At 32.5% G+C, this 288358-nt stretch overlaps 7 protein-coding genes and 1 long non-coding RNA gene across 21 annotated transcripts; 3 read left to right on the plus strand and 5 right to left on the minus strand.

Annotated features, from left to right (window-relative positions):
- Positions 1 to 91522: 91522 nt before the first annotated feature.
- On the minus strand, positions 91523 to 110909 carry LOC130901999 (nuclear factor NF-kappa-B p110 subunit-like). Of its 4 annotated transcripts, none has more exons than XM_057813769.1 (12): positions 110750 to 110909; positions 108992 to 109301; positions 107550 to 107691; positions 106364 to 106502; positions 104400 to 104486; positions 103707 to 103811; positions 102143 to 102254; positions 100559 to 101005; positions 97411 to 97584; positions 95906 to 96234; positions 92851 to 93131; positions 91523 to 91716 (listed from the first exon to the last, which is right to left on the minus strand). In XM_057813769.1, the coding sequence occupies exons 1-12, from the start codon at positions 110769 to 110771 to the stop codon at positions 91615 to 91617; spliced, it is 2250 nt and encodes a 749-aa protein (XP_057669752.1). In that variant the 5' UTR covers positions 110772 to 110909; the 3' UTR covers positions 91523 to 91614. The 4 variants fall into 4 exon arrangements, with proteins under 4 accessions (XP_057669752.1, XP_057669753.1, XP_057669755.1 ...); XM_057813770.1 differs by lacking the exon at positions 110750 to 110909 and adding an exon at positions 109899 to 110132; XM_057813771.1 differs by having other exon boundaries at positions 91531 to 91716; positions 110746 to 110804.
- A 2563-nt stretch (positions 110910 to 113472) lies between these two features.
- Positions 113473 to 158993, minus strand: LOC130902001 (nuclear factor NF-kappa-B p110 subunit-like). 5 transcript variants are annotated; one of them, XM_057813781.1, is made up of 14 exons: positions 158863 to 158993; positions 156964 to 157158; positions 155103 to 155409; positions 153911 to 154052; positions 133493 to 133631; positions 127555 to 127659; positions 125852 to 125963; positions 123435 to 123845; positions 120540 to 120731; positions 119413 to 119741; positions 116884 to 117164; positions 115869 to 115970; positions 114521 to 114757; positions 113473 to 113681 (listed from the first exon to the last, which is right to left on the minus strand). In XM_057813781.1, exons 2-14 carry the CDS (start codon positions 157151 to 157153, stop codon positions 113571 to 113573), a joined length of 2658 nt encoding a protein of 885 aa, XP_057669764.1. In that variant the 5' UTR covers positions 157154 to 157158; positions 158863 to 158993; the 3' UTR covers positions 113473 to 113570. The 5 variants fall into 5 exon arrangements, with proteins under 5 accessions (XP_057669764.1, XP_057669765.1, XP_057669763.1 ...); XM_057813782.1 differs by having other exon boundaries at positions 156964 to 157154; positions 158863 to 158978; XM_057813780.1 differs by lacking the exon at positions 158863 to 158993 and adding an exon at positions 158013 to 158222.
- LOC130902004 (uncharacterized) lies at positions 158706 to 163053 on the plus strand. The gene is made up of 2 exons (XR_009060349.1): positions 158706 to 158926; positions 162448 to 163053. It is a non-coding gene; the product is annotated as an uncharacterized LOC130902004 (long non-coding RNA).
- LOC130902002 (organic cation transporter protein-like) lies at positions 161866 to 217648 on the minus strand. Of its 2 annotated transcripts, none has more exons than XM_057813783.1 (6): positions 217262 to 217648; positions 178469 to 178715; positions 174290 to 174424; positions 169308 to 169477; positions 165472 to 166062; positions 161866 to 162780 (listed from the first exon to the last, which is right to left on the minus strand). In XM_057813783.1, exons 1-6 carry the CDS (start codon positions 217308 to 217310, stop codon positions 162416 to 162418), a joined length of 1557 nt encoding a protein of 518 aa, XP_057669766.1. In that variant the 5' UTR covers positions 217311 to 217648; the 3' UTR covers positions 161866 to 162415. The 2 variants fall into 2 exon arrangements, with proteins under 2 accessions (XP_057669766.1, XP_057669767.1); XM_057813784.1 differs by lacking the exon at positions 217262 to 217648 and adding an exon at positions 198781 to 199330.
- A 1151-nt stretch (positions 217649 to 218799) lies between these two features.
- On the plus strand, positions 218800 to 223054 carry LOC130902003 (cyclin-K). The gene is made up of 5 exons (XM_057813785.1): positions 218800 to 218816; positions 219007 to 219111; positions 219491 to 219750; positions 220977 to 221321; positions 221446 to 223054. The coding sequence occupies exons 2-5, from the start codon at positions 219015 to 219017 to the stop codon at positions 221929 to 221931; spliced, it is 1188 nt and encodes a 395-aa protein (XP_057669768.1). The 5' UTR covers positions 218800 to 218816; positions 219007 to 219014; the 3' UTR covers positions 221932 to 223054.
- A 9998-nt stretch (positions 223055 to 233052) lies between these two features.
- On the minus strand, positions 233053 to 257758 carry LOC130902000 (tyrosine-protein phosphatase non-receptor type 14). Of its 4 annotated transcripts, none has more exons than XM_057813773.1 (14): positions 257487 to 257758; positions 257058 to 257429; positions 255855 to 256023; positions 255501 to 255742; positions 254209 to 254425; positions 252976 to 253201; positions 251903 to 252305; positions 248811 to 249025; positions 247827 to 248051; positions 244330 to 244820; positions 242502 to 242720; positions 241140 to 241322; positions 240754 to 241080; positions 233053 to 239651 (listed from the first exon to the last, which is right to left on the minus strand). In XM_057813773.1, the coding sequence occupies exons 2-14, from the start codon at positions 257408 to 257410 to the stop codon at positions 239523 to 239525; spliced, it is 3399 nt and encodes a 1132-aa protein (XP_057669756.1). In that variant the 5' UTR covers positions 257411 to 257429; positions 257487 to 257758; the 3' UTR covers positions 233053 to 239522. The 4 variants fall into 4 exon arrangements, with proteins under 4 accessions (XP_057669756.1, XP_057669758.1, XP_057669760.1 ...); XM_057813775.1 differs by having other exon boundaries at positions 248811 to 248947; positions 257487 to 257672; XM_057813777.1 differs by having other exon boundaries at positions 248811 to 248947; positions 257058 to 257438; positions 257487 to 257616.
- A 2962-nt stretch (positions 257759 to 260720) lies between these two features.
- LOC130902006 (succinate dehydrogenase cytochrome b560 subunit, mitochondrial-like) lies at positions 260721 to 263393 on the minus strand. The gene is made up of 3 exons (XM_057813790.1): positions 263163 to 263393; positions 262874 to 263091; positions 260721 to 261074 (listed from the first exon to the last, which is right to left on the minus strand). Exons 1-3 carry the CDS (start codon positions 263360 to 263362, stop codon positions 260788 to 260790), a joined length of 705 nt encoding a protein of 234 aa, XP_057669773.1. The 5' UTR covers positions 263363 to 263393; the 3' UTR covers positions 260721 to 260787.
- LOC130902005 (delta(14)-sterol reductase LBR) lies at positions 263372 to 287852 on the plus strand. Of its 3 annotated transcripts, none has more exons than XM_057813788.1 (7): positions 263372 to 263468; positions 263559 to 263720; positions 263874 to 264280; positions 265883 to 266034; positions 266115 to 266918; positions 267797 to 268211; positions 271981 to 287852. In XM_057813788.1, the coding sequence occupies exons 3-7, from the start codon at positions 263875 to 263877 to the stop codon at positions 272256 to 272258; spliced, it is 2055 nt and encodes a 684-aa protein (XP_057669771.1). In that variant the 5' UTR covers positions 263372 to 263468; positions 263559 to 263720; position 263874; the 3' UTR covers positions 272259 to 287852. The 3 variants fall into 3 exon arrangements, with proteins under 3 accessions (XP_057669771.1, XP_057669770.1, XP_057669772.1); XM_057813789.1 differs by having other exon boundaries at positions 263387 to 263468; positions 263915 to 264280; XM_057813787.1 differs by having other exon boundaries at positions 263374 to 263720.
- The last annotated feature ends 506 nt before the right edge of the window (positions 287853 to 288358 follow it).

Genomic DNA, 288358 nt, shown 5'->3' on the forward strand with positions numbered 1-288358 from the left:
ATTAAGGAATTAAGCCAAAGAGTTAAAAGTTGGCGAACTTTTAATTTAATTTTCATTTAAATTTACTGTTAATTTACTGCATGAACTACAAGTATCATTTTCTTTCAGCCATTTCATTTCTTTAATGTTAATTTACAATTTTGTCTTCAAAAAACAAGCTTTACTTTTTCACACTGTATAAAGGCGAAGTTAATAAAAGGTCGAACTTTATGTGGCTGCATTTGGGTTTGTATTCTTATCTCATACTTGTATCTCTTTAAACTTATTGTAACGTTTCTAATTCAAAGTGACTCACTAGCAAGTGGAAAAACATGCTTACATACAGGGTTATACTTTTAAAGCCATTGATTGCAAGTTTATCATGCTTTTTATCATTCGTAACTTTAAATATATCGACGTAATATAATATAATATAAGTATAGAAGAGAGATCTTTCACCCGACTTGCAATTAATCACCCTCAATTGAAAATCGTTTATAATATTAATATGTATTTATAGCTTGATTAAATTTTCAATCGTGAGAAAAGATATTCGATTTTATTAATTTTTATGAAAAAGCTTCTCCAGACGTAGTCGCTTAAGATATTGGCATCCTACCCACTGAGATAAAGAAAAGAAAAAACAAAAAACATAGAATAGAGGGGCAACCAACAAGTAAAAGAGGACCGGTTCCACCGCTACAACAGTGACTTTTTGCCTTCGTAAGTCCCCACCATGACACCTGTCGTCTCTCGACTGCTGTGAATACCTGTTCAAGACAGTGCTTCGTTTACTACCAGACTGACAGTTCCATGGCGGTTATTTCTCTCTCTCTGATAAATAATTTAATTTTTATAAAATCGGATAAATTCTATCAATCTTCTAAAAATACTTAGTTTCGGAAATCTTCGCGTGAAAAACTATGGTGAGAGTGGACTGCATAATACGATACTTGCCCTCGGTTCTTTGACATCTTTCAAGGTCGATGAAGCCGGTAATGAAGGTAAGTTCTTTAAATATTAATTTTCTTAAATAACAGAGCTCATAATTCCAAAATTTGTTAATTTTCTTCGGTTTTATTGATTATTATATGATATTTCTCAAAATAAAATTTTTGTTTGTGTCAAGCTTTTGATGTGTTGATAATGATGAGAAATTGAATGTATGATCTATGGATAGATATGGTATTTGAATTGAATTTCTAGAGCGATTCATAGTGAAATAAGTTTCACCTATTTTCAAGTACTTAGTAATGGTGAAGCGATGGGTTTTTTGCCTCAAAAAGAAACACTTAAATCTAGTATCATCCTCTTAGTTGTACTAAAAGGTCAGATAATTGATGAGAATAAATTTCTATTTCTTTTTTCTTAAGCAAAATGTTCCTTCTACTTTGCGATGTGTAGTTAATACTGAAATAAAAAAATTTCTCAATTTCTTCTTTGATAAATTTCAAGTCTTGATTCGCAAATTAGATGATCAAACTAAGTCAAACTTCTTATATACATTTTCCTTCTTCAAAAAGCAATTTTGATATTTTTAATAATCATTATGTTCTCTCTCATCCTATTTATTGTCTAATTTATTTTTTATTCATTTTTGTATCTCTCTTCTCTATTTTCCCGCTTGTCGTGACAGCGTATGTTGTTTCTTGTACTATTTTTCAAATGTACGCGAACCATATCAAGGCAGCAACTAGTGTGTTTCATTGGCGTACTATTCTTTGAAAGTACACTTAATAAATTCACGCCGCGTCACGGAGTCGTTTGCTTACTAGTAGTTATTTTAAATTTAAAAGCGTAAACTTTTATAAATTCTAAGATTTGTGCGGTAAAATACCAGGGTGTTCTACTACAGATCTACTATATTACGAAAAATTTGAGTTCTAAACAAAAAAAAAGTTATGGGAAATATACTTGAAAGCCTTACCCATGGATTCTTCAAAGCTTTTGAAGATAATATAATAAAATAATTTGGTTCAGTTCCAGATCTACGGGTATTGAATTATCAAAGAAAGAAAAATTAAACGAAAATTTGAGACCCCGAAAAGTATTTTAGAAAACCAGCATAAATTGTGGTACTGGATTTTTGAAAAAATAGTATTTGAAGAAACTTTTAGAAAGATGGATATTCTGCTTAAACAAAATTGCAAGAAACCTCTGATATTGCAAATATGAGTCACACAATGATTCGGAGGATTATTTATTGGCAGAGAATATAGTAGAATCGATAATAATGAAAGTAAATACATTCTTTGGATAAAATTTGAGTGAATTAAGGTCATACCGTTTCCCCATTTGTACAAGACGGAAAATTCTTGTCAAGCGTTCATGGTCTCGATATTGGAAGAGCGCAAGGATTTTAATATAATTAATTAACTTCAGTTTTTTTGACGAACTATGGCTCTAATTCAATATTTATAACAGTGGCCACGGGAAAGACTATCTTACTTGTAGCTTTTGCATTATGGTTTCAATAAATTTCATTTTGCGTTCACGATTAATTTTCAAATAATTCTTATTGTAGTAGTAGAATAATTTTTATCCTTATGTACTACATAAGGATAAAAATTATTCTTCTTAATAATGTTACAGCCTTATCTTAGACTAAAATTATGTTCTGATGTAATTTGTCGATTTAACACTTTAACCCTTTTGGCAGAAATGTTTTGTTTTTTACTTTCACATCAGAATTCCATCAAGACGCATGGATTTGCATGAAATTTTGGAATTGAGTCATATGTGCAAATTATTGTAAGGGGTTAAAACTGCCTTTATTGTCAAATTTCAATAAAGTAAAAATTAAAGTATTTAGAATGTAGAAAAAACATTAGTAGATTAAAATGAATATCGCATGATGTTCTAGGATGATATTTATGTTTGTCAACCCTCATTCAATGTATTTCACCCCATATTATATCTGCTCTGAAATTAAAAAAAAATATCAGTTTGTTTTAGGTATAATTCCCTTAATTTTTGAGCTAGGTAGTCGATTAAAAAACCATTTATTGGGAATATTTTTAATCTAATAGGCTGAGAAGGCTTGGAATACATTGAATTTTTTCAAAGGGCTCCAAAATGGTACCAGTCACACGCTACTATGTACTTTGATAGGTTATATCTCGGTTAGTTCTGAAGTTAAGAAAAAAATCAAGAAAGTTTCATTTGAATGGTTTGGTAAAGTTCTTAAATGATTAAATACATTTCTTGCGTGAAATTAACCATTTATTCATTTTTCAATTTTTTAAAATCTTCGATTTACTAAACAAGTTTCAATAAATCATAACTTGATTTGTAACAGGTTTATAACTAAAAAAAACATTTTTTCCTATTTTTTAAAAGCTACATTGAACCTTCTTACAGTTTTTTCTATAAAGTCTAAAGATTTTGATTAATTTGGGAAAAATAGAAATATGCTTTTTTTGTAATAAAAATTCAAAATTTCAATCACTCCATAGAGTAATTTATGCTTAGAATGGTATTCATCCCACGAGTAGAATACATATCGGCATAGAAGGAGACTTTGCTCTTTAAGTAATTTACCATCTACTGTTGCATCAAGCGCACATGGCTCGAGCGGACGGTGGTTCGAGCGCACAGATTATATAGAAGGGTGTATCGAGCGCACATTTGAAGGTATAAAGATGATATCTTCAAACCCTGTATTTAGCTTTAAATGTTTATTACCGTAAATACAAAAGAGAACAAAGAGTTGATACTTTCTCATCAATGCGATTATAGTCATAATCAAACAAATTATGACAGGGATTTTATACCTAACCTAAACTAACAAGAAATGCACTCATTCTTAGAAAAAATAATTTTTTCTATAAATTTTAGTTAAATATTTTATATAATATTGAACATTTGCTCATTTTGTAGAATATTAGATGTTGATGATAGTTTTTCGTTTTGACTTAATGATAATAATTATTCAAAAGTTTTCCCATCTTTAGGACTCACTTTGGCAGATTCAATTTTCTTGTGCGCTCGTCGAATGATCTTTTGGATGCGACACAGGTAGTGTGCACTAGATGCATGAAATGTTACCCAAATGTGCCTGTGCGCTGGATGCACCGAAATTTCAAGCAAATCGATGCGTCTTGATGGAAATTTGAGGTAAAAACCGTTGTTATCTGGTTTCGACGGTTGTATTTGTAACTTAATGGATTTTAGAGAACTAAGCATACATTTAAGGTATATTATCTAAAAAATTTGTTTATATGTTGCTTTGATGTTGCCCTGTGTACCCTATAAACTTATTATCGATTAATTCAGATATCTTAATGTTTGGAAAAAATGTTTTAATCAATATTGTCCAACAGATATCGAAAGATTAGCGAGTCACGTTACTAAGAACTCACTGTACATACATTGTGAGGCAGTCAATTTAATAATAAGTATTATACAGGTTCTGTCTTGTAACAGTAGCCGATACCAACTATTGATTGTTTTCAGACTTATTACAAAAGTTAACAATAAAAAAAGTAAATTAGCTTATTTTATCAATTCGCTACATTACACCCAATACTTATTTCTGATTCTGCTTGTGATATTGAAAAAGAAAGCAAAAACCATTGCAGCGTTTCTTCGTATTGATAAAAATTAGAAAGAAAATACAAAACTTTTGTTTATTATGGTATAAAAGTCATAGTCATAGCAACTAGTTAGCTGCTCCAAATTTGCATCTCAAGAAACAAAATAGGAAAGCAGTTTCTCGAACTTGATCATGTAAAACAGATAAAAGCTGCCAATGTAATAAGTGATGATACGAAATTGAATATTATGCTTGAGCTTCAAAAAAACCCACATAATTCTCGTCGAAGAGTAGCCCCACTGCTCAACGTAAGCCACGCATTAATATTGAACTAAAATAAACTTCATCCCTATCATATGATACCAACTCAGGATCTTATAGAAGAAGATTGCGATAGGAGAACGGATTTTTGTAATAGCATTGTTATATATCAATAATCCAATTAGAAGATGTATTGTTTTTTACACTTTAGGGTCATGTTAATCGTTGAAATTGCCGCTATTGCTTTCATGAGAATTCTCACTGGATGAGAAAACAACATACGCGATATGTAATATTTGAAAAGGAATTGTTGGAAATCTCATCGTAGGTTTTTCATTGGTGGATAACTTGTATTCTGATCCAACAAACCTGCAATTTTTTCGTATCAACTGCAAGCATTTCTATATTTTAATTCGAATTTCGCGCTCTAGAAAGGAAATTTTGAGAGGTTAGGCTGGTAACACCGATCGAGACTTGCGTCAGATAGATGTAAATACAATAAAAATAAAGATCATTTTCAAAAAGTGTTTTTGAATTTTTTCCGGCCATCCAAGAAAGAAGTTTACACAATTAAGAACCTTTCTCATGCACCACATAGTATTAGAGGTCACTATATCAAACTATTTGTCTAATACAGACAAGTCGATCTTGGAACTCGAGATCACAAACTTTTTTTAACATTTTTATCTGTGGCAGTGGTTGTGGATGCTCCACCTAATGTTTTTCCTATAAATGATTGTTCAACTGTTTACTACATTTTTCATAATACTTCAGATTCACCTAATTTATAAATAAATATAAATAAATAAATAAATAAAATGGGAAGCGTTATGGATGCTACAAAATCTAAAGGATCAGGAATAAGCGACGATGTAAAATTAGATCCATACAAAGTTCAACTTCTTCAAGTACTTTGAGGAGATTATACTGACAGACGTTTGGAATTTTATTAAATCTTCATGAGCCATTGTGATGGAAATACAAATTTTCTTAGTACTGTAGTATTTTCAGACGAAGCAACGGTTTGTTTGATAGTACAGGAGCTCGACACAAACCACGTCTCAGAAGAAAAATCAAAATAAACTTGATCTTACCCTCCTTGATTTTTTCTGTGGGTAGATTTAATAAGCTGGGTCTACGTTGACCGACCAGATAATTTAGAAGACTTGACAGAATGAATTAGAGGTAAAGTGACTTGTATAACTTTGCATATGATCGAAAACACAATTGCCGCTACTTGGCTGGTTAAATTCCTTCTGGAATTAGGCAAAACACATCTAGTACCTCCAAAAAATTTTTATTTGGGTAGGAATCGTCGGGAAAATATTTATTGGTCCTCATTTCTTTCAAGGCAATATAACATCTGAGCAATTATCAGAACATCTTCGAGTACATTTTTAAAACTAACATAAATTAAACTGACAGAAAATAAAATAATGCAGATAATAAATATATCCTATGGTAATGTAATCAAGTTTGGTACTATTACGATGTATTTTTATTATTTTGAAAATTAAATGATATAAATTCAATTCTCATCCTTTTTACGTCGTTTTTAGAAAAGTATAGTAAAAAGTATCGTTTACAACAAATCCAGAAATGAATTTTATTTAAAACCGGCTAGAAATTGGTACTTTCCTGTATATTTTTAAGTCTGAAAATCTCATTTTGTTGGACCGAGCCAGAAAATTATTGTGATAATACGGTAAAAGCTTTCACCGGACTCATTTTTATTTACTTTCCGGCCTATCTTTAATGGAAAAAATAATAAAATAGTTAGTCTAAAATAGTGGTCAATTGGTTCCTATAGTAAACGAGATTTGTATTATTTAAAACTATAAAATAACTTGACATATTTTGACGTTTAGTTGAAAACGTGACATTTATTATAAAGTGATTATTCAAAATGATGCATTTGATTGTGAATTAATGGAAGATGAAATTATACCAGATGAAATTGTTAAGGCGGCCACCCAAGCAACGTTTAATTTATTACCGTGGAAGTCCCGGAAACAATATGTGTTTTTGTTATAAAAATGTAAACTGAATAATATGAAGTTTATTGTACAACAATGTCCGATTAAAAAATATTGTACGTAATACGTCCCGATAGTGGTGTTTTACTGGACTCGTGGCTTGCAGTTTGCAATTTGCCCACTCGTCCAGTAAAAGACCACTTTCGGGACTTGTTACGTAAACTACTATTATTTACAACCATGTATGCAATGCTGTCATTATTAACGTCATTGAAGTTTAGAAAGTGTCATATTACACACCTCTACTTACCGCCCTCACTTCCCGCCCTCTAAAATATAGTGATCGTTAAAATTTAGATGAATGTTTTTTATATTTAAAAAGATAACACATTGACAAATATTATAATACCTATTTAATGGAAAACAATAAAAACCAACAATGAACTAAAATACAACAAACTACTTATTGAAATTAATGGTCGAATTTGATTTATTATAAGCGTTTATAGAAATATTTAGGCCAATACCAACGCTGGCATCTTCAACAGTTATTTCTTTGGTCGATAAATTATTTTGCTGTTGAACGACTAAGGTTTATGAACTACTTGCAACAGCTTCAGAAGACCTGGCACAATTGGAAAGCATATTGGCAGTTTTGGTTTTAATCTCCATTGAGCTATCTATATAACCTTCTGCCATAGTACTAAATTTCTATCCTTCCAGCCTTTTTAATTGGAGTACATTTGCACCGCTGTTGGCAAGTCACGTGGCAGCGATTCTTCTTAGATCGTGGCCTGTAAAGACTTTCGAGTCCTCTAAATTAAAAAATAGCAAGCTGAACAAAAAATCTATTGATTTCTATGTTTTGTTTCATATTCATGTAGTCTCGAATGATCTTCACCCATACAAGATCAGTAATGAAAAATGATATACTTGTATGTCAACCGAAAGTTTTTCTTCATAAAAAGCAATATTGAAAATATTCATTTTCACTAATTCGTTCGTCCGGCAAGCTCCAGATATTAATAATGCGACCTAAGACAATAAGAAAAATATAATATTATAATAAGTGTGCATTTCTATTAGCTTAAACATGATTTTTTTTTAAATATAAATTCATTTGGAGCTTTGTTTAAGAAATCCTCTATATTTTTCCTGGAAAAGAGTTTCCCATGTTTCGAAGAAACACTTTTTTCTTCAATTTGTAGCATCGTTCGAATCATACTGTACATTGCCCACAAAGTGGACGACTTTTGTCTGGTTTGTTTTCCAAAATATGCTAAGAGTACACTTTCCAAACTGGTATTCTTCACTTTTTTTCTTCGTACCACTTCCTATATAGTTCAATAGCTTTTAGGTAGCGATGCTTTTTTCTGGCACCATCCTGTGTGCTGCTGCGTCAGCGACGTATTCTTGGAGGGGTACAATCCATCAATTCTTCATCGGAGGACATTTTTCTCAAGTTATTATTCGCGAATTCAATATGCAAATGACTTTATCTAGCATTTACTTATATTGGTGACAGTTGTTTATCACATAGTAATAGTATACAATATACACTGACGAGCAAAAAATTGAGGTCTCTTCAGACATTGCGAATAATTCAGAAATTACGAATAATTTTAGCGTAAATATTGATAAGAATTAGTAGGCGTTAAAGCCAATTTTTTCCGAAACTTGACAACTGTTATTCGATGTTTTCCAGTTTACTGTTGATTCTTGTGTAAAACCTAACGATTGTAGTGATTCAACAGGCCCATAATGCCTTTAGATCCGATTGTTATGGCAAGAATTGTTGCGCTGTTACAAGATGGTCGAGTGCAACGTGAAACTGCAAAAATTGTTGGTGTTAGTCTTTGTGGTGGGCAAAGGGTGTACCAGTGCTTTCTGGAGACTGGCCTAATCACTAGAAGACCAGGGTCTGGGCGAATAAGAGTTACCACTCAACGAGATGACCGTTTTTTGGTCTCCACAAGTTTGCGGAATAGGACAGCTACCGCGGTTTCACTACGAAATTAGTTGGAGGAAGTGAGAAATGTCAACGTTAGTGAATGAACCATAAGAAGAAGACTTCATGCTGCTGGAATGTCATGCAGAAGAATGGCTACAGGTCCCCGGCTGCAACAGCAGCATCGGACTGCAAGATTGACATTTGCGAGACATCACGTTCGTTTGAATGATGATGACTGGAGCTGGATATTGTTCTCAGATGAGTCGCATTTTTGCGTCACTGAGTCAGATGGACGCCAGGGAGTATCTGGATGGGCTAGAAATGAGGTGATTTGACTGGCCAGCCCGCAACCCAGACATGAATCCCATAGAACATGTCTGAGACGAGTTGAGACGACTGATCCGCAGACACACACCAGCACCAAGAACTGCCCAAGAGCTGAGAAGATTGCTGTTGCAGGAATGGGATAACATTAACAAGAATGTGATCCGCAACTTAATTCATGCCGCGCCGACTTCAAGCAATCATCAATGCAAGAGGAGCGAATACACGTTATTAATGTCAAGTTTTTTCATTAAATCATTACATCCAAGAAAAAAATGCATTTTTCTTTAGTATAGAGTATCACATTCAGCTTACAAAAGCACATGCAATGATGTACAGTTTGCGAATACTATCTGAAAACGTAAAATTTCAAAGTACATGAAAATTTTAAGGTTACCTCAATTTTTTGCTTGACAGTGTACCTGATTATTCTAAAAAAAATGCCTGGTAATATTTTGTTGAATGTAATATTTTAGATATGTTCAAAACGAAGCAAAGATATATTAATTTTGATCAAAATATGATGTTATTTCCACGAGACGTTCTGTATATTTCTCATTGTACATTCGACAGTATTTCAGTTGATTCTATCGGATAATATTTAGTTTCGTAACATATATTGTATTCAAATATATATTGTATAACAGAATATTATAGCTTTACATCTAATGTCAAGTTTAATGATAATTTCCAATAAAGGTCATTCTCCATATTATAATAAAGAAATAATTAACATTGTGTCCTCTCACGTACATGTGTGATTAGGAAATATCAATTAAAACGACTTTTCATTCGTTGTTGTCCAATAAATTTCACATATGATCTTTAGTATCCATGCTCCATAAACTATCCATAAAAGTGAAAGCGTGGATAATCCATTCTTAATAAAACGTCAATAGTATAAAAATATTGTTAGTTAAAGGTTAAATTTTATTATAGTTCATTAAATTAATGTCTATATAATATTTAAATTTTATTTTTGATAAACGATTTATGGTTTGGGGGATAAAACTTTGAATTTTTGGTAACAAAGGTTTATTTTGATTATTGAGGGTCATGGATTTAATAGTTTTTTTTTTCACTGCCCAAATTAAGTGGTTATAAATACAATTTGGATCAATATTTGCAAAAAAAATGAGATTCAAGCTTTGGCAATGAATTAAATTTTTATACTCGTCTACGGAATTCATCCTTGACATTATTTTTTGGTACATGATGCATTCTGAAATAAACAAGCACTGTCAACATTCCTTAAGAATAACATGCACGCAATAAGATCTCATAACATACACGTGCGTTTGAAGAAGAAAACTTCTTGGTTTAATTAAATTACAATCAAATTTTTATTTACATAAGACTTTATTTGGTCTATTTACACAAATTTAGGATTGAAATAGTGATGCTCCTAAATTTAGGCAGCACATTATGCAATTTTTTTAAAGACACGTTTTCGTAAGTAGCATGCATGAATGGGCGTAGAAAAAGTATAGTACGTTACACGAGCTGTAAGCCTATTACGCACTCGTGAAATTTATGCACTCGCCGCTGCGTAATTAGTTACTTACAACTCTTGTTACGCAATATACTATTAATGACTAAAAACAGACGCGTAGGGGTTTCTTCCAGTGGAGAAACTCTTTTAAGTATTTAGCATTATAACTGCTACTTTATATCAATTTTGTTTAACCTAAGTATGAATAGTATAAACCAGTAACGAAGTTAACATAACGCAGTGATATAAATGATAGAAGGCAACATGATACGATGGTATAATACATAAAAATTAACTTGACACTGTAGTATAAAACATAAAGATCGAAATTATTATCACTTAAATTGTGAATCTGCCTATCAGGTCATTAGGGGTGGAGCGTTTTAGTCGTCGCACTTCGTATGCGTTATTAAATAACTGGTTTGCTAGAATATTGGAGTGTTCACTTATTCGATCACTATATTTTTCACTGTAACGTTTTATTTCTTCTTTCATTGAATGCACTTGTAAATATTGTTCTATTGATGATGATGTAACATACCAGGAGGAGTTCACTATGGATCGTAACGTTTTGATTTGGAAGCGTTGTAGAATACTGATATTGGAATTGCTCTCAGTTCTCCATAACTGTATACCATACGTCCACACTGGCTTGAGGAAAGTCTAGGAATTTGTTTTCAATGGTTAATTCTGAGTATCTAGCAATTAACCAGTAGATCTGTTTGAATATAAGTCCCAGTTGCTTTCTTTTGGTAAATATATGCTTTTGCCAGGTTAATCGTCAATATGAACGCCTAGATATTTTGCATCGGTAGCTTGAGTTAGTTAAGTTTAACTGGTGGACAATCTTCTCTCTTCATTGTGAACGTTACATGAACAGACTTGGTTTCATTTGCTACGACGCGCCATTTTTGTAACCAGATTTCTATTTGATTAAGATTATTCTAGAGATACTTCTTTAGAGTTTGAATGTAAAGCCAGGATTGTAGTGTCATCTGCAAAAGCTGCAGCTTTTGTGTCCCTACTGGAAGGAAGATTTGCGGCATACAGAAGGTTAGGATAGGTCCCAGGACGCTTCCTTGCGGTACGCCAGCCGCGAAGGGATATAGTGGAAACTATCTTAAAACTCTTTATTTGAGAATAGTAAGATCTGTTTGGGTTTTAGACCAGGAAGATCAACTATAGACGCAATCCACACTATAGACTAAATGATAGAAAGACAGCGTAATATAAAAGAGAAATACATATAGTCTTTATTGACTTCAGAAGTGCTTTTAACTCAATAAAAAGAGAGAAAATAACAGAGGAATTATAGAGTCAAGGATATTCAAAAAAGTTGAGAAATAATACTAAAAAAGAGTGACATTAAAGTGATATTCCAAGGTACTACATCTGATAAAACGCACACAAATAAGGACGTTAAGCAATAAGACTCAATGTCACCAACGCTATTCAATATAATTCTGGAAGGCATCGTGAGAAACGCATGATTACAAAATAAGAACATTATAACAGATGCAATACAGTTAGTAGCATACGCAGATGATGTAACGATCATAGCAAATGGACAGACGGAATTAATAAAATCGACCAACAAAATAGACGAAGAAGCAAGAAATTACGGACTGCAAATAAATGCAGAAAAAACAAAATATATGAAAATGGGAGGAAAACCAGAACAGAAAGCAAACCAACTAAAAACTAGCAAATACAATTTTGAAATAACGTTGGGACAAACAACCAGAGAAAGGATAAAGGAAAGGATACAAAAGGGCTATCAAGCCTATAAAGAAACAAAAACCTACTAAAAAACAAGAAAACAAAAAAAAATGTACAAAACGCTAATAAGATCAGTAATCACACATGCTATGGAAATAACAGTAATAAACAAAAGAGAAGAAGAAGAACTTAAAAGAACCGAAAGATAATGAGAACTATAACAGGCCCAAACATAACACAGAAAGGAGAAAAAAGAGCAAAGAAAAGCTAAGAAATAGAGAGAGAACTGGGGAAGGAGAATATAGTGAGATACATAAAAGCACAAAGGCTCAACTGGGCCGAGCACATAATGAGAAGGAAACCAATTGAAATGATCAAAAGAATAACGCAATGGATCCTATTGTGGCCAAGGAGAAGGTACAGGCCGATAAAAACTTGGAGAAACGAAATAGAGGAAGACATAAGAGCACTCAATATAGAAAACTGGAGAGCAAATTGCCGGAACCGAAAAGAAAGGAAAATAATAACAAAAGCGGCCAAAAAAAAACGACAAACTATAAAAGAATAAAAATTAGAAAACGAGGAGTAATCCTCAAAAAAAGGATTTAAAGCGCCAAAAGTAATAGCCATAATCCACATTGGAAGGCTTGATGATGATGATGATAATGAAGATCTGCCTGAATATAATGGTAATAAATTCGATCAATTGTCTTCCACCTGAGCAAATAGAAAGAATTCAGGATTAAAAAAGTAAAATCCGTTAAAATATAAAAAATCATCCGTATAAGTTGATAATCATTTCGCTATTCCATTCTAATTTTTGATACACCTGATATGATTTTTTTTAAGAATAATAGTAATCTACAAAAAAGCTTGTAAGTAAATTTACTCTATCAATCAAGTCTGTTCGTTCCTACCTTAGCTTGAACAAATATTTGACATGACCAAGCGGTTGTGCTTGTTCACCTACCCACTCAATTTTCGAATTGACAAACTAGTTTTTTACATACAAGTTCATCCAATAGCGGCGGTATGAATAGAACTGGTTACATTCCATAATTTTTCAGCTATCAGTATTAGTTATGGTAAGCAGAATAAATTTTATTTAGTTTTAGTAAACAACATGTATTGGATGTTTTACTATAAATTGACTACTTTCAAATTTGTTTCGATTATAGATAAATAGCAATGCCTTATAAACAAGTTACACGAAACTTCAACGAGACATTCTGCATAGCTGATGTTTGGTAGTTTTCTTAAAATATGAGACATTATTCCAAAAATTTCTATTTTTTATTAATATTTGAACATTATACAGTATCAACAGAAAAAAATGTTAATATTGCCTTGACATCATTATCTGCAGTTGGTAAACTAATTGGGATAACAGATTATTCAGTTCTGATTTAATTCTTTAATTTTGTTTATGACAACGACAAACTCCGATTATGCTTAAAATCATTCTTTAGATTGACAAAAACGTGTCCAACTGTCGTGCAAAGCAAAATGTGCTGCATTTTGATTCCCTAAAGTGATACGTTTCTGAATATCCCCAGCAGATATATATATACTGCAAGGAAGCCATCACACATTACTAAATAAGTTTAGAGCAAATTATCTGTAAAATAAAAATGTATCAATAGAATATAAAGTCTTCCTATATAAACGAATAATTATACCCGAACATAACTTCTACTCTCTGCAAGTGGTACAAGTTTAAGTTAAGCGGTCAAACTCTCTTGCTACCAGAAGCTATTAAGAAACTTGTCAACATACATACTATTAAAAATTTCATATGAAATAGGTTTAGAAAATTTTACAACTAATGTTAGCCAAAAAATAAAATGATATCAAAACGTAGTCAAAAGTATATGTAATGTTTTTATTGTTAAACACTGATTAAGTTTGTTGGAATATATGAAAACAATAATTTCTTATTATAATTAGTGTGTGTTTTTTTAAATAAATATTATAAACTATCTATAATATCTATAAACTATCGTCGCCATCACTCAATGTGAATGAGTGAATTTAGAACTTTCTTTTGTCGAGGAGAACGTAATTGATTCACAGAAGTTTTCTACCTCATCAGGTGGCTATAAAGCTCTAGAACTTCCAGCTATAATGCTTTCCACCGTTTCTGTGAAGATAAAAAATATCATAATTGATAGTCTCTTTACTAAATATTTGTTTGTACTGGTTATGTCCGTTACTACTATCGCAACTCCATTTAGAAGTTAATATTAAATCGTGACGCATATCAAGGTGATTAACGTCGAAAACTTCCGCTGGTACTTCCATAATTTTTTAGCAGTGTGGTCGAGAAAATAGTGCAGTTCAACTTCTGTCAAATTTTCAGAAACGATTACGTAGGGTAACATTTCCCTTTTGCAATACGAATATTGTTATAACTGGGATATATATCTGCGTTTTTCAATGCTTCATCTGTCATACAAACTATTTTTCCAGTTTTGTTACATTCTTTCAAGCTTCTCTTAACCAAAAGGCACTCGTGGCACTCCTAAAATCAGTTTCGACGCAACCATTTTTCCTTCTGTGCTTTTTTCTTATTTTAGTGCTCTCTCTACTGACTTAATATTAAACTATGTATCCATATTCCTGTTACCAATAACTAGATTATATCCAAAACACAAATAAATAGTTCAAAATTTTCTTAAGATTCACATATTTATACAGTGCACGAAAAAATAAGAAAAGCGGATGTTTCAGGTATATTTTATTGCATCACGTTACAGACCCTATAATTATCAATTTTTGCGACATTCTTTGATAATTTGGACTTCTACATTAATGCTGATCATAAAATATGAACTACCGCTAAGAAATGAAATAAAACAAACTTAATTTTAAACGTGTTATGTTCTTGAAATCTTATTTTTGACGCCCTATTTTTCAAATGTTTTCTTATGAGTAACCCAGCCGAGATTTTGGAAATTACAATCATGTACTGTGGGCAGTGTTATTACACAATGTAAACCCTGAATTATGACGAGGGCAAAACTTGTTAGAACATCGTCTTGGACTTACTCTTAACTTAATTTTTATCAGCCAAATATAAACTTCAGAATAATATGAATAATTTAACATTTTTCAGTTTCTGTGTAATATTTATTTGATAAAAAATATTGAACATCAACTGTTCTGTAAACTAATTGTCATAGAGTTGATCAACTACTGAGCTTACCAAGAGGTTATTAAAATTTAAATCTCTAATCTCAATATAAGAGAGAAGGGCAGGTATATGCAAATAAAGAAGGTTGCCAAATTAATAGAGACAGTCATCAACTGTTGGTATTTTGTAAAATATTGGTCCATAGCGAAATTATGACATCGTTTCAGGACTAATTTACATTTAATAGTATTAGATACATCTTATAGTAATGTCAGTTGTTAATATTTCTTTTAGTTTCTTTTAGTGCTTCAACCTGCTGTCTATACATTGTTAGGCGCTTTATTTTATTTGGTTGTTTCAATACCATCCATTTATTAGCTTATCAATCAGTTCGACCTTCGTTGTTTTAATCTTTATCTATTAACAACTACCGGCTTAGTAATTTGTCATAAATTTTTTATGGGGGTTATATCTGGTGAATTGCTAAGGTAAGGTGAAACTGGAATGTTATAGCTTGGTAAAAACCATCTTATTCTCCTGTCTTTACGACGCAATTCTGAATCGTTCATAAACACAAATTCTCCTCCTTCTTGGAACTCCATTTTGGAGGTGCAGTAACATGTGAGTTTTCAGGAGTCCCTAGATAATGTAGAGGTTTTTATCACGGACCACATCATTAGTTTAACGGTGTGCTCAACATATTTCACTATGTAATTCTAAAAGTGCCTGACTAAGCTGCATTTGTTCACTAGAATCTCGAATGTTGACCAGACCAAAAAAATTCGTAGATTCTTATAAATATAAATATAAAAAAAATTAGAATGAAAACTAACCCTATTGTATTTTCCAACAAACTTTAAGTAGTACTTACGAGGCCAGATAAGCCATTTCGTCTTCATCTCCTTTGTTAATCGCCGTTTCTTAAGTTGTTGATGTCCCATCAGCTCTTTATCTGCTCATCGTTACTGTAGAGTTCTTTAGAAAATGGTATGCCATATTCCTGAACTATCTTAGTTCAAAGTCTCGATATTTTCTTTTGGTTTTGTTAGATATCCAAACACAAATTCTCCTTCATCTGGGAACCTCATTTTTGAGTTGCAGTAACATGTGAATTTTCAGGATTCCCTAGATAATGTAGAGGTTTCTATGATGGACCACACCATTAGTTTATCGGTGTGCTCAACATGTTTCACTATGTAGTCCTAACAGTGCTTGACTAGGCTGCATTTATCCACAATAATCTCGACTATTGTCAGATCCGAAAAACCAGACCAAAAAGATTGATAGATTCATAATTTTTATAAATATTATTTCATATGACAGAGAAAAAAATTTAAATGAAAACTAACTCTTGTATTGTATTTTTCAGCAAACTTCAAGTGGTACTTATTAGGCCAGATAAGCTGTTTTTTCTTCATCTCTTCTTCTTCTCATGTTAACTGTAGAGTTCTTTTAGAAAATGTTATTCTAGATTTCTGAGCTATCTTAGTTCAAAGTCTCGACATTTTCTTTTTGTTTTGTTAGATATCCCAATCCTGTTTACCGTACAATATAAAGTAACCGATTATAGTCAAAATTTATTTTTATCGACAACATAAAGAAGGGAATTACTGTTTTAGAATTCACTTCAAATTATTTTTGTAATAATACTTGCATTTAATTAACAATTATTCTACAAAATTACGAAATAACTTTTTTCAATAATTAATATTTTACATTTACATGAGTAAAATACTCCATGTTTCTATTTTTATAGAAATATTTTAAATTATTGAGATACTGTGAACATGAAAATATATTTCAGAAACATTTGTACCACTTAAATATGCAGTCAAGTGTGCTGACGAAATAACTTATAAAAAAGTGATTGTCCTTATTATTTTGCTAGTCCACTGGATATTCGAGATCAGGAAAAAAAGACCTACTTACTAAAAAATATAATATTGAATATCATATTTGGAACACCTGTTCGTTCTTCGATACTTTTCCTCATCTTGGCTATAGATTGTCACTCCACCTCTACTCCGTGTATTGTCTGTCATTTATTTTTGTTTTGTTCCATTGTTTTTTATGCTATTATCTACGTCCTATATTCGTCTGATGCTTTCGCTTTGTTCTCGGTCTAATAGTGTTTTTCCCGAGATTCGCCTAAGAATTTTCATATCTAAGCTCGCCAAGAGTTGTTTTAGTTCTGATGTTACTGGACTTGTTTCTGATGTATACGTCATTATTTGTCTGCTTGTCGTTTAGTTAATTCATGTCTTTGTTTCTTGTCTTAGGATTTGTTTCTCTAGCTACTTTTCCTTCTAACCTTGCCTTACACGTCTCCATAACTGATTATGTCAATTCCAAGATACTTATATTTCAATCTAGTGTTAAATTATTTAGTCATATTTCACTGTTTTCCTGTCAGAGTAAAGATATTTAATAATCTTCTCTGTCACCCATTCCGTAATCTTCACCCTTTTCCGTGATTTCATCCATTATTACGTTGAATATCATAAGACTAAGCGAGTCTCCTGTCGGATACCGCTGTTGACTGGTTGATAGGTATGTTTCCATTGTACAATAGGTGAATAATATCTTCCACTTTTGTACGGTCAAATGCTTTTAGGAGGTCAATGAAGCAAAGGAATGCTGGTTTGTTATATTCTATGGATTTCTCAAACAGTTGTCGTAGGATAAATGCTGCGTCTACGCAGGATCTTCTTAATCTGAATCTTTGCTACTCATCTTCGAATATTGTGATCGAGTTAATTTTGTTGGTGATGATTTTTGTAACGAGTTTCAATGTTGTATCTATCAAATACATCCCCTCTGTTGTTAGCCGGATCTTTTTTATCTCCTATACATAAATTTTATTCTGCACAACTTGAGCAACTATATAGAGTATATGTGTATATTAAAAATTACATTTGTTATTATGTGATTGCATAAGTATAAAGCAACATTGATATTTTCCATGCTTCTTAAAAAAATTGAACTGAATTTTTTTCACGTGAAATCCCAAACAAAAAATGAATGTTGACGTCTATGAGTTAAATTGTTAGGTCGAGTTCGATGGTTGCTCTCCACGGGTATATCTATTGCATCTCTGAACAAACTGGTTTGGGCTCGTTCCATAATTAAAAAGTAAATAACTCGAATAGTTAATATGGTGAAGTTGAGTTGTTTTTTCAACTAGAAGCTTTCTGCCTTATATGTGTATTTAATAATGCTTGAACACGTTTAATAAAAGAAATATTGTAGAAACCATGTAGAAATTTTTAACGAAAGTAAATAACATTAAATCTTAGACGTGGAAAATATACTTCTATTTAAATAGTTATTTATACTACAAGAAATTTAACTAAGCATAAGCGAAGACTGAAAATAATGTTCAAGAATTAAAAATTTACTGACATCCCTTGACGTATACAAGATTTTTTTTCTTTCGCGCAGAATTTATTCTTGAATTTTCTCCAATTTAATTCGACACTTTTTGCACGAAGTTACAGACAACTTGCATTGATTTCTATAGCATTAATAGATTGTTATTTTATCAAAAACCTAAAGCTGACAGATTATTAGCAAAAATTGAAAATATTTAACAGCCAAATGGACAGTGATGGATTCACGCCTAGGCCCGCGAGGCCCAGGCCTATGACGGTAAAATTTTTGAAATACCAAAATTTCAGAGATGGAAAAAAGTAAAATTAATTCGGATAAATTTTTGTAAAGAATTTTCTATAACTATACCCACTAGATCAATCCATCGTTGAAGTTTTCGTACAGCGTACAAATTTAAAAGTTAAGAGTCTTTCTCAAACTAGTTGGTGTGCTCGAAATGATTCATTTTACGCGCTAGAAAAAGAGTGGTTTGCAATTATTGATGTACTGGAATTTATTGCTAAAAGCAGAGATGAGAAACCGACTACACGATCTGAAGATACAATACAGCAATTCTAACAAACATGTTCAGTCAATTTTTGGAGAGGTATCAAAATATGTGTTGCTATAACACAACGTTTGTTCTTTTGAACAGCTTTGGGATATACCGTTACCAATTAAGTGACACTCACAGCTTAAAATTACCAATCCTTCCGAATCTTTTTCTAATAGTGTGGATTATCGTTTGGAGAAGAGAGATACATAAGAAAACTGAAGAAGTATATAATATTTTCTAGAATGTTAATAATAATTTTAAAAAAAAGTGATAAAGGAATGGTTTATTAATAGTAGAATAGGCGAATGGAAACAATTATACAAAAAAGTGGTTTTCTATGAATGTATTATAATAATTATTATAAGTTTCTAATAATTGAAAGTAATTGCAAGTGCAATACGATAATTACTAATTTCAAATTCACACCAGCTTATTAAGGTGTAGATAGAATAGTTATCTCAATTCATGTGGTAATATACCATATTTCACATTTTAAACACTCACTTATGCATATAAATGAATTTATTAGCGTTATGGGTAATGTACGTGCCACTAATTTGTTGTCTTCCTTGTTCACCATCTTCACCCAAGAATTTGGATGTAAGTGAATAGTATTTTTGTACTTAGTCATATAAGTTTTCAATAACAACTCAAAAAATTGTACTGTGTGTAAATGTGTTGTGGATATGTAGATAACAGTTTTTACAGTGAACTGTTTCTCATTCGAACATCAAGTATAAACCTATCACGTCTAAACTCTATAGGAATAGGAATAAAAAAATGAAAACATATATTGGTTTCAAGTATTTAAATGTTCTTGAAAATGCACTCATTCACGTATAATTGTTGATAACTTTTTTCAAGTAATCGAATGGAGTTGTTATATTTTTTTCATGATCTAAACAAAAAACAAATTGAAAAAAAAATATACAAAAATGTTGATTTATCATGTTTTTAATTTCTCTTAAAATTGACCTTTTCTCACATATAATCGTTTATACCTTTTTTATTAAGTAGTCATTAAAGTTATATGGTATCTTACTAAGGTTGACTGTTAAAGAGAATGGAGAGGCGGGGGTGAAAAGCAGACCAAATGTTCTGAATTTTTAGCAACACCCCCCGCCCCACATCCAATTCTCTATATTTTCAAGATCGTCTTAAAATTATTTTCTGAAGTGTTGGTAATAATGGCAACCTAACCTAACCTAGCCTAACCACATTTAAAATTATAAAACCATATCAAATCTTCAATATTTTTTCACATAAATTCGCCGTAAAAACGAAGATTTAAAAAAATTCCTCAAAATCTGATGATTTTTCGATTTTCTAGAGCATTTATGATAACATTTAAAGTCAGAAAACCATATGAAATCCTTAAGTGAGATAAAAAATGAATAAACAATCGGATGATTTTTCTACAGCCAAAAACGAGGGGATCGTGAAAGTATAGAATTGCCCTTTCTTCTAATACACTGTTCCTTCCTCGATTTGGCAGTCGCTTTGTTGATCTGGCTTCTTAGGTTCTTCACTGGGTCGTTATAACTCGACAGGTCCATATCCAGGTATTTAAATTGTGAGACTTGCTCGATGATTTTGTCCTGAACTACCAGCTTACATCGTTCGGGCTCTTTAGCAAAAGTTATACTTTTCGTTTTTTCTGTGGGTATAGTCATGTTCATCGCTTGGATGACCTGACTGAATTTGTGTAGTTGTCTCTGTAGGTCGTCCTGAGTTTCCGCGAAAATAGCTGCCTCGTCGGCGTAGCATACCAAGCTGATTCTTTTATTATGTCCTTCTGGTGTTGGTATTTCTTTCGTATAAGTGTCTCCTGCCTTTACTTTGGTCATTTTGTTCGTATTGAGTCTGTGGACTGCTCTTATGGTGGTGTCTGGCGTTTCTTTCGATATCAGTATATTTAAAATATCGGAGAAGGGGACCCTATCAAATGCCTTGGTCAAAATCGATCAGGCAGACAAACATTGGTATATTAAATTCGCTCGGGACCGAAGTTCGTTTGGGATGAGGTTTGCTCCGGGGGCTTTTCTGCTTTTCATTTTTTTTTTATTTTTACCACTACCTTTTCTGTATACCGTGTAAATTGAACTAATCTATTGTTGCTTATTTCCCCTTTTTCTAGTCAAAGTTCCGTAATTTTATTTCATCATAAAATTCCATATATTTATCTGACCATAATAAGACTTGTAGAATAGTATTGGACATTTAATGACACGCCAAGAACAATGTTAAGGTTGGGTTTATTTATAGATTTCAATTCACACTCACACAAATCGTTCATAAATAATTGGTAAGAATGAATGGATTTCACACGATAGAATCAATATATTTCAGGGATAAACGTGGGTATCACACAAACTAAGTAGTTGTTTCTATGCTTTATTGTACACTAGCGGAGTATTTGAGTATTACAATATAATAGTGCAAAAAATAATATTGGGAAAACCCACCTTTGTTGGTAATACGCGTTAAAATATTTTGTGGGAGTACTGAGGGGCATAATAATATATGACGTTAAATCAAAACGTGTAATATATTCCCCTTGATGATGTGGAGAAATCGTTGTGGACGCAGATTTCTCAATATTAATTTAACTTTCATTAGAGCCTCACGGCACATTTCTACCTTTGTTTGATTTTTTTTTTTATTATCAGTTATAGTTTATCTACTCTTACCGGTGTAAGACGTGAGGTTAAGGTTTCATCGAGTCTTTCTTCCAAAATTCTTTCCATTTGCGCTCTGTTGATTTCGTCCATCCAGTTCTTCCTTGATCTTCTGTTTCTTGCTCTTACTTTTCTGGTTTCTAGTATTTTTTTGTAATCATTTCCTCGCTGTTCCTTTTCCCAAGTCTGAGCCGTCTTGTTGGTTTTCTTCTATGTATTGTGCTGCAGGTTTTGTATTTTTGATTTGGTCCAATTGCCCTAAATTTTTCTACCTTTTGTGGTTGTCAATTTTTTGGAATCATTTGTTAATATGGGTATAAATTCTATTTCGTAAATTTCAACTCTCAATTCCTTGGGTATTTTATTGTTTCCTAGAAAAAATGTTCTTATCACGTTAAATAATTTTCCTGCGTTTGATATTTTTTCTGCTATTTATTTCTCTAATTTTCAATATCTCTCCATCAAAGAGCCGAGGTATATAAAATTTCCTATTTTGATGTCGTGTGTATTTGTTCCTGAGCTATTGACTATAGTTTTGGTTTTATGTTCATATTGTATTTTTTGATTATTTGATTATACAATTAGAGATTTTGGTTTAGTGTTATTTTATTTATTTTATAGCCTCATTGAGGATTATTGTGTATAGCAGTGGACTCATATGCAATCTTACTCCATTTTTGATTCCTTCCTCTCTGTTCTGTTCTCAAATCTTCCATAGGTCTTCTATGTTTATTGTATCCTCTTTTGTCCCTATATTGGATAGGAATCTAAACTGAGTTTCTTCTAGTCTTGTTTCTAGTTTTCCCCTTAATATTTTTTTCTATGATTTTGATAAATATTTTAGCTATGTTAGTCAGTAAGGTAAAGGCTTACTACATTCTTGGCTGTCTATGCATTAATTACGAAGAGTTAATACTATTCAACTAGCATGAATTAACTATCTGAAATGCCCAATAATTATTTTTTAGACGACGCCATCTGAAATTGTTCGTTCTGTATTCATTTAGTTGCGTTTTGAGTGTTCCATGTAGTGAAAGTGACAGTTCCGTACTGCAAAACATTTTCGGGATGCTCTGGAGTAGACACTTTAACTTACTTAAATGTGACTCTAGCCACTTCAATGTTGACAGTGGACAGTTTCACTTCGATGATTTTGCATAACCTTAAATTTTTAATTTCTTGAAATTATTTGTTTTTTACGAAGTTTTGTCTAAATTAATGAATAACAATGAATGAAAAATAAAATATCAGCGATGAAGAGTTACTCGAATTCACGCCACCTGATCTCTTTATGAAGTGGTGTTACCAGAAAAAATTATACATAAAATGTTTTTAATTCTCTATTTTTTACTTTCTTTCCTCAATGTAAATGAAAAAGTTTTGGATCTTATGCGTCGTCTAAAAAATGTTGTGTACACCGCGGTTGAAATACTACTTTGTAGGACTCGCTTCGCTTGTCTCGCAATTTTCAGACTCGTTCAACAAAGTAGCACTTTCAGTCCTACAAATAACTATTTCATTTGTTGATAAAAAAGGCTTCAATGATGCCCATCTTAACTGCCTCTAACGAAACTATATAACTTAGATGCACGTATTGCCACTAGTGAGGTTCAAGATAAAAAGATCCGATTCCGCTTAATCTGTGAAGTTCAAGATCGTATTTCCCAGTCTATCATCATGCCGTTTCATGTTACTGTCGGTGTTGATTGTATGTTCGTCGCCACGTCAATAAGTAATCCCGCCAAATGTGAAGTAATCAAATAACAAAAAAGTTTGTCCTATTGAAACTCACTAAAAATTTATTGATGTTTATGGTGTAAGTTGTAAAGAATTACGGAATATGCGTGAATATTATAGGATTTTCAAAAAAGAAATACTTAATATTTATGATAAAGAACTATATGTACTATCTAGTGACCTAAGGATTTAACCAAAAAAAATGATGAAGATATTCGCATAGGGCACTGAGCATCATCAGATCTTCATCTGTTTGCAAGAAGAATTTCTTAGTGGGAAGGGTTTGGAAAATAATGGCCTCTTGAAAGGAACTAAATCAATGAAGGGCGGCAGATTTTTTTATGAGATCCGAAAGCTGGCACCACGAAATATATCTATATGTTAATGGTAACTACTTTGGTCTCTTAATATTCTAGGACTCTGCGCCATAAATTTCAAAGGTAAAAAATTGATTTATTGAAAGTTCAGAACGTTCTGGGCGACCAGATCTGTTACGTTCTGACTTTACATAGATTGTCTTAAGTTGCCTCTCACTAATCTGATCTGTTTTAGCTATTTGAGTCAACTGCAAACATTTTTATTTCATTTTATGATCTACAGGTACCTGTAAATCATCTGGTGATATACCCATGGAAATTTTGACTAGCAAAGCCATAGAAGTAGTAGCTTATTTTTCACTTTATTTGTGAGTTATGGTCGAGTGGTTTCTGAATAATATCAGAATTCTGTGGTGTTGCGCTTACGACAGATCTGATTTTTAATTACCGAAAAAACAACCATGTGCCACCATTATCAAAAACAATTGGTAACGCTCATGATACGATTTTGTCCTATCACATATTGGAAAGCTATTTCTCGTTACTCTGTGGATTTAAATTGAAATGTTCATTTGGGTAAAATAATTTTTTTTTATATAGGTCTTAGGTTCGTCAATAATTGATCACAAAAAAACTGTGTAACAAGTGCGCAAGAACGAATTGCGTTGTTTAACGACAGTACATACGTAATATGGACGAAACGCGCATCTTCCACAAGACACCAGCGTCAAAGTCTGCGGATTGTGATTCTTGGGGTGAACCAGTACCAAAGCAAGACAAAGTGGATTTCTCAGCCAATGACTATTTTTTTGGAATATGCTTTGCCACAAACCACATTGATTACACCCAAAATTGTGAAACCATCATGAATGATTATTATACTAACTTACTTGGCCTATTTATTAAGGATTGGAAAAAACTTACCGCATTTGAACAAAACAAAAAATTTTTTCTACGACTAAAGATATGAATTAGGCTACCAATTGTTCCTTCATAGTTTCTATTTCCGGATTTAGAACCAAGTGACTATTCAATGTTCCAGAACTTATAGAAAGAGAAGAGAAGAACTTTGATTCAAATCATCTAAAAAACAAAAATACCAATTCCCATGAGCACTATAAACTTGGAAAGGATAAAAAATTGAAAAATTTTTGAACTGAATATATAGAGCTCAAGACGATGATATTTTTTATATTACTTTTAAATGGTCGATGCAAAAAATGAAAAATGTACTTTTTGAGGATCCATCCTTTAAAAACTAACTGTAGCAAAATATATTTTCTACTCCAGCTCACAGTGTGATTTGGAAAAAGCAGAGGAAGCATTTTCACACTCAGAAGATAACTCGGAAATTATCAATAAAAACTTGTACTTAAAAAAAGTTATATGTTAAGTTTGACTAATTCCGTTAATAAAAGTTGAATTATTGAGATTCCCATTATTCTTGAAAAAGATAATACGAACCCCAAAATGTTAACGAAAACTTTTTTAACGCGCTTATATTATTTTTACATGTATGTTTGTTTGTTAGTTTGTTTGTACTTCACCTTTGAACCAAGTGCAAGTGGCTTATTTAATACAAATTTCGTTCAACAGCAGATTCTGACCTCCGATCTCCGTGTTGGAAAGCAAGCACTTCGATAACCTTACCAATTACACCGTTATGGCTCGATATAAGTTTCGAAGAGATATAGGGATATAAGCAGCGAAGTTATTATATGGAACAAAAAAACATAGCATATAAAACTAGAAAGTGAAAAATAAATATAATTGGAAACAACTGAAAAGCACGTAAAACTAAAAAACTAAAAAGTTAAAAACAATTTTGAAAATAAGCTTAGAACCATAATGAATGAAAAATAGTAGTATTATTGTGAAAAGAGCGTGAGTGCTTTGTCTTATATTTCTTGTAAATCGAGCACCCTACGCTTTTTTCTATATAATTATAAAATTTTTTATTCATTATTGTTTTAAACTTTTTTTGAAGATTATTTTCAACTTTTTTTTCATTTGCTTTGTATTTTTTAGTTATTTTAACAAAATAATCAGTTCAATGATACGCTAGATCTATCTAGTATTTCAAATGATAGGTAATAGTCTACTATGTAATACTCTCTCTACAGTTTTCTCGAAAATTATATTTTCCCAACAGCGCCAAATTATGACATATCACTATATATATATATATATATGAGATAAAAATTCCATCAGGACGTCTAGACTTGGTCTTACAAAATATGTAGAAAATCTTTGATGATCGAATAAACGCATTAATGCCTTAGAGGTTATTCGCCGCGGTGATCATGGTCTTGGTCTGTTGACCTTGAGAGGCCAACCCCACTTCAACCACGGTGAGAACTCACCAAAGAAGCCTACGACGGTTGGATGCGCTTTCACATAATATATTCGAAAAAATATTAAGCGTCTGCTGTTAATAAACCAGTTTGAATTTTTTTAATATTATGAAATATTCTTTTAACTATAAAATGTTGGCTTATAGCTCGTGAATATTTGAAATTTTGATACGAAGATATATTGTTTGTGAAGTACATAACAGGATGGTCCAAAAAGAAAAAATGCTATTTCCAATTCATAGGAAATTCGTGGATTTGTAATAAGCTCTATAGATCAATAATATATTGGTTTGAGTTTTCTCAAAGTAGTACCACGTCTTTATGATCGCATATGAAGTTTCATGTAGATTATTAGTTTTGGAAGGAGAGAGAAAGAGAGAGAGAGAGAGAGTGAAATGGTTTATTGTCAAAAAATTGTTACAATTTGTGGACAAAAGCTTGTAAAACCTACAAAACAAATATAAAAATAACTTAATAAAGATGGAAATAAAATAAAATTTGAATATAAAGAAGAAACCACAATGAACGAAATTATAGGTAATAGTTATAGGTGATAAGTAGTAGATAAATCCATAACAAAACTAGGCCAGTATGCAGCATGTCCGGAATTAAATACCCTTATTAGAATAGAAGACGTTTACAGAGTAGAAGGCAATTTCCAGTGCCTTCAAATTATTGTGAAATGCAGGAAAAGATGGCATCGATCCAATTTCAATTGGCAACTGATTATGCATTTTTTTGCATTGTGAAATATTGAGCCCTTAACTAATTCTGTACGTGGGGTAGGTATGTAAAGGTCGTTCGTCGTGTTCTTAAGTGGATAGCTGTGCAACGATCTTTCTGAAATTGGATAAGCGGATTTAAAGATGAATAAGGGAAAAGTCAGAATTTTTAATCTTTCAAAGAAGTCCCTGCAGTGAGCCCTGAGAACGAGTAAATATCTAACATCTCTCTTTCGTAGTTTAAAGATTCGTTCAAATCTAGTCGCACCACACGTACCTCAGAAGGGAAGGGCATATCGGAGATACGAAGGTTTAGTACCAAAATAAATTTACGCTTATTAAAAGTGTATAAGAATTTTTCATCTTCAATTCGAACAGTCTAAAGGTAGACTTACGCATTTGAAGAAGTACATCAAACCAACGCTAGAAAATATAGCAAAAATAAAGGATACGATTATGGGTGATCGTTGATTAATAGGAGCCCTACGTTCACGACAATATTTTAATTGTAGTCTCAGGTTAGAGAGAGATCTTAGTATAATGGGTGTCGTATTTACTAACAAAAATACTCGCAAGCTATTACTTAACAACATTTGGAGCGTTTTAGAAAAGATAAACAGGATTTTGTGCGCCGTTGAAGCTTCAATCTATTACCATGATTACAAATCGACACAAGTAGCTAAATATTAGTGTGAACCCAGTATTTCGAATCTGAAGTTAGGTAGGATCTAATAAGCAAGACGGTGTTAGTTATAGTTTTTTGAGATACAAAAGGAAAATTGATGTGAATTACTTTGTCACTGAAAAACACGAAGTAATCTTTTTGAAGAGATGAGAAACAGGGTTTACACAGAAAAGGCCCTTTTTTATGAAAATAAAGCACATCTTTAAACAGCTCCAAAACCGAAGCAAAAATCAATGAAATAAAGTACAGATTGTTACAACTACCACCCTATTATTAAAATTTTGCTCCTACATTTTTTAATTTCAGTTCTTACTGGCTTTTTTTAACTTAGAATCTTACAGAACTTCAAATTTTGTCTCAGTTTTACTATAGGTAACGCCAATTTTTGGGAATCAGATGAGGTAAATAAATTATATTTTTCCTTTCTTACCTCGTGTTTTGATAATGAGTTCTTATTCAATCAGAACAAACACCGTTGAAGCAAAAGAAAATCAACAAAAGACAAAGAAGTTTCTACATTACTTTACATGAGAATTTCAGCATGAAAACGTTTCTTTTCGAACAGATGCTCAAGGCTTCCCCTTACGAAATAAAATTAACAGACTAATTGATTTATTCATAGCACTGTGGGAACTATTTGGATGAAATATAAGGGATTTGTTCACTAATAATCATCTCAAATGATAGGATTCACTACTATTGACCTCAATCAAAATGGTCATTGAATATATTATATGAAAAATAATCAATGGAGAATATTTCTGTACATTATTTGACTTAATGAAGAAAGAAATCATGAAGAAACGAGTACACGGGCAGAAAAAACACAGAGCATGTTAAAATTAAATCAATGGATATTCCAATTTCCTTCCATTCACTGTATTGTCCAGATCTGACCTCTAGTGACTACTGGTTATTTTTATACTTGAAACAACTCTCAACGGAAGTCCCGTCCGAAACATAAGCATACTTTGAGGAAAACGTTAATTAATTCTATAAAAATGTCACAACAAATTAGGAAAAGCGTTTAATTGTATCATTATCTAGATTGCTGTATGAGTGAAAAAATGTTGTTTTGTTCACAGGACCGGGGACTCATTGATTGATGTTGCCTTAAATTGGAATGTTGGTTGCTCTTTATTGATAAATCACGTTTATTGGATATTCATTAAAAGCTGATATTGCAGTATTATCTTTTACATTGAAATTGAACACAATTTACTGTTAATATTCTCATTTGTCAGTCCTGAAGCGTAACACGACTACTGAATGAATAGTATATTTTCTAATTTATTTACTGCAACCTATTTATCTTTAGATCTATTATTGAACTTGTTGAGACAACATAATCGGTTGTTTTGAATGATCTATACAATATTTATGGTGATAGTGGGTTGTATGCACCCATATTTACAGGGTGAACAATAAATAAAGATGATAATACTTTTTCACTGAAATTTCTGTTTATTTTTCCATATCTTAACATTCACATACCTGTGAATAAAAGTAAAGGGGATTAACTATCGTCCAAGTTGCCAAATCTGTGGAATGGCGGCAAGTCATCATAACAAAAAGACGATGGTCCATTTTTAGATCTTTTCCTTCGCAAATCATAAACGCTTATGTGAACTAACAAGTTTATCCACTTTCCGCACAATTTCTAATTTTAAATAGTTTATACCACTTAAAAAATAGTTTTCAAAGTTACTACATTATTACCTTCGGTATACACAAATAATTGTGTTGTTCAAGATCCATGTTTCATGGTTTCATTACAAACACTCACTAAAGTGCCTATAGTTGATAGTAACATACAGTATGGTGCAAATGGAAAAAATAAATTCGTTATTTCGTAAACCGGCGACCTTAAGGAAAAATCCCGTAACCCTTCGATTTTTATTTTAAAACGGGCTACTCGTAAAAATACCTTTTTATTTTTGACGTCAATGGAAATGGAAATGGAAATGTGGGCGTTATAATACATTATTTGAAAGGTCTTTTAAATACCTATTCAGCCATATCAATATGTACAGAAATTGATTTGCGTATTGTCACAAATTATTTATGAAAATTCAACAGATTTCTTAATAAAATGTATTAAGTATTGGTATGATGTATTTATTGACACACACATACTGTATACACAAGCTTGTCACCGCTTGTTTGAACATATGTAGATATGAGTCATAGTAGTTGAAATGTAGCGTAAGTAGTTTTGCTGATATAAATATTCATTGATCACACCTCGTATTTCAAATTTGTTAGTTTTCTACCACTTAACAGATTTTTTTTAGTAGAAATTTTTGCAAATATCTATTATAACAGAGTCTTACATTTTGTTAAATTTCAATCAATTATTTATCACATTAAATGTTGAAATTTCTTAAGAAGAATTAGTTTTCAACCTTCGAATCAACCTTAAAAATCACAGATGTAACATGAGCATACATCATCTGCATATCCACCTCTTTCACAAGTTTTCTAAAAATTGTTGGTCGTAAAATTAAAAAATAGTGAAAACATTTATGAAAGGTATTTCCTCTGGTTTTGTATACATCTTAGGTTTCTAGAGCTACACCTAGAATTTAAAAATACACAGTTAGAATCAGTATCAATTATGGCAGCTCCAAATTCATTGTAGATCTATTAATAGACCGATTTTCTCATCCAAGCTTTCTAGTGTCCATTAAATATCTTGCCACATTCTTGAACAGTGTAACTTTTATATCAAACTAGTAGATTATTATTTTTATGTTTTGATACGATCTAAATCAATGTTTTCCAACTTTATTTGTGCCATGCCTCACCCAAGCTTTCTAAAATTCTTATGCCCATCTATGTAACAAAGACATAATTTTTAATAATAAGAAATTCCTTGGAAATTGTGAGCGAAACACAGTAATGGAATTTTCAAATTTTAAATAATCTTGATAAAGATCTTTTCTATGATAATTTAACATTTTAAATTTATTGATATATTGGCGCCAGATGCTTGCTGCAAAAGGTTTTATGCTAGATTACAATTTGGTTAGTTGCAGTCTGAAGTCTCTCCGCTCAGTTATATCACAGTTTTACCACTAAATCATTTACATTTGGTAAAATTTCGGTATTTGATATGTGTTACCTCAAAAAACCACGCCATCGCTCCTTTTATATTAAATAAAGCTTAAACTGAGTCATTATATTGCATCTTTGCGCGTTCTTCTTGATATTGCATATTTGATATATCAGACAAATCCACTAATATTGGCTGCAATATCCCTGCAAGGCATCATCCGACCATAATCGCCTCAGCTTATCTTCTTCATTAATTGAAGTTCTTTGATTCAGATGCTAGCAATTGCATTATTTAACGAGTATTTAAAGCGGCTGGGAGTCCACTAGGAGCTTGACGTCTGCCACGGAGAAGTTAACTTAACGACGACAAAAAAATGTTAATATTTTGGTTTCGTCAAACGAATTTATAATATTTAATGTCCGCAATTATTTGTGAATTTGCTTTTTTCTTTCATATTTGGCATCGAAATCTAGTATTGCTTTTAAATGGGCCATAGCAATAGGGTTAAACTCGTATCGAGTCCGTAAATTTCCCCTCCCAAATTGCCCCACGTGAGGAAACACGGATCTAAAAATGGATTGAATGGAATGAATAGTATTCGAACAACTTATTCTTTGATAACAAAATATAAATTTTTAGTTTTCTATTATTTGGTAATATTTGAATAGAATTGGAAAATCTGGAAGGTCTAATTGTTTTTGTGAGGAAATACAAACTCCACGAGCATCTGTAAAACTTCATTTTTTGAAAGTATGATCTCCTCCAAATAATCTAGCAACTGTGGTACTCTTCTATCCATCATAGCTCTTCATTATGGTCATATTTTCTCCAGCTTCTGCTAAAAGAATTTTTGAAGTTCGATGTGAGTAATGATGTATACTTTTCGGGGCTGCCCCAATCCAAATATGATGTAATAATACAGGAAATTTTCTCAAACTTTCAGTAGGTTGTATAGTACAGCTGTCTAGTGCGTCTCCTAAAATCATCCTCCATGAGCTTCATCCCTCATTTTGTCTTTATTAACAATTATGAAAACTTATTGTTTTTCTCAGTTTTGATTTACAAGTTCTTCTCGCCGACATTTACAAAATACAAAGCTGTTCATTAAAATCGTTTCGTTACGTACTTAATGAATAAATTTTAAGATATTTTCTCTTACTGGATTTTTTGTTTGGTACTCTTTTAATTTTTGCTTGAAAGACCCACATAAGTCTTCTAAATCACCGTACATTTAGCCCACATAGAGCTCAGGGAATATTTTTTAATTACATCATTAAAGTAATACAACAACACAGTTCTTTTAATGGTTTGTACAGCATTCTTCAAATCCACTTCAGAAATTGGTCACATCATTTGTCGTATGAGTCTGGATTTTCTCGCTAGCAGGTTTTCCGTTTTGCCTTTTTGGCCTTCTAAGCAATTCCGTCGAGAATTTCGATTATTTATTTCTGACTTTGCTTCATCAAACTTTTTCATACTTATTTCCACAGCAACAAAAATGTAGATAATAATAATGTCAAGCTAATGTTTTAGGTAAAAATAAAAAGTTGCCAAATCAATTTGAATTAAAAAAATATTCATTATTCAAAACGAACTGGCATGTTATTAAAGTAGTAGAGACAATCGGCTCTGTAAGATTAACTAACTTAAGTTAACTACTGTGCCAAAATTTGGAGATTTGTTATAAAGCGCTAAAAGTTGTTAGATTGGAACAAAATTAAAAAAAGATAAAATATATTTGTCAATTGTGTATTGTGGAAGCGCTATGTTGAAAGCATCTATTTCCTTACAAAGTTGGCAAATAAAATGGTATTTTCATAACCTAAAAATGATACAAAAAAAGGTCGCGTTATATACCTATGTAGTATCAATTTTAAAATGCGATCGTCCCCGAATAGCTTATGAGAGATGATGTTGAGGAAAGTTAGTAAACTACTATTTTTTGCTTCCAAACGTACATATGTGGACGTTAAATCATCCATCCTTTGTACCACCCATAGGCTATAAATAAAGATAACAAATCACACATCGCAATTCACACTTGGCGGGAGCATTAATTATGGCGGACATGTTTGCGTGTAGCACAACGCCAACTGACGTCTGAATGTCAACAATGGCGGAGTCTATAGTGCGAAAGCCTCACTGTTATCTACAGCGCATGCCCACACTCATCCACGACAGTGTTCTCCATATAGAGTTTAATTTTATTTATTTTTTTTTTAATAAAATCAGGTATCCAAACTTTATAATATCTCAATTTTTAATCATTTATCGGCTGTTGATTGTGATCATATTTGTAACTGAACTTGCCACAGCTTTTTCGTTTTTTTTTCCTATTAAACAATATCTTAAATAATAAATTCAATGTTTTGTATATTAACAAATATATTCAACATTATGATCACTCCCAATATTATTATGTGAATATCGATACTATGAATAATTTTCAAGTTTATCTAAAGAATATCTCAGAAAATGACTTCATCGATAGATAGGTACATTGATATTTAATTGCATTTGGCAACATGATTTATAATTATACCAGTTAATCTTGATAAAGTAAACGTTTGAACGCATTTTTCACGAATGTATAGTGACTATCTTTATTTTGATTAATGCCCTGTGAATTTATAATTTCCAGGAGTTAATTAATCATGTGTCACAATATTATTGTTATTCAATGAAAATTATGTAATTTGAAGTGATCCCAGATACCGGAATTCATTAGAGCTCTGGAACTGGAGGGATGTTAGATGATCTTAGGCGTTGTAGTGTAACATTAGATGTGATCTGATTTATACTGAAGACTGAAGCTATCAAGCTAGAGAATTTTAATTTCATTTTACCTAAAACTAATACACTAAACGTTTAAAGTGAAATCGACAATATCGACTAATTTAGTTTTAAATCAATTTAATTGGTTTCAAATGTAGTGTACTGTTAAAAATATTCAGTAATAAAATACACGCATGCTTAAAATTCTGATTAGTACACCTAAGGATACATACTTTAGTTGTCTTTACCATAAAAAATATTGTAAGTAGGCAGTACTTACCTATAGTCTAAATGTATGTTATTATTATTACTTTCATGTGACCTCTTGTTCCTCACGTATAAACTGTACGCTTGGGAATTCAGCACTTTGTACACTCCTCAGATTCCTAAGTCAATTAACGTATCAATTTCACTTTTAATTAGTTATTTTTAAGACAGTGTAGCTCATAACATAGATGTAATTCTTTTAAATTCGAAAGAAAGGAGATAAGAAGTATTACTTCAATTAAGTGAAATATATTGTTTTTATTAAAAATGTAATGATTAATTTTCAACATGTTCGGTATCATTTGAGTAAATGTTATGAACTCATCCAAGTTATGGACCGTGAAGCCAGTCCTGTCCGGCTACGATAAAAAAGTCTAAAGTTTGAAAAAAGATTAGTTACGTCGGTGAAGGAGATCCCAGTTCATGTCTCAAATGTAAATCGACGACAACTGACAATTACCATGACCGATTCGAACAGATGATACCAGTAGCTGATCAATGCTTGAATCGAGCTGATAAAACTAGAATGACAGAATTTCTCTTGCAGATCTATTCGTACCAAAAAGAGGAAAGACTGGTAGAAAATCAGTCGTCAAACAAAATATCGATAATGGCCTAGTCAATCAGACAATCAGCTCGCCGACTACCAAGGCGGCTGAAACGAAAAAGTATTAGAACAATCTAATCAATGGGCGTCTCCAGTAGTGCTAGAGCTATCCTCTACCCCGAATTGACGATACACTGGACACTTTAGCTGGTAGCAAGCTGTTTTTTACCTTGGACCTGAAGTATGGATAATGGTAAGTGGAGAAGTAGCCCCAGAAGACAAGAAGAAGACTGCTTTCACCGCCTGATCTGGGTTACAGCAATTCAACGTCATATCATATATTCGGATATTTGACTTATGGAAAACATCTTGAGTGGGTTATCTCGAAAAAAATGCCTGATTCATTTGGACAACATCGTGGTGATGGGAAAGACATTAAATGAACATCTGAAGAATTTGGAAAACGTATTCAAACGAGTTCAAGCTGCCCAACTCATCCTAAACCCGAAAAAGTGTTAGTCAACTATCTAGGTCATATAGTGAGCAATGAAGGAGTGGCGATGGATCCATATGAAGGATGATATTTTGACCATGGAGGATGGTGTGCTAAATTTTAAATACGATATTTCGACTAATATGGACAAGAAGATTTCAATTATAAGAAAAGATATTTCTTCCAATATTTTATCACTGAATACTGACATTGCCGCAGATGTCAAAAACAAAGTCTCATATCTAAAATCGGATATCGAGAATAAAATGATAACGATGGAACATTAGAGGTATGAGAAAATCAAGTAAAAGTAGTAAAAGATGGCAGATTTGAGAACAAAAGACACTACAGCAGATGAGAAGAAGATTTAACGTACAAAATCATGCTACCAACAACCACAACTCGAAGATATTAGCAGTTTTGCTCAAGTCACGCTTCTGCTTTCGGTTCTTCATCTGTAATTGGTGCAGATACTCTAGATGTTCATGACCATATTACATGTTCAACCTCTTCTTGAACTGTTTGAGTTATCTTCTTCTTTAAGAGGTTGGATATGCAAGTGTTTACTAATAAGTCTTAGTATATATAATCTTAAATGTGCTCGTGTTCTTCTCAGCAATCTCGCAGTATAACTTCTACCACCATCACACTTTTCGAAGAAAATATGATTGTCTACAGTACATATGAAGTTTATCGTTTTTCCATCACTTTAATGTCCTAGTGAAAGCGCTCATCTCGATAATATCTCCAAAATTCGGTCAAGAATAAAATGGTAGAGTTTGACCAAAAACTCATTTAATCTTTTGATTGGTCGAGAATAAAGTTCTGTAAGATCTAATAAGAAAATCATATGAATTTACTCCTATACTCTAAATAAGTTCAAGAAATCTACTTCTAATGTTATTGTGATTAAACTCTAAAACTCAATTGAATATGCTGCAACAAATGAATACTCTTAATGAAGGTCTTAATCTAGAATAAATCAGAATCTGCGAGACGGTATCGGTGTCTTTAGGTTAACAAGCAATGAAGAAAATAAGGAATTTGGCTCACTAAATCCCCGAAAGAGGATCTCTGGACAGAGAAGCAGACTTGATGGCTCAATCAGTTTTCTAAAAAAGCAAAAACAATACCTTTTTTCGGATAATTCTATTATTGACATATTAGAAATATGCCATTTCAAAAAGAATAATAAGATCTTTCAATCAAAGTCTTCTCTGGATATTAACTAAGGCTATGTAAGAAAGTGGTTTGTTGGTCTGGTATGATTGCTGCTCAGTTTATAACTCATTTAGCTAAGGATGTTTTATAGATATTATAGTTTTGCGTATTTTGCGAAAACCTGTAATAATTCACAGAAATGTTCAAATCGTGCTGTTAATCACAAATTAACAATAACCATGTTCATAGAGAAACTCGCAAAATTTAAATCTGAAGTGGATATTACTCAGACTTGATGATGCTGTAAACTCCGCGGAGGTTCTGCTTGTGACCGTGTACAAATTATGTACAAAAATATAAATGAAACAAGTTCCCATGTATTATTAAAATGTTCGACGCATTATTACTAAACTTCGTAGCATTAGAAATGCTTCTACGGACTATTATTTTAATTCAATCTCTATCACTGAAACATAGTTAAATTCCTCTGTGCTTTGATTCCGTGATCTTAGAACAAAACGTGAGCAAATGAATGAATAAAGAGTCTCCATAGTAATTAAGTTACATTCCAAATTTTCAATCTTCTTTCATATTGCAGTCAATACAGTGTAGTTAACAGGATGAACCAACATCGCTAAAATAATCTTAATGTTCTTGAACTTGACGCAGGTACAATACCCTAACTAACAATATTCGTACTATTTGTTTTTTTCGAAAAAAAAAAACAACTCGTAGTCTGCTGTAATTATCGTTATAGTGTTGCTAAGAAGTCAGGGTCAAGAAATTATTCCTTCTGTGTGTAACACTCAACATATAATGTATATTTTGAGAGTAATAATTTATTGTTTTAATAGTTTGATACCATAACATTTGTGTGTTATAAATAATGATTAATGATGAATTTCTACTGTCTTTTCGACTGATTTCATGATAGTAAGAGGATTGCTAATTGAGTTTTGAGATGAAAACAAATATTTATGAATGGAACTGGCTTTATTCTTTTTCAAAATATTCTACGTAATTTATTTTTGATCTGTGGAAACAAGAAGAAATCATTGAGTGCCAAACAAGGATTGTACGGTGGAAGACCCATCAATTCGATACTGATGTGAGAGATGTTGCATTGGTTTCTCTGATTGTTTGGAACACTTCTGGTGTACCATTTAGAATTGAGTGTTTTATGTTGCTCTAATGTAACAGTGGCGACATGTCCAGTTATTCTCAAAAAACAGGCGATCATTTGCTTCAAAGTGCTCCGTGCGCGAACAACTTTTGTTGGATTTGGCTCAAAAGACCAGTACAGTTATGGTTGCTTTGTTTCGTGTTTATATGCATAGATCCATGATTTGCCGCCTGTCACGATCTTATAGATGTCTTATGAAGCACTACGATTATGCGGTATCCAACGCAAACAAACTGTATGTGAGTAGAACTAAAGTCTAAGTATGCAGTTACATTACGATCTTGCAATATCAGTTTCAAGAAATTCATCTTGAAGCAAAGTGCGACCATAATTGATTCGGTAAACCAGCGAATCACCAGAAATCGTAGCGAGTTGATCCACGACGAAAGTCATAGAAAATCATCGCACGAAAATGCTCGCGATTTAATTCCATTCTTTGACCAAGATGATTGTTTCAATCAAGTATCTATAAACAACTCAAATAGCATTCGTATGACAACACGTTCGACATTAAAATGTCAAACTTTATGATGGCAATGTGAGATTTGATATGTTCACATCTGTGTTACCATATATCAAAACTTGATTAGCAACCGCTTCTATTATCTACTTTATTTTAAATTCATAAATATTGTCAAGATATTTCACAATACAAGAATCAAAACTTATTGAATAACAAGTACTCAGCAAATTGTCTGATAATAAATGAGATGAATATCAGTCCCAGAAGTTTACCAAAATATTTTGGAAAATCATTTAATGGGAAATGAAGTTATGAAAAACACAAAAACGCGTAGATTTGCTTACCATTTAGATAACACTCAATTGTTTTAATACATAAATAAAACTTTCTAAGATTGAATCTTCTGTTTCAGAATTTGCATCCAAGGACACTATGTATATTCAACCCACAGAATCCGGTATTAAGTAAGTACAATACAATATTGAATTATACTGGTTATGTTGCTTATTTTTGTTCTTTAGTTAAGTTACATTTTAATTGAATCAGCTATTTCAATGTACTTAGGTATACTATATACGAGTACTAACGAAATATCGATATTATTTCTATTTTTATGCAATACTTAAATTATTTTAGCTACATTAGAGAGCTACTTTGGTCGTAAAAGTAGCAAAACATCTAAAAGAAGTCAATATATCAATGATTCAATGTTTCCTTGGCTCTTTTCATTGGCTCAAACATATAAAATATTCAATGCGTTTTGGTTTGAAAACGTTTTCGATTCAGTTACAAGAATATTAATTGTTTTAGAAAAATCAGAAATGATATCAATTCCTTTCAAAAAATCAATCGAGATCGACAATCAATTCCTGAAAAAAGGATTAGAAGCTAATGTTTTTCTTTCGAATTACAAGAAGAATAAGACTACATGAATCAGAATCGATATTCGGAAAACTGATTTTCCGTTATTAAGAAACCCAATTGAAAATCCAAACTGGTTGACGCTAGATCTAATAGATATTTTGCTCCATTGCCACAATTATCCATGAATCCATATTCCCTTGGCTTTTTTCATTCATTAAAAAATATCAAATAGTCAATGCTTTTTGATATCAATTCCTTTCGAGTTCTTTTACACTATGTTCTCTATAAATAGTACAAAATTTTGAGCGTTATAGCTTGAAGCTATAGATTGAAGAAGCTCCACAGCGTGTTTATTAAGAAATTTCACTCCCATCTGAACGTTTATAACTTTTAATAGTACTATTGCCTAAAAAAACTATCAATCTGAATCATCAGTTTGTAATTGTTTTATTCTATTTTGAGGAAATTGGCTACGTTCTAACTTCGCATACCAGTCAGTGTAAAAATTTCCCAACTGAATCTTCCATTCAACGGTAATCTTTTTCGGTTTAAATTCTTTTCAGAAATTCGTCAGTGCTTGGAAAAAAATGACAAAAAAATTCGAAACTAGTGAATATATTTACATACTGTGAAGTATAAGATTTGTTTCCCGCAAAATACACAGATGACGCTGCCATTGTCAAATTGCCAAACAATTTCAATGTTAATTTACCATTGGTTCTTGATGAAAAAAAATACTGTACAAGCCCAGCAATGACCTCAAAAGTGTTATTAGGACTCTGCTCCATCGAAAAGAACCATTTGTTATTGGTTTGCTGAATTTAAACTTGGTTGTACAGTCACCGATGATGGTGAACTTTCTGGTCGTCCAATGGAGGTGGTTACTCCAGAAAACAAAAAAAGTCTACAAATTGATTATATCTATAAATTAAAATTGTGTGAGACAGCTGAGTCTGTAGAGATATCAGAAGGCAGTGTGTTCACAATTATGCATGAGAAAGTTTTTTTGAGAAAAGGGCCGTATTTACTCATAGTCAACTAAAAATAAAAACATGTAGATGACTCAGAGCAGAGTTTGGCCATGTTCACACGTAATAAATAGATTTTCTGCATCATAATGGATGTAACATAGATCCATCATCTAAAAAGGAAGGAAGAATCAATAGCGATTGCTACATAGACTTGTTAGATCATTTGAATGTAAAAATCAAGAAAAATCTACCTCATATGTCAAAAAAACGAACGAATTATCCTTCGAATTGCTTCCTTATCCACCATATAGTCCAGATCTGACTGCGATGACTACTGGTTATTCACTGCTTTCAAAAATGCTCGACTGTAAGAAATTCGGCTCGAATGAAGAAGCAATTGCTGAAGCTGACAAATCCTTCTACAAGCACGGTATCGGAAAGAGAAGCATTGCAATGATTGTATTGCTCTTGAAGGAGATTAGATCGATGAATAAAATCGATTTTTGGTACAAAAAAATGTGTTTTTCTCAGTTAGTCACACGGCTTATTGGGTGATCATTTATTATCAAAAAATGAAAGACATTGAAATTGTTGAAACTGCTGTTAAAAAATCGAGAAAAAGATATGAAGCACCGTATCAACACTTCTTGAAATGGAGTTAAACAAAGACTGCTACTGCATATTGAGAAAAAACAAGCAAAATATTTATCCAAATTTTGTGAGTAATGTCAGAATTCTAATAATTTTACTATTAAAGTTCATATCAATTGTTAGAATAAATATTTCTGTTTGTAGTTGGAAATGAATATAGGGTGATTTTCAAGTAAATAAGATGCAAGTTTCATATGGCTCAAGGGTGGTAGTTTGATTTACAAGCCGTCTTCAATGGAAATCTGTACTTTTTTGGTAATTATTACTTACATCTTTCGAACAAAGTCAAATTGCGTTGTTTATAATATAGACACTTATTTATCAATAATATAAGACACATATTTTGATATCAAATCCATTATTTTACTTTCAGTCCGACCAGTAATTCTACATTTCAAGTAGCGCCGTTACTATTTTATATTATCTAAAATAATTTCATTCCATCTAAAAATATTTTTACCAGAAGAGAACTTGATATATTTCACTCATAACTGCTTTATGGTGTCAATTCCATTCACGTGTTCTGATCATTTTTTACTCAAGTAATTTCGAATGTGAGATCTAACGAGGCCAGTATATAATATCTATTATGTGATATTGATCCTATCTCTATCAAAAGTAGCGATAGTTACATAATCTAATGGACATAATATTTATTTCATCACTCATAATGTATGAGCAAATCTATTACATAATGAGTTGAGGTATTTTAATCTGAAATGTACGTGAACTTGAATATTTTTACCTAGGCCATGAATTTTATTCGATTAAGGATCGTGGCTTTCATCGTTGTTTAGAAATCCTTTCGCTTACCGTATTGCATGTGTTTCAAGGTAATGCCAAATCTTTATATGCTGCAATACTCCTGTAGTTTTTTTTTGTAATGTTTATAAAACAATTCTTTTTAATGATGTATTTTTTTATTATTCAGCTATTAGGTTCGTGTTGTATACAAGGTAGTTTCATATAAAGTTTGCTCATAAAATTACGTAACTTGCTAATATTTTGATTTATGTTAGGTTTTGAAAAAAGGAAAGATAAAAGGTCTTTCAGACCATGCGTGAGTAGATTAAAAGTATAAAAGGGAGAAGCGTTACTCCAAATGTACATATTCTATCAACAATATAAATTTTCATTTTTTTATCTCCATTCATTTAAAAGTTAAAGCCGTTTTAAGTTAAAATTATAAAAGTTTTTATGTCAAAAAGGTAGTGGGCTTTATTATTTCTCATTCTCATTAGTATATAGTGAAATGTTTTCATTATAATTCGTCACTTTCAAAATTCAACGATGTTCGCAGAAGAGTATCATGATTAATATGACGAGAATGTACGTGAATCGCAAAAGATATTTTGATTATTTATTTAATGATGCGTATTCAAATCCTAACGATATTTAGAACCCTCAATTAGGAAATGGGGTCATTTAAAACTGTCCACCAAAGACCTGACTACTGATGTGAAATCCTTGAAGATTATATTTTAGAGAAAGGAATTAATGCTATTTCAAGAATCATCTGAAGTTGAGAATGATCATAATATTGAATTTTTTGGAACGATAATGCAAAAGGTTACTTTGAACGTGATATAGTATTCTCCCATGAACTATATTAACAACGGATTACATTCCTAAAATCGACCACAATCCCAGCCTTGCAGAGGACAAATTTTCCCGTATCAGGTCAATTCCAAAAATCTCCTTATCCTAAAAGTCTCTCTTCCTTGTATGACGATGGAGATTTTCTCAAGCTATGAATCGACTTTTCACATAAGTACATGTGTTAATACTCATGTGCGGATCTAGGATCAGAAAATCCTCACGAGATGATACAAGAGCAACAAGACTACCGAAAATTAATATTTTTGTACCATATCCCGACGAAATTTTTATAAACTTTTCTTTTTTGCTGACTATGTGATTTCTACTTTTGAGATTTCAACCCAAGAATCGTGTTATGTGCGTCCGGTATCAGCTTTTGGCATTAAGGAACAAGCTTCAAGTATTTGCTGCAACAATTACTGAAGACAGCCTGATTAACATTTGGGTAGAGCTGGTTTGTAAACTTGATGTGTGCCATGTGATAAATGATGCTTTTGGTTCCTGTACTTTACGTGAAAAAAACATACCCGTTACTAATTAGTCGAATTTTTCGAAGATTTGGTACGATTTGGTTCAAAATTAGCATACATGGCTTTTTTGGCGGCGGATTGATGTTATTAGAGTTTGGTTGAAAACAAATGAATATTTCGAGGGGTCGCAGTGCAAAAAGTGGTTTTTGACCTTTGCTCTCCTCTGCAGGTCAAACGTAGGTTCAATTAGTTGCGAGATGATTTCCTGTCTAAGGTCGAAACTTTCCATCTCAACCCCTCTCCATTTTATGGTCATTTTTGCTATATTTTCTTATTTTTTGGCCAGAAAAAGTTTAACTAGAGGGTTCGAACTTCGCATACAATTAGGGGTGATGTTGAAGAATTGTCTTTCTCAAGTTCAAAGTTTTCTTCTTCAGTTCTTCTAGCACAAAACGCCCGAAATCATTTTTTACTTCCCATTTTCGAAATTTCTTGTCATTATGACAATTTTTTCTTTGTTGTCAATTGGAATTGAACAAGAGGGTTCGAGACCACCGCATCTATTGAAATTATGAATTTTCATTCGAGAGAGAGAGAGTTAACTTGTGAAATGAAAAGTTATTGAGGAATAGCAAATTTTCCATATAAAGAAATAAGATTGAGAATTGATATCATTTCCAAGAAATTCATTTTATGGAAAGATTTGTTTGTGTATTAGTTAAATTCTTCATTCGACGAAAAATTCGTTATGGAGCTCTGCTGCTCACGGCTTTTTTTTATATATCTTTGATATATATAAAGTTCAAATTATGTGGTTTTGATAGTTGTTTGGATGATTAAAAAAATATGAAAATTTAAAAATATATACATGTATTATTTAAAAAATATGTTGAATTATTTGAGAAAACTTCAAATGAAAATATTACAAATTATGTATCGAAATTTTATGAATACAATAATAACGGCGTGAACAAATTTATTATAATTTTTCGTGCAATTGTTCTTAGCACAGTCCGCGAAATTTAATTTCGCGACCGTTAGGTACCCATAGAACGGCCGCGATCCAAACGTAACGCCAAAATTTGACATTTCTAAAATACTACAAAGACATTAATTGTACATTTTGTATTATTCCTTATATTTAGTCTAGAAGTTGAAGCAACTAAATCTAGTGTTTCTGAATAATGATAATTGCCTACATTCAAGTCAGATATTATATCGCCAGAAATTGAGGTGGAAATTTGCGACGACCTCAAGATTATCTTGCCTCGGCTGCCAGCGACCTCGGCGATAACTGCTCTATCAGTAGTACGTTAAAAAGGTATTTCGCGGCCTAAGCATAGAAATAACTATTCTTAGACATTACAAAAAAAAAACTAGTTTATGACACTTTATTTTTTGCTATCGATACTTTTTTGCGAATGTTATGATTAACACGTTTTTATTAGTTTACTTTCATGTTTGGTTAAAAATTTGACATTCTGATTTGAAGCACTTTCGATGTCCGTATTAAGCTGGAATTTTTTACACAGCCTTATGCTACCTAACAATTTAATAATCAATGATTTCTGATATTAATTTCGTACCGAAAGTATTTAAGTCAAATAATACAAATTTCAAATTATTGAGCTAAATAAATTGGAAGTTAAAATTACTTAAATTGCGAGAGTAGGGATGTACATTATTCAAATAGGAGCTAAATGAATATATGGTATCTGTTCCATGAGGTCAAATAAAGAAAATATTATCATCAAAAGGGCTGTAAGAAAAGCATACTTTTCATTTTGATAGATAAATTTCTCCTGTTAACAAAATGTTACAAGACAAACTTTGCCTTTGCTAAGTACTATAAGTACTACAGGGACATCTGGAAACGCAATTATCTTCTTAAAATAGAATTTCACCAATAGAATCACAAAATTTACTATTTGTACAAGCTGAACATACGGATGGAACCAGCATGGGTAGACACAACCATCAACAGCAGTAGGAGAGCTGTTCCTGAAGGTTGATCAGGAAGTTTTCAAAGCAAAGGACGACCTGATAATATACTCATTAACGAAGTTACAGTGAAAAGTATCTTGATCTTTATATTTAAAAAACTGGTGAGGAAATGGAAGTAGATAGCTTTGAACTGTTCTTCAAATCTATCCTAAACGTATCGTTTGGTTTATCATTGTAGTGGATGTCTCAAACGTATTCCTACTTCTAATGGTCAAAATTTTGAAAAGCAACAATGATAAGGGAATCTATGAAGCATAGTAAATGTAACCATCAAACTAGTAAACAAAGTCAGTAACATTCAATACGTTCTGGATGAAATGTTTAATAGTGGAGCATTTGCTGCGTATTGCAATAGATGAAATTACCTCATTATAATGGAAGCATTCTGTCAATCACGTTCCAAAAGAGAAACACCTCATTGACGATTTATAATTTCCAGTGAATACGGCTATTATTTACGTCCGATGATACCGATAATAATAATACCTTATCAACAGAAGCGCATCGAATCGTTTTAATGAGGAACTTTGAATCGTTAAACCGGCCTTACACCGAGGTAACAATTGGAAATAAGTAGCATGCAGCAGTCTTTGGGAAAGTCGTCATTCGCACAAACCAGTTCATGGTGACGTATGTAGTTCGCCAGAAATAATTTATATCAAGGCAACTAAATTCCCTCCAACATTCAGTAGTAGCCGAAACTATACAATAGTTATTATGTCGGACAAAGTAATTGCAGCTACAGCTTATTATTATTTTAGTTGTGGATCTGTAGCAATAGGTCACAACCGGCAAAAGTCTCTAGCAAAGTGGATCACTGGCAATACTTGGCAACATGTGGTATGTCATGACGCCACTTGCTACATGTTGTCAATTGTTGTCCCGGTGTAATCGTCAATTATCAAACATAGCAGTGATGCTAAACCCAACCAATATTTTAAATTATAACTACATTAGAATAAATTATGAATAAATCAGATCTCTCCCTCACTGGCGTTTGACTACGAATATTTCTTATGTATTGATAGTGCAGCTGACTAATTTCATTTTTACTTTTTCAAACGAACTAATACCGGATATTCTTTATTTTTGTGGATGATTAATGATACTGATGATTAAACCATTGAAAATGGTAGTGTGAATAAGTCTACACGTCCTCGCTGGTACTCACTATTCACTTGTTTTCTACTGGCCGGTGAATAACCTCCTTACTAATTAAATTTCATTTGTATTTGAGTTTGATAAATCTAATGGGTGTTTTTTTCCTTTCGGCAAAATACAGGTAATAGTACAATGATCTGTATTTTTTTTTGGCCGTTCTAGAAGTGACTGCTAAATATTAATTGGTTAATTTAGCATATTACATATGACATTTACATATTTCTAAATATATAAAGAGCCAGATTTGATAACAGGTTCCAGTTTCAACGTTTGCAATATTGACGAGTTGGATTAACGAAAAAAAAAGTTATTTTTCGATGATAATCAAGGATTGAATTTAATTTTTTGAAAATATCGTAAATACGAGATTTGAAGAAAGTGGTACTAAATCCTGTGATTAAGACAGATGTGGTCAGATAGGATGAGAGATTGAGATGAGAACTCTTTATCTCAGTATCATATCTATTGAGCCCGCTTAAATCTCAAAAAACAAGAACCGGATCTGTAGAAGTCGATCTTTTAGGTGCAGGCAAATTAAAATGCGACTTGTTTTCCGTTAATTAAGCATGAGGCTGGGATAGATTGGGAATTTACTAGCCACATGTGTCAATCATTTATTAAAATTCTATATCAGATTTAAGCTCTTTAGTAAGCTTCAACTCGTTTTTGAGATGAAAGTGAGTCCCGACTGCTCATCGTCCTTAATTGACTCACTTCCAATATCAACTCTCTCATACCACTTGTAAATAGTTTTCAGATTTGTCAAATTCATTGTTTTACGACAACATGATTACGTTAAAGTGGCCGTAGTAACAGACTGACCAGCCGGAATGAGCTCAAACTTTTGAGGCTTGTCTTAATACATATGAATAAATATAACCGAGCTAATAGATGTAGCGTGAGTGAATGATGTTCCAAAAATACTTTACATAAACATAATAAGTAAATTTGGTATTTTCGTAAACTTCATATCAACGAAGCTCTAGTTGCAATGCAAAATTTGAATTGTTGGTAGGAGATTAAGCCCGCTTCTTCCAAAATACACCCCAACTCATCCCATGGGATCATCTCTCCTTCTATTTTTTTTCTGAGTTTAGAGTCAGGCTCTCCTTTTTTTATTTTGATGTTTTCTTAGAATTATTTTTTGACGTCCTCTAAAAGTGGCACATTTTTAGCCTTACAGCGACTAATAATCACCTGAAAAAACAGATTTACTTGCTAAAGCTATTCCTACTCAAGATCCCACTTATCTTAATAGATAAACACTCTCAAATCAATTCTCCACTTCATTCTTTTTGTCTCTTCTGATTTTTAAGGTACTGGGTACTGCTTGATTTCTTTTATCTTCTTCCTGTCTTGGTAAATCTGCTGGGTCCTGATATTTGTTCATTACTTGCCTCAGGCTGGTGTTCTGCTGGGCTTGCGGCTTTTTGCAATTACTTTTGGTGATGTATTTATCTGCTGTAGATGCCTATAGCATGATGTATCTCTTGCTCATCGAGAGTAGGCGATGAATGGACCTTTAGTCTACGGGAGTTTCGGGAACTTCGGATCCTTTTCGTTACACCCCACTTGATTTCATTGATATATATTTCGACAATGGTAGCTATCTAGCGTTGTAGGTGATGCCATCTTTCCCTGATGGCTTCTTCGTTTACTTGGTTCATATGATGTACGTTACTTGATCTGGGGTTAAGTATTCTAGATTTTCTCTTTGGTCTCTGTCATTTTCTTCGTCTTGATTTTGGAGTTCTTCTTCAACTTGGTTTGAGATGTCCTTGTATTCTTCTTCTGGAAGCTTTTGCTTTCTCTCCTTTCTTACGTTGACTACGTATAGTGGTGTCATATTTCTTTTGTCATGTGTCAAGATCTTAGCGTGGTGAGCTTCTATAGTCTTGGTGGGTTAGGGTCAAATTTGTCTAGTCTGTGCCAATAACTTGATCGGTGTTGTTTGTATTTTCAACTCTTTGATACGACTCTTCGCCTTTTCTGGTTTTCCCGTCCAATTGGTTTTTCTTTTCGCGCTGTTTTTCATTTTTAACGTACTTCAACGCTCACGTTAGAGCACCTCTTGAGGATAACCCCCATTTTTGTAGTCGTGCTGTCTTCTATTGATAGTGGATGGTTTAGTTGATTTTTTAATTTCACTGCATCATGTATGAACGGTACTTATCCTATCACCTGGCTTGCGTTTATCTTCAACTTTTTCGACTCTGTTTTCGTCATGTCTCTTCCAGTTATTATCTCGCCTTCACCTTCAACAACAGGCTCAGCATCCGGGTCTGAATCCATACGCGATTTCTATCTGTTTCCTAAAGTAAAATCTACGTTAAATGGAAATAGATTTGAGTCCATCAAGGATAAGGAAGAGAAAACGACACACTTCTCGAAAGAGCTGGCAGAATAAACATTCCAATACAAGCAATGGCCTCCTTGAGCGTTGTAGTAATACAGAAGGAGTATATATATGAGAGGATAAAATATTTTACAGCGTTAATTTCGTTACCCACAAACAAATTATTACCAGTGAAAAATGTATTATATATATTTGTTATTCTCGTGGTGTCTATGGAAATACATCGTCACTAATGATAGCAATCCTTATTCACTAGCTGGCTAATTCTATATTCAGATTGTTATACTTTATGGTAAGTTATGAAGAAAAGTATACTAAAACTTAATGCAAATATTCAACTAAATGTAATTGTGTGGCAACAGACAAGGGACACTACGACGGCAATTATGTACCAACATGAGTACTGGAAAGTCTACGATATTAAATAGATTTAACAAAGCAAGAGCACCCTCCAATTAAACTGAAGAGAAATTTTATTTGAATAAGCCAAGATTGTCCTGATTTTCCTGATGTCCAAATTATCAACAATTTATACCGTGGTCTACTTTACCATCAAAATTTTGTATTTGTCATGTAATATCAAAAAATATAATACTTTATCGTACAAAACAAAGCATTTTTTTTAAATAATATGGGAACTAATCATAGATGTTTGGAACTTTTAATTCGGAGATTATGCAGCTGATTAATTTCATGTTTAGTTGATTAGAGCATGGTATAGTATGTAAACTTTTTACATAATGAGTGAGTGTTTTTCATAGTAATTTATACCACTGTGCATATAAGTTTTATTCAGTACAATAAAGAGATTACACTGGGTATCTACCTATTACTGATTTTTTTTACTAAGGACTCACTTCGATATTAAAATTTCAAAGAAAAAATATTGTGAGAAAGAATGTCTCTTGCTGGAATCATACATTAGGCGATAATAATCACAAATGACATTTGGAGAATCACGTTTTCATCTTAGAATAATAAACGTGTTAATTTGAAATGGTATATATCTCACATTCAAATAAGAGGTACCACTTTGGGAGTCCACAACTAGAATAACGGTATCTTAATGTTTTTTACCTTTTATACAGTGTTAACCGTTGCATTGATTCAAGCCACAAATTCGGAGAAAAATTAACATTTTTTGTTAATTATCGCAACCTTCCAAAATCAATATAAATGTCAAATAAACACAAGAGAAAATTTTGACTCAGGCATTGGTTGTGGTTGATTTATTAGGAGCATCGAATTATTATCTTTTCAACACTTCGATAGAACCCCTATAATATGTTATCTATGTAACCCAGCTCAATGTTTGTAAATAGCTATTGTTATTGGTAAAAAATACGAACTTACACTATAAACGTGAAAATTTGAATCAAAATTTTCTTCTAAAAATCTTCTTTTTTCTAAAAAATAGTCAATAATCTATTTTTGTTTAGATAACAATCCAGATTTGGTTGTAATAATTCTTCATAGTTCAATCCCCTGAACGTCCATAGGTGTTAAGGTTGAGCAATATTAAAATCATCATTTGTCTTTTTGTGAAATTATACTATACGCTTCTATGTCAGGGGTATTCACTTGCATACCTTGTAAACCTTATTTCTGCATGTCACTGTTTTATTCATTTTCTATATGGACATAATCACAACTATCGGCCTGAAGTCACGCCAGAACTCTCGCAGCGTGTCAGGTTCTAGTTTTTACCGTGATCATCAGCAAAGGTATAGATAGCGCCTTCTATATTAATAGTTTTTTTTTTACTTGGAATATGTTACAAACTTCTTCGGACTTCCCTAATATTGAATTAATGTACGTTCTACGATAGGTTAAAGAAATATAGCTTCCTGTGCGTTATCTACCAACAATAAATTACGAATAAGAAGCCTTTCTATTCAAATACTTTTCGGCAGATGATAAAAAAATTATTGCGATATTAAACCGGCAAGGAAGCTTAGATTTTTTATTTGGATACCCTAAGCTGACAAATAACATTTGATGTAAGCTTATTGTGTAAAAAATTAGACACAATATTAATAAGTTTAATTCAGCAAATATCTTATGTTTCAACTATTTTTATTTAATTTCGTTATGGTACGTATACTTTACAGATGGGAATCAACTTTACGTTATAATAAAATACGACGTTGAGCAAAAAGGGAGACAGGATGTGTTTTAATACCTGTTGGCACGGTCATGTTTGCTTAGAAACCGACAGTGAAATCGCACCTGTAGTGAATTTTTATATTCAGGTAAGTCAGGTGCATTCTTTTGTGACTGTTGACTGCTATTGTCGGCTGTTGTCCTTTCGAAACGTCCTTCGGCCACTTGCATACATACGTCAATTTATTGGTCTGTGAAATATAAAATAATAAATAGTCACCTGCAATGGATAGTGATAAGATAAAAATCATAATTTATGAACTTTTTCCTTGAAAATATAAATAGTGATTGACTGACGGTTGAGCAGTGGAATTCATGTTCAAAATTACAAGAACAGCTAACTTAAAATTATTCTACACCTACTAATGATATGACTGTAAAAAGTAATCTCCGAAAGATGTACATTGCGAATAGTAAAGTCCTTTTCATAAACATGACTTCCGTTTGCCGTTGCCGTTCGTGGGTGACGTTTGCCGTTAGACGTTCGTAGCAAATTCTACACCTTATCCATAAACATGACGTTGGTGGCGTTAACTAAACATTTTGTGATTTTTTTTAACGGAAAGGAAACAAGCAAAGCCAAAAGACCATTATAAATAAACAAATAGAAAGAAAAATGACCTCAACTTCACGCTCAACGTCATGTGATTGGCTTTTTTCTATTGCTACGAAAGTTGCTACGATTGGCCGACGGGAAAATATGAAATTCGTTTATGTTGAAAGTCACCAACGGGAGACCGATCAACAATCGGCAACTATGAATGGACTTATACATTTCATTGTTTATAATTTTGTAATAGCAAACGTCAATGGCAACGACAAACGAAAAGTCAAGTTTATGAATCGGTCTTAAGGTAATTGGCAACATAGTCGCTCGGCAAAAATAAATTCAATTAAGTTTTTCTTTACAGAATTTACAGAAATTTTTATCATAATAATTATTTGAGTATCTCTGTCGTAGTTATTTAGGATATTAACCAAGGGTTTTGTGCTAAGTAAGGAATCTTCAATTTTGTTCATACTTTCAGTTATATAGTTATATAAATTATAATGGTTGCAAGTAACATTTACTAGTCGAGAACAATTTTGTGACCGAGCGATGAAATTATGAACAGCTCCAATTTTTCTCCAATATCAAGTATTGTTATATTATCAATAAAAGATCAGTTTTTCTGTAGCTTTTCTGAACTCTATCCGTGGTATTCTGAAAATAGTGCAAACTTTCGTTTTTTTTTCATTTTCTTTAATAATAATAAATAATAATTCTTTTTGGATAAGTCCATTCAGTACAATTTTCTCATTAATTGAAGACTCCCTCATGAGTAAATTTGTTAATGAGTCAGCGTTAACAAAAAATTGATCAGATAAAAGTTTTTCTTTCTTACTTTTACAAGAAAAATTTCTGCATTTTTTGGCAACTAAGTACTTTTGCTTTTTACTGATAGAGAGCGTTGCTTTATTTTTTGATTAACTTATGTTAGTGCTGTACTTTGCTGTACTTTGCCATTGACATAACTTTAGAAGTGCGTGATTTTTATTGAAGCTATTAGTTAATTTTAAAAGGAGTGCAGAAACGAACATTTTCGGCATATTTTATTCTTTTATTTCCGTAAAGAAAAGAAAGCTGCTGAGGCTCACAAAGATATATGTGAAATTTATGTTGCTCATAGCTTAACGTGTCAGATTTGGTATAAAATTTACGTTCTGGAGATTTTTCCCTCAAAGATGAGCAACGTTCTGGTCAGTGTACTGGAGTTGTTAATGACCAAATCAAAGTCATATAACTGCTCCAGAGGCTGCGAACAATTGTAAAACTCTTGAAATGTCTTAAACTAGCTCATTTCACACAAAAATAAGAACAAAACAGCGCTCATGCTGTCAGTTTGGTGGGATTACACAGTTGTTTTTTTTTTGAGCTTCTGTCAACAATTAATGAAACTGGATGAAGCAATAAAAGAAAAACGACTTGAATTGTCAAATTGGAGAGGTTTAGTGTTCCACCATGATAATGCAAGTCCTCACACATCTTTGGAAATTCTTGGGAAACTATTGGAGCTTGGCTGGGAAGTGGTGCTACATCCTCCATACAGCTCTCATCTAGCACCATGTGATTACCATTTATTTCGAAGTTTGCAGAATTCTATGAATGGTCAAACATTCACAAAAGACGACTATCTGTAATCGCAGCTGGTTCAGTTTTTTGCTGATAATGACCAGAAATTTTATAAGCGCGGAGTCATGAGGCTGAAAGAAAGATGGCAAAAGGTCATTGAGCAAGATGGAAAATATATAATTGATTAAAAACTATTATTTATTTTATTTTATACCACAAAACCGAAATTGTCGCCAACCCATATTATTTGGAACGGTTGGTCGTGAGTTTTTCAGTAGAATGCCTACTACATTTGTGTTGTATCAAAATATATACTAATTATTCATCTTCATTTTTCTCTAGTCTAGACATTAAAATACATAATTCTAAAATAGTGCGACCTTTATAGAAAACTACATTGTCGTGCAATTTACTGTCGAGGTTGAGAAATGAATTTCACAATTGCTTGAGGAAATGATTTTTCCAATTGGAATTAAAGTGAAATTAAGTAATGAATAAGGATTTCCTCGCCAAAGGCTGTTTCCTACGCGAATGAACGTTATTATCCTTCAAACATTATCATAAAGACCTAATTATTCCAGATAATGAGACATAGTTGTTGACTACGTAAAATAGTTAATGAAGCATGCTCTTCACGACGAATAATCCGAAAGAATACTACAAATAATTCATTTGTTATTCTGTTAGCACTTATGAACATATTTTTTGTTTATGTGTATCTTTTCAATACTACTCGTATGTTATTAAAATAAATGTCATCCTTTCTATAAATTCCAATATATCAATTTATAATTATAAACAGTATTTTGAAAAATATGACTATTTTTTCGCTTCAAACAAGTAAGTTGAAGCTAATTCCAGGGATTAGGCCAATTTGTAACGGTTTCTAGATTATACTAGTTAATTTTCAGTCTTTTGGATAGTTTATGAGTTTTTTTAGGTCTTCTTGCAGAAGCTTATCCAGTGAATGTGGTGGTTGACTCTTCTTACGTATACCTACGACTAATCTTATAAGGCAATCGTTGCAATTGAGCCACCATTTTGGTTGCTTATTATCGAGTAGTAAATTCTCATTGAAGGCAACTGTCGAAATTTCAACCGGATCGAATTTGTAGTTTTGTTTATCGCCGCGTGATGAAACTGACATGTCCGAGGATTTTAAAAAAATGGAAAAAGACTAAGATCAATCAGTGATTTGATTCTGGTTTTTGAACGGAAATGATGCTTCGATATCAAAGATCGTTGGGATGTTGTATATTCAACGTGGTTGTACGTCGGTTTTTAATAAGCAGGTGCTACAAAAACGGCTGCCACGGAGGAAAACGTGCGCGAGATAGCTAAGACAGTAGGCCACATCCTGCTCGAAATTTTTTGGTGTGAAAAAGCGATTGACGCGATGATTTGCACACGCGGCAGTATCCAACTAAGTTGGAATTTCTGGAACCGTTGGCGATATTCATACTGAAAACACTATTCACATTACTACTACAACAACACTCACGATTACACTGTCTGACGCGCGTTGCGATAACCAAGTTATCGTGTTCAGAATCTGAAGGTGAACTTTACCTTCGCTAACGCGCGTCAGTCAGTGTATTCGCGAGTGTTGGTGTAGTGGTGGGTTAAGATGTGTATTCAGTAGAGCAATATGCGACGTTTTTAATGCAATTATATCTTGATGGTTATATGACAGTCGATGAAGCATGGATCCAATTTTATACAGATAGCAAGAGGCGAAACAGTAGACCTCACCCAAAAAAGACCACGTGCTTCAAAAAGTCGAAGACTGTCTTAACGACTGAGAAGTTAGTTATTGTTTTCTGAGATCCACTAGGTGTTATTTAAATCGACTACCTGAATACCCATATAGGATTTTAAGATGGGTTCAGTACAGGTCCAGACTCGAGCCAAGTATGTACAACTCTGGTCCTAGCTGGGAAGCCGTTATTGGCACAGACTTGGTGGGACTCTGGGATGATAACAATGTCCCTCGCTCGGTTTGCAAGCCTGGACCAGGCCTGGTTGCCTGGATAAACCCAAGACTGGTCTGCAATCATGGTTCAGACTGGTTGCGTGTAAAAATATATTTTTTATAAATTGTTAATAAAATTAGTTAGAATTAAGACAAATTTCTATCAATGCACACTACTAATTAATAATTTTTTATTGTCTTTTATGCATAACAGAATTTTATTAATAAAAAATTATTACTTTTAATGTTAAGATATCTATTATGGATAAGATATTATAAAAAATATAGTTATTCAAAGTTCTGCCAAGCCTGGATGATAGCCGAGGGCGGGTTACCCAGAGTTCAGCTCGGCTTGGGTGACTATAGGATGGCCGAGATCAGGTTACCTAAAGTTCAGCCAGGTTGGGCCATTATTGGCTAGATCACAGGGCTGGTACAGGTACAGGACAGCTCGGCTTGGGTGACTATAGGATGGCCGAGGTCAGGTTACCTAAAGTTCAGCCAGGCTTAGGCCATTATTGGCTAGATCACAGGGCTGGTACAGGTACAGGACAGCTCGGCTTGGGTGACTATAGGATGGCCGAGGTCAGGTTACCTAAAGTTCAGCCAGGCTTGGGCCATTATTGGCTAGATCACAGGGCTGGTACAGGTACAGGACAAAATTTTCGTTTTTCTTTTTTATGCTTAATACTTATCGGACCACCCTCGTATATGTTTCTAGAAATTATTATTTTAAAACATTTATATTGAGAGATCGCAAGTCCTATTATTCATAGCTAACGATTATTAACCTTTAATTAGTACATGCTATTGACTTTGAAATCAGTTTAAGTTATTGCTCAGAATCTTTATTACCTTTATTTACAGTTAGACCGAATGTAATAAAACAAAAGTTATGTGATTTTCATTGTAATTTTTCATTGTCGCCGTTTCAATTATATGTTTAGAAGTTATTTATTTTTATATAAATGAGCTACAATTTATGATTAATGCCCACAGTTAAAATATTTTAACTGACAACTGACATTCACTCACGGATACGGTAACATTATATCTCAATATCAAAAAATTGTAGAAATAGCTAACAATAATTTTTCAAAAGTGAATAATATTACAATTACTAACATTTGTCCATCCCTAGCATCAGGGCCCCCGTAAGGGCTACTGGCGCCTGTATGCAAAAAAGGATTTTGGAGCCCCTTAAGGCACTCTTTTACAGTGGTATTGAAATAAAGCAAAGAACTGAAATTTAAAAGTCATATATATTTGTAGACATGTTGTGCAGACACGTTGTTCATATATACTAGAAAATAACCCATAATTAAAAATCACATTTTTTAGGAACAGAAATATTGTCTCATTTCTACATATACAACGTGTTAATTGAAAAGCGCAAAACCTGAAATTAGTTTGTTCAGAATCGTGAGTAGAATCGATTCCACTAATAAAAAATAGGAGTCAAATTTGAATCAAAATAATATTCGTAATGCTTTTATAATAAAAGTAAGTTGGGTTGTCTGAGGTTTTGCGCTTTTTCATTAACACGTATATAAGTACAACTTTCTACTTATACCACAATATTTTAAAAAATATGATAATACAAATACCTGTTACATAGTTAAAATTTATACCTTCAAACATTTCTCAATCAATTACTAATATTGCTAGCCCAGACAATCTTTCTTTCTAATAATTTTTAACTTTGGATGTTAAATTTCAAAAGCCCGAGTTATGGAAGAGCAACTCGTGAATTTTGCACCAGGACAACGCACCTGTCCATAACGCGTTATCTGTGAAGTAGTATTTGGTCAGTAAGCGCACTCCAGTGCTCGAATACCCGCCGTACTTACCAGATTTGGTACCGTGCGACTTTTTTTGTTTGCGAAGATAAAATCTGCTTTGAAAGTGACCCGATATGAATCGATGGAAGCTGCAAAGCAAAAAAAGGCAGAGCTCCTAAAGGCTCTTACTAAAGAAGACTTCCAACCCCGCTTGGATCAATGGAAAAAAAGTATGGAAAGGTGTGTAGCGAGGGAACGGGAGTATATTGAAGGGGAACATTCGAAGGTGGAATAATTTTTTTAATAAAACCCTTTTTCGTAACCAATCTCGTTATTTAATACCTATTTGCTTTTTTATTTCATTTTCTACTTGATTATCTTTACGCAGGGATGCTGATGAAATTTTTTTTGTCTTCTGAAGTTAATTGTTAGCTTTATCGTCATCAGTACCTATAAACATATATCGTGTAGAAGACACTAATTTCAATTCATTGGTTGCACCTTGCATTGGCGTTATCAAAATTTTGGAATACATAATTATTACCCTTAAAAGATGTAAATAAAATCCAAAACCCTAATTTTCTATTGAAATTTGTAGGATAATCTCTTAAAGAAATATGTACAATTTCATTCTGATGACGACTTCAGCACTGGAATTTCTGGAGCAAATGCATCTTTGTTTTTGTCTACAAATATATCAGAATAGTAAGGTGGTGAAAGAAACTGCCTTTATAACTCTTTGAAATGAAGTAAGACTCAAATGAGCTCTTCCCGTCGATGATGCAGCTGGAGACTGACCTATTACTATTCAGGGATTTGTGAGTGAGTGTTTTTTCAAGCGCCCAAAGAACACAACATCCAAGGGTTACAACTTGTGGCTAGTGTGCGGAGGCAAACTCATAAAATATGTCCAAAAAATTTTTTGATGTGACTCACTATGTATGAGGATGTATTGATATCTTGTTAGCCTAGACCAGTTCCAACAAAATATTGCGTTACCATATCAACAAACAATAACTTATTTGAAGTATCAGTGTAAAGTTTGACGTCAGAACAGGAAACCAGAGTTATGCAATTAATTAAAAGAAAAAAAGATGTCTACCGAAATTGTGAAAATCGAAAAATTGAAGTATCGAGCCATCATCAAGTGCCTGTATTTACAAGGGTTAAGAGGTACGCAGATTTACGAAGATATGCTTAATACCCTTGGTGATCAATGTCCTTCGTATGCGACCGTGAAAAATTGGACTGCAATCTTCAGAAGAGGTGAATTTTCTATTGAAGATGATGACCGATCATGAAGACCAGTTTCTGTGTCAGTCCCCGAAAATATCGATGCAGTTTATGACATGATTTTATCAGACCGTCGAATTGGGCTAAAACGGATATCTGAATCACTGAATATTTCATACGAACGCGTTCATCACAAAGCAATAATCGATGGAATGGTGACACTCTGGTTCTCCAAGAAGTTTCGTGTCCAAAAATCTGCTGGAAAACTTCTTGCTACAATTTTTTGGGATTGTCATGGAGTAATCATGATTGATTTTTCTGTATAAGGGTAGAGCAATAACTGGAGATTACTATTCGACATTACTGACCACTCTACGGGAAAAAATTGAAGAGAAAAGACACGAAAAGCTATGCAAAGGTTTGAAATACTACAACACCCCCCTTATACATCAGATTTGGCTCCGTCCGACTATCATCTCCTTCCTCAACTTTAAAAGGTCGAACATTTTATTCCAACGAGGAGGTCGGGTTTGCAAAGCAAAAAGAAACATTTTTTTAAAGGTCTAGAGACGTTGCAGGTTCGCTGTAATAAATGTATCCGAATAAGAGGAGAATATGTTGAGTAATAAAATATTTTGACATTTAAATTTTGTTTGGTTCTATAGTAGACTAAGAATTTTTCAATATATCCTCGTATTAGTACACTGGGCACAAAAAAGCACATTAACATATAATATTATTGACTTCACTATTAAAACTAATTTATGTACTCTTAGATTGTACGTACTATTAAACGGTTTTAACCTACGGAAATGCCTTATTGAAATTTTGCTTGGAAAACACTTGAGTTTCTGATATCAATGCCACATAAACATTTCTTACTATGCTAGAACAAATAATTATTCATAAACAAGTGAATTGTTGCTTAATCACAATTATTCTGAAGTTAGTTTGACCCTTTTCAAATATTAAACATATTTCCCATATTTAGTTTTCTAAATACAAACTAGATACGCCATAACTCATAAAGTTGCACGCGGACTTTGGGTTCTTATTCGGTATCGGTTATTTCCACCTTCTTCTATATTTCCACCCGTTTAAAAGACAACAGAGTCCACTGCGATGGCACTACTCCCATACTAGTAGTGAATGCAGTGTGTGAAAGCGTTCCATGAAAATATACTACGTATAATTAGATACATCCGTACAACAACGGTAAATTGACTTTATAAACATTTATTAACTTACTCTAATTATTAATTTCCAACTTTTATAATCATTCCCTTATTTCCATTTTTTTTTCAGGTCCACTGGATTAACAGAGATAAGCTTTGAGGAGTGGTAACTCCACCACCGTTGGCGTGCATTAGAATGCCAGCGGTTGAGGAGTTCCTTAACCTCATTGTAAGTCATCAGGATATTCTCGGAGCATTGTTTACCTGCAAACAACAAAATGAAATTCAATACAACAAATTCATGTAATATATATGTGTGTAATGGAAAAATCGATATAAATGGTCAGAAGTATATTACTGCTTGTTTCTTTGTGTTAATATACGAGGGCTGCTACTTAAGTTCTGAGATTCGCCAATACTGATGTGAATATATCAAATCTGACATTGTCATAATAAAGTTTGACATTTTTGATGGTGAACGTACAAGTGTTATTGAAGTTGTTTACAGGTACTTGAAACATTCATTTTGGTCAAAATATTGAATTAAATCAGGAAAATTTTCGTGCGATTAATTGATATGACTTTCGACGTGAATTAAACCAACAGAAGCGTGGCGATTAACTCGCTTCGACTTATGGTAATGATCCACAGTGTTCCGCTAGTATTCCACATTCAATCTTGAAAGTCGTCGAAAATCGGTTGTACCTGAAAACATAGATGCTGTGCGTGAACTGATATTGCAAGATCATCATGTGACATTCTGTGAGATTGAGGTATACTTGGGCATCACTTCCACTCGGATACATTCAATATTGCATGAACATTTGGCTGTCGAAAAGATTGGTGCAAATTATTGCTGAAAAAACTCAACCTCAGTGCTTCAAAAGACGTTTATAAGATGTAAGGCTACGAATTGGTATAACTGGACGCAACACCACTAATAAAACAACGTAGAACGATCAATTCTGAATGGTATACCGGGTTTGTTTGCCAGAAGTATTTGAAAAAATCACGGAAACCTATTGCAGAAGACGAATCATTCTCCACCACGACAATGCAAGCTCTCACACATCAGTTCAAACAAAAACTTTTTTGAACAGTCACAACATCGAATTGATGGGTCATTCACCGTACAGTTCTTGTTTGACACCCAATGATTTCTTCTTATTCCCGCTGATCAGAAATAAATTGCGAAGTCAACGTTTGTCTAGATCTGAAGAAGCGGTTGATGCATTCATATAATATGCTTTGGAGGTACCTCAATCGGAATCGAAAAAATGGATCTTAGTGGAGAATATTTTTACAAACAATAAAGCCATATTCAATTATAAATATTTGTTTATCTTAAAACTTAAAAAGCAATCCTCGTATTAGTGGGATATTAAAACTAGGGTGTGAAAACATATTTCATCTCTTTTTCTGGTTCAATTATAGATTGAGCCAATGGCCTAAAAAATATAGTTTACTATATTCTCTTATTTCTTAGACATTTTGATACATTTTGCATCTAAATGTTCTTGATTTTAGATCTCTTCTGTTTTAAAATTAGTTTTTTTAATAATTTTTGGAAGAAAGATAGTCATGATTATGTGTGTGATTGTTGTCCAAGAAGAGTGTGTAGAAGCACTGGCACTTAATGTTCAAAGTAATACTGCAACAAATGTTAGCTATTGCTAAGTGTGTCTTTTATGGTACAAAGTGTTATTCATTTGGAGGTTCATACAGACATAGTTGTGATTCGGAGCGGTCGTTTTACAGCAGACCGCATTTATAGAGAACCAAATGCTATAGTTAAGTTATCCAAAATAAAACTCCTCACAGCTTCGCATCATCATCAATTACTTATTCATTATTATGAACTCTAACCTCTTTAAGTTATAGTTGCTATAAATTTTGAATATGTTTAGTCTGTCTGTAAGTTTTATAGATTCCACTTCAACCCCATTGAAGTATCATCTTCAGTTAATTATTATTATGAATGAATATAATGAACCATAAATATATTTATCTAATTTTATAATTATTATGGTATAAGATAAGAACTAATATATAAAGAAGCCTGTGAAACTAATATTTGGTTCATTCAAATGATATTCGTCTAGTACGTTAGTCAGATTGTAACTTTAAATTATTAAATTCTCAGTTTGCCAGATAAATTGTTTTTAAAGAAGCAAGTTGGTGAATTGAGTTATTTCCATATATTGGAGTGGCCAAATTCGTGAAATCACAGGATAATTTGATTCGTAAATTGAAGCTTTACAGCATCCACCTAGAGTTTTAAATGAAATATCATTGAGATTAACCGAAATATGGGATCAAACGGATCAAGTTACAACCATGAACATAAAAAGTATGCCAAGAAGACGTGCAATAATAATCCAAGCAAGGGAGGTAAAATTTTTTTTAATTCCAATTTGCGTTTATACAATTATACAATGAAATGTTTACTTTTTTCGACAATCCAATATTTTTTTCTACGGTATATTTAAAGTAGTTGAAAGCTATTATACAGACATGTATATTGTATTGTGTATGCAGGTAGTACTACCCACCAAATATGTAGATTTTAACGGTACAAAAAGATGCAGAGACCACACGCATCTTCCAAGCAAACGATGTACCTATTAACGGTTCTCTAATTTATAAATAAATAAAGGTGAGTCTTACATTACACCTATCTGCAACAAATAAATGGTAAATGATTAGATTTAAAAAGATGAGAGTCGTTTTAGGAGTGGTTTCAGAAATTCACTTGTTCTTAAAATAATTTCAAAATGTAATAAAATGGTTTGGGTTACATATAGCCGTTATTACCAAGACAAATAAATAAAAGAAATGCTGAGAAAAATATTGTAAAAAACATAAAAGAATGACACTCAAAATAAAGGAAAACACTAACTTTTTGGAAAGAATCGAGAGAGACACACACGTAGTTTGAAATATTGCAATAAAAACAAAATAATTCTAATATCTAAAGGAGCTTAGATATTGGTGATACATTCTCCAAAACCAGAGTAAGAAAGTAAGAATTATTGGAAAAAACTGTTAAGAGTTAAATTGAAATTTGACCACATACTCAACTGAGACAATGAAAAAAGACGAAGAATACGAGGAGATATTTGAAAGGAATATTACGAGGGTAAATTGAAAAATTCTCAGCCTACTATAGAACCAAACAAAATTTCAATGTCAAAATATTTCATTACTCAAAATATTCTCCTCTTAATTAATCATGAATAAACTTTATCCTTCGGGGCAATTACTTTTTTGCCCTAAGGCAAATCCGGACCTGTCATCACCAAAAGTCGAAGTGAGTTGATGTGCACACTGTTGTAGGTTTAATCCAAGTCGAAAGTCGTAGAAAATCATCGTACGAAAATGTTCGAAATTTAATTTCATTTTTTTACAAAGATGAATGTTTCAAGTATATGGAAACAACTCAAATATGAGGATATATTGAAAAATTTTTAGCCTACTATAGAACCAAACAAAATTTCAATGTCAAAATATTTTATTACTCAACATATTCTCCTCTTAATTGGATACATTTATATCAGCGAACCTGCAACGTCTCTTGACCAAAATTTTCCTTCTTGCTCTGCAAACCAGACCTCCACAGCTTTTATTACCTCCTCGTTGGAAGAAAATTTACGATCTTTTAATTTTTTTTCAGTTGAAGAAAGGGATGATAGTCGAGCGGAGCCAAATCTGGTGAATAAGGGGGGTGTTCTAGTAATTCGAACCCTAAATCACGAATTTTTTGCATGGCAACATGAGATTTGTAAGCAGGGGCGTTGTCCTGCGAAAAAAAAACACCTTTGGATAGCTTTCCGCGTCTTTTCTCTTCAGTTTTTTCCCGTGGACTGGTCAGTAATGTCGAAGAGTAATCTCTAGTTATTTTTCTACCCTTATCCTATGATATTAAGTGAATACATGGTTTGCTTTTGTGTCAGCTTTGTAGCAAAAATTGAAACAAAGTTTGCATCAGGGTGTTATCTAGAGGATCTGAAGGCAGTGGACAGGGGAATCAAAAGACACTAAGCTTAAATTCTAGATTTACATAATGGATGGTGAAAGAAGAATGCTTAGGAAAAACTTTTGAGAGTTAGAGGCGTTACATGGTACTTGAAGAACAAAAGTAAGACAGCTAAACGTCAATAGTAGAGCTTCGATGTAAAGATACCAGACGCAAAATGTATTAGAAGCAAGAAGATAAGAGCTGTAGTAGAATATATGGAGCCACACTAGCACCTAAAGAGCAAGTGGATTTACTATTATATTCAAATGTAGTTTATTTGTACAATAAATGATTCCCTATAAAATAACTCACTCAACTTGTGTATTGTGTCAGTAGACCACTTGCTTTTAAGAACAAATTTTTTTGACCAAATCGTCATGAGTTTCCAGTAATCTGCTACAATTTTGTTTCGAAGAGTAAGTTTGGCTAAACGTGCGCCACTATTTTACTTGCCTAAGCGTGCCTCCAACGTATTCGTACCCTAAGATATGGAATGTAATTTTGTGTACAACGAAGACATCAAAATAAATCAAAAATTTTTGTCTTATAATATTTCTTAAATTGTATCTAGTGCTATTATTGGTATATAAAAAGTAGATTTATATATTTATTATTGAAGCATACTAATAGAACAGACTCGTTCGTTAAATTTTTTTATAGATTGAACGAGTAATTATTTAACGAAGTTCAATGTTCTCTCAACAAAAAATTGAACTTGACTTTAAAATGTGTTCCGTTCCTTCTATATTATATATTTAATTTATGATAGTCAGTTAAAATTAATCTAAAGAACATATTTATAGGAACTTTATTCATTTATATATAGACATTGATCGTAATAAATTGAATGTATATTTTAATGAACTGGAAAAAACTTCCGTAATGTTGTTTTGTGGTATTTGAATGGATTGGATTAAGACTCTCCTCTTATATTTCATCAATTCTTACTTTTATATTGATCGAGGCCACCATCAATAATTTGCTTCTGTGTTTTTTTCTGTTCTAGTCACCAACGGATTTTAGCTAGTACTTAAATATTCCGGAAATCGTTTATGAAATTCGACATGGAAGTACTAAATACCTGAAAGTTTAAGAGTTATATTATACCGATGTGTCCTTTTTTCAAGTGAATATCATCCCTCCTTGGGGGTGGAAATTAATAAACGAAAATTAACCTCAAGATAAATGAATCAATTTTGAGCAGAAAATGTTACATGCATATTTTTTGTACAATCACTCCTTAAGCTATTCACGACCAAAAAATACATGTTAATAATAACTGGTTACTATGCGATTATGGAAAAAAATCATTCAGAACTATGTTAAAATATATTAGTTAGCGAAGAGTTTGGATTTTTTTTTAGTTTTATGGCAGTTGCAGGTTTGCAGTATTTGAAAACAGATTTTCCGTCGTAATTGAAATGAATATTCCAACAATGTGTTCAAGAAGTTTGGTAGATGTTGAAATTATAATTTTAATAATAATATATATATGATTTATTTTTCTATTTCTTAAAAAAATTCCATCATATTAATAACACAAAAATAACAAATATATAAATAAAAAGTTCTCTCTCTGAAGAAAGTGAAGAATATTAGCCGAGATATAATCTTTACATATTCTAATTCAAGTGGTTACATCACAGGCCCTTTTACTTCAAAATTTTACTTCATAGAATTCAAAATTCAATATTCAAATCGACGTTGATAGAAATTTTGATTAATTGAAATATTGTTACTATAGGAATTTTCATTAATTTTTGATTGGTTAGATTATGAATGACGTTGAATTTTTAAAGGTTAGATAAGGATAAGTTGTAGTGAATGATGATTTTGATTGGTTAATTCATGGATAACATTAAATATCAATAGGCTATATAAATTCAGCGTCATTTATAATCTAACTAATTAAAAATGAATAAAAATTCCTGTAGTAACCAGAATCAATATGTCAATTAATCAATATTTCTATCAAAGTCAATTCATTATTGAACTTTGAAACTTATCAATACAAAATTTTTACAAGATAGTCCCAAACGATGAATACGTAAGTATTCGAAAGCTCGGAAAAAATATTAAACTTAGTCCATTTTGGTGTTTCATTGCCACGTTCCCAATTAAAAAATAGCTCGTTATATATATGAATGAGGAGAGAGCTTTGGAGCTCGCTACGCTACTAGGGCACACCCGTCGCTTCTCACCAATAAATTTTGAATGTGTAGTCACATCTAACGAGAATAGTCAAAGTACGACTGTGCGAATCTGCTTTATAAATATTCAGTATCCATTCAAAAATCAAAGTGAACACGTAGTAGTATTTTTAGCTAGTTGATATGAGTATTAATTTCAGAAATAAAAAAATAAGAATGAGCTAAAATATTATTAAGATAGAGAATGAGATGTTAACAAAAATTATAACAATAATTTTAATTTTCACTACTAATTGCTATATTTGTATTGTTTAAGGATTAGGTTAGGTTAGGTTAGGTTATTATAGGTAACTTCGATCTAGATTCGTCGTGCTTCACTTGGAGGTCTGAGGCTCATTGTGTTACACGATTTGGAAAAAAAAATTGTTAAGAAAATTAATAACATCCACTGAATCGAGAATTCTAATTCTAAAAGTTCTGGAAGTCTGAATTTTGAGTAATATTGTGGAATATGCGAAACAATTGGAAATACTCTTAGTTGATAATTTTAATAAATTTAAAGAGTTATATAAAAATGTGCCTTCTATGCATCCTTGTGTAGAATTTCCTCATGAAGATTTCTCAAGACTATATCAGCCTGTTTATTTATTTTACACATATATAAAATATAGTTAGTCTTCAAAAAAATCGATAAAACCCAACAACAAATTAAATATGTTACAACATCTTTTAAAACCTGTTAATTTTAAATGGGGAAATTTTTAAAACATTATTGAATTCATTTAGTTACGTAACTAATATTTCTCTATTTTAAGAACTCTTTGTCTATTTGGAATAGCCTGTATATATTTTATAAATGTATATATGTATTATGTGTTCAATAATTCGGTAATTAAATTCCTTGGTATTTGCAGCATCTTATTGTTAAGTTTTATTACTATAAATTTCACACATTATCTTATCTATTTTACTTTTTTGTTAAAATTGTTGTTAAGATCCACCGAATTAAAAAACTTGAAATTTCATCCTTTGGTCTTTTAATGCACACGAAGTTTTTAATCAACCTCGTATTAACAATGATAACTGCGAATGCCGGGTCGTGTCGGCATGCTTGTCTAAATCCGATTTCGATCATTCCGACGAGAATGAGTTTTCTTGTCTTGTTAATATTCGGTGCCTGAAATCTACTGCACTAGATAACAGACTTCATAAGAATAAATCGTGGGATTTCTTATCTGATAGTAGAAAAAGAAGCAGGTCATGAAGACTACTTTATGTTGTAAAGTAAACGCAGCTTGCCTTTAGACTGTTCGTCTCGATCAATAACTTCGAATGTGACAGTGCATGGTTGTTGAAATTTTTTAAAGATCGGTTTATTACAGATGTTTTTCCATAATTAACAGAATCACGTTGAAAAGTTATACTCTACAGTAACATATTCTTCTTTATTATATGAAGCTAGATTTTAAATTAATTCACAATCTTGTGAACACAAATATTTCTTACACATCAACAGGTATAGTGGTTTCTCTTTGATACGATGTACAATCTCACAGTGATTATTTGACATTATCATTACAACGATCCTATTATACATAAAAATATATGAATACTGCTAATTTAATAACTTAATTTATCATATTGAATCACTAATTTCGAGCTTAAATTTATGAATATGTACGACAAAAGTTTTTGAGAACAAAATGTAAAAGCAAAATCGCCTAAACACTTGATTCTATTCAAATAATTTCTTCGCCAAGTTGCCAATTTTGATGAACTGATTCAATCTTCCTGTGATTCGAGAGAGCAAATTTTGCAATTATTACTTATCGCGAACATGTAAACAAAGAAATTTTTGTTGTTTTCGTCTATTTACTCGTTAATTGATTTGTTTTGATTATACAATTAGTCGTCTCCTCACGATACTGATAACTATTCTTACTGTTTCCGCCTTTTTTTATATTTATACGGAATTGACAGATTAACCGCTCTAACATTGCAAGGAATTTATTTTTTCCGTAGGACGTAGGTAACTTTACAAAATATACTAAAGTTAGTAGGTAAGTATGTCCATTACTCTATGAATCTTTCGGTAATACAATTTTAGTTTTACTCGTACACCTCTAACCGTCGTTGATTTGGGTTGGATTTATATTTCTGCCTTTTTGTAGATAGTCGATCATTACTTGAATCTCTTTTACTGTTAAGGGCTATGTGTCTACAGATTTTAACGTAACGATTTCAGTGAAATCTAAATAGCCTACGTCCGATGGAATGCGACAAAAATAAAAAGGATAATCCATCTTATAAAAAATTTTAATTGCTTAGAACATATGTTAAATTAATTATTCTATTAGAAGACACGAGGATCATGAAGGAAGTTTAGTTCTGTGTCTAGCGTCCAGACATACCGTTAAATAAAAACCTGTCTAACGAACTTACTTTCATAACCTTTGAAAATTAATGACAATATTAGCGAAAGGATTTAAAATTTCATGGTCACAGGTCTTTGACCCTTCCAACTAATACTTGTTCTCGTTTGAATTACTAATTTCTTCATCAAATGTTATTGAAAATGTCACGTATCAATATACCTTTTATAAAAAGAACTTTACTGAACTGAATTTTTCGTCAAATTCTGAATACTGGAAATTCAAAGATCAGAGGTTACTATACTACTTAAAGATAAGCATTTACAGTTTGGATTTCTAAAAACACTTGGGTATTTTTTTAGGTTCTGCCTTCTTCAATCTTATTTTGTTTTCTGAAATATTGTTGGAATGGACTCTTGATTTCTCTTTTAGCCAACCAACCTTGAAATAAAAAAATTTTAAATACAGAATATAAACCACCCATATTAGTAAGTAGAATTAAGCTTGGGAAAAAATAACGTTTTTATTTTTTGGGTTCTGCCGTCGTTAACAATTTATAGCATTCGATTTGGCACATTCTCTGCATTATCAAATTGGAATTATTAATTATGACTACTTATTAGTAGTTTATCAGCTATTTCTTCTGAATCGATCTCATTATTGGAAAATGCTCTCAAACATAAAAAAATCATATTATTTCAAAGTATCAAGTTGACATAAGAGAGTATGACTTCAGTTCGAGTTATCGTTAATCTTCTAATGATTTTTTTTAAAATATCACTTCGTGTCATCCATAGATGGTAATGCCAATAGTACCAAATATGATAATAAAAATTAGAAAGCAATCTACATGACGCATCAAGAAAGTTGAAAGTACTACATATTTTCAATCCTCAATCCAAGAAAATGTGTATACATGCTTACATCTATATAAGTTTATGTGATTACAAGGATGGCCCCAGAAGTACGTGACCCAACAAAGAAAACATAGAAATTTTGCACAAAAAATACAATAAGTTCGATACTGTTTTTATAACATGAATAATCAAGCTTTTCAAAATAGCCATTAACTGCCGGCATTACTTCTTCATTGTTAGAAAATCTTTGACCACCGTGCCATGTCGTTAAGTCTGGGAGCAGGAAATAATCTGAGGGAGCTAAATCTGGCTATTAGGGTGCATAAGATAGCAATTCCAGCTTTAAGTGCTTAATTTTGGTGTGAGCTCGTGCATTGTCTTGATGAAACAACACTTTCCTCTTAACCAAATGCGGCCGTTTTTGCTTGATTTCTGCGATGAAACGTTGCAATAAGTTCGCATAAAACTCGCCGTTGGTAGCTTTTCCTTTTTCAAGATAGTTAATTGAAGTTATTTGACGCGTATCCCAAAAAACCGACAGTATGACCTTGTCTGCAGATGCAATGGTCTTTCCTCTATTTGGAGTCGGTTTTCCTTTTTCAAACCATTGTATTAATTGTTCTTTTGTTTCGGGTGTGAAGTGATGGACTCACGTGTCATCCATGATTATAAAACGGGGCAATACTTTGGCTTTTTCACCACGACGCTGTTTTTGTTCTATTGTGAGCAAACGCGGAACCTATCTTGCGCTCAGCTTTCTGCATTTTCAGTCGACGATCATACAGCACCACTTTTTGTATTTTCTTAACATTTCTGTAGTTGTCGACCACTGCGATGCTGAACTTCGCAACTCGTACGGCCTCATTTAAACTTTGCTACCCAATAATCAATATTTTACTGATGATAACGAAGGAGCAGTCTAAACATAGTAGAATCTAGTTCAGCTTTTATATTGGTTGGGCTACGGTCTTTCAAATAAAAGTATTTTATCACATAACGATGATCAATTTTATCCACGTTTACAAATTCACTGAAAACGTTCGCTATTGACGGCTGCCAAACTACTACTAAACAACGTGGTATGTTCAAACTGGAAACATATGCTGTATAGATTGTGTACTTTCTAATACATTGGTATTTTTTAAGGCATCTCTAGGTTAGGCCAGGTACTTCTGACAACATCCTTGTTAAGCTACTCGTCAAAATAAGTATCAGAAAGTGATAATCGAACGTAGATGATAATGTACCATTGAAAATAGATATTTAATCACAATGGTAATCCTTCTTACATTATTTTAGGGCCCATTCAAAATTTGTTTGCGAATCATAGCTGTTGAAATACAGGTCTATAGTCGTTAATCAGATCTACGTTTAACATTAGAACATTATTAGCATCGTAAGATATGTTTTATGATACCACATTGGATTGTCCCATTTTAAGGGATGCCTTGTTCTACCAAAGCAGCGCAACGATGTAGCCAGCAACTTCTGTATTTCACTAAATGAATAAATGTATACCCACCTGTGCTCTAGCAAAGTACATCCAAGTTGTGTGTCTGTTTCTTATTGCCGAGCGACGTAACATTCTAAGATTATATACTCGATAGATCTGCCACTCTGTATAAAAATTTGAAGACAAAGTTCGATCCTAGCGACATCTCTCAAATTGGTTTAGTACCAAGAAAAAAGATTTCTATAATTAAAGATTTGATCTAAGGTTCATATCCATGTTAATTTCATGGGAAATTTGAAAATAACTCTAGTAATTTTAAATGCTCGAAGCTAGTTGTTGCATCAAATTGTGAATGATACAAATTATTATGCAAAAGACAAGAAATACAAGAAATACAAGAAAATATAAATACCTGAAATTAAAATGCTATTTAAATGAAGTATTTTGTAAAATATTTTGATTTCATTTACAATTTATGTGACAACCAGGTCAGACCATCTAAATTTCACAATTAAATGGTTTATATAAGATATAGGTAGATGGAATATTGGAACAGAGAATGATTATCCACAAACAAAAAATTTTCCTTCACACTTTAGCAGGCTTAGGACTGTCAACAGTGATTGTTGGTATGTTTAAAAACTGTTTCTGTTTGTACATGGTACATACAATGGTATATAAAAAACTAATTTTATAACCATGGTTAATTAATAATTACCGCTGTCCTTCTTGCAGCTTTCCTTATATTTAACATATGCCATATTCATCACAACATCATAGTCTTGATATTGTTGATCTTTGCCCTTCAAAATGTGAAAGTTTTTTTAACCTGCCATTGGGGTTTCTACAAATTGATTCAAAATGTATCTGTGTCTGCTATTACTTGGGGTAATTCTTCATTCGTAGGAATGGAATGTCTATAAAAAAGTAAAATAAGGATAAAATCATTCAACATATTTAACCATTCAACAAAATGATTTCCTAAATAAAAATTAATGATGTTAGGAAGAAAAGATTTATTCTCGTATAGATATGAACTTGATTTCAATTTAAATATTTTTATGCAAAACAATACAAATAGCTAATAAACAAACAATATCAAACACCTTTGCAAAGATTCCATACATGTTTGCAAGATGGACGTTGTTCATTCAATAATCTTGATTGTTTCTCGATGCATGATTGCAAATTAACAAACAGTCAAAAATAAAACACCAAAAAATAAGCTTTTAGATGTAAACCGATAACATAGATGGCGTTGAAAATCGTCCTGAACTTCTATTCCAGTGCACAGGCCCTGGTAACATGTCAGTTGAGAAGCAACATTCAAGATGTGTGTGCGGTGTCTGACTTTTTCAACTAGCTCAAGAGTTCTTCCGATATAATAATTTAAAATTGTTGTCTGTTTTTTCTGGTTCCTTGCAATAAAAAGATGTACTCACAATTTTTTTTATTTTCGTAAGTACCAGTACCTTTGGTAATACAATTGCCTTACAATATTAGTATTTGTAGTAATTGAAACCATAAAAGAAATGGTGGGTGTCTCTAACAATTGCGCTACCAATAAAACTATTGTTCTAGTTGTTTCTGGATGAAGAAATCAACTATAATTAGACACTTTGGAAGATTCTATCTTGCTCTGGAACATCGTAAAAGTATATATGAGAACGAAAATGACAGCAGAGAAGTAGTTGAATATTGAAGATACGTTGCGAGCGATAAAAGTCAATCTGCTGGGAATAAAGTGAGGTGACAGTTATTAAATTTTTAGTAGAGTTGTAATCAATGTGATAAATGTGGTATAATGAAGTTTTAAGTGTTAAATTAACTTGTACAATTTTATTAACCAACCAATTTTGAGAAACATAACAGTATTATTAGTGGTAATATTTTGTACGTTGTGGTTACTAGTGCGTTTCAAGGCAAACGGATTATCAAATTAAAAAAATCGGATAAAAATCTATAAAAAATAATATTCTGAAAAAATTTATCGTAATACAAATCTGAATATGGAGTTGTCTTTAATATGATTAAATGCCAGACTATATAATGTACATAATAGTGTAATTATAGCAAACCCATACCGTCAACTCCGCTTTTATAACCCATTAATACTCAAAAGTTTGCTTTTATAACCCATTAATACTCAAAAGTTTTTTAAAAGTGCTTTTTAAATCATTTTGTTCCAAAATGGTCTTGAATAAATAAGTAATAAATAATCATCAATGGAGTTACGCCCAAGCAACTTAAGTTGCTTCATGTTACTTAAAGAGTAATTTCTACCAAGCAATTTGGGATTCAAATTGGCATAATGACATCAAATAGTTTTGAAATTATTGTAACTATCAAAATATTAAGAAATTATTAATCTAGTCTGAATTAAAAGTATAAGTTTTTTAGTTTTCATTAATTTGTTCTCCAAAAGTCAACACTTTATATTTTATTGATAGTATCCAAAAAAACATTGCGGGTGGATTGAGATATTACATTTCTGACATAAGAAGATTGTTGGGTTTTTATTTGATACACACATTTTATTTGGATTATCTTTTCGCAATTAAATAATATAACAGCACCAAACCAAGCTTATCGCTTCTTTTATAAGATAGCGATACTCATGCTTGGACCAAACAAACATTTATAATATAAATATCGATTCCTCCCATATGAACTAGCGCCATTTGAAGCGAAATAGAATACAATTGAGGCCGCAAGTGCAGGACTGGCCTAAACTAGAAGATAATGATGTATAAAAATTAATATTCATAAAATAGCATCTTTTAAATTTATTTGTCAGATTTAAATTTCAATGAAAATTTATTTTTTTTTCAGTTTTTTATTGTTCTAATTTACTTTTAAGATAGAATTAATTTAGAAACAAAAAGTGTAATATTTATTTACTTGTTGTGATTTGGGGCACTTGTGAAGTGTGGTTTAGGATTTCTCTGATATCAATGTATAAGGTTAGGCTATTTTGGCCAGGAATAAAAATCAATATTACCATCAATATCTGTATTTTTATTACATTATGCAACAATAAAAAAGAATTAATCATTTTGGTCTTCGAGATTGTCAATGAAAATTCCCAACAATAGCTGTTGAAGATGTTTTCGAATTACTGTAAAAATTATGATGAATTAGGGATATGTAATACAATAACAATATTAAATTTCTTTTTCCTTTCACTGATTAGTGAGTAGTAGGATATAAAAGTTCAAGATTTTCAATGATAACAGAATTCCTCTTTTTAAGGTCAACTTCATGGAAAAGAACATCATTATTTTTAGAATATTTAAAATAAAATTTAAAAGAATGCACTTCACAAAATATTGGCTATTGCATTTTTAACAATTCAGCTTTACCTTTATCTCCACATAGTTTTAGATTCGTGATATTTTTTTCTAGATATTTTTGCAAGAAAAAAATAAATCTTTTGTCATAGAAAGTATTTTGAACGGTTTACTCTTTATAGCCGCTAAAATAACTTGCTTCAAGTCTTCAGGCACATAGAGGTTTTTGAAGAACCGTTTCTGTTTATCCACTAAACCAAAATCCTGATCGCATAACATTTATCAATGTCCGCTCACAAAAAATATTTTTGATAAATTTTATAAATACAATATTCAGTAGAACTAGAAACAATAAACTGACAGAAAAGAACCATCTTGATATTCCTATTTTGCCCTCCACATTGATCAGAGTACATTATAAGACGTTTGCATTTTACAATACTTTTTAAGAAATATAATAGACAGGAAGCTATTTCTTAGGGACCTCTGGATGTTATAATTTAATATCACAAAAACATGTACACTTCTTCATTTATCATATTATGAACACCTAAGCAGTATGTCCAGAGTTGAGGCTTGTAAGCCTCTTGCAGCATTTGCCTTAAGTAATTGCAAGCTTTTTTCCTATTCAAGTCTTGTTTTTCATCATTATCAGCCGCTTTAATTTTAATATTAAATGCTTCACACTTTTTTTATGAATATGTTACAGGGGATGAAAAGGTTAAATTGTTCATTAAATACTTTGCTAAAAATTAACTTCGATGCTGGATTTTTAGCTCTTTCAGCTTAAAGAGAAAACAAAATACACAAATTCAAATCTGACGATAACTATTTGCGGGTATATTATGAATGGAGTAATGTCACTGTCAACCTATCCTGCCAAATTACAGAGTTGCAAGTGTGTAAAAATGGCTTAACCAACGCCGCTTTTGCGTTTTTGTCACTGCTATGGAAAAAGATATTTAGTGGCGCCATCTCTTAGTTACATGAGAAACTGGGATTAGACCATTTTTGCATCGAAATATTGACACTACTGAATTAGTTTATGTACTGAACTTCAATATAGGGAAATTGTTGGCTAGGCCGCTTTTGCGCTGACGCCTCAATTTATCAAAACTGTAATATTTTCGTTATAAATTTGAATTCGACCTCTAAATAATAGAGATACAGCAAAATACGAGAAAGTTTTCCAGTTTTTCCGAAAAAAACTAAACCTACTGTTAATTTCTTACTTTCACCATTTGAACATTAAAAGTTTCTCTGAAAGTTAAAAAGTTTTTATTCTCAGAAAATTCTGAATTTTCATGCAACTTTAGTTGCTGTTTGTCGCTAATGGGTGAATGTTTTGTAGGTGATTTTTTACATGTCGATGTTTCAGCTTACCTGGAAATAGATGCGTCAATTTAGGATATACTAGAAAAATTTTATGAAATTAACCTTATATTTTCATGTGTACGTTTTAATCATTCAAATGGTATTTAACGTTGGCAATAAAGTGAAAAAAAACTGAATTGAGTTCGTAAATCATTCTGTCAGATGTAACTGCGGTTTAACAGGTAGTTTTGCAATATTACAGATTCAACACATTCATTGATGTTATTGTTAATGTCTTATTAAGTAGCGACTACAATATATGTTTTATTAACTGAAAAGTGTAGAAGTGTTGAAACGGTTTCTTAAATGGATTATAGCTGTCAGAAGATGAAGTTATGAAAGATTATTATCTTGTGAGAGGTAGTGTTAAAAATAAAATAAAAAGCTGGTGTTCATTCTAAGTAATAATCATAAACGTGGAAATAATTTGAATAATAATTGGAAATAGTAAACTCAAATGAACTTTCGATTAGTATTTCCAATTGCAATTTTGTATATACATTAATAATATATACAAGGTGTATCGATTTGGAGATAAGATGTCATCGTTAATTTTGATAAATTGCACACTGTCTTTTTGAAAAGGTGCTTAAAGGTATAAGCATCTGCCAAATATCAAATAATCATTCTTTATCAATTACAAGATAATGAAACGTAATAAACTTATGAAAAACAAGCTACGACATGACACTGACTATTTGAAAATATCCAAAACGCGATCGAAATTTGTTTTGAACATTTCTAATACCTTAGTTACTGTGTTACTGTTGTGTAGGAAATTAGTAATACAGGAAAAATGATTAGATACAATGAAAGTTCAAATATGTAGCAAAGTTTATAAAAAAGGAATCGAAAACGTTATCTCTGTTGTTATTCATGGAATCGTCAAAGTGAATCTATAATATTTTCATTGGAAAACTATATATATTATTATTTCAGTAAACGGAATCTTCCCAGCCCTCCTTCAAAGAGGAGAGGAAGATATCCTTCCACACTTGGTCCGCCTGAGTAGAAGCAGTTTAGAGCTGTAGTACATACCAGAGCCTTGTAGAAGGTTGAAAGTAACCTTCATACCAAAAGCAGGTAAGAAGTACACCTCACATCCTAAATCCCTCACACCAATCAGTGCCACCTCGTTTCTACTTAAAACAATGTAAACAGCTACATTAGAACAGAGAGTCTGAGGTGGAAACCTCTCTATCCGTGTCAATTTGCAAGCCCAACAGGCAAATCTACGGAAACTGCACTGATACAATTGACAACTGGAATTCAGAATGCTCTAAAGAGCAAAGAAAACGTGGCTTGTGCCTTCTCAGACACAGAAGGCGCATTTAAAAATACTTCACACGAGGCTCTTAAAAGGTGATGTCGATCGATGAAGCTAAACATCAACCCGAAATCTATCTAATTTCCTTCACTAGGAAGAAAAAACTTAATCTCAAGCCCATCAAGCTAGACGGGCAAGTCGTTGAGTGGAAATATCTGGAACTCACACTAGATAGTAAACTTCTTTGAAGCAAACACAAAAAGAAGATAATCATTAAAGCCACAGAAACCCTGATGAACTGAAGAAAATTCTCAGGGAGGAATTGGGGTTGTAACCCAAAGGTTTTACTGTGGATGTACACGACAATTGTGAGACCAATCATCAGATATGAAGTAGTGGTTTGGGGTACTAACAATCTCTCGAAGGTACAAAGTCTGGCTTACCATGTGCAACTGAGGCCATGAAATCATACCCAACAGTTACATTAGAAATGATTTTAAATCTGCTCCCTCTTCACATAGCACTAGTAAGCGTGACAGGAAAAACATCCCTTAGAATATTAAAAGAATTCAAGCTTTGAAGAAAAATTTACCTTAATACTAAGCTGTAAAAGTAAGTGGAATAAAAACACCAAACAAGAAATGAACCGAAAATCATTAAATGGTATACGGACGGATCTAAAGTAGCATACACAACTGGAATAGGAATGTAAGGATGCAGAACCAAATACTCTGAGTGCCTGGGCAATACCCGGCCTTCATGAGACCTAAACCCTTCTGTAGTATCATCTACAGAACAATGAAAAAAGCATTGAAAAAAAGGTAGATAGGCACAAACTCGCCTGGAAGAACAATCTACAATAATACTATCAGGAGTCCTATCGGGACACGGTCGTCTGAATAGACACCTCAAGACGCTACACTTGGAGGACGACACCTCTATCTACATTCTCTCGAAGTGTGAAACACTACGGAACTCCAGAGCAATACACATGGTAGGGTATGAAATAGAAGATGATGATCTCTGGCAATAACAGCCATCCCACATTCTGGACTTTGTAAAATTAGTGAAATTAACAGATCAGCTGTAAACACTATAAGATACTTTAATATCTACATACATACTCACATTGTTATTTCATAATTCTGAATTTATAGTTGTAAATTCACATAGTATAGTAGTTTTTCGAGCCATATAGAAGTAAGGAAAGTGTTAACTCCCAAACAAATTGTCATACTATGTCAAATTTCTTCTGTTCTCAATAAAAAACGGATGCTACCGTCTTCTTGCTTTATTTCTGGACCCTAACCTCGTTTTATAGTTGAATTATCGGGTACGCATCACTCCTTAACCTGTTGTTTTGATTAAATAACGTGGTAAGTTTTAAGAGGAAGGGACCAAATTTATTTTATCTTTTCTGACACGCTCCAAATGTTGTTGCGAAAGTCGCTCAGTGTTTTTGTTCTAGTATCAGCGAATGCTGCAATCATTTCGCACAGATCTTTCTGCAACCTAAGACTACAAAAAATAATGTTCATTATATCTAATGAGATGCTCAGGATTTCTATCCAATCTCTCTCGACTAATCGACGATCTTGTGTAATCATACCGTGTAAATTCACTATATTTTCTGTAATTGATACCTTTTTGGAGCACATTCATGTGGATCATGTTTTAAGAACACTTCTAACGAACAAAATTTTATTACCGTACAATATTCAAGTTTTTTCAAAGTACAAATATAGATGATATATGCGTGCAGTACCACTTTGAGAAAATAAATATGACGAACTTATAACGCGATTATTTGAAGAAAAACAGAATCTATTTGACTAGGGGTGGGCAAAATAATCAATTAATCGAAAAATAATCGATTAATCCGGTGATCGATTCATTGATAAATATTTTTAAAAATAATCGAAAAATATCGATTAATCGGAAAATATCAATTAATCGGAAAATATCGATTAATGGATGTGGATAACATCCTGTAAGAATTTGGTTTTATAAAATACAATGTTTCTTGCCTATTTTCATTCTCAAAAATGCATAATAGTTTTGGTACAGTTTAATTGAATTTAAAAGAGAGTTTTTAGGTGGCTTTATTACAAAGTAAAAGACTGAAATAGTTATTTGTATGCTTATGCCGCGAAATACCTTTTTAACGTACCGAAAGAACAGTTATCTCAGAGGGTGCTTGCGGCCGAGGCAAGATAATCTTGAGGTCGTTAAAAAGTTTCGCGGCTATGGCATACACACTATTTTTCGTAAAATCGTTAAAATAATATAATAATCAATTTAACGATTAAAAAATTCATTTTCTAAATAATTATTTCAATATAATTAAATATCAGAATCTTATTTCCAAATATCTTCTGTAGGTTCAGTATTTGGTTTGTTTTTATTGGGAATCAAACCATAATGTCTTCTGTATGTTCCTAGTGGCATACTCGCTCTTTATCTTGTTTTTTTGTAGGAATCAAACCACAATCCTTCTTTTGAAGCTTTATTTCGTATTTTCGAATAATCGAAAATTGATTATTTTCGATTAATCGATTATTTCCTATTTATAGATTATTTTGGATTGATCGATTATTTTCGATTGATCGATTATTTTTGATTATATTGGATTATACGATTAATCGAAAATAATCGATTATTTTATATAATAGATAATCGATTATATTTTATGATAATTGCCGCCCTATATTTGACAGCCTTCTGAGTCATGTATTCTATAACTAGATACTTCTTTTTAAAAAATAATTTTTTTACTTACAAAGCCAGGAATTATCTATGAATACTGTATCTGCATCAAAGAATGTAACTTACTAATATTTCGATTTCCATGGGTTAAAACGTTCAAATAATTCAAGCTATTTTAAAGTTGATTAAAGTACGTCAAAATATCTTTTTAATAGCTTTTGAAAAAAGTATACACACAACGTCAGAAGTGTTGGACTCCACTTAGTCTTAGAGAAATAGTTTATTCAAACACCAAGAAATACCAAGTTTGTTAACTGCATTGTCGTGATTGCAATGCTTCCTGAGCCCTGCCCTACCCCTGGTGTGAAACTGTCATTCATAAACGTAAAAGTTTCACCTAAATAATTTATAGATGTTAATTTACTCTGGATTATGTAGGAGATACAACGATTTCCTCTCCAGAACATTATAGTTAACCCTTGAAAAGTCGTTGGTGACAATATCCTCCTCTTTATACATTGTCATCACTAATTAGTCCAATACTGGTTCTATCTTCAAATGAATTGAGCTCCATTGAGAGCTCAGCCTCTATGCTCTCGAGCTCATTGGAAACTGACAAGCACGATATGTATAGAGTGGAGACCCGTAATAGTTTTCTAGTATAAAACTTTGCATCATGGAGTCGTTTTTAAACTGAAGTTTTTTATAGAGTGCGTCGAAACGTATTCCCAGTGAGTTATTAGAAATAAAGCTGATATCATTTGATGTCTGTGGGCATATTGTACCAAAAACGATCCTTCCTTGCGTTACATACTCTAAGACGTCTACTACTTAGATTCTTCTCCACTGTACCTAGTTCTTAATATCTCTGAATTAATCTCAAGACAAATGATCTAGGACTGCACAAGATATCCCATACTTGATGGTTGGAACCATTGTGTGAAGCAGCAATTCTTGGTTGTTTGGATTGGTAAAATTCACGATCTGGAATTACAATGCACAAAAATTGAGGGAAAGTGTACAATTTTAAATATCTGTAGAAATGTTGAGACTGAGATAAGACATCTCTGGCTGGTCTGGCAATTAAATTCCGTAATATCTCATTGTTTTTCAAAGCAAAGAATAACAATTCTCATAATGCAATGTTACGAAGATCGTAAGAGATCTCATGATAAGGTACTTATTACTTATTTAATGGAATGCATAAAAGTTGAAACTAACCAAAACTGCAGTTTGGAGAAGTGTGAACATTTTTGAAGAATTGAGTTGAACGAAAAATCGTTCTAAAACTGGCACACCAAAGATCGTAACTAATTATGAAAAATCATTGGGCGTTATGCAAAATTTGTCTTTGAATTATTTTATGAACACACTGTATAGAAGTAGAAGGAAAATTGAAGAAAAGTGTCGTTATTAATCAACTATGGAATCTCGATTTATTTTATACAATAGAATAAATTCAGCATTTCAAACCTGCTTTCACGTCAATAAAACTGTACGTAAGAATCGATTTATTCTGCAATGTAAGCCGAAGGTCTTCCATTGCGAATACACTTACTGCAACCACAGAATATGTATACAACATAACGAGTAATATCGTTGTCGTCTCCTTTAGAACCTGTTATTTGAAACGCGAGACAACCAAGCAAAGCGACTGCAAACCTCATCTCGCTGCTATTTTTTATATAATTGTTCGTCGAAACCACGCCGACTTTTCAGTATTTTTTTTTTCTTATTCTCTCCTTCTTTATAGAAAGACGAGTTTAAGGCCGTTCAAGTATTGCAAAAAACCTTACAATGAAGGTAAAATGACTTTGACTTAACTCGCTGTGTGTTGAGTAGATGCAATAACATTCTATACGTTTTATTTCAACAAGTTCTCAGATAACATATTATTTACAGGTTAATGCTAATCAATTTGTTAGCAGCAAGCAACGACAACTTTCAAGCAAGTGTAGCGATTCATTTAATGGTCTCTTCATTATTACAAATAATTTTACTCTGGTCCCAATTTCATTATATTTTCCCAATTTTCACCACTGTTAATAGCAAATTGGTTAATATTATAAATTATACCGCTATATTTTTATTGACAAACAAAAACAACAATCAATTATATAATTACATAACTTTTTCATTTTATTGGCTAATCAACATATATTAGCATACCATGCGAGTACAAAGTACTTTTAGGTACAGATTCTAGCTAGTGGCTAGTCCATCAAATGATAAAATTACTGACATAAGCTACTTGCATCATTTTAAAACTCAGTCGCGTATCTCGTATTTTTACATGACTTAAGTCAATATTTTACGTTAGTTGCTATCATTTAAGGACATCAAGATATTATATCTCATAAAAAATATCTTTTTGGTAAACTGAGCTATCTGAGATCTCAAATTAATTAAAAAAATAATGATACTCCTTCCAAATATTTTCTTATAATTGCATTCGGTTCGATTCTCACATATTCAACAAGTTTACTTGGAGCGCGTTAGATTATTGATACCTTCACGAGAGACTTCAAAAGTTACCGTCTTGAAGAGCTTCTGCTACGTTTCCTTTTACTTACGTACCTGATATAACAGTTCCTAAGCTCTTGATCCTCATTGAACTATCCTAATCTATTGTATACCATAGTAATATTTGGCTTTTGGAGATAATGATGCTGAAGATTACTGAGGATCCTATTCAACTGAGCAAACTATCAATTATTTAGAAAAAATAGACTTGCTTGAATAGTAGCGATAAACATTTGAGAAGCTTCAAAAAAGGCTCGAAAGCTTGCTTGTAACCATCATTCAAAAAAGATGTAAGAAAATTTGAGAATGCTAAATTATAATTCATTCAATTGACTATCTCTTTGACTAGCATCAAAATTTCGTATTGCATTATATATAATGAAATTCCCTTCTACACTTTACATTTATAATAACTCAATTGGATACAGTTTTCGTTGATTTCTTCTTATTCATAACAATCTTCTTTACATATCAGTTTTTTCTTTTTCAAAACTTATCACGCCTCATGTTTCGTTTGTCTTCCTCTGTTTCATCCATGTCCTTCGGCTTGCCAAACGTTTTTTACTTGTCTTGAATTGTTCATTCTCTGTAAATGTCCCCACCAGCTTAACTGCCTTATTTCAGTGAATTCTGTGACTGGTATTACTTGCAGCTTTTCTCTAATACTTTCATTTCTAATTCTATCCTTTCCCATTACTTCTTTTCTCTGTTCTTCTGTTCTCAAATATTTCATCTCTATAACCTATAACTTGTATTTTACTTTTTTGTTGCTTATTTAGCACTCATGCTTTGAAGCCTTAGGGTCTAAATATAGTTCGAAATACTTGCACTACGTTTACTTGTTCTATGTGTTCCCCTTCTATATATCTGTGCATTTTGTAGCCTACATTTTTTATTGTCATTACCTTCATTTTCTTTCTATTCAATTTCATTCCATTTTCTTTTAGTACTTCGTTCCGTTTTGTAATTGTAATTATTTCGCAGTGTCTGTTATTAATGCAACATCATCGGCAAATGTACAATCTGAAATTTCTACTCTTTCTAAATATATACATATATGCCCCACATAAATGCTTTTGTTTTTTCTTTGCACCGCTTAATTTTATCCTTCACAAACACGACAAGCAGCAATGGACTTAATACTCTTGTACCTTGTCTTAAACCTTCATTTGTTGTCAATGTGTCTGACCTTCTGTTTTTGTTTCTGCTACTCTTATTAGCTTGTTTGCATTTCTCCGCCATAAACTTTCCCATACTTTTCTTCTTGGAACCCAATCAAACGCCTTCTCCATATTGATAAATGAAAAATACACCTTTCTTTTCGCTATTAATGCATTATTTATTATGTTCTGTAGAGTAAAAATATGGTCCTGTAGGCTTAGGTCTTTTCGAAGCCCACTTTGTGAATCTGCTAGTATTGGTTCTATGATGTATCCCAACCTATTTTCTATCATCTTTACGTATACCTCATCATTATACTTATCAAATTTATTCCTCTATAGTTATTACAATAGTCGCATTCTCCAATCATTTGGTATTCCTTTTACGTCCCAAAGTTTGTTATACATTTGCAATAGCACCTGTACCCCTTGTTCGCCCATCTTTCCCAACATTTCAGATATGATTTTATCTTCGAAACGACTTTTCAGTTATCTAAAGAATGAACTCCAGCTCTTTTTTGTTACCTTCCCATTTTCAACGTGATCTTTTTTGCGTACTGTCTACATTATTTAAACCACCACTACACCAACACTCACAGTTTACGTTCAATCTTCGAAGACGATAACTTGTTTATCGAAACGAGTGTCAAGTGTAATTGAGAATATTGGGGTAGTGGTGGAGTAAACAGTGTGTCCAGTATGAATATCGCCAACGGTTCCGGAAACTACAACTTAATCTTTTTTGCAGTTTTGTTTCAAAATTTCTACTTTCTCTATCATATTCTTGATTACTATAGTGTGAGTTTTTATATTTCCTCGTAAATATTTCAGCACTCTATAAAATAATTTTTGGTTATCTCTATTATTCAATTTTAATCTGTCCCAAATTTCTCTCCAAACATTTGGTTCGATACTTTCACTAGATTTTCACATTGCATTTAATACTACCTAATGATAGAACACTCACTGATGAATGCGAGTTTTGCTTTTCCATTTTGCGATGGACCATGAATAATAAACGTATTATCAAAATATTAGTACAATTATTATTTGTCTACAAAGTTACCATGAAAGTTAAATAATTAGAAGAGACCGGCGTTCATGTAAGTATCTATCATCTGTAAAGGCATCTGCCGCCAGTTATCCCATGAAGGTTCCTCTTAGTATTTTAAAGTTTTTCGTTCAATTAAGTCTCTATTTCTTGAAAGAGGTGAGTGCTAGATCATAATTGTGATGCGGCTGGTCAAAGACTTCTCACTTGAACTTTTGGGTTTTTTTATTTTTTTCACGTTTGATTTTGCATTGTCATGGATCAGAGACGCGCCAAATGAAAGCATATTTCTACGTTTGTTTTGTATGGCTTTGTGTGAATATTTCAATTTCTAGGAGAATTTCCAGTAAATTTAGTACTTAAAGACCTTTTTTCCTCATTAATATACCGTGCGAGAAATAATAGACTGACATTTTGTAGCTCTCACTTATCATTTCTTGATCACAACGGATACCCCAGTGCTCGTTATTCTAGAATCGTAGTCACAATTTTATACAGGGATATTCTGAAAGTATACACCCAGATCACTTGGTTATCTCTGACAACTGAACATGTAATAGCGACTGACTTGCGTCGTCGGTCAACTTTGTCATGAACGTCTCTTCGACCTTCGACAAGTTTTGTACAACATTTTCTTAAGCCTAGACTACATGCGCGACGCAATCGTACAACGTGCAGGCGCATTTCCTGCCACTATAAAATTTACTTTTAAAAGCAAACATTTTTTCCTGAAGAATTTAATACTCTGTTAATTTTCATACATAAAATAACCATGGATACAGATATGACGTCTTATAGTGGAGATAAAACATCAGAGAATATTCGTTAAACTACAGCTGCTTCTTTCCTTGAATTAAGTTTTCATTATGATAAGAGACGTTGCAACCAATTATCAAGAAAAAGAGTTTACCAGTGAAACTTCAACTTAGTTTTGAAAAACAATTAAGCTTGGTTCCCATTCGGTGACGTAATTGGTGTTAGCAGACACATAAAAACAGGTTAAAAAAAAATTATCCAATCTAAAACGAAAAATTATGTTCTTGAAAACGATTTTACTATTGGCGGTTTGTATATGACCAATAGGTTGACAAAAGACAAGATAGTGAACATTAAATGCATGACTGAAAAGCCTTCTTAACAAATTATCTTCCAAATGTCAGAAATAGAATAAAAACGTTTCCATTTTAGCATAATTTAGACAATGAATGTAACATTTATTTTGGACTTGAATTAAGCGTTTTTAGGGCAAAATGAGTAGCTCAATTTCCATCAAGAACTCCCTATATATTGGATGATAGCCATAGACTCAGATCCCTCAGTAGAAAACTTATGAAAAAATTTGGTACTCGCTTATCTCCTTTACAATTCGCCAGTAAAAATGGTTTGAGAACCCGCTTAAGCTCTAGTCCATCACCCGTTTAATCAAACAAGTTTGTCCACTCTGTGCTTATTTTCATAGATTCTTGTGGTCGAAAGAGATCATGACTTTAACTGATTCAGCTTATACCACTTCCACAGATTCATTATATACACAGATTTAACATTTCACTGGGTCTTTGGTACTTTTTTCAACTTAAAAAAACTTAATAGTAAAGCGTTGTTCAATATTCATGTTTCCTGACAGACACAAATACAATCTGACTAAACCACAGTTAGTAGCAGGTTTACAATCTGGAAGTATCAGACATAGTAGTTGAAATGAATACAGCGTAAATATATGGTATTACAAAAAATAATTCAATTTTTTTTCACACCTCATCATTTATATGCTATGCTTTTTTTATTAGTTGTTTTAAAATCATGTTATTTGAGACTTTAAAAGTAAAAATGTATCTCTTCAAATTTCTTTTTAACGTTCTTATTAATGTGGGATCCATATTAATGACCCGTAAGTTGTTTCCAAGGTCGTAGACCTTTAGAAGCTGACTTCTTTGGCTTCTTCGTCTAGCTTTTCAAAAATGCAAGGCAATGCGCCTGCTTGCGTCGCTTGCTGCGTGTGTGTGCATCAACAGTAATTACCGCCAGAAGAAAAGAAGATAAACTCAAAGAGAAATATATAAAAAGACAGTGGTGGACTGGCAAATTGTTATTATTAAGGGTAAAAGCTTATTATACAGTGAGGAAAAACCGAATGGAATAATTTTGTTAGTGTCCATATTACGCTAAATTCCAAAGTATTTCGAGGTCGAGTTATAAATTAACTATTCAACGTGAAAATTTAGCTCCAATTTTTAAATATTATGTACGGGATTGTGTTATCTCATTTATTATTCTTAAATATTATCGTTTGTTGTAAATTTTAACAAACAAACATGTTATTCCTGAAACAAGCGTGTGAAGTAGCCTTTTCTCAACGAATCTGAATATAGTCACCTAAAAATATTTATTACTATGAATAGATAATTAAAAAATGGTATCAGTGCGACTTGAACTAGCCACTACACTACCTTAATAATACGTTTTCTACGCACTACTCCTTAAAGTATGCTACCTTACGTAAAATAAAGTTTTACGCAGTCGAAAGTGTGTCTATAGTATGTACTTTACACACGATAGTAGAAAAATCTCTTTTTTACTGCCAAAATAACTCACAAAATAAACAGGAAATATCATTTTTTGAATGATTCATTTTTAATAGATTTCACATTCAATTATTCATCATAAAACAATTTCATTTATAAGATAAATAATTGATAGTTAAGTTTGAACAATTATATATATTCCCAAAGATGTTCCATGCTGCCGCTGATTAGAAACTAATCAGAAATTATTTGAAGAGTTAATTCCACAATTTTATCAGATATTTTAATTTGTTTAGAAGAGTATGGACAATTCAACATTGTATAAGAAATCTCAATTTTGTTATTTAAACTTAGCGATAACTTATCAACAATTTATTGTTGTTGTACAAAAAATACTGTTTGTACTTCGCTTATAAATACATAGCATATTGGAGAGATTTTTTAGTTGCCGAAAAGTTAACAATCTAATATTTCATTAAAAAATCACTCGTAATACAAAAGTAACTATTTTAAAAATTGGGAATCATTCTTGAATAGAGGTAAGAGATGTATCGCAAATTCATGTATCAATGACTCAAATAGCCATGAAAACATAATACAGGTAGCAAGCATGTAGGAAGTTATTTGATTTATTATATGAATACAAGTTGCCAGCTTCTGTCGAAGGCTTCGTAATATTGAGACTAATAACTTTTTTTTAAAAACCAAGCGAAAAAAATAAAATAAAACCATAAATCTTGGTTATTTAACCGCGGATCACACTGATTTGGCTTTTTATGAGTTATTTTTCATCCAGTATCCGACTTTTGTAATACGATGGTATCTAAATTTCTGAAATGGTTGGGAATAAACAAGTGGAGATAGGTACATGCAAGCAAATGCTAAGAGTAGGATGTAATAGAAATGTAGTTAGGATAATGATATTACAAAGTTGGAGAAATTGAAGAAACTTTGAAAACCTGTATCCCCGGATTGCTTGGTAAATCCATTTATACAAATGTTTGGTTCTCAACTTTTAGCAAACTTAATCAACTGATCGGGCAAACATAAATGAAACTTAATAAATTAAACAATATTGCTTGGAAAAAATTTTATTTGGTTCGTTTTTAATTAAATATAAATGAGTCAATCATTATTTTAATGTAGATGGCTGATTCCGACCCTTATGGAAGGTGGCGATGTGAGATCCAGTTTTGTTTCTTGCTTAATCAAAAAGTAGACGGATGCGAGGAGCCGGTCTTTCGAGCCTCTGTTGCCATAGCCGAAGAACGACTATTTTTCTCTGTTTTTACTTTTTTAACAAAGTACATATTTATGCAAATCGTTGACGCGTACATAGTAAATGTAATAAAGGGACGAGAGGGGGGAACGGGGCTATTTTACTGCTGTGCTCTGCCATTAGACATCAACATGCACTTTTCTTTTGAATCATAAAATTTATAAAATACCTCCTAGAATATGGAGAATTAATTTATATTTAATTTCAAGACGGTAACATAACACAACTGTCTTAACATGGTTGTGGCTATTAAGTATTCCGTCCATTTGACACAACAATGCTTGTGAGAGCACCAAGGAATTCATATTGTTAAATTTCACGATTGAGTCTACATCGAGTCAGTTTTTTTAATATGAAATGTGTTATAGTATTTCCAATATCAATTGCAGATTATAAAAACCTTTACCGACATTTTTGTTTGATCTACCATAGGCGTAGATACTTAATTTTATAAATTTCTTATTTTTATAAATGTATATCTTATGCGAGAAAGTATTCGTTAAAAGGCAATCGAAACATTATAAATTGTAGTCCTACTTGGAACTTAAAAAAATCATTATTATACCTCGTTAACTTACTACAAATGAAAATTAACCTATAAAACGTAAATAGACGAGTAAAATTTACTTGCCTGTAAGGACGTTTGGTTTAAACAGAATACCAGACGGGAACTGAGCCCTTTATGTACCCCATTCGTTTTTTCTGGGAAACGAAATTTCAAAGCAAAAATCATGAAGTAAAATACATTTTTTGCGAATGTAACAAAACAAAAGCAAAAGTTTCAAATTCCAAAGTACCTTTATAAATAATAATGGTAATCAGAATCGTCTAGAGTCATCATTTGATTGAATTATGAAGGGTTGTAAAGAGGGTGATACGAAATACTCATCTTCTGCTTTGATAAAACACTTTTTCCAAAGCTCTTGGCGGTTTGCTGCTAGAACTTTCTTTACCAGCTCTACAACCTTAATTAAGGCGACGTGTAAAGTCCTGAGGTATGTCCCAGGGCTGGTTATTATTTAGGAACGGGTTTTCTTTGATGATTCCGTTCTAAGTGATGTTTTTTCTAACACGCTTTCCAGTACTATGTGGAGAGGTGGGAGATTTAGAATCACTTCTACGAGTAGTGCAGCTGTTGGGCAAGATTTCATGACCCCAGTTGCAAATAAGCAAGCCAGTCTTTGTACCTTTGATAGTTCTAACAAGTTTACCTGATGAAATTTCACATATTTAATAATGCAAATGAGGTGATGAGGAAGGGTAGATGCAGAAAAGGGGTTTCTTTGCTGATGACGATACGAACAACCGATAAGGTGCGTCACGAAGCAATAGAACACACGATAGGAGGCAATGAATGAGACGAGATGGGCATTCAAAGGCCAAAACTTATCCAAACCCAACCTAATCTAGCCTCACTTAACCTAATCAATTAGGAGAACATTTTTAAATAGAGCTCAGCATATAGCTGTCTCTTCAATGGAGCAAATACTAAGTTACGTTTGTTACATTGTTAATATGCCGCGAAATTGTTCTAATAACAGTTTTTGTTATACCTATACATCTCAGCGCCACTAATCGAAAAGTGCTTTTTAGACTATTTTCGTTTTCCCGTAAGCCTCCAAGATAAATCCTGGGTTTCACATGTAAGTTGTGTAGCGTGTGTGAGACTCCTTTTAGATTGGGCTAAGCAAGAATCTAGACATTTGCCTTTTGGTATATCAATTATTTTAACAGAACCAAAAGATCATGTAAGTGATTGTTATTTTTCGTCATAACCAAGTCCAAACACACTTTCCAGTACCCAAACTTGTCATCGGCCAACAGACCAATCCTACATAGTGCCGAACTGCCTGTCCCAAAGCCTATAAATCAATCAGAAAGTCAGGATTCTGTTTCTAGTCAGGAATTCGTTCTTAGTCAATTCGAGTGATCCAGGTATTGATACAAAGTGATTTAATTAATTAATGTTGTTCAAAATTTCCAAGTAAACCAAAAAACGGAGAATTACTTAAGACTTAGGACTTAATCAATGAGCTTTTAATTTGATACAAAGCTTTGGGTTGTGATATGTCTTTGAAAATACATATCCTGCATTTTTATCCGGATTTCTTCCCTGAGAATTTGGATGCTGCGAATGACAAACAAGACGAAATATTTCATCAGCATATACCCTTAATGGAAAAGCGCTATCAAGGGGAGAAAAGTTCAGGAATTCACGAAACATTCACGAAAATCATAGCTATTTATTGTACATTAAGGAATATTTTTCTATTATGGTGTAGATTGGAGATTTTTGTACTTTTTATAAAAATATATGTCTTACTGTCACAAAGAAAACTGATGTGTACATTTGTTTCATTGATATATTAATGTTTGGTGGCATCAGTATATTCAAAATTTGGTATAAGTTTCTTTTAACAAAAAAAAGTTTAAATTTTGTTAATCAGTATTATTTTACTATTAATATTCATATCACTTAATATTATCATTTCTTATAAATCATTGTTAGTTAGAGGTTGTTGATAAAATAAAAAACTAAAAGTATCTCCTATGTTTGTAGTTGAAACTTAATGAATATAGCAAGTTTTTTTAGTTAAATAACTTACATATTTTATATGGTATTAATAATTACCACCCAAGGGTGGTACTTACATTCCATTATCGAGGGCATTCGATACCTTCTTAGTACTTGTTATTTGCGACCTTCAAAACATTCTCAAAATGCATTGATTACAATAAGAAAAGTAGAAAAATATTTTTTACTGTAACTGCAAATGTAAATATTCTAATAAATCGGCAATAATTCCACCATCAAATCAAAAACACAACACAATTCAGTGGTTTATCAATAGAATTATTTAACTGTGAGCCCTTTTTCAATGGCGAGCGGCCACTGTATATCTCATATTTCTGAATAATTACTGACATAAGTCTCATCAAAGTACCAATAAAAGCGTAATATATTTTCCGCAAATAGAACAACCCCATTCACAATTTCTCAAAAATTCTCTAGAGTGTTATTTACTACCCATTTGAAGCTGCCATTGTCCTTAAAAAACAATAGACATTCTAACAGTACGTGCAAGTATAGTATAATACGACTATGTGTACTTAGAAATGAGAAAATAACACGATAATTAACTATTGAGAATTTAAAATGAGCAAAGAAAAAGTTGGAGAAAAGAGAATTTTTATCGTTGCTTAGAAGTTCTAAGAAACATAACGTTAAATTAACGTCGAGAACCGCGTATACAGTAAGTTAATTACAATTGAAAAAATCTTCACAGTCGTCCCGTTAAAATAAATGTATTGTTTTTGCAAAAGATCGGATTACATTCGTATAGATCAGGTAACTATATGATTTCCCATAGAAGACGATGTTTAATTGGACTGAGCAATAACCATTTGATATCTTTGGTATACAAACATTAAATATTGATATGAAAAGAGGGGACAATGGGATCTTCAACTTGAGAAAAGATGAAATTTTGATCTAAATAAGAAATTACTGATATATGAATGCTTTAGACAATTGAGAAAGGTTCCAGATCGAACATACTTCATCTCTCACAAAGCTTAGTTAAATATCTTCTAGTATTTGATAAGCTTCTTGTTGATTTTAGTAGAAATATCCAATTGATCTTCACCCTGACGTTATTTGTTAGGTGCCTAATATTTTGAAATGAGGCAACACTGTTTTAAAGATTTCAAATCTGACGTTGCCATTGTGAATTTTGACATTTTTAATGGTGAACGTACTCTAAACGTGTTTTCATACGAGTGTTACGAGGATGTATTGATATCTAGTTAACCTAGACCAGTTCCATGCATAAACAATCAGGTCAATTTCGACATGAAAGAAATTGCTGCAAAATGGATCCCCAAATATTTGATTGTGTGCAAGAATAGAAGCATCGCGTTCGATCTGTGCTCGATTTGAAAACGATGTAGACTTCTTAAACCAAATTGTTACTATGGATTAGACTTTGATACATTTCTACGATCCAGAAACAAAGAAACAATCGATGGAATGGCGACACTCCGGTTCTCCAAGACCTAAGAAGTTTCGTGTCCAAAAATCTGCTGGAAAAGTTCTTGTTTCAGTTTTTTGGGATGTTTTGTTTTTGCAGGAAAACGCCCCTACACACAAATCTCATGTTGCCATGCAAAAAATTCGTGATTTAGGGTTTGAATTACTAGAGCACCACCCTTATTCACCTGATTTGGCTCCGTCTGACTATCATCTCTTTCCTCAACTGAGAAAAAGTTTAAAAGGTCGTAAATTTTCTACCAACGAAGAGGTAATAAAAGCTGTGGAGGTCTGGTTTGCAGAGCAAGAAGGAACATTTTTTTTGAAAGGTGTAGAGACTTTGCAGGTTCACTGATATACATGTATCCAATTAAGAGGAGAATATGTTGAGAAATAAAATATTTATGTAAGAATTTTTCAATATATCCTCATATTTGAGTTGTTTCCAGATACTTGAAACATTCATCTTGGTAAAAAAATGAAATTAAATTTCGAACATTTTCGTACGATGATTTTCTACGACTTTCTGCGTTGCCATTTCTGCGGTTTCAAGAGCTACAGTAAACGATGAAAAATGATCACCCACCAGGATTGGAGATCTAGAAAGTAATCCTCACATGGATTACAAGATGAAACGACAATAGAAAGAAGAAAATCAGCTAATTATTCCAAGAAGAAGAGTGGGTGAAATACTGAGTTACACGGCAGTCTACCGGAAGTGAAGGAAGTTTGCCAGCAAGTCACTAACGGGTTACACCGATAAATAGCACAGATGATATACGTAATGGACAACATCATATATATCGAAAAGGATTGCTTTAAATATTATACTGCTGGTAATTTAGTATTTCAAAATCTGCTAGAGCTTGCGATCCCGTGTCAAGGCTACTGTCGCTGATGAATTGATGGAAAAATAAAGTGCTTTTGCACGTTAGGTTAGATGAGGGTCCCCCTGCATTATAACAACTTATAGGTGCATATGGAGATACTGCGATAGATTATTCATTGGTAGAAAACATCCTATATTCCTCTTCCAAAAGAAGTTCGGGTAAATAGAATAAGTTGAAGAACAGATTTTATCATCTGACAATACAATGAGAGTCAAAGACAATTCGAAGTTCCTGGTTACAAATTTAAAGATCGGGATGTATGGGATATGTAATGTATTTCTTTACTCAAGCCGTACATCATTGTTTTGGTTTTGAAAACATAAATAAAAATAATATCAGTTTTCGTATTTTAATCAGTATAAATTATCTATACACTTTGCTTATCACTTATGGAAGAAAATCCAGGGTACTGTCCTGCTTATAATTCAATCAAAAATCGTTGACAAAATATCCCAAGATTCTGGTGTAAAAACACTAACGTCATTATAAAGAGCATCTAATTCTTCGATTTGTCGATTTTTTTCATCCTGAAAGTATCAAAAAAAAATTAGCTTTAGATATTTTTAAAGCGGATAAATTTGTGAAGAAAAACAATCACTTGTTCTCATGATTTGCCTTATACGACTGATATTTGCCTATAATCAGGATTTTCGTGATGGCCAGGTGAAAAAATCATTTGTATGAAGACACACATTATAAATATGTAAAGGAGGCCCTACACTATCAAGCGGCTTGATAAAATGCTTGAGGCTCCGATTGATGGGAGCTTCAAGTTTACTTCAATCAACACCTCAATCCTTTCATCAAAACTCTCAGTCGAAGCTGAGAAGTGGAGGAGTGAGAAGCATATAATGGTGTCAAATGTAGATTTGAGCTTCCTGGTCTTAACATTGGTTGCTGTGAAATAGAAAAAAAGACGGTGGTCTAAGGATGGTATAAAATGAGGAACCGCTTCACTCATCAACATCTCCTTAACTTTCTGAGTAGTTCGGAACCAGAGGATTATAGGAACTTTCTAAGCATGAAGAAAGTTTCGATAACCTACTCGATTTAGTCCGCCAAGACATCGAGAAGAAGGACACGAAAATACGTGAGGCGATTCCTTCAAGTCAGAGATTGTCTATCACGTTGAGGTACCTATCATCTGGCATGGATTTAGAAGACCTGATATTCATGTGTGCCATTGCTCCGCAGTCTCTGGACAATATTTTATTTACTTCCTTTTATAAACAAAAAAAAAATCAATTGGGAGCATTCGCATGTGTACAAACGAAGATTTTTTTTTCAGTACTGTATTCCGTTCTCTTTTTTTACATTGTTTTTGGTTCTCTTCTTTTTGAATTTTTGTTTCTTTCGTTACCGTTTGTGGTCATTTGTTCTTTTTTATTGTTTTTTGTTGTCTTCTGATATCTTTTGGGGCTCTTTGTTGTCATATTTTGTGGTTTCATGTTGTTTTCTATTATCTTTCATTGTTTACTCTATATTTTGTTGCCTTTAAGTATTATTTGTATTTCTTGCAATATGAAAGTAGCCAAAGATACAGATGAAACCATAAAAAACAAACTAGAACTCCTAGTTTCTAGTTTTATTGAACTTAACTTATACGCTATTCTAATAATTTTGTGATGATTATATATGAATAAAAATAGTATTTTACTCACAATGTATTTTTGAGCTGCAGATCTTATTTCCGAATTAGTTGAAACAAGTGCCGCAGTCAAAGGTGATATACCAATAAAATCTTCAATGTTTAGATTTATATTTTCTAAAGTTAAAAAATACTCAAATATATCTACTGTTTGACCATTAATAGCCATTCTTATAGGAACATTACCATTCTTCGGACATATCTTGTTAATATCTGCGCTTTTCTGACAAAGTAACTTAACGGCTTCCAAATTTTTTATTTCTTTGATCATAATCGTCAAAGCGGTATCACCATCTGGAATTATACTGGTAATTATTGAAGCAAGCAAATTAAAGTATTATTAATATGAATCCCTGGAGTAGTCGCACCCGGCCAACTATGGTCGCGCTGGATCATATTGATCCAATAGTATATTTGAGTAATTTTGAATAAAAATCAATTGCAAAGTATATTGGTGAATCAAAAAATATATTACTGCTAGGTATCTTAACAAAAAACAAAAAAATATACAACCAAACACATCTAACGCAGAAAACACATGAAAAACTAAACCCTATTACAATCGAGTTGAGCGAGTCCGCTTCTCGAGTGGGTCTAGTAAAAACTTCTCTAGGCGAAATAATGCTCGAAAGAGCATTTACCGTGATAGTAACGGTAAAACAGTCAGGTCGGCGACTTTTCGTCTTTGTTCTAAGCTGTCCGAGTTTCTGGGCAACTCTGGATTGCCTATAAGTATTGTATTGAGTCGAGCATCTTTAGGATATGTTTGGGAGCTTAGCTCTGAATGTGCGAGCAATATTCCAAAGATGGATGAATCACTGACAAGACGGATTAGAAGCTGTTACGAAGTATAAAGCTATGCTTTCAACCTCACATCTAACAAGCGAATTTGCGGTGATGGTGATATTTTATGTCCAGACAGGATTAAATCCTAAGCTGCAGTGCCAACCTACTTTATAAAAATAGCAGCCCGGGTCTTTGCTGCATTGAACTCAATCAAATTGCTTCCACCCCATTCCAGAATGTTATCAAGATCGGTATTGATGGTGGTGTTGGCTACGGATTTTATTGTTATGAGAGTTTACTGTGGCGTCGATTTCAACGACGAGCTATCATCGGCGAAGCTAGATTTTGTCGAGTAGATTGTTGATGTACAAGAGAAAGAGAGTAGGTGACAAGATTCATTTTTGAGGAACATCAGCGTTGACCTCAAACCTTCCTGATGTGTGTCCATCTTGAAAAAGCGACTAATTCAGTCGAAAAGTGAGGACGACAAACCGTACGATCTTAATTTATTCAGAAGGTTGTTATGCCAAACCTTGTTAAAAGCCTTTTATATATCCAGTGGGATTGGTCTGGAATCCCTATAATTCTCTATAGCTTTAATCCATACGTTGGTAACATAGACCAGAAGGTCCTCGGTTGATCTATGTTAACGGAAGTCATATTGATGGTTGCTGATGATGTTACCAGACTCAAGATATCTCAAGATTTACTGGTTAACAACTTTCTCCATGACCTTGGTAATGGCTTTTTTGGTATGGATTGAATCCGAGCAATTTTTCATCTGCAGGGAGAAGACCGCTTTTATATGAAAGAGTTTGCATAGCATAGCTCAGCCGCTCAATTCTTTAATACGTTTAGTGGTTATCCATCTGGGCCACTCGCTTTATTCATGTTCAAGAGAAGTTTTCCCCGCGAAGAATTTGAAGCAAACGTGCGGCCTCTTCTCCTGTCAATGATGGAATATTTGCCTTACAAAAGCCATAAGCAGATAAGCAGAAATTTTATTGTTGACTGCAGTGTGTACAGTGCAGTTTGTGTCAAACCATGGATTGTTGTCGGCAAAGCCCTTGAAGGAGTAAGAAATATAGGTTCCATACCAGCCAGAATTACTTCCAAAAGATTATTCAACCTTTGCGCAAACCACTAATTTACTTCTTCATACGAAAAAAAAATGTACCACACAATTTTAAATACGGCCGATAATCGCTGAAGGAAACATCTGAAGAAGATCATTGATGCTCAACTAATTCCAAGCCTGCTTGAACTATTACGGCTGATGCAATGGCGGACCTGTGACTAGATACGTCACTTTATGTACATTAGAACTAAGTTGGCTTGATAACTATAATTATTATTCCCTTTCGCAGGTAATCCACAAAAATTACGCCATCAGCATCCCAAAATATTTTTAGAATTCCCTGTCTGCAGAAAGTTGTATTTTTCAGGCTATGTTGGTCATTGATTTACTCACGGTCTCCACAGTGTTAGATCCATCACTCATCCATTGCTCTAAGACAATTTTATTTGTCTTGTTTATTTTGCGTCTGCAACAACATTTTATTATATTTTGTGATAGAGATTGGTAGAGCTCTAAAGCTTCCTTTGCTATATCTGTGGGATAGGTAAATGTTTCCTTAGGGTTAAGTACAGTCGTTGAGTATATCCTTGGCAGTCATAGTAGCATCACTGTCTGTACGACTCTCTGAAGACATCAATTAACCGTGTGTAAGTTTGGTGTAGCAAATACAAATTCTTTTGATTCCTATCGATTCTCTATTACTTAAAAACTTAAGGCAGATGTGAGCAGTAGCAGTACTGCCGTACTGTTGCTCCATTGAACTGGACTAGGATTGCTGAAGGATAGTTAGAAGCTTTTTTGGCATGCTATTTTCTTCCCGTGTGCGATGAAAGCCAGATATGACAGGCTGTTGTATCCGGCACCTTCTCTTATATATGAACCAAATTTTATGATGTAATCATTAGTCTATCTTTATCCTTGCACTTTTTATATCTTATAATTGATATACTGCCATATTTTTGTTGTCTAAATTTGCCTTTATTGGTATGCTTTCCATCACTAAATTAAATATGATGGGAGATAGACTGTTTAACCACTCTTCTGGCTTCAAAACTCTCTTCTTAGCTATCATGTTAATTTTTATGTAGTTTTACTTTGCTAGATTATTGTATATTTATTGACAGACTGGTACTACCTAGAAAAAAATTCAAGAACAAACTCACAAGAGGAAAGAAGATATACAAAATCTTCAAGAATCACTTACCTGAATTTTCCATATCTAAGATATCGCTTATTTTCTCGTGCTCGCTATCATCCCTCAAAAGCATTCCCAAAATCTGTATAGATGCATTTACCTTAGCCGCTAAATGTAGAGATGTATTTAAATGATGATCTACTGAGGAAATTTTGGCACCGCATAATAACAAGGAACTAATTATTGATTCATTACGACAAATAATAGCGGTGTGTAACGGTGTTTGTCCTTGATTATGTTCTGTCTCCAATAAATGAAATGTTTTATAAAAAGCTATAATTTTTATGAAAAATAAAGCTATTTGATTTTTATTCATGCAAATGAAAACCTTCAAGGCACTGAAATATAAAAATAAGATAATTTGTAACCCAAGTTCCCATTTGTGTAGATTGATTCAAGTTTTTGAAAAATGGTATTTAAATAAAAATGTTTCGAGATATATAATGTACTGCGCTGCAAAAAAATCTATCAGAAATCAAACTTCTACTATCTACATTCAAGCAAATTGGATGTATAGCATTAGTTAAAATTCAGAAAAGGATCTGCACATATTTCACGCATTTCAAATTCGTGTAGAGTAGTATAATTACTGTATTTCAATTATATTTAAAAAAAAAACTTCATTCTTAGAAATTTTCAGACAATAACAATATTCCAAACGACAATATTTGACTACAACAAGATGGTGCCCCACCTCACTATGCGTTTGTGGTGAGGCAATATCTAAATAATGTGTTTCCCAGAAGATGAATTGGAAAGCGTGGTTTTATCGAATGGCCCCCGCGATCACCCGACATGAATCCTTTAGACTGTTTCCTGTGGGGTCACTTAAATAAGATCGTTTGTAAAACAAAACCTGCCAATAATCAGGAATTAAAAGATAGGATCACCACAGAGATAAGAAAAGCAGTCAGGAAGGTTGAAAAATGTATTGCAAAGTTTTAAAAATCGCATGGCTTGTTGTATTGAAGTGAATAGACAACATTTTCAGAATCTGCTGTAATTGCCTTTACTGTATGTTCTCTAAAAGTGGTAATTTTTCTACTTCACAACTTCCTTGGATATTTGTCTAGTACTCAAGTGTGGATCTACTTCTAACTTGTCACAAACATTTAAAGATTTGTCTTCGGCTGTAGGTTTTCTGCGCCATGATTTGGATAAATATTTTACAGCAATAGTTTTGTTAAACTTTTTACTAATTTACTGACACTAGACCTTGTTACGAGATTTATATTAGCACATAAATTATTAAATGTACAATATTTCTTGTAACTAACTTTGGTAAAGATACTGTAAATATAAATATACTCTGAAATTATGGCATTTAGGTATAGGGAACATTATATAGTGCGATGCATTTGAAATAACAAATAAACAAGACGCTTGCGCTCGAAAAATTATAAAAATCGTACAAACCTCTTCCGAGATAATTGAAGCGTTCCGTACATAAAACTCATTCTGTATGTTTACGTATATTCATGGAATTTGTAAATTTGATAGTGAAAAATACTCACTTTTTAACGTAATTCTTTCCTAAAAGGCGAGTTAGCATTTGAACAGCTTGTTGTGGTGTATGTACACTGCTAATGAAATGTATCACTTCTTCTAGCACTGTAACTGCCATTAACTCTTCATCAGCAGTGACTGTGATATAATCTTCATTAAGTGAGATAAGTTGCCAAGATAATCTTAAAAATAACTGTAATATAAACTTATAATATGGACATAAGAGAGTCATTTTTAAAGTAAGAACCGATTGCGTACTGTCCAGTGATGTTGGTTTATAATATATCATTCTTCTCCAATGTCTCACTAGATCACCATTACGTTTCAGGTTTCTAGCTTTGGATGTATGGTGGAACTGTTTTTTTTTGTGTCCATTCCAATCAGCAATCTTGCATAGTTCGCTCAATAATTCGATTTTTCAAAGCAAACAAAGTTCGTGTCACAAAAATTCATCGGTAGCTTGTTGAAGTTTATGGTGAATGTTAATGGAAATATGCGTAAATGATGTGGGGCTTTTCAACGTAGGAATGACATATGGTCATGATGAAGATCGATTTGGACGGCCTACTTTTGACGAGCTTCATCGGAAATTTTTAACAGTGGTTTATCACATTTTTATTGATAAACTTCACTACAAAATGTGCGAAATGGTTGCAGAATATATCAACAGAATACCAAGCGAATAGTCCTTTCTTTGACTTTTTGGAACGCTATCACAAGCATGGTGACGAGTTTTTTATCCACATTATAATCGCTGATGGAATGAGGATTGCGTCCTACACATCAGAAAGTGAACGTCAATCTATAAAGTGGCACCACTCATGATCCGACCACAAAATTAAAACTAGAAACTTCGATATAAAAAATTATGGACTCTCTATCGAGAACCTTATCAAGTGTCATCCAAAATGGCTGTTTTAAAGCAGGCACGTTTCGCTTCACGACAATTCTGGGCCTCACTTTGCGACCAAAACAAATACGTAATTTTCATAGCGAAACTTTGAATCAACCTGCATTTTGACTTAGCATCATTAGACTTTTATCTGTTTCCAAATCTTTAAGAATTTCTATGAGAAAACCACTTGGAAAATGGGGAAAAGTTGAAGTAACTATTTTACCTGTCTGTTTATACAGTTCTTCGTTAATGAGATCCAGAAGTGAGTATCACAGCTTTATAAAGTCGTCTACGTTAGTTATATAATGAAAAAAATTCATTTAGTATCATGGTGAATATGTTGAAAAGTGAAAACATGTTCATATTTTTGTTTTTGACGCATTCATAGTTAAAATTCCATTACAAAACGGTTCTTAATTGGACATTGACCCTAGTATATTCATGTTGGTCTCAAAAAAAGCATAAATTAAAAAAAAACAGTATTGAATCCAGCCTGTTGTGAATCAAATACATATTTCGAATTCACTTCACATTTTAATGGGGTAAATACAAAAAAATGATATAAAATTTTTCAGTAATTTTCGTATATCATGAGGACTTTTTGAAAATCATAACCCGGGCTTAGATAGATCAACTATCAGCGGATCCTAACCCAGAACTATATGATATACAAGAACTTTATATTTATTTGTATTAATTCTTCCCTAATATTTAATTTTTTTATGATAAATTATAGATGTTTAATAATTATCATCGAGCAGTTATGATCGATTTACATCCTCACAAGGATTTTGCATAAAAGTACAATACTAATAAGCTATTTTATGCTAAAATACCGAAAAGTACAAAAGCCGCAATCAATCACGCTGCTCATGAGAATTAATATCAATTAATTAATAGTAGACAGTCATTTACGATGCCTTCAAGTTCAAAAAACCATGGACAAACTCGTCAGCTAATCGTATTTACCCAACGGCACCGGTCTATGAGGATAGAAAGGATCATATCATATAACTACAACTCGATCAGTTTCCGACCGACAATGAACTTGATCTTGGTTAGTTTCCGAACATTCTGATCATAATCGACTTAACCCGATCATAGTTCCGAAAAGTTTTACATTCTTCATTTGACGAACTATTGAAAAGAATGATAGACGATTTGGAAGAAAACTATTCATATAATTTAGTGTTTTCTATGAAGATTCTACGGGAGGATTATGTACGAAAATTGTATTAGTAATTTTTAGACATACTAGAGGCTACACTGCCTTCTAAAACAGTCTCGATGGAATTCTTGGCATTTGTTGTGATTATAATCCGGATAAGGCTTGATCAGTTCAGTAGAAGTTCCGCTACGGGTGGCACTACAAATTAACTGAGTGTCAAATTTTATACTAAAATGGAACCTGCTCATCGGGATTTGAACGCTAATATTTATTTTAAAAAAGGACTACTAGAGGAATTTCATCAATCTTAAGTGGAATGATTTGGCCAGTACTTGCTTTAACGAGCAATAATGTTTAATCCAGAATCCGGAATTAGAGAGGGAGGAGAGATGAACCTCGTTCTGGCCCATTACCGTTAACCCAGAAAACTTTGAAGCTGTGAAAAAGCGAGTGACTTATGACAAAGTCGAGAAGACCTATGGATGGGATCAGCCACATAAATATAGATCACCTACGCTTAATTTCATCACTAAGTGATACGCAAAAAGCAGCCAGGATGATGATAACGGATGTAGCTAAAACATTCAGGGTGTCTACATGGGTTTAATATTAGAAGGGGACCTGCCACCTACAAAAATTCGACGTTCGACGTTTGGATAAAAACTAGTTGTTGCACTCTGCTAGGAAAGAAATTCTAAGAAGACAATGACAATAGGGAATTCAAATTTCAAAACGGTGTCCAGAAACGGGTATACGTAAGATTAATTAACATCATAACAATTCTCCAGCTCATAGTACTGCTAATTTCACCAAACAGCGAGTTACACTGTTTACCACATGCTGGTTTGGTGAGTAATTTTTTTTTAATTCAATATCATTTTTCAAAATAATATTTCAGTGATTTAGTATCTAAAAATCTACAGCATGACCATCACATGATAAAGATAACAGACCAGGAAGAAATTAGGGATCTTTTGAATGGACCTTAATATACGTATAATTATTAATGATTGATTTTGTCACCTTGATTCTACAGTGTCTACAGAAAATCATGAGAACTGTTTCGATATTTTATTTATGTTCAATAACTTACTGACATGTAGACTGTGAAATACCATGAGACCTCGAATTATCAAGTTCTAATTTTTTAAAATGGGGTGCAAATTTTTGTTGATACTGTGAATACATTGTCTTGAACTCAACAGAATTGAAATTTTTGACAGCTATTGGTAGATCTTCACCGAATCCTCTTGAAGTACATGCATTATCAGTAAATTGATCTATTTGTAAATTGCTAATCGCCGCAGATAACCTGCTATGAAGTTTGTCGTTGTCACTAAAAACTTTAGTACGGGCCAGTTTTCGTTTCTCTGCTAGATATTTTCGTCTCTCGTGTACATATTTGCGCGAGATAGTAGCATTGGGAATATAGCGAAAAGATTTTGATTGCGGACTAATGTATCTCATTGGACGTACTAATTCAATAAAAGCATTGACAGGTGTGGTAATATCTTGATTGTAGTATTCCGGAGTGAGCAACCTTAAAAATAGACAAGCAATGAATGATATTCACTATATTTCAGAAATATAAATAAAATTCATAATCAGTTGCTGATTAGGAACAAAGATCCAGATAAGATTGTACGACTCGACTTCAAGATCCAGAAACTTGATAATGGATTTCTTGTGACCTTGCTGATTGAGCCGTGCGATCTATTTCTTTTATGTTTTTTACAAATTTCAGGTCTCTACGAACAGAGCGCTGACCAATCTCTATCTCTAAGCTAAAGGTAGAAATCCAAAGCTTCATCGTGGTCAAAATGTCAACAATTTTATGTATATAGAGCAACATGACTATATTTTATGCTATACAGAATCGATAGATGTCTAAAATGCATCATCTTCACTTACTAAAAAAGTTTTTTTAAATTAAATTGAATTGTACATTATTACTCAGCAGATTGAGGGATGTTGAGGAAAGTTTGATTTTTTTTTAAAATGGTTATGCAAAAAACTATTAATGTTTGAAAATTGTAGAAAGAGGATTATGGTTTATTATTATGGGAAAAATTTTTATTTATTGATTTTTTCAGATATTTTAACTTCCCACTGGGCTAGATCTATATAATCTAATGATCTATGGTGATAGGAGGTGTGTGGAAACTAATGAGACTGTCTCTGATTTACCTCCCTTGAACAGCTTACGAGGTAGTAGTAGTATTATTGATAGCAAGTTTTCAATATCAATCGGTCAGAATATTTTCCATAGTTCCAAAATTGACATTCATTCAGAACATATTCCAATTTCGCGAAAAAGAAAAAATCAGACAACAAGCTCAAGAACACCTTTAACCGATTGGCATTCTATTCAATTGTGAAGTTTTTGGCACAAATCTTTCTAAGTTTTGTGTAATGTTTTTAAGTTAGAGGTCTCTCTAAACGAAGTTGATCTTTGAAGTCTTTTTGACCTTCCAAAAATGATTGGTGTTAGCTTGAAAATTATGCTCTCTAGAAATCGTTTCTGTTTTTTAAAAGTCTGAATCTCAAATTCGAGAAAAAGTACCATTTGCTCTAAATGCCTCTATAACACCTCTAAAACAACGAAGGAATATTCCCCGCAGTGTTGCCAGTCTCATTATTTTTCTCACATACTTCGTATAACAGAAAACATACTTACTTAATCACAATTCCATGATGAAATACATTCACTTCTCTTCCCCAATCCTCCCAAACTAAATTACCTTCATTGTCCAGTTCAAAGAAGCGAACTTTGATGTTACTAGTATTATCTAAAAAACTATTTGTTATAATGGAGAAAGATTGAACTTTGTTACCAAATGAGAGGCCGTAATAGATATACATGTTTTTTCGAGGAATCAAGTTTTACCTTAAAATGAGATGAAGATATTTTGATCTAAAAATATTCAAGATTATGAAATCATAACAAATCTGTACATCAAATGAGTAGATAGTGCAGATGCAACCGTGGAAAGAATAACACATCAACATAAACTATTTATAGTAGGAATGAATAGTAACAATAGGTACACTTATCTTGGAAGTAATGTCATACGAGGATGCTCCGAAAAGTACCTGGCCTGATCTAGAGATGGCGGTAGTTGCTTTAAAAATACCACTGTATTAGAAAGTACACAATCTATACAATATATGTTCCAAGATTGAAGATGCCACGTTGCTCAGTATTTGTTAGGGAGTCCTCAATAGTGAACATTTTCAGTGAATTTGTAAACATGGAAAACATTGGTCATCGTTATGTGATACAATACTTTTATTTGGAAGGCCTTATCCCAGCCAATATAAAAGCTAAACTAGATTATACTTTGGGTGAGATTGTTTCTTCGTTATCAACAGTAAAATATTGAGCAGCAGAGTTTAAACAAGGCCGTACGACCTGCGAAGACCAGCAGCGCAGTGATCGACCAAATAGACTAGCAGACATAGTAGTTATTCGAAAAGTGCGATACATCGCATATTAACTGAAAATTTGGACATGAGAAAGCTGTGCGCAAGATAGGTTCCGCGTTTGCTCACAATAGAACAAAAACACCGTTCCAGCCGTGGAGGTTTTTATAGCACCTCTGCTATTCGAGCAGATTGAGTTCACTGTTTTTCTATGGCGTCGATTAAATATTGTTAGTCTCCATCACAGCATAGCCAATACTTCGACTTGGAAGACGGTAACATGTCATCAGCCAGGAAAGATTCAAGATTTTTTTCTTTGGCTTTTACTGGTGAATATTAGGGGTACTTTTTAGCATTGAGTAGAATCGTTCTCACATAGTGACAACGACTAGTACGTCTTATATTAAATAAAACACACGAACAACATATTTTCGAAAAAAAGAAGTCTTTTTGCGTTGTCTGCCGGTCCATAAAATTCTTGCATACTTCCCTGATTCTTATACTGATACGCATTTAGACTTCATTAAAAAGAATTGGATTAGTTGCAGTATTTATCTTGTACGAAAAATGAACAGAACTCAAGATGGAAAATCGTAAAATACACAAAATGGTACAACGCTATAGCAGCCACCGTACACTCAATGTCTACTTGCGCCAAAATAAATCATTATGATTCTAATTAACAATTGGTGAAAGTCCTGTTCGTCATTATTTATCAATATTTTCTTGGTGATCCATAAAATTTGTTGAAGTTGTAGATAAAGATTACTAATTTCTTTTTGGAATAACAAATATAGAATTAGATTGATGGGACTTACCTTCCATATCCAAATTAACTAATAAAGTTACATTGGCATTTCCCTTGGCGCGGCTGTTGACACGACTCAACATGTATATTTTCGAATCATTTTCAGGAGTAATACCTGAATAAGCAAAATTAACATAAAATGTGAATGACTGAATAACTACTTAACATGAATAAATACAGAAAGCAGACTTTTCCAAGTAGTTCTTTGAAATCGCCCTTATTGAGCAGAGGAAGTTCCAATATGTTCATACTTATTTTTCAAAATTATCACACGATTGTTTTTGAATATTCAAATTTGAAAAATTTTGCTGTGCAACCCTGTGCTAGTTTCTAGAAAATAAGAAATTCATACTAGAATAGCAAAAGGTAATAAACATATGGGCTACTCTATAAATTAATGAGATAAAAAAAGTAAAAAAAATAAAGATATATACTACAGTAATTGGAATCAATTTGTGTGTGTCAAAAATGGGTACTTAATCAAGGGAGGATAAAATATATGACGGGCTCAAAGATAAGAATCATTAAAGAAAAAAGATATCTACAGTAGTCCGGATATAAATCCGTGAGATTTCGGTCATGTGAAAGATTAATTTTAGAAGACTTAGATGCCACAAATATCAATAACATAAAAGCGAAAACGAAAGAAACCGGTTTGATTTAAAGCAGTCTGTAAGCCACTCAACCTATGCGATAAACGTACCTCTAATGAGTTCTTGATTTCTAAACTTGAGAAAGACCAATGCAGTTGTATTATCTTCTGTTAGTCTTGAAATATTCCTTACCATGTCTAAAAAATAGAAATAATGTTTTAAATGTTATGCTCTATGTAGCTCACTTAATTGTTCCATAAATTGTTTGAATCATCTACTGCACACTCAGTCAGGTGTGGTTCTAGAAGTAAACGATTCTTACCAATGTTCATGTATGTACAAGTACAAATCTATTTAAACATTTGAATGTTGAACTATTCAGAAAAAAAATGCAAAGAAGAACCAATTCAGCTCAAAATGTTCTAAATACAATCATCATGACTGCAACAATCTTATGCAGTTGAGTCAAAAAAATAAATAAATTATATTCGCCTTTTACATTGTTAGAAAATTATTGATGATTCTATATTATCGAAATTGCAAATATTTTCAATAATTTTTAAGATGGTATTTGCCTCTAGTCGATGATTAAATTATATACTGAATGTTTATGAACCTAAATTTAGTTTTAATAACGACCTGAGAAGAGTCAAAACAAAATTTAGTGCAAAATTATGGCGTCAAAGTAAAATCAATTCTAGACATATGACACATATAAAGTGTCGAATGTAAAAGGATTGATATGAATCCTCAAAAATATATATTTGTGCAAAGAATATTCCTTTTCGTTTGGAAGTGCTTAGTTTAATGAATTATTGGGGTTAATGTCAGATTTTTAAATCAATTTATAATTTTTAAGCAAGTGTTTTAAGTTTGAAAGGGATTTACGAAGTTTATGTACCTCAAAATTATGTCACTCACAAACAAACAAACAATGAAGCAAAACGAAAGAAAGAATTTAATGAGACTGTAAAACCGATCGTACAGAGGCCACTTTTTATTTTCAAGCTTGCTACAGATTGGCAGTCGTGCCAACTGCAAGTTACGACCGATTTTCTGGTGGCTGCGGTGTATCTTATAACACATCACTCAACAAGTCGTGTGACCAACTAAGAAAAGCTAATTTTTTGTCAAAAAATGATTTTATTCATCAATGTAATCTCCTTCAAGAGCAATTCAATCATTCCAACTCTTCTCGATGTCATGCTTGTAGAAGGATTTATCTTTTGCTTCAAAATAGGCTTCAGTTTCAGAAAATAACTTCACACCGGCGAGTATTTTTTGAGATCAGCGAATAGCCAGTAGTCATTAGGGGTAAGATCTGGACTATACGGTGGATGAGGAAGCAATTCAGAGTGTAATTCGTTAAATTTAACCATCGTTGTAATCGACTTGCGACTCGGTGCATTGTCTTGGTGAAACAGTGTTTTTTTTATGTTTTCTGAAGTAACGACTGTACACCAACGTTAAGTTCAACAAACCAATAACAAATGGTTCTTTTCGATAGAGCAGAGTCCGGATAACACTTTTGAAACCATGAGCTCGTACAGTATTTCTTTTCATCAAGAAGCAATGATAAATTAACACATTAAATTTTTTTGAATCCATTGTTTTTGAAATAACAAAAGTAGCTTCATTTAAATGGCTGTCACTTTTTTCTGACTAATCGAAATGTCATGAAATTTTACACATAGTCTTTTGAAAGTTGGTACTTCATAAACATCATATGGATTTGACAATGAAGTATAGAAAGAAGTAGAACGGTTAAGAATTTCATCGAAATATTTTCCCCGAAATTTACAATTTTACATATTTTCAAAAAAAAATATTAAGATTAAGATATTAATTTTTTTTATTTCGAGCTCTGCACTGTATATAAGATGCTTAAAATATTGAATTATATTTTTATAAAATTTATTTGCTCAATCAAATAATTATTTTTGGAGATCTATCACTCTTGACGCCATTCTGTTTCAAATAACGTTTATTTTATAAAGGTTGTTGTATTTTTTATGGGTTTCCAAAAATTTATAAATTTATAAATTGTTAGTATAACGATTAATAAGATACTTACAGATATTGAAAACAGGTTCTGAAAAAAGGGGTTCACAGATGGGATATAAAATTCCATTTTTTTCGCTAAAAGCATCGAATCGTAAACATATTACGTGACTATTAATATGTTTACTTTCTGTCTCAGCTAATTCTTGTATCTGAAACAGATATATTCATAATTTTCCTAAAGAGTTAACTAACAATTGTTTTGCTAAAATTTTAGATTTATTAAATCTAAAAAAGATATTAATGTATTTTTCGAGTTGCATGTGCGATTGAGGGGTATGACGCTATTTCTTAACGAGGTGTGAAACGATTATTCTTACTAGCCCATGACAAGACATGACAAGTTTGCCATTTTGATATTTCGCCAGGAAGAATTCTTCTATTTTGAACAGTTATAGTCGAGAACAAACAAAAATTCTGGATGAACTGGATGAACATGATCTTATAGATGTCTTTTGAAGCACCGTGATTGAATTTTTTTAGCATTTTTTGCACCAATCGACACAAGCATTCTGTTGAGCGATTATCAAATTTTGCGGTATCCAACGCGAACAAATCTTTTCGATAGTCAAATGTTCATGCAATATTGAATATATGCGAATGGAACTAACGTCGAAGTATGCCTCAATATTAGTTCACGCACAGCATCGATTTGTTCTGGCACAACAGCTGATTGTAGACGACCGTCAAGGAATTCATTCTGTACCGAAGTGCGACCACGATTGAATTCGGAAAACCAGCAATGGTCGGGGATTCATCAGCAAAAGTCGCAGCGACTTGCTGCACACTGCTGTTGGTTTAGTATCTATAAGCAACTCAAAAAGCACTCGTATCATAACACGTTCTGAATACGTTAAAAATAAAAAATGTCAAACTTTATGATTCAATGTCAGAGTTAACATATTCATATCCGTCGTAGATCATAAAAAACTGAAAATATACACAAGGTGTACTTGGATGAGTCGATCAGATGAGCTTTATCTTCGCAAGTTCTTGATCAATATTGTATTACATTTGATGCTCTCTCTCACCATATCAAACGGACTCTAGTGGTTATTTATCGAAAATTACATAGTAAGGCACTAAAATACAATTTTGAAACAAAAAAGATGAGGAATTGAAATCATTGTTGATACAATTCTACCTGTTCTTTGTTTCAGATTTTCTTTCTTTTATATCATTCATAACTTATTACACACCTCCTCCAACTCCTTGGCGTTCAGTTCTCTAATGAACCCTTCTGTTCTTGCGATATGTTCTTTCTTCAGTTGACTTTTTTTTCTTACCAAACTTGATACAACATCTTTTGTTTTAGTCATTGTTATCAGCAGATTACTAAACCTGAAACACAATTTAGTAATATAAAAAACAATCCTCGAAATTATAGAAAGACAACTTAGATCTTAAAAGTCAATTTTGCAGCATAATGTTGTTTTAGCAATAAGATATAGAGAACCACTTTGTGTTTGATGCTTTTTGGGAAGGAATTCTCAATATCGAATTGGATTGATTTCGAACGGTACTGATATAGGATTTATTTTCTCTGCAGGGCTTAGGATGCTTTTAAATGTTATGGTTTCGCATAATATGTGTGTGTGTGTTCCCATAAATACAGCATGTATGGATATGTTAGTATGGAGATGAGAATGAAAATAGCTCAATGAAACAATTAGCTATAAGTTAATTAAAAAGAGAAAAAAGAGATAATATAGACGAGTAGATGCGAAAATAGAAAATGCTGAGGCTTATTCATCAAGAATTGTCCTCATTGTAATTAGAGATTTTAATTGAAACACTTGAATAAAAAATGGAGGTCAGTGACTACTCCACACTTCTAGTAATTTGAACAAAAAATATTCTTATATACTGTGACCCAAAGGATCTATCGTGCCCCCCTTTTGTGCTGTGGTACTGGGGAACCCAGTGTTTGCAGCTGAACTGTTAATCCCACTCCTTTTAAAAAGTCTAGAATGTAACATGGCTTTAATTGCCAGAGATCTTCGTCATCTATTTCAAGCGCTTCCAGGTGCAGTGCTCAGAAAGAGTCTTTTACACTTCAAAAGAATATGGATAGAGGTTTCGTCCCCTATGCAACAAAATCTGCACGCAACTGCACAAAACATTGATAATATTTGTTATGAAACACTCTGAATTTCAATAAGAGGGAATATTTTATTCAATTGCTGTAGGTTAAATCTTTTAGTTTACCCAGTTACTATGTGTAAACAATCTATAGAAGAAGTCATGGTTAATAATGATACGAAAGAAGTTAGATATATATATTGATATTGAGAAGTGTCGGAGTAAAAAAAGAATAGATAAAATAACCATAAACTCAAAACTAGAATATGAAGGCAAAAAAGATTAGTTGATAAGTTAAAAGTGGGTATAGATTATGAAAAATAACAAAATTGATGAGAAAAACTTAAGCTTAAACATAATTCGTAGACTCGATTAAGCCTATAACTTAATTAGAAAAGATCAGAATAACTTCTCACAGAGCAAGGCTGGTGATGCTACATATACACAGTTTTTATTTTTATAAAATCTCGATTCCCTGCGTTTCTTTATGATTATTAGGTATAAATAGAATTTTCAGCTATTTATGGTTTTGAACTAACACAGATATTAATCTACTTACACAGCTCTATAGCCATTTTCAGGTCCAACAATAATATGATGAGGATCGTAGTGTAGATCCTGACCAATTTTCATAAATAATTCATTAGCATGCGGTAAAAAATCTTTACCAAATGCATTTGTCTGATAAATGGAACATCTAATAATTACACTTCCTGAACAATTTGTAATTTCTACTGTAGGATGAGTCTTATTTCCAAAATTATTAGAATTTAAACCTTTCAACGCTGGACGTCTGGTCGTTATCGCCTCAGAACTGTATAAAAATCTATATTGGGATATAGGATGTTCTACTAACTGAAGTGAGGCTTCTGAAAAAGTAAAAATTAAATCGAATCTTCCTAATTTACGGTTAAATAAATTATTCAAAAACTATGTTGCAATCGCAATTTTCATATCTGTCTGATTTTAAGGTGTTATTACTTGTTATTTTACAATAATCTGTGATTATTATATCTGTCAGTTCTATTCTATATAGTTCAAGCATAATATTTATTAGCCTATGGAGGCTTTCCAGTATTTGAGGATTCGCGTATCCCAGAAACAGCTTTATCCGGGGGTCATGCTTTGCAATGCTATGTGCGCCGCTGGTGATATTCCTTCCTGTGAAAAAGGTTGAATCCTGTCCGAGCTCATTAAATTGTTTTCCTGTTTCCGCCTTTCGATAGTCCTGCTAGTGATGCTTTTCCGGTCCCATTTTAGTGGGTCCAGACAAATGAGCTGTGCTTGCGGACCATCAAGATTTTCTAATCTAACCTAACAGATTTCAGAAAAGACCCTAGCTAGTTTTATTTCTGTATTCGTAGAGGACTGATTCCCAGAATTCTCATTAATTGATGGCAAGCTTCAGCAACAATGCTCTAAGCTTTTCTAGCACGTAATGATAGAAGAACTGGTGCTTCACCTACCTCGCGCCATAGCAACCACCGAGTTGACGTGATGCCGCTGCAAATGGGACTATCAGTAGAGTTTACTGTCCAGGATGACATCCAGCTTTATTCTTTTTGGAGATAAGTAATTCTAACCATAGAACTAGGTCTATAAGCAAGAGTGGTGATAATGCAATATTTTTTCGAATTTATTCATAATAAAATTTGGAACATAGCTATTTACATAAGTATCATCTAAACCCTAGATACCTGTAGATACACTATTCATTTTATTACAGTTTTTAAAGGTATAAAATTACTGGTTTGATTTTGTCACAAAAACTAGAAGTATTCCAAACGTCACATTCAGAGTATACTTGTAAACTAAAACAGTCAATTTTAGAGTGTACATTACCAGACATAATTTGAAAGGATAAAATAGTTTTATAAGACGGTAAAATAATATACTGGAGGTTCCATTTAAAGTTTTTGCTAATTAAAATCTTCTGAATTAATGCTTATCTAAAAAACTCCCCGAACCCCAAACGAAACTTATACTCTGTTCAGACATTTCAGCCATCCTTTACCTTCGTATTTACCAAACAAAAAAAGTTTACTTCATGTTGTCAAGCTTAGGCTGAACCTACCTACCTCAAAATATTTTAGAAATGTGTATCTGTGCAAATATAACAACTTTTATTTAAAAATTTTAAGTAAGTTATTGCACTTTCACATACTAATGGGCCACCCCGTATTATTTAATAGGAATAAAACTGTAATTGATTGATAATAATCCAAAATTATAAACATACATAACCTATAAATACTGAATTTCACTTTTCAAATTTTCTTGACACAAACAGGAATAATAGTATTTATTTCTTACTCACTATTTTGGAATATTTGTGCCATTATTAAATAAACAATTTGCGCACACTATTTACACTGCGAACTCCATACAATTACGTTGCAAATATTGCAATACACAATGTTGGGTTTTCCTGACTGAATCACAAAAGTATAATTTTTAATTTATTATACAAGGAGAGTGTCAATTGTTCTTTAATAGCACTGGTCGACAAAAAATTTTTGTAGTAACACAAGAATGAACAGCATATTGTGATAAAATGGACCTATACAAATAGGAAAATATGAAAAAAATAATTATAACATTTTATAATAATATATAATATATTATAACAATTTATTAATAAAATAATTTCACGTTTTTTAAATCGTATATGTTGAAAATATTTATAGTTTACATCTAATAAACATGCCTCACTTCTATTAAAAACAAAAACTTTAAAAAAAATCACTTTAAATATTAATTAGCTCTATTTTTTTCTTTTATAACGGGTTGCACTTTCAATTTGAAAAAACAGTAATCACCCATCACGGCCGAATTCCATGGTTCTTGATCCCGAATTTCCATTTGAGCACCAAGGGATTTGTAGGCGTCTAGAAGTTCATCAACTAACTGTTGGTAGTTTAGATTCATATTGTTGCCCAAAAACCCTTCACTACACTAACAAATGCTCTAAGCTCCTGACTGGTGAGCTTTTTTGCAAAATTGTCATCGTCCAGTAATTTTCTTATTTTTGGCCCAATAAAAATACCTTCTTTCATTTTGGCATCACTCACCTGGAAAAAGATTTCCTTAAGGTATTTGAATCCATCACCCTCTTTATCCATAGCCTTTACAAAGTTTTTCATCAATAATAAAGTTTAATGTGAAGGGGAGGCAGAAGGACATTTTGGGATCTTCAAGGGGTATAAAATTAACATTTTGAGATCTCGGCTGAAACTCACTTCTTGCTCACAAATTTTTTTTACATAGCGACCTACTGCTCGACTGTCCCGTAGACAAAGAAAACAGCAATGTTTCGTAAGCCCTCCCTGAAGTCCCATTAAATTTCCCATCACCTACAGGTCCCCACATATCTGCCACTTACACTTGTAGTTAATTTTGTCTAGAAGCAAGCGAATATTTTTATAAGCTTCTTTCATCTCCACAGAATGAGCAACTGGTATAGACGGTTTTAAATTTCCATTGTGTAATAATTTAGATGAGTCAATAAATAGGCGCCACTCACTGGGATTATGCTCAATATCAAGTTTCTTCCACACCACGAATTTTCCAAACTGTAGAATGCAGAAAATGTAACATTTCTTTTTCTAAAGGTCGTAATTTTTGTCTCTTTGGCCAACAAAATCCATTTCTTGAGACGGGAAGCAAGAAGTTCAGACTGTTACTTTAATAACCCCAAATCATGTGCTAAATCATTCAACTCACTTTGAACAATCAAATGTGGCTCACGGAACTGGTACTTGAAGTAAAAATAGGGTCGGTGCATCGTTCTTCGGAGCTTCCTGATGAAGCTCCTTATCATCCTCACAAGCTAGTATCTTTCTTTCCAGTCTGTCTCTTCCTCTCTTTAGTAAATTTTTAGCCAATATTTTATTTCGTTTTTTTAAAACTTAGTCGAAGTACTAGCCAATTTCTGGTTTCCAAAATAGTTTCCACAATTCGACATTCGCTCTTCTTTTCCGTATTCTGCCTTCATACTTCCAAAGCTATTATGAAGCACACTTTACCAGCTATCAATTATTTTTCTTCCAGTCGATAATCCAATATTTACAACCATATAGTACATTGAACTAGATTGCCTACTTATTTGTGTAAACTTAGCAACTCTAGAGATTCATTCGATTTCTTTATTTCCTAGCATTACTCGTTTGTGTGCTAGATTTAAGTCCTACGTTTTTATTCGTCAATAAGAAATTTGACTACTTTGAAGTATTTTAAGGATTAGTCTTGTCCCTGCTTTTATACATGTTGATAATAATGAATTTTTAATCATTCTATTATTAATACATAAACTATGGGGAATACATTATTTTGTAGAGAACTAGACTCTTGAAATATTATTGTGCATATTTGAAGTTTTACTTAGATTTAGATCCATTTTATAAGATTTATTAGTTTGAAAACTTTTATGAGGTTCATTTAAGATGGAAGGTTTCATGAGATTTATTTTTGTTGGAAAATATGAGATCTGCCAATTAAATAAAGAGACTGCGTACCTAAAGGGCGCCCTAGACGGGTGGGGTATAAAACGAGTAATGCGTTGGGTACCTAGATATCTTGTCTATGCACGTCCCAAAATAAGTTTCTGTCACTATTATAGTATTTGTGCGAGCAACTATCAGTCTCAAATTTCTTGTTAAATTGAAAAAACTCCCACTGATTGTTATAAATTGTTGCAATAGGCCTACGGGGTTATGCAATGACGTATACATAAGAATATAGAAATGTACTTTTTTAAAAAGTATTTTTATTTATAATAAAAGACTTTTAATTTCTACAAAAAATAACTTTACAGAAAAATCAATATTTTAACAATGAATGAATTCGAATTTAATGCAATGAACTTATATTTATTTGATCGGTATTTTGGAATCCGCTGACTATGTGATTATTGTTTATTGCACTTTGGAATCCACTGGTCGTGTGGCAGTGTCGGGGATCCTTCACATTTCTATATATGTTATTCCACTGGCAGAGGCAATAGGAAAAAAGATAATATTGGGTGTAAAATAAATTACTCAGTTGAGATGGAATAAAATATTTCTTACAAAGGTAATACTAAATTAAAATATAAAGGTTCATATAAAATAAAGTATATACATGGAAAAGTTTGATTAATCTTAGCACATTTGTCTCATATTGCGCACCATTCGATCAAGTATTTCAACTGTTTTGTGTTCATCTAGGTTTTCCAAAAAGTTCCTAATAATCCATATATTATCGTTACTCGTCTGAAAAAAAAAAGATATATATTTATTATGGAAACGTATTTACATCTATATTACGATTACGAGTTTGTTCCTAAAATAACTTCCAATTTGAAATAAAAATAGAGCCAGTACTTATATATAATATAAAAATATATGGAATCAAAATCAATTGAAATAGCTGTTTTCTTTATCCTCGATGCTTTGAATCGTTGGAGTAACGTTTGAATCGTTGTGTAGGGATGAATTGAGATAATTGTGAAGGTCGATTATAAAACTTTGTGTAAAACTTGTTTCTTATTGATATATTTCCGGAACTCAATTGCCACCCTTAGCAAATATAGAAAATGTTTATATATGGACTTTTCGGAAATTATAATCCAAGATGCCAAACTTGCAAACCGGCAAAAGTCGGTCACAGACTACCCGGACGTCCACGCATAAGATGACAGGACGACGTAGAACAGGACCTAAAAGAACTAGGCGTCCGAAAATGGAGGAGAAAAGTACAACATCGAGACGAATAGAGGACAGTTGTCCGGGAGGCAAAGGTAAGGTAAGGGTAAGGTAAGTATTCTTTAGTGGTACCGGACAAACAGTAACAGTTCTCCCGTAATTTGGTGTTTGACTGTTTTACTACAACATTTACAATATTTACATGAATAAAATAAATTTAGGAAAAAGTAATTATCCTTTATTATTGCTAATTATATGTTTTTGCTGTTCTTTTGAGACAATGATTACGATGAGCTGTGCAGATTCAAATTATTGGTAGTAGGTATATTAGCCTATTTAGGAAGCTAGGACTTTTCAAGAAAATTAGGTATTTAGTATGAGAAAGAGAATTCATTTAAATATCTTACCTCAGTCGAATACCTCAATACAGCTTTGCTCATACTGGTCTCAGATTGAATAATTCCACTTTCTATCAAGTGTTCAATACCCAATAAATGCGCAATTTGCCTCCAATTACCGCTTCTATCTAAAATTTCTGATACTTCATCCAATGCCTGTGGTGTAAAAATTTTAATGTCTGTGTAGAGAATTTCCAATTCTTCTGGAGATAAATTAGGTAGTTCAACTTTTACATTTACTTCATCCTAAAATTAAAAAAAATTATTCATCCTAACAAAAATATTTTAGCATGTTTCCAAATATTATAAAATTATTGTTGACTAACAACTTTATCTTATCATATAAGAGAGACAGAGGGTTAGACTTGTTTACTTATGAACTACTTTAACAGCAATGAACAAAATTTGATAAAACTGGGTATTTACAGGGTTATGAGGATGAAATCAGGACAAACCTTGTTTATATGTCTCTAAAAAGTTCTATTCATCGGTTAAATTAGAGATTGATATTGATTGTCAATTTATGATATGTTACAAGTGGAATTGTTCTAAAAACTCAAAGGGAGGAGGAATAATGAAAAGCTCGCATACTTCGTGATTTGAGTTAAAATAGGACAAATAGATTAATTGAAAACAAAGTCGTTGATATGCAGTATCATACAAGAGAATCCATCTATCAAGAAATTGTGTTGTAGAAATAGAAGTATTTCTCATACACCCTAGCACAGTTCAACAAAACCTAGATTTTACAGAGATTTGAAACAATTTTAATTATACCATTGATATTGAAAACTTTCCAAACAAAGTTAAATTGAAAGCACAATTTCATTCTGGTGTATGATTTAACAGGCTTGGATTTCAACGCCTTATGTTGAGGGTTTGTGAAGAAACTGTGGATGCTGCACATATTACTTAAAGGTGTTTATTCCAAATGCTCAGTATTCATTTCCAAGACTGGAAGCTATTTGGAGCAAAAAAAAACACAATACAGAAAACATAATATAGTATGAGCGTTGTTATATATTAAGTTGAAAATATACCAATGATTTGAAGATATGGTTTTATTAAGTTCCCACTGATTAGAGGCCTTCGTCCTTCTACAATATATGGCGACCCTCAATCACCAGACTAATTTTCAGGACGCCAAAATAAAGAGAGATAGACTAATATCTAAGAGGTTTGTGTGTTACATTTCTTCGTTTAAGTCCAGAGCATTATTGAAGGCTATGATGAGGATATGAGTTTATAAGGAATATAAAAACTACAGTTTTGAACATAAGATTCACAGCTCATAGATGCTTGTTTATAATAAACTGAACAAACAAAACTATCTCGATGGGAATATTCGTAAAAATACCTTAAATTCATTAGGCGATTGACTGTCCACATCCATTTCCACTTCATCTTCAGACTCATCTTCTGGTTCATCCTTGACTTCCAATACTATATTATGAGTTGACTGGAATAGATATATTTGATTAAACATTTTTAAAAACAAAAATGCTTCATTTTTGTATATTAGGTAAAAAAAGCAAACTATAGTTATCTCTACGGTGAATCCCTGACTGTAAACGTTTTTGAAAGTATTCCAACAGTTTGCAGCTTTATCATTGTCTACGAAATAACAGGAATGGTGTGGAAACGTTTCCCTTTTAGCATTTTCCAGTTTTAGGAAAACAAATAAATCTCATTATGTTAAATCTTAAAGCGGATATGGATAGACAGAAGTGCTTTTAGCTGTCAGAAAATCTAAAGAAAAAAACCGTAGGCTCATTTTTCAGGTCTCCTTCTTTGCACATTGTTTCAAAAAATTTCTAGAACACCCTTGTGAAATTTGGAGTTATTCCCCTTGGAACAAACTCAGATCAAAGAAAACAATGTTAATGTTCATGTTCGATTCGATTAGCGGGCTTTTTTAAGCGACGAGATACTAGTATTTCATTGAAAACTCTGAGTTTTAGTGTCAGGATCATACATACATACATAACAATACGGGCAATAAAATCGAGAATATTTTACAAAATTGACACTCACGAAAATGTCTGTTTCGCCCAACATGTTTGTTCACTTTTGATACAAATTCATCTGTTTTTGACGTCGGATGTCCCCGTCCACTTTAATATCACTACACCAACACTAACAATTACTCTGTGTGTCGAGCGTTTCGATAACCAAGTTATCGTCTTCAAAGTTTGAAGATAGAATGGTGTCAGTCTGTGAAGACGATAACTTGGTTAACGACACGCGTCTGTAATTGTGATTGTTGGTGCAGTGGTAATGTAAACAGTTTATTGCAGTTTTAATATCACTATTCAGAAATTCCAAATTAAATGTCTTTACGATTGTAATTATACATGTTCAGAAAATCTTACCACGTAATTCCTTGCCGCTTCTACAATTTCGGGGCAGGATGTTTTGGAAATGGCGGCAGACAAAGGTGAAACGTTCATAAAATCTTTGATCAATGGATTTACATTGCTCAGATTCAAAAAGAATTTAACGATGTTTACATATTCTTTTTCAATTGCCAATCTTAAAGGTACATAACCATTTTTAGGATGAACCTTATTCACGTCAGCCTTCTTCCTACAAAGTAATTTTATAATATCCAATTTTTTCTCTTCTACCGCCATCATTAAAGCCGTATTACCGTCTGAAATTTATAAAAATAGATAAAAAAATTACAATGTGAAAAGTTAAAAGTCATCAGGATTTTTTTGATAATTTTTAAAAATAAAAATAAAAATTATTAAAAAAAATTAATTTTGAAACAGAATAGATCTAAAATCAAGAATGTTTAGAAACCTAAACGTATCAAAAGGTCTAAGAAATAAGAAATTAAAGAAACTAAAAGTGAATTATACCATTGATTATATTTTTTGAAGTTTGTTACTATACATTTACTTTTTAAATCATGGGAAAGTTATTCACATTTTTCGTGACAAACGAAAGAAACTGTTTTCATATTTTGGGGTTATGGGCAATCATTCTAAGCGGGTAATATCGGTAAGTGGCCGGTATTCCTTATCCAATTATAAGACATCTTATTATTAGTTTGTAAAATAATGTCTCATTATTCATTTAAGAGTTAGTTAGAAAAAGCTTTTGAAGTCGTTAGAGCTGGAAATTCTTTAAGATCTACAGCCAAGAAGTTCGGCGTACCCTTCAGTACGCTACAACATTGGATAAATAGGAATGTGTTTGGTCAATTATGAAAAAAAAAAGAGTTTATTTTGGTTAAAATATAAAAAATAAATATAATATACTTGAAAACTAAGTAACACTCTGTTTCTAACCGTCTTTAATGTGTTTGTTAATTTTGGTGAACATTTAAAAAATATTTTGGATAATTATGATTGCATTATAAAAAATGTGATTCAATATACACTGATGATATGATTTGTCTTTTCCTTTTTATACTGCTACACTTTCTTTTCATCAAAGAAACCACCTCTGACCGCCACTAATTTTTTAACTACACGTGGCATTCTTTTTTCTAATACACTTTTTGGTATATCATTCCAAGGCGTTTGAAGCGCCTTCCAAAGATCATCCAAACAAGCGGAATTTAATTTTCTAACTTTCTGATCTAGTTCATCCCACAATAAGTCTATTGGATTTAGATCAGGAGATTATGGGGACCATTTCATTATTTCAAACTCACTACTATCTTCTTGTTTCCACGGCACAAGAGTAGTTTCTTTGTAAAAATTCTGCGATTTACACCAGCTTTTTGTAAGCGTTCCTCAACTACACTGACTGATATCTGTTCATCCTGACTTTCATTGAACCGTATTGGAATTTCCCGTGCCGTTAGCTTCCTATTCATTTAGAACATGATGATTAGAGACTTATCCTCTGCTTTAAAAGTTACGTATAGTAAAATTTTCATTGTGAAGAGAAACAATAAATGCACGTTGTTCTATACTTGTCTATACTCATTTTCTTAAATAAATTGATAAAAAAATTAATTATATTGACTGTACTGGAAGTAAAGTAAGCTCTCGGTTGTCCGAGTCTCGGTTAACCGAGCCTGTCATTCAAAAATAAGAGATATTAAAAGATGTGTCGTACTGGATTGCGTCAGCGTGGGATGAGTTAAAAACAACTATCCTTCAAAAGTTGTGGAAAAATTTATTTGGCATAGATGGACCATGCAAAAACTAGCCAATTAGTTACCCGTTGAAGATCAAATCAACAGCGAAGACATTCGTCATTGGTGCAATCAAGATGTTTAGATGAAGATAACCGACGAGGAAATCATCGTATGGTAACCGGTGCTAAGGACAGAAATGAAGATAAACTGGACGAGATAACTCCCAAAATATCATACACCCACGGGCTGAAGGCGATCGACGCTGCTCTTGCTTCCATAGAGCAACAAGCAGAGTGTACGCCACACGACATCTTGTCTCTACAGCTTTGGCGCAACATTGCATCGTCCAAGCGAGGAAAGAGGTTATCTCGGAAGACGATCAAAGACTTTTTTAATAAATAATTTCTATTTCTAAATTTTATTTGACGAGTATTTTATTTTTGTGTTTTATATTATTCTTTTGTTTGTGTCCGTTGTAAAAATAAATGTTCATTCTAAAAATGTACCACAATTTGTAACCCTTTAATTTTTTATTAAAAATACAGCGAAACAAAGATTACATATAAATTGATTTTTATGAAATTGAACCACTTAGGAAACAAATTTTAAAATAAAATAAAATATTTACAAAAATCTGCCTGGGTTACTGAAAATTTAAAATCGTAATTCAAGCAAATACATTCATAGCGTTTTTTCCCAGTTGTGACTTTGTGACTCTCTTTTAGCGTTGGTACGATATATTTTTCCATCGTTATTTCTAACTGCACAAATAAAAATACGGTACATAATAATAATAAATAATTACCTGCGTTTTCCCAATCTATGAAATCCTCAACTTTTTCGCACTCCCTGTTATTTCTCAGCAACATTTCTAATATTTCCAAACAAACTTTCGATTTTATTGCTAAATGCAGAGATGTGTTCAAATCGCTATCTAATGTTGCTATTTTGGCTTTACATAATAAAAGAGAACTAACCATACGTTCATTGTGACAAAGAACTGCGAGATGAAGTGGAGTCAATTTATCGGCGTTACTTTTCTCTAACAGATGGAACATTTTGTAAAATGCTATCATTTTTAGCAGAAGTATTGCCGACTCGTTGTCTTTTTGACAAATTGAAACATGAAGAGGGCTGAAATTTTAAACAAACATAATGAATTTAATTAAACTTTCGGATGGTGATGAAACGTTTACAAAATTAATCTCATAATTAAAGAGAAACAATATGATCGTTTCAGATGATACCGTCTTTAAATAAAAACCCAATTGAACCATAATTTAACTCCTTATGGAAGGAGGGCACTTGCCAAAAAGAGCTAAGGTTACAAAAAGCACCAAAGAAGTGATTGCAACAATATTTTGGGACTTTGAGGTACTTCTCAAATTACTGATTCAAATAAAATTTACCATATCTCTAAGCCTAAGTAATACAGTTAGACCAATAGACCAATTAAGTGTCGACATGAATCAGAAGCGATTTATCTATTATGAAGTATGTACAAATAATAAATGAAATTTCTAAATTTAGAAAAACGGATTGTCAATTTTATATCATAAACATCACTCTACCCCCTTTACACAACAAAATGGGGTAATGAAAAATGTTGTGAAGGCTTTTGACAAAACAGTGATACTTTCCGGTATTTGTAGAAAATCTTTCCGAACATTACAGAGGGAAACTGAAAAAGGGTATATTGTTGATATGGTTGGTGGGTACGTTTACGAGACATTGATTTAATAGAAAAAGTATTACATACTATATTTTTACACATAAGTTGAGGAACTTACAGTTACATCATATATCAATTTAGTTCACCGTTTATTATATGATAGTAGTTTATAATTTTTAATATCTGATGGATGCGTTTTAGGTTTTACAGTTGCAGAACTTTTTCATTAAGTACAACACGCTGTATATTGTAATACTTACTTGGTTTGTTTATCTTCTCCAAAGTAGTGAGTTAAAATATCGATAGCATCTTGTGGAGTATGAGTAGTCCTAATAAAATTACGCAATTGTTCGATTGCGGCACTAGTCATTACACGTTCCTTTCTCGTCACTTCCATTTTAATGGCAAACTCACTTTCATACGACATTTTTTTCCTTAGAGGTAACGTTGGTCTGAAATAAAATCTTACTTTATAATATTTAGCACTGGATTGTTGTTTTTATATTTCTACGTGAGGTGATATACTTTTGAACTTATTACTAGAATTGAGGACTTCTTGTATTCTCCTCTCACAATTGATTGCATGTAAATAGGTGGTATAAGTCTTTTCAATTATTGACTCTATTAATGATAGCTTCCCCAATCAACTGGTGATTGATGATCGTATTGAGTGCGCTTAATAAATCATTCAAAATAGACTTATCTTTGGACTAAAAATATTTTGGATGTGAATATTTTTGTTTACTCAATTACTACAGTTGCGGCCGCTCTCTCGTTTAACAAGCTTAGATTCTAAATTGGCGCGGTGAAGTTTGTACGGATAAAGAAATTGAAATCAATATATAAATAATTCAAGTCAAAAGATCCGTGATCGCAGAATTGCAAAATTTTCATATAAATCGACAGCTATTAATTAGAGGAATAAAATGCATTCGGTAGTGTCGATTTATTTGACCGAAAGTATGAAAAAAAATTCGATAGGAGATTTTGTGAAATAACGAAAAAAATCGGCGTTTCAATTTTTTTCAGAAGGAAGGGCCCGGTTTACCTATATAAAGCGTGTGATTTTTAGTGGTGCCGCTGGGCCGTTATACTACAAAGGTTTGAGTATATGATTGCCTTCCACATTCGGTTGGATCATATGAAATGCATTTGGTTTCCGTAACATTTTGCCACATTTTATTAAGAATATTGTGGGTAAAATTTTTTGTGAAAAGGCTTTCCAGTACGGCGGAATGTTACTAGAATTAAAATTCATCATGCCTTCATAAAATTCTTCTTTGTCACTTGTATTTGTACTTGTAAAGAACTTCAAAAATAATTCAAATCTTGCAGCATTTACATCACTATTTTGTACATTGTACATTTCATTCGTAAATCTTTGTGTCATATATTTTGATACTCATTTTGTATCAATAAATTGTATGGTTCATATGATCCAACCGAATGTGGATGGCAATTCACGGAAAATCGTAAACTCGAACCATTGAGATATAAAGGGCCAGCGGCACCACTAAAAATTGAAAAAATTCTGAGTCAACATTAAAATAATGAAGAATGTGACGAATCAGAGGATGAAAAACATTATAATTGTGATGATGATAGTTTAGATGAATGACAATGATTATGTTCTGCTATAAACAATTGTTTATGGTATTATTTTAAATTAATAAATGGATCACGATATTTTAATCAACTGAAATTAAAAAAAATCCTATATTTCCTTCGATTCTATTTATCATTTAAATTTAAGATATAAATAACATTTTTTATTGTTCTATGGACGCTTATTACAGAGTGAAATTATGTAATTGAAGGCTTATTGCCATTGATGGAGAAATTTTATCTCCCAATCACAACTTTTAAATAGGTAAGCGGGCTCTTCCTGCTGAAAATAATTGGCAAGCCGATTAATTCAAAATTTCCTATCAAATAAGACAGTTTTTTATCGAAATCCGCGATGACGGGAAAACATTTTTCCTTTTTTTTAAATAATTATTTTTTTTTCATACTTTCGGCCAAATAAATCGACGCTTACCGAGCGCATTTTGTTCTTCTAATTGATAGCTGTCGATTTATATAATCTTCGATCAGGGGTCTTTTGAGATTGCCGGCTCCCGGCCTATGATGACTTATTTGTTCGCGAGAAGAAAAATAGGAGCAAAAAAAATATAAGAAGCCTTTTAACTATTTTCTGGTAAGAGCTATGAAGCAAGTTTTTGTACAACAAACTGAATTTAAATTGAATATTACTTGTAAATAGTGACATGACATAGTCACAAGATCGGTATTGGTGGTATTGGTCTGTTGTTGCCTGCGGATTTTGGTGTTCATTAGGACGCTGAAATGAACGAGTATCGTCGGTGAAGCTTCATATCGGATTTGCAGTTAAATCTAGTAGATCGTTGATATACAAGAGAAAGAGAGTAGGTGACAAGATGCATCCCTAAGGAACACCAACGTTGATCTCAAACCTCTCCGAGGTATGTCCATCGATAGAGACCTGGATGGGTCGGTCTTTGAGAAAGCTACCAAGCCACTCGATGATTAAGGTCGACAAACCGAACTATCTTAGCTTAAACAGAAGATTAGTATGCCAAACCCTATCAAAAGTCTTCTACAAGTCCACTGCGATTGCTTTCGATTCTTCATATTTCATGGTTGATCTATGTTTACAAAAGTTGTATAAATGGTAGTTGACGATGTTAGAAGACTCAAGATTTGTTTGTTAACGACTTTTTCCACGCCCTCGGCAATGGCTGAGACTAAAGTAATTGAACAGTAGTTGTTGTAAATCGACTTTTTTCCTTTTTTAAGTGTGGTTTGAACATAAGCAAGTTTCCAATCTGCAGGTAAGAGACCTCTTATTTAATATAGAGAAACGAGTTTGCATGTTGGACTTGTTAGTTCAGCTGAGCGTTTGTCCAAGCCTTCGAGAATTTTTGCCACATCACGGTGTCTTCTTATAGCATTGACAAACTAACTCTATGAGGAGAAGCCCTTAAACAATTTCCTGGTAAGAACTATGAAGCAAGTTTTTGTACAACAAATTGAATTTAATTTGAATGAATACTTTGTAAATAGTGACATGTTCGAGGGGTTTTTACCCTGTTTTTATCCTGTCTGAAAAATATTTGAGCACTAAAAAAACTTACGGTGCTGCAGACTGTGGAGAGTCAATCTCAAATATCAAACTTTCATATTCAGGACCACACTCTTCAAAAATTCTCTTGAATTCGTCAGAATTAATGTCCTTCATAGCTTTAACCAGTTCTTCGCTAAGTCCACTCGGAATACTACCAATTGAATTAATATCAGTTTGTGCGTTTTGCTCGATATGGAGGTTGCTAATAACAACAGGTAGTTCGTCGCTTCCAGCATTGGAGCTTTCGCAACTTGTATAACTATAGTCATATCTTGCACGTTTTTGGCCAGGTTTAACTGTATGTTTATTAGGTATATAGCGGAAGGATCTAGCTTCCGAACGGGCGTTGTCTGTGGGGCGCACCAACTCAATGAAGACATTTACAGGTGCTGTTATATTCTCGTCACGGTATTTGGGTGTCCTAAAATCAATCAACTATCAATTAGTGTACCGCCCAAGAATTTTGACTTTGGAAAATGATTACAATGAATGAGTTGTTTTGATCGAGATGGCATTTTATTTTTTATACTATAACTTCAAAGTTTACCAAAAATTTTTTTGTGCTTTCAATTTTTTCATTATTTAATTGAAAAAAGGTAAAAAATTAATATTACAGCATATAATTTAATTTAATTTTTTATGTATACGTCGAATTTTACTCGAATAGGTATAGAAAATCATCTTTTGGAAATAGCAGTGTTTATGAAGGGTCGTAGAGACCTTGGAGAGGTGGTTAAAGGGAAGGTTGAAGTTACGTCTTGTACGTCTTGTTGTATTTATTTAAAAGTGGTAATTGCGTGATTGTACGAAAATTTACTATATGTTCCAATGGAAGTTTTACTGGAAACGATTTTTTGTCGTTGAACTTCTGCTAGAGATTTTTTATTTTTTCTTGTCGTAATAAGGTAATTTGATTAAAAAACTGTAATTAATATTAAATTAAAATTAATGACGATGTGAGTCCTGTTCATCCATTACTGCAGTGCAACGCATTTGTGTTCTAAAAAAACCGATGAAACGCTTGAAAATTATATGAATAACAAACTAGCACCATTTCCACTTGCTCTATTTGAAGATAGCGAACTGCGAAAGAGAAAAAAAATCCTCTTTCTATGAGTTATTCCCGGAAATATCAATTAATTTAAAAACATTTTGGAAATGTTATTCATGGAGGAATGAGTAAAGCATCTTCGTGCTAACCAATGATGGTTGTCCATATTCTTTGTATTAAAACATTAAAACTAGTTTGGAATAAACTTTATTAAAACAATAAAATAATTAATCAAACTTGGTTTCAATAATATGACGACCCTAATCGACGAATGCCGGACTATTGAAGATCCCGTATCTGTTTACAGATCGCTTTTAAATACTAAAAGACTATTGTAACAAAGGCTATAAATAATCATATGTATGCTCACCTCGATATAAAATAAAAGTAAGGAATTTGATACGTTAATAAAAACTTTATGTGTCTATGATGTGGGTCCCCATTAGGATCGTGTACCATATATCTTAATTAAGTTAGGTAGCTAACCAGATGATTAACAGATTCTAATGGTTCCCATCTGGAGGTAAGTCAATTTACACACGACGTAAGTCAATTTACACACAAGAGGTTGTATCTCTGTCTGGGTTACATTCGTGCAATGTTTTTAAATTTAATAAATTTTAAATAGGAAATTATTAATCAAAACAGCAACAGTTATTACATGTGAAGATATTGATTTCAATAAAGATATACCTTAACAAATCGCTCAAGATAAATTTTTGACAAATAACAGTAGTAAAAGTCGAAAATTAAATTAGCTGACAATATTTTCACGAGTCAAGCGGAAAGTGTTTTAAAAATGTTTTAGTTTCAGAAGATATTGATTATAATAACGGCATTAGTGGATAGGATCGTGAAATCTATTTTACACAACATCCCGAGGCAAGGCCTAACAAAAAGGGGCGAGATAATTAGTGTTAGATTTGAATTTTATGTGAAAGGTTCCTTCGAGAATAACATTTTACTTTCTAAAAACAAAACCCTTTCAATTAAAAAGTGAAACGTATTTCAAACATTATAATAACATTAACAATAAAATTTACACTTCAACATACTGTTACGAGTTGCATGTGGGATTGAAATATCTGTCGCCATCTCTTGGCGAGATATGGAACTATTATTTAAGGTATTAAATTCTATAGTAATACTGATGCAGGTAGTATAGTAAATCTTCGAAAGAGGACAGGCATTTATGAAATTTGTTCAGATGTAAATAAAAAATTTGCAGCGATAATTTCTAAAAAAAAATTGCCTATAAAACAATTTTTTTTCATAGCATGAATGGGACTTGAGCCCACGACCGGCGAATCGGGAGATTGACGTCTCAGTCCGCTCGGCAGAGACAGGTGAAGCATGTTAAAAACGTGTATTCTTACCTGAATACTATCGCATATTGATGATGAACATCCAAATCATTAAACTTTCCCCAATCCTCCCAAACAACATTGTCTTCATCGTCAACTTCGTAAAAGCGAATTTTAATATTTTCTGTAACATACGAATTTTCTGTAAATTAATAAAGCGGACAAAATAATTAAACAATAAAAACTGAATCGTAATTAGTGTAGTGTCAATTTCATCCATGGATAGTATAGTTTTTTTGCCCCACTAATTCCTATGACTTTAAACTATCCTGTTAATGTATTACCGTGGCCAAGCTGGTCAAATTTGAAACCCATCAACATGTTTGGGAAGAAACTTTCTCATTTGCACAATTCTCCAAACACTTTCGCGGAGTTAAAGTCGCTTGGAAAGTGGTACCAAAACGAGACATCGATACCTGGACCTGTATTGAGCTGCAAGGTCTTCAAGGACATTATTTTTTTTAGAGTATATGTTAGGTTAGGTTTTTTATTCTTTATTTATCCTACATATGACAAATATAAACCGGAGTTTCGCTATAAAAAATTTTATCAAGTTATAGAGCTGTAATTTTTTACAGTTTCTGTCATACTCTTTACACTTTCGGATGTCTTTTTCGTAAAAATCTCTCAGCTTGTCACTAACTATTTTCGCAAAAAGGATTCTACTTTCGAAACGCTGGCCGCCTCTTGCAATGGACCAAATAATAGTCGTATGGCGACAAATCAGGATTATAAGGAGAGTGTTCCAGTGTTTCTCAACCCAATTCAAAGTTTCCTCGCAGCAATATCGCACTACGGATTAGAATATCGCGTCGTTTTGATCTATAGACAGATTTTACCGTGTTTTTTAGAAGGTTACTATAATGCTACGCGTTCACAGTTCGTTATTCAGTGAGAAAATCAACTACAATTACTCCCCTAATGTACCAAAACAAGGTACACAAAACCTTCCCCGATGACAATGTAATCTTTGCTTTAACTGACGCGCCTTTGTCTTCTTCCATACCATAGAGGCGCGTTTACTCTCGGGAACATACTTGTGTATCAAGTCTCTTCTTTGGTGAATATTAGGTGCAATAAATTTTCTCCTTCCTTTTCACACCGCGTGCAAACTTCCCAGCGTGTGACTACCTACGCTGATGCTCAACTTTTTTAGTCACATCGGTAACAGTTCTGCGTCGGTTTTCCAAAATGAGTTTTTCTACAGCGTTGACGTTTTCAACCTTTCGTAACAGACCAGTGCTACATTCAGTGCAGCCACTTTTACGACACTAAGTTTTTCACGAGTTTATTCAAAAAATCCGATCTATATTTGAGCTATCCTCATATTAACAATTCATTCTAGATGTAAATTATGGACGATAAATTATTCTTTCCGGATGTAACATCGTAACTTCTTGGGCAATATCAATTATCAGACAGCTTTGTGTTGTCGATTCACCATAGAGTCAAAGGATTTGCACTTTAACGACGTATCCTTAGACGACGAAAGACTTAATTCCTTGCGACCGTCAAATTTGAGAGGTTATATACCGGGCACCATACAGTGTCGTCGGTTTGCCATTGTCTTCCAACAAGTGTCACGCCGAATTTTTATTGTTCGATGTTGAATAACTAACCTTTGGTTAATAGACAAAGCACCGTTCTACTATACTACGAAGAGTATTCTGATGTGACTAAAGTATAGTTTGATAAATTTAGAAGAAAATACTTACTTTTTGTTACCCGTTCAACTAAAATATATACTTCTTTGTTTCCTTTGGCTGGGCTGACGACGTGATCTAATCTGACAATTTTTAAATCTCCAGTAAGTGCTGATTCTGAATATAAAATATCAAATAGTAACAATATATCACTATCAAATTAAAATATAAATCATTAGATACAACAATCGACAAATGTTCTTCATATATGTCAAGATATACTTTACTATTATGTAACTAATTCTGCTCGGGGTAAAACTGCTTCTTCGTCATCAATAGTAAAATATTGGTTACGATCTGCGAAGACAAGCAATGCAGTAGTCGATCAAATGAGGTGACGACTACAGAAATGTTGAAGAAAATCCACAAAGCGGTACTGAATCATCGTCGATTGATAATGCGCGAGCTAGTAGTCATAATAGTTAATCGAAAAATGCTTTACATCGCATAATAACTGATAATTTGAACATAAGATAGCTGGGCGCTAGATGGGTGCCGTGTTTTCTTATAATGAAACGAAAAAAGAGTAGTAAAGATTATTACATCGAGTTTTTGGCAATTTTTTACAAAAATAAAGCCGAATTTTTGCGCCGAAACAAAAGAACAATCAAAACAATGAACTGAAAAGGGAGAACCGGCTCCAAAGAATTTTCATTAAATATCTTGGAAAAGGAAAAACTATTATCGGCGAGTATTATACGAACTTTTTGCAACGTTTAAGTGAAGAAATCAAGCAAAAACGGAAGAATTTGGCTGAGAAAATAAAACAATCCACCAGCTCATACATTCTTTATTGCAATGGAGAAAATTAATGATTTAAAGTTTGAATTGCTACCTCAAGCACCCTCTTCGTCAGATTTAGCCCCCTCGGATCATTTTCTGTTCCCAGAATAGAAAAAATGGCTCGGTGGTCAAAGATTTTCCAATAATGAAGAGGTGCCTGATGATTCTTATTATAAAAAGGATATCGAACTTATTGAACACCGCTGGGAAAAGTTTATGGAGCTAAAAGAAGATTATGTTAAACAATAAATATTGTTTGAGAAAATTTTTGTGTTTTCTTTGTTGGGTCAGGTACTTCTGAGACAATCCTCGTAAATGTAATATAATGTACCGTAGTTATAACTATTTTGTTTCAGTAAAGTTCACTGCCATCTATTTTACGTATGAAATGAATCGCCGTATTGAATAAAAACTTAACATGCCTTGAGAATTTATAGGTTTGTAAATACGCTCCGAGTGAAAATGCAAAGAAGCATAAACAGACACTTTGTCTTTTTTAAATGCCAAATAGTTATAAAAATTGAAGGATTTAAGACGCTGAATTAGCAAATTTTTTAGGAACATAGTATTGAATTGCACTGTATTTCATATCGAAAGCGGTACTGTGAGTCTCTGCAGTTTATCGAATTAGTTGATGTTCAGAAAATTAAAACTGCATTCCGACTCATAAAACACCAACTACTGCTCAAAAGTTTTGAAACAGTCTCTGCTTTTTAATTGAATATTAAATTAATATTCCGTTAACTGTTTGACCAACATACAATACGAGGTGTGCCTATGAAGTAACGAGACTAACGCCGCTACAGAAAAAGTACGCATGTGCCAAAGGTTAACGACTGTCGGTTGTTTAACCTAAAGCCTACTCTTTCTAAAGCAATGTCTACCGTCTGTAGATAAACCAGTGTAGACATTGTCTTCGTTTGTATAATGGATGTTTTTTGTTTCGCAATATAGTAACGAATTGTTGTGTAATTTACCATGAAACATGGAAAAACTTAAGCTTACGCTTAGTTAGCCTAGACCAGTTCCAAGCATAAACAAAATATTTCGTGACCGTAGCAACAAACAATAAATTATCAGAAGTGTCAATGTAAAGTTTGACGTCAAAAAAGTAAACCAGAGTTACGCAATAAATTAAAAGAAAACCGAAATTGTGGAAATCGAAAAATTGGAGTATCGAACCATAATGAAATACCTGTATTTAAAAGGGTTAAGGGGTAAGCAGATTTACGAAGATATAATTAATACCCTTGGTGATCAATGTCCTTCGTATGCGACCGTGAAAAATTGGACTGCAAGCTTCAAAAGAGGTGAATTTTTCATTGAAGATGATGACCGATCGGGAAGGCCAGTTTCTGTGTCAGTCCCCGAAAATATCGATGCAGTTCATGACATGATTTTATCAGATCGTCGAATTGGGTTAAATCGGATATCTGAAGCACTGAATATTTCATACGAACGCATTCATCATATAATTCACGTCAATTTGGACATGAGAAAAATGGGTGCAATATGGATCCCCAAATGTTTGAATGTTGACCAAAAGCGTGCAAGGGTAGAAGCATCGCGTTCGATCTGTGCTCGATTTGAAAACGATGTAGACTTCTTAAAACGAATTGTTACTATGGATGAGATTTGGGTACATTTCTACGATCCAAAAACAAAGCAACAATCGATGGAATGGAGACACTCTGTTTCTCCAAGATCTACGAAGTTTCGTGTCCAAAAATCTGCTGGAAAAGTTCTTGCTTCAGTTTTTTGGGATTGCCATGGAGTAATCATGATTGATGTTTTGGATAAGGGTAGAACAATAACTGGAGATTACTATTCGACATTACTGGCTACTCTACGGAAAAAAATTAAAGAGAAAAGACGCGGAAAGCTATCCAAAGGTGTTTTGTTTTTACAGGACAACGCACCTGCACACAAATCTCATGTTGCCATGCAAAAAATTCGTGTTTGAGGGTTTGAATTACTAGAACACTCCCCTTATTAACCAGATTTGGCTCAGTCCGACTATCATCTCTTTCCTCAACTGAGAAAAAGTTTAAAAAGTCGTAAATTTTCTTCCAACGAAAAGGTAATAAAAGCTAATGAGGTCTGTTATGACAGAGCAAGTAGAAACTTTTTTTAAAGGTTGAGTATTAAAATATTTTGACATTGAAATTTTGTTTAGTTAGTACAGTAGGCTAAGAATTTTTCAATATATCCTCGTATAATTGATCGAAACAAGTGTATGGCAATGAATGATTGTCGGTTAAACTTTTTTTTTTTTTTTGGCGATTTAAGCGTTTTCAAGATCGCCGAGAAGATGTTGAAGATGATTCACGTTCGGGTGGCCCTTCCACGACAAAAAACCGTCGTCTAATTATTTGTCCGATTGCTGAGTAGACCAGGATAGAAGCCTTTAATATGATAAATAGTGAAAAAAAATAATAGTTGAATGGAGCTCATTGAAAAAGGAGGGGGATAAAATAAAACTAAAAGAATATATAATTTACGGACGATCTGAGGTCGGGAATGGACCTAACCTTTAAAATTCACTCCCTATGCCTATTCTTACACGGTAATGGTAAGTTTGTTTTCGAAGAATACAACAGACGAATAATTAATTGCTCTTATCATGGCTAGTTAAAATGCTGCGGAAAATGAATTTGTCGCTGATATAGGAAAAAATGAGTATTTCCAAGTTTTCTCAGTAGAACATTGTCATTATTAAAAAATTATTCGCAAGTGTGACGTTGCTAGGTCGTAAGTAGCATTAGTCGAGCAATTAATTAGTCAAGCCCTAACGAGGCCAGACATAATTCTTCACTACAGATAGTATTTTGCCGAGAAGACTTGGAAAAATTCCTTTTTTTCGTCATGTCACCGGTAAATTCATCTAGTCTGCAGCATTTAATTACTCGTCTGTTGTACTCTTCGGAAACAGATTTTTTTACAAAATATTTTTTTCTATCATAGAACAACGCAGCATTTAATTATGGAACCATTCTATTTCCACCATTATCTATTGATTTTGCATATTTAACTTGCATTGCTCTCCAAACTTCAATTTAAAGTTAGCAGAACAGCCAAATTCTCAAAAACTTGCACAGTGGAAAATTTCTTAATATGGCATTTAATTAGAACTTAATTTTACGCTTATTGTTTTATCTGAATGCTCATAGTGCTCTGCTAACTTTAGTGACATTATTAAGTACAGTATAATCAAACTAATCCGGCACGTCCAATAATCCGGCACCCTCCGCCCACGCCTCTCTCGCTCTTTTCGACACTAGATTTGAATAATAAAATGGAGATTTTAAAGAAGTTAGATAGTTTGGGAAAACATGTGCGAATTTGCAAAAGAATATGGTGTTGGGTGTGCTACTATATACGATCTTAAGAAAAAAAAGGCAAAAGATGGAAAACGCTTTCTACATGTGGTTCATACAACGACGTTCTAAACACACTCCTATATCTGGAGGAATTCTGAACGCCAAAGCAATCGAATTTTTTAAAAAAAATTACCCCCAAATATGATTTTTTGCCAGCGATGGACGATAGGATAAATTTAAAAAGCGATTTGGTATCTGTCTACTAACCATATCGGGTGAGAAATTATCAAGCGATGAATCTGCAGTACCGCTATTTATCGAGCATTTTAAAATTGTAGAAGAACTGGGTCTTCTTCACGACCAAATCTATAACGCAGACAAAAGTGGTCTGTTGTGGAGATTGTTGCTCAATAAAACATTCGTATCTTCTAAAGAAGCAAGTGCAGTAGGTCATAAAATGAGCGAAGTTAAAATCACATTCATGTCGTGTTCAAATGCTACTGGAACGCACAAATTGGATTTGTTAATGATTGGTAAATCCCAGAGCTTTCAAGAACATTTGTCTGCCAGTCTGCTACAAGAATCAAATTAGAAGTTGAGTCACGAGAGAAGTATTCAGCGAATGGTTTCATAAAGACTTTGTCGCAGAAGTCGAAGAAGTTTATGAAAATCCAGCCTGCCCATAAAAGCTTTACTCGTACTTGACAATGCTCCAGGCAACCCAAACGAACTTAAATCAAGTGACCATCTTCCTACCACCAAACTGTTCGAGTGTAATTGTATACAAATTTACTGAGTTCAAATTTCTGGAACCGTTCGTGATATTAGTACTGAACATATTGCTTACTACAACAACAAAACGCTTACAATTTCGAAGGCGGTTTGACGAAAGAGCAACTTGTCAGAGGTTGAAAACGTGAAGAACGTATGAAATAGAAAATGAAGATCTTCAGGAGCTAGAACCATCCCACATTTTGAACTTTCTAAAAGAAATGGAATTAATAGATCGGCAGTGCCACTGTTAGAAAACACAAACACAATGAATCCTTTGGGTCGCAATAAACATGACTAGTAAATTACAACATACATTCCATCGGTCTCCGAAGCCCATAACTCTTCATCGGTTATCAAAACGAGCGTCATATTGTACAATAGGGTACTTGCATTTTTTTTAAAGTATTTATTTTTTTGTTCATTTTTATAAGTTTTTGATATGAACTAATGTCAGAAAGTAAAATATTTAATTGAAAATCGGTAAAATTTCATACTTTTAATTACACAAGAGAACAATTCTCATTGGATTTCAGTTGTGACGTAATAGGTTTAATAAAATCATTGAACAGTTGTCTGCTAAGGATCACGAGTTTATCGTTGCCGGTAACGTAGCGTTTGCCGTTATAATACAGTTTTTGTTTATTAGTTACGTATAAATAAAACATTTTTCTATATATAGTAATGAAGTGAATAAGCCTTTTATATTTTAAGTTCTTACATATTACATATTAAATGCTTAAACTGCCTACAAAATGTTTGAATTTTTAATAATTTTTTCTCTATATAAGTATTGATCAAAGAATTAAAAGAAATTATGATAAAACTATCCACAACTATTTTGTTCTCAAACCATGCAAGTACCCTATCATGAGGGTTGAGGGAGGTAAACGTGAATTTAGTAGTTTCGTACGTACCTATATAAAAATGGATACTTCTCAGAATATTTATCTGTATATTAAGTATTTAAGAATAATAATAGATTCACTAGATTCCCAATATATATAGTTTTTATAATTAAACAATAAGTAATATCTAAGAGATACTGAAGCAAAATTTTGTAAAATAATACTTACTCAAATTGTTGATACTATGGGAGAAAATGGGATCGCAAATAGGGTATAAAATACCATTGTCTTTTATAAAAGCATCGAACCTTAGACAAACAATATTCAGATTAATTGATTTACTTTCTGATTCAGCCAATCCTTTAATCTGAAATAAGTAAAAAATTTCGAATGAAACACATTTAGATATCATCCGGTATAGACCATACTGCCGCTCCTCGAAATGATATCCACATGTATTTTCAAGGTAAAAAACTGTGAGAGAAAAATGCATACCTTTTCGTCGTTTACGGACACCGACATCTTTACTGTAAAATTTAAGAAATAATATAATTATAGTCGCCAAAAATGTATATCCATTTTAAAAGTAATTCTATCGACAATGAGTTTAATAATGAGTTTTTGTAATTATTTTGACAATAAAATGTAAATATTTCTTAAAAAAATGTGAAAATCAGATAGAAATTTACGTACATCTTGGTGAGTTCATTAGGACTGGGTTAGAAATTCCGTCCTAGAGCGAGAATATTTATTTTGACTCGTCTGTTAGGTGTTTTACATGTAATTTCATTCCGTAATCTAATAATATGGATGTCATTGACAAAATTAAATAAAATGAGTGGACAAACCAATTAATTCGATATGGAAATGGGAAATTACGAATTATTCAATTACCTACTGTCCTAAAAATTGATATATGAATATGAGAGTAATTATTTAATGCTAAGGAATTGATAACAAGAAAATAAAATGGACTCATTTTCCTGTAATGAGTTAAATAATTAAATTCAAATCTTTGTAAATATTATTCGTATAAAGTATAACATATATATAAATAAATATATATAAAATATAATATAAAAATAAAGCGATTTCAATATTCTGACTTTGGATGTCAAGACTATTAAGAACACTCTATTCGTATTTATCCTCTCTTAAATACTGATCCTATTGTATACAAAAGCTATAATTAATTATATTTATGGTCGTTAGAGTCGCATCAGTACAAAAATAAGGGTAAGTAATTTGATAAGTTAATGGAACTTCAAATGTCTAAGGGACATATGGTACCGCTTAAGTAAGACGTTAACTCCCGTCAGGGGACGGTCATTTTACAATAAATCTTAACGAATGCAATATGAGGTAGAAGGTAAATAGGTATGATTATGATTCTTCAAAGTCACATCAATATAAGACAGAAATTAGGTAATCCGAGAAGATACGTTAATGGAGCATAAAATAAGAGAAATTTTGAATAATATAATATATGGTTAACAGATCTTAAATGATTCCTATCACCATCGGTAAATTTGAATCGTAATATAGATATTCCAAGTTTTTTATCGAATAAAATATTAGGCAATTCTTGGATAATATGATGATACATTTCTGAAAGATATCGAGCTTTTACAACGAGTTCAGCGAAGGGTTACTAAAATACCTCCTTCTTTTTTACTATGAAGAACGCCTAAGAATATTTGCCCTATCCACTCTCAGAGAACGTCGCTTTAAGGAAAAAAACTGCAAGTTGCCCCGGACACATCGTATAGTATATATGTGGAATGCATTAGAAGAAGAGACAGTAACTGCCGCAAATACAAACGTTTTCTAGAGCAGACCTGATGCTAGACACTCAGCTACAAACAATCAAATTGTTCACTACATTTAGTAGACTGAAAAGTGTGAACAGTATTCTGGAAAACTCTCATGGTTAAATTTATAAAACAATAGTTTCATCGTTTTTTTTTACCGCCTACTATTGTCAAACAATAATAATAATTTAGGTACAAAAGTAGAAAACATACATATACATGACCTGATCATATTTCAACCGGACTGTGTTTTTAAACTACGCGCGTAAATCGAATCGGTATCTTTTTTTTTCCAAAAACGGTATAGCGTTTTTTGATGTTCTTGTGAAGTTTAGGACTTTGGGAATTAGTGAGAAATAACACATCGTTCAATAAAACGTGTGACTAACTAAGAAAGACACATATTTTTACCGAAGATCTATTTTATTCATCAATGTAATCTCCTTCAAGAGCAATTCAACCATTCCAACGCTTCTGTAACTTCTCGATGCCGTGCTTGTAGAAGAATTTGTCTATTGCTTTAAAATAGACTTCAGTTTTACCAATTTCTTCTTCAATTGACCTGAATTTCTTATTGGCGATCATTTTTTTGAGATCAGTAATCACTGGTGGGCCAGATCTGGACGGTGGATAGACGGTGGATGAGGAAGCAATTCGAAGTGTAATTCGTTCAATTTAACCATTAACCACCATGGAATATTTGCTATTGATTGTTTCTCCATTCTGAAGATAGTCAATGAACAATATTCCATGCGCATACCAAAAAACTGAAGCCATAACCTTCAAAGCTAACTGTTGTGTCTTTGGGCGCTTCGGACGAGGTCACCGGCAGTAGTCCACTCAGATGATGATCATTTTGATTCCGGAGAGAAGTGCTGGATTCATTTTTCATCCATTTTTACATATCGACGCAAAAAATCTGATTTACTACGTGTAAACATGACCACACAGTGCACTAAATCATCAACACGTTGTTGTTTTCTGGAGTAACCACCTCATTTTGATGACCCGAACGATCACCTTCACCGTTGTCTGTACTACCCCGTTTAAATTCAGCAAATCAATGACAAATAGTTCTTTTCGATGGAACAGAGTCCAAATAACATTTTTGAGGTTATTGCTGAGCTTGTACAATATTTTTTTTCATCAAGAAACAAAGATAAATTAACACAAGATATTGTTTTGAAAATGACAAAACTAGCTTCACTTAAATGGTTGTCAGTTTTTTGTGACTAATCGAAATTTAAGACGAAATCTTTTGAAAGTTGGTGCTTCATAAACGTCAAATGGATTTGACAATGGCCGCACCATGTGGGTGTCAGTCGCACGATTTATTGAATGATGTTATATCGGAAGAAATTCGAAACCACACGAAATAAATAAATTCACCACAAAAGCTCCAGATGATCAATACCTAGAGATAAAGGTATTTCCTATATCTCTGCTATTAAAAAAATCAATTCTATCAATAACTCACGCACCCTCTTATGTGTTATATATAAGAAATTTCATAGAGGTCCGAAGTGGGTGTTATATTGAAGATGATCTTCAAAAAGCGAGAACGTTTACCGGACTGGAAGACTTTTATAAGATTTATAAAAACATGCTACTCTACAACCGATTGATTTGCCAGAAAAAACTTTTTACATGCACGGAAAATGTACTAAACAGGTAGTTGGCATTAACAAATTTGGTAGTATGGTAAAGACAATTGCAAATTTTTTGAAATTAAAAAGTTTCTTCGGTAACAATTTTCGTAAATTCAGGAGGAGATATGTTAACATCAAAGCTTAATGGAGGATGACAATCTAGTACCATGCCAGAAGGATACGTCGAGGAATCAATTAAAAATATTATTTACGTTGGTAATACAATCATCACAATTAAAACACTATCACTCACACTTTTTCGATAGTCAGTGTTGCAGTTATTCCGCTGTTTCCCTGTAATCTGGTGAACCGGTTTATCAGCCAATTGGTCGAGAATAGGGAATGATGCAATCGCAACTGTTACCGCCCGACCCCTAATTAAATTAAAAATAAACAAAAAAGCAAAAAGAAAAACAATACAACCCTTGACCTGCAGAGGAGCAAATCCTATATCAGCGCCAACTCTAACAAACCTTCCTCATATGGAAAATTTTTCTTTATCCCATTCGAAAATACCCGTCGAATCTCTCTCTCTCACTTATGAGTAAAGTTAAACTTGTTGCAAAGAATTCTATTAATTTGTTAGAGCTTTCCGTAGACTAATTCAAAATGGCCAAGTAATGTAATTATAATTATATTTTTTCACTACTATTTCGAAAATACTACCTGCTAATTAAATTACCACTTATTTCATAATGAACAAATATAATGGCTAAAATGTACAATAAAATATAGTATAAAAAAATTAAAAAAACACGCTTTTAGAAATAATAAAATTAAAAAGTAAAAAATTATTCTTGGCATAATAATAAAATAATTTGATAAAAATTTAATGTCACTATTATAAAAGCGTTGTTTTCTTTCTAAGAAATCTAATCAGGTTAAACGGATATTTTTATCGAATTATCGTATTATCGTCGATCTTTGATGAGTGTGAAAAATTTAAATGAAATCGGGTCGCTCAAAGTAGTCCAAAATCGAAGTAAAAAGAGTCGGCCACAAACATACATGTAAAATGAATAAAAGCATGTTAAAAAAACGGAATTGAAGTTATCAAGTGCGAAACTGTTATGCATTTATGTGATACTAGATAAGACGATGACTAATACTATATCAGTATTCTTGGAAACTCATTTATTTTGAATGGATTGCTTGTTTTTTGCCAGTAACAATTTGTGATTATTACAGAAAACTTATCAGGTCTACGGATAACGAATTATATTTAACCAAGCCACATAAAAATATGATCATTTTGTATATTATACAGGTACAATCAAAAAATAAGGTTTCTCTATATAAATAAACGCTTCAACATGTTCTTGATTTTAGGTCTTTTCTGTTAGTTTTTTTCAATAATTTTTGAAGGATTTATAAAAAATTGATGTTTCGATTTAACTTCAGTCTTTATCAAATTGATGATATTGACACTGACAATTTGCGTATTTATATTAATCAATAGATGTTACAATCAATTAAAAAACATAGCAGAAACGAAACATCAAAACATGAAACATTTTTCCTTCCCATATGTACAAGCACTTTCCCAACAACTATCAAATTATTTTAATAAATATGATATTAGTATAAGTCATAAAGGACATTATTATATATCAAGTGCCTTGTACTAATTGTGACGCTGTCTACATAGGACAGAGATTTCAGCATTTAGAAAATAGACTAAGGGGTCATCAATACGATTAAAAAAATTGAACTGCATTAACGAACTGTGAAATATCAAAAAAATATATAAATTCAATTATAAATATTCAAAAATTCTTGGAACCGAATCTGATACACGAAAAAGAGAATTTTTAGAAACATTCATAAAAATAAAAAAGCTATAAATGATAAAAAAGACCTTAACAATTGAATTAAAATTTATAGCTCTGTTTTGTAAATTCTAATTAAACTATAAATAATTAATTAATTAGTACTGCTACATATTTGAGATGTGAGAACTGAGGAAAAAATAATTTTTCTTATTAGATCAAATTTCTATTTTGATTTTATCCTTATCTCAGAAAGGTGGGCTGAGGAAATTTTGTTGTAAAAATGACCAATCTCAAATTCATACGAGTAATAACCTCCTGAATTTTGACGCATGAATTTAGAAACCAACAGAACATTCCAAACAAAAGATAATGAGGAAAAGTCCAAACTTTTTACTATAGCAACAGGGGTGCCACAGGGTAGCGTAATAGGCCCGCTACTTTACATACTATACACATTAGATATACCAGAGACGCAGTATACAACAGGAAGTTGATAGCGACACATCCCTAGTAATCAAGAATCGCAAACAGCAAAAAAAGTTCAGGCTTATCTAAACCAATTAATGTAACATGTAATGTTCTCCAGTTAAGTTAAATAATACAGAAATACCTCATGCAGAAAGTGGTGTATACCTAAGAATCCACCTAGACTGAAACTGGAAAGATCACATCACAAGAAAAGGAAAATAACTTAATATAAAATCAAGAGAACTACATTGGTTGAATGAGAGAAAATCCAAAGTCTCACCTGAAAACAAAGTCCTTATCTACAAGTCTGACATATGTAATTGAGGTGTCGGGTTGCGCTTCCAAATCTAATATAAATATTATTCAGAGATCCCAATTGAAAATACTCCGTCAACTAGTAGATACTCCATGGTATGTATCAAATCACACCATTCATGTGAATGTGAGAGTGCCTCTTGAACAAGAAGTTATCCAAGAAAGGATCATCAAACATCACAAAACTATAGAAACCCACCCATAGCCACTACTAGACGAATTGTTAAGAACAAGAAACGCAAAATGACTGAAAAAAAATTGGCCAATATAATAGACCTAGTATGAGATATCAGAAGTATAAAATTATCAAGATATTATATATGTTAGATTATTCAACACTGGCGAGCAAATTAACTCGAAGCATGTGAATAAATATTCTGATTTTTAAAGTTTATTATAAAAAAAAATATTTTATTTGCATCGATGCTCCTGCAATTTAATGGCTTCGCGGATCACTGTTTTTAGCGTTAAATCACAATTATAAATAATGGAGATAAATATCCGGGAATACAGATTTTCTTTTTGGAAATTTTCTGCTCTCTTTTTTAAATTTTATTAGTAATCCTAGTTATTAACGAAAAACCTTATTTTTTCATCTGATTGAATAGCATCCAATCAAAGCTACAAATAAACCACTACAAACAAACCCCTTTCGAAAACAAACACCTATCCCACGACTCTGGAAAAGGAGCAACAAAGAGAAGGCGTATTTACTCGCAGAACACATTGCTGAAGCTTTTACACTTAAAGATGATATAGATGATCAGCAAATAATGGAATACCTAGCTCACAACTCCGACACTGTAGAACTGACAGAGCAGAGGAATATCTCGTTTAGATAACAAAGAGTTGCCAGGACCTGATCAAGTAAGTACAAAAATGCTGAGAGATCTCTCCACATAAGGTAACGTAATGCTAACCTACTTGTTTAATGCTATCGTTGAGTCATTGCTCAAACATCTAAAACTAGCAAACATTATAACAATGCCCCAGCCAGGTAAAAACCCATATCATGTAATTTCTTATAGACCCATTGGTATTCTTAAGAATCTTCTAATACTTAGAATGAACCCCACTTTAAATAAAATCCCGCATCAACAATTTGGTTTTGGCCATTTACACTCTGCCACCCAGCAATGCCACAGAATTGTATATACGATCAACATATCCCCCGAAAAGAAAAAAGATTGCCCATCAGTATTCCTGACATAAGTCATCCCTTTGATAGAGTGTGGTATGAAGGACCTCCTTTTCAAAATAAAACATTACCTTCCATCTTATTTTAAATTATTAAGTCTTAACTTGTTCAGAGTTCAGAAGCAGAATCCCTGGAGAAGTCTCGGATTTCGTATCCGAAAACCCAAACGTAAAAATTTTCATGATTTTACTGTAAGTATTTTGCCATATACAGGAAGTGAAAAATAAAAGAAAATAAATCCGCATTAACAGCATCAGGTGGAAAAATAACCAATGTCCAACAGTCACTATCAATAGTAGTCTTATCTTGGAATAGAACTGGATCCAAAGCTTAATTGGAAAGAGGAAACAAATTTATTAATACTTTAAAGAGTTACATTTGTTAATAATAAGAAAACCTAAATTAATTATGGACAATATTTATGATAAAACCTTAGAACTTTGGTAAATGTAGCTTTGTATGTATCGAATGATCCATAAAGATCGTACATCACAGAAGAAATCTAGAAGCATAAAAGCAAATATCCTGAACAGCTAGGACATGAAAATCCTCTAATGCAACCACAGAAAGACGACTCCATATAAATCTTAAATGAGATATAGAGGTCCTTTCACTTGAAGCGTCCTTATCATACCATTGATGGAATTGGAAATATTCAATTTCAGCTTATAGAATCCTTCAAAAACATTTTTATATAGATCATTCCGAATCCAATGAACGATCGCTCAATTTTTTAGAAGAAAGGCATAAAGTCAATTCCACTTTGTTGACTAAACTAGTATATATTAAGCAAGAAGAAATAATGTAGTTTTTATATCAAATATATTGATCAGAACTAATGCTGCAAAGTCTCAACTAAAATTAGTAATTATTATTTGCTGTTATCTGATTTCTAAGGGATGAAAAATGTTATAAATATTTCCCTCAGTTTCTAACCTATCAATATTGTACTGCATTTGGAAATATTATGCAAAAAACTAACAGTTCAAGTACCTAAGTGAAACCAAAAGTGAAAATGCAAGACCAGCATTAACAGTTTTTAAACAAATTCAATTCCGAACACACAAAACAAAATCCAAAATTGTTCTAGTCTTGGTATTATTTTGTCTACCACTAATATCCTATCTATAAGCGTTGTAATAAATGTATAGAATCCTTTAAAAAGCATTTTTATAGCGATCATTCCAAATCCAATGAACGATCACTCAAATTTTTAGAAGAAAGACATAAAGTCTCTTTCACGTTGTTGACCAGACTAGTTAATATCAAGAAAGGAGGGAAAAGGTATTTTTTATACCAAAAATATTAATCAGAACTAATGCTGCAAAGCCCCAACTAAATTTACTAGTTATTATTGGCTGTTTCTGATTTTTAAGGGATGAAAAATGTTATGAATATTGGTTTCTAACCTATTTGGTTTCTAACAATATTATATTATATTTGGTAATATTATGAAAAAAAAAAAAAAAATAACAGTTCAAGTATCTAAAGGCCGCTTGACATGATGCAAGAAAACATGCAAGGAATTGCGTGCAATTTATTGCAAGGTCAATATATTGCATTGATGGATACTGCACATCGCTTGACAGTATGCAAGTCTCTTGCCATTATATCATGGTTGCCATTAGTCAAAATTCCATAGGTAAAAGTTAACAATTTCGTAATCTAAAATATAATTTGGTATTTGTGAGCGGATTAGAAATAAACATAACATAGTTAGGTGAAGTAAACAAGAAAAAAAAAGGAGTCAATGCATCACTAGCAATAATTATATCTTCTCTAACTTGCTTCTGGAATCTGATAGACTTAAAATAACACCTAAACGATGGTGGGCCAGGCCCTATCTGAACAGAACAAGGAAAAACATAAGTGTAGCTATAGATTAATACGGGAAAACATACAAAAATTAGTTGAGAATAGATAAAAACAGTCCATAAGGAAAATAAGCAGCAGATCAGAAACTCATTTCTCCCAAGAATTGCAACGTGCACGCAATAAAAATGCCATCAAACCGATAATATAAGTGCGAAATCTTGCAAGTAACAATAAGCTGAGCTCCATCCACGCTGCTTTTGATCAAAAAATATTGCGCCTTGCATTGCATTCCCCGTTGTCTTGCACCATGTCAAGCTTCCAAATAAAGTAAACAAGAGAGAAGTGGTCGTTGCATCACTGAGAATAATTATACCTGCATCTTCCTTGCTTTTGGAGATTGACGGACAGTTTAGTTAGAGAATTAGATGAAAAAACATAGAAAAATTAGTTGAGAATGAATGAAGAAACTCATTTTTTTCTAGAATTGCAACTTACGCGCAATAAAAATGGCACTAAACCGAAAAAATTGCAAGTGCGAGATCTTGCATGAAACAATCAAATATCAACTTCATCTGCGTCTGCTTTTGATCAAAAATATTGCATCTTGCATTGCATGCACGTTGTCTTGCATCATGTCAAGCGACCTTAAGTGAAAGCAAAAGTGAAGACCTATATTCGTTTTATTAAATATATTGAATACATATATGTAGAATAATATTATGTAATTATTAAGCTCAACTCACCCTCTTTTTCTTTTAAGAGTCATATTAAAAATTGATAAATATAAAATCACCGCACAACTCGACTTAATACGCAACAAGTACATACATCAAACAACTAGTGAAATATTTTATTCGAAAATTGTATATCAACAACTCATCACGAAAAGCTACGACTTTCAACGATAACTTCCACTAGTCTAGTCGCCCATGTAATTTTCAGATCGAGCGTTCAATCATCACCGATTGAAAAAAATATGGTGATAAATGCAGATTATTTTCATTCCCTATCAGATAAATAGAGTGATCATATCTATGGGATAATAATTTATAAGAGATAATATGTTATAAGTGAATAAACACAAACATTCCAAATTTTTGATACTTTAATTTGATGAGCTCGTGACTTACCATTTACGAGGGTTGTTTGAAACGTTTCCGACCTAATAAAGAAACATGATTCTTTTTATATTTCAATTTAGTCTACTTTCACGATAACGTCCTCTTCCTCGTCTGATAAAACACTCTCTGCTGCAAGTGAAATTTTAAGGTAAAGAAACAAGAAAACGTTACTATGTGCCAGATTTTGTGAATACGGTGGATTGTCAACAAATTCGAAATGCAATTCGTGAATTTAGCCATGACGATCCCCGAAGTGTGGGAAGGTTAAGAGACGCGATAGCGACACTTTTGGCTACATCAAAAATATCTGGCGAACGAGTCTGTTTCGTCGTTGCCCTTGTTGCCGTCGGCACCCAAAAGAGTTGGATCTTGCAGCCATCACTTACCAGATTTTGTAAAACTCTCTTGTACTCCAACACTAGCCTAGAGTACTCAGTTTTGTCTTGTTAGCTGCTACTTGAACAGATTGAGATTATGGCCTAGATCGAGTCTCGCGCCATCACAGTGAATACCTAGGCTTGGAAGAGTGTTACATTTTCCCCAAGAGAGAAAGATTAGCCTATATTGGAGTGTCCTCCCTATTTGCTTTGGTTAAATAATTCTTTACATTGAAAATAATCAAGGATCTTACACGGAATCTTAGTTCTCATATAATAAAGTTGAAATTTTATTGATAAAAAATGTAAATTGAATAATTGGGAACTAAGGTATCTAATTTCAGAGGGCAGTAGAGGCGGCAAAAGATGAATGGCATACAGGCGGCAAATCTTTAATTCCGCCGCTGATAAATCATTAAGGTCAGAATACGTACAGAATACTAAATTCTCAAACAAAAGTATTATATATGATGTTACTTCTAATAACTATGACGCCATTTACATAGTACCATCATCTCAACATTTAGAAAATAGATCAAAAATTCAACAATAGGATAAAAACATCAAACTGCGTGAATAAACAATGTATGTATGATTTAGCAATCATACAAACAACCTAAACAACCACAGTCAAATTTTGAGTATGGTTAAAACCTCAGTTTTGAACCATATTTAAGAGTATATCAAGATATCAATTTATATTTCTATTCTATTTATTGAAAATTTTACATTACAAAGTTTTTCAATCAATAAGGATGGCCTAACAAAATTTTTATTTAAATAGAAAAAAATTGGGGACTTTCACTAATATTCAAGTTTATCATTTGTCTATTCATTCCCATTTCCACATCACATCAACAATTTTGAGAATTTTTAAATTAAAAACATATGAAATAGCAAATATTTATGACAATATAACACATGTAAGCATTTTTCTCATCACATAAGTTTTACTGGTATCTGAAAGCCAAACAATCTTATTACATCTAAAAAGTATATAAATATTCGTTGTACTTCAAAGTTTTTGCAAAAAAATTAATTACAAAATTAAATTAATACAAGATACAAAATAAATTAGAAAAATAATTTCATACAAGAAAACTACTTATTCATGAATCTGAATGTTAAAGGGAACGTTTGTATCTGGTATTTGTCTAATTTTGTAGTTTTTTCCCTTGAAAGTTTGAAGTGCAACAAGCATGTTTGGCGAAGGCACAGTAGAATTCTTGTACAGAAACCACCCATTTTAAAACATTTGCAATTGTATAACAAAAATTCCAAGAATCTGAGAGTTACTAGATGGAATCAACATAAAAGTTCATTACCTCTTTTTAGCACAATATTTATAAAGATAAATCGCTATTACTAGCGTTTTGTCCGTCCGTCTGTCCGTTAGTCAGTGGAAGCGATATCTCCTCACGAAAAGATTGTAACGAGCTCCAGTTTTTTGTATTCAATTTCTGTAGATGTGCCGAAACGAAAAGAATTTTGGGCATTATCATTTTGAAAATTAATGAAATTAACCAAAATGTAATTCCATTGGCCAAAGGACCTTCAATGACAAGAATTGACGTCATAAGACATCGATCAACATCAAATGACAATAGCTTCAATCCATGTCCACTAAAAATTTAATAAAAATGCGACAACTTTGTCGTATATGTCGTTTTCATTGTTTATTTATGTAATTAGTGAGGTATAGGATTTAATTTTGAAAAAAAAAACCAAAAAATGTGAAAAAATTGATGAAAACTTTAATGGAATCGATAGAACGATCAGTATAATTTAATGTTTGAAGATGATTTCATGTAAATGTTGGCCGCGGCTCCGCTTCAGATAGCCCATGCGCAAGGTCCAATTCTGGCACATTCTCTCTAACATATCGGCCGGTATTTCACGAATAAATGCTTCAATATTGACTTCCAGAGCGTCAATCGTTGCTGGTTTATCCCTGTAGATATTAGCCTTAACATGGCCCCACAATAAATAGTCCAAAGACGTTAAATCACACTATCAAGGCGACCAATTGACGGGCCCCAAACGTTTGATGAACTGTTCACCGAATTTGGCCATTGCTTCGCGTGCCGTGTGGCATGTGGTACCATCCTGTTGAAACCACAGTAGGCTGAACTGAGTCGATTCATGATTAAATTATAAACTGACCAAGTTTGACAATGACACAAGAAACGATTCGCGCGTGATCTGTCAAAAACAGTGTTGCCAAAAAGATACCAGCAAAAAAATCACTCGTTAGTTTGAGAATCTCTTATTGCTTTAAATAAAAATCTTATACAGGGTGCAATATTTAAAGCGAATCACTAAATTGATTTTTCCAAAGCCGGTCCTAGAATTTCCAAGTTTAACTAATACCAGTCGAATGTTTGATAATAATGTACTGCTTCATGAAAAAATATAAAAAATCAAACGAGCTGTGGAAAAAATTTTTCCACCAATAAACTTTCTCCCGCGAAAATGAATTCCATGGGGATAATCTTCTTGGCGGGAATCTTCACATTTATTCATTGACTACAACCCATTGTCCCTATTTAACCTGTTCTTACATTTAGCAATTTCAATGCTTTCAATTTATTACTAGTTACATTTTCTATAAATTTTACATTATTGTAAATTGTAAATTTATTGGTATGTCATGATTATAACTCGTAGCGTCATCGACAATACTCGATTTTTCGGTGTGTCCATATTTTAAATGAATTAAGTGCTCTTTAAACCGGACATTAACGGATCTCTTAGTTTGGTTTGCCCAATATACTTCCCATCACAATCACCACAGCTTATTTCATATATACCACTCTTTTACAAATTTGGTATTTTATCATTAGGTTCACCCAACCTAAATGCAAGAACAGCTTAAATAGGGAGAAAGGGCCAATTCCTTACAACCCACTCTATAGTTTATTAGTCAAGGAATAAATGTGAAGATTCCTGCCAAGGAGGTTTTCCCGCTGGTGTTAACTTAGTATAGAACTAGTTCTTAGGTTTTAGTTTACCTTCAGTCTCTAAAGACGATAGGTTGGTTATCGAAACGCGTATCAGACAGTGTAATTGTGAGTGTTGGTGTAAGCAGTGTGTATAAATATCACCAACGGTTTCCGAAATTCCAGCTTAGCTTAGTGTTTTTTTTAATTTTGAGTAAAATATAGTACGTCAAAATGAAAAATTGGGTCAAGATCACCCGATTTCATGTACTCTAGATATAGACCATTTCCAGCTGCTGATACATTAATAATCTGAATCTATTCATACGCAAACTGAACTAGAATTTTTCAACTTTCCTTTCAGTATTTGTAGACCATTATATAAGACTCAGATTTTATTCCCACTTGGAGCAAGGGGAATCACATTTCTGTATTGGCTTGCACGATCTCCCGATATGAATCTTATAGAGCATTTGTGGGATAATTTAAGAAGTTTTAGACATCATCATTCTCCTCACAGTGACTTAAATCAACTTTTTGTGAAGAATGGGATGCTGTGCTGGTGGAATACGTCCAAACTTTAATTTCTTCGATGCATGACAGGGTTTAAGACATTTACCGTAGCAAAGTGAAAAATACCCGTTATTAGAATGACATAATTTGTTAGAAAGCCAAATAAAGATTAGGAAAAAATTTTTGAAAATGCGTAATTTCCTCATTTTTCTCTTTATTTTGCAATTTTATTATTAATAACAATAATCATTATTATTTGTGGCAGATTTTGTTCGTAAAATAATCTAATAAAATACCACTAGTTATTAAATTTATCTCAAATTGATAACACAACTGCAGGTTATTAAGATTTTCCTAGAAATGATTACATAAGTTGAAATTTATTTTGCTAACTACTTCATTGTATACATTGATTATTTATGATGAAAATATACAGTGTATAAAACTTGAATGGAATAAATTCATTATTTTGGTTACTGAATATATTTGCGAATAATCACAAAAACGTCAAATTTTGTAAATTATGAAATGATATTCTTCGACGTGAAAATGCAATCGCTATCTTCAATATCCTTGGAATGACAGGTACTACCCAAAATTACAAGCTTGTGACATAAAGTTGTCTCCATTTCTCAATTAATAATGCTATCATTTAGAAATTTAGTCGCAGCTATTGTCAAGGTCATAGGAAAAGTCGTTAATCAGCAAATATTGAGAATACGGCGTTCGTAAATATAGATCAACCGAGGACCTCCTGGCCTATGTCACCAACGTTTGGGCTGAAGCTATAGAGAGGGAGCCCAGAGCAATCGCACTGGACATATCGGAGGGCTTTGACAGGGTTTGGCATACCAACCTTCAATAAATGAGGATCGTACGTTCTCACTCATCGAATGGCTTAGTCGCTATCAAAGGACACCTCAGAAATGTTAGAGGTCAACGATGGTATTACCTAGAGATGCATCTTGTCACCTACTCTCTGGTGAACTGGTGTCGTCGTTCAAATCGGCAGCTCCAATAAACTCGGCTAACACCCAAATCCGTAGGCAGCAACAGATCACCACCATCAATACCGATCTTGACAACATTCGGAGTGAGATGGAAACAATCTGATTGAGTTTAATGCAGCAAAGAATACTAGCACTGCAGCTCATAATTTAATCCTGTCTAGACATGAAATATCATCATCTGCGCAAATAGGCATTTTTGGTGGTAAGGTTAGGAGCAATATGTTCTAGCATAATCATTTGGCTGAATTAGCTATTGCAGCCTCACAATAAATAGATAATATATACTTCGCAACAACTTCTAATCTTCTACAAGGCTCAGATTCGTCCAACTTTGGAGTATTGCACGCACATTTGAAGCTCGGCTCCCAAGTACACCATTAAGATGCTCTACTCAATACAGAAGAGAGCAATTCGACTTATACGCGACCCAAAGTTGATCAGAAGCTTGGAGTGCTTAGAGCGCAGAAGAAAACTCTGTTTTATCGATTCTACCACGGCAAATGCTCTTCCGAGCTCTCCAACATAATCCCACCTAGAGCAGTATTTGCAAGACTCACTCAACAGGCAGACGTGGCCCATGAGCACAGAGTTCGCCTGCAGACGTTAAGTCAGACGTCAATTTATCGGGATTCCTCTCTTTAGAGAAGTGCAAGTCTCTTGGAACCAGTTACCAAGGCACGTATTTTCCGAACAGTACAACCTACATAAGTATAAGATCAGCATAGTCACTTGGCTGAATCAGCTATTGCAGCCTCACAATAAATAGATATATACTTCGCAACAACTTCTAATCTTCTACAAGGCACAGATTCGTCCAACTTTGGAGTATTGCACGCACATTTGAAGCTCGGCTCCCAAGTACACCATTAAGATGCTCTACTCAATACAGAAGAGAGCAATTCGACTTATACGCGACCCAAAGTTGATCAGAAGCTTGGAGTGCTTAGAGCGCAGAAGAAAACTCTGTTTTATCGATTCTACCACGGCAAATGCTCTTCCGAGCTCTCCAACATAATGCCACCTAGAGCAGTATTTGCAAGACTCACTCAACAGGCAGACGTGGCCCATGAGCACAGAGTTCGCCTGCAGACGTTAAGTCAGACGTCAATTTATCGGGATTCCTCTCTTTAGAGAAGTGCAAGTCTCTTGGAACCAGTTACCAAGGCACGTATTTTCCGAACAGTACAGCCTACATAAGTATAAGATCAGCATAGTCACTTGGCTGAATCAGCTATTGCAGCCTCACAATAAATAGATATATACTTCGCAACAACTTCTAATCTTCTACAAGGCACAGATTCGTCCAACTTTGGAGTATTGCACATACATTTGGAGCCCGGCTCCCAAGTACACCCTTAGGATGCTCTACTCAATACAGAAGAGAGCAATACTTATATGTGACCCAAAGTTGACCAGGAGAGCTTAGAGCACACAAGAAGACTATTTTACCGATACTAGCACGGCAGATGCTTTCCAACATAATCCCACCTAGAGCAGTATGTGCATGACTTACTCGACAAGCAGAAATGACCCATGAGCACCGAGTTCTTCTGCACACGCTAAGAACGTCCGTTTATAGGGACTCCTTTCTTTAGAGAAGTGGAATCAGTTATCAAGGGTTATCCTATTGCTTTTTACATAAAAAAATTCTATATATATATATATATATATATATATATATATATATATATATATATATATATATATATATATATATATATTAGTTGCAAATCGACTTTTTCGTAAGTGTAAGTTGTTAAATATGGAGATGTTTGTCGAGGTGCTGAGGAATTCGTTAGAGTAAGTAGTTATAATCAATATTTAAGTAATTGATAGCCCAATATTTTCATTCTTAATAAGTTAAAGTCTATTTTATATATAGAAAAATGATGATTATATTAAGCCAAAAAGCACTTTTTCTTTTCAATGATGCCGACCGGCAGCTTTTTCAATACCCTTTTCAAAGAAAGTTGCCGCCAATGTAGCCGTTCAGTAACAATAGAGTACCAAACAGACCTTAAAACCTCTGAAAATTCCATAGACAAAGCAGTAATTGTGAATCTGCAGCGTTGTTTAACCATTCTGTCAACTCGTTGAACCAGGTCATCCGAAACGACAGATTTGCATCCTTGGCTCCTTTCATCATTACGGCCATCTTTAAACTTTCGACACCATTCACGCACAACACAATCACTCATGAAATTTTTTCTCATACACACGAGTAATTCTCCGATGGATTTCTGCAGTACTATGGCCTTCACTCTATAGAAAACGAATCACACTCCGCCATTCGTACTTGGCGGGAGCATCGACAATGTTTACGTGGCTTTAGCACAACGCCGACTGACGCCTGAATATCAACAATGGCGGAGTGTGTAGTGCGAGAGCTTCGCAGTCGCCTACAGCACATGCTCGGTTTCTTCTGCCTGCGTAGCGTCTGCACGGAACGATCGGAGGTTGAAAAAAAAAAATTTTTTGTTACGGGGTGCAGTATCTAAATAATACTGTTACGATATCAAATTGGAATGCATCTTGGATATTCTGTTATTTTGTTTTTAGATCATTAATAATTACTACATTTTTTTATAAGTTAAAATGACTATAGTGGTTACTGTTTAAGTTTATTTTTAAATTTAAAGTTGATGTTTAATTTTTTCTTGTAATCTGCTACTTTTAATACTGTTCAAACAAAGATAAATAAAAATAATACAACTTAAAGTACTGTAAATCACTGTAATGCTAAAATTTACAGAGAAATACGATGTTTCTTACAGTTCATAGGACCAGTAGTCCATGAATTTACAATGTTAAGTGTTAAAAATCTTACCATTAACACTTGGAATATAATAAGAAATAAAATTGTTTGGCTTTCAAATAATTTAAACAAAAACATATAAATATAAATCGAAAAAATGCAATCTAAATATATGAAGAAATATCATCACAAAGTTAAATAAAAATAAAGTTAATGTAGATGAAAATCATAGAAAAATAGGCATGTATATTTGTGCCTTAAATTCCCATATGTTTCTTTCAGATTGCACCTAGTTGGTATCAGAAAGTTTTCAAAATTATGTCCTAGTTCCAGACGCGATTTCGGCTTATCACTTGGGGGGGTTCACGAATTAAAATAAGAAAATAAAGAAAAGGAAACATATTCTTTCTTTCGGTGTATCGTAGTAGATATTCCAGTACATCTTTATGGTGAAAATTTTTCTTATACATAATGAATGATTGAACCTGATAGAGATACCACAAACAAAATTACATCAACCTTCAATCTTAAAGTAATTGTGTCATAATGTTGATGGTCATTTTATATGATATAATCTAGTACTAGCTCTAACATAATAGCTAATGTTTTAAATATTTGGTTTGTCCTCATATCTAAGTCCATATATAGAACCTATCCTAACGACTAGGGTGGGCCAAAAAAAAACTATTAATTTATCATCAAAGATGAAAAAAGTTGTTGTAGCTCTTGATATTTAGAGGTGCCGCATTGTGATTTTTGATTTCCTATTTAAATTACATGGGAATAGTTTAAAACTGTTGAAATAGCTTGTTGTGTTATTCAAGGATTTCTAAAAATTTAAACACAAGAAAAATGATATTAATTATTACTAGACCTAATATAATGCCACTGCACAAAACTGTATAGTAAATAATAAAATATTTCTGTTAAGATACCACACAAGCCTATTTAATGACACAGTATAATTTATGATATAGTAAGTCTTCATATATTTCGACAAAATTGAAAATGATCTGTACACATTATCTCACAATATTACCTGATAAAACAGAACATGTCTAGTACATCAAAGAATCTAAAAAATGCTCAGGGGATGGAATAAATTCAGTGCAGCCTGACTCTTAAACAACAGCTTGATAAAAGCAAATATTGGATTCAAGAAAATCAGTTTTGGGTATAACTTACTGAAAATTGCTACCAAATTGGGGTTATTGATCATATTCATGATATGAAATGGAAACCAAAACTAAGTCATGTGAGTACGAGTCATACAGTATAATTGTGTAATAAAGGCTACAGCATTTGAGTTTCCTACTAGAGTCGCTGGTGTAGAATGCTTTACAGCCAATTTGCTATATGTAGAACTATATGTAAAAGATATTATGTACAAGACTGTACATCTCATTATTCTGCTTTCAAAAAATGTAGACTCCTCCCAAAGGAGGTTATTTTTGGGCGGTTTCAGTGTCCCACTTCCCAAGGTGTTAGTACCGCTCCTTTAAGGTACTTGAACCTTTTAGGTAGGACATACGCAGAGTAGATGCTCTGCTGTTGCCTTGACTTGTTCGCAGAATCTGCAGTTGTCGTCCTCTGCTATGCCCATCGTCTTAAGGTGGTATTTGACAAGGCAGTGACCATGTCAGAAGACCGACTACCAGTTTCAAATCGGTTCTAGTCAACCTGAGAAGTTCTTCAGACTTTTTAGCTGATATGATTATGAATCTTTTGAATTTTCTCATGTCTGAAGTGTCTTTAACCATTTGCCCAGTTAGTTATTGATGTGGTATCTCATGAGAACATAGTAGGGCTCTAGTTCTAGGTATGGAGTCGTTGCCCCTTTTTTGGCAAGGCTGTCTGCTTTGTCATTGCCTGGTATACCCTGGTGACCTGATGGCCACATAAGGGTTACATTGTTGTTGTGAGCTAGTGCTTTCAGGATTTGTTTACACTCCCACATCAGTTTGGACGTGCAATGAATAACTTCATGGCCACTTGGCTATGGCTGTGCTGTCTAGAGAAGTTTCTATTCAAGTACATTTGTTTATTGCTAACAACTCTACTTGAAAATGCTAAGTAATGTTCCTAGAAATATGGAGAGTGTGCTTTTTGGTCTACAAATGCTTAATCCATTTCCTTGTACTAGCTTGAGCTATCTGTGTACCACTGAGATACATTTCGGGCTTGTGAAAGATTTTTATTAACTTTGATTGAAATATCTTTGTCCAATGTGTCATGCATTTGGTCTGTTGGTTTGTCACTACTTTCTAACTTGAGATGTGTAGAGTGAAATCTACAAAATGTTATGTCAAATGCCACTTTATCTTTATTCGTTTTAATAAATAATTACGAGGTTGGAATGTTTTTTAAAAATAGAGCTATACAATACTGCAGCGTTATAGATATTATCTTTGACTGCACTTGACTAGAATGTGTGTAATAATTAGCTATACTTCAAGACCTCACTAGTCAATACTATATTTCTAATGATCTTAGAAAGCTAGTGCCTGTAAGTGGAAGCCCATGAAGTGAAGACTACTATGAAAAGCTCAGCGTGGCAATCAACTATCCCTGCCTTAAGAAAAGTTTTCTTTATTTTCTGCCCCGTTGTTTTGAAAACTGATCACACACCAGATCAACTAATATTGATAATGGAGATAAAAATGTGTGACTTCTTTTTAGGGAAAGATATTTATAGATGTATGCAGTATTATCGTTTATAGTTAATTTATCAAAATTCAATAGAGATTATAAAAAAATTAAATTTCATTTTGAAATATACCAGTTGATAAACTATATGCAAGATAAGAATCACAATTGAAACAAATTGAGTACAGATCATCCACAAATCAAACAGCAATTTAGATACATAATGTAATTTACCATTGAATTTTTCATTTACTCACCTCTGCCAATTCCTTTGTAGTTAGCTCCCTCATTTTTCCTTCTGTTCTGGCAATGAATTCCTTTTTGAGTTGCACCTTCTTTCTTAACAACTCGGTAACAATATTTTTTTTTGCAGTGTGTATTATTCCCATACCTTGGAATCTAGAACATTTAATTACTGAATTAGACTGTAATGGTTAACACATAAAAATAAAAAACACTGGTGATTGCTGGTTTTTGTAGAGGAGATAACAATCCCTGAGATATTCAGAAGAAGTAACTGCCCTGAAACCAACTCAAATAACAAATAACTCTGGGTTTAGCAAAAGAGGATAAAATAGATATTTTAGGTCACCATCTATATATAAACTCCTTAAATTTAGATCTATACAGTCTTGACTAGCAACATGTTTTATTATTTTGGTGAAAAATTCTCTTCTCTTCTATATGGAGCAGTTTCTTTGCAATTACCTCCATAAATCAGTCAAATAATATACAGTGATATTCACTGTCAATAATTTTTTCCCTTTTACAAATATTTGATGAATCATATGCAGTGTATATTCCAAAATACAGAAGCCATAACCTTGTCATCCAATTGTAGCAAATTTAGTTGTTTCAAAAGGTTTCACAAGATCCAATCAGTCAGATAACTGCCATTTTAATTCAGATTTATATTGGTGAAACCTGGTTTCATCTTCAGTGACCTACAGAAGTAAAAGATATTTTTATGCCATATGATATCTTTATGGTGTCTACTAACTCTCCCAATTTCAATTAACAGTTTTCCATTACAATTTTTAAGACTTTTTAACTAGTGCAACCGCCTCTTTTGAACGTCCTGATTAAATGTCAAGATTAAACTCTGCATAACAGTCAGTAATAATAGATTTTTCTGGGGAAGAATAACCATAATACTTTTCAAGCCAAGCCTATGTTCCAACAGTATTTTTTTCATTTAAAAACACAGAATTATTTTATTCCATTGTTTATTTTGGAAAATACTTCAACAAAATATTAAAGGGAATTAGATCAAAATTTGATTGCTGTCGTTTCAAACATGGTACTTCAAGGGAAAAATATAAATATATGGTTTAGGGTGACGTCTGCCTGGCTAACTGGCACTTATTGAAATTCTGCTACCTCTTAGTGGTTTCATTTTGAATTTTACTCATTACATACAATTCAGTTTGTAATCGTTTGTTTACTTACACAGCCCTATATCCATTTTCCGGCCAAACAGTGATATCATGAGGATCGTCGTGTTCTTCCCTGCCTTTTTTCATGATAAGCCTATGTGCATGTGGCAAAAAATCTTTTCCAACGGCATTCGATTGATAAATTGAACATCTAACAATAACTGTTCCAGAACAATTTTTAACTTCAACTGTGGGATATGTGGGTTTCCTTGATTTGTCTGAATTGATACCTGTCAAACTGCCATGGGTACCTGCCATTTCTGATTTGTATCGGAATCTAAATCTGTCAGTTGGTTGTTCTATAAAATGTAAAGATGCTCCTGAAATGGAAAAAAAAACAATAGAATAAAAAGTATAATAAGAATACTATTGAGTACAAGCTTATATTATTTGACCACAAAAAATACAATGAAGGTGAACTCCCTCCCTGTCTTCATTATAGATCCTAAACATGGACTACTACAAATAAAATATGGATAAAATTATGAAAACACAAGATGGATGGAAAGAAATGATGAAATGGAAGGAGGAGATATCAAAGGTACAATACTAGCCAAATAGACAACTGAATATATATATACATATATACTTTGAAAGGGAGACCTAGTGTATATAGGAATAGTTAGACTTCAAATGAGATAAGCTGAAGACATTAAAAAACTGTACCTAGCTAGTTTGAAAAATATATTAAAAATAGATATGAATGGAAATGGCTGGAAGATTCATTTATCTAAAGATATATAAAAAGTACTGAATAAATAAATTGATGCATAGAGTGAATTGAAAAATTCAAAAGTAAAATTTTTACATTAGAAGTATTTACTTGAAGATGTTTGTCATAATAAAATTTTTCACCAAATTACCACATACGAGAGGTTCTTTAACACATCACTCTTGGCTAACAATAAACTGGTGATTATGGCAGAAGTGGAAGTCTTTAAAAAGCCAAAAACTAATGCAACACACTCAACTCGTTTGATGATATGTATATCATAATGAAGAAAAAAGATATAGGTACATTTTCAGGTCTCTTATGGTAAATTATGTTACAAACATCCCATTCCAGTCAAAGTTTACTGTTATTTTCATTGGAATAAAGTCTTATTGCACCATGCCCTCACAATTGAATAAAACAATAACCATCACTTTGACTTTTAATGATGAACCTTTGTAGAGAGGCAAACCACCAGTTTTCCATTAAGAACATTGAATTTTTTCTCAAAGTCTTAGCCATCCCAATTAATACTTTCTGTCTCATTAAAATTTTTAAATTTTTCATACCCCTTAGAACTGTTTTTAAAGTTACTACATTGTATATTATTATACTAGCCAGATTTTATGTTGTTTCAGTGTGAAACAAAACTTAATATGTTATTTAAGACCATGTTTAAGAAAAGATACTGCAAATCTCTAGAATTAGTTTCACACTTAGTACTACTTGTTTTGACAGATGAGGATATCATATAAATAGATGCATAAGTAAATATTGCTATGAAAATTCATACACTGTATTAATTATTTTTCTTATTCACAAAACCTGATGATTGTAGAGAAAAATGAATCAAAAATATAGTTAAATAAATTCCGATAAAATATAAGAATTTTTCTACTCAGATGAAAAAAAATAAAATATTGAATTTCAGAAGAAAAATATCATGTAAAAGAATGACTCCGAACTTACAAACATGAATAAAAATACTCCCAAAAAGAAATACCAAGAATTATCATATTATGCCAGTTTCAAGGTTAAAGTGCATATAAAAATTGTCATAAATATTCTAAATGGAAAAACCACTTGCAATTTTTCTTTAATCTGCACCAAATCGTAACTTCACAACTACCTTACTATGAATATAATTTAATCTAATACTTACTTTGTTCTTGCTCCATTTTTATCAAATTAGGATCAATAACTGGTCCAGCTTTTGCTATAATGTATGGTACTGAAGAAGAATAATCGTAATTTTCATATTCAAATGTCGAATTTGGAGACGCTACATAATATGCAGATTGAGGTGAATCTTCTGAACTAGAAGGTGGTGTCAACATATTGGGGTAAGACATGCTATCTGAAAAAAAAATAATGGTTGAGTACATTTACGAAAGTCTTACTTCGTTAACTTAGAAAGAATTTATCTAAACATCTATAAATCGGCAAGAATAAATCAATACTTTAAGTATGTAATAGAACCTTTGACTGCAAAATAAAACAAATCTTCACTTATTTGTACTAATGAACAAATTTCATTCAGTAGACTGTTCCAAATAAAATTCTAGATACACTTAATATAATTCAATTTTTATGATCTTGTATTTGTAAATATTCTTTTTGAAAAACCCTAAAACAGTAACTTTATTTAATAAATGACTATATAGATAGTTACTGAGGTAGGAAAAACCAACTGATGTAAATATACAAATCAGAAGAATGAGAAATAAACTTTATATTGTTGCATCAAAAGGCAGTTTTTAGGTACATATTAATGTACTACTACCATATAAAGTATGTATTTATATAAAGTACAAGATTAACGATTACTGTTGATAATAATAGAGTGTAATATAAACGATCACAATACATATATATACTCTCATAAAAAATTGTATAGTTTGAACAACTAAAAATGTGGGGTTAAGTTTTCAAAATAAAGTGAACAAATATTTACATGTATTCATTTTCTGTGAAAAATGGAGGTGTTTACAAATTTTTAAATAGAAGCTGTCAGAAAGAATTTGAATTGCGTAGCTTGCTAATTATTTCGAAATACTCGATATTCATCAAGCGGGTTTTATATTAGCATATCACTCACAACTTTTTTGCAAGGGAAATACATAATCACTATTATTGAGTTCAGCTGGCATGACGAACAAAAACAATAACACTTAATATCACTTTGAAAATATTCACTCTTGAATTGCTCACCTCACAGATCATATAACTAATAAATTTGGTTCTACAGTTTACACACACGTATTTCTACGACGAAGATAGATAGTTAAAATTACACAGAAATGGGTTATTCCCCAGCTAAGTTTATGGATATCTGAGGGGTTTGTGCAGAGTGGGAGGATGAGTTAAAAAATCCCCATGATTTCTCAATTGGCGTTTATGTATTTGCGCATGCTCTTTGTGTTATCTGGTATATCAAGGAAATTCAAAAATAATCTAATCTAGTATGTTTATTATAATAAATATTTTTGATTATGAATATTCTAGTTTTTCATTATATACATTTAAAACGCGACAAAATTCGGTATTATACTTTTTTGCATGTAATTACATTGGTATTTATTATTTGTAATAATAGCATACTCAGCAAACATTTTGATGATCAGAAGCGATTGTGTAGACTTTTGATCCTAATGAGTTTTTAATCAATCACAACTTACAGAAGTAATGTAAATATTTGTATAAACTTCAATAGATTGAATAATATACCATTTTTTAATCAGAATGTGTGGCTTGATGCCTAGCTAAAGCAGAGATCTATGTTGTAAGAAAGAAGATTGATTGACGTAGGGAACGTCAGGAAACGTATATACAGAATTGGATTAAAATAATTTAAGGTGTAGTAAAAATACTATATATCAAAATTTTTTGAGAATCATAAGAAAACCGAAAAATTAATTCGGTTCCGTTTTAATGGGTTCTTCTCTATTATATAATTGTTTTTTTTTTTCATATGAATACTTACTTTAGATGTCGATTCATTGTTTGAAATCAACATATTTTATGGCGTAATGAACAAACATAGAACTGTAAATATACTTACATAAATTATTATGAGGAAATGTGTATACAGGGCTGTCTTAGTCCCGATTGACTCAGGAATTAATGTGAGTGAAATCTTATTTTACTTTTAAGTAACCAGTCTCCTCAAATTTAACTGATTCAATAATTTTCACAGAAATGTGAAATATACTTGTCTGATATGTAAATTTATAAATACTTTTTTTATCTGTAGATAAACTCTAAACCTAAAGATTAGATTGAAAACTGAAGCATTTTTTATAGAAATTATTTTTGACGATTCAGCCTGGCTTTAATTTGTATCAAAATATTTGAAAACAAGTAAAATATAATATCACATTGGAACTTCTACGTCGTATCCGTAGTAGAATTCGTTCAAATATATCAGACGTTTTTCTGCATATTGTATTTCATCGACTACATTAGATTTATATTATTAAGGAGGCTTTGGGTCAATACATCCACAGATGTCTCTAATGACCAGTATACATGACAACTAAAATAGTTCTATTGAACGTATGTACAAGAATCGGCGCATTGGTTGGTGCAAGCCATCGGAGCAAGGTTCAAAATCTATTCGATAAATCGTTGTCGATTGCGTTTGCACAGTTTTATCGTAGTGTGTGTACAGAAGTCGGGCCAATCAAACATGCTGCGTACTACAGGCTAAGTTTTAAGTACAAACCTATTGATCCTAATGCCAATAGGGAGACAGTAGTAAAGAAAATAAATAACCTGCGGACTTCTTACAAGAAAGAACTCAACAAAGCCAAAACGTCATACAGAGTTGCAGATAATCTTGCATGAGGACTTATTGCTTCTCTCATCACGGTATTGCTTTTTGTATTAGCGGTGTAACTAGGAACAGGATGTGTAAGTTTCTTAATTCATTTTCAAATAATTTTCGCGAAAAATTTCAACTCCTTTAATAAATTTATGTGAGAGAATGACTTTCTTCTAAGAAGTCAATCTTTACACCACACACTTCGTGATTTTTTTTTCTTTTTGCACAAAACAAGCCAGGCTAGCGCAAACACTTCATCGTATTCCATCACGAATGACGTGTTTTTCTTCAGAGTTTCTGGTTTCTGCCGAGAATTGACGATCGACTCAGAGTATATAATCTCAGACTCAGATATTGTAGATATGTGGATGCACTACCAACATTTGATACGTTTATTACCAACGTTTATCGTTGTCGTGGCCATAACACTCGTGATGCAAATATTTCATTCATAGACATAGTAAATCTAGACAGCTGAATATATATAATTTCTATTTTGAAACAATGTGTCAATTTTAGAAAGAAACTGCCTCTGGTCTAAGGTAGAGCTATCTTTGTTCCACTGTGCGGTGATTGGTAAAACCTCTGGTCTAAGGTAGAGCTAGCTAGAGATCTAGAGAAATATAACAGACGAAGGAGTACAGTACAAAATATTTAAAAGGAACACTTGACAGAGACAGCCTAACTTTCTTTGTATCTCATTCTAAAGTTGGAACATGAATTTTATTGAAAACGCAGTCTAGGATTACTTTGTCTGTGATTTCATTCGAAGCTGCATCTCTTGTCAACAGTCATCTGTCATTTGATTGCGTCGTTTAATTTGAGTTTGACAGCTATTGATATTAAGCTACCTAGCTCGTGTCAATATGTAGGATAAACATAGATCCGAAGGCGAGTAAGAAGACTGATCACACTGCTACACACAGTCAACGGACTAGCCCAGACGGAAGAAGAGAAAGCAGAAACTGCCTGACAAACCATTGAGCTTAAATTTACCTTGAACAAAAACGAAGACACGTACTTCTCATACCAGGGACTCAGGAAGGAAATCTGGGCTATACCACTAAGCGGACCACGGAAACGAAGAAGGCACCAGAGATACCTAGCTGGCTTCACCCACAATATCCTGAAACACCCACCGATAAGAGAAGCGGTACCAAGCGCTATGTAGACGCGGAGATGATCAAGATTAGAAAGAGCGAAAACAGTCCGAAGCGCCCGCAGAGCTACAGACTCATTAATATTCTTCCCAGATAAAGGAAACTTTTTTAAAAAACACAAACCATGGGAAATTTGTGAGGAGAACAGATCTCATTGAGGAAGCAACAAAGCGCCCAAGATTCACTCCTGAAGATGGTAGAAAACGTCATCCAAGAATTTCACAATAACCTTTTCATTAAAATCTTCTTCTTATACACCACATGAAAATTCAAGACCAACAGGATCAGATTCGAAATGGAATGGATAGAGAGAGGAGTACCACAAGGAGCAATTTAGTCCTTTCGTGCTCTACAGCATCTGCATGGCAGACATTCCCAAAACAGATAATATCTTAATAATTTTCAGATGATGCTACTATCTCCGCCAGTAAATGATTTCGCGAGGACTTCAGAGAGCCATGTACCGAATCAATGTATGGTATATAAATTGATAGATAAGCATCAAAGCGGAGAAGACCCAAGAAGTGTCAACAAGAGACTACGTGAACATCGCGGTGGAAATAATCACCCAGAACTGCAAGGATAAATATCCGGGAGTTACATTAGACTAATTCCTGATGTTCAACATCCACGTGGACTACCTAGTGAATAGGATGAGTATGATTCATCAGAAGGCGATCCAAGCTTTAATTGAAGACAAAGTCTTTCCTAATAAAGACTATCATTATCCCTGTCATGCTGTCTGCATTTTAAGTGTGGCGATGGACTACCAAGAGTGTTTACTAATTCGTGAAGATTGGCACGACTCGAGTAAGCACAGTTTTTCAAGTTTTTCATCTACTATCTAACGTCAAAACAAACAAACAGGCACTTCCACAAAACCCATGGAAATAGGAGGGGGAACGAGCAACAAAAAAGACTGACGACCCCATTGGATGGTGTAGAGGGTGGTATAAAACTCGTCTTGGATTCTTCACTTTTTGTAGAATGCATTGTGGAAGGGAAGAGTTTGGACTCTGTGTGTGTGCATTATTATGATGAAAGTATTGGGAAAAATTGATTTTGAAATCAAACAAATATATAGTAAAAAGAAAAATATATATTTCAATATCTAATTATACAAAATATGGTTTATTTAAAACACTGATTTATATATGGAATATATAAGAGCTTTCCGGAAACTACGATCCTGTATTAGGTAGATCAATATCAGCCAAAATGAGATCTTTATCAGTTGAGGAACGGTACAAATTTCAAATTAAAAGTGATTACTTTCCGAACATTCATGTCATGATCGTGTTAATCCGATCATAGTTTCTGAAAATCCTATAGTTAACAAAACAAATGAATACGCACTCTTAGTAATACATTTGCAGACTCTGCCTTTCGGGCACCTAATATAGCACATATGCAGTTTTCTGCATCTGCACTGCGTCTTCTATTTTTTAATTTGATTGTGATTTGCTTTAATATGTTGTGTTACCAATATCTATTCGATGTTATTCAGTGGGATTCACGTTTTTTACTTTACTAAGTGCGTAGTATAACCCGTTTTTACCCAATAAATATTTTATTTCTTATTTTAATGATTCATCTAAAGCTTTTTTCGATAATTTAACTAGTTCTAACAATCAGAGCGCCAATGTATTTGAATTTTTCTTAGATGTTCCTGCTAGTGCCTCAGCCTCTTCTATATCATCAGGTAGTTTGCAATCAAGGGTTTCTGGTAACTTCAAACACAAAACTGCTCCTATTAATGGTAATATTCCAAATATGACTGATGGAATCCACGGCTCAACTATGCCTGCTACAAAAGGTGCTATCATCGATCCTATTCTAGCACACATTGATGCTGTGCCTACACCTATGTTTCTTACTATTGTTGGGAATAGTTCCCCCGAGTAAATGTATACCGTGGGAAAAGATAATGCCAGGCCAAACATCCCTATTGATGATAAAGTCGTTTTAATCCAACTTGGATCTGTAGGTACAAATCCTGAAAATGAAAAATTTATTCGTTATAAAACCATATAATTTTATCAATAAATATTGATGTGAAAAAACGTTGGAGTGGAAGATTAGACAATCTCAAAGAAGCTCCAACTTTGAAGATGTTGGTATATGTGCTACGCTACGCATTCTGTGCGCCTTGCGTTTGCCAGAACGCGTTGTGGCTGTTCTGATATAGCTATAACCCGTGTATTAAACATTACATAGCAATATTATAAGATCTTTAAGTACCTATTTGTCAATAAAAGTTTAAAATGTATTTTATTTTAATTCCAAGAATCTCTTCCCCACAAATTTCACCGAAAATACGATTTTTGGTGCAATCTTATGGCCACTTCCAACACAAGGTTAACAATGGTTTAAATTTTAACACAGGCGGCATTATTATCTTCATTCTACGTAAAGTTTTGTGATATAAACATTATCAAAATTTTACATCCTAAAAATGAATTTTCTCAGTTATGATTGCACTAAATTTAAAAAAACTTTATATTGCTGAACAAAGGACTAAAATCCGTATCCGACCAACAAGGTACCACACGACCCCCTTTCTTGTTTAAAATTTTTGAGGGGGTGCCTATAATTCAGAGGTGGTACAGGAGGGGGATAATTTTTCATACTGTTAATTGATGATGGACGCAGATTTGCAGTTTATAAACAAGATAGTTCGTCCTTATGAAGCGACGTTTCATTCAAAGGGAACGGTTAACAAATAGAAGTGTAAATATATGAGCAGAGAAAATTCTCACTGGATGTGTGAGGCTCACACTCAATATCCTAAAAAAGTGAACGTTTGGACTGGTATCATTAACAATAAAATTATTGGCCCTTATTTTTTTGAAGGCACAGTTAATGGTGAGGTAATCTAGATTTTTCGATTGACTTCTTAGTTTCTACATTACAAAGACTTTTTCATGATGTTAATCATCCAAATGGGGTGGATAGATCTATTTACTACTAACAAGTCGGAGTTCACCGCATTTTGTACGTACAGTTAGAAATTATTTAAACGAGGTTTTTCCCAATAGGAAGATTGTAAGATGTGGAACGATCGAATGGTCAGCTAGATCTCCCGATTTGACTCCTCTCGATTACTTCTTATGGGCTTATATTTCATATTTTGACGTATATTTCAATAGACCAGACAATATTGATGATTTAGAAGTTAAAATAACAGAAGAAATTAACAAAATAACCCCTGAGGTCATACAAAATGTTGTACATACGAGAATTCCAAAATCACCTCGGCTATTGTCAAGAAGTGAATGGTGATCAATTTGAACATTCAATTTAATTGTAAATTACATTGAAAAATACATTCTAAATATTATGGAACATTATTATTTTCATTCTACGTAAATTTTTGTGAAACTATCAAAATTTTACATCTTAAAAATTAATTTTCTGTGTTATGATTGCACCAGATTCAAAAAAACTTCATATTGCTGAACAGGGGACTAAAATCTCTTTCCAACAAGGTGCTACACCCTTTCTCATTTAAAATTTTCTAGTGGTTGCTTATAATCTAATATATAAAATTCTCGTGTCGCGGTATTTGCAATTGAACTCATCCGAAACGGCTTGACCGATTCTTATGAATATTTGTGAGTAGGTAGGTCTTAGAATCGAACATCTATTTTTCATCCCCCTAAACGTTAAGGATAGTCTATCTGTAGATTTTATTTTTATTTTTTAGATAAAATTTTTATTTTTTTATAATACGGCATTAAAAAATACATATAACCCTACATTTTCAACCATTTACGATTTTTTTTTTGTTAATTATAAACTTTAATTTTTTGGCAAGATTTTAATTTTTTTGCCATGACTTAGAATAAAAAATATTATATTACTTTGAATTTTTCACCCCTCTACGATCAACCCCTCTTTTTCCATTGCGATTTTTGTATTTTATCCACAGATCCGCAATACGATTGCAAGATGGCAATGGAATATAATAATTATAGTACTAAAAATTCTTATTCATAATTTTAATTTCCTTTTTGTATCGATCGTAGCAGTGACTGTTATACGTATCATTTTGATTTTTCTGTGCAGATTTCATATTAATTTTACTCTCATAGTAAATTTATCATTAATTTATCAATAATTATTGATTAATAACTGAAAAAACAGTTTTTACTCTCATGTAAATAAACACGTGTTGTGAGCTCCCGCTAACAACGGCCATTATCGTACCTGTACATATTGTACTTAACATTTTTTGCAAATAGTTTCAAATCAAAGCAGTGTACGTTTTTAATAAATATACGTGTTCTATAATTGTGAAAGGCAAGACAAATAATAAGCAAACGAATACAATATTGAGTCACTGTTTCTCACAAATAAGTATTTTAACTTTATAGGTTATATGTACATTCAGCAATGCCAGCAAGATTTAAAGGGATCAATTTGAGTCGTCGAACAATTAAATATCATGCATATAAGAGCAGGAACATCAGGCGAACAAAACAATGCAGACGTGCGTTTGAGCCTGTTTAAGTTTGTTTTCCCATAATATATAATAACGCTAAAATTGAATTTATTCCATACAAATAGACTGCATTGTATATTTAAACATTAAAAAGCAATTTTAGTACTAGAAGAAACATATATTCATATTAATTTTCATTTAAATGTTTTTATGAATTATATCAGAGGAATACACACTACTTACCCATTACGAATATAGCTATACCAGTGATGATATTAGCTACGAGTAAAGTTTTTTTTCTTCCCCAAGCTTTAGTAGCGTAACAAGCGAAAATTGAACTAGGGACTTGAATAATGGCCGATATTGCTACGTTAATAAAAATATTTCCTCCAAGTTGACCAATGAATTGAGATACTCCAAAGAAACAAAATCCGCACACGAACCAGTTAAATCCGACAGCTATCGTATACATTCTCATAATAGGTGTTCGAACCAAATCCAAAATGTTTCCTTTATGAATTTCGTTGCGACCGACGTTCTTGTGAGCTAAATATTGGTTAACGTTTCGTCCGATATTTTCGGTAGGTAATTTGTTCCATTTGGCTGCTTTTGTTAATGTTGTAATTGCAATATTTTCTTTTCCAACAGCTAATTGCCACCTTGGAGATTCGGGAAGTAACCAATAATAAGATATTAAAAGTAGCGATGGTGCTGATATAATTATTTGGAAATTCCTCCAATCCCTCACGTAATAACTGAACAATGGCATTAAAAGATGACCGCAGTTAAAAGGTATTTGGTACAAGATGCCCAGAACTGTCCTCCATTCGGTACCTAAAAAGGAAATGTAAATCGAAGATTATTATATTATCTTGTTAATATAGACATAAAAATACTTTGAATAACAGAGCTACAACCCTGACTCATTTATAAATAGAAATTATTTATTATTACATCACATTGTAAACAATATACACTAGGGCTAGAAAATGTTAAGCCTGAACCTGTAGGGAGCAACGTATGGTGATTGAACACTTGCGTTTTAAAAAGTTGGCCTTAACACAGAGCTTTAGTGGAAACATTAGGGAAATCTGCAGTTTCATATGGCAAAGTGTGATGGTGTCTTCACTCTAAATGAGGTAAAAAATCGAACAGGTAGGTTGAACACCCACAGCCGCTACCTCACACGAATATGTTAGAAAAGTCGATGATCATGTGTTACAAAATAATGTGGTACTTACTGTGTAAATGTCTGCACGATGGGTACTAGGAATTTTAACAGATCTACACAAGCTAACACGAAATACTTGAACAATTGTTTTTAATACAGTATAAACAAGTCTAAGGACATGATGAGTCATGTCAAATCAATCAATATGATGTAGAGACCAAAATGCAGAGTGAGGAGTGGAAGCATTGAGGCTTCAAGTTGAAACCTTTAACAGTGAAGATCACGCTAACAGTACTTCTGGATGCTAAATGCGATCGGAAGTGGACGATTTCTCACTTCTTCAGTGTTGTGCTCTCCATTTACCACAGATAAAAAGGATCCAAAGTAACGATAGATCCTCTCATCTACATTGAGAGTCTGTACAAGACACAATAATATAATACAGAGTGAGTCATAGGGAACATTACATACTTGTAGGATATCATTAGGTTAATAAAAAGTGTCAACTCCTCTTGTTTATTAATTTACAGGGTAATTTGTGAAATTGACCATAAATTTTGATTGGCTATAGTGATTATAGAACTGATTTGATTTTTAAAAATTTTTCATTATGCAGCTACCATCAAGCATTTGATTGATATTAGTTAAAGTTAGGAATTCAATTACATCTTTACTGTCACTTCCTATTATATCTAAGGTTAAAGTAAATTGTTTTTCAATTTTGAATTTTTAGAAAAAAATCGCATATGGGCATTATTTTCGATAAATAATAAATTAGATTGATTGAAAAGTCAAAAGTCATGTATGTGTCAATGTGTGTTGATTGTAAATGATTAAAATTTTTTGTCGTATCAACTGTATCAAATAAAAATAACGAGCAACTCTAACTTTAAAATTAGCTTATTAAGACGTTAAAGAACAATTTTAACAATTTTTTTTTCAATCAATAAATTAATCGAGCCAAATTAAGGGTTTGTTGATATTTTATACCAATTGTCATTACCAACCGTTATATATCAAATGGATTACCCTGCATATTTTTCACTTTTCGAAATCCTTAAGAAATACTTATTATTTATTTTTCATCTGATGTTTCTTATACATAAATGCCATAATTTCTGAGTTATATTTACATTTGCGTTATCTACGCCTAAGTAAAAATAATACATTTAGGTGGATATGGAAATTATTATTGTTGAGGTTTATTAAAAATCACAATGGATAGTTTATCTTAAAAAGAACGAATTGATATTTTAGTGATATTAGGTTATGATTATAGGCGTAGAAGTCAACAAAAAACGTATAATATTTTTAATAATTTATATCCTAACCGAAATCCTATAACAAGATCTAATGTCAGTAAATTAGTAAACAAGTTTAACGAAACTGATTCAGTAAAAGTGCTTCAACTGAAAACAAAGCTTTAGATGTATGTGTCAAGATAGACGACGATTCGCACTTGAGCACTAGACAAATATCCAGAAAACTTGATATTTCGCAAACATCCATTATAAAAAATTTACGTGATAATAAATTCTATCCATACAAAGTAACGTTGGTTCAAGAGTTGTCTGATGGTTTTAATAGACGTGAAGAGTTTGCAGACCTAATATTGGAAAAATGGTAAAATCAAAACTATGCAATTATTTTAAGGGTAACTTAAATGGTCAGGCGTATTTAGATTTATTGGAAAATACTATTATACCTGAGTTAGTTCGGATATTTCCAAATCCAAATAAGTATTTTCGTTTACATTTAAAACAAAACTTCATTATTAGAAATTTTCACACAATTCCCACCTCATGCGTGTGTGCTAAGGCAGTACCTAAATAATGTGTTTCCCAGAAGATGGATCGGAAGGCGTGGTTTTATCGAATGGCCCCCGCGATCACCCGACATGAATCCTTTAGACTATTTCCTGTAGGGTCACATAAAAACCATCGTTTATAAAACAAAACCTGCCAATTTTCAGGAATTAAAAGATAGGATTACCACAGAGATTAGGAGAATTGAGCAGTCAGGGATGTTGCAAAATGTATTGAAAAGTCTTAAAAATCGCATGGCTTGTTGTATTGAAGTAAATGGACAACATTTTGAGCATGTGCTGTAATCGTCTTTATTGTATGTTTTCTAAAATTCGAAATTTTTCTACTTCACAAATTTGTCTTCAGTTATTGAAGGTTTTCTGCGCCATGATTTGGATAAATCTTTTACTGAACCAGTTTCGTTAAACTTGTTTACTAATTCACTGACACTAGACCTTGTTACGAGATTTGTATTAGCACATAAATTATTAAAGAATATTCAAATTGAACGAGTTTTTCCAATCGTGGCCATCTAAATGTACAATATTTATTGTAACTTTGGTGGGGATACTGTAAATGTAGCTATAACTTCGAATTTATGGCATTTAGGTATAGAGAATATTACTTGAAAAATAATCAGTATTTTTATAAATACAAATTATATAGTTCTGAATTGAGGTGAGGTGATAACATACTTAACTTGTTATGTATGCCATTTTAAAAATTTTGATCAGTGATATTAACGCTGAAAAAACAGCAATAATCGACAACGTCCAAGATTTATTCAGTTCAACAGTATTATAGCTAAACTTTTCAACCTAGAATCTATAACGTGTCTCTGTTTTTATATTAAAAAACACCACAAACATAACAAAAACTGTTTTCACAATTGTTTGTAGTTCATGTTTGTGATTACTCGTATATCTAAAAAAACAAATTATCATTAACTTGTACTATTAGATACCCTCGACGAAGTTGCTCTTCTAGGAGTTTAACAATTATAACAAGAATTTTATGGTGGAATTATTGTATAACTCTTAACTCTCTACAATACCGGTTACTTATATTTAAAAAAAAAACATATTATCCAATTTCTTTCTTACCAATAATCTCCATGACAAAAACAAAACTTGTTATCATAGTACCGCCTGTAGCAACAGCAGATAAAAACTTCATGACTAGAAATAAAGAAAACCAGGGAGAAAAAGCAGCACCTAATCCTGCGAATCCTTGCAGGGTTACTGCAAAAACAAGAGGTGATTTTCTACCATACCTAAAAGAGTACATAATTTCTAATAAAAAAATTGTATTACATCGTTCGGCCAAGAAAATATTAAAAGAGTCAAGACTAAATGTGGCTAATGCCTATTTTCTTGATAAAACTTAGAGGTTCGTAATTAAATTGTTCACTACTGTTTCTAGGAAGTAGACGTCTATTTTAATTTCGCCGATGAGTTTATAAAATCAGTTATACATTCAGTGAAAGACCTCTAAATAGTCCCAGAGCTGGCTACAAAAAACAGGGTCGATAAGGTGCGCGCCATTTCAGCTTGTAAACTGGCGGCCCCAACTTAGTACATCACCAAACGCCACTTCCAAATGCAGGAAAACTCATCTGAAAAACCTCCTAACGTGCGCACGTGAAACCTTTTGTAACGTGCGGTTTAAGCCTCAAATAAGAGCGGTGTAATAGTGCAAGAAGTTTTACAGGCCGGAAAACCCTCGTAACGTGGGCGCGCGGAACTTTTATTTAAGGTTTTTGTGGTCTCAGCTAAGAGCAGTGTGATAGCCGCAAGAAGTTTTGCAGGCCGGAAAACCTCCGAAAAAAATTGACAAAAATCGGCGTATATTTGAAATGAAAACTTTTCGTATTCGTCTTTATGGAAAATTATTTTTGAAGTCTCCATTCAAAATATCTGTTTGAGCTACCCGAAATTAACAAAAAATTATCAGAATACGATGAAAATTCGCTGAAATATAATCATTTTTTGTCGCGCGCGTGTTTTTATAGCGCTCACTCATTTTTCACCTACTCGAGCCGCCGCCAACAACGCAAAAAACGAGCTTTTTTAATTCATGTACGGCGCCAATTATCAATTGCTTTTGATGAATTTTTTTTTAAAACTTCTAGGAATAGTTATACTTTTTGCGCTATCACACTGCTCTTAGCTGAGACCCCAAAAACTTTCGATCACTTTTTACGAGGGTTTTACGGCCTTTAAAACGTCTTGCGCTATTACACTGGTCTTATTTGAGGCTTAAACCCCACGTTACAAAAGGTTTCACTCGCGCCCGTTATGAGGTTTTTCAACCAATTTTGTCGTTCGAGAAAACCGGCAGGAATTTTCATATCCGACCTGTGCTGGCCTTAAGAAGTGGTGTTTCTTGATGTACTCAGTTGAGGCCGCCAGTTTACAAGCTGAAATGGTTGCCACCATATCGCCCCTGTCTTAACTCCATTGATCTTTTTTGGGCATCTGTCAAACAATATTTTGCAAATAAAATCACCACGTGTTAGAATAGAAAAATTTGTTCAAAGAATTTTTCACCTTTAGAATGGCAAAGTCACTACCATTGTATAAAGAATACGATAGTAGGTTAACCTTATGAGGATATCATTTGACGAGGTGGACGACACCAATAGATGGCAGTGGAGAATTGGCGTCCACAGCACGTCTTTTCTTATTGTACGTCGTAGCTTGAATTACGTGTTTTCGTAGCTTTGGTTGCCGAATTACCCCAATAACAGATGGCGCCAAAATTATTTAAAATATTATATTCAACCCTTAAGCTGTGTTGTAAAGTTTCTTATTTTGGGTGCCTATAGCAAAGTTGCAATTTGAGTTCATTATTGTATTATGTTCGTTGTGTTATTGTTGAGTTTCGTTGGTTGTGCATTTGGATTATTTTTATATTTGAGAATCTTTGAACTTGGATATATATTTCATTTTTAAGGTAAGTGGATATTATTATAATTAATATACATCACTACTCTCTTAGTTAATATATTCAAATTATAAGAGGCGCTAGATGTATAAATGCTACAGCTTACAATTTCGAAAAAAAAACTGTTTATTCAGCGAACTACTTACTAAAATGTATTCATATACCAAATAATCACTTCTTCTTTTCAATTTTTTACAAATGGCTGGAAATAAGTGTGGACTAAGTAAGAGATCAGATCCTACAATTAAAATGTACCGATTTCCTGTGAACGACTCTACCAGATATCAAAAATGGATCAGACACTCGAGTGAGTTATTCTTAAGACAATTATTTTTCATAAAGGAATAAAAAATAGTGAATGTGAATAAATTACTGTTTACAAATGTTCAATAATAAACATAAGTAGGTATTTAATTATCGTCAAGTAAAAGATAATTCGTCCAATAGTTTTTTCTGATAATGAGTTTATTTGTATTAAGGTCGCATTGCATATTGTACGAGTACAATGATTTACTACAAATTCCAAATGCATTCAATCTTATGAACTTATCAAAAGTACTTGAATCGTACCTAAATTTAAACTTAGAACCCACCTTTATAGTGAAGACAAACAGAATAGAATAAAACATTTTGGAAAATATTTCAAACATAAACACAACTAACCGAATACAAAGGACTGAACTTCAATATTTCACAAAAATTGAAATAGTGTTTTTTGTTATTTTTTTATGTTTATGAACTAAGCATATAATAATAAGGTAGTGTGTCTGTGTGTTTATATTTGGAAATTATCCTGTTAATGAGGCAAAAATTTCACCTGTTCAAATGTATATAGACTTTTTTTTATGCCACATATTATAATATGATTGACAAAATAGTAACAATTAGGGAGAAAATTATAATTTCCTCCATTCTCAAATTATACATGAAAATTATGCTTCTGTTTTATCCAGTATAGAATGTTTGAATGAAATAATATCAAATACTAGTTTTATTTGAATACAAATTTACTATAGACATGTTTCGTGCTTTCACGAGGCAAACATATAGGTTTTTAATGAGGATAAGCTTATTTATTATAATTATCAGTCAATTTAAGCGATATAGCACACTTTTATCTCGAATAACTAACGTCACTAATGATTATTCTTAAATACGTTTTGGAGGTTATTTAATTAAAAAATGTTTAGATCGCTTCAATTGCAAAGATTGTAAAGTCAGTTTAGAAGCTTCTGATGACATAAACAGTGGACAAGAGCTTCTTATATTCTATAAGAATTATTATTTAAATAAGTGTGCATTGAAAACTCCAACAACATTATTGAAAAATTTCACCATGATAGTACTTAATTGAAGAATAAGAAAATTGTTGGAAAAATAGAAAAAATTCTTCCCGAGTAGTATGCAACAATTGCAATCTGTTGTAGTCGTAGGCAATACATTTTCAATTTATTATTGCGATCTCAGATTTTCAAATATTGTATAACTTTTTCAAGTTCAATAAAAACTAGACAAACAAAAAAAATTCAGCATAACTGAACAACCAATATATTTTATATGTTTCTTATGGTATATTCTTTCTTTTTTTTTTCGGTAAATCAATACACAATCTTTTTTATGTCAACGTTTCGGTAGCATTGATCCAGCTACCATAATGAAGAATAATGTTTTATAAAATTGTTGGTCCCTGGCTGACATTAAAGAAAAAATTTGAAAACTAGAACATCAATAATATTATATTATATTTTATTATATATATTATATAAGATGGTTTAAAACTGATGCAAAAAATTGTCGTACATTTTTCAAGGTCCATTCACAGTAGATTATATTTTCGATAAAAGGTGAATATTGAAATATTTGTGTGGATTGTGGTTTGATTTCCAATATTCAAAAGAATAATGAATAACCAATAATAATCAACGTTTTTATTTATAGTAGGTGTTTCAATAGTAAATGTGATTACTTGACCCAAGAATATCTCTAGAGGTCATCGCGAGTAGATTCTACATGTACTACATTTTTGGGGTTTTACAGTCTTCTTAACGGAGATTCATCGTGTAATATGAGTCTACGAGGATGGTCCCAGAAGTACCTGGCCTAATCTAGAGATGGCGGTAGTTGCTCAAACAATACCAATGTATTAGAAAGTATATAATCTATACAGCATATGTTTCAAGTTTCAAGACGCCTTGTTGCTTAGTATTTGTTTGGCAGCCATCAATAGTGAACGTTTTCAGTAAATATGTAAACATGGAAAAAATTGGTCATCATTATGTGATACAATAGTTTTAATTGAAACTGAAATAATAGTTCATAACTTCATACCCGAAACGAAAGAACAATCAAAACAATGGAGCGGAAAGCGAGAACCTCCAAAGAAGGAAAAGACCGTTTTATTTGCAGGCAATGTCATGGCGTAGGTTTCCTGGGATGAGCGTGGGATAATTTACATAAAATATCTTGAAAAAGGAAAAACTATCAACGCCGAGTATTTTGGGAATCTATTGCAACGTTTGAGCGAGAAATCAACTTAAAATGGCCGCATTTGGCTAAAAAGAAAGTGTCGCTTCACCAAGACAATGCACCAGCTCACACATCCGTTATTGGAATGGCCAAAATGAATAAATTAAAGTTTGAATTGTTACCCCCTCGGATTATTTTCTGTTTCCAAACTTAAAACAATTGCTCGGTGGTTAGGTGAAGTTAGCAGTTAATGGCTATTTTGAGGAGCTTGACGATTCTCATTATAAAAAGGGTATCGAACTTATTGAACATCGTTGATAAAAGTTTAAATAAATATATTTTTTTTAAAATTTGTTGTGTTTTCTTTGTTGTGCCAGGTACTTCTGAGACAATCGTAGTAGTACATATTGTATTTAAGTTGTAGCTATTATGGTCTCTGGTTTCATTTAATAATCTTATCAAAAACCAGTGATTGTAATAAATTACCATTAAAAAGGGTGGTTTGAGGAAATTAGCCTAATTTTTGCCATTTCCATTCAAGTTAATTGAATGAACTATAATTCAATGGGCACTAACTACTATCGCTTCTACATGTAATATTGATTGAGTATTACCGATTGATATCAAAAACTCTATATAGAATACAGGAGCATAATATTGACGAAATACTTACTTATCTGACAAACATCCAAATAACATATTTCCAACTAAAATTCCTAGCATCGTCAATGTTTGAATCAAGCTGACAAGGTACGATTTGGAGCATATTAGATCCCATTCCGAGGTTATTGTGTTTGTGAACACGGACCTAAAAATAGAATCATAATTAAATACAACATATCTCAACACTGCACACTCTACAATCGAGATGTGCTCTAAAAATAACGTGAGTTATCCCTCCATGGGATCCATGCCCCTGAAGTATTATAAAACTGTGAGCTGTAATTATCTCTTGATATTGAGGGTTTCGTGATTTCAACAAAATATTCTTTTTCTCTCGCCGGGATGAAAAATTCGCTTTTCGTCCCTGGTGTGCGGAACAAAAGTGGCCTATTCTCTCCCGGGAACATCTTTTCATCCCAGCGAGAGAAAATTCTTTGGGAACATTCACCATCCCTAATCCATCCAGCACTGAAACTTACACGAACTCGCAAGCACGACTTGGAAGAATCTGTTGTGGACTTTATACCACTGGGAGACCGAGACATGCTACTGAAGTTGAATACCTCACATCGTGTCACGAACATCATACAGGCGTACGCTCCAACAAACGATAAAACAGATAACATGAAGACTTCTATGCAAGGCTCCATGAAGGAAGCCATGAAATTAACAAAAAATGATGAAGTTCTTAGATATTTTAACGCAAAAATTGGATCAGGAACCGATGACGGTGACTTTGTTGGAAAATATGGTCTGGGAGAACGAAATACAAGAGGCGACCGACTGGCACAGTTTTGCTCCAAACTAAAACTAAGCATTGAAAATACTTTTTTCACTCCAAACGCGACGTTTATATAATTGGCGTTCACCTGCTGATCGCGACGGACATATTGTAAGAAATCAAATAGATTTCATTCTCATTAAATACGAATATAAAAAATTCATTGAAGCAGTCAAAACCTATCCTGGAACAAACATCAACAGTGATTACAGCCCAGTTATAACCCATTTTTAATGACATGAGACCAGACTTACCCCCAGATCCAGACGAAATCAATTAAATAGGCCACGAAATTACCAAGAAGAAGTTAAACATGAAATTGAAATTCAAAAGAACGGAAGAGCTGTTGCTCCTAACAATATGTACGCGGAAATCTTTGAACTCGCAGCTGCGGAGGACGGGATTGGTCTAAATCTTATTACTACAATATTCAACCGAATGTACAGAGTCAGAAAAATACCCTCAGACTGGCTAAGATCCACTTTTGACACTCTGCCAAAGAAAAACAATGCATCACAATGTGAGAATACCGCATGAATAGTTCCCCCTCCCATGCCATGAAGATATTCTGGTTGATCCTTCGTAAATTGGCTTTAAAAACGGAATGGGAACTTGGGAAGCTCTTTTCTCCTTGAATGTGCTGACTCAGAGATGTAGAGACATGAATGCTGATGTATTTGCATACTTAATTGACATTAAAAAAGGTTTTGACTGGATATCACACTAAAAAATGATCAACCGGCATCGACGCACAAGATCTAAAGATCATAACCGGACTTTACTGGCACCAAACAGCAACAGTCCTCATCAGAAGAGATAGATAAGAAGAGGCGTGCGACAAGGATGTGTATTGTCTCCCATACTGTTTAACATCTACTCTGAGGCAGTATTCAGCGAAGCCCTCGAGAATATAATTACAGGCATAAACATCAATGGAAACAATTTTCGTTACGCAGGTGATACCGTCGTAGTGGCCAGTAGCCTACCAGAACTTCAATCTCTTATGGACGTTATTGTAGAATATAGCGAGGAATTCGGCCTTTATATGAATACGTTCAAGACTAAACTATCTGTATTCTCAAAAATACAAAGAAGCGACACCCTTAGACTCCATGGAGAGACCAATGAACAAGTGACCCAAAACTCGAAATCAGATCAAGAATTGAGCAACCGCGGAAAACTCTGAACAACATGAGGACACTTCTGGCAAACCGCAGCCTCAGCCTGGAACTCCGGACCAGAATGCTTCGGTGTTGCATCTTTCCCGTTCTTCTGTACGGATGCTAAAGTTGAACCACGCAAGCAGCCATAGAGAAGAAAATTGATGCGTTCGAAATGTACGCCTACAGGCTAATGCTGCGGATATCTTAGACAAAATATAAGACAAACATAAAAATCCTACAGCAAATGGGTGAACATAAAGAACTTCTCACGACAATCAAGGAGAGAACGTTGCAGTACCTAAAACATATAATTAAAGACGAGCGATATGAGATTATCTGCCTGAAATAGATGGGAAGATCGAAGAAAAACGGTTGGTCGACTGTAGAAAACATTCATGGCTGAAAGACTTGCGCAGATGGCTCGGTTTCTCGTGCAACAATAGCCATTTTGATCGCTAACCACCAAAGTGAGACGGCGTCGTAAGAAGAAGAATAGCAAATAGGTAACTTATAAATCTTATGATCCGGCTATGTAAACGGGGCTTTTGACCATGCGAAACCTTTTTCTATTGTTCTGTACAGCTTATGATTATAAAAGATCAATAATAGCCCGTAATAACATTTAAAATGAACATTTTAAATTATACTCCATTCAGAAAGAGTGTAGAGTGATAAATCAATCCCCCTCCTGGCCACCATAGCCGTAGTCACATTTAAGAACAATTTATTATTTTATTTTATCAAACCTTAGCAAATGAATCTAACATTTATTTTCTAAGAAATTTATTGCATCAAGTTCAAATTTCCAACTATGTTTACTTTTCGGCCAAAACAATTCCTTTGGGGTATTTTAAGAAAGGAATAATGTTGATAGGTAAATATTTCACGCCCTTTATAGTATATACCTATACCAAACAGGTTACTTTGAAAACGATTTGTAAAATGTTTTCTGGGAAAAATGATAAATAGGTACATTTTGGGTAATAAAAGATTAAAATATGAGGTATACTTAATTGGTTATTGACAAGTTTCAGTTTAAGAAAAAGTCCTATAGAAGAAAATTCCCAATACACAATTGCATTTCTAGCACAGTGTTTGGCTCAGAAACGTTTACAAAACTTTAGTAAATATTCAATATATCGACCTTTGAAAACTATACTCCAATACATAGAGTGAAAACGTTTGAATTCTCTGTTAACGAGAAAGCCATCTAACAAGTATGTGTTCGAAGATGACAGGTCTAGGAAAACCAACGGTTTACAAACTTCTTAAGGAAAGGAAAACAAGTTGATGTTTAAGTGGTCCAAAGTATCGGTCAGGAAGGCGAAAGGTTTACATCGATGAAGATTACAAATATGCAATCTGCAGGAAAGTCCACTCATTTTACTTTAAAAAGAAAATTCCTACCGTTGATAAAATTTTGGCGTCCTTTTTGAAAGATGGATGGCCACCAATCAGCAAAAATAAGCTTTGGCAAGTTCTACATGAACTAAATTTCTGTTGGGAAAAACAATTTAATTTAAAATAGGCGATATAAAATTTAAACAATTCATCCACTAGTTCTTCGGAATAAAATACATATATTGCAAATATGTACATACTTTAAATATGTTACAGGAAATATTTGTAGACTGTTGTATATAATAATATAGTAATGTGTAGTATATAAGTATGTATATAGTGTATATATTATAGTAATGTGTAGTTTAGTATATTTTGTATTTTTATTTTTCATACTTACATGTACATACTCGTATTTGTAAATAATTAAATAAATATAAATGTATATATTAAAGAGTAATAATAATAATATTTTATTAATTACGAGAAACTCATTGCAACGGCTATGATGGTAAGGGTCTTCTTTCTTTTGGGCAGATTCAGAGGTTGGTGTGGAAGTATTAAAATAGAGAGAGACATAAAGATATCCTTCAATTTTGAAATGAAAAGGATGGCCTTTCGGATTATCTAGGTAACCGCTTACATTTTAGTACGGTCAATTATGGAGAAAATATATCTCTGTCCAGTTACTTATTTATCATTTGCATGTTTAAATATTCCAAATTTTGAACGTAAATTACCGTACTAAAAATTTCAGGGTTTTGCATTTATAATGAGCATTTATTACTTCCAAATAGAGTTTAGTAATAAGATTTCATTACTCTTTTCTATATAAAAAAATTCTATATGAATAAATTATACAAACGTCTTGCAATGAATCACTAGATATATTTAATTTACTTACATATCGTAAATGTGACGAGAACATTTATTTGAACATACGTCTGTTTCATTATTGACACAGCTATAGCTCACGGGTGGCGCTAAAAATACTATACTAAGCTGGTGCCAAGCAACCCCAAATTTTACTAGGAATATTATGAAACATATCCATAATTGCCATTTTCCTAACATTCCTATACATTTTTGAATGATGTCTTCGTGTTGTTCTTGTGCATGTATCGAACTGCTTTTTTCTTTGCCATTTTGTACTGAAAAAATATTATTTTTAGTATAGTTGACCTAAAATCATAACGTATAGATTAAAGAATAAATATAAGACTACGTGAGGTGAATAGAAAGAAGCTTTCTTTTTGTACAGTCTAGAGCACCCGAGCGAGGCTATGTTCGTAGTCTTGGTTTAAAAATTTGGAAAGTATGGAACCAACAACAGTTTTCACAATACAGAGTAGAAGGGACTTTGCAGTAAATATACCCTAAAATTATTGCGAAATGCGGGGAAAAATGATATCGATTTTGATTTCAATTGGCTAATGGTTGTGCATTTTTTTGCATTGTAAATATCGAGCCCTTAAATGATTCTCAACGTGGAGTATGTTCCTAAGTGGATAGCCGTGCAACGATTTCTCTGAAATGCTTATGTGCGTACGAATAAGGCAAACGGATTCAAAGATGAATAAGGAAGGAAGAGTCAGAATTTTTAATCTTTTAAAGAAATCCCTGCAGTGAGTCCTGCTGCTTAGTTTGAAATTTAATCGCAACACACGTACCTCTGAAAGGAAGGGCATATCGGGGATGCGACTCAATAAGAGCATAATAATCTGTTGAGGAGTTGGACAAGTTCAGTTCTTTAGAAAGTGATCCCTGCGCAAAACAGGATGAACTTCATATATTAGATAAGGCGACAATATGTAATTCCCATTTGAAGGAATTGTCCACAACAAGCGCTAAGAATTTTACAAATTCAACGACACCAATGGTAGTGTTATTCAATAAAAAAGGCTGAAATATATTTTTATATGATAAAACTATGGTTTTAGAAACGTTGAGACAGACAAGATTAGAATCGCACCATGATTTAAGGGTGATTATGTCACTAGATATACGAGTAGTCCTATGAAGTGCAGTGAGATCGGGGTCCAAGAGAAACTAGTATCATCTGCAAATAGACATATTTTTTCCACCGAGGTCTAGATAGGCGATGTAGTTTATAAACAAAAGAAACAAAATAGGGCCTAGTACTGAGCCTTGGAGCACCCCACATTCTATTGGCTTGTGACTAAAATATTATGATTAACACAACCGAAAGCCTTAGTAAAATCACAAAAAGTTGTTGCAGTCGAGTGCTGGCTGTTTAGGCTAAAGTAGACATTATTTAGGAGATATTGATGGGTAGTAAGTATTTTATATTTAAACAGAAATGATAAAAACCTTTTTTTGACCAATCTTTCTATAATCTTAGATAACTTGGGAAAGAGTGCAATTGGGCGATAATTCGATCCTTGATTTTTATCTTCTCCTCTATGCAGCGGTATAATTATAGCCGTCTTAAGACAATTAAGAAAAGTGTCATTTTTAAATAAAGCGTTACTTAAAGTGGTAAGGTGATTTAATGTCCATCAGTTTACTGCCAGTGGACGTGGAATCTATCATTTTGAAATAAGAGTTGCCTGAAAGTTACCTGAAAAATTGTAACGCTGGATACTAAAATGTTCTTGGTTCTTTAAGAAGTTTTATTTCAAAATTTAATTCAATTTCAACCCTACGCCTGTCACAAACACTTCAAATGATAAGCAGTTCGTGACTCTGAGTTTAGATACGGAACAATTTCCAGGAACTGAATATGTTGGCCTGCGGAGTGAAAAGTTTGTTTCTACGATTGATACTTTTGATATTCTCCAAGAAAGGTTGTTGCTGTCGGAATGGTATAAAAACATTGAATCATTTCATACCTTTATAATCAAAACGAAAAGTGTGCAAATATTTTTTCAATATTTGCAGGGTATTTGTGAAAAGTTTTTGTGATAAATAGATTTGTCTAAGAAGAATAATAGAATGGCCACCCCGATCGTCTCACGTAACACCTCTACGTTTCCTTTTATGTTCATAAAACATTTCCTCCATAGAGGGAAGATTGGAGGGGAAAATAATAACTGTGTGTGAAAACTTCTGGCAGCAATAGTTTGGAAAATAAACGATCCTAGTTCGGAAATATAATAAAAAGAATCGAATGATCGCAAAACAGTTTTCATATAAAATATCTTCATGGTCAAGTTTACCAAACGTATTAAAAAAAGATCAGGTTTTCGTTAGTTTTTAGCAGATATTTCAAAAGCCCTTAAAAATAATAATCCGCACATCCCCAATTCCATTTGTTATTGTAGGAGTTGTATTCGTCCAAGCTTTAAAATAAGCGTGATGTGTTTTGTATATTTTCTATGAACGGAATAAAGAGGGTGGTATGTTTCCATATCAACCCTGTATATTATTGTTTTGAATCGATTTTATTTACAGACATCGAACTTTGAACACAATTTTTGAAAAGATAGTGAACTAAGATAAAAAAGTATTGAACAACCAAGGAAGTTCTCTAATTATACCAATTAATGAAACAGTTTACACATAGCAGTAAGAAAGATAAATAGTTTATTTCACAATTTCTTTGATTAGAACCCCAGATAACACAAGATATAACATATAGCATTCCCAATATGCAAAGAATATACAATCTCATATATATTTTGATAAAGACTTAATTCGAAATGTCAATTTAATCTATCTTTCAAAAATTATTAAAAAAACTAATTTTGAAACAGAAGAGACCTAAAATCAAGAAGATTTAGAAACATAAACATATCAAAAGGTCTAAGAAATAAGAAATTAAAGAAATTTATCTCATAGTTTATACTGAAATTTAAGTATAACATACCGGGTGTCCCAATAAGCATGGCTCTCGGCCATATCTCGGGAACCGTTTATAGTACAGCTTCGGGAAAAAAAATTTATAACAAAAGTGACCTCGAGAAAAACCTGGAAATTATTTACAGAATTGTAGGTCCATCGTCAGAGGACGTAATTAAATACCAAAAATTATAAAATGAATAATTTACAAATTTTGTCTGATTAAGATCATTTAAACTATGATTATCGTATTCTTCAAGAAATTCAGAGTACATTTGATTTCACAAACTTTAGTCTATCTCTTAAAATATGAGGGGGTGGAGAAGCGGGAAATTTATTATGAAAAAACGCCCCTAAGTCCAGTTCTACTTAACCGATCTATGCAAACTTAGTCTTTTTGAAAAGAGCTCCTTTCTACCAATGTAAGAGTTATAATTTCCTAGAGGGCGCTATTTATTTATTTTTTTAAATCTAGCTATCCTTGAAAAATGTTAAATGGGAACACGCAGTTTTAATTGAGGAATATAAAAGTAGACAAAATTAGCAACAGAATAGCGAAAACCACATGTCGATATCTTTTTCGTATTACGAGATATCCTAAGAAATGTGTAAATTTCAAGCACTTTCCTTTAAACATAAATTACTACGGATTCTAACATTTTTTGAATTCTCAAAATTGTTTTTCCTTGTTCTATTAATAATAGTTCCAATTATTATGTTAATTAAAATTAATATAATAAAATAAATAAAATTGCGTTATGGAAGTTAAAATGGAAATATAACTTGAGGTAAAGGTACTGCCTTCTGATATCTTTGCAACCTCAGCTATCTCACGCCATTTCAATTTAAGATTTGATATAACCAATTTGTGAACTTTTTGGATGTTTTATGGAGGAACCAATTTAATTGGACGACCAGAACGTTCACCATCACCGGTGTCTGTACTATCACGTTTAAATTCAGCAAATCAATAACAAATAGTTTTTTTCGATGAAGACGAGTCCGAAGAACACTTTTGAAGCCATTGCTGTATTGTATATTGTTGTATAAAATTTTTTCATGATAAATCAATACATGAAATTGTTTTGATTCCAGTTTTTTAAAAATAACAAAAGTAGTTTCACTTAAATAACTGTCATTTTTTTCTGATTAATTGAAATGTCATGAAATTTTACACTTAGACTTTCGAAAGTTGGTACTTCATAAACGTCATATGGATTTGACAATGGCAGGGCCATCTGTGTGTCAGGCACACGATTTATTGAGTGATGTAATATTACGAAAGCTGAGATATACATTTTCAACATAAAATTTACATAAGTTTTAGATGTAGGTATAATATTCAAATAAATGGAAAGAGGTGGAATTTTGCTATAAATATATACTTGTTTAATCATAAAATTTTCTTTGTTTAATATATACATGAATGGTCCCAGAAGTACCTGACCTGATCTAGAGATGGCGGTAGTTGCTCGAAAAATACCAATATATTAGAAAGTATATAATCTATACAGCTTATGTTTCGAGTTTGAAGACGCCACGTCATTTATTATTTGTTTAACAGCCATCAATAGTGGATGTTTTCAGTGATTTGTAAACATGGAAAAAATTAGTCATTGACCGTTATGCTCCTTCGTTATCAACAGTAAAATATTGGGTAGCAGAGTTTAAACGAAATGACGACTCCAGAAATGCTGGACGAAATCCACAAAGCGATCATTCAGTAGATCGTCGATTGAAAGTAGGCATTTCAAAAACTGCGATACATCACATATTATCTGAAACTTTGGACATGAGTAAGCTATGCGTAAAATGGGTGCCGCGCTTGCTCACAATGGAAAAAAAACAGCGTGGTGAAGATGTTTCCATCGAGTGTTTGGCAAAGCCGAATTTTTCCTACGTTTCCTAGCCATGTATGAAACGTGGGTCCATCACTTCATACTCAAAACAAAAGAACAACCAAAACAATGAACTGAAAAGGAAGAACCAGCTCCAAAGAAGGCAAAGATCGTTCCATCTGCAGGCAAGGTCATAGCTCCGGTTTTTTAAGATACGCGTGGGATAATTCTCTTAGACTATTTTGAAAAAGGTAAAACTATCAATGCGAGTATTATGCAAGCTTAGTGAAACGTTTCAGCCGAAGAAATCAAGCAAAAACGGCCGCATTTGGCCGTTTCATTAAGATAAAGTACCAGCGTTCACTACCTCATGCACCTTAACAGACAAATTCATTTGTTGCTGAGTAGCACCCAATTTATGTTTTCCTCGTGTGCTACGATTAAAAAACTCGATAATACTTTTAACTCTTCCTAAAAGAATTAGGAAAATGCAGTTTTCTCAAACTTTGCAAATATTGAGTTGCATAAAAATCTATTTTGTCAGTTCATTCCAAATGATGATAATCTAAATAAACTAACAAAGTTGAAAGAATGATCAAACTTTCGCTGCGTGTCACATTGAAACACATATAAATAAGTAACGGAAATTCCACAATTCCACATAAAAAAATTATAATGTAAACTTTGATTTACTACTGATTTATTTCTACTAATTTTCCAACAATAAAATTAAAAAGAGATTTTATTCTGGGTTTTTCCATTCTACTGACACAGAAATATTTTAATAATAAATAATAACGAAATGAAAAGTTATACTAATATATGAATTAGCAACAAAAACCTAATTTGGATTAGATTTTAATATCTATTTTTAAATACTTGCTACTTTATTGTAATTCAACCAAAGGATACTTACAAGTGAAAATAAAGCTACTACACAACACGAGAAGCTAAAAGGAACACCTATCACTTATTTTTTTCGTTTATTTACTTTTTATTTAAGTAAACTATATCAATTGAGATTCATAGATTATTCTAAAATTATTTGCACTACCAACATCATTTACTTTTAACAATAATTTCCCATGAATCAAGAGAATATTCTTGTGTAAGTCCCGAATCCAATCAAGCCACAAAGTAATGGGAAGGTGAAAAAAACTACCGAAATTTTGGACATTTTTGGTATATTCTCAACTTGTGTTCCACGAAAATTGTATGTTATGTTACTAGGAGTAGAAGGCTAAGATTATTGTCCAGATTCTTGCACTGTCGAGGCATTATTCACTGAATAGTTTCAACTTTACTTTCAGCTGGATTCATTAGCATGCCAAACGTATTCTTACTTAAATTATTTATTTATTTATTTTTGTTTGCTAGGCTTTAAAAATCTAATAGTACCTGCTTCTGCAACGATGACTATCCAAATACGCCAAACACCACTACAACTGTTGAACTTAATCAACCTTATCTTCTAAGAAAGTGTGTGGACGTCTAATTCATACCGGCGGCATCAGTAACTATTAAAGGCTGATGATGATAATCATTAAAGTATCATTGTCATTGAAATCAGCAAGTCTATGTTCTTCACAGTGGCATTGATTTGCAAACTTGTGGACTTGCTAGTCCTCCTGATCACCAGAAAATCACTCGTTTAAGTTATCTTCCTAGTAAAGCCTGGAAAAGATGAAAATGTGGCTGTTACGTATGAATCCAAAGAGTTTCCTTCGAAGAGTTTCGAGATTCGAAGATAATCCCTTATTAATTTTGGATACAATCAGCTAGTCTATATTCTTCACAGCTGCAGAAATCAGCGAGGATTTTAACTTAATAGTTCTCCCGATTATCAGATCACAGCTTGATTGAATTCTCTTCCTAACGGAGCCTGGAAAATGTGCTTTTACGTATCAATTCAAAGAGTTTTTCTGGTTTAGAGAACATTTTCTCAACATTTCGAAATAGAAACATTAGCAATTTACATTAATTCATCAACACGCTGTATATTAGAAGATATTGATAATACATCTTAATTAGATAAGCTCTTTGTTCTTCGTCTTGTTTATAAATATTAAATTATCAACTTTGTGTAATAATGACCTGTTTACACTATAGTCATTTAAATATAATAATTCACAAATACAAATATACTAGGATATATTGGAAAATTCTTACCCTACTATAGAACCAAACAAAATTTCAATGTATTCACGTGTTCACGGAAGAAGAGGTTTTTAGCGATTTTAGAGATTTTACCAATTCATGTGGTACTTTACGTCACTACATTGGAGACGAATTTACCTTTATGCATGACAATGCAAGGCCGCACACCACCAGAAGCGTGCAAGAATACATTGCAGAAGTTGGATTTCGGATTATGGAGTGGCCAGCATATGAGAATATATTGAAAAATTCTTAGCCTACTACCAAACAAAATTTCTATGTCAAAATATTTTATTACTCAACATATTCTCCTTTTAATTAGATACATTTATTACAGCGAACCTGTAACGTCTCTAGACCTTTCAAAAAAAATGTTTCTTCTTGCTCTGCGAACCAGACCTCTGCAGCTTTTATTACCTCCTCGTTGGAAGAAAATTTAAGACCTTTTAAACCTTTTTTTTTTCAGTTGAGGAAAGACATAATAGTCGGACGGAGCCAAATCTGGTGAATGAGGGGTGTGCTCTAGTAATTCAAACCCTCAATCACGAAATTTTTGCATGGCAACATGAGATTTGTGTGCAGGAGCGTTGTACTGCAAAAACAAAACACCTGTGGATAGCTTTCCGCGTCTTTTCTCTTTAATTTTTTTCCGTAGAGTGGTCAGTAATGTCGAATAGTAATTTCCAGTTATTGTTCTACCCTTATCCAAAAAATCGATCATGATTACCCTATGGTAATCCCAAAAAACTGCCGCAAAAACTTTTCCAGCAGATTTTTGAACACGGAACTTCTTAGGTCTTGGAGAACCAGAGTGTCGCCATTCCATCGATTGTTGCTTTGTTTCTGGATCGTAGAAATGTACCCAAGTCTCATCCATAGTAACAATTCGGTTTAAAAAGTCTAAATCGTTTTCAAATCGAACGCGATGCTTCTAACCTTACACGCTTATCGTCAACATTCAAACATTTGAGGATCCATTTTGCAGCAATTTTTCTCATGTCCCCGTGATTATTTACCGTGGTCCCCCATCGGGAAGTATTTGGGTAAATAACACTGACAGCTTTCAAAGTCTGTGAAAATTTTGACAAAAATGTATATAGGGTGTTCAGAAAATGGTGCCAAATTTTGCTATCTAAAAACTTCGAAAACTTTTTAAATAGTAACCCCTATTTTTCTTTTTACCATTGGATTCTACGCTTTAAATTAAGGGGACTTCGTTATAAATTCATATATCTTAAATTAACGGTTCTTGTAGAAACTTGAAAAAATTTTCATGGTTTTTAATTGTAACATGCCGATGGTGAACAACGAATAATAAAAGTTGACGTATCAAAAATTAAATTTGCAATTGTTTGTTTGTTGATATGATAGCTTTTTTGCCACTCCAGACAACCGACAATTAAAAACCATGAAAATTTAAATTTGATATATATAGATTTACTAACGAAGTCCCCTTAATTTAAAGCATAGAATTGAATGGTAAAGAGAAAAAGGGGGTTTCCATTTGAAAAAATTAAGTTTTTAGATAGCACCATTTTCTGAACACCCTATATAAATTTTTGTCAAGGTTTTCAGAGATTTTGAAAGCTGTAAGTGTTATTTGTCCAAATCCCAAAAATATAAGACCTGACTCACTTAAACTAAGAAATATAATTTTTCTAGCGGAGGGCTGCACGTGTCCAAAAATTTTGAAATTGTGAAATAATTAAAAAATGGTGGACTTTGGGCATACAATGCCTCGTATAAAATCATATTGAAATTTTGCGTAGACCTCAAAAATTTCATAAAAACTATAGCATTCCTTTAAAAATAAGTTTGGGTCCACTTCCGGTATAACCTGAAGTTTCAGAAAACTTAAACTATTTTAGCTGCAACGAGCATTTCGGAAAACCCATGCAAGCAAATTTTTCAAAACACTAGTCCTAGTACTTTCCCATAGGTATATCGATTCAGCTCGTCGTGAAGGACCCTGTACATAAATATAAATGTTTAATAATTATTATTAAAACAACTAAAATCTATAACGCAACCGAATTATTATGTCCTAATAAACTAGAAGATCCTTTTTCTGTTTTCTAATTCGGTGTCTTCTTTCGGTATATCTCTATTTGCTTAGGGTAAGAATGGGGTCACTTAAGCTTTGATCCATTTTTCAATTTATTTTAGGGACTTGTGGCATATGTAATCATTTATTTATAAAGCCTATATAGTAGACTTCTTCTTCTTCAGGTGCCATCTCCATTTAATGAAGGTGGGAGACAATTAATTTCGGCATACTTATTTCGGTCCTGTGTGGTGCGAATTAAAGATGATGACCATACCAGCCCAATCGAGTATGTTTTTTAATTTTTTAACCATGAAAGTTGTCTGCAACCAGGTCCACGTTTCCTTCGATTTTTTTTTTCTATTACTAATTTCAGTATATAATACTTGTTGTTACGGTATATGAGGTCCAGATAAGCGGCCTTTCTCCACTTTATTATTGTAAGTAACTCTCTTTCCTTTCAATGATATTTTTAGTAGTCTACGGAAGATCCACATTTCAAAATCCTCGAGTCTGTTCATGGTATCCACCTTTAATGTCCATGTTTCCGCTCCATACAAGAGAACTGAGTGCACGTACGCCTTTACAAAACTATATCTTAAGTTTAAGTTCAATGTTGCGATACATAATAGGTTTTTCACCTTAAAGAATATGACTCTAGCTTCTTCTATATTTGATTTTACTTCGACGTCACGGTCTACATTTATTTAAATTTCTCAACTTTCTCTATTGAGGTGTCATAGTGGAATAAAGATATACAATGCGGTCCATATGTATGGAATAAATTCAATTCTAGCGTTATTATGTACTTAATGAAAAAATCTTAAACAGGTCGATTTTTATTCTTAAATTGACAATTTACAGTATGAAAATATTATCCCCCTCCCTCGTCCTCTCGAAAATTATAAAGGGGTCGTGTGGCTCCTATTCAGCAATATTATAAGTTTTTTTGAAGTTGGTGCAATCATAATGAGAAGATTAATTTTCAAGAAATAAAATTTTGATAATGTCTGACCACCATTCACTTCTTGACAATAACAGAGGTGATTTTGGAATTCTCGTTAGTACAACATTTTGTATGACCTCAAGGGCTATTTTGTTAATTTCTTCCGTTATCTTAACTTTTAAATCAGCAATATTGTGTGGTCTATTGAAATATACTCTAGAAATAATCAGGTAGTTTCGTATCTGTTCTACTAAATATCAGGAAAAAATCTTTGACGATACGAAAATATTAGTCAAAAATCCAAATAAACAATTAATATGAACTAAAAGTCGGCAATATAATATTTGGGCTCGTATTGAATTTAATTAGGGTTCATTTGTCGGAGACTCAAAGAATAGACATTTTAATTATGATTGCTTTTGATAATAAAGCGAGAACTCAACACGTTTGGCAGTGTACAATTAGCAAAATTAAAAAAAGTTTCGTGAAACTGAACATGTAAAAAATATTGAAAAACCAGGTAGAAATGTTCTAATGAAGAAAAGTTAGATGTACATCTAGAGATTGAGGCATAAGAAAACTCGCCTTCGACAATGATGTAAGTAAATCATCTATTATGAGAGTTTTGCATAATGAAAATAGGACCCTTACAAAGTTCAGTTAGTTTAGGAGTTAAAAGAAGATGATTCTGATAGAGGGCAAGACTTCTGTGAATTAATGATGAACAGAATAAACATAGTTCATAAACGGAACGGTTAACAAACAGAACGGTAGATATTGTAGCAGAGAAAATCCTCACTGGATATGTGAGGCTCTCACTCAATTTGGGCTGGTATCATTAACAATAAAATTATTGGCCCTTATTTTTTTGAAGGCACAGTTTTTTGACTAACTTCTTAGTTTCTATATTACAAAGACTTTTTCATGATGTCAATCATCCAAAAGAAATAAAGCTATCTATTTAATATCAACAAGACGGAGTCCACCGCATTTTGCACGTACAGTTAGAAATTATTTAAACGAGGTTTTTCCCAATAGGAAGATGTGGAACGATCGAATGGTCGGCTAGATCCCTCTATTTGACTCTTCTCGATCACTTACCCCTGAGGTCATACAAGAATTCCAAAATAACCTCGGTTATTGTCAAGAAGTGAATGGTGGTTATTCAATTTAATTGTAAATTACATTGAAAAATACATTCTAAATATTATGCGGCATTATCTTCATTCTACGTAAAGTTTTGTGATAAAAACATTATCAAGATTTTGCATCTTAAAAATTAATTTTCTCAGTTACGATTGCACTAAATTTAATAAACTTTGTATTACTAAACAGAGGACTAAAATCCCTTTACACCAAGGTTTCATACGACCCCCTTTATTGTTTAAAATTTTAGAGAGAAGCCTTATAATTCAGAAGGGGTGCTGCAGGGGGATAATATTTTCATACTGTAAATTGTCAATTTAAGAATAAAAATCGATCTGTTACAGGTTTCTTTTGCATAGTACATAACGCTGAATTTATCCCATACATATTAATTTGAATATAAATAATTTCCTTGTAATTATCAGGAACAACGAGGATCCCTGATTATTTTATGTCAAATATGTATTTTTTTATAAAAAAGACGATAGAGAATCACATGTATGTTGTTAATTTTTGAAATATTTCGAGTTTTGTCTTCAATATTTATTTATATATTTATCAAAATATCTTCAACACAAATATTTTTCCCCTTTTACCTTTTTAGGTGTCCATGATTATTCAATTTTACAAAATTTCCATAGTTTTCTCCTCTGTTATCATACTGAACGTAACAATTGTTTTTGTCTTCAGTTCTATAATTTTCATCCTCTATTGCATGATTTCTGTCTGCATTTCCATGTTTTCAAAAATTCTATTTCCTGTTTCCATAATTTCTATTTCCATTTCATTCATAATTGTCTCTTCGAAAGAACGCACTTTCCTGTATCTCCTTTTCCAATTTCTCCATTTCTATTTCTCACACTCCTTTTCATTAACATTAAATAACTCAATAATTTGTCCATCATTTTCATATTATAGAGTGCGATGATTTCGAACACCATTGCATTATATATAAACAGATAAACTATTAAGTTATAAATTACCGCACGAAGTAATAAAAATAAAAGAGTTTGAAGGTTGAGATTTAAATTTGAAATGTCCGCCGAAAACTTAACGAGACTGATATAATTTCGTTCTGGGTTAGCATCTGCAATGAGTTGATAAATGATATATCTGAACCTAGATTATAGTTAACAGAAATCACTCAAATAATTCATTTTATGTATGTTGTTACTATCATACGCTTTTCTGTGGCATCTTCGTGAATACATTTAATTACTAGAAATTATTTGCTTTGTATTAGTTGGGGGGTGAGGATGTTTCAACTTTAATAAATTTATGTCCTTGAGATTTTACTTTTCCTAGTTTTATCTGTGTAACAGAGTCATAACTTCCTTCTTGTTTATGGCAAATATTTTCAAATTTTATCGCAAGTACGCAACTAATTAAACAATATTTTGTTTAAGTTTATAGTTAGATACGGTCTAATGTTTTTATTTGAATTTGTAAATAAAACATCGAGTGGCCTAGATAGTCGATTTATTAAAAAACATTGCAAATATGATTGATATTTAAAAATAGGTAACTATGAAATACTCTACAAGATCAATTTGTATACCTGGTGGCGTGGCAGCACTACTTCAGTGTCTTTGAGATAACTTATTCAACTTTGTTTAACGAAAACAGATTTTCTATGTCTGTCTTTCAAGCAGAAACAAAGCAATTTACCTGAACGTTAAACTCCCGCATTGGTAAATGGACTGTGTTCCTCTATGGCATCCTTTATGTACTCTAACTACCAATAACAATAGAAGTGTTAACGATATAGAAAATCTTGAATACTTGATGGTTATTTTCAAGTAATATAAAATCAATTTTTAATAATACTACAATTTTGATTATTCATATTTGAATGATTATTTAATTTTATAATCTGAACCACTTAGAAGTAATTTGTTTCGTATTGTCTACTTCAATGAGATGGTCTAATAGAGTGAAGTATATAAACGACCTCCTGGAAAAATACAAGGGTAACGCTATATGAGGGTTATCTGAAAAGGCTCCAACCTAATAAAGAAACAAGACATTTTTTCTATAATAATTTTCATTTTTCAACATGATCCAATTTTCCCAACAATACTTTAACCCTATCGTCTTTTTTTTCAAAATAAGCGTTTATGTTTACGGCCGTTTGCATCTGGGCAGAGATTATACTTTCATGCATGCCCCTTACTGCCACTACTAGATCATCCGCGTAGTCTTAAATTGTAAATCCAGCGCTGCTAAGTCTAATGAGGATTTTGTCCACTACCAATGATCACAATAGAGGTGATAAGACTCCGTCTTGCGGATAGCCTTTTCCTGTAGTAGCAGTGGAAGTGTTTATTTCCGCCGTTGCTATACGATGTTGTAGCAGCTCCTCGGTTCATTTTAGAAGGGGGATTTCCTATTCTTCTAACGCCGTTTTAATAGACTTCTATATCTCCAACTTCTAATTCATTTGAAAAGTTTTCTACTTTTAAGGAAGCTCCCGCGCGAAATGTCAGGAAACAAGATATATATTTTTTGATAGAGTAGAGTATGAAGAATCCAACGGTACCCTTCTTTATTTGTTTTATCGATGAAAATCTGAAAGAATTTGAGTTTCAAAGTTCGCTTCTTTAACATGAGCTATTATGGGAGTCACAGTTAGATTCTTCGATTACAAATTAAATCTGAATGGCCGCGATATATGGAAATATAGATTTGATTGGTAAGAAATAAATCTTTCTAATGGTGCCAGTCGTTATAGCGATTAGCGAACAAAAATAAGAGTTATTAGCTAACCTAACCTAACTTAGCTAAAAATTGTTATAATTCAATGCATATCCAGTAACTTAGCGGAAATTAGGAAAACAGTCATATTGTTTCTGTCACTCAAGGAAAGTGCGCGTAATTCAATGACATTTTTTTGGAGTTTCTCTTTTATTATGGCTCATTATGTGTAACAATAGTCGACGTTTAAGTCTGTTTTGGCTGTTTTGGAAAAATCAAATGAGAGACTATTTATTTTTAATAAAATGTTAACGTTCAATTTAGCAGCTTTTATCCATTGGTCATGTTAATTATTAATTAATTTAGAATCAATAAATTTTAATGTCAATATGACTAGTTTTTTAGACGCAAGAGCCTCCTTAAGAGCCGATGATATTACAATAATTTCATAAATTCCAAATAACCGCTTTCCATCTTATATAACTTTTACTAAGCTACATTTTCGTTAACAAGAACTTGAAATTTTTGTCATCATCAAATATTATTTAACGAACTCAAATTGTGGAAATCGCTCTCAATAACATGTCAGATTATTTTGGAAACATACTCATTTTATTTGTAACCATTAATGTAAAAATATCTCATTTCACGTGTTCAACAACTGTAATTAATTATTCGGATAAGTTTTTTAAAATAATTTATCAACTTGTTGTATAGGTTTAAAATTAAAATTGCTAATGATTATTTGAATCAATGTGGAATATTATTTTTTCAAAATAACTATCAAATAAAACCATAAAAATATATAATAATTAACATATTGCTTGCTTAAAATTCAAAATCATTTAATATGAGCTGTTTATGTGAATATTTTCATTATTTTCTAGTAGATTCTAGGTTGCATAATTGACACGACTACACAGGTAGAAGACTATCCGCATATGCAGCGCCCAACAGATGCATTTAGGCAGAATCTACAATTGATTAGCAATAGGCTATAAATTAAGGTCTCTTATTGGTTGTTGCTAATCGCTGGTACGTTTTCTACAAACATTGCTAATCGCGGGTAGATTTTGTCTCCTTGAGAATACTATGCGCACTATTGCCAATAGGATGTAGAATTTGCCTTGACGTTGTTAATCAGCGGTATGTTTTGTCTACACACATTTTATTGCATCATCTTGTTTTGTGAGTCGTGCATTTCTTTTTTATTTTTCGCGTGGTGTAGTCAGTGTCTCTTGATTATTATTATACATTCCAATATGAATACTGATTTGAAATTTGAAAGAAAAGATATGAAACGACTATAAAACGTTGGGTGTTTCTTTGCACATTAAGGAGGATTCATTTATTGTGATAATAATAACACCAATAATGCGAAAAGCCCACAAGTTACCATGTACAAAAGACATTATTTTTATTGACAGTACATCTTCATGCGACGCTGCGAATCACGTCATAACATTTGTTTTAACAGTGACGTCTGCTGGAGCAGTACCTTGGAAGTTTTCAAAACACAAAATCAAACATCTTCTGATTATATATCTGGGTTAAGTGGTATAAAAGAAACCCTTGGAGCCAATGCTTTTGGCGGTGTCTGTCCAAAATCCATAATGACAGACAATAGTGAAGCAGAAAGACAAGGTCTCCGTGTAATATTTCCTTCAGCAAACTTTTATTCTGCACTTTTCATGTTTCACAATCCATCTGGAGATGCACATGTGCAAGTAGAATCTTCGGAAAACTCTGTAAGCATCAGGCTGCTGTGTTTTCTTTTTATACTGATCCTATAGCAATTGAGGCTAATGATAGATTCTCGATGGCAGTTTTGGCATTAGGTGATAACGCCAAGGGAAGGATTTTTATTCACTCTTTGTTGAAAGTAAGTCCACCAGCTGCTCAAATAATCCAAATTTAAATGAAATAGCTTCAAATTATGAAAATTATGATGCTATAAATGAAAATACTGAAATACTGTCAGTCCCAGAAAGCAAAAAGGCTAATGATAATGAGTTTGAGCATTTCCTATATGCACTACAAGAACAGCATACTAAGTTTTGGTACATATAAAGTACTTTTGAGCAGATGTTTAAAAAGGCTGGATAAAGCTAAAACAAAAAATAGATGGGATCCATTTTTAAGTACGTGCGGTAGTACCTTTGGCCTACGTAATCGAACTGGTGCTTCAATAAGAGTTCAGCCGACGTCCATCTTCAGAAGGAAACCAGATGTAACTAGAGGTAGTAAGCGTCCACCTGCAGGTCGACCAGCAACTGGTAAAAAACACACTCAAAAAGAAAAAGAAATCTCGCTTTCGATGTATATAAAAATGTACCAAATGCGAAGTCGCACTAAACATAAAAATTTTACTGTAATAATTTAAAATGTATAAATAATAAAATAATACAGCCAGTATTAATACTTTTACTATATATTTCCTTTTCTATTAGCAAGCTCATGAATGAACGTGCACATGTTCAGATAAAACATACCTAACCAACGATTAGCAACAACCAATAAGAGACCTTAATTTATAGCCTATTACTAATCAATGGTAGATTCTGCCTAAATGCCTACCGGATTGTATCAGCCAAAGGAATAGGGGTAGTCGCAGTCCTATGGAGCTGCAAGTAAAATAGAGAAAAAACAGGTATGACGGAGTGTCGAAAGCTGATGTAAGGACAAATCTTATTCAGAGATAGCAAGTGAAATGGGACAACAGAACATATGGATGGACCTACCGACTCAATCCTATTATAGAAATCTGGGTGAACAGGAAGCATGGAGAAACTAACTACTTCTTAACACAAGCACTCACATGCCTTGGATGCTTTCGCTGGTACCTTTATACCAGGTGGAGATCGGATACTCCTAAATGTATCTACTGCAGTGAAGAAGACGATGCCGAGCGTACACTGTCCACTGCTCCAGATGGGAAGAAGTAAGAAACTTGTATACCCAGAAACGTGAACGAAGTTTCAATATTGTCAACATTATGATAATTACACGTAGTTCTTGACAAATTTGTTGTTAAGAAAAGTATAGTAAATGATTACAATAAAGAAAAACGTATGAATATTAGTGATAATCCCTTATTGTGCTAGTAAGTGAATGAAAATACAAAATTCCAGCCCCTGCAATCAATTGCTCACCAATATTTGTCTTATCCATCAGACTCGGTTGTTTACAAACAACTTTTTAGTGGCGCTGGCCTAATCTACGATTGATTAAGAAATAGATTGGGCAGAGACAAAGCTTCAAAGCTTTTGTTCGTGAAGTATAATACACGAGTCAATCTATGGTGCAGACAATTAAAAAAAATGAGCAAGCAAGTAAAAGATATCGAGTAATCGTGTAATGAGGTTTTCCTTTGACTAGCAATACATTCAAGTATATCAGTGTCAGTCATATGCTGGAAATCGAGGCATGAATAAAGCAAAAGTAAGCTCCTATTTTGAAATGTTTGAAAGAACTCTAAATGAGAATTACTTAATATATAAACTAGGTCATATTTATAACATGGTCGAATTTGGGATGTAATTAAATATTGTACCAGGTCATATTTTGATTGAAAAAGTTCCTACGTCAACCTCCACATAAAAACGAGATCACGATAATTGGTTGTTGTAATGCTGCAGGTAATTTTATGTCTCCCGCGTGCTTTACGAAAGGACAAAGAAAAAACCTCAATTAGAAGACTGCCTTCAGGCTCATTGATTTATATGCCCAAAAATCGGCCTACATAATAAATGAAATCCAATTTTTTGCCTCGAAAACCATATTGCAAATTACTTATTTTGCTGAACGGTCATTCTGAACACTGTAATTCAATTAAAATGCTAGAGTCATAATTTTACTGTCGATGCTATCAAACATATTCCATCATCTTCAGCCACTGGAGTGTTCGCAAACATCTTTATGGACGCGTCATTAACAATTCTCAACAAGTTTTTTACAAAGTTTCTGTTGCTGTTTTCAAGTCTTAAAACTCCCAGCTCTCAGCTCCCAGTGCACCGTCTAAAAGACAAAAATTTGGCTTCTTATTAAACCAAGCCTGGGGAAAATCAGCGACAAGTGGAAATGCAATATCAGGAATATAAGCAGCAGGAGTTTTCTCGCTAAATCTAGGAGTCATCTCGGAATTTGCTTTTAGTGAAAACATTGAGTAACCTATTTAGTATTAAGTACATCCAGTCAGACGGTGGACCAACCAACACTTACAAGTGTCCTGAACGAAGTATCTCCACTGTAAAATTAAATCAAGTCCGCAAACAAGCCAAACAACTAAGCATTCTTTTGATATCTGAAGAATATTGAAAGACAGAAAAGAAAAAAAAATAAAGAAAAGTAAAAAATAAAGGAAGATTTTAAGACTGATAGACTTAAGCAAAAATCAACTCCTAGGAAACGGAAGGTAATACGTAGGTTGTCTAATAGCAGTTGCGATGAAATTACCATCATTTTGAACAATGCTTCTGAAAGTGAAACTGGAAACAGAGAAAAACATAACTGCAGAGTTTATGGTGATAAGACATAACTAATCGAATATTGAATACAGTCCTCTGAGTGCATGAAAATTGCACCGAGTTTGAGGACATGTGTTCTTACTGCAGTAATAAAAAAAACGAGTTGAAAGATCTGAAAGGACAAAGGGAAAGTACTCACCATATCTTCCAGACCACTATGGCCATCACTCCCGGATATCCTGGAACAGATGGCTAGTCCCAGTTTTATTTAAAGTGTTAAAATTATATATTTTTAATTCATTAAAGTGATTTATCGTTGGTTTTTGATTTAAGTTCAATTTTTCATATAAATTCAATGTTTTATTCAATAGAGTCTTAAAGTTAATCTCCCCCGGAATGATCCTATATGAAATATTTCGAAAAATTCCTTTATTATTCTATTTGACAATGTGTAAAGATTTTTTATTGTACTCGTAGGTATAGTATACTGCTCTTTTGATAGCTTGCTCGAAGAATCTGTAGTTGTCATTCCATGCCAAGTCTATCGTAACAGTATAAAAATGATCAAATTTAACCTCATATAGTAAATAGAGTGCGATCGCAAACATCTTTATGCACGGGTCTCAACAAGCTTTACACGAAGTTTCAGCTTATTATTTAGATAAATTTTATTATGGTAGAGCTGGAACGAACATCCAGTCAAGTTGTCTTGAGAAATGTCTTAAATTGAGTGTCGCGCTGTTAAAACATTTCTGATTAAAGAAGTATTAACACCAACACAGAGAAAAAACATAATGGAGGCTATTTACAGTGACTTGTGCTAATCATTTTCATAAGAAGATGACCCACGAGCGAGAGGTCCTATGACGGTGACTATTCCACAAAATATTAAATTGGTGGAAATTCTCTGCGCAGTGCAAAAGCAGCGTCGAGTAGATTGTTGTGAGCAATTTTTAAAGCTTTGCCGCGAGGATCAAGAAAGGATAATACAATCAATTGTAACGGGTGATGAAACTATGGTCTTTTGCTATTTTTCGTTATCCAAAAGAGAGTCAAAAAAAGTGCCGAAAAAGCAAAAGTCACGGAAAGAACCAAAAAAGTAATAGCTACAATATTTTGGAACTAAAAAGGTATCCTTTTGATTGACTTTAAGGAATCAAATACAACCGTGATCGTGCCATATTTCTAAGGCATGTGCGTCAAAAGTTTATCGAAAACAGGCGCAGCAAAACCAGCCGAGATAAGCGCTAGCTTCATGATAAAGCTCCAGTCCACTCTGCTTTGATTTCCAAGGCAACTATACACGAATATGGCTTCACAGAGATTGGGCACCTACCATATAACCGATATCTCGATCTATCCGAATATTTTTTGTTGGCAAAGCTAAAGGCTTAGGGGTAAAAGATTTAACAGCAACGAGAAAATTTAACAAGAATATGTAGAAATAAATCAAAGTTACTGACCTTTCTTCCTATGTTATGCTAAGAGCTCATGGACCGCTCTACGTATATCTTAATCCACAAAATTTTTCTGTAGTTTAAACAGAAAACTTAGAAAAATAGAATGCGTGATATTATTTATGAGATTCCATGTAATAATTGTGATGTCTACATAGGACAGATATCTCACCATATAGAAAATAGATTTATAAGTCATCAATACAATAAAAAAATAAAACTGCTTCGGGAAACCATTAATAAGCAAACATTTTTCATTACAAATTCGAAACAGTCTTTTATGACGTCGGATTTATACTTTGTGTTCTCTTCCATCCATTTTTTCATGTTTCTCTGTCCCTAGTAAGTAATTTCGTTTTTTCTAGAGTTTTCTTTTTATTTCCACCCACCTATATATCTGTTTGGTCCATTGTTTTCTTGTTCTTCTTCTTTGCGTTTTTTTAACAAACCTATTGTTTTCGTTTTTGTTTGTTTCGTTAAATTAGACTCAAATAGAAAAAAAAATGGATATGAACCATTTTAGAAAACGTAAATAAAACGAGGAATCTATTAATTATAAAAAACCTGACCTATTCATTCGAAATGTATAATTATATTTTATAAATAATACTGTAATTATAAATAATTTAATATAACTTGTTCAAGAAAATGAAAACTAAATACTCACTTGAATCTGACATGATTTAATAAATCAGTATTGCACTGGACATAAAACAAGTAATTCAGAAAAACAAACTGGTCGTGATCACTACAGAAATAAAACAAGTTGAAATATGAAGTTCTTGTACTAAATAAAACTTTGTACGTTATGTGAAAACAAAACTGAAAATAAAATAATTGATATTCACGTTAACGTACGTAAAACTGTTCGGTTAATCCCTTTTTGAAGGTTCTCTTAATCTAAACGCGATTCAACGTCGTACGTCACAGTCGAAGAGATTGTTTAATGTAATGTTGAAAATAATTGGATTCATGCTGTATTTACCTAGACACTACTCTTGTTTATGATGATTTGGATTGGGGCAGAGGAAAAAGCGGGGTGTTTTTAAATGACAAGAAACTAGACGTACGTGGTAAATATTTATTGATTGTACAATCTAAGACACTTACTGAAGAATTATATTTAATGTGGAATTTCCGTTACCGGTTTTTTAGCTAGATGTGAAACAATCATATTTTATGTTGACAAGTAAAGTACCTATTTAATTTTCAAGTTGAGGGCCAGAAAATACAAGATGTAAGAAAAAAATACTTCATTTCAAAGGCTGTTTAGCTACCTTCACAAAAATACTAGTGGCTTGACTTTCTTTAGAAATTCGTTAGAGATCTAACGAAAACAAGTTTTAAACATCAACAGTACTTTGGAATATTATTTAAGCGAATTAATATTAATGAAACTAAAGTTGTTTTACATAAATGTATATATTAAAATGATTTTTATTTCTAATATCCAATCAAATAAAGAAAAGCTTAATTTATTAAAAAGAATTTAATTTACAACACCAAGTACTTTATGTAAGCGTGTCGGTCAGAGATGGTCAACCTCTGACCCACGAATATACTCCAGCCTAAGACTATACATATTTTTTTAAATTATTCGTCAGATCAAAAAAATATGCTGTTTGAAAGACAATTTAATTATCTTCTATGTGAATATAAATTTATAAAAACTTTTTCGTCTTATATATATTTAACATAGTGAAACTAATTCATTAAGCAAATTAAGTTTTTTTAATATTTACGTGAATAGGGTTATTAAAAATTTAAAACTTAACACTTAATTTCTTAATGATTGCTATGACCTCCTCTTTCCCTAATAACATCTCTCGTTTGTTTCTTGTGGAATGTTAAGCCACTCTTTTTCTACTGCGACAATAATATCTGGGATTGAGTTTGGAGTAGGAAGTCTTGCTCTAATTCTTCTTTTTATCTTATCCCACAAATGTTCTATAGGATTTAGGTCAGTAGTGTACGAGGATGTATTGATATCTAGTTACCCTAGACCAGTTCCATGTATAAACAAAATATTGCGTTATCATAGCAACGAACAATAACTTATTAGAAGTGTCAGTGTAAAGATTGACGTCAAAAAAAGTGAACCAGAGTTACGCAATAAAATAAAAGAAAAAAGATGTCCACCGAAATTGTGAAAATCGAAAAATTGGAGTATCGAGCCATCATCAAGTACCCGTACTTAAAAGGGTTAAGGGGTAAGCAGATTTACGAAAATATGCTTAATACCCTTGGTATTTAATGTCCTTCGTATGCGGCCGTGAAAAATTGGACTGCAAGCTTCAAAACAGGTAAACTTTCCATTGAATATGATGACGGATCGGGAAGGACAGTTTCTGTGTCAGTCTCCGAAAATATCGATTCAGTTCATGACATGATTTTATCAGACGTCGAATTGGGCTAAAACGGATATCTGAAGCACTGAATATTGCATACGAACGCGTTCATCATATAGTTCACGTCAGTTTGGATATGAGAAAAATTGCTGCAAAATGTATTCGCAAATGTTTGAATGTTGACCAAAAGCGTGCAAAGGTAGAAGCACTTCTTAAACCGAATTGATACTATGGATGAGACTTGGGTACATTTCTACGATCCAAAAACAGAGCAACAATCGATGGAATGGCGACACTCTGGTTCTTCAAGACCTAAGAAGTTCCGTGTTCAAAAATCTGCTGGAAAAGTTCATGCTTCAGTTTTTTGGGATTACCATGAGGTAATCATGATCGATTTTTTGGATAAGGGTAGAACAATAACTGGAAATTACTATTCGACATTACTGACCACTCTACGGGAAAAATTAAATAGAAAAGACGCGGAAAACTATCCAAAGGTGTTTTATTTTTGCAGGACAACACCCCAGTACACAAATCCCATGTTGTCATGCAAAAAATTCGTAATTTACGTTTTGAATTACTGGAACACCCCCCTTATTCACCTGATTTTTTTTAAAGGTCTAGAGACGTTGCAGGTTCGCTGTAATAAATGTATCCGAATAAGAGGAGAATATATAAACTATAAATACGAGGATATATTGAAAAATTCTTAGCTTACTATAGGACCAAACAAAATTTCAATGTCAAAATATTTTACTACTCAACATATTCTCCTCTTAATTGGATACATTTATTACAGCGAACCTGCAACGTCTTTCGACCTTTCAAAAAAAATGTTTCTTCTTGCTCTGCAAACCAGACCCCCACAGCTTTTATTACCTCCTCGTTGGAAGAAAATTTAAGACCTTTTAAACTTTTTTTCTATTGAGAAAAGAGATGATAATCGGAAGGAGCCAAATCTGGTGAATAAGGGGGGTGTTCTAGTAATTCAAAGCCTAAATCACGAATAATGTCGAATAGTAATCTCCAATTATTGTTCTACCCTTATCCAAAAAATTAATCATGATTACTCCACGGGAATCCCAAAAAACTGAAGCAAGAATATTTCCAGCAGAGTGTCGCCATTCCATCGATTGTTTCTTTGTTTCTGGATCGTAGAAATGTACTCAAGTCCCATCCATAGTAACAATTCGGTTTAAGATATCTACATCGTTTTAAAATCGATCATAGATCGGACGCGATCCGTTTTAGCCCAATTCGACGGTATGATAAAATCATGTCATGAACTGCATCGATATTTTCGGAGCCTGACACAGAAACTGGCATTCCGATCGGTCATCATCTTCAATGGAAAATTCACCTCTTTTAAAGCTTGCAGTCTAATTTTTCACGGTCGCATAAGAAGGACATTGATCACCAAGGGTATTAAACATAAATTCGTAAATCTGTTTACCTCTTCTTCTTCTTCTTCTTATTTTAAGACTATGTCTTGTGTTTTCAAAGAGGCAGCCTAAGTTGTGACTGCGAGGACCAGCTCTCATACCAGCGGTTTGGTGGTCTTCCAGGCGGTCTACTTGTATTGGGTCTCTCTTCCTTTGCGATTTTCGCCAGTCGATCGTTGTTCATTCTATTGACATGATCTCTCCATGCTCTTCTTCTAGTTCTGGCCCATCTCACTATATCCGGAACGTCACACATTCTTCTAATTTCATTGCTCCTTATTCTGTCTCTTAGTGTTTTCCCTGTGATTGAGCGTAATGTCTTCATCTCGGTCGTTCTAAGAATCCGCTTAGTAGTTGCAGTCTCCGCCCTCGTTTCTATGGCGTATGTCATTACTGGTCTGACACAAGTTTTATATATCCGTGTTTTGCTTTCGATACTTAAAAATTTATTCCTCCATATCACGGTTCGAAGGAATCCTGATATCCTAGATGCTGCTGTTGTTTGCGTTTTGACTTCTTGTTTCAAGTTCCTATTGCTCGTGATGTTAACCCCTAAATATTTAAAAGACATAACCTGTTCTACACTTTTATTATAAATTGCCAGTTTGCATCTTCTTGGTTCTCTCGCTATTGTCAAGGATTGTGTCTTTTGTTTCGATATGATCATATTGAATTTTCCTGCAACTGTTTCAAATCTGTGTAACAGTTTTTGCAGATTATCCGCATCTTCGGATATCACAACCGCGTCATCAGCGTAGCAAACTATCTTAAACTCATGTTTTCCCATTCTGTATCCTCTGCCTGCCGTTTTGACTTCTTTTATGATTTCGTCCATTATAATTATAATGTTGAAGAGTATTGTTTACCTCTTAACCCTTCTAAATATAGATACTCGATGATGACTCGTTACTCCAATTTTTCGATTTTCACAATTTCGGTGGACATCTTTTTTCTTTTAATTTATTGCGTAATTTTGGTTCACTTTTTTGACGTCAAACTTTACACTGACACTTCTAATAATTTATTGTTCGTTGCGATGGTAACGCAATATTTTGTTTATGCATGGAACTGGTCTAGGCTAACTGGATATCAATACATCCTCGTATTGTCAATATATACGATTTAAAAAACGTGAAATTATTTTTTTAATAAATAATAAATATTTTATCAAAAAAAAATTTTTTGTCGACCAGAAAGAATAGTAATTCGAATCATAAATAATCCTGAACTTATTTGCAAAGTTTAATTGAACTAATTTCGTTGATAAAAGAACAATCGCCGTGTTTTGGATGAAGCAACACTATTAGAAGTTCCAGACATCTCTACATCAAAGCTCTCCACTTCAAATAGCATACAGAACGTCAAGTAATAATGTCATACGAAACAGAAAAGGCAACTGGAATTGAGTTGAGAAAGTATAAGAACCGCATTTGCAGATTATCATTGTGGATGTTACCAAAGAGTATATTGGTCCATATATTTTGTTTCCTCGTCCCCTTAGTCATTAGTTATTTAATAAACGGTCAGCACAAATACTTTGTATCATTGTTGATAAAAAAATTATCTAATACAGAAATTCACGAAACCCGCAACCTAGAAGACCACTGGAGTATCACTAGATCTTATACTGTTGGCAAAAAGGAAATGGACGTGACAACGAACAATTATTACAAAGAGTGTAACGTAGAAAATCGGGCATCTGCTTTGCCGGTGTTCTGCCTTGACTGAAAAACGACATCAAATACTGGTAAATGACATAGTAGATTGTTTCAAAGAAATAGCACAATTAAACATAAAAAAGTAGTAAAAAAACTTCAATCTAGGTTTGAAACGCTAAAAAACAAGCTAAAATGAGGGGAAGTTTCCAGATTATTAAAAATAATGGATAACACAATTGACCTCAGGCCTACAACTAAACCTCGACCAAGATTGGTCGTGGTTGGCTGTCTTAACCTAACCTTAGATATATAATGCGAAGGTTGTTCATTCTGATAATGCCACTGTATATTTAAAACTACTTCGATAAAGTTTAACTTCGAATAATGAATTATATTATATATATTAGCATAAGCGAAAGAAACATAGGGATAGGTTATAACAAAAAAAATAACTGAAAAAAGATCATTTCAAATATACGAATACTTGATATTTATTCAATTTACTAATTTTGAAATCATTTTACAAATTATCAAACTTGTTAAAAGCATTATCCTAATCTTTATTATGATGAAGCGCATTATCAACCAATTAGGAAGTGTCGTTAAAATCTATCTATACAAGAATATTAAAAACAATTAACTGGGCTATGCAATAAACAGACAAAAGACTAGATATGCACCAATTTGAAAACCAAATATTTTCCACTTTTATTCATTCTAAAGATTAGTATATATCTAATTTAATAGGTTACAGAAAATTTTATATATCAATATTTTCCTCAATGGTTGCTGTGGATTTAAACATATAAACGATAGAGTTAATTTTTTATTATTGCCAACATTACTAGATAAATAGCTCTAAGGAGATACGCGACATCAAATTCTTGAATATGCTGTATTGTTTTTCAAACAATTCGTTATTTCCAGTGGAGAAAATTCAATGTGCCGATTCCCGTAGTTTAGGGGTAGTGCCACTAATACCTTTATCGCTGTCACTAGCCATTCTTAATTATGATGAACATAATTACACCTATAACTTGAAGATATTTTGTCTCTACATCTTATTGTTCTGCTTCCAAAATACGTAGACTCCACCTGAAGAAGGCTATTGGATTCTACTTCTACTATACGAGTACTACTCTTTCGAGGTACCTAAACTTTTTGATGAAATGGACAGAACATTAGCCAAATAGATGCTCTGTTGTCTCTTTGACTTTTTCGCAGAATCTGCAGTTGTAATCTTGTACCATGCTCATAGGCTTAAGTTAGTATTGGACGAGGCAGTAACCTGTTTCTTGTCGAGGAGTTCCTCCGACTTCATAGCTGATATGGTTATGAATCTTTTAAATTATCCTATATCTAAAATGTTCTCTATTTAGAATCCATCTTTAGCTATTCGTTCAGTTCGTTATTGTTTTGGTTTCTCATGAGGCGCTATCCCTTTTTTCTTGTCTCTTTACCTAGTATACTTTGGGGGCTAAAAGCTACATTAGGGTTACTTTCATTCTGTTAGACATTCCACTTAATAAATTTCAGGATCTAAAAGAATTGAATGTGCCTTTTTGAAATGGTTCTATTCAAACACTTCTGACCACATATGTTTATTGATAGTAGAACGACATGAAAAATAGTGAGTGATTTTCCCAGTAGAATGGACAATGTTGACCCAAAATGCACAATAGAGCTCCTTGTGCCAGCCTGGAACCATCTGTACACCAGAAAGATAAATTATTGACCCAATATTGGCGGTCATTCATTACCACTTTGAATGGAATGTCTATCATTCTGTGCATTTGATCCATTGGTTTGTCATTTCTTTGTAGCTTTATCAATTGTAGTATTCTTAGCTTAACTGTCAGATTTTCTGGCTAATTTGTCGTTCTCGTTTAACCAGAGCGAGCCACTAATTGTCTCTTTTCCACTATAAGGTGAAGGTAAGTTAATCATACATAAAATCTAGCGGATTTTAATATTAAATGACAGTAAATTTGCACAATGAAAAATTAAAAATGTTATATAGAATACCATAATCGTTCAATAATATAACACTGTTACTTAGCATTATAACAAAGCACTAAAAAATGAAATTTTTGGCGTAAATCTCGTTACAATTAGTCTTTAAGAGTGATTTGAATAATAGATGGTAATGAAGACAAAGTTGAGAGGTGTAGAAATGTAGAGGAAAATTGGTCATATCGAAACTATTACTTTCTAATAATTACCCAATAATCCGCTCTTGATTAACGTTAAAGCTGAGTATCATGGGTGTGATAATGTTGAAATTATTAAAAAATTTTTATAATGTGTGAAAAAATTGTTAAAGAGTAAAGATCATACTAATTCTGTAAAGCGTGGGGTTTAGGTGTATATAGCGTGCTCGGGAGTAGTAGAATGAAGTTAACACACCCACACTTTATATTATTACTATGTTAATTCATTCTTCAACTCTTTTTTCTTCTTCTTCTTCCTGCTGTGTATAGGCATCATTGCCTGCTTTTCTTCACGTCATTGCCTCTGCTCAGTCACCTGGGAGGTTGTGGTGGATAACAAAATAATACACCAGGAAATGAAATTTAAATATCTGGGAATCGAAATATCTGGACACGGGGACGTGGAGACGGAAGTAAGAAACAGAGCAGCAGCATACATAAATGACACAATCTGGCGAAATAAATACATTCGAACTGAAGCAAAATCCCGCATATACGGGTGCGGCAGCATAACTTCCTTTTTTCAAAAGTTAATAAAACTTATTGTATGAATCAGAAAATTTTTATTCGTTTTTTATAATACAGGCACATACATAAAGTTTTGTTTTACTGAGTTTTGAAGATCAAATCAGTTAGGTGACGTCCCCCATTCTCCATACACTGAGTAAACCGATTTCTGGCGTTTGTCATGACTCTTGCCAGCATAGCAGGCGTTATGTTGGCAATTTCTTCCTGGATGTTCGTCTTCAAATCTTGTAGGGTCCTTGGACGGTTCACATACACACGGGATTTCAAAAAACCCCATAGGAAATAATCACAAGGGGTCAAATCGGGAGAGCGGGCTGGCCACTCCAAATCGCCCCTAATTGAGATAAGGCGCTCTGGGAAGTGTTCCCTCAAAACAGCCATCGATGTTCTTGAAGTGTGTGCCGTTGCTCCGTCTTGTTGGAACCAAGTGTCCCCTAAGTCCAACTCATCTAGCCGTGGGAAAAAAATTTCCTGTAACATGTTTACATACCGGTGCGAATTCACTGTCACTGTGACTTCATTTTCCTCAAAGAACCAGGGACCAATAATTCCACGTGAGTAAATTGCACACCACACTGTGACTTTAGGTGAATGCAAAGGCCGTTGATGCAATTGTCGAGGATTGGTATCAGCCCAGTAGCGCATGTTTTGTTTGTTTACGGATCCACACAAATGAAAATGGGCTTCATCACTAAAAGAAACAATAGCGTCCTCAGGAACGACTTCCAGAAAAACCTCACACGCGTTCCTCCGAGAATTGAAGTCACGTTCAGAAAGTTCCTGCACAATTGCCATCTTGTATGGATGAAAATGAAGATCATCATGAAGTATTCTCCTCACAGAACGATCGGAAAGTCCAAGGGCAGACGCATGTTTGCGCGCAGAACGCCGTGGTGATCGCAACACTGAAGTTCTAACTAACTCAATGTTCTCCGGTGATCTAATGGGCCGAGGGACTCCAGTTCTTCGTCTTGTCACACTTGCAGTTTGTCTGAACGTAGTGACCCACGTAACAATTGATTTCCGGTCCGGGACAGGGGCCAAGGGGGCTAAATTAAAGCGATTCCGAAAGGCGCGCTGGGTTGCGATCACAGAACATCCGCTCGAAAAGTAAACCTCAACGGCAAACGCACGCTCCTCACTGTTCCAACGCATGATGGCGACTGAACTGTGCCGGGACAAAACTTTATAGTCCCCCCTCTCGAACGAGACCACTAGCACTCCGTTACGACATCTACCGACTAAATGGCGAACTTTTTAAAAAAGGAAGTTATGCTGCCGCACCCTGCCGCACAAGACCGCAATCAGACCTATATTATCCTATGCAGCAGAGACCCGACCTGAGACCTCTAAAACGAAACGGATATTGGAGACTACAGAAATGAAAATAGTTCGAAGAATAGCGGGAAGAACATTAATGGATAGAGAAAGGAGTGTAAACATAATACGAACATGCGGGATAGATAACATCAATGACTGGGTACTGGATAGAAAGATAAAATGGAACGAGCACATTGACCGCATGACGGAAGAACGAATTGTGAAAATATCAAGGGACAAATCACCAACAGGACAAAGAAGCCTTGGAAGGCCTAGGAAAAACTCTTTTTTCATACATGAAAATTCAATAAGTTTCACTTTATCAAATTTTACGTTAGTATCTCTGGCAATAAATGTTAACTTCACCTAATAGCAAATTTTTCAACTAATTATTAGAATGTAATAGCTTCTATATACCTAACGTTCCTCAACATTTGTGTACCTATGTGGTTAACAAAAACTGTTGAACTAAACATGAAAAAATTGGGGTTTATTACTCCCTTCTTACCCTATCTACTGTATGATCTGTGGATAAAAATTATTTCAGAAAAAGTCGATTTTTCATTTGAAAATAACTATGTCATCGTTTGTAAAGGTATTTACTTGAAACCAAACTCCTACATTAGAATATGCAGTCTGATTAATGAAAGAGGAATTTACCAACGTATATTCCACAACTATTCTATTTCTTTAAAACAAAACGAACTAGATTTGTTTTGATAAAATCAGTAGCCACGTTTTATGACGCAAATTACTTATAAAAAAATCTAGTAGTTAAATTATATTTTTAACTTTTTATTTCGAATTCATGTACAACTATTTCTATGTTGAAACTACAAAAATTTAAGTTGTGTTTGTACAGTTTGATTCAGGAAACAATAATAAAAGTATCTATTAGTTGTACTTCTTTTTTACCATAATGAAATCCGTGAAATTTTCTGAAAATTGACCCATTATTTCCTACGGACCCCTTATGGGGACAGTAAACAAAAATTTTATTATTTTATAGCAATCTCTTTAAAAATTACGTTGCATTAACTCTGATTCATTAACGTGACTTTCCGTTTGCCGTTACCGTTCGTGGATGACGTTTGCTGTTTGACGTCTATTGACCCCAATCATAAATTTTGCTGTAGTTAACCTAAAAATTTTGTTATTCATTTTCACGTGTGTACTGCTTCTTGTTGTCGTGATATTTTTGTGTTTGTATGTAATCCAGTAATAACGAAGAGTTTTTTGGTTGGGACAATCGTAACAAAAGCAAATGGATATGATTGACTCTTTTCTATTACTACGAACCGCAAACGGGAGATTAAATTCGTTTATGTTGAAAGTCACCAACGGCAGACCGATCGGCAAACGGCAACTATGAATGGTCTTATGCCTTATATCGGATTTTGGGAGGGTCTAAGAGGTACAGAAGCTCCGAGCCCTGAGTAGGTAGGGGCCCTGCAAAATTACTAATTTGATCAGTCATTTTAAAAGTAATATTGGATCTATTTCTTAATCAGACGCTGCTTGTGCATTTCAATGTTTTTAATTTTGGTAAGAAGAATACAAGATTCTGATCAATACTTAATTTAGTTCACAGGTTAAAGATAAGTATATGACTAATATTTATAAAAAATCAAAAGCTTTTTAAATAACTTGACCTCAAAATATTAATTTTAATTCGATGTACATTTAACATTAATTAGCCTTGAAATGGCTATTTCCATCTGATTAACTCACCAAGTATTTTCAATTTTGAAATGATATAACAATAAGAAATGCAATCGCCTTCAATAATTCAAAAATGTAAACGCAGTTTTGATTGGATCCTGGACATTTAAAGATGGCAATGTAAGGTTACCACTGATACAGTGTAATTGAATGTTTTTTCTTAACGTAGGTATAGTCGGCTTAGCAATTCGAGCAGTGTTATAAAAGGTAGTTTTGTAAACAAAGACACGCGTTATTCTTGAAAAACGTTGAAGTACATTATCAATAAAAGTCACGTTAAATACTAAGTTGAGCTCTAGGTAAAAATACAAATCGAGTAAATTAGCGACCTTGTTGACAATGTCGCCCTCCATAGAAAATCTTCACACCATGGATATTTTTGCAATACATAATGGGTATGTTTCTATACCAATTTAAAATGGAACTTGATCCAAGAAGATGAAAACTTGCAGCACAAGTGACCTAGGACATAGTTGTTATGCCACTGTTAGAAAGGTTTACAAAAATTGAAGTGGTCCAAAAAAATGATGGTAGGTCCAGAACAGTGGCGGACGCCACGGACTACCAATCTTGGAGGGCCCCAAATGTCTCCGCGTTCCCCAGATCAAATCCTAAACAAGGCTTTAAAAATGTGCATCGAAGTTTTAAAATAAAAGGGACCTCAAGAAGCGCACTTTTGAATACTATAAAATGAGCTATCATTTTTTCCATTGGGTAAAATCACAACAAAGAAGTTTATGAGTCGAGAATAGATGACGAAACGAACAAATCGCTCGCCTGATGATAAGCATCACGCTTGACAATAACATTTAACTGCCGCGCAGAATATAAAAATTCATTCATTCAGTCATCTACACATATATGGCAATTACTGAAAGAGAAAACTGGAAAAAATTTAAAACGTTTATCGGATATTTGCTGGAGTGCTCATTACGAGTCAGTAAAAGTAGTAAAAGACAACATAGAGACAATTATGAGTAGTTTGGAACATTTTCAAGATCCAACAAAAGCAAATCTAGATACAAAATCAGGAGGAAGACTGCACCTGCCGGCTGTTTGTGATTTTATCTTTCTAACCTAGATACAATTCTGGCTTTCTATACTGGAGAAAGTAAATTTAGTTCAAGAATGTTTGCAGTCTACAAAAATTACTCTGGATACAGGAATCACCAAACTAAACGCCTTGAAGAGTATTTAGTGACCGAACGAGCCACGGTTGTAGACAATGCTATTGACATAAAAAAATGCAATTATGTGGACATCAACATCGAAAAACGAGGAAGAACCATGCCGGGTGAATCAGCTCATGATACTGGATTATCGATGATGCTGCAGTTGGTTACATTTTTCAAAGACCACCAGATCCGAAATTTCCTTCATTCAGTCCAAAGCAGCAACGATGGGCTGGAGACGAAGGAATTGTTGATGTAAGTAATCATAGTGTAAAATAAGCACATATCATAATTTCAGGTACAGTAGGGCTTCAATAATTTGATTGTAATACAAAATTTAATTTCTTCTGATTTATAGAGCATTTATATTACATATTTGGACTTGGAAAGAGTCTTAGAGGTAAATAGATCGGAACTTTAATTACATGATATATTTTGTAGTTTAGAACCAACATGACCAGAAATGGAAATCCCCCATTGTAGTGAATAACAAAGTGGCTCCTAACAGTATTTCATATATGGGCAAGATATTGTTTAGTCAAAAATATTGAAAATGTTGTTCTATTCAAAATTTGTCAATAATTTCTAAATGAGTTAATGTAACTAATAGAACGGCTCGGAATATTTTGAAACATTGTTCTGAAGTATAAAAACCCAGGAATTTTCCGAGAATAATTTGTCCTCAATAAGATATTATTTTTAGGATTTTTAGAATTTATGAGAGGCTTGCGCTTTCTGTATTGCACACTGAAGAGAATTTGTCTTTTTTAACTTTTGATATATGAGCCTACCATTTCAGTTTTCAGATGACGCTCTGGCTGTAGTAATTGACAATGTGATACCAATTTGTGGTGAAATTGACAAGAAGCAAGTTTCCAAGAAATAAAAAGTTACCGCAGGCATGTGAAAGCCACCGATACGAGTATGGACGTTGCTGCAAAATGCCCAAGAAATCCTTCAATTTATAATAAAATGTGACTTCAGTGAAAAACCTGTATATCGCTTATACTTCAATACTTTTCGATCATTTACATCTCGGTTGCATCATGCGAGAGGAGTTTTGCGAAACTTAAACTGATTAAAAATTATCTTCGATCTACAAAGGGGCAAGTGCGACTGGCTAAACTAGCCATACTTTCAATAGAAAGAAACTTTTCAAAAGAAATCGATTTCACAGAAGTTATTGAGGAGTTCATTAAACTGAAGGCACAAAAACACACATAACACACTACAAAAAATACAAAAAACTATTTTTGATTTATTTTAACTAATTTTCTTTGCCGATCGATTCATATTTTATTTCCTTCCATAGCCATTCCATATTGTAGGTATATATGTTTATTTAGCACAAATAATTTAAGTCGAATTTAAATTTCACTTGCCAGATTTTAACGAAATAAAAATAGACAATTATTTATACATACAAATGTGAACTGAATGAAAAGATTGTAAAACTACATTTGTTAAAGCTGGGGGTCCTCATTCAGCTTTGCCGCCCCGAGCCTCTGACGGGCTTTGTCCGCCGTCTGTTCATAGTCTGTTCATAAAAAGTTGGATGGTACTGACATTTTATTGTAGCGAAAGGAGACAAGGTATTTTTACATTTTTGAACTTAGTACCTTGAACAGCCCCACATGGAGATAAGAAGAAATTCAAATTTAAATATATTCTTATATGTCTGTATCAGAAAAAGTTACAAGACTGACTTAATAGCAGGTAAAGAATTGTTCATATAATTTTTAGGTGCTCGAATATGTTGAGGTTGCGAACGATATTAGCAGGAGAAGATTAGATAAAATTGAAAAAAGAAGCATATAGAGTCCATAACTAAGAACTTTTTTTTGCACACCAAAAATAAAAAGAAGTGAAATGAATTTTTTAAAATCGATACTTAGGACATTGCTCACGAATGCATACTGAGAAATATAATTTACAATTAAATACACAAAAACAAGTACCGACGCTGAAAAAAAATCCCCAAAAATTTGTCGAAGATATTTTTACTTATTTTTCGTTTCCAAAATCAAACAACTGTGATGAGGCTCCACTCAAAGATTTACAACCAAAGACTTCCAAAAATGTTACAACGCCTAGAAAAGTCAGCGCATTATTGTAAAAACACGTAGTCGTAGAATGAAGAATTGATTTAATTTTCTATCAAGATTCCAGAAAATTCCAATCATTTAATTTTTTCTCGATTCGTAGCACTTTAGTTATAATCAATAAACAAAAAAAAAACAAATAAAATTCAACTAAAAATTTTATCATCTACATTCATAATAGTCTTCCTTCAAGTTCAGACGATGCTACTCCAACGATTCAAAGCATCCTGAATAAACGTCTGAAGTTAACCTGTTTAGAACTACGATCACAGCTTCTTTGAGCTCCTCTACGCCACCATGATGAGTTCTAATGCGGCATAGTTGGAATACCTCTTTCAGCAAAAATTCTTGTGCAATCAACAAAATATTGCGTTACCACAGCAACTAACAATAACTTATTTGAAGTATTAGTGAAGTTTGACGTCAAAAAAGTAAACTAGTGTTAGGCAATAAATTAAAAGAAAAAAGTTGTCCACCGAAATTCCGAAATTGTGAAAATCGAATAATTGGAGTATCGAGCCATCATCAATTACCAATAAAAGGGTTAAGAGCTAAGCAGATTTACGAAGATATGCTTAATACCCTTGGTGATCAATGTCCTTTGTATGCGTCCGTAAAAAATTGGACTGCAAGCTCCAAAGGAGGTAAATTTTTCATTGAAGATGATGACCGATCGGGAAGGCCAATTTTTGGGTCACTCCCCGAAAATATCTATGCAGTTCATGAGATGATTTTATCAGACCGTCGAATTGGGCTAAAACGGATATCTGAAGCACTGAATATTTCATACGAACGCGTTCATCATATAGTTCACGTCAATTTGGACATGAAAAAAATTGCTGCAAAATGGATGCCCAAATGTTTGAATGTTGATCAAAAGCGTGCAAGGGTAGAAGCATCGCGTTCGATCTGTGCTCGATTTGAAAACGATGTAGACTTCTTAAAACGAATTGTTACTATGGATGAGACTTGGGTACATTTCTACGATCCAAAAACAAAGCAACAATCGATGGAATGGAGACACTCTGTTTCTCCAAGATCTACGAAGTTTCGTGTCCAAAAATCTGCTGGAAAAGTTCTTGCTTCAGTTTTTTGGGATTGCCATGGAGTAATCATGATTGATTTTTTGGATAAGGGTAGAACAATAACTGGAGATTACTATTCGACATTACTGGCTACTCTACGGGAAAAAAATTAAAGAGAAAAGACGCGGAAAGCTATCCAAAAGTGTTTTGTTTTTACAGGACAACGCCCCAGCACAAAAAACTCATGTTGACATGCAAAGAATTCGTGATTTAGGGTTTGAATTACTAGAACACCCCCCTTATTCACCAGATTTGGTTCCGTCCGACTATCATCTCTTTCCTCAACTGAAAAAAAGTTTAAAAGGTCGTAAATTTTCTTCCAACGAGGAGGCAATAAAAGCTGTAGAGGTCTGGTCTGGTTTAGAAACGTTACACGTTCGCTGTAATAAACGTATCCAAATAAGAGGAGAATATGTTGAGTAATAAAATATTTTAACATTGAAATTTTGTTTGGTTCTATAGTGGGCTAAGAATCACTCTTTGGTCTTTCACCATGGACGATGTTGTTGATATATTGAAAAATAGAAAAAAATTAGTCGCGAGTTGGTAGTCTTCAGTTTTGTTAGACGTTCCTCGTCCATTTCTACCAACAGCTGATTTTGTTTACTGCTCTCAGGATCTTACTCAAATGTCCATGTCTCAAATACAGTAATTACCTAACTCATAAAGCTAATATCGTCGCTCTGAATCGTTTTCCGTGTTTGTTTTTGTTGATGGATGAGAAATTTTGGTACCATCATAGCGCAAATATATGACATGTTTAAATCCTCGTGTATCATCTTACTTATTTGTTGACTCATAAAATAGCACAATAATGATTAGTTATCAGTCATTTAAGATTAGCGTGCCCAAATGGTCGAGTTTCTAAAGGCTTCTTCTTTTGGATTATTTTCTACCGATTTTCAGAAGGTATTCACCGAATACATTAAAATTCAGTACGAATCACTCATTTTCTCGACACCACTAGAGCAGTTTCTTCAGAAAAATACGCGCAAAACACAAATCAAAGTGTAATCGACTTATAATAAAACTGGAAAAAAAATGCCCCACATATGGACGAATTATTGCCAATTCTCGAGATATGACTAAATTCTCGAAGATTGATTACCAGACATCGTAACATTATTTGTACTTTAAAGTAACGGTAACGATAATACTTCGAGTGATTCCCAACGTAAAACTCCCCGCTCTTCTTCTAATAATGATCGATTTCGATTCTGATAAGTAGGATATCCAGTTTGAGTGATGTGGGAATTCAGTGAAACAATTAAGTTCATTATAATTTATTGTGACGTTCTATTGACTCTTAGATTGATAGATTGGTATAGTTTTCATATATTTTACATTGAAAAATACATTGGGTACAGGAAAAAATAATCAATACCTATTGACAAACTTTCTAAATAAGTTACTAAAACGTATAAACTTCAATAGTAAGATATATAGATAAAGAATTAATTATTATCTAAAACCATACATAATGAGTTTTATGTTTGGAATGCCTCAATTATTTCGGAAACGGTTTGTACGATTTTTATAAATTTTTGTATCTTGTTATACGGCGGTATTTAGATTGTTGTCAGATCTTTCCTTGTTACTTTAAATGGATCACACTATATATTTTGTGTTTTTAGAAATCCTTAAGACTGATTATTTTTCATGTAATATTCTCTATACCTGAATGCCATAATTTCGAAGTTATAGTTACATTTGCGTTATCTCCGTTTGACGTTTCAATAAATTGTTATAGTCGAATTTATTGAAGGTCACAATGGATCGTGTATCGGAAAAAGAACGAATTTACATTTTAATGATATTGGGATACAGTGATAGGCGTAGAAGTCAACAAAAAACGTGTAATATTTTTAATAATTTATATCCTAACCGAAATCCTATAACAAGATCTAATGTCAGTAAATTAGTAAACAAGTTTGACGAAACTGGTTCAGTAAAAGATTTATCCAAATAAGGGCGCAGAAAAACTGCTTCAACTGAAAACAAATCTTTAGATGTTTGTGTTCTGATAGAAGAGAATTCACACTTAAGTACTAGACAAATATCCAGGGAACTTGATATTTCGCATCCGCAATAAAAATTTTACGTGATAATACAAAGTAACGTTGGTTCAAGAGTTGTCAAATAACGATTTTGATAGACGTGAAGATTTTGCAAAAGGTATAATTGTAGATACTGGTCACGTAAGAATCTTCGATGGACGCGTGAGTTCCACACCCATTATCCCGAAAAACTGAATGGATGGACTAGAATAATAGGCGACAAAATAATTAGTCCCTTTTCATTGTTTTACACCTGAGTGAACTCGGATATTTCCAAATCCAAGTAAATGGATTTTATTTTAAAAGCACTTCATTATTAGAAATTTTCAGACAATAACAATATCCCAAACGACAATATTTGACTACAACAAGATGGTGCCCCACCTCACTATGCTTTTGTGGTGGGGCAATACCTAAGTAATGTGTTTGCCAGAAGATGGATTGGAAGGCGTGGTTTTATCGAATGACCCCAGCGATCACCCGACATGAATCCTTTAGACTATTTCCTGTGGAGTCCCTTAAAAACATAGTTTATAAAACAAAACCTGCCAAGATTCAGGAATTGAAAGATGGGATTACAAAAAGAGATTAGAAGAATTGAGCAGTCAGGGATGTTGCAAAATGTATTGCAAAGTTTTAAAAATCGCATGGTTTGTTGAATTGAAGTAAATTGACAACAAAATTCGTAATTTATCTACTTCACAAATGTGTATCTACTTTTAACATGACACAAACATGTAAAGATTTGTCTTCGGTTGTAGGTTTCCTGCGCCATGATTTAGATAAATATTTTACAGCAATAGTTTTGTTAAACTTTTTACTAATTTACTGACACTAGACCTTGTTACGAGATTTCTATTAGCACATAAATTATTAAAGAATATTCAAATTAAACGAGTTTATTCAATCGCAGCAGGACCGGTTTAAGATTTATAAGGCCCGGTGCTAAAATAATGACGGGGCCCCCTTAAGGAATTCACAAAATAATATCTATATGTTAGATTTGTGGTATCAACATATCAAAAAATACAGAATGATTTCCAAATGACGGGGCCCTCTTGGACCTGGGGCTCGGGGCTGTAGCCCCCCCAAGTCCCTAGCTTAATCTGGCCCTGAATCGCAGTCATTAAAATGTACAATATATAACTTGTAACTTTTGTGGAGATTCTGTAAATGTAGCTATAACTACAAAATTATGGCATTTAGGTATAGAGAATATTACATGAAAAATATTCAATATTTCTTAAGGATTTCCAGAAACACAAAATATATAGTGTGATCCTTTTGAAATAACAAAGTTCATTCCAAAAAAAGGAAAGATCTGTCAACAATGTAAATACCACCATAATACCGGCCGTATCACCTAAGATTCTTGTAGATAAAAATTTATACAAATCGTACAAGCCGTTTCCCAGATAATTGGGGCGTTCCATACATAAAACCCACTCTGTATATCTGCACATATCACATATACTATTATTAAATGGAAAATTATTTAACTTACGGTATTGTAAAAATCCTTGAATTTCGATATTTTTTTCATCAAAATCCATCTTTTTAATCACAGCACTAAATTTCAATGTTAATATGGTCACGAAAAATGATCGGAATCACAAAAACTTTATAGTTAATTGGTGTAATGTGTATAATATAGGCGTATAATCTTAACACTTTCTCAGTTAAAACCCATCATACCAATACAATCGTCAACTTCGATATTTTTCTGCGCAATACTTAAACCTTTCAATAAAATTGATAAAGAATAATAAACATTAATGTTATACACAAAATGAAATAAGTGACAAAAGATAAGTTATGAAAACACACATTAAAATGCAACAAAAGATTTAACAATTTCAAATATCGATTCGTACAAAATATAATAATGATTAACATATTCAAAATTTTAAAATCAAGAAGCGTAGCAGTTAACCTTGGCTAGTTCCGTTAAGTCTGATCCTAAATAAAGGTAAAGCCAAAAAATAGTTTCTGCGTCTTGTAAGATAAGGATTTTTTTTCTGTTAGAAGCCGATACGCCAAATATTTGCCTTATCAACGAAGCATTTTACGTTAAAAACAAACTTATTCCTCAATGGGCGATGCTGGTCATAATGCAACCGCATTCTTAACCAAGCCTTACAAGGCATTGCATTTAACGTTTTGTGATTTTTGCCTTCTGTACTTCCACATCGATGTGTTAGCAATATATTTGTTTTAATGTATTCGCTTTCCCACCCAGTTATCCAGATTTAATACCATAGGGAAACATTGAAGAGATTGCTTGTCAAGTTCTATATCACTCGATCGACAATGTTGATTTCTAATAATGTACACAGGCCAACGCGTGACTGCTTCCTTTGCGGATATCTTAAGGACAATGTTCTTCCAGTTCCAATTCATTATATTTGGCGTGTTGGTGATAATTATCTCTCTCTTTTATGATGGCCTCCCAGGTCACCAGATTTAACCCAGTCTGACTTTTTCCTTGGAAAAATATTGAAAAAATTGATTGTATATTTCTACATAGCTTCGTTGACAATATTAGTAATAATAATGTATTCACTTTCCTAAAGACCCAACCAGGTATGTGACGACCAATCTTTTCAACTCATTGGAATGAATTTGATCTCACAGAAATGGAAAATACCATTTTTGTTTTCCATATGCAAACTGAATCGAGACATTTTAATGTACACCTTTTTAATACTTATTTTGAATTTATTTTAACCGTTTTACCATTCCAAATTGAGACATTTTAAATTGAAAATAACAATTTTAATATTATGCCTAACCTAACCTTAACTGATGTACACACTGTGAAAAGTGCATTTGAAGATATATTGTTTTTAATACGTAGAGCAGTCCTATTAAATAAAATCAAATTTTTATTATAATAAAAATTGTCAACTATATATTACAACTCCACTCAAATAGAGTCAGTCATAAGTCAAAAAATTAGAAAATCTCTGTTATTGTACTATTGAAATTTTATAAATAATGTCATGTAAATAGTTACTATTGCAGTTTTTGAGTTATCATCCGAAAAGTGAAAAATGAAGGTAGAATGAATTTCCAATATTTTTTTGTCTTACGACTCTATTTTTAAAATTATATAAAGAAAAAGTTATTCTATGGTTTATAATTTGTTCCGCGACCATTGGCACAACTGATTGACAAATGAGGTTATAATTGTGGTTTACAAATTGTTTTGTAAATCTAACACAATTAATTTTATTTGAAATTTTTTAGCTATTGAAATGCCTGGGTGGTATTTTGATAAAAAAGAACTAAGGAATACACCATCAGCTCAGGATGGTATAGATTATAAGACTGAAATGCGATATCGTAAAGAAGGTAAATCAATTTTAAAACTTATTTTTTATCAAATTTTAGAATATGAACATTATATTGGTGTTTGATAGATGTTATTTAATAGTTTTAATAAATACAGAAAGGGTTATTCAATATAAATTACACTTTACCCACTCTTGACGTTGCGGATTAATTGTATAGACAGAGTACTTTTTACTTTGAATTGCATTGTATTTTAAAAAAATCCGATGGATATAAAATAAAATGCTATCTATTTTTTGTAAACTATTTCAAGTTATCCCACATTCAATAAAACTATTGAATTAACTTTACTATTTACATATATATTTTAAAATTGATGCCCGTCAAATTTCTCAAGACAATTCAAATTTTAGATCATTCAATATTTTTTATTTTACAGGAGCCAGGTTAATAATAAACACTGGTTCCAAAATGGACTTGGGATACAACACAATGGCAACTGGAGTAGTTTATTATCACAGATTTTATATGTTCCACTCGTTCAAACAGTTTCCAAGATATGTTACAGCATGCTGCTGTTTATTCCTCGCTGGCAAAGTAGAAGAAACCCCAAAGAAATGCAAAGATATAATTAAAACGGCAAGGAGCTTACTCACAGATCAGAAATTTGCTACATTTGGAGAGGATCCAAAAGAGGAGGTAAGTAGTTGTAATTTGAAATTAGTCAATAATGATTTTACAAATAACAACAAACTGCATTTGATTCATATTTTGCACTTAAAAAGAACCACAAAATGGATTTATATCAGGTTTAAAAAGCTAATGGTGAGACATCAGAAATATTGAATGAATTATTTGCTAAAGAGTTACTTTTATTGCTCTAGTCGAATCCTTAGAAACAATATTAAGACTAATTTATCATTAAAATTGCAAATATTTTAAAAATAATTTTGAATTTGCCTTTACTAAAACTTTCTTGTTTATTAGTTGCTACAAAATTAATTTTGTTATTCTAGCATTCTTGGATTCAAATTTTGCTAGCCTCACAGGTTTCAAAAATAGTATTTAAATAATTTTGTCTACAGAATCTGCAACAAAAAAGAAATAAGAAATTGGCCATGTGTTTTTCACAAAAATTTTCCTTAGAGTAATTTGAAATACAACTCAATAATTGTACTAGGTTAATACATGGATGTGAATCTTGGGTAATGAGCAAAAAAATAAAGAGTAGAAGATGGAGCAACTAAAAAATATAGCAGGAAAAACGAAGATGGATAAAATAAGAAATGAGGTAAATATAGAAAATCTAAACAAGAACCAAAAGGAAACAAAATAGTTAAAAGATGTTTAAACTAGCATAGACAAATAAAGAGTGGCACACCACAAGCCTAATCAGAAACGTGATAGAAGCAAAAAGATATAAAAGAAAAAGGAAAGGAAGACACAGGAAAACTTGGCTAAAACAAGTAGCACTGGAAGGGAGAAGACAAGGGAAAAATACAGCAAGTGAATGAAGTTGTAAATGATGGTAAAGAATGGAAAAAATAGATAAAAGGAGAATGAAAACTAAAATTCCAATACTCTGACGCTCAAAATGGCATGAAGAGTTCTCACCAAGAAGTAAAATTTTTGCTACCTCAAATTAACATCATTTCTGGGAAATTTAATGATAATGATAATTAGTTATTGGGCAACTAATTTATATAAAATGGTCCCATTCATAAGATTTCCTTCAAAATTATTTTTCATTGGTATTTCCCTAATAGAAAAGTTTGGGTCAATGTTTTAATATCTTGAGCTTTTTTACTTGTTCATATAATGTTCATTATATTTGGAACATCTTAGGTACTTATTATTTCACATAATTTTTTACAATGTTATCATAAATTTCCATATTTTGTTCAAAGTTTCTATTCTGATTTTAGGTAATGACATTAGAAAGAATTTTACTCCAAACAATAAAATTTGATCTTCAAGTTGAACACCCCTACCAGTACCTGTTAAAATATGCCAAATGTCTTAAAGGTGACAAAAGCAAATTGCAGAAAATGGTCCAAATGGCATGGACTTTTGTAAATGATAGTTTATGTACAACATTAGCCTTACAATGGGAACCTGAAATAATTGCAGTGGCATTGATGTATTTGGCTGGTAAACTTAGTAAATTTGAGGTAGTTGATTGGATAGGAAGAAATTCAAAACATTGTCGATGGTGGGATATGTTTGTTGAAGATGTTACTTTGGATTTATTAGAAGATATTTGCCATCAGGTGAGTTTAAAACCTCTAATTTGATTTACAAAGTATGACACCCTGATGACAGCTAAAGGACACTATCACCAGAATAAGATATTGTATGTATAATGTAATTTTTTTCTTATCTCATTTATTTCAGGTATTAGATTTATATTCCCAAGCAGATAACACAAACGCAGCAGATAGCCCTCCACCATCTTCACAAAAAGGGGCCCCTGCTGTTTTACCTGTGTCTAATAGAACTTCAAATGGCCATGAGAAAATATGTTCTCCAGATCAACCAGCTCCTGTTAACATCAAAATTCCACCGCCATCAGAAATTCCTCAATTTCCTTACCAGACTTTTACTGGGGGCCCTCCACCAGTACCTATGTATCCTACACCAGTTAGTGCATTTTCTTCAGCTCCTGTATTGGCAGCCGCGCACCCGCCCCATTTAACAGGTCCTCCACCTGGACCACCACCTCATATAACTGCTCCACCACCAACAGTATTTCCTTATGTTAACCATCCTCCACCATTTGTACCTCCTGTTGTATCTTCTGGAGCACCTCCGTTTTACCCAGCAAACGCTCCTCCGCCAGCTCAACCCCAGCATAGGCCATTCTATCCTCCCCCTACATAGTTTTTTCAGAATTACGTTTTTTGTTTAAATAAAGAATTCAGATGACTGTGTCAGTTATGAAATTAATTTTAATTTTATATTCAATGACACTATAATATCATGTAAATGTAAAATGTTATCTATTTTTTTTATTTCTAAATTATCACTTTCTACAGCTAAATGGGAGCAAAATATCTTCATCTCTGAACATACAGTATTTTCAAGCAATGAGGTTTATTATTCAAAAATTTAATTTCATTATTGTTTACAAGCGTTTCTAAATGTTAAGGTTTTTAATTCAGTGCATACAAAATAGATATGTCCAGAGATATTAATTTGTTTGTAAATTACATGGGATAATCAATAAGGATTTGTCCAAGGTTTTAATAAATTTATACCTTCAAAACGGTGATGTATATATACAAATGACTATTAAAAATTTCTTATGAATTTTGTTACAATTAGAAATTTATTTTTCATTTATTTTAAAAATATTTGATATATGACTGCAGTGGATTTAATGATTTTTTTGCTCTGGCTCACTTTCCTTTTTTGTATTACATAATCAATACTATAGTATCATTTATAGCGGATTAGCTTATACTAATGAATAAGAGCCATAACTGCACCACCTTGCTTCCAGAAAAGAAATGTCCCAAGATAAGTAAGAAACCCATAACTCCTTGTGGAAAATTTAATTTCTACAAAAACAATACCACCTTCTCCCAAACATTTCTTAGCTAATATTGTAAACACTTCCCATAGACGACACCGCCTAACGCCAGTTGAATGATCTCACTATGGAAGATATTTTTGTAAAAACTTTTATTTCCAAGGAATATAAAATTATATACATATTCTTGTTATATACATTGTTACTTCATTTTTCTTGGATAAATCCATATTGTTATAATATACATTTGTTAAATCACTAAATTTTCATGTCTAGAAGTTGAACTGAAAAACTTTTGCTATACATATTAACAAACTATGTAGTTGAATTGAAATTTGTAAATAATTTGTAACAGTAAGACTTATTTTATTTTTGTAAATGAACAAATAGTTGCAATTATTTCCTAATGTTGAATAATCTATTTATTTTGTAAATATGAAAGTAGAAATCATAAAAAATGTATCAGTCATATTATTTGCTTTTATTTCCTTTCAAAATGAACAAACGATGGCTAAACTAAAACAAACATTGACAGTTTTCGAACTATCATCAACTCACAGTGAGTGCGCCGTCAAATTTGGAAAGAAATTAATGAGAAAAATTAGAACTGTTTCAAGAAATTCGAGTTTTTACCTACCTCCATTTATGATTAGGTTCAACTTTAAATTAAATTTTCACATTACACGTGGTTATAAAAAGTCTCTCATTAGCACTACCAATGGAAGGTGAGTTGTCTTTTTGAAAGAAGTACCTCATCACTCAATAAGTCGTGTGACTTACTAACTAAGGAAAACACATTTTTTGCCAAAATCTCCTTCAACGGCAACACAATCAGTCCAACGCTTCTCTAACTTCTCGATTCCGTGCTTGTAGAAGTATTTGTCTTTTGCTTCATAATAGGTTACAATTTCAACAAATGCTACTGAGCTGAATTTCTTACTGACGAGCATTTTTTTTGAGGTCAGCGAATAGCCAGTAGTCCCTGGGGGCCAAATCTGGACTATACAGTGGACGAGGAAGCAATTCGAAGTGTAATTCGTTCGATTTAACCATCGTTGTCATCGACTTGTGAATCGGTGCATTGTCTTGGTGGAACAGTGTTTTTTTCTTCGACGAATGAGGCCGTTTTACCTCGATTTTTGCATTCAAACGATCCAACAACTCAATGTAGTTTTTGTTATTGATTGTCTTCTCTCCATTTTGGAGCTATTCAATAAACAATATTCTATGTGCATCCCAAAATACTGAAGCCATATCCTTCCTAGCTGATTCTGGAGTGAAGTGAAGGATTCATGTTTCATACATTGTTATATCGACGCAAAAAATCTGATTTATTAGGTGTAAACATTATCAAACAGTGCTCTGAATCATCATTACGTTGTTTTTGATCGACTGTGAGTAAACGCGGCACCACTTTGAAAAAAGCTTTCTCATGGTCAACCGTTCATGCATAATTGTAAACATACTGCCTTCTGATATCTTTACGGCCTCAGCTATCTCACACAATTTCAATTTACGATTAGATATAACCAATTTGTAGACTTCTTTGATGTTTTCTGGAGTAACCACCTTAACTGGACGATCAGAATGTTCGCCATCATTCTTTTCAATGGAGGAGGGTCCGGATAATACTTTTGAATCCATCGTTCAGCGTGTACAGTATTTTTTTTCATCAAAAAGCAATGATGATTTAACACACGAAATTGTTTTGAAAATAAAAAAAGTAGCTTCACTTAAATGGTTGTCACTTTTTTTTGACTAATCGAAATGTAATGAAATTTCACACATAGTCTCTTGAAAGTTGGTACTTCGTAAACGCCATCTGTGTGTCAGTCACACGACTTATTGGGTGATGTAATATGATGAAAGGTGAGATGTACATGAAAATAATGCAGCGTTAATAGCTTAATTGAAAATAAGTTGAAAAAAGTAAAAATTAATACTCGTTTATCTAGTTATAATGAGAGGTGATTCCTTTCCACATTAATAAATTTGGGTTATGAAAAATGTATTTTCAAATTCAAAAACAAGGTTTCTCACTATAGTTCTTTTGAGTGACTCCATTTATGTTTAATTTTACTATTTTTGGAGTCTTTAAAATGCATATTCGAACAGTAGTTCATTTCGCACTATTGCAGAATTGAAAATACTCATGCATGTCTTGAAATTGGATTCTCATTGAGACGGGTGCTCAACAATTCTCCATTGCGCCTGCGCCTCTATCAAAGATAATTCATGGGTTGGTATACAGATTATAGTCATTGACTTATGTGTCAATAAGAAAAACCTACATAAACGTGTTTCCTTGATTTGGATGTGTTCTCCAGCACTCCTTCCCAGGATCTCCTCTCTCGAACACCCCAAAGAATAGCGCAGTTGATTAATACGTGGATTCAGTTTCTCCCTCACATTGAGCATCTTATTTAAGGTCCACCATTTTGAGGTGCTTTGCCATATCACTAATCAACCTGATAACAAGCCTTTAATTGATTTCTTTTGAGTCGCATTAGACTGTTTCCTAAACTTAAATGGCGCGCTGAAGAGGGTTTTGGTGTGTCACATACTGGTGGTTTCCAGCTGCTTGTCTCCAGATCTTCTGTTCATTAGACTTCTATGAAACCAATCAAGGACAATAATTGAAGAAACTCGTTTGCTCTTTCATTTTCAAGTCTACCAGAGTAATCATGAGCCAACACAAGCTTCACGTATTTATTCGTGGATAACTTCTCTTGTTGGATGAATATATATCTGCTTGATGGATTTTAGTTGAGGGGTCGAGCTTTATAGTCTCACTGTTCTCGGTCAGTCGCTACACGAAAATCTGCTCCTATTCCCAGTTGTGTCCTGGAAGCACCTCCTCCAGGTTAGAGGAATTAGTCCTGCCTATAGGGGAAGATGGCTTGAAAATTGGTTCTGAAGTTGTAGCAGTTAAAACAACTGTCACATCATAATATTAGAACCTCTTCGAGGTCTCTGTTCTTTAATATAACTGCTTGCTTTACCTGCTCTGCCTCTGATTGCAGCCTAATCACATTTTTTGCTGCTAGACATTCTGCATAAAGATTCGACGGCTTCATGTTTAGATTGACCCCAATTGCTGGTGTAAGGGTAGTTTTAATTTCTTCCGTAATACCGAGCAACGCAAATCGATAGACCTTATCAAGGGCTTTTATATTTATTTGACTTATGTGTAAATGATTAAAGGAATCAAATTATATAAACTTATTGACATAATCTTCTGCAAGCCCAAAAAGTGGTTGTTGCTTACTATTGTGGATTCTCCAATTAAGCTTCTCGTCTAGTGTGACACCGGAATGCATTTCAACAGAGAAAGTTGATTCTGTCTTGAATTATCGAATGAGCTCTTCTAAAGAATTTCCTCTTTTTATTTGTAAACAGTACTATCTCAGAACGACCATACTAGAATAGTTGAGGTGAATTTTTTTTTCAAAAAATTCGAGCTTACGGGGGATTCAATATTAACAGGAAAAAAATAGATTTAATTGCTTTTATTTCTCAAAAAATCGCACATATAATCGACAATTTTCATTTCAATGAACAATAGTTCTAATTTTATATCACGAATAAATTGTATTGCATATAAATAGAACTTAAAAAATGTTATTTAGCATAATGGACTATATGGAAAATATTTTATGTGATAATATATATACATTATCACGATTGTACAAAAACATTTCTGCAATTTTTAATACCTAGCACCTTATAACTCCCAGCTTAATCAAAGTATAAATGGGTAATTCTCATGAAATTACCTAGCAATAAATAAATGAAAAATATTTAAATTAATTCATCTTTATTTGCTTTGAAATTTATACTATTCATCTTCCTAGAAGTTAAAAACATCATCGTGGTCTCTGGAATAAATGAATTTAGACGATTTAAATGTGAGGAAATGATTTTTTATGAAATCGTATCATTTATTTTTTAAATATATCTCATTATCAAATGAGAGACTGAACAAAATTTGAAGCAGCGAAAACGTTGGAAATTTAGAGAATAATTATTTCAAATTAAGAAAAAACAAGAGTATAGACTATTAAGTTAAGAGTTTCAACCAAATAGAAACTTCGTTGTAAACTGTTATAATAGAAATCTTTAGGAGTTATTTTAAGTTAATGCTTTCTTATAGAGATGGCGCTTGATTTGTAGAAATAGTAGTTTAATGTTCTATGTACATAGTTTTGTTTTTGTAGTTGATTATTATTGAGAAAAGTAAGGTTAAGTTAATATATGGTTTTACCGGGTTTTTAGCACATGGTTGGTTTTATAAGATATAAGTGATAGATGATGTATATATATGAAGATGTAAATAAAATGTATATAAAGACCTAGATTGATTTTAATCAACACTGCTGTGTAACAAATAACAGCAAACAAAACCGAGGCTCTCCAAAAAAGACCTCTTGGCCATTCTGTTTTGACCTATCTGTCTGACAAATCTTTGGCGCCGGAGGAACAACCGACAACTGATGGGAACCGTTTGCAGATCAACTAGAATTTATGAATATTTTTCAAACGCGTAGACTTGTTCAAATCAAAGCTCAGTACATTGTTGTTTCGTTTCATTCTTCTATAGGAATTAAAGACTGCACCTTATTGTTTCAATTGATATTGCTACTTGGCTTATATACGTAGGTTTTGTGGGCTCGTTTCGACATACCAGAAAATAATTAGATTTAAAACTCAGAGATTTTTAAAAACTAAAAATACCCAATGACCTTATATGCCTCGCAACATAACCTTTCGTTACCAGCTAGTTTTTTACTACGTTTTCTACCTCTAAAGACATACTTAACTACGCCATTAAAATTGGAATATTATAATTAACTATTTTAATCTTCACTGTGATGGAATGATTGAATAAATCTTTAAAAAATTACGATGAAATCTTCTTCCAACAATTACTGTAACAAACTTGAAAACAATTCGCCATTCCGAACAAGTAACCTTGATACCAACTGTCAAAAACTATTATTACTATTAAACTATTACCAAAGTTCTCAAAAATATTACGAAATGATTATTTTTCATGGGACAAATATTGAGTTAACATTAGACAACTATTCAATGACTTTGATACTAAATTCAGTGAAATTTTGAGAGATTGCAATAGACAACTCATAGTTTCAAACTGATTTTGTGAAAACTTCTTAATAAAAATTTTAGACAATGTTTTAATTTGGATATTGGGAATGATTTTCAGAGTACTATATATTTTTTATTCCTCACAAATGCCCATACGATCCCAAAGTTATTACCAACATTTTTAGCCTTGATTTTCTTTCGAAAAAAAAAGCATCCTAAAAACTGCTAGGACGGGAGTTTCAAGATTTCTTGAGAATTACCCAGATAATTTCAACTTTAAGACACATGAGAGAATGAGGTAAAACATACTAAGATAACAAAGCGATTAAATATAATTTTAAAAATGAACGCATAAAAACAGTTTCAGAAAATATAACAATCCCATAGCATAATAGCAAGAATAAAAAGATAATGTCAACAGTTTTACTGTTAACTCTAAAATTTAAATGATATTGTATAATCATTTCATGCTAAAATTTTATATAAACAAATTTTTTTATCGTATTTTGCTATTATTTCACTTCACAGGCGATTTCGAACTAACTTATTTAAGTACATAATTTGTTCTGATGTTAGTACATCAAAAGAAAACAATTCAATTAAATTGCTACATAACTATTGATATAATATTAATTGATGATGAACTTTCAAAAACTACTACAAAATCAAATCTATTCTATTATTTCATTTGTGATTTGAGTGATTCCATCTTATCAAGATTTACGAAATCAAGAAATAGAAAAATCACTGGCTTCAGATTAAAAATTTAATATCCCAAAAATACTAATTTTCATCAAGTGGACATGAGACTTCTATGTTCTCTATATAGATTTATTATACAAATTAAGTAAAGACTAAATTTATTGAGAAACGTTAAAAAGAACAAATTTTTAAATTAACTTATTGTGAACTGTTCACTCTTTTGTACTACTTTTCTGAACAATATATAAGATATAGTTCTGTTCCACTTGATTAGATGGAATTGTGAATGAATCTAGAATAGTTTAGGTGAGAAATAGAGCTAAAACTTCTAAAAATACACGTTACCGTTTTTAAGCACATAAAAACTTACAAAAAATATTAAACAAATGAAGAAAATGTTTTCAGGTTCCCAGGCATCATGGATTTTTTCCATAAATTCAAAATAACCCTACCGTTTAAGTATTTCAGTATCAAACTCATACTTTTCAGTTTTAAAACTAAAGAAAGCAATGAAACCTCAAATAAATTTCCTATAACATGAGGAAGGTAGCGTTCTGTGACCAGTGCTCTACGTCCTTCATACAGCTGACGTACTAGTGTCAAATATTCGCTGATGATAAAGTAATACTATCAAGGCATGGAAATCCTGGAACAGCTACAAAGATCCTGTAAAACTCGACCAAAACAAACAATGTTTAGAAAAATGGAGAATCAAAATAAATGCTGGCGAATCTTCTGATGTAGATATATACTAAGAAGGCAACAGTGTCAAAATGGAACCACCCAGAGCAGTTAGTACAAAATACCTCGGTCTACACATAAACACCAGACTTACATGGAAAGAACACAAAATAAATGTATCTAAAAGTTGAAGAGATAAATTGGCTAATAGGGAGAATACCTAACTTAACCCTTGAAAGATTCTACTCTATAAAACTATCATCAAACCTGTTAAGGTTTGTTTCCTTTCCTATAATATAGAAAAGTCAAATTCTTAAACGAGGTCGTCACCAATAATCAGCGCTTTACGTGCGAAGAGTGTAAAGTAGAAGGGGTAAATAGTATAAAACCAACCATCAATTTAAGTGACAACACTCGTTCCAATATCTTTCCGGTATTTTCTCATTAAACCGACTTAAACCGATAATTGTAAAATAAACTTCCAATGTTAAATATGTTCATATTGTTGTGTGAAGTAAATATATATCAAGAAATACGTTCAATCAATCAAGAGAAAAAAGATAAGCAGTCAACAACAAGAATCAGTAAATGCGAATTTACTGGTATACAACGAATCAAGTATACAAAGAAGCCAGTCAGAAATTCAAAGTATGCTCATCAACGCATCCTGATATGTATCAAACCAAACACTACATGAAGATATTGGGTTACCGTTTGTGAAAGATGTCATCAGACAGACAGAACCTAACCTAACTAAATGTCGTATTAGAACCACTACGTCAACCAAATAATACTAAAGACTACCAAAGAAGAGGCCAACTTACTTAACTGAACGGTAGATGTTCATCGTCGAAAATAACCGACTAGAAACAAATGAAAGAATTCATCAATTGATGGAATGTTATTGTACCAATAAGAAGTATTAATCCTCGAGCCATCAGATAAATGCTGATTGTAATAAATAAAAAAAAATTTCGAATAAATAAATAAGAAATTTAAAGAAAAAATTCCTACAGAAGAGAAAATTTCAAATAAAAAGTACCACCTCACGATCTCATTTTAATTTAACACTGCATATAAGATGGCCAGGTCACTTGGGCAACAAAGGCAACGATGAGGCAAACTCACTCGCCCGATTGGGATCGGCGAACTCACCGATAGGCCCAGAAGCCACCCTTGGCGTGGTTAAAAGCGTTGCTATTACGTCTCTCAACGGATATACTCACAAGGAGGGCTCGGTAAAGATGGATAGATACACCTCATATGAGACAAGCGCAGGCACATATAGATGGACCTCGTGTGTTTCACACCAAACAACTGCTCCAACTAAACAGGCGCGAAATCCGCGACTCGTGACCGGACACTACCATCTGAATGAGTAAGAAACCACAGACCACGTCATCTGTGAGTGCCCTACACTCATACGAGAACGGTTTAAATACTTGGGCAAGCGTCACAACTTGCCTAATAATATCAAAGGGTTCAAGCCAAAGCGCCTGATCGGTTTCTCAAAGAACATAGACCTTTGGTAACGACAAGTGGAGCAGTACGGGCCTATCTGAAGACATTTGCGCTCTACGGCTTACAATTAACTATGAACAATGCATATGAAATGCAAAAGCAACATCTGAAGCTAATACGATGTATAAAATAATTTTTTTCTGCTATCAATTGAAAAATTTCCGTTGGAAATAAATTACTTTAATAACCTATGCCAGGGATTCCCAAATTAATTCATATTTTGTAAAATAAGATATATAGCTCAGACTCTCATAGACAAATTGCTTCAATATTTGCCGGAAAAAGGATTCGATACATTTTTACAAGATTTATCTCTATTTTTTACTGGTCTCATATTGTGAACAAGACTTACAGTTTTTAAATTTTTAAAGTTATAGTTGAGCTTTGTGAACTAGTTTTCGAAATGTTTGAATGTAATTACATAAAAACAACCGCGATTAGTAATGAGTTTCAAAAATGTGGTTGAAATAAATTAATGAATGTAGTGTGTGAATTAAAGGAGAAATATACACGAGTCCCTATTTTTAAGCAACATAATTAAATTCGATGATATCCTATTATAATAAAATGAAATAATAAAACACATGCAACATAAAAACACACAATTATAAATAATGTTAATAAACTTTTGTTAATACAATAAACGGTGTATATGTTACAGTTAAAACTAGTTTTTAGATATAACTCATTATTCCTAGTTATAGCTAGTTTTTAATGTATGCCTTTGTTAATACTAGAATTAACTAATACTCAAATCGTATATCAATTAAAACTAGAACTTACTAGACAAAACACGTTACTTGGAAGCGAGTCGGTTAAAACTGTATCACTTGATCATCGTAGTTTATTGCGATTGGTCGCGAGATGTAACCTGATTCGACACGTGCGGGGGAATAGCATCGTCCACGCGCTGTGCGCTTGCTTCCTTCATTCACGCTTTGTTTTCATTCCGATAAGCACGTATGGTATTCATTCGAACGTGCGCAATTGTTAGGGGGACGCGATGAACAGAGGTATTAATAGCGATTCGTGATCACGAAAAAAAGACATCAGGAATCTCAAAAACAGTACAGGAGATTGAAGCAATTCAAGGTAATTAACATTTGTGGAATACGAAAATTAGTGACTAAACAGGAGGTTATGAAGTACTACTTGTATGTGGATGAAATTTTTTACATAATTGAAGTAGCTCATGTGGCCGTCGGACATGGTGGTCGGGATAGACTGAAAAATGAAACTTCTCGAAAATATGCAAACATAACCTTATATGATAAATAATTTTCTCTCTATGTGCGAAAACTGTCAGCGTAAAAAGAGTATGAAGAAAAAAGGACTTGTTTCAAAACCCATAATACATTCTGAAATGAACAGTCGTTGCCAAATCGATCTTATCGACATTATAAACACAAGAAGATCGGGGATTTGAGTTTATAATGATGGGGTATCAACTATATTTTTGACATTTGGTGCTCCTTGTAAATTACATTCCGATAACGGCATAAAATTTGTAAAATCTGTCATAAATGAGCTTGTTTCATTTTTGCCCGAGTGTAAACTGGTCCATGGAAAGCCAGGACAGAGCCAAAGCATGGATCTGTTGAAAGGGCTAACCAAGATGTGGAGGAAATGTTGGCTTCATGTACAGTTCATGAAAAATCTGACACTTCATTCTGGTATTAAACAGTCACCATACAAAGCAATGTTTGGTACAGAACCACAAGTAGGGCTTTTTGACTTTGCCTTATTGAGGATACACGAGATGAATATGATTTTGAAAATGCATTGAATAAAATAAATATGACGGATAAAGCAGAATCTGAGCCTGTAGCTAGTTGCAGTTGACAGCATCTGATTATAACTGGAACCCAACAAAAAGACGTAGAAAGTTTGTCCAAAATAAATAGGAAGTCGACAAATGTAGCAGAAACAAGTGAATATAGGATTGAAGGTGAAGCTTCTACAACCGCAGAGCCTCTTATAATACCACCACATAACAAAGACATCGAAATTGTAACCAATGTGAATCGAAGAATAATGGCATCCAGAGAACGTTCCTGTAGAAATGAGTGATAATGTAATTATACAAATCCTTAATGCTGACCGAGCAAAAGCAGATCTACGTAATATAGTCGGAGTGGTTGTTCAAAAGGATGATCAGGATTTTCAGAAGATAGGAACGAAGTATGGATCGCGTGACAAATTATATTGCAAGTATAAACCTAAGTGTTGCTTCATGGTTTGTTCTACCTAGTTAAAGAAAAAATTTTTGCGTGAAGATGTACCGAATAGAAATTTACCTTTAAGCACTATTGCTAAGGAAGCAGCCATAGGAACAGGCCAAGGATTTATGCGCTGCATACATATGTAAGAAAGGATGTATGTCAAAAAGATGTCTCTTCAAGAAAAGTGCTTATCTTTGTCTAACAAGTAGATCCTTATCCTTTTTTAAATTTAAATTTGACTGATTAGATTTTATTGAGTGTTAATTAATGTTCATTAACAATGTTTCTTTTTGAAATTTTCTTGTTCTGTTCTGTTGATTTATTTGATTATTTTATTTACCTACTGATAATTAATATTGGCAACTAATTTAAGTCGACGTTCCCTAAAATGTGTCTTTAGTGTTAAGATTATTTGGTTCTCAATAAATATATTTGAAACTATATCTTGTTTTCAATCCCAAATTAGTTTTTCTAGTGCTGGTTTTAACTACAGCTCGATGTGACAATTAGTTTTATCTGAAAATCAAATATATCAGTGATAAATTCTAGTTTTAACAAAGGCAATAAGTAAAAACTATTTTAAACTTGGAAAAACAAAGTTCTGACGAAAAATGCGTTTTAACTGTAAAATATATAATAAATTTAAAAAAAAATAATACAAAAGGTTACGAAACACAGCTGCCTTCATCTAATATGAAAATAATACATTTTTTGTCAATTATTAAAATACTTAGGAGTTCCTTTATAGATTTTAATATTGAATTAAGTAAACATCAAGAAATTAAAGTTCTAACATAAAATATCATTTAATCTTTCAAAACTGGGAAATAAATGTAAACTTTGAACAAAGTCAGTTGACTTTAAATCGGGGTCTGACTTTGGCTTATTTTAGGAAAAAGAAAAATTTTTATTTGTATTAATTTGTCAATAATTCTTGTAATTGACTTAATAAATGGTTATACTAATAAATCCACTGCGTTTATTTATTACCTATCCACTATGTTCTAAGATAATAGTCAATCTTTATAATCTAATTATTCAATGAAAACAGAACGTCACAAGTCACAAGTTGATGGTAACCTTTGGTTTAAAATAAAAATTGTTGAGAGTACTCTGCTTTATATCAAGAAATTTTGAGTGACTTTGGCACAGTTAGTTTTTGGCTGATTTTCAATGTATTCATCTAGATTTAACGGTTAGTGGAGATTTTAACAGATAAGTATGAAAAGAGAATTATGTATAAGTGACCCACGTTAATGGAGTATATTAGATATGTAGATTATCACACATTAGATAGGACTTTAAAGGTTGCATAAAGGGACGAATTTTCACAGAGAAAAATTGCTACTCAATTTAAAATGCCAGTTGTTATGGTAAAATGTAAATTAAAGATATATCACAGCCCGTTTGTTCGAAAGAGGATTTGAGAATTTGAGAAATAAAGTATAAAGGTATTTAGATTGTGAAGATAATACAATTGAACAATTTAATACCAATGTTCGAAGAAGAGAATGGATAGTATCCATGAATCTGAACCAGAGGAAGAAACACTATCCATTGGAGACTATATAATTGTGTCTAACAACATAAAATGTTTTCCCCGTTAAGTTTATGGATACTCAAATGACAATAATTGCTATGGTTGCATTCAGGCCAAAGTCCAAGATGAAATAAAAGCATAAAAATTGTCTTACATTGCGATAAGAAATTCCTATCACAGCTCAGATATTGATATTGTTCGAGTCATTAAACTTGGCCAAAAACAATATTTATTCTCAACTTTATGAAATACATAATGTTCAAGCTGTTAATTCGTCTGTTATTTATTTTCGAGGACATACTAATATTTTTTTTTTTAAACTACAGTGGTTTGTCCTTACAAATTTTGTTTTGCTTGTAAAAACATTAAAATAACAATTTTAAAATATGTCCTTTAAATTATTTACTAAGTTCAATTCAAACAGTGATTTTATCTATAAATATCTAGGTGTTATATTTGACAAAGATGGGACAGATGATACAAAAATGAAATGTAGAATAAACAGAGCAAGAACAATAACTAAATACTGTGGAACAGTGAAATAAGAAAACGGAAACTGAATATTAACGACGCAATAATTAGGAGTACGTTGATAAAGAAACAATTAGAAGCCACGGAAATGGACGTCCTAAGAAAAGCAAATAGAACGTCAAGGTTAGATCGGGTCAGAAACGAATTATAGATTATATTGAGATTATCATGAATGCATGGAATAAGAAAATCAATGATTGTACGAAATCTGAACGGTAAGACTGCAGCGACAGGAGAGAGTGGCAATTACGCTTTGGACAAGGTAAATTATGATGAATACATAAGTATTCGAAAGCTCGGAATATATTAAAGTTAGTACATATTGATGTTTAATTTTTCCACAATCCCACTACGAAAACGAAAAGGATCCTCACAATTCACTTCATAGCATATGTTATAGTGGAATTTTACTTTCCGTATCAACTTGATTTGAGGTGTTAAAGAAATGAGTATTGAATTGACAACAGCATAGTTTTAGTGTAAAATATAAAAATATACTTCTCGGTGTTATTTTAAGAGTCCGATATGATTTAATTTCATGATCTTAACAACACACTAGAGAAAGTATGTCTCACACTACTTTTGGTAATAATAATCTTATAATTTGATAATTGGCTCATTATATGATATGTAAAAGATTCTATTACAGATAAATGTCCTCGGTGCACTGAGTTTTTATAGAACAGAATTACCATTTTTCAGTACAAAACTGTGACTTTCCGACATATTTGTATTCAAAATTTAAAGTCATTTTTGAAATGAAGTAACGGGTATTCGACAAATACTTCCAAATATTTAAATAATTTTATACTATCCAGAAATCTCCGATATGTGTACATTTAAGACCACTGAAAATTAGTTATGGATGGAGGAAAAAGCGAACTTGAAAATAAATAGGCGAAGGAAACATTGCTGCAATCCATTAGAGACTCTGTTTCAGTTGTGTTTCAAAATGACAATAAAAAACTTTTTAACGGACCATGTTACAAAATATAAGGTTGGCAACCAAGTACTTTAGCTTTTTACTGATAGAGAGCGTTGCTTTATTTTTTGACTAACTTGTGTTAGTGTTGTACTTTGCCGTTTGTCACGTGATACTGGTCACATTGACGTAACTTTAGAAGCAAGTAGTACGTGATTCCATTCTGGAGATTTTTCCCTCAAAGATGAGCAACGTACTGGTCGGCCTACTGAAGTTAATGATGACCAAATCAAAGTGATAATCATCATATAACTGTTCGAGAGGTTGCGAAGAGGCTATAAGTATTGCACACAATTGAAAAGCACTTAAAATGTCTTGGGCTAGTTAAGAAGCTTGATATTTGGGTACCTCATGAATTGAAAGAAATTCATTCGACAAAAAGAATCAATATTTGCGATATGCACCTTAAATGAAATGAAACCGACTCTTTTTTTAAAAGAATCATCATTAGTGATGAAAAATTGGTCCTGTACAGTCACATAGTTCGAAAGCGATGATGCAGCAAACACGATGAACCAGCACAATCCACATCAAAAGCAGAAAAACAACAAAAAAAGCTCATGCTGTCAATACCTTTGTGTTGTGTTTTTTAAGCTGCTTCCAAGGAACCAAACGATCAATTCTGATATTTATTGTCAACAATGAATGAAACTGGATGAAGCAATCAAAGAAAAACGGCCAGAATTATCAAATCAGAAAGGTTTGGTGTTCCACCATGATAATGCAAGGCCTCACACATCTTTGGAAACTCGTAGGAAACTAATAGAGCTTGGCTGGGAAGTGATGCCACATCCCCCATACAGCACTGATCTGACATCATCTGATTACCATTTATTTCGAAGTTTGCAGAATTCTTTGAATGGTCAAATTTTCAGAAATGTCGCACCTAGTTCAGTTTTTTCCAGATAAGAAATTTTATGAGCGCGGAATCAAGAAGCTGAATGAATGATGGCAAAAGATCATTAGCAAAATGGAAAATAAATAATTGATTAAAAACTATTCTTGTTAAAAAAAAGTGTTTTATTTTATACAAACCGAAATTACTTTGTTGCCAACCTTATATTTATTTTATATAATCTGGGTGTTAGAAAATCACATTGACGTTTTACAATTATTTGAACAAAACTATTTCAGTGGAAATACATCCGATTCATCAATATTATTGTATCATTTTGAACGCTATTCTCTTTAAATCCATAATCCAATGAAATCAAATACTAATAAAAATAATATTTTAGTAGATGTATTTACACCCGTTTAATCCTAAATTAAATAATTCAATTACTTGTTTAAACAGAGGATCATTAAAGGCACAAGTTTATACATAATTATTGGTTATCTTTTTCTCACAAAAACTGACTGATTGTATATGCAAAATTATTTAAAAATAGAGCTCAATGGAGAGGTATGGGTTAAGTAATTGAACACTCCTTTTGATATTATAGCTTCAATAATCATTATTAATAACAATAATAATAATAATAACATAGATTTACGGTGTATAAACACCATTATAAGACTTTATAATTAAAACTAGTGAAAAAAAAATAATGAAACTTAATATTCACTAGTATCAACTTTCCAGAAAAATCATTATTATTCCAACATTCATTCACTGTTTTATATATGAATATACCATAATTGAGAGTACTGAAAATAAAAATAGTTAAACTTGTTTTCGCAAATCTGTCAAAAATTCATTGTAGGTGTTATTTGAATCAACTAAACGTGAAGGTAACCAATAATAATGTTATAAGAGTTTGCAAAAATAGAATACATTATATATCTTTTATTATTATTTATAAGATGTATAGGTAAATATAATTCAATTTTAATAACATATGGGGCATGAAATTAAGAAAAACTTGAAATAATATTGGATTGGTGGGGTAATCAGTAAGCACATATTATTGTGGTAAAAATGTGGTGGAAATTCTCAAAAATATCTAATGCTCAACTGAAATGTTACCCAAACTTATTGAATGATCAAAATGTTAGTTAGGCAACAATATACCTATTGAGTGCCAAACGAATTCGAGGAGGGTATATATTACATTGGATAACCCAAAACTGGTTATCTTCATGTCTTGAGCCAGTACAGACTAATAATAGTGGAATCGTGGTTAGTTTTTCAAATATATTTTCAAGTGCTTTTTCATTATAATCATATGCTCATAAAAAATTCCAGTTATCTTCATCAATTTTCTTTTGTTTCAAGAAAATTTTTGGGAAACAGAACAAATGGAATAGAACAGATTCCTATTTGGTTATATTTAAAAAATATATAAATAAGTTTTTTGATGTGTTAGAGCATAAGCTCCTTTTTCTCCAAATTTGTTCTACTTACTCGTCATTTTATTTTTTTCACACAGTTCATAGAAAACTTAATTTATATTTTTTAAAATATAACCAAATAAGAATCTGTTCTATTCTATTCGTTCTGTTCCCCAAATAAATAGAAAATACTAGTTTATATATAAACTATCATACAAAATTTGCTTGAAACAAAAGAAAATCCATAAAGATAACTGAAAATTTTTTGAGCACAATAAAAAAAGCAAAGAAAAACTTACCGGCGAATATTTACTAAAATTTACTTTAATAGGTATAGTGTAGATATGTAGAGGACGATTTCGAATACATTCCGAGGTTTTATTGAATTTCTGGAATGTTGGAATAAATAAATCAGATGTGATTACTGTGCAACAATACGTGAACAAAGGAATATTCAAAAGGTTTGAAGAAAAACGTAACAAGCCGAATGGCATATTATAAAAAGATGGTATATTTTATAGAAATAAAAATAAATGTCCCTAAATAAACTCAGGTGCAGCTAGAAATAATAACTAAATGTTGTAGAGCTCTGGGACGAAGCTATTTCGTGAGAAAGCGCATGATTATAAGATGGTCACTGTCACATTCAGAAAAAAAAGTTAACAATGGATTTTATACCATTGATATTGTAAGTTTTAGTTTTGTGAGCGATTCCTGAAGCTGAAATTAAGTAATATGGGTAGATTTGCAAAGAATTGTTGATGTTAGGGTCAATACTTGAAGGTGATTACAGAAAAAGTTTTATTAATTTTATCAATACCCACCATCAGAACACCGGAAGTATAGCTTCATATTCATATGCCAAATGACTCGTACCTGGTTGAATTAAAAAAAAAATTAATTATGTATGAAAAGAAAATGAAAGAATTTTTGTTAAGATTTATGGAAACGTGGAGCAAAATAATTAATAGCTGCAATCAAGATTTTGACCAAAACAAAGTCTTAACCAAATTGTGCGAAATTGGGAAATACAGTTTTGTAGATTGGTTCCATTCCATTTTATTTTTTTTTGTGACTAAGCCTATTTTTTTGAAAATTTATGCCCCGAAATTGATATTTAATGAAAGAGTATAAGAATTTTTTATAACTTCTCGATTTATTATATTTGAAAATCTATTTGTACAAACTCTGTGTTACAATATAACATAATCTTTATTCTGACATTATCTTTGGTGAACCCATACATCTATTATTAATTTTATCTTTGATAATGTCAAGGTAATTGTATCACATTTCGAAAATTCATTCCTACATCTAAAAGATCATCCTGTCTCACACGACAAATATCATAAAATTGCACAAAAAAAAAGTACAAAATTATATTAACCTAGTCTGTTTGAGATAATGTATTAATAACGAATAAACAAATCTATACTGAGCTATCGTTTGTATCATATAGGCACGTTGTTGGCGTAACAGACCTACAACCCTCGGTATACACACCTCCTGAAATATGAAAAAATATATTAAGCCATAATACGAATTCAATGAGTGCCTTGGAAGTCTTTACCAGAGGTGTCAAACTCAATTTTGTAGAGGGCCATTTATTAAATTTTGAATTCGTAGGTGTTATAAAAGAGTTCGAGGATCCAGATACTTGATTTTTAACAAGCCCATTGATGTCTGGTATCATATTCGTTGTGGTTATTTTAAGAATTGATTGGAAATGTTCATTCGTAAGTCTTGTGCGATGTTTGTTCTTAATTATTTTCATGACGGAAAACATCTGCTCACATAAATAGATGCTAACAAACATGAAGAGAATGCGTGCTGCAACTTGAATAGGGTCAAGTAATGCAGAAATTCTTTCTAAAACTACTCCTCAACTGAGCCAACTTTTAGACTTCGAATGAAGTCTAAAAGCTCCAAAGAACATGATCCTTCTTTCTGAGACACATTGCGATCACGGGTCTTATTGATACGGCCCAGAAGCCGGAAGCGGGTCGTATATTTGACATAACTGGTTTATACCTTTGTAAAACATGATTTCATAACACTTATTTGTATCGTTTTTACAACAGGATGCCAAGTTATTTTTCGATTCGGAGCTTATAATTATGCGGTTTGCTGATTGAAGTTTAGGTCATTGGATTTATTTTATCATCCTAGAAACCCAAGATTTATTAAGTGGTCTTATCAACTGCCAGTGATAACAAAAGTTTATTAACCGCCTCTATCCCCCAGTCGCCAATTTGAAAAAAGGGGTTAAAGCACGTTTTTCGCGATATTTCTGAACCTATCAATCTTACAAAAAATTTGTACAGACATATTTTGTTGCAAATCGCTTTACCTACATTTATGTCTACGTGAGTTTTTGTCATAAATCCAAAATTTAAAATGGATATTAAAACGTAATGACCTATGTGGGATAACCATTTTTGATAATACATGATAATTTTCAAGAGAACTGATCATAAGCACTCACCAAGTTATAACCAAACAACAAGAACATCATGGTATGGTTATTGGCCAGTTAATTTCTCAGTACAATTAAATGATTGAGACATAATCCAGAACATCTTTGGTTACCTTTCTAGGAAATACTTACTTGATTATGGTCCACAGTATATAATAATAAATCACATAAAATGGTGAGGCCAGTTCTTCCTACACCGGCCGTACAATGTACCAAAATAGGCGGATTCTTATTGTGGCCTGGTGGAATTTCTCCTATAGAGTGTTGGTGAACAGATTGCATTTCTTCTAGAAATCCCAAAAAATGAGCTACCGAATTAGGACAGCCTTGATCACCCCAATCGGTATAATGTAGATGCCATATGGTACGGTACCTCCTTGAAGCTACATGACATAATCGTACTTTACTGGTAACACAGTGTCCAGTTTTCTGTGAAAACTCCCACCAAATCTGGTAATCCTTGAAATAAGTGCAATATCATTGATGAAATCTAAATTAGTACATATCAATATACATACTTGATCAACATCTATACATCGCTCTCCAGCATCGGGTAAATATGACAAGTCCTCAGTAGGATCAGTTAACTGTACTATCAAATATACTTCAGCTTCCCAAATACATTGCCAAAAATGAGGTAAGGTCTGTCTTGTAGGGCCTTGAGCTGCTATATAGAATCTCTGTTTGCTGCCTACACTTGCCTATAGTAAAAAATAAAATTGCGATGACAATAAAATAAAATATACAAAGAATATTTGAGGTGACTGCCAAGCCAAGACAATTGGTCTACTGCGGTCCAAGCCCTGACGCGATGAGATATCAATGTGTGAATCAAGAACCATGGTAATTATCATGAAGAAATAAATACATAAAATTTTTCCAAAAACCCATTTTCAATAAAAAAATATTAGCTTATTTTTATAGAGATTCAAATACTTTCTGGATTCAGCGATTTTAAAGATCCGTTTCCTCTTCCTAAATTCCTGCACAACCAAAAAACAATTAAAGGTGTTTGTGCTTCCGCTCTGGCGAGGATATCGGCCTTCTTAATTTCTTTTGATTCCTTTCTGTACGACAAGTAAGTCTAACTAAAATTATTTTAGCACTCCTATATCAACTTTGAGTCGATGAATTCTCTGATAATTTTTTTGAATATCAGAGTGAATTATACTTCTCATTTCTTCTAGTTTTTTCTAAATCCATTTCCGCCTATTTTTTGATAGTAAATATTTCTCCCTGTGCGTAGCTTAGACAGAAATACAGCGATGGTGACGATTTGATACCAGCGTTAGCTCCTATGGTAGTTTTTAATCCACAGCTAAAGCTTCCATGGTATAGTCTTCCTTCTTACTTAGTACCAGGCTGAAGTTCTTTTTGATGTTTATTGTCTTAATAATTCCAATTCTGGGAGAATTCATTGATAAGATGTACTTGGTTACAGAGAACAGGTTCCTTGATTTTTGATAAACTCACCGTACTTTACCATCCGTACCTTACCATAGATATTTTGAGAATGAGTTTACGGTATAATCTCTCCAACACCAGATGGCATAAGTACTGACATACTGAGTTATTTATTTTAATTTGGGCATGGTAGGAATTTAATGAAAGAATGAATTTATTTGGCTTGAGTTTAAGTCATTGATGATTCATTCAAGTTACTAAAGATGAAGGTTTTGGTCTGTAAAACTGAGAGTCTGTACAATGTACTATTTCGATTGAGTGATTTATAATTCAATCTCTACAGATTAAACAACAAAAGAATATAAACCAAACCTTGATGATCAACGAATGAATTCATCTTAATTCTCCAGTTTTTTTAAATAATCGTTATGTTTATTTTAAAGATGTATATAAAATACAAATTTTATTATACTTACTGTGATATGAGAAGCATTAATGTAACCATATTTATTATTTTTCGTAGGTATGAGCCTTAACCGATTATCTTCATAAGGAAGCACATCCTTAAATCTGTTGAAAGCTGCATTTTCAGACAGTAAAGCAGTTTTAAACTCGGCGTTTTGTTTTTTCTTCGGAATTTTATCAAATTCGAAAAATAATTGGCTATCTGCTAATTTATTTTCCAAAAGTTGGCACTAAAATTCAACATTTCAATAAAATGTAAAATAATAATTGTTAATAACAAATATTTATACTCGAATAAAATGAGAAACATTCTGGTTAAATTAGTAACATCACTAGACTTTGTCAAATCTCTAGGACTACTCAACTCAAGTATGGTATAACAAGATAAAATATGCTAAATAGGGTACTTGCATGGTTTGAGAAAAAAATAGTTTGGGATAGTTTATACAACTTTTATTATTATTTTTTCAATTCTTTGATCAATATTTATAGAGAAAAAAATTATTGGGAATTAAAAAATTTTGTTGGTAGTAAGGCCGCTAAATTGCGTGACGTCATAGGTATAAAATACTGAACATATTTTACAAAGTAAATACGATAGTTAATCTATCTCTCTCTCTTAACTTTAATTAACCTAAAAAATGGTATGAAATTCAAATAATACACAACAGTTTGTTGAAAAAATTCGGAAAACGTCAAAGAAGAAACGAACCATTCATAATGACAATGGAATTTTTAATACTGATACTCAAACAATTAAATTTTCAACCAATAAGGGGAGTTGATGGGTTATCCATACACACCTGTTTCTGCACCCTATTTTTTTCCATACTGAATTAAAAACAACTGTTATTTTGTAGCAAATCCCACCACTTCCTAGTGTATTTTGAGGTCAGAGTTGAGATTTAGTTGCAAGTCCAAAGGCGATTACGCCATTTTCAGTTTTAAAATCCGCCAAATCCAAATCGACCAATAAGAGCGCCTAGTTTTGTCACGTGACTACCCATGATCCTCTGCGTGTTGTTTACCCGTTATGTTTTATTTTCCACAGGGTGTTTGGATTGATTGAGAAAGATTTGAAAAAGAAGGACGCTATTTTTAACTCAGAAGAGTATAAAGAAGTTCTAGGGAAACAGTTCATCATGTTGTAGTCACTATCCCGATTAAAGACTGGAAGTCTGAATCTGAAAGATTCAAAAAAAAAAACGAACTTGTGGCACTTCAAGTTCAATCCATCAAAAAAAATCAAGAAGAAAAGTATTATTCTGGTCCAGGGTGAAGTCTTTTATAGAACTGAAACTTGTTAAGCAAAATCTGTCACAAAACCAAAGTTTAATATATCTCACAGAAACCCAAAAGCCATCAACAAGGGGGTTAGCCTTAAAACTGCAAAAATGAAGGATGTTGCGAAACTGCTAACAAAGCCATTTGGACAAGAGTGGAGAAACCACGAGACAAGAAGCCGAAGGTCTCAACAATGAAGCCAAAGATATCAACAATGAAGATGAAAACATTATTGTTGATGAGGAAATTGATACAGATATTACAATTAGTATAGCTCAAACCCTTTGCGTCCAAAGCTTATTTTTGTTTCAAATCCCGTCAAATGCAAATCTAGTATCAAAATCCGACAATTCCAAATATTGATTTTAAATTTTTCTAAATATTTATGAAACTCTCGATCATACATTGTTATAAAATAAAAATTATTGATTTTTTTGGTAAAAAATTAATAGTTTCTTATGATTGGTCTGTTTGTGATAGTTTTTTCCACTTTTCCGAAAATTTCTTGATATGGACTTGGCGGATTTTGATTTTAGGTGCCTCAAATATACTTACCATAGTTTCCTTACTTATAGACGGCGGTAATGGATTAAATCTGGGTAATCCGGTAGACCACCTATGTTTATTGTTACCCTGATTTTGATCTTCGTCTTTTTTCTTCTTCTCTCTACCCAGAGTGGCACTCTTAATTTTCTCTCCCGATTTACTCCTTCCCATCAAGATACCCCATCTCTTCTTTTTTGTTTTAGTCGAACTGGTATTAGACGTGGACGTACTATCGTTGAAATTATCATTTCCTAAACTATTATTCGTTTCAAAAGATGTTCTCGTTGTGTTTAAACTCGAGGAAGGTTTAACGTACGATGTATCGATGACTTTGGAAGAATCGCTCACATTTTGAATATTTGACATTTGACTGTTGTCGAATAATTGACCAGATCTACCACTCTCGTTAAGATTATGAGTACTAGAATTGTGAGTATTTAGATCAGTTTTTGAGGAAGACTTAAGACCGTCGATATTTACGTAAAGATTTTCTCTGCTACCTGAAAAGAAGATACAGTTAACCAGATATTGAAACACCAATAAACCTACCTAACTTTTAGTTAGGTACTATTTAATTCGGAAAGTGCGGGGAGTAATGAATCATAACCGCGCAAATTAGAACGAATCTTTTCCAACCTGTTTTCTTCTTATTCTTCTCTTTTTTCCTTCTTGTCCTCTCTAGGGCGTTGGAAATGTATTTATTCTCCATTAACCCATTTTCTCCACCCCTTCCTGTCCTTTGATAGTATCATCATTTATTGTCTGTGGCCTTTGTTTCCCTATATCTGCTATTTGTTCGTTCCATATTTTTCTTGGTCTCTTCTGTCTGTTCTCCTTCTTCCTTTAATTGTTGCTTTCCATATTCGTTTTGTTAATCATCTTGTTTCATCACTGTTCAATGTCCAAACCAGTTTAAGATTCTCTTATTTATTTTTTATTTGAATGTTTCTTGTTGTAAGTTGTTTCTCTTAATTTCAGTTATTATTCTATCCATCCTAGTTTTTCCTTCTTTTTTCATAGGTATTTCATCTCAATTTCGTTTACTCTACTATCTCTTTTATTGTTAGTTGCTCACGTTTCACTTCCATACGTCAGTGATGGAATTGTTAATGTATTGTATAGTTTAACTTTCTTTGATATCTCCTTCTTACTGAAACTGTTTTATTTAATGCATAGTACATATTTGTTGCTTTTTTTTTATTTTTTTTTCTGTAACCTCCGCTTCGATTTTGCCGTCATCTGTTGTTACTGTTCCAAGATATTCAAAAGTTGTAACTATTAATCTGACATTGTTTCCATTTATCCATAGATATATATATATATATATATATATATATATATATATATATATATATATATACATATATATATATATATACATATATATATATATATATATATATATATATATACATATATATATATATATATATATATATATATATATATATATATATATATATAAGAACAAATGTGCACATATTTGTTTTTATTTAAATGCTCAGTTGTGTGAAACAGCTTACAAATACTCTCAAGCGCACTAGATATACAAATTTTTTTCTGATAATTTAAAACTTGGAAATCTTGAAGGTTTTCGTGAATGTCGTTACCAATAAACTTTGATAGTTTCCTACACACACATACCCATTTTTACAAATCTCTACTAACGATGTGCCCGAAAAAAAACCTTAATTGAAAATCTTTGTGGTTTTCACCACATAACCTTTTAGCAAAGATTAAGTCAAGCGGAGTTGGTTAAGCAACTTTAATTACAAAATATTAAGAAACAATTGCAAAATGTACAAACCCATCAATCATATCCAAATAGATTGTTTACACTTTAGTTTTTAAAACAATATTCTATTGTTGTGTGTGAAACAACACATTAATATAGATAGTGTTACACACTACAATCCAGATATCCCTAATATGTTTAAATATTGTATGTAACCCGATATAGCATAGATAATACAAGATAGTATAACAGAATCGCAAACAAATTGTACTTCAACAGAATCACTTTTATTTTGATAAAGTACTAAAAATAATACAGGGTATATTCAAAAATATTTGTGAACCATTCATACAATTTCAGCCTCATGGTAGCTTCATTTACATGTCTGCAAATGAAGTTTAACTAAAAACTCTCAACTCGGTACACAATACTGCTATCCGACTATGCTGTTGAGTTGTTGGATCGTTTGAATGCAAAAATCAAGGAAAAACAGCCTCATATACCGAAGAAAAAACCACTGTGATAACATTGATGAATAAAATCGATTTTTGGAAAAAAATATGTTTTTCTTAGTTAGTCACTCGACTTATTGAGCGCTGTGTTAATATCATATTTATTGAAATAATTCAATAGTTGTTGGGAATGTCCTTGTACATACGGTAAGGAGAAATGATTTATATTTTGTTGATTAGTGTTTTTTAACATAATTATTTTCTTTTAATGCATCGAAATTCAGAATCTTATTGTTGGATAGCTCTATCAGCCAAAGTATCTTAAGGACCAAATTGGTTATTTGTTATTGTTAATTTTATATAATATGACATTAATAACATTATAATAAATAAAGAATATTGCATATCAAGTACCTTGTAATGATTGTGATTACATAGGACAAAAATTTCAGTATTTGGAGATCAAAAGGTCATCAATACGACAAAAAAAGTAAAATTGCATTAACAAAGCATGAAATATAAAAAAAACTTACAATCAATAATAATAGTTCGATAAAGACCTAAAATGGGAGTTCTATTTAATAAACTTTAATGCAATTACAGATAATTTAAATGTTGGCTATTACATATTTTGAAACATAACAGCTAAGGAAAAATGATTCTTTTATGATTAAGACAGATTTTTATTTGAATATTTATGTTGTGGGTGATCCATTGAATTATGTAATCATGCAAATTGTTAATGTCAGGTCATATTTTGTTAAGACCGTAAATTTTGGACCTGTTTTTTTAAATCTTATTTTCTATCAAAAACAGACCTAAAATCAAGACGATGTTTCAACAAAAACAAATGAAAAGGTCTAAAAAGTTGACAAAATAAAATATTCATTTATAGATTAGTCTTCTTTTAATGAACGTTTTCACCACTTATTTTGATTTGTCACCATTTCGATCAATTTTCCCTTATTTTCTCTTCATAGCTTTTAGAAATATGAATTAACAGCAAAGTTGACAGAAAAGAGATCAAATTAACTTACTTTAACTTTAAAATAACATTTTGAAATTGATTTCTTTATCTAGTCATCGATTTAATTAAGTCTCACGTTATATATCAAGTTGTTTAATTAATTAATTTTAACGGAAAAAGACTGCTCCTCTCAAAAAAAAATGGTGATTATTCTAATTTTCGAATTATTTAACATAACAGGTAAGTTCTACAAAAACAATAATTACTTAATTAATTGATTAGATATTATTCATCATCACTTCGACCAATGGTTTCCATGTTTCGTTTATAATTTTCTCTATTTATATATTACCTCGTTGATTGTTTATATTCAGCTTCTGTAATTGAGACTGCACTGCATTGACTACAGAATGATTCACAACTTGACTTATTTCGGGCGCAGAATGGATACTTTGTGTTCTAGCTCTCATTTCACCATCGTTTTGCCACGGTAGAGGAATATTTTCGTAAATGGGTTCTGTTGAATTATGATGATCATGAGCTACCATTGCATTCTGATTTCTAGTAACAACGAAACCTAAAAAAATAATAATAATAAAACAGCAAAAAAATTAAAAATTTGGGAGTACTACAAATTAATAATAACTCCAAATATAATTAAAATTAAATAAATAAACAAGACCCTACCCTATGAAACTTCCAACCAACTAATATGGTAATAAGGAATAGAAATATCGGGATGCGCAAACAAATCAAATATGCTCAATAACACATCTTGGTATGTATTGAGCCAAACATTGCATGAAGATCTCGGGATACCATTTGTGAAAGATATTATCAAAATCTTAACTACAAAGCACCACGACAGAATAGAAAATCAGCCAAATGTCCTATTACAACCAATACTTAAGCCCAACAATACCAAAAGACTACAAAAGAAGTGGTCAGCTGATTTAACGGAAACGTATTTGACATCATTGAAAGTAACTAAGTCATAATAAGTGGAATTTAGGTAGAATCCATCGATAGATCAAATTTTATCACGCCAATGTAGGACAGTAGTTCCTCAATCCATCAGATTATCTCATAAAATATTGTAACTCCGTTGCTGATTGTACTAAATGAAAAAAATATTGTATCCTCAGTTTTATATCTTTAACTCGGTAAATGTAGAAAAAATGTTTTTGACTTTCAAACGAACCTGTTGTTTCTAATATTTTTACACCAAAAAGTTTTCTGAAGAGCTCATAAAAGAACCTTCAGTCGGAGAGGAGATACATAATGGTGAATAAAACACAAAACATTTGTAGCTTTACAGTATAGGTATTAAACTTACCGGTACTTGGTAGTTGGTTTTCTTGTAATATCTGCTTCATATTAGCTGGCATACAGTAAATGATATTTCCATGTTCATCGTAGACCTTTTTGATGTGCTTCGTAATATTCGGATTTTCTACAATCACTGCTTGGGGCCTACCCAACATATTATTGTTAAATATGGAAGCTAAATTTTCATATGTACCGTGTTGGGGTGGCAAATAACTATGTGATCTGTTATAAAAAAATCTAATAAACGTCAAAATATGTAGTCAACTCTAGTGATTTATCATTACTGAAAACATTATTATTAGGAAATTTACTATTATATTGATTACTGATAATATTTGTAGAGATAATTGAAGGATGAATAACACATTTATCAAAGGTGTTACAATAAATTTAAAAAAGGATTATCATTATCTCATCGTTTTAATATGTTAAGTGCTTTTTGACATTTTTTTATTTTCTTACTTATACCATTATATCAATAAAAACATTTTATAAAAAAATTTCCTTTATTAGTATCGAATTTAATGAATAATGTGTTTTTATAGAAATATCTTTATGATGTTTCAGCACAATTTGGGATTGCTTCAAAATATATGAAAAAACTTACAGAAAGTTGATTAATACTATTATTCATTTAATGACGAGTGAAAAAATTTCAATGATGACAGTACATGAGACATGCTAAATCTTTTTTCTATCACAATGTTTTTGATTAGGAGAAATCACAATGTTAAACAAGGGTTTTATTACAAGCAGTATTTACACAAAAGCCAGAAACGACATGTACTAATTGTGATAAGTGAGGTGGTTGTGAACAAATTGGGAAACTTAGTCGCCAAAAATTCGTATTTCAATAATAACTTATGACAAGGCACATTTTCATAATGAAGAAGAAAGTGGTACCCTCTGTGAAATTAGTAATTACCAATTCTTTAAAAAAACTATAATCGTACTATGCCCTCACAATTGAAGAAAACATTGACCACAAATTTGATATTTAACTTTGGTTGATGGACATACTTAGGGCAAGATGAGTCACTGGTAATTCAATGAGAGCTAACTTCCATCTCCAATAAAAAAATTTTGTAATGAAATCAAGATCTGCATGAAAACAATTTTTCAATTTCATGTAAATTGAAACAATTTTTTCTTTCTTCACTTGAAAGAAATCTTCATGTTATTTGTTATTGAAGATCCATGTTTCATGACAGATACTGGAAATACCATGAGAATGACAAACAGAAAAGCGTCTAACTTGTCACTGTTTGTCTCTACCGGTAAGAATATGAGACATACTGGATGCTATATAGATCCAGTGTGAGTAATGGCTGCTATAAAAAGTCATCTACTGAATTCTTTGATAACACCAATAGTCCTCTTTGAATTATTTTAGTCTCCTATTCGCATTCACTTTACAGGGTTGCCTATTTATACAAGTAACCTATCTATTCTTACAAAACGAATACAATAATATTATTGAACATTACATTATTAACATTTTATAAAACAATAAAACAGAATCACCTGAAAAAATTATAATCTAAACAATGTGAAATAAAAGCTTAAAATTTAATGTTACAAATTATAACATATTTTGAGCAAATTTAACTTGAAATAGAATCAACTTAAACATATACAATTGTGTAACCATTTTTATCAGCATAGTTATCAGATTGTTTGAATTGAATGGATCAATTGGTCCATTCACAAATATTTCTTGACCAAAAAGCTTGTTTTCTTCCTACACCTCTTAAGGCTCTTGACTTTGTCAAACATAATACGCCTCTGAAGACATACGTTTTTTGCCTTTCACCATTTTGTTAATCCTCTGTCCAATGTTTTTGGCGGTGGAGTAACATTTTGAGAGCTTCCAGTAAATAAGAAATTGTGGCGAGAGTGAACAAAAGAGCTCACAAGGTAATATAACAGATTCCCGTAATGCTTTAGTCTAGATTAGCAGTGACATCAAAATGGCTATCACAAATGACCAGTGGTGGAGTAACGCATCACATTACATCAAATTTAAACTGGTTCACTGATTATAAGCCTTTTTCCAGTAACTTCAAATGCTACTGTCAAAGCTGCGGGAAAGGAATTAATCAAAGCTCTTGGCAGTGGGACAATTGAAATGGCCGACTATGGCTGTGGAAAGCTAAGAATATTCACGCTTAATGACGTATGGTATGTGCCCAACATATTTCAAAACCTCGTCTCTGTCTTTACTGCTCACGATTGCAATCCGAATAGCAACTTTGAATCAATTGACACTGAATGTGCTAGTGTGAATGAGGACAAGATGCTTCAGCTGTATCATGAGCGCCATGTCTGTTCAAAACTTGATTCTGAACTAGATGTCAAGGTTTGGAACCTGAGTAAAAGCCTCCGCCACAGGTGAGTTGTGGTCGGGTGATTTATATGGACCATTCGATCCATCATTTAATGGTCGTCGCTATTTGATCTTAATGAAAAGCCATTTTTCAAGAACTGCTATTGTTTGGTTACAAGGGAAAAATCTGCAGTCAAAGAGGCTTTGCGTTAAGTACTAGGAAAGCTTGTACCCTCGGCCATCCTGAAAGAATATGGAGTTACACCACAACGTCTGACGACCTCCCTATACGCCGGAATAAAATGGCGCGGAAGAGCGTGAAAATAGAACTATCGTAGAAATGGCCAGAGCCTTGAAGTATGCAAATGCTGACGATTTTTATGGTGATTCTGTGTACATTTAGTACCAAATTATTTTTTTAATTTGAAGTGAATCAACTTTAAACAACCAAAAACAAAGACTTAGCATTTTGGCTACTTCTCCTTAACTTTGACTAAGGAAACTTCATCTCCATGTTATTGTTAATGCATTTTATTTGCAATAAATGAAATATATTACTGCTATAGTTCGATATTTTCAAAAAAAAATTGCTATTTAATTACCCACAAGTATCATCTAGGTAAAATTAGAATCTACTCGCCAAAATATATCAAGATTACTAGACACTTTGTTCATAATTACATGTATATTGAATTGTTCAAATTTGAATTTTTATTTCATATTCTATAAGTGGGTTTGAGGTGAATGACATCGTTATAACACATATTACATACCTATGGACGGGATGAGCGGAGTGACCAGGATAAAGCTGTCTTAAATATAAATTCCCTCCTGAAACTAAGTCAGGACTTGATCCACTAACAATATTACTGACAAATCCTGTATGAGGTTTGATCTGTTGAGACATTCCGGCCAAATCTGGTGTAGAATTGGAACTTATCTTATTAGTTGGGTATGGTGGTGGAGATTTGTATACATGCAGCATACCCATGTTATCTACAATCTGTGACTGTCCAAATGCATTATTACATAACAAATTTTTCTGTTCAATATTATTGTGTGTCACATCTGGATAGTGGAGATGTGTAGGATATGTATCACTTTGATGTATTTCTGGTTGAGAACTGTATAAAATTGGATGTGTGTTCCGTAATGGTCCCCGAGAAGTTATGGCACCTAAAATTATAAAAATTATTAGTGTCGAATAAAAAAATGAACTATTCACATTTACGAGTGCAATGTCTAAAAAAATACAGCAAATCATCTAAACAATACTATATATTATTATTTCAGTAGCAGTATGTAACTTAATATGAAAAGTGAAACATTTCAAAACGCAAGTGATTTTTCAACAAGTACCTAAAATCTAAAATCTGTTAGAAACTCATTTACCTTTTGAACTCTTGTAGTTTTTATAACTAGTTTACTACCACTAAGCCAATATTCAACAAGTACACTGTGTATATTTTGATAGCTAAACTACCATCATCAACCCCAGATAATATACTTTCCAAAATTTCTATATTAATAAAAAATTATCAAAGTGCAGTTTGAATTCCATAAATAAAGATTGTCTGGAAATAGAGTAACTGGATGGACAATACGGAAAGTTTGAGAATATTTCAACCAAGAGATCAAGGTTCAACTCAAGTATGACATAAATAAAAAGAGAAAAAGCACTCAATTATCATTCATAAAAAAACAGATGGTCTGGTAAAGTATCCAGCAGAGACAAAATGTTATAGTTTTTCTACTAATAAGATTTTCAGGTATAATGCTGACAAGGTAAACGCCCAATAAGGGTGAATGTATTAAAACTTACTTGTTGAAAAAGGTAGATTCTTACCTGATGAATTTCTGTACTTCTGTTGTATGGCAGTTTCATAATCAGGAGCAGGACGATATGAAGGAAGAAAACTCCTGAGTGTATCAACGTCAGTCTGTTTATTGAGATCTAAACAAGATGTAGATTGTGCACGATGCGTTAAATTTTGCAAAGATGAGACAGGTCTGTCCCATTGTAAAGAAGTATTTGTTACATCCTCATAGCTATCTTTTTGTCTCAACTTATCCTAAAAAAATATATTACCAAATGAAAATTATTAGAAAAACTTTATTTGTAGTGTTTCATTATTAATTAGAAATAATGTAGCCTCGAAAAATTAATATTTAATCTAGATGCAGATTAGGGGTTACGTTAAGGTTTATTGCGCCCCTAGCTAGAGCTGTTTTCAGGATCTACAGCTTACCTTCCAGTTTCAGAGTTCTAATTAGTACCAGAATCTGTACTAGCTTCAAGGTTAGATTTTCGCTCATATAGATACAATATCTATTGATACTCTTCACAGACACTGATTCTGCTAGATCAAATTTCATCAGTTGCTCCTGATACGACCGTGCTTTGAGGGAGCTAGTGAAGAGATATACCTTATAGGAAAAGCTCCAGGGCAATAAAAGACATTTGTACTCTTTTACTTGTGGGTATATTATCCTCTTCAATAATTTTGGTTACTCTACTCTTGCCTATTTCAACAAGTTTTATTCAACACTTCCCATCAGCTTTGAGTCAATAGCAAACACTGGAGCTCACTACATTGATATCTTCCTGACTACAGGAATGAATGAATGACTTTTCTGACTCACAATGTGTTTTATTTAAAATTTAGAACTAGTGACTAGTACTTTAAAGCTATTTGTTGTTGATGGGAATTTTAGACATTTTACAATAGATGTTTAATCGACAATTAAATGTAGTTGCCATAATACTACTTTGAGGACATTTTACCTTGATTAAAAACAATGTCAATGGAAAGAAATTCCTCAATAACTAATATCACATTTCAAGTCTTTTACTCTTATCGATATTTTTTCAGCACACGTTAGTTTCAATTCAGATCAACATGAACTTCAACATGCTGCAGATAACATAAATATATAGGTATATACCTACATCGAAAATACTTTCTAGACGAAGTTTTGATTTCTTCTCAGAGTATTTTGAAAAATGAAATCTCTACTTATAGGAAAATCAAAATTGTTTTCAAACAGAATGAAATTACACCACTATCAATCTACTTACTTCATTTTGTTGAAAAACGGGTGGTTTAGGTAGTGCTTTCTCATTATCTACATTGTTTTCATACTGTCTGAAGAATATATGCTGGAGAACACAGAAACGCCAAGCGTTTTTGGCGCTTTCCACATCACTGAATTGAAATTCAACTTTTTCAGTACCACCAACAGATTCGATTGTGAAATCTCGTTTATGATTAATAACATTACTTATGTCTGACCAACTATAACAAAAAAAGTAAACCTGAATTATGAACCACTTTTACTAAAAAACAAATAACAACTTTATCAATACAAAAATACAATAAAATATTAACTAAACAAAAGTTATAAAATCTCAATCAAAACCTCAACCCAAAATCTACATTAAAATCTGGACTCAAAATCAAAATCTAAAATAGAAGTATATATGATAAAATAAATGCTGAGTTTACAAATGATTATTTTATAAAAGATTAACAATTTTCAGGTCCGTAGCTCCTGTAAAATTTATCAAATTATATGATATGGTACAAAATGAGAAATTCAGCATACTGCAGACAATCACAAATTAGTTTATCTGTTCTACATAATATTTCTATTAGATTCAAAAATAGTAGTGTTAAACTGAGAGCAATGTTCCACAACGCAGGATCTTTTAGATCACCACATGGTTAATTTCTGTGACAAAACTCTCAAAATTTCTCAACACTCAAAAAACGAAAACATCCTACTGATAAGTAAAAAACGGACAGAATGACAAATATCGTCGTTGTTCTGGCAGTTCAATTTTCAGCTATTTCATATATTCACACCATTTGATTTAAAATTAGCCGTAGACAGACAAAACTCACTAATTCCTACATATAATTGTTTGTCAATATTGGTAGCGCCTTCATACTGTTGTACTGCAAAAGTGTCTTTTTGGACTTCTGCCAGAACAACAATAATATAATAGTAGCTCTAAAAATCAATCATTTGCTATCAAAAAGAAAGTTTTTTATTGTATACCAAAAATTAGTTTCTCTCATTTCCAGGTTAATCTTCTAAACCACCCAGAGAATATATTGAATACCTATTTCATATAAATAACATCATTTTTTTATTTATTATACAAGATTTACTATTAAACACATTAAACACCTTTAAAAATTCATAATGTTTACTAAAATTAGGATGTTGGATTGATTATAATGAATTTTTAGTATAAAAAACATTTTTTGGGAACATCATTAAATGTGCAGTCTTCCTAAATAGTATTATACAACTATATTTAGTTTTGTAAAAAGTTTGAAATAAATTATAAAATATTGTCTCTACCTGAAATGTCGTCCTTCCTTTCCAGGATATCCAGCATAGACACCAGTTAAACAAATTCCTATCAAAATATCATTTCCTTCTTGATCTTTAACAGCATAAATTTCTTGTCCGTAACCTTCTAAACGTTGACAGGCACAAATATAATACTCTTCAGCAGTTCCTTGAGGTAAATTATGTAGTGCAGCATGTTGTCTACTGGCTGCCTCTGTAAGGGTTTCCAGGAGGGAAGAATCTGTAAAAGTCTACAAAAAAATAAAATCCCATCCATAAGAATAATATAAATATTATAATTTCATAAGATAAGGAGTTTTTAGAAAAAAAGAAGTCGTTACGAAATACCAATTTTCAGCTAACCTTTGGAAACAGTTGAAAATCCTTTAAGTAGTGTGCAGTATGTCGTTCAGCATCAAAATTACCAAATTCAGCTTGCATGGAATAACTAGCTAATTCAACAGCTTGTTGAGGATTGCATGATATTCTCCCCTCAATTACATCCTGTTTCAATTGAAGGAAATAGTGATATCTGAAAACCAAAACTAGTTTGATTTTTCTTCTAATCACAAGTATATATAATTAATACGAATTTTTAATTTTATCTAATAACAACAACAAAATATCTAAAAAATTCAATGATTCTGCATATGGTCCTTTATCATTTATCATTTATCATTTCTACAATAATGACAGACTGAAGAGGTTTTCTAGTGAAGTAACCAACAGATATACAATTTATTAAAGACAATATCTTTCTAAACTGTAACAATGTGTAACTTGATACGCCAAAGGCAATAGCTATGATGCCTTGACTTAATAAAAGAATAATACACAAAGTGGGTTTTTAAATAATGTAGAAAAGTGAGGTTAAATGGATAAAACATTTTTAAACACATGTTTTTGTACATATTTCACCATTCTGAACCAAAGGCCCAAAAATTAAGAGAAATTTTTCAACTATTACAAAGTTCAAATAATTAGAAAACAATTGATCAAAAATAGTGATGCAAGTATTTTTTACAACGCCAAAAAATTCATAAAGTTTACGTTTGAGCGCTGATGCATATCATTAGTTTTGAAATCGAAGCCGCAAATTTTTTTCATATTTTCTTCAACTATTAGGACACTCAATAAGAAACATATTAACAAGAAATTGTGTCATAAATATTTTTTATAACTCCAAAAAGTCATTTTTGGACTTCAATTTCAAAATTAACCTTGCACTTCAGCTCTCAACTTTATGAATTCATACCATGAATATATTCATGGTAAAAATCCATGGATAACTTCACACTGGTGAATAATTGAGTAATGAACTGTAGAAAACCAAATAATTGATGACTCCAATTACTTATATTATTAACTTGACTCTTATTGATTGGAAAAACTCAAAACTTATCTTGCAAGAGAAACTTTAAACATGCAGAGGAATTTGTTACTGGTTTAGTATAAAATGAATTATTCAAATTAAAGACATTTAATAACATGTCTATTGTTATAAGTTTTTTCTTCTATATTTACGGGGTAATAAAATTAGTACAGTATTGTTGTTCAAGTACATACCTTGTGACTTCATCATTAAATAATCTCACACCAGATATAACATAATACATCACTCGTAAACAAACACATAAGCCCTTAGCGTACTTATCCAATTGCCTTTTTAATGGTCTATCTAATTCTAACCAGCATAAGTTACTGTCACTGTTTCTGCTAATATATTGAAGTCCAAAGAATTTTGGTTGATTTAAACTTAGCTTTTGGCATACTACATCCAAGCAATCTTGTCCAGTACTTTCTGAAGACAGAGTACATTCCACAGTAGTTCCATCAAGTATTTCAACAGATATAACAAATAGTGACTTTGAAACTACACTATAATGTCGGGACTTCTTTAGTTTTAGTTTAAAAGGCATTCTGCATGTTTATAGGAAGCTAAAAAAACTTTAATCAGACAAAATATCGCTGCGTACACTAAAATAATACACTTACTTTTTTGTAAATGTCAATAAATAAAAATCTAATTCAATATATACGCCTTTTATGTCTACTATTATAAACTTATTTACATTCAGTTCACATTATTGACATAAGAAAAATATTTTTTAACATAGAAGAAAACAGATTTGTTTAATTAATATGTAGAACACCTGCTCTACAAAACATTGTTCTCTTTTCTTCTTTCATTAATCGTCATACCTCTCTCTTTCTTTCAAATAATAGCTTTAAGCAGGTGCATAAAATATAAACAAACGGACGCAATACTTTAATGCTGTCAAATTAATTTTATATCTGAATAAATTTGTAAATAACTGCAGATAAATTGAGAATTTCATGATAATACTTTTATGATAAGTTATGATTAATGACAAAAATATTTTTTAAGATTCTTTATTAGTAATAGGCAACACATAGTACGCAATGACTAGACACGAAAAATAAACCATATTATTTAATATAACACAGGACCGTACTCGATTCAAATTGATTTAAATTTGATTCACACCTTATTTGATGAAATTCATTCAAATAATATTGAATACATACATTGACTACAATCATCAAAATTGGAAATTATCCTTTTTGTTTGCGACATTATGTAATATTTGAAAAATAGTACTGTATATTGATGAAAAAAGAAATTTATATTGAAAACGACTATTATTCGAGAAAAAAATTGTCTAGGCTATGGAGGGTAGAGGAAAGGAGAACCATCTCTATGCTACAGAAAGTATCCATCAAATTCTTTACGTTAGGGAGGCGCTACTATCGCATGAGTGTAAATTTTAAATAAAGCGTTAGAAATTTAAGAATAAGGACAGAGAAAGAAAGAATTGATAATTGACACTTTCTTACAAATTCACAATAATTAATTAACATTCAGCGTTATCTCACAGTAGTTTTTCTAGGTTATATTTACAAAATTATTTTGTACTACGTGAATAGTTTAGATTTTGTATAGCAATATTTAATTAACTAATTAATTTAATTTAATTAACCAATTCTAATACTGCATACTTCACTTTATCTAAAATAACTAAGTTCATATGATATCTCGTCCGACAGGAGAGCCATTCTGGTCAATTTTGGATTATAATTTACCGTCTACAAGCAGACAGTTTTTAAGCTAAGTCCCCATATGAGATGGTCCTCTTTACCTCTACCCTCCATAAGCTATGAGACGAAATTTTTGAATAAAATACTACCACGCCATCTGTAAGATTAAAATAGAAACTGTCTCGATACAGTGGAGTAATTAATTGACATTAATTAATTAATTAGATTAATCGCTACGTGGATTTCTCATGGTAAATGTTGTTAATTTAAAGTCAATTCAGAGTTGAATATTGACCGTAAAAGTGACGTTGGGTTAGAGCGTCAAATGAAGTCATGTAATATAATTTTGGCAGGGGAGTCATCTTTGGCAGCAGCTGTCCTATATATAAGAAGGGGTCAAACCAGGACTGTGCAAATTACAGGGGTATATCGTTGCTCATTGTAACTTGTAAGATACTGGCTAAAGTCATTACAAAGAGACTGGAAGCATTCTTCAAAATAGCCCCAGGAGATTACCAGTGCGTATTCAGGAGAGGGAGATCAACAACTGATCAAATCTTTACTATTCGTTGCCAGTTGGAAAAGTGCTATGAGCACAATATTTCCGTACACCAGCTAATCATAGATTACAAACAAGCCTACGACAGTGTTGATCGATCTTACCTTACAACACCCTGCGTCTTTTTAGCAAATTTATTCGCGTGGTGCGGATAACAGTGGCTGAGACCAAGAGCAAAGTGAAGATAGCGAGAGAGACTTCACGAAAATTGCAAATACGACGAGGTCTCGGGCAAGAAGACGCGCTCTCGTATACCCTTTCCAACCTGACACTGGAACGAGTCATCAGAAATTAGTTAATAGAGGAGGAACTCTGCTTAACAGAATAGTGCAGGTTACGCTGATGACATTAATCTACTCAGTCGAAGGGAGCGTGAGCTAAAGGAAAGCTTCAAACAGCTGGAGGAGGAATCCTGTAGAGCGAGACTCACCATTAACGAGTCAGGAATAAATTATATGGTTATAATAATGACAACTCGATGAAAATAAAAGAACGTGTGAAAGCGAGGAATAAAGCATACTTCGGTCTCCAACGACTACTAAACTCACGTTTACTGAATTGGAAAATGGAAAAACGGATCAATTCTACGGCCTGTTACCGTATAGAGTCCTGGGTCTTAAGCAGCAGTGGGAGCGAAAGATTTTATGCCGAATATATGGATTAGTGTAGGAGCAGAGCGCGTGGCGCAGCCGTACAAACACCGAGCTCTATACAGACCCCAAGCCTGGTGACCGAAGTAAGTCAAGAGAGCCAGACAGTTGGAGTGAATGCCTGAGGAGTGGGGGGTGCGCAAAACGTACCGGAAGAAGCTTGAGTGCCGACGACTGCACAAACGATGGCTGAATGATATCAAAGAGGATCTTCGGGAGTTAGGTAGAGACGTCGAGCATTGGAACGTGATGACTATAGGAATGTGATGGACGAGGCCAAGGCTCTTTGGGGACCGTAGTAGTAGTGTTATCTTAAATTCATGCAGCATCAAATATAAGAGCGTCTAGCTTCAAAATGGCGTTAAAATATACTACCTTTCATTAGATGATCTGTTCAAGAATTGCTTGATTAAATTCTTAAGTTAACTGAGTGAATTATTCTGTTCGATGGATATATATTTGTTAATGTAGTTAATCAAACAAATAACTCATAATAAATAGGCTGTTGAAAAGAACAATAATAGAAACATCTGTATAACAGAACATCTTACATAGAACTGTGGCCTGACAAGGCATGAGCTCTTTCACACATACAAGAGATCATGCGCCCTCCGCACAATGATACACATGCGCACAAATACAAATGTAGTACTCAACGATATTGTTCTGTAGTTATTGACAAAATACAAAAAATATGTAGCTCGTAGTTCATCGCACTTTTCACAACACTAGTAAACTGTAAAAAGTTGAACAATGTTTAGTTTGACACTGCATCAATTTAAGATGACATTTCCAGTCAAAATTGTACCACGTGACTAAGCTAGCATCGTGCGTCAACACGAAGTTGCACCTACAAATTTCATCAATGAGTTAAGTGTTTTGTAAAATATTCAATCACAGAAAACAAAGTTGTATTCATACATTTATTTTATTTAAAAATCAACAAAATAACGACATAAATTAATAAATATTATTTAATATAATACCTTCTTATGGTAACAAAAAATTATACAACATATGAATAAAATTACATTACAGAAAGACCGACTGCTGTGGCAATGGCTAATATCAGCATAATATAACCGGTGGCATAAACTTCACGAATAGTGAGGAATCTTCCAGAATCCCACAACAGATGACGAATACCATTCCAGAAATGATAAGTCATTGGAAATGCCAACATAAATTTCAACCCACTTAAAACTGGTTTTCCTAATTCCATACATTCGACTGCATCAATATATTCAGATATGGATTCTGGTGCGGCTGCAGCTGTCAAACCAAAAGCAATAGTATAAAATGCTAAGGCCATGCCTAGAAATAAAAAATAATCAAATAAAATACAACATACATCACACAAATATAATAAATAGAGTCAATGTTCTTATTAAAATATAACAAAATGAGATTTCCTTATACAACATAGTTCAGATATGTATATTGATTTCTAGAGATACTAGTATGTTGTTAAATAAAGGTACTTCTTTATGTGTTCTTTCTAATTTTCAACTAAATGATACTCTAAATAAACCTTTTAAAGGGTAATGTGAGAACTCTGTTTTTTTTTTAAATATCTGCCTATCTGGTTGGATTAGAGAATTCATATGGGAGTGATTATAAGACATTAAGATAATTCATTTTTCACCTATGAAATCTTATAAGAGGTATTTACATCAGATGGGATGATATGAAATAAGTTATCCTAAAGTCTGATAATTAGTAAGTATCAAGTATCCTTATACAGGGTGTGAAAATAATACTGCGACAAAAAAAATTTTTGCATACGACCCCTCGTTTCCGAATTATATGCCTTTAAAGCTGTGAAAATACAACTTATATTTAAATATATTTTCTAAACTATACATTCAAACATTATGAGTTTTATTGGGACGTATGTATCAGAAGACCAACAGTAATACATAACATTTTTTTATTCATATATAACTATTATCATTTTTGTTCTTATTTTGTTTCTTCAAGTCTTTTAGAGTACATTTCAATTAACATCTTTGATGATTGTGACACTTTTCACAATCCTGAAACTGTCTATCATTGCAGTGGAAAGTGCAGTTTTATGAGTCCATGAGAAATATTCCAAACTGCACATTTTCTTTAAGCCTTCAAATTGTCATAGCCTTTAAAATGCAAGATGTGCGTCGCATCTATAACTTTTTTATATTAGTGGAAAAGGAATTGCAGCAATCACTGCCGAGTGTATTGTGAGCTTTAGGTGGAACCATTAGAGTCATAATCATAATTATGTTAATTTAGAAATATCTAGAGAAGTTGATAAATGTATTGGCAATAGTACCTCTTTGATGATGTCAAACTGAAATTAGATAAAATAACCACTAGCTGATGTCACTAAAGTTGCCAGAGCAATATGAGCAGACAGAAATAACAATAAGCTGAAAATTAAGTGCTAATTAAATGCCATATTATGAAATTTTCCTCTGTGCAAGTTTTTGATTGACTTAAGAATAAAGTTAGCAAAGCAATGCAAGTAAAATTAGAAGGTAATGAGAGTAGAATGCTTCCATAAGTAAATGCTTTGTTTAATGCTAGAAATAATTTTTTGAAAAAAAAAAATTTCTTATTCTTGCATGGAATTGGAGACTTTGACGCCTGTTTTTGAAGAGTAAAAAAGCTTCACAAAAAGACGTCACAAAAAAATATTTCCCAAGTTTTTTTAGTAGAATGCTATCATTGCCAAGGAATTACAAATTGTGTAGCCTTGGTAGTTTCTAAATAACTAAGTGCTCCACTAATGCTAATTTTCAGACGTCTAAATAGAAATGACTTTTTCAAAGTTTTCTCAGCAAAACTCTATTATTAAAGTTAGCTGAACAGCCAATTTCTCAAAAACTTGCACAGCATGAAATTTGGTAATATGGCACTTGATTCTGCACAATTTTCTGCTATTTGTTTTTTCTATCTGCTCATATTTCTCTGCTCTCTTCAGTGTCATGACTAGCTGAGCATTTGTAATGAAAAACTTTGACCAGTACTTTAATGCCTTGTTACTGAAAACTGGAGTCACAAGAATTTGACCATAAAGCATAATTTTGCAATTCTTTATTTAGTAAACGAAATACCAAAATATAAAATATTACCTGTAGCCCTATGTGTAATTGATAAGAGGGAAGTAAGTTGAGGTGCATATATTGTCAAATGAGGAGATTGGGGTCTTCCTAATTTCATGTTACGTTCATCATGACCTTCTTCTTTGGGTGGAGTGATACTTGTTGCCTTTAAAGTTACTGGACGCATCCAAGAAATCATTCCATTTGTATTTTTTAAAAACTGGCTACCATATCCTGGTCTCGCTAACCTGAAAGTTATATAACAATTAAAGAGGAATTAGACTAATTTAATTCGAAAAATAATAGATTAATAGCAGACCTGAAAATTAAAGACATTGTGAAATTGAATACAAATTCTGTTGAAGAAAATTTAAGAAATTCCTGACAAATAAAAATTAGGTGACATTCGACAAGTTCCAACTTCACAACGGTTTTGTTTGTGGGTGCGTTTTGAAAGCATACTCTGATGACGTTTTCATCCAATAGGAGCAGTTTGCAATCTGTTACTTTGTCATACATCAACGTACTTAAACATATCACATTTTTTTAAATTCGTAGCAGATCAAAGTAGGGGATCAGAATAACTAAAAATAACAAAATAAAATAAAAAATCTTTCTTCTAGTGGTATGTTTTTTTACAAATAATTTCTGATATTTGAAATTATTGTTTCAATAATTTTCGGTTATAAAACTTAGCAAGCCTTTGATATTATAGTACCTATCAACCAATCCCAGCAATTATTTTGACAAGAGTTCAGCCTTTCAGCGTCACTTTAACGGCGTCGCTTGAGTTCAATTACGAAATACCAAACACTTTAATACGGAGAGTATTTGAATGCTGTGAAGTACTTTATATTATCTTTTAATATAAATCAAGGTAAGTAAATTATTATTTTTCTTATATGTTGCAATATGGTAGACAAACTATTTCTGAAAATAACAGTCCGTGTCTAATATTATGGTACAACCTTGTATGCGTTTGTTGTTTACATCGTAAAACGTGATTAAAGTTTTAAACATTCAATTTTAGAATGGTGGGTAAAGGAAAGACTGCTGTAAAACCTGTTGCAGATAAAATGCCGACAGAGTCAACTATAAAAAATAGTTCCAATCGCAGTAAAAGCCCCAATAAACCAAAAAGTCCAGGGAGAAGAAAAAGTACTGAAAGAAATAAAAGTCCCACTCTAAGAAGGAGTCCAGGAAGGGCGAAAAGTACTGAAAGAACAAAAAGTCCAGCTAGACAAAAGAATCCATCCAGATCAAGTCCTGCTAGAACTAATTCGGAGACCATACCTAGACCTCCTACACCAACTAGAACTAGAGTAAGAAGCCCAGCAAGAGTTAAAAGTACTTCAGTACCCAAAACTTCAACACCAATTCAAACAGCAGTAAAGAGTTCAACAAAAAACATAGAATTACAAACAGATAAAGAAAAAGGTATTTATGCAACACATTCTATTTTATGGATATAAAAGATATTATTACCTTTATCTTAAATTTTCATTTATTTATTTTGTCCTAAGTAAATATTATCCTTTTGCTGAAATCGATTGTTAAAGTATTTTTTAATTGACTATTTTAAAATAGAAATACTAAAAGTTGTGGAATACAGGAAAATTCCTTCATTTGTAATTTTATGTTTACCAATTTGATTGATAAGCTTATTTGATCATGATTATACAATATGGTGATCATAAATAAAGTAATTTTTAAAATAAAACAGCAAATATTCTCATCATGTGACTAAATGATTGGAACCTTAACACAAAATAAATTTGTGATCTCATTTGCTCTATAATATTTATTATAGTTCTTCTATAGTTTCAATTGATTTATATATTGTTGGTCTCTAATATCTGAAACCAAAAAAGGTTAACAAGATATTTTTAGCAGCAAAGATTGACATTTTAAATCAGATTCACAATTATTTTGAATGTACACTTTTATTTACTGAAAAAGCATACACTTACATTTTGCCTGTGTAAATCAGAATCAAATGTAAAACTCTTAATATCAAGCCTGAAAAGTATGTACTTGTGATAAAAAATTCATTTTCACGTGGAAATTATAGTAATATTTCAACTGTTGCTGCCAAAGGGAAGTTTTTTAATCAAAATAAAAAATTACAAAATACATCAAGTCTTTTAAATTTGAAAAGGATTTGATGTGTGATTGGGGATTCACTGAAACAAAGTATAAAGAAAATAATGTAATAAAATGGTTCTTCAAATTTAAATGTAGATAAAAATATATAATTAGCTAATCAGTTTCTATATTACCATTTCTTGATAATTAGATAACTAGGGCGTAAGTTCGTGAATCTATCTGGCTAACACTTTGGCCTATTGATCTATCGCGTACCCCAGACTGTCAGGCAGCAATGACTTTGCAAAGTGAGCTACTTGTCTGGGAGCTATACAGCTTACCTCTTTTGGCTATAAAAAGCTTGAATGTAAATACCGTTTTCTTTGTTTACCGAAGGCCTTGCACTCACAAAGGAGATATTCGGCGGTTTCCTTTGGTTTCTTACAGGTGCGACATGAACTGTCGGGAATTTCTCCAATTTTCTTCAGGTGGTATTTCAATGGACGGTGTCCAGGAAGAAATCTTTGTTTCATACCAGGGGTCTTTTTCCATCTTTCTGGTTTCTTCTCGTTTTCCCACTTCTTTATGATCATGACTTTATGGCTTTTCGGATAACCTATAAAATATTGTGGCCCTATGATAGAAATTATCCTGCCTTTTATCTCCAGATGATCAGGATATTCATTGCCGTGTACTTCAGTGTGACCAGGTACCAACATAAGAGTAACAAATATTCTATGCAGTTAGGATAGCGAGCTTGATTCCAGGGTCGTATATTCCTGTCCCTACTGGTTTCTGTTTTCAAGTCATCAATGTAGAGCCTCATGTGAATACAATCTCTGCATTTGTCCATTTATCTTGGATAATACATTATTATTGTATTTTTTCTATATATTTCACATCCTTAAAAATTAATGAAGAATTTAAATAACAATTCCTTTTCAATTTGTTAAGGAACTGAAGATGTTCGACCAAAAAAACAGAAGATCATTATTGATACAGACACCGATTCAGACAATGCTAGTGTCCCTGAAATTAAAGAAAAGCCAAAAGCTGCGGTTCGTGGTAGAACTAGACGTATTGATATAGAAAGTACAGCAGTTGAGGTATGTGTACCATAAATCAAATTTGTTTTGATCACTATTGAGTTTCTAATGTTAATTTTTTTGTTGCTTTATATTTTCAGGATGTGAAAAAATCCAGTAATTCAGAGTCTATTGATGCCCTTAGCACTATTCGCCGATTTACTAGATCATCACAAAACAGAGAAATTGAGAAGGTGATGCACCTCAAACATTTCGATTCTCTAACTGTCATCAAACGTTTGGGTGAATTTTCTGATGAGGATGAACTGAATGAGAAAAAATCTCAAAGAGAATTGAAGGAATATGCAGGAAATAAAAAATTCGACGAATGTGGAGGATTATATGGTGCCTTATTTTTAATCCCGGCAGTACCGTTGAGTCTGATAATGTTGTACACTTTTTGTACTCAGGCTGATTGTTCTTTTTCCAATCTATCAAAATTGAATGGTTTGAAATCTTACACGACTTATTTTGATGCTAAATCATATCTTGGAATTGTAGCTTATTTTACACTGCTGGCTATTTTAACAGCTATACCAGCTGGTGGTGTCAAAGTAAATGGACCGCCAAATAAAAGTGGCAAATTCGAATACCGCTTGAATGGATTACTTAGCTGCTTAACATTACTTATCATATCAGCTGCATTACTATTTAAAAAAATTGATGTTGCTAATTATTTGGTTAACCATGTTTCTCAGTTTTTAGTTGGTTCTATTATTCTTGGTATTGGCGCTTCTGTTTTAGCCTATATTAGAAGTTTTTATGTTCCAGTTAGTGCTCTCAATTCATTTGCAGTTGGAAAAAATGGATTGTATGGTTTTTTTATCGGCAGAGAAATAAATCCTAGATTATTTTCTATTGTTGATTTGAAATTGTTATTCTTCAGAGCATCTATTATTGGTACGGTAAGTGTCATAACAATCTAATTAAAAGAGTTGAAATGGAATTAATACATGTTTAATTCAATGATTTAAAGTGGGATTTTACTTGTAACCTCTTTATGGTTTAAAATCAATATTTTTCTAGAGATAAAACAAATTATGTTTGTCTCCATTATTGATTCATATTATCTTCAAGACGTGCAGTCAAAAGGAAAAAATTCCTCAAAATTTTGTTGGGAAAATATTGAGAAATATGTGTGGTGTAAGTAGAATCCCACCTTAATGCACATTGTAACAAGACTATATAGTTGTTCTTACCCCTGTAACTATTTATTGTTTGAAAACCCTGAAAGAACATTCTACAGATTGGCTATAAAAGCAACTGATGACATAATTTAGAAATACGTCTGATGGGTCCATGAATTCTTATAACTATCTGTTTAAATTATTTTCTTGTTTTTCATTACTAGACTCTAATTTGCAAAATAAGCTTTGTTACCTGTTAGCATTCATTTAGCAATTGCAATAGTTAGTTTTAGCTTTAAATATTTTTTTTATTTATGTAAGGGTCTCCTAATTTGTCTTCTGTAGTCCTCTGCAGAATTCTTTTTTTGAATTCTTCAAGTATTGTAAAATCATGAAACAATCATAATATTTTTAAAACTATTATTAGCATTAATAATGCTATGTTATATTATATCCAAAACTGTTGAAATACTTTTAAGTACATTGATATGTGTCCTATTAGTGATGTATTCGGCTTTTATCTGTATTGTTCTGTATTATAAATGAAATAAATAAGCAAATTTCTAATTTACAATTATTACATAATATAAATGAAATTAAAAGTATGTTTATACAAACACTGTTCACTAATAATTGTAAAACATTTTAATTTTCAGGTACTTCTTGATCTAGCATTTGTCTACAATAATCTCGATCCTCAGTATAGAATTGTAAATTCGGAGAGTACTTTTACAATCACTCCAAAACTTTCATCTATTCAACCAACTTTACTTATTTTCACTATTCTACACGTCTATTATTTTTTGGATTCCCTAATCTTTGAATCCTCGTGGTTGACTTCTTTCACTCATCAACAAGAAGGTTTTGGATATTTATTGGTACTGTCTTACTGCATCTCTCCATTCTTAAATGCTTTATTGATTAAATATGTGGTGGAGAACAACGTGGAACTTGCCTGGTGGAAGCTATTGTTGTCTCTTGTGGTATATGCTGCTGGATTATTCTTGTATAGAAAAAGCAATAATCAAAAAGATGCCTTCAGGAAAAATCCTTATAGTCCTTTCATAGCAAGTAAGTATACATATATCGCATTTCTTACATTAAATTATAATCCCATATGATTGTTATTATTATCCTTAGAAGGTTGTTATATAATTGTGTAGCTTTTTTTTGGAAACCAGTTAATATGTGTTTTTGAATGTGACATTCTATAAATTTATTTCATTTTAGAAATATCTTTTATTCTATTTTTCAAAAACGCACAAGTTGAAATTATATAGTTACAGCTATTCTTAACTGTATAAATAACTATGATTCCCTAGATTTGTTAGTTGGTTTATATTTACGAAACGATAATGCGCTCACAATACCAAAACACCAGAAAACATGGAAAGCAGACCATCATACAACAGAGACATTTCATTCCACTTGGAAAAATTTAGATTATTTACATTTTTGTAATGTCTTGAGACTCGGCATGTACACCAAAGGATCTATTGTATCCCTTTTTCTTGTTATGGCAAAGGATACTCAGTGTTTATAGGTGATCTATCAATCGAATTGCTCTTAGAAATTTCTTCAACTTTTATTTCATAAGTTCCCAGGGGTAAGCCTGTGAAGTTATGTAGTCTCTCACACTTCCTACTTTAAATAATTGTTTTTAAATTCTTCTGCACATTTTTTATTTAATAATTATATAAATGAATTACATTCATCTAATTTCACTTTGAAACAGGTATCAACGACTTTATTGAAACTTTGAAATACTTCCACGTATTTCAAACAATTCAGTGAGTCTCTTACCAATATTTCTATTTTATTAAGCAACACTTTGCATGAATTTCCCTTGAAAGCTGGAGAGTCATGTATTATCTCACTACATGCACTTGCCCACTAAAGCATCTGCTTCAAACTCTCAAAGTATGTGTTTTTTAATGTATTCACAACACCTAAAAGTAGGTGAAGCTCAAGCGAGGGAATGATGTCGAGAAATAATCTATCCTCATTAGTATCAAATATTGGTGGATGAATACAATTCCTAAATTTCTGAGCTTTTCTGTCTGCTTCTGCTTCAATCCAATCTAGATCATCTATTGTCGTTTCTTCAAGTGTTCTATAAGGGCCTAGTTCACCATTTTTAGCTTAACACCACGTACAAAGATAGCAACTTGTGTCATAATGCCGACTAGAATATTTGCCAACATTAGGTCTGTAGCAATCGTTCCATTCCACCAAAGTTATCGATCGACAATTTTAACCGCAACTTCGAAGCATTTGTGTAATTTTTTTGTGTACTCGTTGCTAAAGCTAAGATGAATAACTGTTTCACACCAGAAGCTTTATATTTTTTTGATGTTATTCCTTCACTATACTTATGACGTTGAGTTTGTTTCCGCTGATTCATTTATCTCTAAACACTTGATGGTCACACATACTTTCAAAAAACCACTTCCTCCATCTATACCGAACTTCAAATGAGTATTTGGTATTTCTCGATTAGCTTGAACAGTAGCTATGAAATCTTCAAGGTTAGGGCAGTAAACTAGAATTTCTTCAGATATCTTTTGACTGTTGTTCAAATTTACTTTTTCAGCTGCGAAAAATTTATCGGAGTCATTATTATGCTGTATAAGTTCTCTTTTAAAATTAGGTTGAATAATTTTTCTATTTTTAGAAGCTACTCGAACAGCATTAGCTATTGCACAAATGGTTCTCAGGCTGAAATTAAACGATATTTTTATTTTTTGAAAATCTTCGAGTAAATATTGATTGAGAAATTTGTTGTCTTTGTCACATTTATTTAAATATATTTTCACTGGTTTCACAGTTATTACATGTTTTAATAAAGACTAAGTAACTTGTTCATTACCTTTCAAAGTACAAGATTCATTCACAGCTTTTTTAAAAATTGGTTATGAGAGATGCTTTGGAGCATGCATGTTTGATTCCTCGTTTAATTAAATTGAAGCATTTACCACACCGCTTTTTAACTAAAGACTGTCTTGTACTACCAGCAATCTGATCTACTTTTGAATTGATGGAAAAATATTTTGAAAATTATTAACATAGAAAAGGTGAATGTAATTCATTTATATAATCATTAAATCAAAAATAAGAAAAAATTCTGAACAAACAATTCAAATCCCTATTATTTTCCAAGAGCTCGGAAAACCAAATTTCTGAATAGGCTTAAAACGTTGCATTTGTGCTCTAGTTTAAGTGTGTAGGTAGATCAAATATGTTCAAGTAATTTCCATTTAAATCTGGTTAAGGAACTAAGCAGTTTTTTTCTCTAAATGGTTGAATCTGCATGTTGCATACACTATATTTTTTCACTCCTGGTAATGCCAGTCGAATTGGTGTGACTAAATTTTCATAACCAACCAATAACTGTACAAAATAGCCAGTATTATACTAAACTAAGATTTATTTAGTAATATATAAATTAATTTTCATTTGTAACAAACAATTTTCCAGCTTTCAGACACCACATAGACCTTTAGTCAGAAATTATCTCATGGTTTGTTAAATGTTGATGAAATTTTATATAGAAATATAAATTAGTAAAAAAGCAAAAATTGCACCTATGATGCAAATATTGGTTTAGGTTTGTTTATTTGTGTTGTTTTGCCGTGTCCTGTTTGCTTTCACTTAATACTGTCTATCTGTTCTTTAAAAAAAAGTGATAATATTCATATACATATTTTTATATTTAATCTTATAAATGTGAATCATCTAAGAATGATACTTACTTAAACCTAAGTCTTTTTACCTTTGTGGGTGTAAGGCGCGTGTGGAGTCAAGCTACGGTGTATATATTTATAAACTATCCCTCATTCTTTTCTGACCATAACTTTTTGTTGTCTTATCCCAATCCATTTGATATTTATTTTTTTGTCATCATTCCATACTTTTCTTGGTCTTTTTGTTTGTTTCTTCTTTGCTTTTTTTGCATTGTAAGTGTCTATTTTGCTCTTAGATTTTTACGGTACGTATCTTATTTCTTTAACTTTTTGTTGTGATCCATACTTTTATTTCATAAGTGAGTATGGGAGAAACCACTCTTGTAAAAATTGGTGTTTTCACTTAATTCAGTATCTATTTCTTTGCCAGGAAGATATTTTTGGTACTTCTAAAGAGTCTTCCTGCTACCACTGCTCTCTCCTTTATTTCATCCTCGATTCTTCCATCTTCCGTTGTCCTTGATTTGATTGTATATATTTAAAGTTATTCATCTGTTCCAATTTCGTTTTTTTTTTTGGTATATTTCATGTACTTTAAATCGATACTTATAATTTTTCTGTTTTCTTCTCATTTATCTTCATGTTGATGATTTTTCATGAAGAAAAAAATAATAATAAACCACAAACTTTCAGATATATTTTCTAAATATTAAAAATAATGAAATATGAATATTTTAAGATATGACTTATTATATGCATTTTAATACATTATTTTACTATCACTGGATAATACCCTTCAATGCCCTATCACCTCTAAGTATTTCTAGTAGATTCAGTAGCATAGCTTATTTTTGAATATAACGTTGCTAAGAGCCATTCACAATGGTTTAAGCATATCAGGGGGTCTCAAATAAAAAATACTCTAGCTGTGTGTGTTTTGGAAGTCTTTAATATATGACGGTACTTTATATCATAATTAAGCAATTGTATATTTGCATCACAGTGAAAAGAGTTTTGATGTTATGTAAGAAAGTAGTTAGTGCATAGTATACATAACATTTGTGATCGTCAAGTACATACATTTAATAAAGCTTTTACATTGAAGCTAAAGCTATAAAATATCTAGGAAATTCATAAGTACATTATTTTTCTTTTAGATTTGGAAACGATACCAACAACCCAAGGAAAAAAGTTATTGGCATCAGGTTTATGGGGTATCGTCAGACATCCAAATTATTTGGGTGATATAATCATGCATATTTCTTGGTTACCTTTTGTTTTTTCATTATTACCATCGCTTCCCATAATATTGACGATATTGATTTTGGTTCATCGTTCACTAAGAGATAACCACCATTGCAAACAGAAGTATGGAGCTGCGTGGGATAGATATCGCAACAAAGTTAGATACTTGTTGTTGCCAAAAGTTTATTAAGAAAGTTGAATGTGCTGTTGTCATTTTTGATATATAATTATTAGAAAATATGCACCTATAAGTAAATGGAATATTTTTGATAAAATCATATCATATGTGCATGTCATTTTTTAAGATTGTAGATCTTTTCATATTCCATTTATATTATAAAAAATATTTTTATATTTTCGGACATATCTATGTAAATTACAAAAATGTACAATTCAAAAATTTCAATTATGACACTAGAAAAAAATTATCAACAATTGTTAGATAAGCAAAAAAGCTCTCTTTGATAAATTATTAAGTAATTATGGCGATATGACAATGGTTAATTTCTCTATCGCTCTAGAGATCACATTTTAATAAATGACGTTAAATTTTAGCTTTTAACAATTAGAAGTGATCCCTCTAGTGTTTTTTTAACCCAAATAAGATACAATCCAATTAAACTATCATTCAAAATCTTATGGCTATTTAAAGTATTTGGACATTTGGTAATAAAATGTATATATATTTTTTATTCTTTATTACAAATTATCAAAGAATTATTTCAGAATTTATAATAATAAAACTCATATATTGCGTGCTAGGATTTCTTAGAATCTTTTGACAATCACTTTTAGATACTTCCTTAATTTATAATGACCAGCTAGAGTCGTTTTCAATAGCAAATCTCATTCAAAATTAGAGATGTATCGGATGTAATTTACCTGATTATACCTTATTTAGTCAACTACTATATTGTATCTTATACATGCTTTTTTTCATTAATACTTTTTAAACAAAATTTACTGTAATGCATTGTTGCAATTAAGTCAACGTTATACAAACTGCTCTACAAAAGTTTAGAAAGTTCATAATTCTGTAATTGTGTTTATAAAATTACGATTTTTGTCTAACATGTGTTTATAAATGTTAATGTGTGTTACAAAATGCAAAAATGCAAGAGTTCTTACAGGCAAAACTTTTTGACACAACGCTTCAAATTTTTAATATCATTGATACTAATTTCAATAATTATACTACTTTTACCTATCTTACCCCAAACCATGCATCATGTTTTCTATTTCTGCATTTGTATTAGATTCCAAAGGCACTTTATATTTCAGAATGCTCCAATTAATGTTATTAATGAATCATGTATCTACTCAAATCTTGGTATATCAATATTTTCAATTATAGAAAATAAAAGTAGCCTTAACCAATTTGTTTTGGTAAGAGCTGTTTTAAGTATCTGTGGGATGGTCCCAAGCATGTTCAAAGAGTCTTTGCCTACTATTGCACGCTATGATTGAGCATTATCGTTTAAACAGAGGAAAGTTAGTCCAACAACAGTGTGAAATAAATGCTTAACATGTACGGAAACCGACCAGTCATGTTTCCATCAAGCACCAACAATTCTGTGAGATTCCTTAAACAGCAACTATACAATATCTAAACTGTGGACAGGACCTCAATTCAACATACAAATTCACATGTTCATTAGCCCATCAATTTATGTAGAAAAAACTCTTCTCAATTGTCATCGTGATCATAAGTTAACTGTATGTAGTATTAGACACACTGTTTTTATCGAAACCAAGTCGCCAGAAGCATTCGAAAATGCTGTTGCATGATCTGAAACTAATCAATGGTCTCTTGCGGGTAGATAATCATAAAACGATCTTGGGTGAGGGCGGCAACTCTTGGTTGTTCACTTTTATGTTTTTCTGTCACAACTTCAATGGATTTATGTCTACAGAGAAACTGTTAAATGATACTTTCAGTGACTCTGTAATTTCTTTATGAAGAGTACCTAGCCCAATCATAATAATAGTAAGTTTACATCCAGGTATAGTCCAAAACCAAAACCTAAATTTCAAATCGCAGTTTACGGAATAAATGAAAGTAAAACCAATAAATGCTATACAAGTCTTGAAAACACAAAAACTAGTCATATAAGCAACTGAAACGTTGAATGAATACGCAAATTGATTATTTTCAATATAAATCCAATATTTATGAACTTCCTTGACTCCTGTAGAGATTATTTTTTAAACTGGTATTTCCATCAATTTATTTGAAATATGAAAATAGGTATTTTTTTTAAATTCGCGAATCTAGTGAGGTTTTGAATTATTGTTTAATCGCATTTTTTATTAAAATTACGAGGTCCAAAATATATGCATTCTAAAGTATGACAATAATTTCAAATTTTTAACAACAGCGTAATTTTTGGACATAATTATATTATATGTTTCTAAGAAAATATATTGTTTTGTATTAACATTTAAAGATGATTTGTACATTTTAACGTGTAAATGTTATGTATAGGGTGATTTTCAAAATCTAATCAACTCGATTTACATCACTATGATTATGTTTATCCAAACGATTTTTTAATACCTAGTTTTTATTGTATTCAGTTGATATGATGCTGAATCACCTGTTTATTTTATTTGAAAAGAGCATTTTGAGTACAATTTTTTCTCATCTTTTCATGTTCATCTATTAAATCTGAAGTGGACTTACTTTTTTCTCTCTTTCTTTCTTTATATTATTAAGATTAATACCGCTAGGATTGTTTTATCTTATATATTTATATAGTTTAGATATAAAATTAAAGAAATTTCTATTTTAATATAGTTTTAATAGATTAATCTCAAAGATAAAGTTTATTGATTTTAATTTAGATATTTATGATTGTGTAATATTTACACAGAGTAATTGTGTTTATATATGTTGCAATGTAAAATATACATTGTGTATCACGACTACAACCCATTATAGCCCGGAAAAAAATTATTGGTGGTCAATTGGTCCTTTAAAAATTCATTGTTATCACTGTTCTTTTAAATCCTGTTTTAAATTTATTAGTTATTAAAATATAACGCAATGGACACATTTCTAAAACTGGATGATATTTTCTATTTTTTTTATATTAAATCCACATATTTTGTTTAGGCATTTGCCATTTGCTTTTTTAGCTCTCAATGCATTATTTTCTTTTTATCTATATTTAAATTTAGACATTTACCATTTGCTTTTTTTTAGTTCCTATTGCATTATTTTAACTATATTGAAATTCTACGTTTTGTTTAAGATTGTGACAATTAGCGCAATTTTCTCCATCCACATCTTTTCATCCAATTGCAGAATTTTAAAGAATTCAAACTAGTTTCAAGGAGGTGAAATTTTGTCTCCTACAAGTTTCTTATTAATGTATTTTTTCTGTCTACTTTATAGGGTGAGGTATTCTGGAACCAGGTGAACTGAAGTTTATTTCTGCTTCCTGTATCTACATATCTACGTTATTGCTTATATCCCAATACTTTTAGAATACGATGGTAAAAAAGTTCTATATAATACATACCGATTACAAAGCATTCTTTAAGAAGAGAATCCAAGAAAAATGGCAAGGAATAGCAAATCAGAACCAACACGAACCTTAACGAAACCGTTAAAAATTATCCCGATTATAACTCCAACAATATAAATAGAAGTGAACAAGTGATCCTCTCCCTCTAAGAATCGGACATACTCGTATCACTCATGACGACCTACGAGCGGGAAAATGACAAACCAATGTGCGGGATGTGCAATAGTGAGTGTGAAACACCTCTTAATTGACTTAAAAATATGACAACGAACGAAAAATGAATCAACTACCACTTTCACTGGAAAAGCTACTTCAAATAGACTCAACTTATGAACGACCTGAAAGACTACAAACTAAGTAATCAAACCTAGATTTAACGATCGTATGTTTCAAATCTCGCTAATAACCCTGCGTGGTTGATGTGTAAAAAAATTTCTCAACGTTGAAGTTTTACAGTGATCCTGCTAGAGTACATCTATTCTGAAATTATTTCTGATAAAAGCACATTCCTACATGAGAGAAAAGCTTCCTAGGCAAGTGTATTCGTCTCTTCATTTTCTTTAATAACTTTATAACGACCAGTAGCTCAGACTAAAGAGATTCGTTATTTTTTCTAATTTCCTCGAGCTTTCTTCAGTTTTGAGTCGATTACATGGGAGTTTTTTTAATAATTACTTGACTATCAGAATCAATCGCTATATCACATTACTGAGAGTTGGTATCAGAACCAAAACTTTACTACTACTATTTAATTGTATTTCTTTTTGAAAGTTTGGGTGACGTATTCCCTTCTTATTTTATATTGTTTCTGTTTTGAATATATTAATGTTTATCAAAAAATGTATTCTCTTGGAATATTGAAATGCAACACTTAAAATATTATTAGTCAATTTCTTGTCGCTTTTGGTGAATTAGAAATAAGCTTACATTACCACATAACTTCATTCTCACTTTGAACAATAGTTTGTTGATAGTTTCAGGATCACATTTCAAAAATCCATGTTTCTTCTTAGACTGTGATCGAACATAGAAAATATGGTCAATTTTGGATCACTGTTGAACTTATAACTACTATTTTCAAATCGTGTACCAGAATCTCTCACCTTCATAAACTTAGCTCTCCTTATATTATAGTTTCTTTATATTTATACAAAATAACTACAAAAACGGCTATTAGAACAAACAAATAATTAGCACGAATTTAATTGTGTCGAAATAAGAAAATGTACATTTGTTACTTTTAATAGACAGCGTTACGGTGATGAAAAGTAAATTAAATCTTAATTTTGATATATAGATAAACAATATTTATGGATAATAATATAAATTAATGCAATTTTATTTTTCAAGGACAACTAAGGGCATATGGTTGTAATACACCCTGTATATGAACGATGTAAAGTTAAGGTACAGATAATCTTGCTCATAAAATATGCTTAAAAATACATTTTCTTGTGCTTAGTGCGGTCAGATATATGTCATTTAATTGCTCATCTGTTAGTATTCCAGTACAAAGGGTAGAAAAATGGTAAACAAGTTATCCTCTTCACAGAATTGAATATATAATTATTTTGTTTGCTATACAATGTGTCCAAGAACTTCTGTTATCAAGAAAGAAAATAACAGTTTTAGGCCCGTGATTGGTTAACTGAACGAGAATAAGTACTACATTTGCTATATTAGCATACTTAATAAGCAAACCCGTTCAGAAGCGTATTCAAAGAATGCCTAGAAATCGCACGACAGTCAATTGCTTTTTTTGCTAGATTTGAGCATGTCTATTTGTACCTTTGGTTTCCTAACTTTTTGGTATGCATAAATTTGGTTACAGAATTTAAGAAATAGTGCCTCAATTAGCAGTAGTACATAAGATCCGTTCAAATGTATGCACCAATATATTACTGTTCCAATTAAGAAAATTATTCACTATCACTCCTGCAGAATACAATCAAGGGTTATTGCGGATTCAGTTTTTTTAATGCGTCAAAAGGTGCTAATATCAATAAATTACTTCATCCTTCGTTTTATATTGATTTATGAAAAGAAACATTGGATTTGCTTGTACGAAAAGGGATCTAAGTTCGTAGAACTTTTCTTTTTAGTATATTTGAAAACTCTTTGTTGGATAGCCAGTTTATTTAATTTTACGGAATAGTATTGTGAGTCGAAAGATTTTCAGCTCCTCAACTAAATTGGAGCTGTGCTATCGTTAACTGTTTTGTCTTATCAGATCCTTCCGGTTGATGTAAGCAAATATAGGACTTTTTGAAGCAAATTCTTCAAAGGGAAATCTTTCCGTCCCGTCATAATGTCATGCTTTACAATAGGTAAGGAATGTCCAGATGTCACACCAAATACAAGAGCTCCTAAATACCTAACAGTGGTTATGAGTGAAATTCTTAACTGTTATTTGATTTGATTCAGAATTTATGTCTGCATTGATGGCCTTCAACTTTCTCTCTGGACATGTTTTTTCCATAAAAACTTTGGCTTCCATCTCTCTACCTAAGTTAGATTATCCTCTATTTTATATAATGCTGCATTTTTTTTCTCTTTTTCATAGCAGGTATTCAATATTTTTCAATATATTCAATTAATGATATAATAAATTTACTTATTGTCTCCACTGGTTTGTCTAATTCTTTATAATCTAGTCTCTTTAACTTTTACTTTATTTATATGATCCATTTTCTTGCAGATATTCATAATCTATTTTAGTAAATCTTTTACCTCAAAAGTAGTATTTCATTTTTATAAACAAGGCCTCTTGTAATTGTTTGATTCTTGTATGATTTTCTCATAAGGGCCCAACACATTTACACAATATTTTCCACTATTCCGGTAGAATAGTTGGTATGTCATTGCAATTAGTTGCTAATTTTTAAACTTTCGTAGTATATAAAAAAGTCTGTTCTACTTTTGTAATAGTATTGAAAAACATTATTTATGTTGATTAAGGTGTTTATGCTATTATTGAATGAATGTGTTTTTTTTCATTTCAGTCCTATGATACTTTGATCCGATTCTAATCCATTCCCAACATATGATTGTGCAATTTGATCTTGGTATTGAGATATTACCATGAATTTTTCTGCAATAATATTTTTAGTGATAATCGAAAATTTCGCTTTATAGTCATACTGAAAATTTTTAGATATTCAAACACTAAAAGTTTATTAGGATGCATTGTTTTCAATATATCCTCCTTTAAACTTTATACATTTGTTTATAAAATTTATCAAAACCTGAACAGGATTGTTATATTGAATTTCCTCTTAATAAATAGACAATGCTTCATTTTAGTTGTTAAATTGTCGATTATGTATCTTACCCATGACGATTGGAATCACTTGGAAACAGATCTGGAGAATAGACATGAAAGATAACAATTTAACTCCTGTCTTGGCGAAAAAATCTTCTTGCAACAATGTGAGGTGGAGTATTGTCATGATGCCAGTCCATAAAAGACGAATCTGTTTGGGATGTAATTTCTTAATTTCATTGAAAACCCTTGGTACACATTTTATGATATTCCAGTCAACATTTACTTTGATTATTTAGTGCAATTGTTTTTATATAGTCGTATAATAGAATTTCACCCAATCCACTCTAATTTGTTCATGTGCATCAGTTAACTAATGAACCAGTCACCTTGCAACATTGCTAATATCTAAGAATTTACTGAGGATCCAATCTCTAAAGTATTCTCGATTTCGACGTAGCTTTCTGGAGTAACCACAAAGGAAGGTCAGTAAATAAGTCAGATCAGATGATGAAAAAGAATATTCTCTAATGGGAAATACCATGTTAATTTCTTTAATATGCGCTGGTGCATTCTTATCTATAAAATCAATACACATTGGCAACAATTGTCAAGTTCCTATTCTGTCTTTCACAGCTGTCGGTACTTAATCTTATTTTAATACATTGAGATAAATCATTAAGACTCTTTTTAGGCCATAAAAAACTGCTGAGGCAACTTTAATTGAATCCATGTGAAATTTATGCTCCATCCAGGTGTAGATAAATATATTTTCTTGAAGATGGTAGTTGATAGATAGATCTTGCACTTTTGGATTCATTAAATTTTTTTGGCAGTCAAATGATAAAACAATCATTTCTGGCTTTTTTGTCTTATAAACATTTTTTCTTCACTTTAAAGTTGACTGCGTTTATTATTATCCTTTTCTTGTTTCATTTTCCTTTCAGCATAAAATGGCTTTTGTTTCGATCCACCTAGATTTTCTTTCGCGGTCAAGCCCGTACGTGAAAAGTTGCATTCAATTCTTTGTATGCGATCCTTTGAAACTTAAAGAATATTTATTTTGACATACATGTACTTTGAATTCTCTTGTACCGCTTATTTTTACTAAGTACTTAATAGCTAATCGTTTTTCTGGATGAATTTCCTTTTTCTTCCTTTGGATTTTGAAGCATTGCCAACTGATATTTAAATATTTCCAAATGGAGCTGTCTTATTTAATTCACTATTTACACCAACACTCACAATTACACTGTCCTCAGATACAGTTTACCTTCAGTCTTTGAAGACGATAACTTGGTTATAGAAACTCGCGTTAGACAGTGTAATTGTGAGTGTTGGTGTAGTGGTAGTGTAAACAGTGTGTTTGGTATGAATATAACCAACGGTTCCAGAAACTCCAACTTATTTGGAGCTGTCTTGTTCTGTCTTGGTATTCAAAGAACAAAAAATAGTCTAAGTCCACTAACAGCGATAGGTTTTCTTTGTTGAATGTTCGCTTTTTGGGAAAACATATGACTGCTTTGTTGCATAATTACAAAAAATATCGAGAAGAATATAACCAATAACATCTTAACTGCAAATATGTCTGGATTACCTTTTAAGTTTGTTGATATTTTTTTCCATTTACTAGGATCTCTGGGAGGTCGTCTTCCTTTTCCTTGCCGGGCAGGTAAACAAAAAGATTCCTTTTTCCATATTGTTTCATCGCCTTTATCGAACGCATTAAGTCTTAAATTTCAGAATCAATTGTAGTTGATGCCTGGTGATATCTGCAACAACCCTTGTGCAAACAAAAAAAAATAAGATTTTATTTTCGACGTGCCCAGTTTTTTAATTGGATATACATATTGACTGCTGTGAGAATTTCAAACCAAATAATTAAACACGTTAATCGGTAATTTAGTATTAATAAAACATTATTAGTAGGTATAGTTTTGAATAAGCCATGTTGAAACTAGTACAAACTCGTTATATTATTTTATCAGCTCTCTAATAGCTTCGCTGTTCAAAGTACTGTACTGATTGTACTAATTATTTACATTAATTTTTGATCTCACAAAAAACTTGTGCAATCGATTTGTACATATAGTTAAAACGCCAAAAGTTCTATTAAACATAAAATATTTAAAGAATAAAAGTGCAATTTCATGCTGGCGCTCGAATCTCGGTTCGAACGTTAAGTACGGTCACGGGTACGAACTATACTAGAACGCCATCTGAAATACACGAAGGGTCGAATATCAAAGTTACACATTGTCAAGTTTTTGACCGTAAATTATTAACACCAAACACACGCTATTGTGGCCCTAAAAGTTTTGTTCGATATAATTTATGATATGAAATATTGGGGAATAATTGTATTTTAGCTTACTAATTTATTCCTAATATTGTATTGAATTGTATTTTCCAAAAATTCCCAAAGTTAACTTGGTCTCTTATGTGGTCAACTTATAGAAGTTTTATTCTATTCAAAAGAAGCTACTACCATAGAGTTACTATTAAAGGTAGAGATAACGAGGTATATCTCTCTATATCTTTAATATTAAATATGGCTAGTACACGTTGAAATTATTTTGAGTTGTGACCTTATTAAATTTATGATAATTATAAATTAATTAAAATTATAAAATAGAATAATTAGAGACTTAAAATCAAAATAACTTATTCACGAGAATATATTGATAAAATGAGTAACTAAATGAATGCTTTATATTAATTTTTTTTCCTGCGTTTAATATTTGACGCTGTAACTATTTCAGACGGCGTTCTATTCTAATCTAGCGTCACCTCCATTCATCTAGTGCGTATTAGACCACAACGCCATCTGAAATATATATATAGCGTCAAGCACAAAGTCTAAACATTGTTCAAATTTTCTACCGGGTATCATTAATGTTTTTCTTTACATATTCGAGGACCAATTAACCATGTAAATATCTTGATTTAACCCTTTCGGTCCCGAATTTGAAATTGTGAGAGAAATTTTTTTCTGGTATAGTTTACCTTTATTGAGGTAATTAAACATATATAAGTTTAGCAAAAATTGGTTCATTTTTTTTAATGTGAGGTCAACATAAGTGACCAACAGGGTTTAAAAGTAAAATCGCTATCAGGGTAATACAAATATACATTTATTTTACATGGAATAATTTAAAACAATTATTTGCTGACGATATACAAAGATTGACATTATATTTTTCACCATAAAATCTAAATCTAGAAGAACAAAACTTTTTTTAGATCTCTGAAGTGTTTTATCCTAGGCCAATGAACCATTCCAAAAAAAAAACGATTATCGGCTTGGGATCAATCTAGATGAAGTCCCTTGTATGAAAGGTTGATATTTTCCAAGCTTGGTTCTTGTGGTTGACGTCGGCTTTAGTTAATGATTCACAAATACTTATAGTAAATAAAAGGCATCTTTCTTTTTTGTTTAAAGTTGATACTCCAACCAACTCTTTATGATAGCCAATGACCCAAAATGGAAAATAACGCACAAAGTTCATTTCTTTCAACGAATTAATACACAATATAATACAATTTTTTTTTTCGGATGTAAACCATTTTTAGCTGTATTATTGTCTTTCCATTGGGTTATAACATCTTTATTGCCAGTTACAATTTTTTCATGGCTCCTCTTTTTGTTTTTATATTGAAGATTAGAGGCCATTTACCACTTCTGTCTGTTCTAATAGTAGCAGTATACAAAATTTTTCTACTTTTGGGTTTCCGTACGACACTAATTGAAGAAAAAAAATTATGCACATATAACAAATAGTTCATATAGTCTGGAATTCGCTCTGACAATTAAAGAACTATTCCAACAGTTATTCCATCATTTTGGTACTGTTCATTGATAGGTGTCGTTTTTCTTGATATATTAGGAAATTATTAACAAGGCCGTAATAGGGTTCCTACTCAACAGATTAAGGCCAGAAGGTAGCCTACGCAGACGATGTTGACCTTCTAAGCAGAAGGGAAATAGAGCTTCGAGAGGTCTTCAATGCGGAATCTAATCGAGCAGGGCCTCAGTGTAAATGAAGCTAAAACGAGTAGCCGAGACCACACAGACACGGCAACGTTTATGGTACTACACCTTCGAGCATGTTGACAACTTCTAATACATTGGCTCTCTCATAACTGAAAACAACAAGACTGCACTGGAGATACAGGTGATAGTGAAAGCTTGAAACAAAGCGTATTACAGTGCCTAGTAGGTACTGAAATCCCGCCTATTCATTAGGCGCATAAAGGGGAGAATTTACCGTGGCCAGTTATCATGTATGCTTCTGAAACCTGGGCAATGACTCTTAGAAACGAACTGAGACTCAATTCGTGGGAGAGGAAAGTACTTCGGTGACTCTATGGCCCATTCAAGACCAAAGATAGAATAGCGCATCCGCACTAACGCTGAGACTTGTAGAAGGCAAGAGTGCGAGACTAAGATGGAACGGATTTCGGAGGGTCGAGGAGTCAAACTTGCATACCGGCAAAAGTCGGAAGACCGCAGACTACCAGGACAACCACGCATAAGATGACAGGATGACGTAGAACAGGGCCTAAAAGAACTAGACGTCCGTAACTGGCGGAGAAAAAAACATGTCCTATTTAGTGGAATTATTTTTAATATATTGTTCGATGTTGAGAGTACCTTTGAAAGGTATCATCTCCTCGTCGATGCATAAATTTGCTTGTAGCTCTAAGTCCCTACAACGATCACGAACTACATCCAAGATTAACGTACCTTCCACAATCTGTTATCGTTATTAGGTTTCTCGGTTAGAAAATGCAAATTATTTCTTAATGTTTTCGAATCTATTTCTTGAAATAGTCTGATCTATTGACGGTATACCTATGTGGGAATTCCAGTGAAGACGCAACCTAGGAAACTTCCCATAAAAATATACATAGACTTCCTATTTCGTTAGCCGTGACGTTAACGCTGATGAAATTTTCTTTGATGGAAACTATATTTTTATTATTTACCATTAGTTCTTAATGTTATCTGGTATATATTCTTTGAGAGGTAAATATGGATCAGGTAAGTCAGTAGTCTCATCTACTTCGTTTATCACATCTTGTGCTTCAATAGGTGGACGGGTATAATCAGTTGCTTTCCATTCATACTTACTGGATTTCTTAATCGGCTTCTTCGCTTGTTTATCGTTTTTCTTCCTGTTCTGCTTTCCGTTCTTAACTTGTTCTATAACATCTGAATTTGCATCTATGTCATAATATTCATCTGCGTCTATATTATACTCTTCATCTGATCTATATTATACTCTTAATCTGCATTTATGTCATACTCTTCATCTGTAGGTATCTCATACAATTCATCTGAATCTATATCATACACTTCATCTGCTTTTATGTCATAGTCTTCATCTGCATCTATGTCATTCTCTGCATCTGCTTATGTTATTCTGTATTAGGATCATTCATATTGTTTTGAGTTTCACGTTGCCTAGTGTAATGTTGATAGTAATCTAATTCATCTTCACTTTCTGACAACTCGACATCAAATTTATCTCTCTAGCTCCTGAAGGACATTTTCACTTTACTCTTACAACCCTTGTCGATCAAGTGCCGAGTACGATTCCTGTTTCTTTTTTTTTTGTATTGACGGACTTATGTAATACATTTCTGTACAGAGACCTAATGTACATATTAGTGACCATGTAAACAAAATCCGTTCTTAGAGAAAGATCTGCAATATTATTTACTCGCCTGCAACTACCTCTTCCATTTTGGCAAATTGCTGTCATTTCTAACAAATAAATTACTAATTAACATTATTTTTTAATAGATGGTACTACGAGTCCGGTTTATCAGTATTTAAAATCACGTATTCTTAGAACACAACGGTGCAAATTTGTCTTCCGTCTCTTGCTCCTGAAGGACATTTGCACTTTTCTCTTACAACTCCTTCTCGACCAAAGGCCGAGTACGATTCTAGTATTTAGATTAGTCAACGGTGCAAATTTGGATTCCCAGACAATTATGTTTAAGGGCAGTTTCACACCGAACGAATCAGAATCACTCCGAATCAATCAATCTGATTGACCAAGATTCGGCTTCGAGCGCTCCGTTTAAATGTGAAGGGACACTTTCCCCGCCTTCAGACCGGACGAATCTGGTTCAATCAGGTTTGATTCGAGGTCGCACTCGATTCAACCTGTCAGATTCCTCGTCCGATCAGTCTTGAATCAACAACCATACGAGATGGACGTGGAGTTATTAATTTTAAAAGTTAAAGAAAATAGTGATAAAAATCACAGCAACAGAAATCTCATATCTTCTGTGTGGAGGAAAATTGGCGAGGAATTAAACATTCCAGGTAAGAATTATTCAGCTGGATTGAGCTGGTTTGAAAGAGTGGAGATGATGAATCAGATTCAACTTGATTCGGAGTGATCCAGATTGATTCGGATTCGTTTGGTGTGAAAGGGGTCTAAAAATTTATAATGGCTGCATTTGTGATCGTCACAGCCAAAAGGGTTGAAGATAAGATATATCTATAAACGTTTTTTTTTGTATTCTAACGATAATTTGTTAACTAAAAGTAGCTAATTTTTTGCCTAATAATTACGATTAGTTTGGTGAATTTATTCGTGACACTCATTAATCCACATTTGATATTAATCGCTTCCAGCCATTAATTTTAAGATTAAAATTTACATTATACATGTGCTTGTTTAGATGGAGTATAATAGAGGCTGTTTACATTTGATGGCGTTCTGGTCTAATTGCAACGTCGTGACCGCATTTGACACTTGAATTCAGCGTCAACATTAAACTGCACCATATTCCCTTAAGTGTACAGATGTAAGATGTTTTTATTACATTCAATTATTGGAGTTAGGTCAAATGTTTTGGCACTGCGAACTAACTAATGTATTAATTGTAGAATGTGAGTTTTTTTGACGTTTTATAGTTTGGTGTAATAAACTAGGGTGTCTAGTAAAAATTGAAAATCAAATTCCTGTCTTTCTCCCAATTTTTCCAGGTTTATTTTCACATTTTCCCGGTTGAAATTTCGTGAATTTGCTACACTTTTATGATGATTAATATTTATTTTAGAAAATTCTTGCTTCACTGCTGCAAATTGTTTTTGAGAGATTTTTTTCTTCTTTGTTTCCAGTTTTTCTAGTTTCATTTTTTCAGTTTCCAGCAAACCTTGTGATTATTTTTAGTCCATCAATTTTTTGTAAAATTATATTTTCTTCCAAAATTTTCTTATTGACAGAAAATCCTCTTTGCTGTCGCATTTCCGCGAAAAATTATTAAAAGAAGTTGCAACATATTTTTTAAATTACTGTTTTCTATAATTTGCATTCAAAAATCATCTAATCTATCACATCTGGAATAGTTTTTCATTTTATTTGTGGTTGCGTTGCATCTGTGTAGTCAATTGATTTAGACATCAGTTGCACGGATTGTTCTGGATCGTTGTCAGTCTTTTTGGGATCAAAGAAACTTATTGCTATAGTAGTTAATTTGAATGCTAAGGGGCATTTTTCGAAAAGTTTGAAAACATTATACATTAAACAATTTGTACAATCCCTGCGAAAGACCAACATGTCCCAATGCATCTTTTCGAAACTGCTCTCGCGGCATACCCTAAATCGATTTCTTGCACTTTTTTGAGGTTGCAAAATAAACCATTGGCATGTTCTATGAAAATGTCTATTTTAAAAATAGTAGTGCTTTGAAAAATTTAGTCTGCAACCAATCGCCTCATTGAGTTATTCAGAACCGAATTTGGGTCTTCATAAAGAAATGGAGGCAAGCACATCACACATATTTTTAAGGAATGGCTCTAGTTCTTCGGATAAGGACTGAAAGAATGTTATTGCAGCCAATAGTAGTTTATTATCCAAAGACTTTTCCACGGTTTTAAAACTTTAACATGATGGATTCTGATTCGTGTTTTGCAGAGAAGATATGAGCGGATATAGTGATTAATTTTTTTCTCAAAGCAACCAGTAATGAATAAGAACATTCCTCGTCTGGAAGGACTGTCTTTGAACAAATTGTTACATGCTCTGAAGTTAACCAACCACAGATACCTGAGCTCGTAAGAGTGCAGTTACGAGGGAGGTTCAACATATTGGAAGGTTTTGGAGCTATACCAACACCAATTGCTATGCCTGGCTGGTTCACTCAAAACTACTGAAAATTCCCGTCTTTCCCGGTTTTCAAGGCTCCTAGACACCCTGTAAACTATATCAGTACTGGGAAAATGCATTTGCGCTATCTTTGTGAGATGACTCGAAACATGCGTGCCACCTTTTTGAATAAGATTATGACCAATTATACAATCGAACTCCACAGAGCGTCATCTATTTGACATACCGTATTTAGTTAATTATAAAGCTCCAATACGGTTGTAGATTTGTAGTTACAGAAGTTATAATTATGCATATGGTCATGGTCCCAATCAAGATGGTAACTCCGATGCCAAAGTCATTTTACTAAAAGCTTTCCTAGTACTCATATATTTAAGACGTACATTGACATTTCAACTTCTTTCACAAAACAATTATTACTTTGGATGAACAAAGCACTTTGTCCATATCATATCAAAATATTTACATTGAATGAATGGTCGTATATGTAAAGTATTCGGTATATGCAAAATAATGATTATAAAAATTAACTACTTTTGAGAAATGTGAAAAACCGTTCCAGTTTGCCTTACAAATCAGGGCGTAGAGTGAAAGTTTTTCTAAGATATTGTCCCCTCTTGTTTACAATGTCAAGATCAACAATTTGCAATATTCATTAATCCAAAACTAATAGTTATAAACGCATTGGAGCCGACACAGGCCCTTGCTCTTTGACTCTATTTCCATAACGCTCATTAATATTATATAATAATTTCTTCCCAGTATTTTGGATTGAATAAAACGTTGAAAAATCAAGGATTGTAATTGATAGTATTCTAAAATACCCAAAGTTTTTGTAATGAATAAATTGTTTCAACTAAGTTATTTTTTATTTAAATACCATATTAAAATTCTCACTAATTCTGAGTAGAATACCATAAAGGTCGGTTTGGTGGCACAATACTACCTCGAGGAAAATACGGGTTACCTATAACATTTCGGGACATCATTAAATCGTAGAGATGGAAATGAATTGATTGTAACAAGTAGAAGTAAAGCGGGATAGTTTTCCATAATTTTATGCACGTTTTGTAAATTTGAAGATCGATTTGGCTATCAACTTTCTTCGGGATACGTTTCCGAGCTTATTAGAGGGTTCAACAGTTTACCTTCAGTCTCTGAAGACGATAACTATGTTATCGAAACGCACGTAGGACAGTGTAATTGTGTAGTGGTAGTGTAAACAGTGTTTTCAGTATTAATGATGAACCACCAACATAAATACTTCCCGTAAGTTTTTTATCGACAAAAAATTGTAATTCTGGATTCCTCAACTAGCTCAAGATTTTCCAATGTAAAGTATATTTTGAATTCCATTATCGACAAA

Source organism: Diorhabda carinulata, chromosome X, assembly GCF_026250575.1.
Source record: "Diorhabda carinulata isolate Delta chromosome X, icDioCari1.1, whole genome shotgun sequence".
In the NCBI taxonomy this organism is placed as follows: domain Eukaryota; kingdom Metazoa; phylum Arthropoda; class Insecta; order Coleoptera; family Chrysomelidae; genus Diorhabda; species Diorhabda carinulata.

What these genes read in the sequence shown, in the direction of transcription:
- LOC130901999 (XM_057813769.1), bottom strand. Translation starts at nt 110,771, where the DNA reads ATGGCACAAATATTCCAAAATA. An exon ending in CATCATGGAATTGTGATTAA is followed by an intron (nt 101,006 to 102,142) that starts GTAAGTATGTTT and finishes TCTATTTTTAAG; the next exon opens with GTTGCTCACTCCGGAATACT. An exon ending in CTGCAGCTCAAAAATACATT is followed by an intron (nt 91,717 to 92,850) that starts GTGAGTAAAATA and finishes TGATACTTTCAG; the next exon opens with GATGAAAAAAATCGACAAAT.
- LOC130902001 (XM_057813778.1), bottom strand. Translation starts at nt 157,951, where the DNA reads ATGCCAGCTGAACTCAATAATAGTGATTATGTATTTCCCTTGCAAAAA. An exon ending in AAAAATGGAGCAAGAACAAA is followed by an intron (nt 155,410 to 156,963) that starts GTAAGTATTAGA and finishes TTTCCATTTCAG; the next exon opens with GAGCATCTTTACATTTTATA. An exon ending in GAAAATGGATATAGGGCTGT is followed by an intron (nt 154,053 to 155,102) that starts GTAAGTAAACAA and finishes TAAATGTTCTAG; the next exon opens with ATTCCAAGGTATGGGAATAA.
- LOC130902002 (XM_057813783.1), bottom strand. Translation starts at nt 217,310, where the DNA reads ATGGATTTTGATGAAAAAAATATCGAAATTCAAGGATTTTTACAATAC. An exon ending in TCAAGGATTTTTACAATACC is followed by an intron (nt 178,716 to 217,261) that starts GTAAGTTAAATA and finishes ATATTTTTTCAG; the next exon opens with TACAAAATGGCAAAGAAAAA. An exon ending in TTTGGATGTTTGTCAGATAA is followed by an intron (nt 169,478 to 174,289) that starts GTAAGTATTTCG and finishes GTACTCTTTTAG; the next exon opens with GTATGGTAGAAAATCACCTC.
- LOC130902003 (XM_057813785.1), top strand. Translation starts at nt 219,015, where the DNA reads ATGCCTGGGTGGTATTTTGATAAAAAAGAACTAAGGAATACACCATCA. An exon ending in AATGCGATATCGTAAAGAAG is followed by an intron (nt 219,112 to 219,490) that starts GTAAATCAATTT and finishes TTTATTTTACAG; the next exon opens with GAGCCAGGTTAATAATAAAC. An exon ending in TAGAAGATATTTGCCATCAG is followed by an intron (nt 221,322 to 221,445) that starts GTGAGTTTAAAA and finishes CATTTATTTCAG; the next exon opens with GTATTAGATTTATATTCCCA.
- LOC130902000 (XM_057813773.1), bottom strand. Translation starts at nt 257,410, where the DNA reads ATGCCTTTTAAACTAAAACTAAAGAAGTCCCGACATTATAGTGTAGTT. An exon ending in ATTTTCAACTGTTTCCAAAG is followed by an intron (nt 255,743 to 255,854) that starts GTTAGCTGAAAA and finishes ATTTTTTTGTAG; the next exon opens with ACTTTTACAGATTCTTCCCT. An exon ending in GATGTATAGATGTTGATCAA is followed by an intron (nt 241,081 to 241,139) that starts GTATGTATATTG and finishes ACTTATTTCAAG; the next exon opens with GATTACCAGATTTGGTGGGA.
- LOC130902006 (XM_057813790.1), bottom strand. Translation starts at nt 263,362, where the DNA reads ATGTATGACAAAGTAACAGATTGCAAACTGCTCCTATTGGATGAAAAC. An exon ending in ACAATGTCTTTAATTTTCAG is followed by an intron (nt 263,092 to 263,162) that starts GTCTGCTATTAA and finishes TATAACTTTCAG; the next exon opens with GTTAGCGAGACCAGGATATG. An exon ending in AATTACACATAGGGCTACAG is followed by an intron (nt 261,075 to 262,873) that starts GTAATATTTTAT and finishes TTTTATTTCTAG; the next exon opens with GCATGGCCTTAGCATTTTAT.
- LOC130902005 (XM_057813788.1), top strand. Translation starts at nt 263,875, where the DNA reads ATGGTGGGTAAAGGAAAGACTGCTGTAAAACCTGTTGCAGATAAAATG. An exon ending in ACAAACAGATAAAGAAAAAG is followed by an intron (nt 264,281 to 265,882) that starts GTATTTATGCAA and finishes CAATTTGTTAAG; the next exon opens with GAACTGAAGATGTTCGACCA. An exon ending in GAGCATCTATTATTGGTACG is followed by an intron (nt 266,919 to 267,796) that starts GTAAGTGTCATA and finishes TTTAATTTTCAG; the next exon opens with GTACTTCTTGATCTAGCATT.